The sequence below is a fragment of the Hyaena hyaena genome, unplaced genomic scaffold, assembly GCF_003009895.1.
Source record: "Hyaena hyaena isolate Hyena2069 unplaced genomic scaffold, ASM300989v1 scaffold_1166, whole genome shotgun sequence".
In the NCBI taxonomy this organism is placed as follows: Eukaryota; Metazoa; Chordata; class Mammalia; order Carnivora; family Hyaenidae; genus Hyaena; species Hyaena hyaena.
In genome coordinates this window covers 1501-241067 of record NW_024081797.1, presented here as the reverse complement: position 1 = coordinate 241067, position 239567 = coordinate 1501, and the positions used below count along the sequence as shown (strand labels likewise).

General features: G+C 35.1%; 2 protein-coding genes and 4 pseudogenes across 14 annotated transcripts; 4 read left to right on the top strand and 2 right to left on the bottom strand.

The window, feature by feature from the left end:
- Window positions 1-10071: 10071 nt before the first annotated feature.
- Window positions 10072-192595, bottom strand: NBEAL1 (neurobeachin like 1). 8 transcript variants are annotated; one of them, XM_039222592.1, is made up of 58 exons: window positions 192451-192595; window positions 184702-184778; window positions 183858-184053; window positions 182094-182370; window positions 160532-160623; window positions 154844-155005; window positions 153066-153147; window positions 152380-152507; window positions 145624-145706; window positions 140619-140704; window positions 137184-137490; window positions 135402-135508; window positions 128469-128555; window positions 126345-126428; window positions 123646-123744; window positions 122978-123558; window positions 122123-122255; window positions 121387-121506; window positions 119829-120132; window positions 113416-113501; window positions 108860-108949; window positions 105329-105497; window positions 104744-104877; window positions 103648-103807; window positions 103436-103538; window positions 102504-102660; window positions 100626-100784; window positions 98961-99120; window positions 95789-95877; window positions 92542-93117; window positions 91791-91966; window positions 90667-90820; window positions 90255-90383; window positions 85671-85976; window positions 85424-85573; window positions 82337-82494; window positions 79788-79912; window positions 74914-75040; window positions 69572-69720; window positions 68950-69083; window positions 66613-66714; window positions 64216-64311; window positions 63697-63821; window positions 60122-60262; window positions 57049-57179; window positions 54221-54330; window positions 50421-50538; window positions 47725-47822; window positions 45229-45345; window positions 40072-40161; window positions 27342-27451; window positions 25204-25376; window positions 24125-24219; window positions 19265-19381; window positions 18677-18838; window positions 17659-17807; window positions 15490-15625; window positions 10072-13031 (listed from the first exon to the last, which is right to left on the bottom strand). In XM_039222592.1, exons 4-58 carry the CDS (start codon window positions 182142-182144, stop codon window positions 12930-12932), a joined length of 8169 nt encoding a protein of 2722 aa, XP_039078523.1. In that variant the 5' UTR covers window positions 182145-182370; window positions 183858-184053; window positions 184702-184778; window positions 192451-192595; the 3' UTR covers window positions 10072-12929. The 8 variants fall into 8 exon arrangements, with proteins under 8 accessions (XP_039078523.1, XP_039078522.1, XP_039078520.1 ...); XM_039222591.1 differs by lacking the exons at window positions 183858-184053; window positions 184702-184778; window positions 192451-192595 and adding an exon at window positions 183437-183611; XM_039222589.1 differs by lacking the exons at window positions 183858-184053; window positions 184702-184778; window positions 192451-192595 and adding an exon at window positions 183158-183430.
- LOC120224360 lies at window positions 165826-166396 on the top strand (annotated as a pseudogene).
- LOC120224353 lies at window positions 190565-191284 on the top strand (annotated as a pseudogene).
- Window positions 192596-194254: 1659 nt separating the features above from the next.
- LOC120224363 (calcium-responsive transcription factor-like) lies at window positions 194255-237906 on the bottom strand. Of its 6 annotated transcripts, XM_039222607.1 has the most exons (13): window positions 237829-237906; window positions 237280-237423; window positions 235267-235500; window positions 232365-232527; window positions 231320-231383; window positions 225184-225314; window positions 224432-224804; window positions 221508-221685; window positions 219376-219404; window positions 208752-208886; window positions 205677-205792; window positions 204495-204579; window positions 202107-202343 (listed from the first exon to the last, which is right to left on the bottom strand). In XM_039222607.1, the coding sequence occupies exons 2-8, from the start codon at window positions 237342-237344 to the stop codon at window positions 221567-221569; spliced, it is 1149 nt and encodes a 382-aa protein (XP_039078538.1). In that variant the 5' UTR covers window positions 237345-237423; window positions 237829-237906; the 3' UTR covers window positions 202107-202343; window positions 204495-204579; window positions 205677-205792; window positions 208752-208886; window positions 219376-219404; window positions 221508-221566. The 6 variants fall into 6 exon arrangements, with proteins under 6 accessions (XP_039078540.1, XP_039078543.1, XP_039078538.1 ...); XM_039222609.1 differs by lacking the exons at window positions 202107-202343; window positions 205677-205792 and adding an exon at window positions 194255-194281; XM_039222606.1 differs by lacking the exon at window positions 205677-205792.
- LOC120224366 lies at window positions 234676-234772 on the top strand (annotated as a pseudogene).
- LOC120224364 lies at window positions 237764-238789 on the top strand (annotated as a pseudogene).
- The last annotated feature ends 778 nt before the right edge of the window (window positions 238790-239567 follow it).

Genomic DNA, 239567 nt, shown 5'->3' with positions numbered 1-239567 from the left:
TGAGATTTTAGTGTTACCTTGAGCACCTGATATTAGGTATGAATGTGCTTGTTTGGTTAACTGAAGCCTGGATTCAATACTGGCCAACAGTCATTCAAGTTGAGATGCCAGATATTTCCCCAGATATTTCCTGGCATACTGTTTTGCAGGGGTCAGAAAACTAAGAAATGTGGGGTCCCATCTGTTTTTGTAAATAAAGTTTAATGGGAAGACATATATGCTCATTTATTGATGTATTGTGTATGGCTGCTTTCATGCCACAATGGCAGAACTGAATAGCTGTGACAGAGACCGCATGGCTCTCAAAGTCTAAAATATTTACTATCTGGTCCTTTAACAGAAAGAGCTTGTGGGTCCTTTCTATAGGGGAAAGAAATCTACATATTTAGGGAGATGGAAATGTTGGTATGGATTTTGTTGACGTGTTAAAACACAACTTACAAAGGAAGTTAACAAACTGTTACATAAGTGATATTCTGTCTTTCTGCCCTAAAATATACCTTCATAATGCCAAATTTAAAGTATGTGTAAAGCTATGGTTTTTATGATTGAAAGTCAATAAACTAACAAAAATAGGTGAACTTAATTATTGCACTTGCCTGGGTATTCTATAATGGTCTAGTGTGTTTGGATAAAAGATAAAATATAGACACATAATTCAGAAATTATTCATTTCATTAAATTAATTTTTCTTCATTTCAACAATTATGTCTATTTTCATAATCAAGGTTTTCACATCTTTTGCATTCTTCTGGCAGTAATGCCAAATTAGCTGGTCTTGGTCATAGTATTTCTTGGATAGATTTTTTAAAAAAATAATCTTTTCAGGTTTATTGAGGCATGGTGCATATAAAGGATAATTTTAAAATTCTTTTAAATTGGACAAATTTTGCTTTGTTGAGACAGTAGGGAATAATTTGGCTCAGGTAGCAAAAGAGAAAAGAATGCGTAACTGCTATGTACTATTTTTCATGTTCATTAGTATGTTAGGCTGAATAATGGTACTCAAATATGTCCACATCTTAATCTCTGGAATTTGTGAATGTTATTTTACATGGTAAAATACACTTTGCAGAGGTGACTAAACGAAGATTCTTGAAATGGGAAAATCAACTTGGATTATCCATATGGGCCCAACATAATCACAATAGGCCTAATAGGAAGGACACAGGAAGTCAAAAACATAAAAGAAGGCAATGGGATAATGGAAGCAGAGATTAAGGTGATATACTTTGAAGATGGAGAAAGTGGCCATAAACCAAGGAACATAAGTGACCACTAGAAACTGAAAGACAGGGAAACTGATTTTCCCCACAGAGCTTCTAGAAATCTATCCTGCTGACATGTTGACTTTAGCTAAGCTCAGTGAAACTGATTTCTAACCTCTGACCTCCAGAATTATAAGAGTGAATTTATGTAATTTTAAACCGCTAAATTTGTGCCAGGTTGTTATAGCACCAACAAGAATGTAGTATAATGACCTTTAAATAAAATGGAACAACTTAGGGAATATCTATCAATCAATTAAATACTATCTTAAGTAATTAGATTCAGGGTATTAGCTATTCACTTCAAAGAAACTTACTTTGCCTCTCTTACTAAAAGATTACTCCTTGCCAAGGAATTAAGTTCTCTTATCTAAGCAACTGAACTCCCTGAATAAGATTTGTCTCTTTATTTTAGTCTATGTTGCCATAACATTATATGTATCATATATTCCCTTGTTTAATAGTTTGTAATTTATTATTAACCTTTTAGTACATTTTTATGAACAATTCCATACTTGTTACCTAACACTTTAACATATGTAGCAATAATCTGGATCCCTACAACCAGTATGTCAATTGGTCTACTTTCATTAAAATAAAATTAAAATTATGTATTACAATAGTATATTTCTTTTAAAATTTGTTTTGGTTTATTATCTTATGAATCACAGCTTACCTGACAAGCATCCTACTATATCTCATCACATCCTTCAGATGACTGTGTCTGCTCTGGTTAATGATGTGCTGGACTTAATAATTTATACTCAGAGGGTGGTCAATGATCCCTCATTTTCTTGTTCTGATTTTTTAAAGTTTTTTTACTTTTTTAGTAATATCTACTCCCAAATATGGGGCTCAAACTCACAACCCTGAGATCACGAGTTACATGCTTTGCCAACTGAGCCAGCCAGGTGCCCCCAATAGTGCATTTTTTACCTCTGATCCCTTAATGTTATTTCATTTGATTCTCAAACATCATTAACACTCTATTTTACGGATGAAGTAACTGAAACTAGATAGGTTTAAGTGTTGTCATAGAGCTAGTTTATAGGAGAAATGTTAACTTGAAGTCAGATCTTTTGTTCCAGGTGCAGGCCCTTCACTGCATCCCATTCTATTAAAGACATATGATAATATCTGAGATTCTTGACCAATATTGATGGGTAGATCAAAATTTCCCATTTCATAGTAGTGACCTTAGTACATTAGGATCTGTTAACAGTAAATAAGACAACTGTGAGAAATTAAAGAATGAGGGTTGTCTTGGGATGCCTGAGTGGCTGCGGGTTGAGCATCTAACTTTGGCTCAGGTCATGATCTCACAGGGTTCAGGTCATGATCTTGAGGCTTGTGAGTTCGAGCCCTTCATTGGGCTCACTATCACTGCAAAGCCCGCTTTGGATCTTCTGACCCCTCTCTTTGCCCCTCTCCCACTTGGGTGCGCATTCTTTCTCTCAAAAATAAAGACATTAAAAAAAATGTTGTCTTAGGAAGGAAACCACTAAAATACACTGCATTATAAATTAGTGATTTGCACTGTAATTATATGCGTTGCTTTCTTGTGAACTTGTGTCAATTAGCATTCCCGAGTTTGATTTTCTTTAGGATAGTGATAGGCCCAGGTCCTAAACCATGACAAGCTCATCAAGGAATCACCATCTGGAGAAAGGATGCACCTGGATAAATCTCCCTGTGTGACTATGACTCTAATTAATAAGAATATTAGTTAATATACTCACTATTCATTTAGCCAGTGTGGAAAAACAAAAGTATTTGCATATAACAACCACTCAAAATGATTTTGTTTTAATGAAAATTTAGATTACCTTCTCAAATAAAAGTTCCTTAAACTTTTATACCTCAAATAAAAGTTCCAGCTGATCCATATATTCCCTTTCAGATGTAAAATTTTATAGTTTTTAAGCTGTCAATGTTCATTTTCAACCTGTTTGACACTGTTCAAGTTCTCATTAAAGACATTCTTAGGTGTTTTCCCATCTGTGAGTGCCTCTGTGATGTTGCTTGAAGTATTTTGACAAAAGATGCTTAAGTAGGATTCTGCAACTATTGTTCTAGGTTAAATATTAAACCTACCTTCTCTTTAATCATCATGTCATATGCATAGGAAGGACTTGGCACACTATTTTCTTCTGAGAATCCATGATTTAAAAATTTTTTAAAATGTTTTATTTATTTCTGAGAGAGAGAGAGAGAGACAGCATGAGTAGGGGAAGGTCAGAGAGAGAGGGAGATATAGAATCTGAAGCAGGCTGCAGGCTCTGAGCTAGCCGTCAGCACAGAGCCCGACGTGGGGCTCGAACCCACAATCTGTGTGATCATGACCTAAGCTGAAGTCGGATGCTTAACCAACTGAGCCACTAGGCACCCCTGATTTTTTATTTTTATTATTTTTTTAATGTTTATTTTATTTTATTATATTTTAAATAGTTTACTGTTAAGTTGGTTTCCATATAACACCGCGGATAGTACAGTTTTAGAGAATCAGAAACTGGCAGCCCCAGCCACCCTGAGAAAGTAAGTTTCATTGGAGGAAAGAAGAAAAAACAGAAGAAAACTCACCGCTACCTCTTGCTCTCCCCTGCACTTGGTACAGGGCCGGGTGGTGCTGGACAGGGAGCCAGCAGGCGGCAGAAGCAGCTCCGCATTTACACAGACTTGGGCTTGACTCTGCTGCACCGGCAGCTGGGAGGTGCTCCATCTTTGTAAGACCCAGCANACAGAGCCCACTGCAGGGCTGGAACCCACAAACTGTGAGATCATGACTTGAGCTGAAATCAAGAGTCAAGATACTTAACTGAGTGAGCCACCCAGGCACCCCTGAGAATCCATGATTTGTTAAAGGATTTGGGACCTAAAGTTGAATACTGTTAAGAAGGCACTTACTTTTGGGGCGCCTGGGTGGCTTAGTTGGTTAAGCGTCCGACTTTCACTTAGGTCATGATCTCACGGTTGTGGGTTCGACCCCCGCGTCGGGCTCTGTGCTGACTGCCAGCTCAGAGCCTGGAGCCTGTTTCAGTCTGTGACTCCCTCTCTCTCTGACCCTCCCCTGCTCGCGCGCGCTCTCTCTCTCTCTCTCTCTCTCTCTCTCTCGGGGCTCGAACCCATGAGATCGTGACCTGAGCCGAAGTTGGACCTTTAAGCAACTGAGCCACCTAGGTGCCCCTGACACTTTAGAAAATGCACCCAACATAATGTGAGGTAAAGAGTTTTATTAAGAATTGAATAGACTGTCAAAATCATTCTAATATGTTTAGTAGTGAAAAAAAGTAAAAAATTTCATAATAAAAAGTTTCAAAAAATTGTTTAATTTCTATTTCTCATCAAATGAATGATACATGGTGAGAAAATATAAGCTCCAGTATAATTGCGTAAAATAAATACATTTGTTTGATGGTTGGTATGGCATTATGGACTTATTTCAGAGAAGCAAGGCAGTTTAATTAAGCTTTTAAATAACATGGCTTTGTCCTGTGATTGAGAAAACTCACCAGATGAAATTATCGCAGGGAGTTTCCAATAAAAGTGTAGTATCATGCAAAGATGGTATTAGGCTACAAAACGGTTAATGTTCATTTCTGTTGTGTTGTTACTCTTGATCTAGAAACAAAGTACTAAAAACTTTAAATACTAAAAAAGTACTAGAACAGAGCTTAGATTCTGTTTTATTATGGATTAATAAGTTTATTAACTCTAACAAACACAGGAGGATTAGGTCAACATTTAGGCTGTCAAAAGTTGATGAATAAAACATTTTAATTATATGAAAGGAAATAAAAGTTTTAAAAAACCGAGCTCAATGTATTATTTGATTAAACTACAAATGTAGATTTCTTATGGTCATTTCCTGAGGGAGGAAAATGTAACTGTGTTTCTAGGGTGATTTATAACCAAAGGCTTAGGATCCGTTTTATATGACAAAAATTGGTCAATTAACATAATCTTTATCTTGTACACAGAGGACTGCAGAAGAAATTCTCATGAAAAAAGCAGTGATCGATTCATTGCTTAACAAAAACGTATTCAATCCCTTTCCCACTCAAATAATTTAGCCGTGGCGAAGTTTCTAATCAGACCATGAAGTGACAATTACAGATCAACTGAAGAAAGGAATATCATTTTTTATTTGATTTAAACCCATTTCATATACAAAGCTAATGTATTATGTACAAAATAAATGTACATTCTTAAAAACTGTTAGAATACAAATTTCCAAAGGACTAAAAAAAGTGCAAAATTCTCAATTATCTTCAACCATGCTATACAGAAACAAATACTAGCTCATATATACACACTGAAAAATTTTAAAACAGGACTCACCCTAAGAAAACAAGACATACAACTTATATATTTAATCTTAAGAGGATGAGGAAGGAAAGAATGTATTGCACCAAATTAACAGTAACTTCATTTTAATGAGACTAATCAAAATTATTTACACATTTTTATTAAATCTAAAAGTTTCACAACTTTAAGACCACTTTTTTGGCATACAAATATTGAGTCACAGTTTGCAGTCAATAATTAGGTATAAATAAGGCTTGATATTCTTTCTCATGGTCAATTCCAGTAAAATAAATGAGAAGGACCATTTTATGATAACCACACAACTTTCTCAATTCCTTAAATATTTAAGTAGCAGCACGATTTGCAAGTTATTTTTTTCAACCACGTAATTCCAAATTTTCAGCTATCCTCCTCTATGTGCACATATATGTATTCAAGTCACTGTCACTATCTATGATAACACTGAAATGTTCCTATTTAATCTGGGTCCCAGAAAAACTGACATAAGAGACAAACATGTCTGATATTTTTCTCTTAATGGATTCATTTCTGTAGCAATGCATCTGATAGAAAAGGACTCTCTAGCTAGATCTCTGCTTACTTTTTGCTAATTGTTTTTCTCTAACTATATAAAGTGTACAACTGGAGGAAAGAAAGCCATACTTCTTAAGAGTTTCTGAAAACAACAGACCAGGCATACAGTTTTCTAACAGTTTTTCTTATGTAAAGCTAACTATAAAATTAATAGTATCCAAAGATATTTTTGGTGATAGTATTTCTGAATCACAGAAAGAAGTAAAATGCAGAATAGGAAAAAAAAGTCTAAAATGTAAAAGATCTTTGACAGTAAGATCTTTGCTGTAATATGCCACACTTTTGGAAGAACATAGAAACTATTATAAATAAATACTTAAAAAAGCAATCAAAACCCCAAAGGGATTAATAGTTATTCTCTTTAATCCCTATATAAGAAATTAAGAGGCTGAATTTTTTCAGTTAAGTGTGACAACTGGTATCTCCTTATCAGAACCATTTTCTAAAGTATTTATTGATTAATATAATTTTAGCATTCTGAAGAGCAAAATAATGTCAATCACAGATAAGTTCTTTCCCTTCAAAATGCAAGATGTGCATTTGTTGAATTTGTAGGTTAAGCCCACTAAATCTTAAAACACATTGCTTAGATGGGAAATATTTCCAAGGTAAGGAACATAAAATATTGTATTTTAACATTACCTAGTTAATACACTGGCTACCAGAGAACCCCTGGTTTTAGTACATATTCAGTTGAAACATATAACCAAAATAAAATTTCAAAAGGTCTAACCGGAATAAGACTGTTAAAGTTTTTATTTAAAACAATAAAATATAAATTTTTTCTATCTTACCTAAATCTTAACTTGCTTTTGTTCTCTAATTACAATGCTACATTTAATAAGGAGCTAATCATTTTGTACATTCAAAAATAGTTATAAATTTTAAATAATGTGACAGCCATTATGTAAGTGAAAACATACACACAAACACCCAAAACTCCACTAATAGTCAATTTAGAAAAATAGTCAATTTAGAAAAATGAATGGGTAATTCTTTCAGTGACAGAACTGTGCTGTTGTTAGTGTTATTTACAAAATAAGTTTCCAAGGAAACATTAAAACTATACCACAGAAAACAAATGTTAGATGAATAACTTTCTACTTGTTCTTTTCCTTTGAATTTTCAGTTCTTAAGATTATAGGCATTAACACAAAAGTGAACACAGTTTTATCTCTGTCCTTTTATTTTTTACTACAGCCATTAGCTTCATAGGTCCAAATCCTGTAATGTGTTTAGAAACCACTCACATGTAACAAATATCAGTGAGATAATCTAAGATATGTCTGATGAATTATACAATCTAACCAAAATGTATATGATAATACAGCCACTTTTACAGACTCTTATACTGAAGAAACTCTTATACTGAAGAAAAAAATCTTATACTGAAGAAAAAAAAATCATGTAAAAATCATGTAAAATCCTATATCTAGCATGTTTTTAATGTAGAAAATTGCACTGTTTCCAATATATACCTAAATACCTTAAATGTTAATGCTTTATTTTCTGAGACACTAGGACTTTTTATATGAAAAAATTGAAGATTACTTCCATAAAGTCATCGAAAATACTTAGGGAATATACCCAATTCTTTTTAATGAGAATAATTCTATTATTTCCTTTAAGGGTATAAGAGATCCAATTCTATTTTTATTTTTATTTTTTTTTTAATGTTTTATTTATTTCTAGGAGAGAGAGAGACAGCATGAGCAGGGGAGGGTCAGAGAGAGAGGGAGTCACAGACTCTGAAACAGGCGCCAGGCTCCGAGCTGGCAGTCAGCACAGAGCCCAACGCAGGGCTCGAACCCACGAGCCGCGAGATCATGACCTAAGCGAAAGTCGGACGCTTAACCGACTAAGCCACCCAGGCGCCCCACTAATGCTTAGTTTTCAAAACCTGAGTTATTGTAAGGATTAATATAATCTTTGAAATATATAATGTATTGTATAATGCCTAGTACATTATGGATAGTCAATAAATACCTGACCCTTTTTCTCTTAAAAAGTACATTGGAATTAGATGAAGGTCNAGAGACAGCATGAGCAGGGGAGGGTCAGAGAGAGAGGGAGTCACAGACTCTGAAACAGGCTCCAGGCTCTGAGCTGGCTGTCAGCACAGAGCCCGAAGCGGGGCTCGAACCCACGAACCGCGAGATCATGACCTGAGCGAAAGTCGGACGCTTAACCGACTAAGCCACCCAGGCGCCCCCCAATTCTATTTTTAAACCTAGCATTTTGTAAATCATGCTTTTTATTGATACTTAAAAATATTACCAAATTCAAATATGCAAAAATATTTGCTAACAGACACTTTTTTTTGGAGCCACTATTAGTTAGAATATTCAAATGTGAAAGGTTTTAAGAAAATTATAAGAACAATGCAACTGAAAAGGAAATTTGGTTGTTTCAGTAGCAAGCAAAATGAAGATAAGAAAGCCAATCCAAGTACATTTTAGATAAAATGTTTCCAAGGACAATGATTAAACCTATTTTCATATAAGCCTGGGAGATGGATATAATTTCTACAGCAGAAAATATTTTAAGACTTAATATATAAATTTTGAGATAATTTTTTTACAGCAAGAGACTCAGAAAGTCCAAAACAGTGCCTAAACTTCTGTATGTTTGTGTATATATGTGTGTGTGTGTGTGTGTGTGTGTGTGTGTATGTGGACAAATCTGATCTACAATCTCAGTGAAGAAGACACACTGGCTTAGAAAATGCTGAATTCAAATGAAAGAAGTAAAGTTGTGGCCAACGTTTTAATAATATTGAAATGATAACTAGTAACACTGTATTGGTGTTGCAACAATGTCATCAGAAGAAGCACCACCAGGACTCTGATATAGAAAAACTCTTCAGAACAATGTTCTCAATGGGATCAAATTTAAAGCAAAGCAAATACTGGGTATATATGACAAATGAATTAGGCAAAAAGAATACTGAGAGTGGGTTTTTGTTGTGAGTGATAAATATTTAAGATTGGCCACTTAACTGGGAAAGAACAGAGTCAGTGGATGAAAGGAACAGTAAATTAGGACAAGCTAGGTGTCTGGCTGATAGAGGAAAACAATGGATTAGATTTAGAAAAGAAAAAGTTATTTCATTTCTTGTATCAAAAATTATATCCTACAGGCAGGTTTAAGAACTTATTAATGGAAGACAAATTTACTGATGTATTTGAAGAGACCAACCATCACTCACTCATACATATCCTATGATAGTACATATTATCTAATATTTATGCTTAATATAATCCATGTACTCGCATCTTTTCATTGAAAAGGTGATAAAGATAATGCTACTTATTTTGTGAATGTAAGTATATAAAATGAGTTAACCTTTTAAATTTAAAAGATTTTCATGAGTGATTTCATTAGTCACAATATAAATATACTTCACGGCAAAGGCCATATGTCAATCATCATTAAATAAGAATCTGGTATTCAAGTTAAAATTTTCTCTGCCCACTCCTATTCAAGTAAAATTTTTAAAAAACCCTTAGGTTAAGATTTAACTTTCAAATATAAATTCTAATTATTTATGAGGGTACACTTATTCCTTCAGAAGTGTAAAAGTGACTTTCAATACCAGTTTTTTAAGGATAATTGTTACATGCCTAAGAGAAAAAAAGAAGACTCGCTGATGTTCTTGCTAATGACACATGAATACCTGGCATTTTCTCTCCTACAAAGGGGTGTGACCTAAAAGAGAAAGCACTGTGACCTAATGGAAGTTAATAGATAGAAACTTAATAATAGCCGACACAAGCTTCCCAGGCTTAAAAGGATTTTAAACCAACTGGACAAGCTTTATTTTTATACACTTTTCTAATTTCCATGCCCTGACCTATTTTTCCTTCTCTCCTCCAATTTTATCTAAGTAATGACAGAATACTGATTGGAGAGTTGAAAATTTGCTTTATTTTCTAAACGAACACAGGTATTATATACTTTAATATTTTAAATCTCACTTCCTAAAAGTAAAATCATTATTGTAATATAAATCTCTTCCCATCACCAGGATGCTGAGATTTTTATTTCCATCATTATTACCAGTGTCAAGAAACAAAAGCAAACAAAAGTTTCCTTAGACAACAAACTTCATAGCAGCCAAGTTGAGATACTATATTTATCAACTGAAATGTCTACCTGTTATTCCATTCTCATCACACTGTTGTTCATTTCTCCCATTATATAAGTAGAAACATTTTCTATGGATAACTTCTAAACACACCAGAATCTCCAAAGTATATCTTTCCAGTGATTTTATCTAGTCATTTGTAATTCAGTGGGCTACACTGTTTAAAAGAGGTTTATATTATTCAGCTAATGGTTCTACTGAATGTGTTTACTTTAATAGATAAAGTTAACCTCCATTCCTTTAGATTGTTGCTAGTATTCTCAAATTTTCCTCAAAATCTTACATTTTTGGTTTTTACTTTTAAAAAAGTAATCTAAGGAAGAATTCTACAGCTCTAAACATTTATTGTTAGTGTAGGTAGGATATTTATTTTACTGTGAATAAGGTGTCTTCTATTTGTGATATAAAATGAATACTGCTTGTTTGGTTCTTCAATCTAAAAGGCAGCAAAGTAAAACACCATAAATTTAGGAATTTTTCCCTGATAATTTCAGTTAAACTTCTTTTTAACTTAAGCATCCATCCAAAATAATTCCAAAACCATTATTAAGTAACCTTAAAAATAAAGAAAGCAACCCTATGCCAAAATCACTGGATAAGTAAGCAAAAGAAAAATTTCCAAAGTTTTGATTCAGAAAAGTTTTCTTAAAAATCAACATTTTAAATACCAAAAATCAATTATGTTGGTTTTGCTGACTTGAAATCTTCTAAAAAATGTAATATAAAAAATAGAAAGAAATAAATAGAAGCAATAAATCTCAATAAATCATAATTATCTCTATTGATTTGAGACATTGTCATCACAAATTCCTGAAGTCCTTAAAAAGGAAACTTTCACATTTCCATGTGCTCTATTTTACACCTGCTGCACCAGTCTGTTTCACTGTTACTTATCTAAAACATGACTGGTGGTTTTTTTGTGTTTTGTTTTTGTTTTTGCTTTCACTTGAATAAAAGAGAGGATTTTAAATAACTGTAAAGAAAATTCTTCTGTAAGTTTTTATTAGTCCTGACTTGAACAGATCATATCTATTCAAAAAGCTTCCATAAACAGAATCTTTTACTTCTGATGGATTTTTTTTACTCATTCATAGGATTATAAAGAAAAGGGTATTAGATAGAGGGGCAACAGAAGAAAAAAATTGCAGAGGAAAAGTTTCTCAAAGATTCCATGGAGAAGAGAATTCAATGTAAGGAAATCTACGACTTGTGGAATAAAAAGGAATATTATTTTATAAGATGCTATTATTTTAAGAAATCTTTTTCCCCCCTTCTGATTAGAGACCCCTTTATGAAAGCCACACACTCACTCACTCCTGAAAAAAGATGCAGTTAACACACAGAATTTCCACACAATTTCAAGGGTTCCATAAATTCCCCCAAACCCATGGTATCTCAGATTAAGGACACTTGGTAGTTGTAAAAGCTCTCTGATCTCAAAGATAATCTAAGAAAAGCACTTAGCTTTAAGAATCTCTTTGAATTCCAAAATAAATTTATCAGCCTTTTACATTAAAATATCAAACAGTAAAACATAATGTGACACTTAACTGTATATAATAAAATTAATTATAATCTTAAAAGTTATACATAACATGAAATAGAAATATGTCTTTAATAATTACTATACCTAAATGACTAGTTTAAGTGGTGCATTATCTTTTCAATTCATTTATCAATCACATGTAAGTTCTAAGTAAAAATGTTAATGTTTTCGGGTATCATTGCTAACACTTCTAACTACTGGGGAAACACATAGTATTTGCTTAGTAAAGAATAAGCCAAGAAATTTTGAACTTTGCAGATAATAAACTGTGCTACTTAAAGGATCCAACATCAAAATCATAATCAGCATTTTTTTCTTAATTATACTACTAATGAAATGCACCTGCAAAATATATCTCTTTCTCTTATTCCTACTAAACCTTTATTATTTAAGCATATAATAATACATTTCAGTAAGTTCTCATTAAAATATGCTAACAGTAGTGGAATGACCCAATGTACCGGTTTCAATAGTCTTATATTCAACTTATCATGAAAACCTGGAATTTACACTGAGTTTTGAAAATCTAAGTGTGCAACAAATGCCTTTAAAATATTACCTCCAATCAAGAGTTCCATAAATAAACTGATATGTTTTTAAATATGGTGGTCAGCAAATATGAAAATGATTAAAGAATATATTAAAAGCCATGTCTCTCAACTGTCCCATCATCTGTACTCTTTTATTAGAAATACCTTAAATTTTGCTGTTTAGAATAATAAGGAAATTTATCCAACCTGTTTATTTTTAAGAAGTTTTTTTTTTAATGGATCTAACGATCTTTAGGAATGAACCAGAAGTCTAATTCAAATGTATTTTCTCAAATCCACCTTAGTGTAGACCAAGATTTAGTCAATACAACTGGATTCAGTGTTAACCAGAAATTTTCAAAGTGGATAATAATATAACCTATGTCTTTATACACATTGCATATTCAATTTTGATAATTCCTAAAATGATTTTCAGTGATTAAAGCCCTGAAACATTTCAGACAGTTGAGAGATATGGTTAAAGTGACAAAGCAATAAATCAAGTTTCAGTTATCCATGAGAGAAGATGGAAATAGTAATCACTTGGAATCTTGAGTATTATATTCAGTTTCTCCAGCTGAAATCTGGCTGAGCCGCTTGCTAGATCCCCACAATTTTCGAGAAAGCTGACCTGAACGCATCTGTTTAAGGTAATCCAGAGAAATGAATGGATGTTATTAAGAAAGAAATAAAGAGAAAAAAAATAGAAGTTGGATTGATATACAAGACACTGATTTTGTAGGATGCAGAATGTAAGTTTTGTTAGCAGAATCATTAACATTTTAATGATTCTTGATTAATAATAAAGAAAGGCTTCTCTATATTGATTGTCTTTCAATTAAGAAAAGTCTAATGCCAATGTGTAAATTTTAAAATTAAATGTCCCAGTTTGTCCAAATTACCAGTCCTTTCTTTATAAATTAAAATAATATATTTTATACTTCTTTAGAATAATCTTCTGAATTTATACTTTAGCTAATAAGACACATAATTTTGAGGATTTTCTCCTCTTATATTTAAAGCACTATTAATGCTAATCACAAGGATAAGACAAAAGTAAAATAATGTTCTGATGAAAAAATAATTTTAGAATATTTTGATATAAGAATTTCAAAAAATAACATTTAGCAACAGAATGATAAAACCTAATTTAGAAAACAAGTATAACATAAGCTCTCCGAAGGTAAGAATCATATTTGTTCACCATTAAATTTGTACCACTTAGCACACTTATCAGCATATAACAATTATTAAATATTAATCCAATTGGTAAATAAATGCCCCTCTCAAAGTGCTTATAATCCTAGGTAAGGCAAAAAAAAGGATCGATGTGGGACACATTTCTCAATCTAATGATATGATTTGTTGGAATTACTTTCCCAAGTATAATCTAGTTTTTAATGACTATTTGTCTGCCAGACTTTTATAATGGTTACCCTTCTCTAGGGTACATTTATTAAAGGGATAATAAAAAAACAAACCTCATGCAAAGACACTTTGGCATATTTGTTTTGCATTCTGGTTTCCAGAAACACTAGTTCCATTAATCTATTACCACTTTACCATCTGATTAGTCAATATGAATTTCATACTGACAGTGTAAAATACAAAAATGATACATCACTTAAAGTGCACATTAATCAAGATTTTGATCTTTTTTTAAGATTTTGATCTTTTATGATAAATTTACATCTCTAAATAAAAATCTTTTTGTAACTAAAGCTCAATTTAATTTTTACACTATCATATGGAATTATATTTTAATTATGCAAGATTCTAAGTATTTGATTATATACTAAAGCAGATCCATACTTCAGCTGATACATCCAAAGATGTAAACCAGATAAAAAAAACATATTTTAATTCCAAATCTACACACAATTCAGATTCTATGTGTTGTAGACTACATAAAACTTTCAATGAGGACAAAAAACTTATTTAGTAAATAGTACAACACATTGATTTAAGCCTATAAAATGAAGCTGCTTAAGTGTTTTTTTTCCCCAATCAATTTTTAAAAGAAAGTGTGTGCATATAATGGTCACTTCATTTTTTAAAAAATTCAGTAAAATCAGAAACTGAAAAATTACCTAAGGAGGGGAGAGGCAAATTTAAAGGGCACTTGAGTAAACCACAGAAAGTGAAACATACTCAAAGAGAAAAAATGCTGAAAATGTTTTAAATATAAGTGAAATACCAAGATAACGGACTTGCTGACATTCTTTGGGGGACTGTTAAACCTGAAGGTAAATGGTGTAATCACTTTAATTTAGTAAGACCTCTCTTTAGTTATAATATACTGAAAAGAGTATAAGAACTGATAAAACCTTAAAATATTCATAAAACAAAAAGGTTCCTATGATCCATGGTAGATTTATTAAAGTCAGTGACACTGTGTTATTCACTACTGACTTCTCTTGAAACAACTCCTACAAAGGCCACATTTTAGATTTCTCAGAAAAGACTGATGGTATCAATAAAAATTGATAATGCTTAATTTGATTCTATGTACTGCAATTAACTTTCTAGAAGAATCACTGTATTACTTGGAGTATAGCCACCAAGTTTTCTTAGGAACAGTATCAGATTTACGATATCTGAATGTTCAGTAATTGATAAACCATTAGTAAATAAATTTATAGTAAATATAGGAAACTCACTGAGAACTAGGATATTAAACGGAGATATTTGTAGTATTATGCTTTTACAAAGGGATAATTGACATACAGTCATACTGGTATTTATTAAAATTAAAGTTTTATTGTCTGAGCCTGTATTTAATTTTTTATAAAGGCTCTTATATATTAAAAAATCCAAGTAGTATCTTGAATCTAGATTCGTAAAGACATATAATACAAGAACTTTCTTATTCATTTACAGGATAGAAACTGTCAAATGTGTGCCTTCAACTGAAGCATAATATAAATATCACTCTTGAATACTAGGTTTATTCCGTTTTCATTTACTGCCCTTTGAAAAATCAAATTTGGTTTTTAATTTGTTCATCCATAATGGAGACTTCTGATTCAGCTGGAACAAAGGAGAACCAAAGGAATCCCCAATAGTATGTGAAAAGAAGTTCTTGATGCTATGTTTTACCTCAGCTGGCTTGCCAACACCCACAATAATCAATTTGCCATCTTCTAATCCTACAAGAATATGGCTGTATTCTTTGGTTACACAAACACAGTGGATAGGCATCCGCATGGCTAATGGACTCATGCTGAGATTCAAACTAGAAAAGAAATAAAACACAAACACATAATTACATGGATACATAATGTATTAATTAATACCCAGAAGATAATTTAATGATCACCTGGTTCTCCATTTTTTTTTAATGTTTTATTTATTTCTGAGAGAGAGAGAGACAGCATGAGCAGGGGAGGGTCAGAGAGAGAGGGAGACATAGGATCTGAAACAGGCTCCAGACTCTGAGCTAGCTGTCAGCACAGAGCCCTATGCGGGGCTCGAACCCACGAACCGTGAGATCATGACCTGAGCCGAAGTCGGACGCTTAACCGACTAAGCCACCCAAGCGCCCCCTGGTTCTCCATTTTAATTTTACAGATGGTTAACTTAGATTCAGAAAGGCTGAATGGCCCACACAAGGGTCTACATTATAGCATTAATTAAAATACTTAATCTGTCTTTATTCTCACGATGTTTTTCTTCTAACCATATATACATGATCTCTCACTAAAAGATTTTCATCTTGTTGATTAAAAAGCTAAAAAACTGTGCATGTGTTGGTGATAAGGTCAATAAAATTGGTCTATCTGCCTTGTCTTAGAAGATGTAGTATATATAAATATATAAAATAACATAAAATATAATATTTAAAGCCACAATGATAAAAAAATATAACTCAACTATGGAAAATATCCATGGCTTTCAGGATTATAAAATGAAGAATCCTCTGAAGTACATAAGGTGTTTAGACTAACCTGCTACAAGATCTCATTACCTGATTTGAGATTTTCTTAATAAAACCCTGAATAAAACAAAATGTTGGAAAGATAGGACTCAAATAAGTACTCAGTGCTCTCCCACAGGAGAAAGAATGACAAAAATGAGAAGGGAAATACAAATACAGGAAAGGATGTTGGTACAGAAATGATTCTGACATGAACATGGTAGGATAGAGCACACTGGATCAGGAAATGATTTATAGGAAAGGTTTGAGGGGGGGAAGAAAAAGAAAGAAAAGGTAAGTTGCAGGGGCCAAGATAGTCTCAGTAGTATAAATAAGTCACAAAAAAAAATTTTTTTAATGGAAGAAAAGAATGTATTTAGGCACAACAAATATATATACGGGGAATAACAGTGCTTTGTATATCTAAACCAGTAAATATGAAGAAGACAAAGCTTAAAAACATATCCACAATTTAAACATCCTTTTCCTTCACTTTAATAACAAGACTCCCTGCCCATTTTACACATATATACACACAACCATGAACACATATGTTAGCCTTAAAAATACCTTAGTTTGTTTTACCACAATTAAGAAAGAATTTAAACCCTAACTTTAGTTTGTAAAAATTCAAACTATAATTGAACAAATTTTTAAATCCATAATCTAGGCTTGGCACTATGAAAATTTTTTTCTATGTTTTTTTAAATTATACTTGTAGTAAAATATACGTAACATAAAATATCCAGTATTTTAAAAATGCACATTTATATCTCATTTACTAATCCAGAAATTCTTTAGCTTCCTCAATTTTTTTCAGGGGTACCAAAAAACGGCATGTTCATAATAAATGATAAACCAAAAGATTAGAAATCTTTAATTGCTGATTTCCATTCTGGGCTGAAAGTATTTCTACTACCTCCCCCCCGCCCCCCCGTTTTTTTTTTAAATCGCTCATGGAGCCTTCTTTTTTTTATTTTTATCTCTGAGAGAGAGAGACAGCATGAGCAGGGGTGGGTCAGAGAGAGAGGGAGATACAGAATCTTAAACAGGTTCCAGGCTCTGAGCTGGCTGTCAGCACAGAGCCCGATGTGGGGCTCGAACCCACGAACCGTGAGATCATGATCTGAGCTGAAGTCGGATGCTCAACCGACTGAGCCACCCAGGCGCCCTTCCACACACCCCTCCCCCCGCCTTTTTTTAAAGATTTTATTTTTAAGTGATCTGTACAACCATTGTAGGACTTGAACCCACCCCAAGATCAAGAAGTCACATGCTCCATTAAATGAACCAGCCAGGTGCCCCTATTACCACCTTTCTTAAGTGAGATTTCAACAATTCTTATTATTTACCTGTGGAGATCTCTTATAGACAGGAAACCTTGTAAGCTGCCCGTGATAATGTGTTCTCCGGTGATACACAGATCTGATATTTGTTCTGTCAGGACTTGGGACCCTAAATACTTCCCATTTACAGAAAAAAGATGTAATGCATTCTTATCCTATAAAGATTAGATGAAGAAAATGATTTCAAAACTAAGTTTTAATACTGACAATTAAAACTGTGACTATAACAGAATCACTGCTGGATTTAAAATTTTGAAATAAACTTATAGTTATGTATAAAAAGAAAGTGTGTAGACAATATTATTAAAGTGATTTTAATTCAGAAATAATTACATACTTTAAGAAAATATTTAATAAGTAATTACCAAGTAAACAAATATTAAGCAATAATTTGCACTCCTCCAAAAGAATTAAAATCTCATCCAGTCTAAAAAACCCCATATTCGTAACATAAAACAAAAAGATTCTCTCAACTTTTTTTAAAGTTTTTTTTTTAACTTTAATTTTAAGTAATCTCTACACCCAATGTGGGGATCAAACTTACAACCCTGAGATCAAAGGTCTCATGCTCTACCAACTGAGCCAGCCAGGTGCCCCAAGATTCTCTTAGTTTTTATTAAAAAAATTTTTTAATGTTTTTTTAAAAATTTTTTTATTTCTGAGAGAGAGAGAGAGAGAGACACAGTGTGAGCAGGGGAGGGTCAGAGAGAGAGGGAGACACAGAATCCAGCCTGTGCAAAAAGAATTTGGTTATAATTTCTACTTAAGCTTATTAAGTCCCACATAATCAGAAATTATTTTTGAAATCATATATTATATATGTCAATATAAATCCCTAAAACAAAATATAAGCATGTGATAGGAGTTCATCTATTGGTAAGGAATGAACAAACTGAAAGATGAAAATATTCTGTTCAAAATACAGTTTTCTCTCCTTTCTCAAAATGTTTCATATAGTATAATATGGAAAGGAAAAGACAGGCTTATAGATCATCTAGCCCTACTGCATGAAACTGTTATATACCTTGAGACTGGTCTTTTCTTCAATGCTGGAATAGATGACAATATGTCCTTCCCAAGATATCGCCAAATTAGGAACAGTGAGGAGCATAGAACTCTCACAAGGTGGTCGTAAAGTCCTCATGTACTGACCTTTCTGAATGGTATGTATAATCACAGTGCCATCCTATACAGAAAATATTAGAATATCAAAAAGAGAAACAGAACAACAAAAAAGAAAGAGGGCCAGATAAATACAGGAAAGGAACTTAGAAAATGATTATTCTACCAAGCACTTTAGGAAAAATTCCAATCTTGAAATTTGAAATAGTCTTTACTTCATAAAATGCCCTTTTTCTTTAACCTGTAGACCAATAAAATCCCAAAATAGAATCTAGTCTCTTTAAGTTTCTTCTTTCTTAGATTAATGCTAATTCTGCAAAGTCCTACACAAACAATAAAGAATCTCTATGCTTTTACCAATTCCAGAAAAAAAATTTATCTTTCCAATTTTAGCATATGTGCTTCCAAAGCAAGCATGAAAAAAACTTAAATATAAATATTGCTTCTCAATTTGTGGAAAAATTTGCATTTCTTAAAGGTGAAATCTTACCCTTGATCCTGACACTGCCATGTCAAGTTCAGTGCTGATGCCGACACTCAATACCTCATCAGTGTGTCCATACAGAATCTGAAAGGGTTTCGATGCTAAGCCCACAGGAACACCTCCCTGGTGTGAAAACAGAAAAGGAAAGGTAATTTTCTAGTTGGCTATTATCTACAAAAAAAGGTTTATACTGTATTTAAATTGTCTAATCACAAACTAACAATGCAACAAGCATCTATTTACAGTAGTACTCATTCTTGTGTTTCTTCTTGGATTCCCAAATTATTCCTACAGAATTCCCAAATTCTCAGCCCCTTTTGAGGCTCTAAAACTTAACCTGAATAGTTTCAAAGTTGACTGCTTTGGATTAATTTTAACAGGTATATTATTCGCCCTTTTAACTTACAGATTTGTTCTTCTTTTACTTCAAATATATTTTTTGTATTCTACCTCTGAATACTTTGTCTTTTCTTTTCCTCCCTTCCTTCTTTCTTTTTTGGTTGACATAAATGTTATATTAAGTATACAACATAGTGGTTCAACAATTCTATATATTATTCAATGCTTACCATGGTTAAGTGTAGTTGACATTTGTCACAATACATAACTATAATATATTAGCTATGTTCCCTACAATGTATCTCTGTGACTTACTTATATTTTATACAATTTAATTACTCTAAATCTTTATTCCATTATTAATTTCATGTTCAGCTACATCAAATCTTGTTACCTGCTCTTTCTGCTTTGAATTTACTTATTTGTAATGGTATTGGTTTTAATCTTGTTTTGATTCTTCTGCAATCATCTTTTTCATCTTATTATGCTACCTTATAATTTTATCCTTGAGGTCCTATTTTACTGAATTTATATATTTTTTTTCTCATAATAGCATAATTTTATTAAGGGAATCTCTCTACACTTGAGTTGTTGTCTTCATCTGTTTTTAGCATGTTTTGTTTGTACATAACTTTTTTGTTGTTTATTTATTTTGAGAGAAAAGGAGAGAGGAGAGAGGGAGAGAGCATGCAGGGGAGAGGCGGAGAGAGGGAAGATCTCAAGCAGGCTCTGCACTGCCTGCACAGAGCCCATTTTGGACCTCAAACCCATGAACTGCGAAATCATGACCTGAGCCAAAACCAGCAGTCAGATGCTTAATCAAATTGAGCCATCCAGGTGCCCTTGTACATTACTTTCTATAATAGAATGTTTGGTTGCCATGGTATTTGTTTTATGATTGATTATCCTAGATAAGTCTGTACAGGTAGTTAACTTTGACCTGTGCTATATAATGTGGATGAATTCCCATCAATACTCTTACCTGGGACACATTTATCTTCCTCTAAGATCAGTCAGAGTGCTTAGTGCTCTCTAATTTTTAAAAAGTATGTAATTCTTGGGGCGCCTGGGTGGCTTAGTTGGTTAAGCTTCCGACTTTCGCTTAGGTCATGATCTCGCGGTTTGTGGGTTCGAGCCCCGTGTCGGGCTCTGTGCTGACTGCCAGCTCAGAGCCTGGAGCCTGTTTCAGTCTGTCACTCCCTCTCTCTCTGACCCTCCCCTGCTCACACTCTCTCTCTCTCCTAGAAATAAATAAAATATAAAAAAAAAGAAAAAAGTATGTAATTCTTGGGGTGCCTGGGTGGCTCAGTTGGTTAAGCATTTGACTTTGGCTCAGGTCATGATCTTACTCCTCATGAGTTTGGGCCCCGCCATCTAAGCTGTTAACACAGCGCCCAGCATGGAACCTAGAGCCTGCTTCAGAATCTGTCTCCATCTCTCTGCCCCTCACCGCTCATGCTATGTCTTTCTCTCTCAAAATATAAAACATAAAAAAAATTTTTTAAATTAGGTAATTCCTGTATTATTTAAAACATTTTGAATTACAAGGAAAGATAGACCTTTCTCAAATTTTGTTTTATAAAGGTTTCATATCCCAATATTAAACATGGTAAAGAGAGAACAAACATAGATTTTACATACAGGAAAAGTAGCAAATACAATTCTGCAGTAAAATACAGTACATCATAAATTACATGTTTTTTTTTAAATAATGTTTTATTTATTATTCTTGAGAGAGAGAGCTTGAGTAGGGGAGGGACAGAGAAAGAGGGAGACACAGAATCTCAAGCAGGCTCTAGGCTTTGAGCTGTCAGCATAGTCAGGCACATAACTGACTGAGGCACCCAGCTGTCCCTATATGGACTTATTATAGGAATTCAAAATGGTTCAAACCTAGGAGAATTTTCAACATAATACATTAAGAGAAATAAGAGGAAAACTACAAATAAAAGAAGACAACCTGAGAAAAAGAGCTAAAAAGGACATTATGGGAACTATTGGCAAAATGAAAACATGGACTGTGGATTAGATAATTATATCTACATATAGATATAATACCTATTGTATAGGTGCTCTGATTCTGATAACTTAACTGTGATTATAGAAGAATGACTTGTTCTCAGAAAATACACACTGAAGTGATTAGGGGTAAAGGAGCACAATATCTTTATTGGGGGAGTGAGTGGGAGGGAGGGAGGGCAGAAGCAGAAAGAGACAGAAGATCCAAAAAGCAGGATCCTTGCTGAGAGCAGAGAGCCTAATGGGAGGCTCGAACCCATGAACCATGAGATCATAACCCGTGAACCATGAGATCATAACCCGAGCCAAAGCTGCAAGTTTAACTGACTGAGCCATCTAGGAGCCCCAATATCTACAACTTTTAAATCATTAAAAAAAAAAAAAAGATGCTGCGAGAGAAAGACATTAGGAGAGCATAATAAGATAAATGCAAAAATGTACTATTTTGGGGGCGCCTGGGTGGCTCAGTTAGTTGAGTGGCTGACTTTGGCTCAGGTCATGACCTCACAGTTTGTGGGTTCAAGCCCCACGTCAGGCTCTGTGCTGACAGCTCAGAGCCTGAAGCCTGCTTCGGATTCTGTGTCTCCCTCTCTCTCTGCCCCTCCCCTGCTTGTATTCTGTCTCTCTGTCTCTCAAAAATAAATAAATGTTAAAAAAATTATTTAAAAAATGTACTATTTTTGTAACTTTTCTATAAACTGAAATTTTACTAAAGAGCTACGAAAAGAAAAAAAAAGCAGAAAAGTAACTACTTATATATAAAAAAACCCACAACCCAACAGCAATGTATGGTAAAATGCAACAGCAAACGATACACTAAATGGCACAATGGTGAAAGTGCTTTCACCAAAATCAGACATAAGACAGGGACGCTCACTATGATTTTTTTATTCCATTGCACTAGCTAATAATGTAATAAGATAAGAAAATGAAATAAATTTATTAGAATCATTATATTGGAAAAGATAGACATCCACTTTTACTTTCAAATTGTATGATTGTATATCTACTTCGTTTTCAGAAAATCTAAGAAATACTAATAATTATAAGAGCTAGATAAGAAGATTTGGTAAACCTAAGTTATTAGATAACTTAGATAACTGTATAGAAATCAATAGCTTTTTTATACTAGCCATAATCATTTAGAAATAAAAGTGATTTACGGGCACCTGGGTGGCTCAGTTGGTGCTTAAGTGTCTGACTCTTGAATTCGCCTCAGGTCATGATCTCGTGGTTCATGAGACTGAGCCCTGCACACGGGGCTCTGTGCTGATCGTGAGGAGCCTGTTGGGGATTCCCTGTCTCCCTGCCCTTCCTCTAGCTTGTGTGTGCTCTCTCTCAAAATTAAAAAGAAGTAAAAGTGATTTTTCAAAGTCCCATCAAAATAGTAACAATATGATAATTAGAAATAAACATAAACAGGGGCGCCTGGTTGGTTGATGTCAGTTAAGTGTCTAACTCTTGATCTCAGCCCAGGTCATGATCTGATGGTTTGTGAGTTCGAGCCTCACGTTGGGCTCTGCTCTGACAGAGCAAAGCCTGCTTGGAATTCTCTCTCCCTCTCTCTCTGCCCCTACCGCACTCGTGCTCGCTCTCAAAATAAATAAACTTTAAAAAATTTTTTTAAAGATATTAACAAGTACAGAAACCAATGGAAAAAATTATTAAAAGATTTTGTCAAAAACATTGTAAGACTAGCTGAGAACATTCTGTATAAAGAAACACAGTGACAGGAGATTTGTTTTACCAAATATTAATATGAAAACATTTGGTGTTGCTATAGAAGTAGGTATGTGTAAAATATGGGGACTCTAGAAGAAGACCCAATTCAGTGGGTAGTCATTTATACTTTTCACCCAAAGTAAACAAATAATACATTTTAATATTCTATATCTTTATAGAATATATATTATATACTCTATTCTATCACAAATATTATATATATGATATATATATTCTATCATATATATTTACTTTTTAAAATTTATGTTTGTTTATTTTTGACAGAGAGAGATAGAGCACAAGCAGGGAAGGGACAGAGAAAGAAGAGAGGGAGACACAGAATCCAAAGCACACTCCAGGCTCTGAACGGTCAGTACAGAACCCAATGTAGGGCTTGAACCCACAAACTGCAAGATCATGACCTGAGTTGAAGTCAGAAGCTTAACCGATTGAACCACCCAGGTGTCCCTATCATATATATCTACATATCATATATATAATACTCTTATTCTGTATTATAAGTTATAGAAAAATTAATTACCAAAGGATTGAAGATTAAAAGGCAAAAAAATAAAGAAAAATATTACAAGAAAACTTTTAGGTAATTATTTTAATAAATTTGGAGAAGAAAGCCTGTCAAGTAGAAAACCTAAAAGCCATAAAAAAGACACTTTACTTCCCTGAAACAACATTATAATGAGTACAATATGGTTGATAAAAATTATAGAAATCTATGATTTGTAGTAGTCCCACCAGAAAGGAACACTATTTAAATGTGTAACTAACCTGTTGTGTTATTTGCCATATCATACATGTAGTGTCTCTCGAACCAGAAATTAAATGTATTCCACAGTAGTCTGCAGCTAAACAAGTAACAATATCTGTAAGAAAAAAGGAGTTACAAAAAATGACATGGCATGGTTTTGCTGGAACAGAACTATAATAAGGGCAGTTTTAGTGTACGGTCAAACTATTATTAAATTGGTTGTTCTAACAGGAGAAATGAAGGAATAGCAATGGAAAAGCACTGAGGAAGAATGACACAGGAAACAAGCATTACTAAACTCATGTAGACGATCTTTCTTTAAGGTCACCCGGCTTTGAGAGTTAAGAGTACACACGGGGCAGGGAAATGTTTGTCAGAGTCTTGGTAGTGGGTCAGGAGGCTTGAAATGGATCCCCAGGTAGTTTTGATAGGCTTCTCTGCTCTCTTATTCTCTCATCTCCATTTACCTTGTACTCCTATTAAGAACTGTAATCCTGTGGAATATGTGCCTCTAACCAAAAGAGTACACATTATACTGCAAAATCACAATATAAAATACATTTCTACTAAATGGTAAAAACCCGAGTTAAGTCGCACTCAGGAGCCACTGGTACAATTAGCAGACTCCATTTCCTTTTTGTAATAGGTTTATCAGGAGGAAATCAACACAATGTTTTATTCTTATATTGAAGATGGAGAGACTAAGAAGCACCAGGTTAAACTACATTCAATAATTTACCTCTCTCATGCCTAACTATTAACTAAGTAATAAGGCAGGTGATGTCTTATTCAATGACAGATTTTTTTTTAAGTTTGTCTTCAAATTCTTATTTGTATCAACCAATTTTTTAAAAAAGACTTAAACCTAACATCTTTCAGACACTATGAAGCTGTATTTAATTTATATGGTACTTAGTACGCCTAATACATTAAATACTCTTAAAGAAAGCATATAATGTTCATAACATTGCTCTATCAAAAAAAGTTCACTCAGCTTCAAAGGTAAATATTAATGCTTTTTATAAGGAGGATGTACTACTTTTGTAGTTAGAAAAAAGAGGGAACTTTGCTTTTTTGGGGGAAAAAAGTTAATACTTACCCATGTGTCTGATATTGTGTGAAATAATTTTGCCTTTTGTAAGTGACATCACTTGAATGCTATTATCCCAGTGTCCAGCACTGAAAAGCAACTTCGCATCATGTGATACTACGAATAGCTTAGAAGTTATTTCCAGCCCTGGAGCAAAAGGTCCACTAATACAACGCTGAGTTCTGTAAACATAATTAAATATTAGACTTTTCCTTAGAAGAACACTTAGACGAATATCAACTATGTTTTAAATCTCTCTAAAAAAAAAATAAAAATAAATCTCAACTGTTCAATTGGAAATGACCATTAGTGAAATAATACTTACAGAAAAAATTAATCTTATATCTTATTCATATTTTTCATTATATACAAATATATATAACAATAATCTCAAGGGTTAAGCTAAAGAAGTTGAGATTGGTGAAGGTGTGAAAAAGATTTAAATCTTGCCTTTCAAAGCCAATTTACTAAGATTGTCAATTCTGTAAATAGTAGTATCAGACTATAAAGCACAAGAAGGATATGACAGGATGAGGAAAGTTGGAAATCAATTCAAATCGGAAATCTAGCTAATAAGCAGATAAATGTATATCTAACAATATTCATGAAGATAATTCTTCACTCAAACCAAAGCAAGCATATGGGTTTTATCTGCTTCCCACTGAAACACCTGTGACCTCAGCCAACCTAGATTTTGCAGAAAGACAACAAAGAAGTGACTGCACTTGAGCGTGTGTACAAAGAATGAGGGCCAATTCAGACAGTTCAGCCTAGAGCTTTATTATTCAATATTAATATGCTGAAGGTATGCTTTGTGCCAAACGTAAGAGAACTAAGACCTATGTGGGATAAGAAGAAAAGAAGACATTGCTCCTAATAGACAGCTAAAATAATTCTGAGTAAGAGAAATACCTAACTTAAGATGTAACTTTTGGATATTTAACAAATTAACTAAGGTAAATAATAAATTCTTTTTTTTTTAAATATAATTTATTGTCAAATTGGTTTCTATACAACCCAATGCTCATCCAACAAGTGCCCTCCTCAATGCTCATCATCCACTTTCCCCTCTCCCTCACCTCCCATCAATCCTCAGTTTGTTCTCAGTTTTTAAGAGTTTCTTGTGGTTTGGGGCACCTGGGGGGCTCAGTCAGTTAAATGTCCGACTTTGGCTCAGGTCATGATCTTGGGGTTTGTGGGTTAGAGCCCTGCATCGGGTTCTGTGCTGGCAGCTCAGAGCCTGGAGGCTGTTTCAGATTCTGTGTCTCCTTCTCTCTCTGCCCCTTCCCCACTCATGCTCTATCTCAAAAATAAATAAAAACTATTTAAAAAAATTTTTTTAAAAAGTCTCTTGTGGTTTGCCTCCCTCCCTCTCTGTAACTTTTTTACCCCTTCCCCTCCCCCATGGTCTTCTGTTAAGTTTCTCCTGATACACATATGAGTGAAAACATATGGTTATCTGTCTTTCTCTGCCTGACTTATTTCACTTAGCATAATACCCTCCAGTTCCATCCACATTGCTACAAATGGCCAGATTTCATTCTTTCTCATTGCCACGTAGTATTCCATTGTAGAGATAAACCACATCTTCTTGATCCATTCATCAGTTGCAGACACTTAGGCTCTTTCCATGATTTGGCTATTGTTCAGAGTGCTGCTAAGAACACTGGGGTACATGTGCCCCTATGCATCAGCACTCCTGTATCCCTTGGGTAAATTCTTAGCAGTGCTATTGCTGGGTCATAGGGCAGTTCTAATTTTAATTTTTTGAGGAACCGCCAACAGCTGCTCTGTTCTCCAGAGCAGCTACACCAGTTTGCATGCTCACTAACAATGTAAGAGGGAATAAATTCTTATTATATAAAACACACAAGGCTTATTTATAAACAACAATGTACAATAAAAATAAAATTAAGCCTAAAAACTATTCCTAATAATTTGTTTCCATATGATATTATATAAATTGTTTTATCCTTAAACCAGTGTCAAGTCAGGAAGAGGGAAATAACAAAAGAGAGAAGGAGAGAGGAAAGAAAATCTGGAGGTCTACTGCATTATTATCAAAATGACACCGATCAATCTAGTTGTGTTTCCTGGCAATAAGGTACCAGCTGCACCTGTTTTGCGTTAAATATTCATTTACTTACTTTGGATTTGTCACAGTTTGATCTTTGATGAATGTAAAGTAATTAGAAATGTTTCTGTCATAAGGCAGCCATCCATGGGTCCCAACAACATAATTCATGCTTACTGTTATCTGGAAATGAACAAATGCACACAAAAATGAAATAGAAGATTAAAGAAAGCAGCAGAGAATAACCAAATGCTCACATGATGTTATCACTTATCTGGGGAGTAATATGGGATTGCGTACTTAAGACTCAAAATTCATTAGTTCTTTTTAAGACTTATTTTTAAATAATCTCTACAATCCACGTGGGGCTCGAAATCACAATCCTGAGATCAAGAGTCACAGGCTCTGCCAACTGAGCCAGTCAGGTGTCCCTCATTAATTACATCTTAGTTTTTTTTTTTTTTTTTTTTTTACAAATAGTTTATTGTCAAATTAGTTTCTACATAACACTCAGTGCTCATCCCCAAAGTGCCCTCCTTCATGCCCATCCCCCCCTCCCCCCCACATCCATCAGTCCTCAGTTTTTGTCAGCATTCAAGAGTCTCTCATGGTTTGCCTCTCTCCCTTTCCCCCACCATTTCCGCCCTTCTTCTCCCCCTTGGTCCTCCGTCAAGTTCCTCCTAATCCTCCTATACGTGCAAACATATGGTATTTGTCCTTCTCTGCCTGACTTATTTCGCTCAGCATAACACCCTCAAGGTCCATCCATGTTGCTACACATGGCCAGATTTCATTGTTTCTCATTGCCATGTAGTATTCCATGGTATAGATAAACCACATCTTCTTGATCCATTCGTCTGTTGATGGACACTTAGGCTCTTTCCATGTTTTAGCTATTGTGGAGAGTGCTGCTAATTTACATCTTAGTTTTTAAAAAGAGTAGTCTTAATAATAATAACTAATAAAGTCTAAAAATGGAAAAAGCTCTTTCTTATTTTTATCTCTAGTTTTTAAAAATCTTTTGTTATTGCAAGAAAAGCTGTCCAATGTATCTTTCTTTAGTGAGATAATTTTCATCATTTCTCAAACTTTATTAGCATCTTAGCTGGCAGTCAGAAGAAATTAAGGGTCAAGTCTTACCATAAAAATATGACACATATAATTTAGAACATAAATTACAAGTACAACTTATGATAAATTCTTAAGAAGGTCTCTCATCTTAGTGACAGTTATAGTGAATATTCTTCTTTTTTTTTTTTTATTTTATTTCTAGGAGAGAGAGAGAGAGAGCGTGAGCAGGGGAGGGTCAGAGAGAGAGGGAGATACAGACTCTGAAACAGGCTCCAGGCTCTGAGCTGGCAGTCAGCACAGAGCCCGACGCGGGGCTCGAACCCACGAACCGCGAGTACATGACCTAAGCGAAAGTCGGACGCTTAACCGACTAAGCCACCCAGGCGCCCCTATAGTGAATATTCTTTTAAAAATGAAAAGCTTTCCCTCCCTTGATTATAAAATAGATTACAAAAAAAAGATTACTCAAATAAATGCAGGTATTAACGGTGAAATCACAAGGATTCGACCAGTGTGGAATTGTGCACTTTCATTTTTTTTAATCTTTCTAGATGTTTTTCCTAAGCAAATACACAATAACCATAATTAGAAAAATAAGTCTAATCTCTACTGTTCACTGTGCTATGCACTGTTTTTATAATTTGTATCTCACAAAATGAGAATAAGACATACCTAGGTTTGGTCCATATGCCTGTCCTAGATCCCAGATCCTTTACTTGCTAGCTCTATGACTTTGAGCAAATTACTTTTCTTTTTTTTTTTTTTTTTTAAGATTTATTTATTTTTGGGGTTCCTGAATGGCCTAGTTGGTTGAGTGTCCGACTTTGGCTCAGGTCATGATCTCACGGTTTGTGGGTTCAAACCCTATGTCGGACTCTGTGCTGACAGCTCAGAGCCTGGAGCCTGCTTTGGAGTCTGTGTCTCCCTCTCTCTCTCTGCCCCTCCCTTGCTCATTTTCTCTCTCTCTCTCAAAAATAAACACAAAAAAAAGATTTATTTATTTTTGAGAGAGTGAGCACAAATGGGAAAGGGCAGAGAGAGAGAGGACTAAAGATCCGAAGAGGGCTCTGTGCTGACAGGAATGAGTCCAATGCGGGGCTTAAACTCACCAACAATGAGATCATGACCTGAGCCAAAGTCTGATGCTCAAGTGACTAAGCTACCCAGGTGACTCTGAGCAATTAACTTTTGAATTTTAGTTTCTAATCTGTAGAAAGGAAATAATTATTAGTGCTCATCTAACAGGATTAAATTACAAACTTCATGTAAAGTACTCACTAACAAATCCTGTATCTATACCTTAACCAACCCTGTATTATTTCTCATTTTTATTATTTTTACTGCCCTATGATATATTGTAGTATCTAATAACATGTTATATACTATCTTTCTAGTATATAATTTTCTGGTATTTTCACATCAGAATTATAGTTAACTACTTGAACATTGCTATGAAACTAGAAGTCAGCCACAAAAAAAGAATCTGAAAAGACCACAAATATATGAAGGCTAAATAACGTGCTACAAGACAAGCTGACTGAGTCAACCAGGAAATAAAAGAAATAAAAAAAAAAAATACATGGAAACAACTGAAAACGAAAACACAACAGTCCAAAACCTCTGGGATGCAGCAAAAGTGATCCTAAGAGAGAAGTATGTAGTTAAAACAGGTCTTCCTCAAGAAGCAAGAAAAACTCAAACAATCATAACTTTATACCTAAAGGAGCTAGAAAAAGAACAGTAAATGAATCCTAAAGCCAGCAAAAGAGTTGGAAATAATACAGATTAGAGCAGAAATAAAAGATACAGAAACTAAAAAAAAAAACAATAGATCAATGAAACCTGGAGCTGGTTATTTGAAAAAATTAATTGATAAACATCTAGTCAAAAAGAAAAGAAAAAGGACTCAAGTAAAATCAGAAGAGAGAGAGGAGACATAATCAACAGCACAGCAATACAAACACTTATAAGAGAATATTAGGAAAAACTATATGCCAACAAACTGGATGATGTGGAAGAAATCAATAAATTCCTAGAAACATATAAATTACAAAACTGAAACAGGAAGAAATAGAAAATTTAAACAGACCAATAACCAGCAAAGAAACTGAATCAGTAATAAAAAGATTCCCAACAAACAAAAAATCCAGGACCAGATGACTTCATAGGTGAATTCTACCAAATATTTAAAGAAGTGTTAATACCTATTCTTTTCAAACTATTCCAAAAAATATTCCAAACAATAGAAAAAGAAGGACAACTTAATTTCATTCTATGAGGCCAGCATTATCCTGATCCCAAAAGCAAATAAAGATACCACTATAAAAGAAAAAATAGGCCAATATCCCTGATGAACACAGGTGCAAAAATTCTTTAAAAAATACTAGCAAACCAGATCCAAGAGTATATTAAAAAAAATCATTCACCACAATCAAGTTGGATTTATTCCTATGTTGCAAGGGTGGCTCAATATTTACAAATCAACCAACCTGATACAACACATTAATAAAAGAAAGGAAAAGAACCATACGATCAATTCAACAGATGCAAAAAAAGCATTGGCAAAGGACAACATCTATTTATTATAAAAACAAATGGAAAGATATTCCATGCTCATGGATTGGAAGAAAAAGTATTTTTAAAATGTTGATACTACTCAAAGTAACCTACAGATTTAATACAATCCCTATCAAAATGTCAACAGCATGTTTTCACAGAATTAGGTAGAACAATCCTAAAATTTCTACGGAAACATAAAAGAGAAAAGCAAAGCTGGAGGCATCACATTCCAGGCTTCAAGTTATATTACAAAACTGTAGTAATCAAAACAGTATGGTACTGGCAAAAAATAGACCTAAAGATCAACAGAACAGAACAGAAAACCCAGAAATGAACCCATAACTATATGGTGAACTCATCTTTGAAACCACAGGGAAGAATATCCAATGGGAAAAAGACTGTCTCTTTAGCAAATGGTATTGGCAAAACTGGACAGCTTACAGGCAAAAGAGTAAAATGGAACTACTTTCTTACAACACACACAAAAATAAATTTAAAATAGGTTAAAATAGGTTAAAGACAGCCAGCTCGGAGCCTGGAGCCTGTTTCAGATTCTGTATCTCCCTCTATCTCTGACCCTCCCCTGCTCACGCTGTCTGACTCGGGGGGGAAAAATGGGTAGAAGACATGAATAGACATTTTTCCAAAGAAGGTCTACAGATGGCCAACAGACACATGAAAAGATGCTCACCACTACTTATCATCAGGGAAATGCAAATCAAAACTACAACGAGTTATTATTTCACACTTGTCAGAATGGCTAAAATCAACAACACAAGAAATAAGAGGTGTTGGCGAAGATGTGGGAAAGGGAGACCCTCTTGCACTGTTGGCAATGCAAACTGGTACTGCCACTATGAAAAACAGTATGAAGGTTCCTCAAAAAGTTAAAAATAGGACTACCCTGCCATCCAGCAATCACACTACTAAGTATTTACTCAAAGAACACAAAAATTTCTTTTGTGCACCCTGTATTTATAGTAGCATTATCTACATACAATAACCAAGTTAGAGAAATAGCCCAAATGTTCATCAACTGATGAATGGATAATGATGGAATATTTATTATTCAGCCATAAAAAAGAATGCAGTCTTGCCATTTGCAAAGACATGGATGGAGCTAGAGAGATTTATGCTAGGTGAAATAAGTCAGAGAAAGGCAAATACCATATGATTTCACTCATACGTGGTTATTTAACAAACCAAAGAGCAAAGGGGGGAAAAAAGAAAGAGGGAAAGTGGCAAACCAAGAAACTACAAAGGCCAAACTGGTTGGTAGAAGGAAGGTGGGTCGGGGGAATGGATAAATTCGTGATGGGGATTAAGGAGTATACTTGTTGTGATGAGCACTGGGTGATGTATACAATTGCTGAATCACTATACTATACACCTAAAATTAATATTACACTCTTGTTGACTAACTGGAATATATTTTATTTTATTTTTTTAGAAATAGTTTATGGTCAAGTTGGTTTCCATATAAGCCCAAGTGCTCATGCCCACAAATGTACTCCTCCATGCCCATCTCCCCCTTCTCCCCCAACACCCATGAGTCTTCAGTTTGTTCTCAGCATTCAAGAGTCTCTCATGGTTTGCCTCTCTCCCTTTCCCCCACCATTTTCCCCTTTCTTCTCCCCCACGGTCCTCCGTTAAGTTCCTCCGAATCCTCCTATACATGCAAACATATATTTGTCCTTCTCTGCCTGACTTATTTAGCTCAGCATAACACCCTCAAGGTCCATCCATGTTGCTACACATGGGCAGATTTCATTCTTTCTCATTGCCATGTAGTATTCCATTGTATAGATAAACCACATCTTTTTTTTTTAAATATAGTTATTTATTTCTAGGAAAGAGAGAGAGAGAGACAAGGTGAGCAGGGGAAAATCAGAGAGAGAGGGAGATACAGACTCCAAAATAGGCTCCAGGCTCTGAGCTGGCAGTCAGCACAGATCCCGACGTGGGGCTCAAACCCACGAACCGCGAGATCATGACCTAAGCGAAAGTCGGACGCTTAACCGACTAACCCACCCAGGCGCCCCATAAACCAATCTTCTTGATCCATTCGTCCGTTGATGGACACTTAGGCTCTTTCCATGTTTTAGCTATTGCTGAGAGTGCTGCTATGAACATTGGGGTACATGTGCCCCTATGCATCAGCATTCCTATATCCCATGGGTAAATTCGAGCAGTGCCATTGCTGGGTCATAGGGGAGTTCTATTGTTAACTTTTTGAGGAACCTCCACACTGTTTCCAGAGGGGTTACACCAGTTTACATTCTCATCAACAGTGTAGGAGGGTGCCCGTTTCTCCACATCCTCGCCAGCATCTAGGGTTCTCTGATTTGCTCATTTTAGCCACTCTGACTGGTGTGAGGTGGTATCTCAGTGTGGTTTTGATTTGTATTTCCCTGATGACTAGGGATGCTGAGCATCATTTCATGGGTCTGTAGGCCATCTGGATGTCCTCTTTGGAGAAGTGTCTGTTCATATCTTCTGCCCATTTCTTTACTGGGTTGTTTTTTGGGTGTGGAGTTTGGTGAGTTCCTTATAGATTTTGGATACTAGCCCTTTATCTGATGTGTCATTTGCAACTATCTTTTCCCATTCCGTTGGTGGCCTATTAGTTTTGTGGATTGTTTCCTTTGCCGTGCAGAAGCTTTTAATCTTGATGAGGTCCCAATAGTTTATTTTTGCTCTTGATTCCCTTGCTTTTGGGGATGTGTCAAGTAAGAAGTTGTTGCTGTGGAGGTCAAGGAGGTTGTTTCCTGCTTTCTCCTCTAGGGTTTTGATGGTTTCCTGTCTCACGTTCAGGTCCTTTATCCATTTTGAGTTTATTTTTGTGTCTGGTGTGAGAAAATGAGCTAGTTTCATTCTTCTGCATGTTGCTGTCCAGTTCTCCCAACACCATCTATTAAAGAGGCTGTCTTTTTTCCATTGGATATTCTTTCCTGCTTTGTCAAAGATTAGTTGGCTGTATACCTTTGGGTCCACTTCTGAGTTCTCAATTCTGTTCCATTGGTCTATGTGTCTGTTTTTGTGCCAATACCATACTGTCTTGATGATGACAGCTTTGTAGTAGAGGCTAAAGTCTGGGATGGTGATACCTCCCGTTTTGGTTTTATTTTTCAGTATTACTTTGGCTATTCGGGGTCTTTTGTGGTTCCATACAAATTTTTGGATAGTTTGTTCTAGTTTTGAGAAGTATGCTGGTGCAATTTTGATTGGAATTGCATTGAATGTGTAGAGTGCTTTAGGTAGTAATGACATCTTAACTATATTTATTCTTCCTATCCATGAGCATGGAATGTTTTTCCATTTCTTTGTGTCTTCTTCAATTTCCTTCATAAGTTTTCTATAGTTTTCATCATACAGATCTCTTGTATCCTTGGTTAGGTTTATTCCGAGGTATTTTATGGTTTTTTGTGCAATTGTGAATGGGATCAGTTTCTTGATTTCTCTTTCTGTTGCTTCATTGTTGGTGTATAAAAATGCAACCGATTTCTGTACGTTGATTTTGTACCCTGCAACTTGGCTGAATTCTTGGATCAGTTCTAGTAGGCTTCTGGTGGAGTCTGTCGGGTTTTCTATGTAGAGTATCATGTCATCTGCGAAGAGTGAAAGTTTGACTTCCTCTTTGCCAATTCTGATGCCTTTGATTTCCTTTTGTTGTCTGATGGCTGATGCTAGGACTTCCAGCACTATGTTAAACAACAGTGGTGAGAGTGGACACCCCTGTCATGTTCCTGATCTCAGGGGGAAATCTCTCAGTTTTTCCCCATTGAGGATGTTAGCTGAAGGCTTCTCATAGATGGCTTTGAAGATGTTTAAGTAGGTTCCTTCTATCCCGACCTTCTCTAGAGTCTTATTAAGAAGGGATGCTGTATTTTGTCAATTGCTTTTTCCTCATCCTATCTTCAACAGGATCATATGGTTTTCATCTTTTCTTTTGTTGACGTGATGTATCACATTGATTGATTTGTGAATGTTGAACCAGCCCTGTAACCCAGGAATGAATCTCACTTGGTCTTGATGGATGATTCTTTTTATGTGCTGTTGGATTCGATTTGCAAGGATCTTGTTGCAGATTTTTGCATCTGTATTCATCAAGGATATTGGCCTGTAGTTCTCTTTTTTTGCTGGATCTCTGTCTGGCTTGGGAATGATGCTGGCTTCATAAAATGAGTCTGGGAGTTTTCCTTCGATTTCTATTTTTTGGAACAGCTTGAGAAGAATTGGTATTAATTCTGTTTTAAACGTCTGGTAGAATTCCCCAGGGAAGCCATCAGGTCCAGGGCTCTTATTTGTTGGGAGATTTTTGATAACTGATTCAATTTCCTCACTAGTTAGGGGTCTGTTCAGATTTTCTTTCTCTTCCTTTTGTGATTTTTGGTAGTGAGCGTGTGTTTAGGAATTTGTCCATTTCTTCTAAGTTGTCTAATTTGTTGGCATATAATTTTTCATAGTATTCCCTGATAATTGCTTGTATTTCTGAGGGGTTGGTTGTAATAAGTCCATTTTCATTCATAATTTTGTCTATTTGAGTGCTCTCTCTTTTCTTTTTGATAAGTCTTCCTAGAGGCTTGTCAATTTTGTTTATTTTTTCAAAAAACCAACTCTTGGTTTCATTGATTTGTTCAATTGTTTCCTTGGTCTATATGTTGTTTATTTCTGCTCTGATTTTTATTATTTCTCTTCTTCTATGTGGTTTAGGGCGTTCTTGTTGCTCTGCCTCTAGTTCCTTTAGATGAGCTGTTAGATTTTGGACTTGCACTTTTTCTAATTTCTTGAAACAGGCCTGGAGTGCAATGTACTATCCTGTTAGGACTGTCTTTGCCGCATCCCATAGATTTTGGATTGTTGTGTTTTCACTTTCATTTGTTTCCATATATTTTGTAATTTCATCTCTAATTGCCTGATTGGCCCATTCATTCTTTAGGAGGGTGTTCTTTAACCTCCATGTTTTTGGAGGTTTTACAGACTTCTTCCTGTGACTGATTTCAAGTTTCAAAGCAGTATGATCTGACAGTGTGGTGCATGGTATGATCTCAATTCTTTTATATTTATTGAGGGCTGCTTTATGTCCCGGTATGTGATCTATCTTGGAGAATGTGCCATGCGCACTTGAGAAGAAAGTGAATTCCGTGGCCTCAGGATGTAGAGTTCTAAATATATCTGTCAGATCCATCTGGTCCAAAGTATCTTTCAAGTCCATTATTTCTTTAGTGATTTTCTGTCTGGTTGACCTATCTATTGCTGTAAGCGGAGTATTAAAGTCTCCTGCTATTAGCACATTCTTATCTATAAGCTTGTTTCTGTTTGTGATTGTTTTAAATATTTAGGTGCTCCCATATTAGGTGCATAGACATTTATGATTGTTAGTTCTTCCTGATGGATGGACCCTGTAATTATTATGTAGTGCCCTTCTTCATCTCTTGTTATTGTATTTAATTTAAAGCCCAGTTTGTATAGGGCGCCTGGGTGGCTTAGTCGGTTAAGCATCCGACTTTCGCTTAGGTCATGATCTCGCGGTTCGTGGGTTCGAGCCCCGCGTCGGGCTCTGTGCTCAGAGCCTGGAGCCTGTGTCAGTCTGTGACTCCCTCTCTCTCTGACCCTCTCCTCCTCACGCTGTCTCTCTCTCTCTCTCTCCTAGAAATAAATAAAACATTAAAAAAAAAAAGTCCAATTTGTCTGACATAAGTATAGCTACTCTGGCTTTCTTTGATTTCCAGTAGCATGATATATATTTCTACATCCCCTTACTTTTAATCTGAAGGTATCTTCCAGTCATTTTAAAATGAGTTTCTTGTAGACAGCATATCGATGGATTTTGTGTTTTTATCCATTCTGCTACCCTAGGTATTTTGATTGGAGCATTCAGCCCATTTACATTCAGTGTTATTACTGAAATATGTGGGTTTAGAGTGTTTGTGTCCTTTGTAGGGTTCATGTTTGTGGTGGTGTCTCTGGTATCTTTGTTCCTTGCACATTTCCTTCAGAGCGTCCCCCTCAGGGCTGTCTTAGTGGTGACAAATTCTTTTAATTTCCGTTTATTTGGAAAGATTTTTCTCTCTCCTTGTATTCTGAATGACAGGCTTGCTGGATAGAGGATTCTTGGCTGCATATTTTTACTGTTCATCACACTGAAGATCTCCTGCCATTCCTTTCTGGCCTGCCAAGTTTCAGTAGATAGGTCTGTCACCACTCTGATAGGTTTCCCTTTGTATGTTGGGGCCCTTTTCTCCCTAGCTGCTTTCAAACTTCTCTCTTTGTCCTTATATTTTGCCATTTTTACTATGATATGCCATACAGAAGATCAATTCAAATTACGTCTGAGGGGAGTCCTCTGAGCATTTTGTATTTCAACGTTTACTTCCTTCCCCAGGTTGGGGAAGTTCTCTGCTATAATTTGTTCCAGGACTCCTTCAGCACCTTTCCCTCTCTCTTCCTCTTCTGGGATTCCTATGATACGGATATGTTGCGTTTGACCACATCGTTGAGCTCTCGAACTCTTCTCTCATGTTCCTGGATCAGTTTGTCTCTTTTTTTCTGTTTCCTCTTTTTCTATAATCGTGTCTTCTAAATCACTTATTCCCCTTTCTGCCTCTTCAATCCGTGCACTGAACACCTCCAGTTTATTACGTACTTCATTTATCGCATTTTTACATTCATCATGCCTATTTTTATGCTCCATGTTGTTTGTAGTCATAGTTTCTTTTGATGTCCCCTATGCTTTTTTCAAACCCAGCTATTAATTTTAGGATTTTTCTTCTAAAATCTTGTTCAGTTATGCTGCTTATATCTGTTTTGAGCAGTTCATTAGCTGTCAGTCCTTCTTGGAGTTTCTTTGGAGGAGAGCTCTTTCGTTTTGTCATTTTAGTTGGCTTTCTGTCTCTTGTTAGTTTTAAAGACTTTTTATGTTCTCTGCACCTGGGAGCACTCCTGTACCAAGAAGACTCTTTGTCCAGGGCCTATCCTTTCAGAGAGTGTTTTTTGAACGGTATCTCTTGGTCTCTCTTGTTGAGACCTTGGTTATTTTATTTTCCTACTCGTAGTGATATTTGGGACTCTCCACCATGTGTACTTTGGCTTGTTTCTTGAGGTAGCCCTGGAGAAGAAAACAGACAGACAAACACAGGGAGCAGAGGCACACAAACGCACAGACAAATCTGACAAACATGCAAACTGAGAGGGAAAACGAAAAAGTTAGAGAAAAGACGGAGGAGGGAAGGCGAATAATAGAAAATAAGAAATACATAAAAAGGTCAAAAAGAAGAAAAGGAAAATAGAAAATCGATGGACAAAGAATGGTTCAAAGCATATAACTGGATTTCCCAGCTACAATTAAATAGCCGGGTGTATGCAGTGCTGGTTGAAGAGCATAGAGAAAGAGAAGAAAGGGCGGGTATGAGGCAAAATTGGAAATAGAATGAAACGGCAGAAGGGAGAAGAAGCTTTTTTCAAAGAACTAAAGGGTGAAATATGGTTGGATAGGTGATAGAAGGACACTGGTTGTATCCAGAGAAACTATATAGTGTAATTACTACTGAGAGAAAGAGATGATAAGGTAAGTATGTATAGAATTTACATCTACAGAATGGACTAAATGTGACTGTTTAAGCAAGCCGGTGACCAGAGTTAATCAGGTCACTGTTCTGGGAAAAAAGAAAAAAAGAAAAAAGAATAAAAAAAAGGAGGAGGGCAGCTCTCTAGCAGGGATGGGAATGGTTTGATCCAATGAGTCAGGCGGGAGTTCTGCCTTGGGGGTTGTGGGGAGGAGAGTGGCAGCTCTCCAGTCCCTTCTTGAACCAAGCGCTGCACCTCGCTTTTTTGGGTGTGTAAACTCCCCATGCCAGGGGCGCAGCCAAAGTGGGTCACGCTCTTTAACCCAGGCCAGACCTAGTTTCCAAATCTGAGTCTGCTCGCTCCACTGAAATTGCCATAGACACAACCTCTCAGGTGATCCCCTCAGGGCAATTCCAAGCCTCTTGCCTAGCCCTGGGAATGGAGCCAGAATCACTGCTCCCTTCTCCTCCAAGTGGGGTTGGTAAGCAAGGTCGGGGGTTTGCCTGGGGGGCGCGCTGGAGAGCAGGGAACCGGGTCCCTCTGTGTCTTGTCACCCGAAACATGAACTTGCGGGCAAATATCCCAGATTTAAGCCCTTCACCTTCCCTCTGGAGGTCCAGCCAAGCCAGAAGCACGGATGCCCGGTGTGTGCGCGGCTCTTCCAGGGGTCCAGTCAGCCAGGAGCATAAACGAGCGGTGGTGCGTGGCTCCTCTAAGGGTCTAGCCAACCAGGAGCTCAAAGGAGTGGTTGGCACGCAGCCCCTCCAGGACTAGTTGTCGCGTGGGGACCGGGCGTGCAGGAATTTGGGGCGCACGGTCCTTCTGTGCCCCAAGCGGAGGTTTTTCTGTTTCCCAGCGACAGGGACCATATCTTGAGTAGTTTCGGACTCTCTCTTTTTCCTCTCTCACTTCCTGCAGAGGAGGATAGCCCCTGTCCCTCGAGTCTCCGATCCCGGCCCGATTTTATCTTTCCCAGTTCTCACTCACGTTAGAAGGCTTTCTCAGTGGATTCTGTTTCCTTTTTCTCCCAATTTCTTGGGTTCTGTAGGATTCCTATAGCTTCAGATCTTTTCCGTGTGAGATATGGGGGCGAGTGCAATGCACGCCATCTTGCCCCTCCCTCTAACTAACTGGAATTTAAATGAAAACTAAAAAAAAAATTGCTGACTCCATAAAAACTGACCAAAGGCAAAAAATAAATCAAGACACATTGACCAAAAAAAAAGTATTACGACTAACTACTTGAAATAAAAGTTGTGTATCTAGAAGATAACATTTTTATACTCAGTCAAAATAATTCCATAAAAATTATCTTTACTATTTTTTAAGAAGTCATTAAAATTTTTTTTATTTTCTCAATTTTTTAAATGTTTACTTATTTTTATTTCTGAAGGAAAGAGAGACAGAATGTGAGTGGGGGAAGGACAGAAAGGGAGACACAGAAGAATCTGAAGGGCTCAAACTCATAAGCCATGAGATCATGACCTGAGCTGAAGTAGGATGCTTAACCGACTGAGCCACCCAGGCGCCCCATATTTTCTCAAGTTTTTTGATAAGTTATAATGTATACAGACATAGCAGTGCGAAAAAGCCATAAATCTACTTACCAGTAACTCAGGACTGCCTTGAGACATAAAAGAACGAGACTGATTTTTGGGGACAATGGCCTTTATTAGTGGAATACCATCACTAATTCCCTGTAAATAAAAGACAGAGGCTTAGTGGCTGGTTCTGCTCATCTTTAATAGTTACAAGTTACTGAAAACTTCTATTTCTTCAAACAAGAATGAACCCTATAATATGGCACTTTATCACAATATATCATTTAATTAAAATGTAGGAATGGAGAATCACTATGCTGTACTCTTGAAACTAACAGAACACTGTGCGTCAAATGTACTTTAATTTTTAAAAAGGCTAAAAAATGTAGGAAAGGAATTATATACCATGTTTGGATGGCATACTTTAAACCTCTGAAACCATCATTTTCTTGTATTCTACTACTTCACTGTGAAACAGAGATGCGGATTTCAAGGAGCATCAACCATTTAAACAGCCAATAATTTAGAATCTTTCCTTTTCCCTTGCCATACTGACATTAATATAACGTAGAAAATATAGACCATATAAGAGTACATTGCTCACATAAGTCAAATGAGACAACTATTATATTTTATAGAATTTCCTTTTGGGTTTAACTTTCAAAACACAGATCTATTCCATTAATTGAGGCAATCCCTGAAAACTGTAACAATAGGACCAGAAAATAAAGAGTTTTTAGAAAACAACTGGCATTATCTTACTATAATGTGAAAGGGAACAATGATTTGAACTAAGTTTTGTGATGTGACAGTAGTTCATAAGTTACACCTAACATTTATTAGGTAAATTATAACCTAATATTATTGGGTATATACTACACACCAGGTGCTATTCTAAGAGCCTCATATGAATAATCAATGATAAACTATAAAAACGTTAATGCCCATCTTTTCTGTCTGTGAATCAAGAAAATAACCTACATTTGAACAAGCATAAATGAAAAATGAACAAATCAGGAGACTCTAGATTCTGATGAGGATGTGGAGAAATGGGCACCCTCCTACACCGTTGGTGGGAATGTAAGCTGGTGCAGCCCCTCTGGAAAACAGTGTGGAGGTTCCTCAAAAAACTAACAATAGAACTCCCTTATGACCCAGCAATAGCACTGCTAGGAATTTACCCAAGGGATACAGGAGTGCTGATGCATAGGGGCACACAGACCCCAATGTTCATAGCAGCACTCTCAACAATAGCCAAAACATGGAAAGAGCCTAAGTGTCTGTCAACTGACCATTGGATCAAGAAGATGTGGTTTATCTATACGATGGAATACTACGTGGCAATGAGAAAGAGTGAAATCTGTCCATGTGCAGCAACATGGATGGACCTAACGGTATTATGCTGAGCGAAAGAAGTCAGGCAGAGAAGGACAGATACCATATGTTTGCACATACAGGTGGATTAGGAGGAACTTAATGGACCATGGGAGAGAAGAAGGAGGGAAATAGTTGGGGAGAGGGAGGGAGGCAAATCATGAAAGACTCTTGAATGCTGAGAACAAACTGAGGACTGATGGGAGTGGGGGAGAGGGGAAGGGGGGTGATGGGCATGGAGGAGGGCACTTGTGGGGATGAGCACTGGGTGTTATATGGAAACCAACTTGACAATAAACTATTTAAGAAAAATAAATAAAATGAACAAGTGAAAATGAAAATGGTGTCTGAAGAAATCCATTAGGCCCTGGCTTTCACTGTTACCTCTGCTTTCTTCACCATTTTAACTAGGAAGAGATGACCTACTGAGAGACCTTCTTGTTTCATATAAGTAAGTGGGGAAATAACTTCTCCTATGGTGATGATAAGGGATTAACGAATTATTAGTACCCAAGGATATCTACTGTGTTCTTTATCCTGCTCCAGATACTGGTCCTGAAGATAGCTACCCTGTGACACAGTGGGTAGAGAGGGATAAATGTCACTGTAGTTGCAAATGAAATTTGGAATTAAAAACAAAGTTACAAATGATTAGACACGGTGAAATCATTTTATCACCATTGCATAATAAATATAGTATTACATGTCCATCAGATTATGGGTTCAATAGGGTTTTATGGATTGCCCTATGTGCAGTAAAGAGTTAACACAGCAGGATTGAGACAGCTCTCCTTTATTATTATTATTTTAATGTTTTATTTATTTCTGAGAGAGAGAGAAACCGTGAGCAGGGGAGGGTCAGAGAGAGGGGGAGATACAGAATCTGAAACAGGCTCCAGGCTCTGAGCTAGCTGTCAGCACAGAGCCTGATGCAGGGCTTGAACCCACGAACCATGAGATCATGACCTGAGCTGAAGTCGGACGCTTAACTGAATGAGCCACCCAGGCGCCCCTCCTTTATTATTTTTTTTATGTTTATTCTTGAGAGAGAGAGAGAGCGAGCGAGCACTAATGGGGAAGGGGCAGAGAAAGAGGGAGACACAGAATCTGAAGCAGGTTCCAGGCTCTGAGCTGTCATCACAGAGACTGATGTGGGGCTCAAACTTACGAACCTCGAGATCATGATCTGAGCCGAAGTTGGGACACTTAACCAACTGAGCCACCCAGGCACCCTGAGACAGCTCTCCTTAGGAAGGCCTGCTTGTAAGGTTGGCCCTTGGCTGGTATCTGGGAACTTAGTGGGCAGTTTCTTATACTGATATAAAACTTGTCCTCAATGATAAAAGTGGCTCACTATTCCTAGATTATCTGTGCAAACAATATGGTTTATACTGAAGATGTGCTTTTGTACTTGGGGTCTAAAATTTTAGCATGTGCTAGGCAAAGGTTGCTCCAATAAAAACCCTGGGAGTTGGGGTGCCTGGCTGGTTCAGTTGGTAGAGCATGTGACTCTTGATCTCGCACCTGTGAATTCGTCACACAATGGGTGTTAAGAGGTTACTTAAAAGTAAAATCTAAAACAAAACAGAACAAAACACAACACCCACCCTGGGTGTTGAGCCTCTAATGCATTTTCCAGGTGGACAAATTTGTGTTTTCACATTTCATTACTGGTAGAATTAAGCACATCTTTTGTGACTCCACTGGGAGACGATTAATTCTTGGATGCTTTCACCTGGTGTCCCCTGTATACCACCCTATATGCCTTTCCCCTTCATTGATGTTGTTTTGTACCCTTTCACTGTAATATATTTTAGTTGTGAGTACAATGATACATTAAATCCTGTGAGTCTTTCTAGAAAATCACCAAACTTGAGGGTGATCTTCAGGACCCAGAACACATCTGGGAATTATTCATCATTTCTTTTTTTTAGTAAGCTCCCAGTGTGAGACCTGAACTCACGACCCCAAAATCAAGAGTCCCATGCCCCCCCCAAATGAACCAGCCAGGTGCCCCAAATCACTCATCATTTCTAATCACTGTTTCTATGTATGCTAAATTCAAAGCAACTGACTTAGATACTTTGGGAAAACAACTGATTCTGGGGGGTTTGTATTATTAAACACTAAATAACTATCTCACTAAACATGAATCTAAGAAAAAAGTGACAAGGATTAACTATGAAGTGCTTTCATAGATATGTTAAAACATTTACATTAAAATACTGTAGAGCTTACTACATTGTTCATTTGAGTAAAATTCAGTATAAAGCTAACTATAAGAAACTTCTTAAAACTTTTTATATCAAATTATCAAAGAATTCTGTAAAGATTTCCCATGGTACTGAACCTAAGAAACACATTTTAATGATGCTCTAGTGCAGGGTTTGACAAACTAGGCCTGCGGTAATAAGTCCTGCCTACCACCTGTTTTATAGGCTGTGAGTAAGCTAAGAATGGTTTTTAATTTTTAAATGGTTATATTTTAAATGGTTATTGTGTACCTACATAATATTCTTGATTTTGACTTTGGACTACAAAGTCCAAAATTATTTCCTATCTGGTTAAATTAAGAAAAGTTTACCAATCTCAATTGTATTGCATAAATTATTGCTTGTTCCATGTATCTCCAAACTATTCTTTTTTCCCCAAAAACTATTTTTAATAACATTTTCTTTTTGAGAGAGAGAGAGAGAGAGAGAGAGAGACACACACACACACACACACGTGTGGGGGAGGAGCAGAGAATGAGGGACAGAGAGAATCCCAAGCAGGCTTCCTGCCCAACATGGAGCCAGATGTGAGATCTCATAACTGTGAGATCACAACTACAGCTGAAATCAAGAATTGGATGCTTAACTGACTGTGCCACCCAGGCATTCCTTCTTAATAACGTTTTATCATCATCTTTTCTTCTTGCCAAGAGCTAATATGATCTGTCCTAATCAAATTCATAGGTATAAATGCATTCATATTCTGAATCATGCTGGGTAATTCAATGTGTATATTTAAACATTTGAACTTAAAGTACTCTTTCAGGGACGCCTGGGTGGCTCAGTCAGTTTAGCGTCCAACTTCAGCTCAGGTCATGATCTCATGGTTCGTGGGTTCGAGCCCTGCATCAGGCTCTGTGTTGATAGCTAGCTCAGAGCCTGGAGCCTCTTTCAGATTCTGTGTCTCCTCCTCTCTCTGACCCTTCCCTGCTCACGCTGTCTCTCTCTCTCTCAGAAATAAATAAAACATTTAAAAAAAAGTACTCTTTCAATTACAGCATTAACTATCTTGTTTTATTTTGACATTAGTAATTAACAATTTGACTTATTGGGCCATATTTTATAAGCAGACATTGTAATCAGGAGTTATTTCACACACCTTCTACATATATTCTCAGCTGTCATAAAAAACAACTTAAATCAAATGATTCATTCTTCCTTGTAAAGAAAATGTGAAATAAAAGAAAGCTAGACTACCACTAAGCAGTAAACAAAACTTCCAATAAGATTGTTTTAAGAATCCAGGGTGCCTGGGTGGCTCAGTTGGTTAAGCATCTGACTCTTGATTTCAGCTCAGGTCATGATCTCATGGTTTGTGGAGTTAGAAGCCTGCATCAGGCTCTGCACTGATGGTGCAAAGCCTGCCTGGGAATCTCTCTCTCTCTCAAAATAAATACATTAAAAAAAATAATTAATAAATAAATAAGATTGTTTTAAAAATCCAAGAACATATTATTGCAACATTATTTATGATATTGGACTATTTATGACACCCCTCCCTATAGAGAATAAAAGGAGCATTGAGGTGTATAGAATTCATAGAGAAAACACTTTGATATTACCAAGCTTATATTACCTCTATAAAAAATGACTTGAGTTCGGAGAGGTGTTGAAATAGGTTCAGGGTTGAAGTGTCTGTTTTGGTCTGCTTCTGCAGTGCTTCTTCTGCTGACAATCTAGGAGGATGTGGTTCCTTCAAAATAATTTTAAGAAAAAATAATTCTAAATTATATTAAGACAAATACTGGGCTCTAGTTACAACAGATTACATACCATGCACTGTTGACAATTCTAGGCCATTGCTCAGACTACTCCCTCAGCAGAGTTGCTACTCTTTTCATTTCCAAAGAAACCCTACTTCTAAATTTCTAGAGAAAACTTACTGATGTCTGTCTTGAATTCCTAAGCCAGAATTAATTATTCTCTTTTATCATCTTCACCAGCATATTACTTTGTTTGGTATTTTATTTAGTACTTATTTCTAAATTGGATTACATAGTTGTTTATGGTCTATCTTTTCCAACTAGTCAATAGATATCTTTTTTTTTTTAATTTTAAGATTTTATTTCTTTAAACAATCTCTACACTCAACATGGGGTTGTACTCACAATCCCAAAATCAAAAGTTGCATGTTTGACTGACAGAGCCAGCCAGACCCCTAGGTAACAGGGGTCTTTAAAAAAGTTTTTTATAATTTTTAAAGTTTATTTACTCATTTTTGAGAGACAGAGAGAAAACCAGCAGAGAAGGGGCAAATATAGAGAGGGACAGAAGATCTGAAGGAAGCTCTGCACTGACAGCAGAATCTAACGTGGGGCTCAAACTCATGAACCGTGAGATCATGACCTGAGCCGAAGTCACACACTTAGTCAACTGAGCCACCCAGGTGCCCCAGGAATAGGTGTCTTAAAGTCAAAAAACAAGTCTTATTCATTTTTGAATTTTCGACACCTGTTATAGTACATTGACTATGACAGAGGCTTAATAAGTATTTGGTAAAATTAAATGAACTAGTCAGAAATCAAAATTTACATGTGTGAATCCTTATTTCCTGAAATAAGATAGTCAGTACTATCAGAATCCTATTGTCAATATTGCTACATTTATTTTCAAATAAATTATTCTCCTTAACTTTAATGTCAGAGATAGAACGGTGTTACGTTTATAAATAAGAAGTAAATGGCAAATCAAATTAACGTGCAAAAGGCATAGTTAAAATGCGGAAGAGAATTCCATCTAAAGGGGATTTTTCTACCTCTGTCACAAAATATATTGAATTACAGAAAATAATATGATAGCTATAAGGACTTCAATAGTACTCAATTAGCTCTCAATCCATGTATTATTTATTTTATTATTAAAAGTTTTTTTAATGTTTATTTATTTATTTTGATAGAGATAGTGCAAGGGTGGGAGGGACAGAAAGACTGTGGGGAGAGAGAATCCCAAGCAGGCCCTGCACCTTCAGCACAGAGCCCAATGCAGGGATTGAACTCCCAAAACACAAGGTCATGAATGACCTGAGCCAAAATCAAGAGACGGACACTTAAGTGACTGAGCCCTCCGGCATTCCTTATTCACGTTGTTTTAAATCAAAAGTTGGTTTTTCTGCCATTTTTTTATGGTAATAAAAACTAGCACTAATTTTATAAAAAAAAAGAAAGGTACAGCTGGTACAAAAATATTACAGAATCTATTTCAAAACTCAATAAAGTGTTCTACTGTCTTCTGTTAGTTTTGCATCCTATCAGCAGATAGGGATAAAGCACTGATTTTCAATATGGCTATTTTGTGAAAAACCAATGTTGCAGGCTTTAAATAAACTCTGCTAAGGAATAGTAGCAATTACAAAGCTTGGTGTGATAAGTGATTTAACAGAAGTACAGAATATCTATAAGCCAGAGTTTAGATCTACTCTTGCTGTAACAGCTATGGAGACAGCAATTCACATTTATTGCACACATACTATATGCAAGAAAGATATAAAATGATTAAGAGAAGGCTGCTGCCTGTAACATATTTATAATAAAGTGAGGCAAATGCATAAATATACAACTAAGGCAGAAAATGTCATAATTAGGATATATATATGTGTGTGTATATACATATAATATATATAATATATATATTATATATATATAATAGTCCATAGAATGTGGAAAGTGATCTAGTTCAATAAGGGGGATTATGGCTATTATTCAGAGGAGACGTGATATAGTAAAAAGGCTTTTGAGTTAGACAGTAATGCGTTCAAATCCTGCTCCAGTCACATTTTAGTCATGTAAACAAAATAAAGTGGTTGGCTTTCTGAGTAAATAGAACTCCTCTGTGACTTAAAAGTTATTGACTACATATGGGGATTTTGACTACAAGATTTTGTTATTTCAAAATAGGAACAATCATTTAAATCTATTAATTTTTTAATAATATAATGACAGTATAATTTTTGTCAAATTCTAAATAATTCTGAGAGATGAAGTTTTAAATCATTAAATTACTTAGAAACACTAGTAGTACTGCTCTTCAGCAATTAAATTCTAGACTTATTTAATCAGTAACTTTTATGATTTACCTTTAACAGCTGACAAGGTGTTTGCCCAAAATTATTAATCATCCCTTCTAAGGCTTTTCTTTCCTTTTCATCTGTTAAGGCATCTAGATCCACAGCTCCTAAAACAAGGAAAAGTCAACTCACTACAGAGTGAAAACAGTTCAGCAAGTCACACAACTGATAAATATACTGGGGACTAATTAGTATATTTTCAACAAAATATTATTCCATTCTTCAATTTATAAGAATATTGTGAGAGGTCATTTTTTTAAAAAACAGTGAAACTTCAAATATTAAACATGTATAAAAATAAGTTCTATCCATTATTCTCTAACCAAAAAAAAGTTGGGGGGGGAGTAGCACCTGGGTGGCTCAGTTGGTTGAGTGTCCAACTCTTGATTTCTGCTCAGGTCATGATCCCAGGGTCATGGGATCAAGGCCAATGCTGGGCTCCACACTCAGCATGGAGCCTGCATGAGATGATTCCCTCTCTCTCCCCCCCACCTTGTGTTCTCTCTTAAAAAACAAAATTCTAGGGGCACCTGGGTGGCTCAGTTAGTTAAGCATCCACCTTCGGCTCAGGTCATGATCTTACGGTTCATGGGTTCGAGCCCCACATCGGGCTCTGTGCTGACAGCTAGCTCAGAGCCTGGAGCCTGCTTCATGTTCTGTATCTCCCTCTCTCTCTGACCCACCCCTGCTCATGCCGTCTTTCTCTCTCTCAGAAACAAATAAAAACATTAAAAAAAATTCTGTCCCTTATTTAGAATAAAAATATTTCAAACAAAAGTTAACTGGCAGTCCATAAAAATTTCTCTTGGAAATTTTTTAAGATTTTTTAAAGATCCCCTTTAAATTTAAATTAAGAAATTTAAAAGATCCCTTTTATCTATTTCCCCCTTCCCACACCTATCTCCCCCTTTGGCAACCAGTTTGTTCTTTGTATTTAGAGTCTTTTTGTCTTTTTCCTTTGTTCATTTGTTTTCTCTCTTTTGTTTTTTTAGAAATTATTCACATCATTTTTTAATGCTAACAGTTTTTTTTTTAAGTTTTATTTACATTCCAGTTAGTTAACATACAATGTAATATTAGTTTCAAGTATACAATATAGTGATTCAACAATTCCATGCATTACATGGTGCTCAACACATGTGCACTTCTTAATCCCATCACCTATTTCACCCATTCCCACACACACCTCCCCTCTGGTAACCATTTTTATTCTCTGTAGTTAAGAGTCTGTTTCTTGGTTTGCCTCTCACTTTGCTTGTTTGTTTTGTTTCTTAAATTCCACATATGAGTGAAATCATGGTATCTGTCTTTCTCTGACTGGCTTATTTCACTTAGCATTACATTCTCTAAGTCCATCCATGTTGTTACAAATGGCAAGATTTCATTCTTTTTTATGGCTGAGTAATACTGCATATAGTCCATATATACAGTATATATACACATACATATAGTACATCTTCTTTATCCACTCATCTATCAATGGACGCCAGTTGCTTTCATATCTTGGCTATTGTATATAATGCTACCATAACCATTAGGGTGCAAAGATATTTTCAATTAGTATTTTCCTATTCTTTGGGTAAATATCCAGTAGTAGAATTATTGGATCATAGGGTACTTCTATCTTTAATTTTTTGAAGAACTTCTATATTGTTTTCCACAGTGGCTGCACTCATTTGCATTTGCACCAACAGTGAACAAGGGTTCCTTTTTCTCTACATCCTTACTAACATTTGTTATTTATGTTTTTTATTTTAGCCATTATGACAGTTATAAGGTTATATCTCACTATGGTTTTGATTTGTATTTCCCCGACGATGAGTGATACTGAGCATCTTTTCATGTGTCTGTTGGCCATCTGTATGTCTTTGGAAAAAGGTCTATTCAGGTTCTCTGCCCATTGTAAAAATGCATTATTTGTTTTTTTGGTGTTAAGTTGTATAAATTTTTTCTTTTTTAAGTTTATTTATTTTGAGAGAGAGAGAATGTGCACATGAATGAGCAAGCAAGCAGGGGAAGGGCAGAGAGAGAGAGAGAAAGAGAGAGAGAAAATCCTAAGTGGCTCATGCCCAGCGTAAAGACCTACGCAGGGCTTGATCTCATGACTGGGAAATCACAACTTGAGCCAGTATCAAGAGTTGGATGCTTAACCAACTGAGCCATCCAGGTGCCCAGAGTTGTATAAATTCTTTATATATTTTTGATATTAACCTCTTATCAGATAAATCATTTGCAAATATCTTTTCCCACTAAGCAGGTTGCCTTTTTGTTTTATTGATGCTTTCCTTTGCTTTGCAAAGTGAAGATCTGCACATATACTCTTAACTACTATTTAAAAAAAACACACACACATCAGGGGCACTGGGATGGCTCAGTCAGTTAAGTGTCCAACTTCAGCTCAGCAGTTTGTGAGTTCAAGCTCCATGTCAGGCTCTGTGCTGACAGCTCAAAACCTGGAGCCTGCTCCTGATTCTGTGTCTCCCCCTCTCTCTGCCCCTCTCCTGCTCATGCTGGGTCTGTCTCTCAAAAATAAATAAACATCAAAAAAAAAAAATTAAAACACACATATACATACACACCTCTCGATCTTTCAAAGAGAAAAGATCATTTGAACTTCCTCTCATGTCCAAAACAACATGTATAACCACCTATTAAATAATATCTTACAATAACATAATGCAAGATAAAAAGTATATAGGCTATACCTTCATAACTACAATAATAGAAAACATTAAGTGCTTCAACTGCAGCTGGACCCCTCTGTTTATAGCCAAAAATCAGATCTATCCATTCATGAAGATGAGCAGAAACATATTCAGACTCCTAGAAAAAGAATAAGTAATTAATAAAGACACCTTCCAACAACAATGTAAATATGGATCCTTTAAAAAAGTTAGAGAATATCAAACATTTCTATACATAAATCTTACAACTGTAAATAAAATTATATCAAAATCATGTTAAACATTTAATCAGTATATACTACATATTTTGCATATATTCTATCTAGTATAATGTAAACATTTATTAATATTTAATAATATAAAACATCTCTTAACTATGGCTAAAGAAGATAACTCAAATATTCTAATAGCTTAAATATCAGTAACAAAAAACTTAATGATGGCTTAATGGCTTTATCTTTCTTGTGAAATTTCCATTGACAGCCATCTAGAAACTCACTTCAAAGAAATAAACCAGTTGGGGTAGATTAAAGATGGCTGAAAATCACCCCCTCCAACCTACTCAACCTGATACCACCTCACAAAAAAGGTGGAACCAGGTGGCAGGCAGAGAGGCTTGAAGGACCTCCTGAAGCTTGTTAGTGATAGTTTGAAAGACAATATGACAATTATTATTGGAAACAGGAGGAAAGGGGGCTCAAGTTTAGTTCCATGAAAGAGAGAAAGAGAACCTAATCAACTCATGAATCTGGGGATAGAGATTTTTTTTTAAGTTTCTATTTTAATTCCAGTTGGGTAACATAAAGTATAATATTAGATTCTGGTATACAATATAGTGATTCAACACTTCCATACAATGGGTGGAGGGATGGGTTAAATAGGTGATGGGAATTAAAGAGTGCACTTGTTGTGCTGAGTACCTGGGTGTTGTATGGAAAGAGATTTTCAGGCAGAACGTTTTTAACTGATAATTTGGTTCTTTTAGCTGCCTGTGATAAAGTGTGGGAGGAATAAGATGAGTTCAAAAAAAGAACTATTCGGGTTTTAAGCATAGTTTTAAAAAATATATAAAGGAGAAGGTCTTGCTGGGTTCCAAATAAAATTATTTCATTTCAGGATACTAGAGAGCAAAGACTCTCAAAGTGAGAAATGGCCAAGGTCAATGATCAAATCAGAGCGTAGGCTATAAAATATGGCCTCAGGTGAAAGTGTGGTTCAAGAGTGTGGCTGTTAAGCAATCTGTTCACATCTCAAAGATTTTAGGTTGTGCCACACAGACCCACTCAACTAGAAAAAAGAATATCTTAAGAATCTTAAGGGTATTTTTCCACATTAGAGTCCAGCTCGGCCCAAAGGAAATAAGGGATTGTATTCTAAAATAATGTGAAATGGTTTTTGCCCAATAAAACTGATGCATAAGGAACCCATAAAATTTTAGAAGAAATTATATTAGTTCAGACTGAGGTAAGTAGAAACTGTTAAAAAAAAGATGAGAGACCTTGACTTTCAATTTACTATGGTTAGGTAAGAGGCTGACAAAGATACTTGTGCAACTTTTTTTTTTTTTTTTTTTTCCTGAGGTAAAAGAATGACTCAAAGTAAGAAGCTAAAAGCCAAAGGGTAAAACAAAACAGTCATGGAGAACCACTGGAATAGCCCTGGGCCCTAGTAAAGGAACTGGAAGCATGTTCCTGCTGGAATTTTGAATTGCTATAAACCAGTTACTGTTACGTACCTTTTATTCTTCTCTCTCCCACCCTTTTTGAAATTAAATTATTTGTCCCACATGGGGCTCAAACTCACAACCTCATGATCAAGAATCTCATGCTCTACCAACTGAGTCAGTCAGACGCTCTTTTTAATCTCCCTTTTGAATGGGAGTGTTATGATAGTTCTTCTGTCCTTATCACACCAGTGTTGTTATGTGGGAGCATATAACCTGTTTCTTTATTCCACAGTCTTCAGATGCAAGTGGAGACACATCTGAGTAGTTTTGTGCACAAATAGATTTGATTTCGATTACTAACAAGATTCTGGACTTCAGACCTTACGCTTTAATGCAGGGATCAGCAAACTACATACTGCATGTGGGCCAAGTTTTACTAGCTCAAAATTTGTAGAGTATTAGAACATAGCCATGTCTAATTTCTTTTGCACCATAGTGGCAGAATTTTGCCACAGACGTTAAAGCCAGCAAAAATATTTACTGTCTGTTCCTTTTTTATAGAAAAAGATTGTAGATCTCTGACATGAGACTTTGGGAGATTCTTATGAGGAAGTATGTACATTTTGCACATAGGAGGAATGCAAATAATTTGTAGTCAGAGGACAGACTGTGTGTGGTGGATTAAAGATGGCTGTAAATTCTTTTTCCCTCTTGCTATTGTGAAATGGAGTTTACTTTCCTTGGCTTTTTCTTTTTAAGAGAGTGAGAGGGTACAAGTGAGGGGGTAGGGAGAGAGAGAGAGAGAGAGAGAGAGAGAGAGAGAAAGAGAGAGAGAGGCACAAGACTCACAGGAAGTGGGGCTTGTGCTCACCCCATGTGGGACTTGACTCATAAACTGTGAGATCATGACCTGAGCTGAAGTCAGATGCTTAACAGGTTAGCCCTACTTTCCCTCCTCTTCAATCTGTACTGATACTATTACTGTTTAATTCTGACAGGGTGACAGAAGTGTTGTGAAAGTTCACAGCTTTAAGCTTTAAGAAATGGTGGACGCTTCCAATTTTGCACTCTTTCCTGTGGACATGTAGATGTCTGGCTGCCTAGCTGGAGACACTACAGGAAGAGGAGATATCTTGAGAATATATGGAGAGAAAAGTCCAGCATTCCAGTGTCTAAATGCAGAGTCCAGATAACCACATCCTCAACTGCTATATAACTACAAGGGCATGAGAACCTCAAGATGAGAATTGCCCAACTGAGACCAGCCAACTCATAGAACTGTGAGAGGTAACAAAATGGCTATATTTTAAGCTACTAAATTTTGGAGAGTTTGTTGCACAGCAATATATAACTGAAACACAGGCTTCTAATATATTAATATAAGTAGCATGTCTTCTTAAAATCCTGGACCCGTACTTCATGTCATAGATATTATAGAGGAATACATCTGAGAAGTTCCTGGCTAGCTAGTAAGTAAGAGATTATTTCTCAGAGTTGTTTAGTTTTTTTTTCCCCAATTCCTGATTCATACATAATGTTAGTGAATTTTATAAATTTGACATATTGTATACTAAGGACAAGGAACGTTTCCAAGTACTGGCCTTATTAGTTTCATAGTCTGAAACATTTCAGTTTAGATAGAGCACTAAGTGGACTATTGGAAGGGAAAAAAAACACATCATTTACAAAATGACACAATTATTAGTGCTTAACTCTCACTACTCCTTTAATTCTAAGCTGGAAATTCAGCTAAAAATGATGACTTTTTACAGTGACATTTAGGATTTAGCAGTTATATTAAAAACTTACTGAAACTCTTCAGAGAACACAAAAATATGTTCATCCTTGTTAGATTTGAAACAAAACACCAAACTACATCCACTTGGTCATTAGAATAGTTTAAAATATAACAGGTACCTTATAGAATTGAATCTTTTTTTTTTTTTTTGCTATACATTCATTGGACTGTACTATATTCTCAATGTATCAGAAAATTCATAATCTCAAAAGAAATTAATACATTATGCTTTCTACAATAGCATATATAATAGATAACAAGTTAATCTAGAAAAATAATTAACAGTCAGATATACTTTCTCTGACTGTTAGACTGTTATCTTAGCAATCTGTCTAATACTAAACACAAAGATCGTACCAGAGCTTTCCTGTGTTTATAGATGAAATCTTCGGCTGACTTAGCCCATTTGGGGAGAATGACATCATTTACTATATCTTTGGAAACTTGTAGACAACCCAAGTTAAAGTCTAAGACAAATGAAAAATAAGTATCAATTCATTTAGATTTAAACAAATCAAGTAAAGCAAATATGAGGGCAAAATCTTTAGTAGCAAAACTAAGGCTTTTTTCTTCTTTAATTAAGAGTAAAAGGTGAGAACCAAGCTCCCTTCTCTTGATCTAAGTTTACTTAACAGGTAAAAATAATTCTTATCATACTGAAATGTATTTTATCAGTTGATTAAAAAGGTAAATGAAAATAGAATTAAATTCATTATTACAAGGTAATAATTAGGTTTAAATTAGTTACTATAAGGTAAATCAGAAAAGTAATTAATTTGAGAAGTGGGGAAAACTATAGATATGACCAAAACCTTAAACTGAACAAAAATATAATATTCAGCATTCTTATTACATTAAAATTAATTTTTTTTAAATGTTTTATTTATTTCCAGGAGAGAGAGAGAGACAGCGTGAGCGGGGGAGGGTCAGAGAGAGAGGGAGTCACAGACTGAAACAGGCTCCAGGCTCTGAGCTGGCAGTCAGCACAGAGCCCGATGCGGGGCTCGAACCCACGAATCGCGAGATCATGACCTAAGTGAAAGTCGGACGCCCAACCGACTAAGCCACCCAGGCGCCCCACATTAAAATTAATTAATACAGGGCTTCTAATGATTAATTTACAAAATACAGCTCCTTAGAACTTTTCTGATGTAACTTATACTTTAAATTCACTCAATGGAAATGTTTTGTCATATGAAAAAAAAAATATATTTATATACCACTATTCTAAGTAGATATTGACATCATAAAGATTTGCTCATATAGTTAAATGCAGTACTGTCCCAAAGGTGAAGTTTTCTGGTTTATATAATGAGGAAAGAAAAGTATTAAGATAAAAGACATTCATAAAAAAAGCTGCCTTAAAATATCAGTGTGTTCCAAAGCTGGAGAGAGGTTTGAATGTCACAGAATGACAGGATGCACAGGGCCTGTGGCTTTGTGAACACTTTCTTAACCCAATTACTGTGTAGCAGACATTGTTGCCAATGTGCTAACCATTCCTACTTATTTGGTAACAGAATCTTGATTTTATTCAAGTATCCATCTTTGCCCTATATTTTATGCCTATAGCAGGTTGACTGGTGTAGGGGTTGGTATACAAGCCAGCTCTGGACAATAGGGAGAGGCTATGAGAAAGAATTTATCCCTTTAAGAAATGACACAAAACATTAACAATACACTTTTGTTGTATCTGCCTACGATGCCTAGAAATGTTTCTGTCATTTGTAGGCATAAGACAGACTAGCCAAGGAGAGTCAAAACACTCAGAAAAGCAGAATGAAAATACAGGAAGATCTTGGCTTTGATAATGATGTTAAAAGCTACCTGAACACCATCATACCTTGGGGGTTTTATAGCGGAAAATACTAAAATTCTCTTGCTTGTACAATTCTGAGTTGGCTTTCCTAATATTTGTTTTACTAATTAATATTATTTGTTGACATTCTAACTAATGTGCTTTGCTTTTACCCACCCAGCTCATTTCAAACAAAGCGATATACAGTTAGAAAAGGAGGCCAGTAGTATAGTCGTGCAAGATAGCAACTTTGGTCTAGTGCACATCAGAAATTGTCAAGCTGAGTTAAGAGTATATTAACTTCTGCATCAAATTTAATCTCCTCAGCCCTCCTAGTGCAAATACCCCACTTTGAAGGCTCCCTATGGTTAAGAGTCTAGAATCAGAGTCCATCAACAAACTCTGTTGATTTTCTGAAAGTGACTAATTTTAACTGCCTTACTCTGAGAAATCAGACACCAACAGTATGTCCCAGAGTGCATGATCAGAGGACACAAAGCCCTGGATATGCAATCCCTAAAATGGCAAATAATTCTACTCAAGAAGCAAAGGGTCAAATATTAACATTACACATTAGGTGACAAAAAAGAAGTTGAAATTGTTCCTCTGACACTGCAATTTCCCTTAAAAACACCAGTAGTAACAATCTTGTCATTACCTTACTGTGCTTAAAAATAAATCTCAAACTACTTCACAGAAGAAGTATTTAGGTATTTTCAAAGACTGTATTTGGCTCCATAATTCTCTACTTCAAAACATGATTTTTCAAATAGTGTGGTAATTTACACTCTGTCATTACTTTCAATTTGCCTCCTCTCTTCTGCTTTAAACCAGGAGTCTACAAACTTGTTCTATAAAGTATCAAAGAATAAATATTTTCTAATTTGTGAGCCCCATGGTTTCTGTTGCAACTACTTAAATCTGCTGTTACGCTACTAAAGCAGCGACAATCTGTATATAGATGAACTGGTTTGGCTGTGTTCTAACAAAACTTTAAACACACACGAGTGCCTGTGGACTTAACCCACGGACCTAGAGTTTGCTAACCCTGGTCTAAATCTTCATCTTATCTAACTCAAACAGTTTTAACCTAAGTGGCTAACTATATGACTGAAATAGCAAAGGCATTTTCCCTTTCTGGTAAACACTGTACTCTGATAAATTTTCTTACCAACCCAAATTTGATTTGTCATAGTGCACTATAGCACTTCCCTGGAAAGGTTAAGACTACACCTGGGCATCCGTTAAACCCTATCACTGAAGAGTACTCACACAGAATGAATATAATCTTAAATAATCTACAGAATTTCACAAAAATATCCAGAAAGGTATTTTTCAAGATCCTCCACTGGGATCTGTTGAGGCAAATTTTTAATCTATTTCTTACGATTTTGATTTTCCAAAAACTCTGGGAAATAGAAGAATTCAGGAATAAGTTCCTTCACATCATATGGATTGTCCATGAGAGCCTGCCAGGTGGCAGGGATGGAATGGAATTGTCGATCTGCGCAGTCAAACCTGCACATGGAGATTGGAAGACAACAGTGAATACTGAAGGAGAGCAACAACAACCATGAAATAAAACCTTAAACTGCCTTCAAATTTCCTAATGATCAGAGCTTCTCTTTTATTAATATTTTTCTTCAAGTCTAAAAACACAATTTGCTCTCCTTCTTATGATAATCTTTCAAGTTTTGTTGCCAAGAACTAAATACTATAATTTTAATTACAAGTATCATCTTACTCAAAGTAGTTGAAAACCAAATCACACTAGAGAAAATTTTCAAATAATTAAATTAAATGTAAACCTAGGAGACTTTTAAAAAAGGCCTAATTTTTGCTGAGGTAAATTCATTACAGGGAGTGAATAAATGTTATTCGGATAACTTAAAACAACAGAGTTTAAATATCTTTATTAATATACATGATGAACAAGATTCATAGTAATGCTGATTTAATCCTCTGTATATAAATACCTTTACAAACTCTTCTGCGAAAAACCAGAGGGTGAGTTAAGGAAAAGTTTTGTGGCTAAAGCTTTTATATTTATTTGCATATACCATTAACTTATTTTAACTTTATTTATTTTAATGTTTATTTATTTTTGCAAGAAAGTACATAAGTAGTAGAAGGGTAGAGAGAGGAGGAAACAGAGGATCCTAAACAGCTCCGAGCTGACAGTAGAGAGCCTGATGTGGGACTCGAACCCATGAACTGTGAGATCACGACCTGCGCCAATGTCGGACGCTCAGCCAACTGAGCCACCCAGGTGCCCCTAACTTTTATTTTTAAGTTCCATCATAGGCCTATAGTAGTTGGAAAAAGCTCAGGTAGTCAAGTTGCAATTTTATTTTACTTTCTCTATTCACAAAAAGCATAAACTCCTGTTTCATCTCCTTGGATACTGTTTTCCTGGCTTTACTTAGTAATGACTTACTGACACTGATGGCTAACTTGACTCTTTTTGTGACTACCAATCTTGTTTTGAGGTGTAGCTGAATTTAGCAGAACTCTAAATTTAATTATGGTTAATGATTGGGTCATCAATAAAATCTAATGATGGTGTATTCAAATTCAAGGAAATACATAGTTTCAATGGTAGAATTTTTTGTTTGGGCGGGGGAGTACAGCTTTACTGAGATAAAATTTACGTATAATTCACAATTCAACAGTTTTATTATATTGAGTTGGGCTATAATTACTACAATTTTAGAATATTTTCATCATTCCCAAAGAAACCCTGTATTTATTAACAATCACTCTCCATTTACCCTATACCCACTCCCTGGCAACTACTAATCTACTTTCTATCTCTATGAATTTGCCTATTTGGGATATCTCATATAAGTCATAGAATACATGACTTTTTATGTCTGGCTTATTTCATTTAGCATACTGTTTTCAAGGTTCATCCATGTCGTACACAGCATGTTATCAATCTTTCATTCTTTTTATCACTTGTGGCCAAATAATATTCCATTGTACAGATATACCACATTTTATTTATTGCTTTGTCAGCTGATACACATTTGGGTTGTTTCTAGTTTTTGGCTATTATAAATAATGCTGCTATGTACATTTGTATATAAGTTTCTGTGTGAACATGTCTTCAATTATTTTGGATGTATGGTTGGGAATGGAACTATGAGGTCATATGATAATGTAATATTTAACCCTTCGAAGAACTGTCACACTGTTTTCCATAGAGATTGCATCATTTTACATTTCCACCACAGGCGGTACATAAGGGTTCCAATTTCTCAAAATGCTCATCAACACTAGGTATTTTTTATTACAGCCATAACTGTAGGTGTGGAGAGGTATCTCAATTTGGTTTTGATTTGGATTTCCCTGATGACTAATGATATTGAGCATGTTTTCATATGTTTCTTGTACATTTGTATATCTTCCTTGGAGAAATGTCCATTCAGATCCTTTGTTCAGTTTTTAATTGGGTCATTTGTCTGTTTATTACTGCATTGTATACTTCTAGATACAAGTCCCTTATCAGATACACAATCTATAAATATTTTCTCCCCCTGAATGGGTTGTCCTTTTCCTTTCTTGATGGTGTCTTTTGAAGCACAGAATCTATTTTTGAAGCTTTGTAATAAAATAATTTATGTATAAAATCAGTAAAAGCTGAAAAGACCCAGCTATACTTTAACATGGGGAAAATTACCTGTTATCAAGGTTAATGTAACATTTGGAGATGGTTAATATGATACTGGGGACAGAGTCTCTTCTTGAAAGCCAAGGTTTATTGTACAAAGATAGGGGCAAATGCTAATTTTGAGAGATAAAAACTGTAAACAAAGAAAGTAGAATAGGCAATGCTTACATAGCTTGATTGGGTGGGTATGAAAGGCAAAGTAGTAATGCTAAAGAATAAGGCAATACGGAGACAAAATGTGAATAAACAGGGAGATACCTAGAGGATACTTTGGAAAACCAAGGATTCATAAAGAAGCCTGTCTTCTTTAGGATTATTATGAAACTGTGAAACATAGTAAGTTAGAATTCTGACAGGTAAAATAATACAATGGCATTACAAACCTGTGTGAGTTACTGCTAATAATGTAATCTTTGTGATTAACAAGTATTTTAAAGAGGACTACATTAGTATTGGTCAGGTTTGAATCTCTGGCAAATATCTTGGGTCTAGGTTGAAATCAGTTTAAACTCTACATCTCTGGCAGGTTCCTAAAACCAGTAAGAATTGCAAAGGTACACTAGATAACAGTAAAAGGAATTATCTTTAAAGATTATTTATGAACTTTCGACTAACACATTCTCAAACTAGTTTGGCTATTTTTATCTAGAGGCTATTAAATGAATCAAAATCTATACCAGAGAATAAAAACTATGAGGCCCTGCTATATAATACATGACATGAAGGCAAGTAATTTTCAACACTAACATGCAGTCTTAAGAAAACAGCTTATTTATCCAAAACATACCTTCCACTCTGAAGCTGGATATGAAGGGTGGTGAATGGTTCTGTACGAATAAGATAGTGCATAACCCCAGCAGAATTTGAATAGTGAGTACCATAATGAAATTTATCAATAGTTCCCATAGGATCCTCAAAATTTTCATATCTAAAAAAAGAAATTAATGTTTTGTAACCACAACAGTAAAATTACATTAGGAGGACATAAGGTTGTATTGCATTGTTAGAAACATAGTTTTTAAGAAGTCCTTGTTAATAATACTCGTTATTTCTGTGTTTATATCATAACACCATGTTAATAAATGAAAAAATTTTATCCATTAATACTTATTTCTGAACAACATAATATCACTAATAACTAGATTCTGGAACAGTCTCATACAATAATACAGATTCACTGTAGATAGATCAGAAAACACACGCACGCATGCATGCACGCACAAAGGGGGACCCGGGTGGCTCAATCGGTTGAGCATCTGACTTCGGTCAGATCACGATCTCATAGTTCATTGGGTTCAAGCCCTGAGCCGGGTTCTGTGCTCATAGCTCAGAGCCTGGAGCCTGCTTCAGATTCTGTGTCTCCCTCTCTCTCTGCCCCTCCCTCACATGTGCTCTGTCTCTCTCTCAAAAATAAACATTAAAAAAAGTTAAAAAAACAAAAAAAAGCCCAGATAACCAAAAAAGAAGAAACTTAAAATCAACCACAGAGATAACACTAACATTTAAAAATATATATTTATTTATTTATTTTGAGAGAGAGAGAATGCATGCACAAGCTGAGGAGGGGCAGAGAGATAGGGAGAAAGAGAACCCAAAGTAGTCTCCTTGCTGGCAGGGGTCAATCTCACAAACTATGAGATTGTGACTTGAGCAGAAAGCAAGAGCTACATGCTTAACCAACTGAGCCACCCAGGTCCCCCAACATTAACGTTTTGATGAATATTGGTCACCCTTAATGTATAAGTTAATCCACAAATATATTTCAATATAAAAGTGCTATACATAATATACTGTTCACAACCTAGACTTTCATTTAACAATTTTCTATGTCTTTCCAAATAACTGAATAACCTATTTTTTAACAAGCACATGGCATTTATAACATTTTTTAACAGGCACATGGTATTTATAACATAACATATATGAATGTATGACAATTAAACTATTTCTTTACTTTTAGATATTAAGGGTTGTTTCTATTTTTCTGCTATTGTAAGCAATGTGATAATGAGACCTCCTTCTGTGGCCAAGGTAATGGAAGAAAAATATAGAGGATCAGTCAAGAATTGTGCAAATGAATGCCTAACATTCAAAGGTCAAAGAAGAAGGTAGGAAATAAAGGAAGATGATAGCTAGGAAGAACACTGAACCCAGAAAATAAGCAAAGGATATATATAGTGATTCTGTAAGCACTACCACTGTATAATTATTTTTGAATAGTGATTTGAATAGTAACATCTGAATTCGTGGGTATAAAATCTGAATTAGAATGAAGTTTTTTAGGGGAAATACACACTAAACTTTTCAAACCAAAATAGTAATTAGTTCATCAAGTTGAGGCCAATTTCCTCTTACATAGAAATCAATGGTTTTCAGGTAAAAATCGCCTGCACCTATGCAAAAAATATACTATTGAACTGTGTTTGATTAATTTAATTAATTTATTTGTATATTTTTAAGGTAGCCTTCATGCCCAGGATGGAGCCCAAAGCAGGGCCTAAACTCACAACCCTGATATCAAGACCTGAGCTGAGATCAAAAGTCAAACACTTAACCGACTGAGCCATCGAAGTACCTCAATTGTTGAAATTTAAAGCAATTATTTCCTGTGGAACAGTGTTAAAAAAAAAACCCACCTTGTTCTTTTGTTATGGTCAGAAAAACTTTGACTAATGGCAGTGAAATAACATACACAGAAGAATTCTACTAGTAGATCAAATCAAATATTAAACACAGCAAAAACCCCTAAGGTGGGGCGCCTGGGTGACTCAGTTGGTTAAGCGTCCGACTTTGGCTCAGGTCATGATCTCACAGTCGTGGGTTCGAGCCCTGCGTTGGGCTCTGTGCTGACAGCTAGCTCAGAGCCTGGAGCCTGTTTTGGATTCTGTGTCTCCCTCTCTCTAACCCTCCTCTGCTCATGCCGCTTCTCTCTCAGAAATTAAAAAAAAAAAAACATAAAAGTCCTAAGGTAATTTGTAAATAAAAAGAAAAAAAAAGTACAATCTACACTCAAATATATCTACACTGTTTGTTTGCAAAATAGTCTTTGCCCTTATTATTAGAAGTTGTAACTGACAAGTCATCTACAATTTCACATGGAGAAAAGGGGAAATTAAAATTAGACTATTCTTTCACTGTCAGCACCTTGCTTTGAAAAAAAATTGTGAGACACTTACAGGGTCAATCATAAATATACAGAATTATAAAAATTCCTTTCCTTATTAAAATAGTAACTTTATACACATTTCACTATTCTTTATTCATATTATTTGTAAATAATAGGTTAGTATTTTGTATCTACTAAAATGTTACATTAAGTGGATCTCTCCCCGACCCCGGTGGATTTTTTTTAAAAAGTTTATTTATTTTGAGAGAGAGAAGAGAGAGAACACACAGGAGTGGCAGGGAGAGAGGGGGTGGAGAGAGAGAAAATCTAAGCTAAGCCATCAGGCTGGAACCCATAAACCACGAGATCATGACCAAACCGCGAGATCTTGGGCCAAAATCAAGAGTCAGTTGCTCAACCAAATGTGGCACCCAGGTACCCTGTAAGTGTGTATTTTTGCATGTTAGATTATAAAGTTTTTAAGTCTAAAATACCTGGGAAGAAAAATTATCTTCCAGCACACACTTATGACAAGGTAAAAGAGATTCTAAACAATATCAACTGAAATTTGGCAAAGAAGGGAAATAAACAGACTATATATAGTTAAGATACTTGAGGGACAACAGATATATTTTCAAGAAAACATCGTGAAGGATTATCAGACTCTGATTATCGAAAGTAGTTGTGCACAGGACACCTGGGTGGCTCAGTCGGTTAAGTTTCTGACTCTAGCTCAGGTCATGATCTTGCTGTTCATGAATTCAAGGCCCATGTCGGGCTCTGTGCTGACAGCTCAGACCCTGGAGCCTGCTTTCGGATTCTGTGTCTCCCTCTCTCTCTCTGCCCTACCCTGTTCATGCTCTGTCTCTCTCAAAAATAGAAAACATTAAAATTAAAAAACAAAAAACAAAGAAAAAACAAAACAAAAAAACCAAAAGTAGCTGTATTTAAAAGAAAGCCACACTTGGTTGGCCATAATAGAAATCAATACAAATTCAAAAATACCATAAAAAATAATGGGTATCTTTCTTTTTTTTTTTTTTTGACAGAGAGAGATAAAACACACAAGCTGGGGAGGGATGGAGGGCAAGGGAGACAGAGAATCTTAAGCAGACTCCAAGCCCAGCACAGGGCTCCACACAGGGCTCTATCTTATGATCATGACCTGAGCAGAAATCAAGAGTTGGATGCTTAACCAGCTGAGCCACCCAGGTGCATGAGATGGGTGTTTTTCAAAAGAGATAAAAGGCACTTACTTTTCTCGCATAGCTTTGGCATTTTTATCATTAACTACCCCAATTGGTTTGGAAAGATCTCGAAATACAGATGGATTATTAAGGTCCAACTCTTCCGAAGTATAATCTTGTAAAATCCAGGGAAACTAAAAGAATCACAATTTACAATTTATAACTTCCTTTCCAGAGAAGCTTCTATCCCTATATATAATATCAAATGCTTATCTAAAGATAAAAAGGGATAGTCTGTAGAAATATTTTTCCCTGTTGCAAATGTTTATTCATCTTTAGTTTCATAACCAGAAGCATTAATTCCTATAATTCCACTGGAAATTTTGAGTGAAGAGAAAAACAGCTTTAATTATTTAATTATTCTTTGTGTTTATATACTTTATAGCAAAGGAGAAAATATACACAAAAGCAAAAAAAGTTTTTAGGTCTTTTTTAAAGATGAAACATAACCATAATACACAGATATATTTTTATGTATTAGAAAACTGAAAGGCAATTCCATACTTATGAGATTTCTATAAAACTTACCACTGGATACTGTGCAAGGTCATTATAGGTTCGTCCTGCCATTGTATTTATTTGAATGAGGTAGTCAAAATTCGTTATCTCTCTGTTCACCCATTTCTAGACAACAGAAAAAAATACAAAATCTAAATTAATCTATATCTTTTCAGAGTTAGTAACTATTACTGATAGTATTAACAATCTTTTTTTAATGTTTATTTTATTATTATTATTTTAATGTTTATTTTTGAAAGACAGAGACAGAGTATAAGCAGGGAGGGGCAGAGAGAGTGGGAGAAACAATCTGAGGCAGGCTCCAGGCTCTAAGCCATCAGCACAGAGCCTGATGCAGGGCTTGAACCCACAAACCAGGAGATCATGACCTGAGTGGAAACTGGGACGCTTAACCAACTGAGCCACCCAGGGGCCCACTAACACAACCTTTTGTTCCCATTATCTACATCATCTTTCTGATAAAAGGAATGGGGATTTAAAAAAGGTTTAACAGGAAGATAAAATCAATATACTTTTCCTAAATTTATTTCCTTTTAAAAATCGGTCTTCAGAAAAGGAATAAAAAATTAAACATAAATCTTTCATTATAGTCAAAAAAACTTCACAAGAATTAAGTCTTCTTTTGAATTATTTAAGTATCTTTAAAAGGTCAATTTTATTTTTAAAATTTTTTTATGTTTTATTTTATATTTGAGAGAGAGAGAAACAGAGCACAAGCATGGGAGGGACAGAGAGACGGAGACAGAATCTGAAGCAGGCTCTAAGCTCTGGGCTGTCAGCACAGAGTCTGATGTGGGGCTTGAACTCACAAGCAGTGAGATCATGACCTAAGCAGAAATCAAATGCTCAACTGACTGAGCCACCCAGGCACCCCTAAAAGGTCAATTTTAGAAGGACTGTCTAACATTGAAAACTTTGTTACAGGGGTGCAGGAATGGCTCAGTCAGGTAAGTTTCCAAAACTTGGTTTCCACTCAGGTCATGATCTCCAAGTTTCATAGTTTGAGCCTTGTGTCATGCAGCATGGAGCCTACTTAGGATTCTCTATCCCCTCTCCCGCTCACGCTGTCTCTGTTTCTCTCAAAATAAATAAATAATTTTTTTTAAAAAAGAAATTTTGTTAGAAATTGAAATTTTCATTAAGTGCACATATTTTTAAAAAAGCATTTTAATGTACTAAAATGATCTACAACGTTTAAACAAATATCATGTTAACTATCCCTAGAGAACTGTCTTGCTAGAGCAATAGTAGATGGGGTTTTGCAACACTGGATACAAAATTTTCTAAAGAACATCATAATCAGTGTTCTTTTAATCACTTCACTGTACCTAACCTGTTAATTACACAGTATGGGTATTCTCAAGAATTTTGCTGACAGACTAACATTCACCTTTAAGTTTATTTACTATGTGCCTTAAGCAAAAGATACACTTGTGGAAAATGGTGAGAAATGAATATAGATTTTATAGAAATCTATAGATTTTATAGAAAGCCCAATTATAATTATTGAGTGCTAATCTGAGAAGTAAATACTTAGTGAATAAAGTTTATTCCAAAAAAAAAAACAGGAAATGTACTCCATTAAATAAAGCTTATTCCCTAAGTGACAGGAAGGAATTGCTGACAGCTTTTGAATAAGAACCACACTTAACATTAAGACTAATGCATACGTAAGAGAAAGGAGACAGCCAGGACGCAGAAACCTGAGTTAAGAGACCATTGGTAGTCCTTAACTCAGAGGAGAGTAAAAAACAATGGCCTATCTTTGGAGTTTGGTAGCAGAAATTCAAGAGACATGTTGGGATATAGGTGGGGATAAAATACACAACAGCATTAATTAGCCTTGGCTGACAGAATTGGTGATTTTTTTGCCTTTTTTTCCCATGGTGTCTTCAGTATTTTCCATCTTTTATTTACCTCATGCATGGATAACTTTTATTATTACAAAAAACCACCAAACCCACTTGCTATATTTTAAAAAAATAAAATTATTAAATTAGAAGAATTCATGAGATATGTCTGTGAACCAAATGATATGGGAGTTGGAGGACAGGGTACTATATGTGTTAGTGAAACAGAAAGATCCAAAGATAATTCAAAACATCAATTTGAATGGAAAAATGGTTGTAATAATCAAAATAAAATAATCAGAAGAGAACATTTTACTTTTAAGCAAAAGCCTGACATATGAACATATAAACAGTGAACGTTATGGCTCAATCAGTTAAGTAGATCAAGAGACTCCCGAACCATGAGGTCAAGCCCCACATCGGACTCAGCACTGACAGCGTAGAGCCTACTTAAGATTCTCTCCCTCCCTCTCTTTGCCCCTTCCCTGCTCAAGTGCACTCTCTCTCAAAATAAATAAAATAAACATTTTTTAAAAAGTGACTTAAAATTTCCTACCTGTGTCAATCCTGAGGCTTTGAATAACTCCTGTGGTGATCTGGTTCCGTAACTATTTGGAGAATGAAGTGACAACAGTCTGCTATAGACTTTGTTTCTAACCTAAAAAAACCCCAGAATTTTATAGTTTAAAAATTGATAAGACAAACTGTGATTACGGTTTTTATAATTGCTTTATTGAGATACAAGTCACATATCACAAAATTTACCCTTTTGAAGAAAGAATTCTATGGGTGTTTTTGTATACTCACAGAGCTGTGCAACCATAAAAAGGATCTAACTCTGGAACACTTTCATCGTTCTCAAAAGAAACTCCATACTCACTAGCCATCACCCCACTAGTGAGCTCCCACTCCCTCTTATCCCCTGACAATTGCTAATCTACTTTCTGCCTCTAGAGATTTGCCTATTCTGGACATTTCTCATAAATAGAGGATTATGGTTTTAACTTCTCTACTATACTAGGTTTGGTGAAGTCAGGCCATATAAATTTTGAAAACGTTATAGTGTATAGTGGAAGGATCACCAGACACTAAATCAGAAAACTAGCTCAAGTCCAGTTCATATTTAGTTCTGTCACTTACTGATCATACTGGCAAATCAATTAATTTACTGAGTCTCATTTGTACATTAAACATAATAGTCTTTATCTTTATAGTTTTCTGAATTCTTTAGGGCTAACGTAAAGTAATAAAATTCATCTTTGAACTTCAGTTTCCTCATCTATAAAAAAAGAAGTGGAATTTTCCATATCTAATCTGAAGGTTTTTATGAAGATTAGGTAGTATATATAAATGTGCTTTAAAAACTCAAGTTAGAGGCACCTGGGTTGCTTGGTCGGTTAAGTGTCCGACTCTTGATCTTGGCTCAGGTCATGATCTCACAGGTTCGTGGGATTGGAGGCCCATGTCAGGCTCTATGCTGACAGTGTGGTGCCTGCTTGGGATTCTCTCTCTTCCACTCTCTTTGTCCCTTCCCCACTCTCTCTCTCTCAAAATAAATAAATAAACCTAAAAAATAAAAAACCTCTAGAAGCGTCTGGGTAGCTCAGTTAAGCATCCGACTTCAGCTCATTATCTCATGGTCTGTGGGTTTGAGCCCAACATCAGGTTCTACGCACTGACAGTGTGGAGACTTCTTGGGATTCTCTCTCTCCCTTTCCCTCTGTCCCTCCCAAGTTCACGCTCATGTTCTTGGTATCTCAAAATAAATAAACATTAAAAAAAGACTCAAAAAAATAAGAAAACCTCTAAAGTTAATACAAATGGACAGTATTCAACAGGAGCATTCTTGGTTTGACATCTCTTCCTAAAACCACAAGCTTTGTACATTCCTATGGAGAAAATTTATTTTTAATAGTAAATAAATATTATTTTGTAAAAATATAAAATGTTCTTTAATCATCCAAATAAAATCATCTGTAAGTAAATCTGGATCCCGCAAATTAATAGAAACTAATCCAGATCATCTGACAAGCACATCACAAAACAGAATTGAACATTCAAGGAATTTATCACGAGAGATGCCTGTGAGAGAAAATGGAGAGAAAGGTAGACAAGATGAAGAGTTGTCAGACAGTGATGGAAGTGTGACCCCAAGGGAAGAGAAGAGGGAAGGAAGGTTGGGAGTATGAATCCCAAGTAATATGGTGAAGGTACACAGCTATTGGTGGAGCTAGTACCCGGACCTAGGTAATCTGGCTTCAATGGTAATCACTTAACCACTTATACTATTTAAGAATATACTCTCCTCCTGGGGTGCCTGGGTGGCTCAGTCAGTAAGCATCTGATTTCAGCTCAGGTCATGATCTTGCAGTTCATGGGTTTGAGACCCGTGTCAGGCTCTGTGTTGAGAGCTCAGAGCCTGGAGCCTGCTTTGGATTCTGTGTCACCCGGTCTCTCTGTCCCCCCACAGCTTGTGTTCTCTCTCTCCTTCTCAAAAATAAATAAACTTTGGGTGGGGGAAAGAATATACTCCTCTCCTGGAAGAAACACCTTCTCCATTATTTAACTGAACCCAACCCAATTTCATCAATTCGTCACATAGTATATATTGCATATTATTTCACAACTGGATACTGTGAGGCACCTATTAGCTGACACTCAATATTCTACAGATTTCTTTATCTACTCATAAACATTGAAAACAAGCACCCTAAAAATACTCAAAGACAAATCCCAACAAAAATTCACATACTACTTAGCCCCCAAGGCAGAGATTTCTGTCCTCCAATATGTTGACTTTACAAATGAGTCCAAGTTTTACTACAGCTCACCAGATGGAAAATTATTTCAAGCTAATACTTGGAGGTTGCCAGAAAGGCAACATCTTACATACCTCTTTTTTGAAATTGAGAAAGTAGTTGGATTGGTCAACATGAAAAATCTCAAGGGCTGACCTCCTTAAGTTGTAACGCCGCAGGTGAATCTCTCGAATTTGAGAATGAGGCCACTTGAAATCAAAGCCTATCCCTAAAAACAAAAGAAAATTTTTGACCAGAGTACCATATGAAGTTACTTGTATTACACAGAAAATATCTCCTAGCTCCTGACAAAAGTGGCACTTAGGGAAAAGGAATTAAATTTGTTTTATAAAAACCATTTGTTAAATTTAGTGGATGTTTCTTTTCAAAATATTTTTAAATTCTACAGCTTTAATTTTCAGATACAGGATTAAGTAGAAAGCTGATAGAAATAAATGTGCAAATAAAATTCAGATTGAATTTTATAACTCAAGTTTACAGCAATTCCTCTTATCAAACCTTTTAAAAAACATTAACAAAAAAATTATTCCCTCCAATATATGTTGAAATTTAATTCCATGTTGACTTTCCGTTTCTCCTTTTACATGATAGACCACAATTCCACAATTCTATTTTATTGTTTTCTTCTCATTAATGTATAACAAGCTGGATACTTAACTATTGAACAACAGAAATTATTCCCCCAGAACTCCTCACCATCTTCTTTTTCAATGCTGCAATCATAGAAGTAAATGTGTTGAGTTGTGATTTCAAATCTGCCAGGAATTATGTCAATTATTGTAATGAGCTCACAGTCTTCTGACAACACCAATTTTTCTTTTTGATCCTGTTCTTCTTTTTCATCACTATAAAAACCAAGATCAACCAAACAAAAACCATTCAACAACGTATTCTGTGTAAATGGGAGAGAGTATCAAGAAAGAGTATTTGAATTACCTATAAAAAATTCCACTGCATATTAAATTAATTATTGTCCAAAATATTCTTATTTCTCAATAATTCAGTTTCAAAAAAAAAAAGTTTTACACTTTAATTATATGTGACCCATTAAAACAAAATATAGTGAATCTTTAAAACTACCGGCAGAGGACAGTTCACAGATACAGCAATGCTAGTCATGTCATTTTAGTTATATTTGCAAAACATGAATTGACCAAGGGAATAAGATGAATCTGTGAATAAAGGAATGCATCATTAGTGATGTTTTATAAATAATTATCAGAAGCACTAACTATGAGTGATTCTTAAACTGTAAAATGAGACTTTTCAGGAGCAACTAAATCTAGAGCAACATTATCATGATGTTCTCTACAATGGAACTGGAGATAATACAAAGAGCTACTATTGCAATACCTTACTTAAAGTCATCTTGTATTAAGAGGACTGTTATATTCTCCAATAAACATAAATTGTAACAGTAATTATAACATTATAATTATATACTTTATAATTTAACAGAATTACAAATCATAACAAATTATAATTTATAAATTATAAATCTTTAGAAATTATTAAAATTATATTAACAAAAATATTATTTATGTCAACAAAGATTACTACTGAACCTGGTCAATTTGTAATATTAAAATAAGTTCTAAAGAAATGCTTGCCATGTGTAGTTTATAATCTAAAAAAAAGAGATGCTCAGAATAAATTATATATTTAGGTCTTAAGTACTTGTTTTTGGCTGAGGCTTTACAAACATAGAAGGTAAAAGTCAAGGCAGATATATAAATCATGAAATTTGAACTCATTCCCTAAGGCACACACAGACCTACTAGCAAAGAATGGTAGTCTTCTGGAACATGGGGTTTAAATACAAGCTAGTTAATTATTGCCTGACTACTAACCTATGCTGACTTTTTTTTTTTTTTTTTTTTTACAAATAGTTTATTGTCAAATTAGTTTCTACATATGCTGACTTTTAATAAAGGGCCAGGCTTTTTGTTTAAAAACAAAACAAAGTAGGGGCACCAAGGTGGTTTAGTCAGTTCAGCATCAAACTCCTGATTTCAGCTCAGGCCACGATCTCACAATTTCGGGGATTGAGCCCCACGTAAGGCTCTGTGCTGATTACGTGGAGCCTGGTTGGGATTCTTTCTCTCTCTGCCCCTCCCCTGCTTTTACACACACTCTCTCTCATAATAAATAAACTTAAAAACAAACAAACAAACAGTAAAACAAAAACTCAATGAGTACAGACATCTCTGGCAACACAGAGCAGGTAAGACCTATTCCACAAAAATTAGTCCAGGAAAGTCATTAAGTAAAAATACCACCATAATAACCACCATCAAAAAGGGAATCAGAAACCAGAGTGGTTAAAATTTATTATCTAAAATGCAAACAAAAAGTGAAGTTTGGGCCATCAAGACAAACACAGTAAAAATAAACTGTCTTTGGGGGACCTCAGATGTTTAACTTAGCAAAGACTTTGAAGTAGCTATTGTAAATACATTAAAAGAACTAGAGGAAACTAGTCTAAAGAACTAAAGTGCATTTATTATGGCAACAGAGGTTAGTCAAATAGAGACTGTCAATTAAGAGACAGAGATTACATACATATCTTTAAAAAGGGAACCACATGGAAAACTGTGGAATCAAAAAAAGCATAATAACTAAATGAAAATTTTACCAGAAGGACTCAATAGCATATTTTTAAAAATTTTTAGTGTTTATTTATTTTTTGAGAGACAGAGAGAGACAGATCACTGTCTGTCTCTCTCTGCAAGCAAGGGAGTGGGCAGAGAGGGAGGGCCACACAAATCCAAAGGAGGCTCCAGGCCTGAACCCATGAACCAGGAGATCATGACCTGAACTGAAGTCGGATGCTTAACCGACTGAGCCACCCAGGCACCTCTCAATAGCATATTTGAACTTGCAGAGAAAAGAAGCAGGATTCTTGAAAGCTCAAAAGAACCGTCCAACCTGAAGAACACAAAGGAAAAAAGCAGAATGAAAAACCTCAGAGGGTTACCATCATGGGAAACAACGTATGTGTAAAAGGACTTCCAGAGAAGACCGAGAAAAAGAGCCAAACATACATATTTGAAGAAATAATGCCTGAGACTTCCTAAATAAAATAATAATAATCTATACATCCAGGAAGATTCTATGAATATCCAAAGATATCTACACATGGACATAAAGCCAAGGTGCTGAAAGCCAGGGACAAAAACAATATAGGATGCTAAAATGTAGTGGGATGACATATTCAAAATGCTGAAAAGAAAAAAACAAAACAAAACAAAAAACACCTGTCTACTAATAATTGTATATCTAGCAAAATTATCCTTTATAAAAGAAAGCAATGGTCCTCAGGCAATAGATAATCAATCACATACAGAAGAATGAATATGGACTCCTACATCATACCACATACATAAATTAACTGAAAATGGATCAAAGACCTAAATGTAAGAGATAAACTATAAAACTCTTAGGGAATAAAAAGATAAATGGGACTTCAAATTTTTAAATTTTTGTGCATCAACAAAATGAAGGAAAACAGATTCGATGGGAGACCATTTTTGGAAATCATATACCTGATAAGGCATGTATATATAGAATAAAGAATCATTATAACTAACTAAAAGATAACACAATTTTAAAAAATGAGCAAATGATTTACATAAGTATTTCTCCAAAAAAGATATATAAATAGTAAACAAACCCATGAAAAGATGCTCAGCTGTACTGGTCATTAGGAAAATGCAAATTAAAATCACAAGGTACCATTTCAAATCTTATAGAATGGTATAATAAATAAACACATAGGATATCAAAACTTGGGGTAAATGTGGAGAAATCTGAGCTCCTATATGTTACTTAAAGGTGTTAAATGATGTAGTCAGTGTAAAAACAATTTTACAATTCCTCAAAAGGTTGTACATAGATTTACCATATAACTAACAAACCCAATCCTAGCTATATACCCAATGTAATTGAAAACATATGTTGACACAAAGATCTGTACATGAATATTCACGGCAGTATAATGTATAATAATCAAAAAGTAGAAACAACTTTATGTTCATCAACTGATGAATGGATAAACATAGGTGGTATATAATGGAATATTACTCAACCATAAAATGGAATGAAGTACAGTTACAAACTACTACTATGAATGAACCTTGGAAACATTATACTGAATGAAATAAGCTGGACATAAAAGGCCATATATTGTAAGAAATAAATGAAATGTCAAAAACAGGCAAATCCAAAAGAGAAAGCAGATTAGTGGTTTCTAGGTGATGTAGAAGGGAAAAATTGGGAGTGTCTACTAAAAAAGTACAAGATTTCCTTTGAGAGTGATGAAAATGTACATAATTGCATCTGTGAATATAATAAAGCCTATGGAATGTTACACTTTGAAACAATAAATTTTATATTTTATGAATCTCAATTTTCAAAAGATGTAACTAAATTTTTTTAAAGTACCCAAAAATGAAGGCAAAAATAAAGACTACCACAGATAATAAAGACTGAGAGAATCTGTGGTCACATTCCTTACGTGAAAATAAAAGCAGTCCTTCAGGCTAGAAAATGAGGACACCAGATGGTAATTTGAAAGTGCACAAAGAAACAACGTATATAAGTATATAGTAATTATGTAGGCAAATATAAAAGAAAGGACAATTATATAATTTTGTCTATTCTTCTCTTGACTGATTTAGACAAGTGAATACAATAGTAACTATAAAACTGTTCTGTTGGCCTTAAAACACAGGAAAGTCTGTATTTATGATAATTAATACAAAGGAGAGATAAAGAAATCAATATATTTTATGTTTGGGAAAATTTTCAACTACAAATTCAAAATTTTTAAATGTATATAAGGCTATTCAGGTTAAACTTTCTTCTTGAGGGAGGTCTGTCTCTTTCAAGGAATTTGTCCATTTCGTTTATGTTGTCAAATTTATTGGCATAACGTGTATTTAATATTTCTTTTTAGTCATTTTAATATTTATAGTGTTAGCTCCTTTTTCATTCCCAATATTGGTTATTCATGTTGCCTTTATTTCTTTCCTGACCAGTCTGGCAAGAGGTTTCTGTTTTGTTAGCTCTTTGAGTTTTAATAACTAGCTTTTGTTTTCTTTGGTCTTTCTCCTTTTCCAATTTTCTTTTCATGACTACTGCTTTCCTCTTTATAATTTCTTCCTTCTACTTACGAGTTTATATTTTATTTTGTACTTTCCATCTAAATGTAGCTTTAACTGTATCCCACAAACTTTCTAAGTTATGTTTTCATTATCATTCAGCTAAAAATATTTTCTAATTTCAAGGTCTAGATCAAAGTTATCTTAGTTCTAAGAAGCATTCCTCAATAATATCAGTTAATACTGATAGACTACTCACAAATGACATAGGAATAACTGATGGATCCTGGAAATACAGTTGACTCTTAAACAATACAGGGGTTAGTGTTACTGAATCCGGTGCAAAAATCCACAAATAAAATTGACTCCCTAAAAATTTAACCAAGAGCCTACTGTTGACCAGAAGCCTTACCAACCAATAATATATACAGCTGATGAATCTTTTGTATATACCTTATATACTGTATTCTTACAATAAAGTAAGCTAGAGAAAAGAAAAAGGTTTTAAGAATCATTAGGAAGATAAAATACATTTACAGTAATGTACTGTACTTATTGAAAAAAATCATATATAAGCAGACCCAGGCAGTTCAAACCTTTATTGTTCAAGGGTCACGTACTTAGTATTTCAAGCAAATACCTTCCATGATTTTATAATCCCATTTTTCAGAACAAAATAATTTTTTAAAATGTTTATTTATTTATATTGACAAAGAGAGGAGGATAGAGAGAGAGAGATAGAAGAGAGAAAGAGAGAGAGAGAGAAAGAATCTTAAGCACTGCACTGTCAGTGCAGAGCCCAATGTAGGGCTCAATCCCATGAACCTTGAGATCACAACCTGAACTAAAATCAAGAGCCAGATGCCCAACTGACTGAGCCACACATCCTCCCCCAGAACAAAATAATTTTTAATTCTTTCAAATACTTATACATACATATTTACTCTGGCTGTTATATCTTCTTCAGGAAGGTCTAATTTATCCTCCTCCATATTGCTAACTTTTACTTGTTTCACTACCTCCAAAAGCAATGAATCACTGGAAGGCTGTGAGTGTTGGACACCTGTTGAAAATAAGTACAAAATATCTATTAAACACAAAGCAATCCTACAATCCTATTATAGTCCTTCTATAATTTCTGGCTATTAATGACATAATAATATATAGTATAATATATATATTAAGTAAAGGAAGAGGGTAAGGAAATTGGGAGAAAGTAGTCAAAAGGTCTAAACTTTCAGCTATAAGACAAATAAGTACTGGGGACGTAATGTGCACGATGACTATAGTTAACAACACTGTATGGTATATTTGCTACAAGAGTAGATCCAAAAAGTTCTCATCATAAGGAAAAAAAATTTCATAACTACATCACATGATGTATGTTAACTAAATTCTATGGTACTTACTTTGCAATATACAGATATCTCAAGTCATTATGCTCTAGATCTTATACAGTATCGTATGTCAATTATATTTATAAAACTGGGAAAAAACCTCAGAAGGTAAAGTTTTCTAATATAGAAAAGCAATTTACTACAGGAAAGTTTTTAATACATGATTTAGAGTAATCTGGGTTGTTTGTGATTTTAAAAACTATTAATGTATAAAAAAAGGAATAAATGTTTTTAAAATATGTCATCTATATAAAAAGGTTTTTTAAATTATTATTTATGTTTATTTATTTTTGAGAATGAGAGAGACAGGGTGCAAGCCAAGGGGGAACAGAGACAGAGGGAGACAAAGAATCTGAAGCAGGCTCCAGACTCCGAGTTGTCAGCACAGAGGCTGACGTGGGGCTCAAACTCACAGACCACGAGATTATGACCTAGCTGAAGTCAGACATCCAACCAACTGAGCGACCCAGGCACCTCTGTCATCTATTTCTAATGATGGTATTATTTATGTTTCATAATGGGGAAACTTATCTCTTTAATTAATTTAATTCTAATGCATGCCAATAAGTCAAAGAAAGAATTATTCTCACTGTGTTAATAAAACTATTTTTTTTTATTTTAATGTTTTATTTCTGAGAGAGAGAGACAGCATGAGCAGTGAAAGGTCAGAGAGAGAGAGGGAGACACAGAATCTGAAATAGGCTCCAGGCTCTGAGCCAGCCGTCAGCACAGAGCCCGACATGGGGCTCAAACTCACAAACCGTGAGATCATGACCTGAGCCAAAGTCAGATGCTTAACCGACTGAGCTACCCACGCGCCCCTAATAAAACTATTTTTACCGTGTATTTGTACTAAAGAAATATTAGGTAACAATGTGACAATTTATCCTTAACAAATACATAATTCAAGAGCTGAAGAGTTCTTTTCTGGAGCACATGGAATTTAATAATTATGGATATATATATGTAATTAATGTAATAAATTTTATAAACTATACATTTTGTAAGAAGGCAGGGCTAATATAATGGGAAGAACAAAGACTGTGAAGTGGTAGACTTAAATTCAAATTCGGTTTTGCCATTTATTAACTACATGACTCCTCTGAATCTTTGTTTTCTTAACTGTGAAATGGAGATATATCACATTACATTAAGTATAAAATAAATGGCAGCTATTATAATTGTACATTTACTTCTCAATTAATTGAGTGGTATAAAAATAGTAATAAAAATAAATGCATAATTTATAGGTAGGACTGGGAAAAAGTTATGTATGTAACTATGAATAAAGACATTTCAGTTGTGGGAAACAAAAACAATTCATATCAAATAACAAAACATTATAAAGATGACAAATCCTCCCTTAATTTTTCAAACCGTATCATTGCTCACACATAAAAAATGAATCTACGTAATTACAGCTGCTTTTTTCTGTGTAAATTTGCTTTGATCACACCTTTGTCTATAACTAGGAAGTACTAGCTCATACTTTTCCTAGTTATTGAACATGTTTCTTCATGTGCTCCAATTTACTGCATGTGGCAAAATTTATTGTTAAGCATTTAAGTAAACAAAGCATATGAGAAAGCAAAAAAAAAAAAAAAACAACCCTGAAAATCAGGAGTCTAGATAATCTAATACAAAGAGAAAATAGACTTTGTGTAGCTGAATGACACTATTCCATTAAGAGTATAAGTTCAAGGGGCGCTGGCTGGCTTAGTGAGTTAAGCGTCCAACTTCAGCTGAGGTCATGATCACGTGGTTCATGGGTTTGAGCCTCGCATCGGGTTCTATGCTGGCAGCTCAGAACCTGGAGCCTGTTTCGGATTCTATGTCTCCCTCTCTCTCTGCCCCTCCCCTGCTTATGTTCTGTCTCTCTATTGCTCTCAAAAATAAATAAACTATAAAAAATTGTAAAGAAAAAAAGAGTTAAGTTCAAAATGTGATGAAAGACTGGAGAATAAACTGAGGATGGGAAACACTTCAGGTAAAGAGGCAGCTGGGAAACTACTGTAAGTCTGGGAAAAGATAGCACACCAAGTAAGTCATGGCAACAGGAAAGGGAATGAAAATAAGGAAAACTATTCAAAAGCTATGGAAGAAAGAATTAGGAGGACAAGGCACCTAAAGAGCTATTATGTAGGAAATTAAGAGGGATATGGATAGATTCATAGCTGATATTAAAGATTTTAATCTGAGTAACTAATAGATGAAGAAAATGAAACTACAACACAAAATGCAAAAGCAGCAGAGTCTAGGGTACGTAGACAAATGAGAAAACATAATGAATTAAATTTCGGAAATTTTACACGGAAGCCCCCATGGAAGAGATATCCCAATAGACAGACAGGCAGTTGGAAACCTTCAAAAGACAGGTTATAATAGAAATACATGTGGGAAAGCATCATTTCATATATATACAGTGGTGAAGTCATGAGATCACCACTTCATAGAGAGCATAAGCAAAAGGCAAGATGCCTAGGCATGGATCCGGGAACATAATCATTTAAAAGGTGAACAAGACTAGGGGTGCCTGGGTGGCTCAGTCAGTTAAGTGTCTGACTTCGGCTCAGGTCATGATCTCACTGTCTGTGGGTTCAAGTCCCGCACTGGGCTCTGTGCCTACAGCTCAGAGCCTGGAGTCTGCTTCCAGTTCCGTGTCTCCCTCTCTCTCTGCCCCTCCCCTGTTCATTTTAAAAAAATTATAAAAGGTGAACAAGACTAAAAATTAGGAAGACAACTAGGAGGTTAAGTATCAGTGCTAGAAAAAAATAGATAATTACAGAGGAGGATAACTACAACTACCAAATGGTTCAGAGACAGGAGAAACGGTGTAAGAACTAAAAATAAGTTGTAGCAAATACTCAGAAAAGAGTACTTTGTAAAAAAGATTTGAAGGAATCTCTATACCTAATGTGGGGCTCAAACTCACAATTCCAAGATCAAGAACTACATGTTCCACCAACAAAGCCAGGAAAGAGTATTTCTTTTTGGTTTTTCAGAATAGAGTATTTCTATTTTATATATAATATTTTTTATGTTTATTTATTTTTTAGAGAGAGACAGAATGTGAGTGGGGGAGAAGGAGAGATTCATTGGGTGCAGAGATTACTTAACCAAGTAATTAAAAGAAAAAAAGAAAAGAAAAGAAAAAAAGAAAGAGTACTAGTTTTCCTATACTCAACTAAAATCAAGGAGAAGGGACATAAAATTCTACCTGTGTATATGTGTAAATAAGTGAGGAAAGGAAGAACAGGGAATTTCCTGGGGTGGGATTTCTTGGCAAAAACAAAGAAAAAATAGAGGACACAATTCTAAGTATTACAAGATTCAAGTCATTCACCAATAGATATTTGCTAAGTAATAAGCACAGTCGAATTTCAATAAGTAGAGAAAATATAATAGTCTCAAGATAAGTTCAGGGAGGACAAGCTATATGTAAGTGACTATTCCCATATAAGATACTCTCAAAGTCGGAGTTTCTTTATTGGGTAGGACTATTACTTTGCATTAAGAAAAATCAGTTTCTGTGTCTGATGTATTTTAGGATATAAGACCATAAATGGCAGGCATCATAGATAGCACTTTTGATTAATTTATGGCATCAAATGTATTGGCCAATATATTAAGGTAGCTTTAAAAAGATTTAAAAACTGTTTCTTGAATTTCATCTAAAACTTAGCACTGAAAACAGGTGGCTACAATGAAACAATCACAATTTAGTAGACACATGATTGCCAACGAATGAACAATGAATTATACTGGATATTTCATTGACCTGCCTTTAAAAAGGGAGACACCAAGACAGAAAGGTAGAGTCAAAAAGGTGGGCAGAAAGGAAGGGTTTCCTAAAGAGTTGTGGAGACTCTTTAAAATCTGTTTTGAAATACTGCTAAGCTATGTGTTTTTGTACTTTTTTTCTAGAAAAAGATACTAGCTCATCTAAGATACTAAGGATCTAAGAACAGGATATAAAACAAAAATCTAAAGGGTTGCTAAGAATTCTAAATATATCTAATATGAGCCTCAGTCTTGGTAAGACTAAGGGAAAAGAACCACTGTTTCAGTATATTATAACGGATACAAAAGATAATGTACTGCACATAAACTACAGTATAATTTTATGATCGCAAATTATGCTTTTCTTTGAAAGTTACAATTAATTGAAATACGAATCATCTTAGATTTAGGTCAAAGAACAGCATTTAATATATACAACCATTTAAATATCAACTATATGCTGTACAACAAAGCTTTATAAATAAAACTTTAACATTCTGAAAAAGAAGTAATTATAAAATGTCATCCTTTCTTCACGAGTAAGCAATTCTGAAACAATTAATAAAAACAATAACCAACGCACCAATACCCTCATTATCTTCAAAAAATAATTAAACAGCCATTGGAACTCACCTAGATTATCTCTCAAAGCACTAGCATCTTCATGAGTTTTGAAGTTATAATTTGGCACCAATTTAAGTCTCATGCGGGAATAATTTTCTACGTTAGCTAGTTTCCAGTGAATTGGATTTTGTTTCCTATGAATATTCATTAAGTAAACAAGTAAAATTACTAAGGTTGAGGTTATCAAGATTGATTTATTGAAACACAGTAGGAAAGTATTAGGAATTTTACATTTGTTTAACACCATTTTATAAAAACATTCATATTCATTATCTCATTTGACCCAAACAGCCCTAAACGAAAACTAATGCAAATATACACAGCTTCAGTTTATACATGAAGAACCTAAGACAGGCTAAATTATTTGCCTGAAATGCCATGTTGTACATAGGGACAATAAGAATTGAACATAAATTGAACATAAATCTTCACACAGCTTGATAGATTTTACTCTTTAACTGTTCAATGGTAGTTCTTAACTAGGTATGTAATGAGTTTATTCTAAATGCAGTGTTCAAAATAAAATAATAATTTTAGTACAAATAAAGAGAATATAATTATAAATAGATCAAAGATCCAAATATAAGAGCTAAAACTCTTTGAAGAAAAGATAGGAGTAAATTTTCATGACCTTGGACTTGGGAATGGTTTCTTAGATATTATATCAAAAACACAAGTAACAAAAGAAAAAAATAGATAAATTGGGACTTGGAACTTAAAAACTTTTTGTGTACCAAAGGCTAGTACCAAGAAAGTGAAAAGACAATCTGAATATTTACAAATCATAGATCTGATAATGGTCTTTTACTAAGAAAAAGAACTCTTATAAGTCAACCACAAAACATCAAACAGTCCAATTTAAAAATGGGCAAAAGAACTTAAATACACATTTCTTTAAAACAGATATACAAATATCCAACAAATGAAAAGATACTCAATGTCACTGGTCATTAAGAAATACAAATCAACGGGGTGCCTGGGTGGCTCAGTCTGTTGAGCGTCTGACTTTGACTTAGGTCAGATCTCACAGTGAGTTCAAGCCCAGCGTCCTGCTCTGGGCTGACAACTAAGAGTCTGGAGCCTGCTTTGGATTCTGTCTCCCTCTCTTTCTGCCCTTCCCCCACTCACTCTCTGTCTATGTCTCTCTCAAAAATAAACATTAAAAATATTTTTTAAATTAAAAAAAGAAATACAAATAAAAGTCATAAGGTAGCCCTTCACATCCATAAGGACAGTCATAATTTTAAAAACTGGAAAATTTTTACAAATACTGGTGAGGTTGTGGACAAACTAGAGCCCACAAACATTGCTGATGGGAATGTTAAATGATGCAGTTGATGTGGAAGATAGTTTGGTGATTCCTGAGTAAGTAAGACATTGGATTATCACATGACCAAACAATTTTGCTTGTAGGTATGCACTTAAAAGAATTTAAAACAGATGTTTGGAAACATACACTTGTTCACAAATGTTCAAAGCAGTACTATTTACAAAAACCACAAGAAAACAACCCAAATATCTACCATCTGATGAATGGACAAAATGTGTTATAGCCACACAATGGAATATTATTTGGCCATTAAAAAAGAGGTGCGGATACATGCTACAATATAATGAAAACATTATGCTAAGTGAAAGAAGCCAGACACAAAAGGCCACATTTGTACGATTCCATCTATATAAAATATCAAGAATAGGCAAATCCATAAAGACAGAATGCAGACTGGCAGTTGCCAGGGACTGGGTAAAGGAACAATAGAGAGTGACTGCTTACTTGGTCCTGGGTTTCTTTCAGCAGTAATGAAAAGGTTCTAAAGCTGGACAGTGGTAATGACTGTACATTATGAATGTACTTAATGTCACTAAATCATTTATTTTTAAATGGTTAAGAAGGGGGCGCCTGGGTGGCTCCGTTGGTTAAGCGTCCAACTTCGGCTCAGGTCATGATCTCATGGTTCGTGGGTTCAAGCCCCATATTGGGCTCTGTGCTGACAGCTAGCTCAGAGCCTGGAGCCTGCTTCAGATTCTATATCTCCCTCTCTCTCTCTGACCTTCCCCTCCTCACGCTGTCTCTCTCTCTCTCTCTCAGAAATAAATAAAACATTAAGAATATTTTAAATAAATGGTTAAGATGGTAAGTTTATATTATGTGTATTCTGCCACAATAAAAAAAAAGCATAGATATATATAGAAATATGATTCAGCAAAATATAAGTGACTTAGGGTCAAGTAAATAAACTGTAAGATATTCAAACACATAACGTCACTAACTCCAACTCAAAGAGGAGTATCAAGAAGAAAGAAGTAAGCTGATTCAAGACTTAAATTCTGTATCACAGGGTAAAAGGAAGGGAAATAACTCCATGGTGAAAACATATATATATGAAGCTCTGAACATCTCAGACCTATAATTCACAAAAAGACAACCAAATTGATTAAAAAGCACTTCTTTATAAGTTGAATGTTTTAAAAACTGGATTGGAGAGGTCACTGGCTCAAAAAGTTCTAGACAAAAGCTCTAAAGAAGAAAAGATATTTAATAAATTATATCCTCTTACCTTTCAGCCCAAGGTCCCCTTTCAGATGTAAGATAGAGCTGAATTGCCTTCCAGCGTCTCAGAGTGACTAACTGCTGACTGCTAAGTTGTTTAAGCATATTATTATACCTCAAGTTCTCTTGGCGTGCTTTTCGATTAAATGGCTCTACAAAAAACTCCTGAAACAGCAATAAATAATAGCATTGAATCATATATTTACAGGTATATTTAAATTTTAATGCCATAATTTAAAAAATTTAATCCAATATAATCATACAGGAAAAGAAAGAAGCTGATAACTAACACTATTTCTTATTCCATTAGAATAATTTTTAATGAAGCATAGGACTCTGTATTCTGTAAAACTTAAAAAATCTAAACAACAACAAACACATGAAGAGCTTCAAACTCAGTACAGGATTTTAAAACTCAGATTTGTTAACCTTATATTGTCAAGTAAAATGATCTTCCCTTGGGATCTTTTGGTTTTTAAGGCACTGGAATGAAACTCATCCTTAAATGAAGTAGAAGGAAAGGTAACCACATCCACAACTACAACTGGGGATCTGAAAGGCAAGGCCAAAGACAAAAGAAATCTACAGGGGCAAATCTCACAATGAAAATTTTAATCATCTGAATTGCTGCTCTCTGGAAAACACAGCAAATGAATTCACAAACTTATTCCAATTTTCAGGATAAAATTCACTCTGATAATAGGTTCTATCAAGATATAACTCTGAGTCCTGAAATTAAGTTCTCTAGTTTTCAAAAAAAAAAAGTAGTAAGATTGGTTTATCTGACTCACACAGATATTCATCCATCAGGAACTATAATAACAATATTTGTTTCACAAAATCAATTATGAATTACATTAAAAGAACAGTTAAAGACATGATTTAGATGTGGATTTAAAAGACATCTTTTAGAGAGACAGTACAGCACAGTGCAGTTAAAAGAGTTTAGATTTAGGCCTGGGTATAAATCTTAGATACTTAATTCTCTGAGGCCCAGTAACTACCTCCCTAAAATGAGGTTGACAATATTTATCATCAAAAAAGATTAAGATTTAAAGTACTTAATATAGTGCCAGAAAAGTAGCAAGCTCTCAATAAACTGTAGCTCTTATTACTATAATTGTTATTATAATTATTACTAGACCTCTGTGAAATCAATGAGTTGGTATTATTAAATATTTTTACTTGTCATCTTTGTTTCATCAATGTTTTACCTGTACATATTTTGTTAGATTGGTATCTAAGTATCTTATTCTTTTTAGAGATAATATAAATTGTGCTTTTTCAAAATTTCAGTTCATACCTGTTCATTGTTAGTATATTGACATGATTAAATTCTGTGTATTGTGTGTCCTGCAATATTGCTAAACTCATTAATTGTAGTAGATTTTTGGTAAATTCATTAGGATCATCTACTTAATAATATTATCTGCAAATAGTTTTATTTCTACCTTTCCAATGTAAATGATTTTTATTTCTTTCCCTATTCTTAATGCATTTGCTAGGACATATAGTGTAAGAGTGACTAACTAGAAGAGTGGTTGAGAGTGGACATTCCCAGCCAGTTCTCTTCTTACAAAAAAGCACTCAGTTTTCCATCTTTAAATATTTAAATATAAAGCTAACAGGGTGCCTGGGTTGCTCACTGGTTAAGCATCAGACTCTTAATTTCAGCTCAGGTCATGATGTCATGGTTCCGGAGATGGAGCCCTACAACAGGCTCTGCAAGGACAGCATGGGATTTTCTCCCTCTCCCCCCCTCTCTGCCCCTCCTCCACTCATGCACATGTGTGCGTTCTCCAAAATAAGCAAACTTTAAAGAATAAATACAAAGCTAGCTGTAAGACTTTTGTTGAGATTCTATTTCAGTTTTCTGAGAGTTTTGGTCATAAAGCAGATGGATTTTGTCAAATGTTTTTTCTACATCTACTGATATGATTAAGTAGTTTCTTTTTAACAAATATGAATTTGGTCCATAACTCTTATATTGACTGATTATCGAATGTTGAAGTAGTCTTGCATTCCTAGGATAAACTCCACCTGGTGTGATGTATTATTTTTTCATATATTGCTAGATCTGGTTTGCATCGATGTTCCCAAGAGAGATTGGTCTGTAGTTTTCCTGTACCATTTTTGAGGTTTTTTAATTACAGTATAATTAACAGTGTTATATGAACTTCAGGTGTATTCATGTACTATTTTTGTATAGTTTCAATAAGGAGAGAACATTGTTGTCACATAATGAGTTGGGAAGTGACTCCATTTTTCTGTTTTCTGAAGAGACTGTAAGGAACTGGTACTATTTCGCCATTAAATGTTCTACAGAATTCACCAATGAAACCACTAGGGCCTGGAGTCTTCCTTTTTGGAATATTTTTAACTATAAATTCAATTTCTTTAATAAATAAGACTATCTAGGTTATCAACTTATTACTGAATTTTGGAAATTTGTATTTGTCAAGAAATTGAGCCATTTAAGTCATCTTATTTACGTGCATAGATTGGTTTGTGGTAGTACTTTATTATCATGTTGATGTCTATGAGGTCAGCGGTGATATTCCCCTGTCATTTCTGGTCATGGTACTTCTTTACTTTCTTTTTTTGCTTTATTAATCTGGCTAGAAGTTGATCAGTTTTTTGACACTTTTAAAGAACCAGATTTTGATTTTATTAATTTTCTCTATTGTTTTCTTGCTTTCAGTTTCATCGATTTTTGCTCTAATTTTTGTTTCTTCTTTAGAAACTAGTTTCCTTTTTTTATTTAAGATAGAAATAGAAATTGATTTGAGGCCTTCTTTTCTAAAGCAAGTATTTAGTACTATTAATTTTTTCTAAGCACTGATATATACCCAGCCTCCTTAGAGATATGAACTATCAGCTTAATAGACTTTCTACATACCCACTATGCATAGAACATTTTGAATATTAACTTTTTGTTACTGATCAGTCTTTTTCTTTCAGTTCTGAAATAATTTTCAAATACGAAACCGCATTTCTTTTCAAAGTTCAGACTTGTTATTACTCTCATTTGAATATCAAATGCTTGAAATCACTATAAAAAAACTAGACACTAAAAACATTTAAAAATTTTTACCTGAAATTTAAGCTTGCTTTCTCCTCCTTCCCGGTCTCGTTTATGCATATTCACCATTAAGGCTTCATAACAATCCTTCCAATAATGTGCCATCTTCTCTTGACCACCACGAAATGTAAGGGTTTCATACTGCTTCATGTAAGGCACAATCTTATAAAATACATATATATATATACAAATTTAATACATACTTCTAATAAAAATGACAACTTAATAGAAAAATTCACTCAAAAAAGATAAAACTTACATATTTTTCAATGTAAACTTGCCATTCATTTGAACTGCAATATTCTTGAAAATCCTCAAAAAATGAAGAACTACCATTGGTAAAAGGTAAAGAAGGCAGATGCAAGTTCATGAAGAGAAGTTCATAAATTTTGGAAACCAGGGTACGAACAAGGGGAATTAGAAATGAGTAGATTTCAGTCTGTTCCTTGATTGACTGACTTAGAACATGTTCCAGTTTCCCTAAAATGTAACATGCTTCATCTTGATTTTCAATCACTTTGGTCTGAAGAAGGGTGTTTAGCCTGGCTGATGCCATTGCACAAACCTGAGGAAAACAGTACAGGTGAGAAAGAACAGAATAAAGCAGACATTTAGCAAAAGATCTCAGACTCTTTAAGTTTTAATTTTTTAAAAAAATTAATTATAAAAGTAGAATATAAAGAAAAGGTGTAGTGGATAATTAATCACCCAAACATCCATTCCACTCTTTCAAATAGTGTGCAAGAACAGAGGAATTATATTAAACATTTTTTAATGTTTATTTGTCTTTTTTGATGTTTATTTATATTTGAGAGAGAGAGAGATTGGGTAGGGAAAGAGAGAGAAGGAGATACAGATTTTGAAGCGGGCTCCATGCTCTAAGCTGTCAGCACAGAGACTGACACGGGGCTCAAACCCATGGGCCACTAGATCATGACCTGAGCTGAAGTACGCTCAACCGACTGAGCCACCCATGCGGCCCTATCTATTTATTTTTGAGAGACAGAGGAGGAGACACAGAATCTGAAGCAGGCTTCAGGCTCCAAGCTGTCATATCAGCACAGAGCCCAATGCAGGGCTCAAATCCACTAACCTTGATATCTTGACCTGAACAGCAGTCAGATCCTTAACTCAACTGAGCCAACCGGGCAACCCTAATTTTTCAACTTTTAACTTAAGCTTCTCTACTCCCCTCAGACTTTCTAAATCCTTAACTTTAGTTTTTGAATCTGACTAAAGCAACTTAATTCTACAGAGACCAAAAATTTAAGAAAAAAGGCCACAAGGGCACCTGGGTGGCTCAGTCAGTTGAACATCTGACTTTGGCTTGGGTCATGATCTTTCGGTTCATGAGTTCGAGCCCCACATCTGGCTCACTGCTGTCAGCCCGGAGCCTGTTTCAGATCCTCTGTCCCTCTCTCTCTCTGCCCCACCCCTGCTTGCACTCCCTCTCAAAAATAAACAAACATTAAAAAAGAAAAAGAGAAAAGGCCATAAAATCTCATCATCTAGGAAATACCAGTGCTGATAATGCTGGGCTTTTTTGCTATGCATTTTTTAAAATACTGCTTATATAAAAAGTTAAACATCTAGTGCTTTCCTCTTAACTTAATATCATGGTATTAAATAATGTTTATTTAGAAGTATAAAGATACTTCAGTGAATATAAGATAATTTACTTGACCACTGCCTATCTTTTGGATACACACACACATCACACACAGATCTATATAATTCCCCCTACCCCCATTATAAAAAGTATTGCATGAGGGTCACTTAAGAAATTACAAAAAATACTGATGTCCTAGCTCCTCCATTCTAATATAATTACTATGGGTAATGCCTCGCAAGGTAATTTCATGTTCTCATCACTGACTTAGCTAAGACAACTGAGGGAGAAAGAAACCAGACAAAATGGAGACCATATGCTGCATCTAATAAATCAACAACCACCTAGTCCTACTTTAGAGACAAGCTAGGAAATATTGACATTTATGTGACATCTTCTAATACATATACACTGGCAATTAACTAATAAGTATGAGCCACACAAAACAAGTTTGTAGTCAGACTGGCAAAGAACCTCTATTATAACCCTTGTAAAGGAACAAGTTGCTTTCCCAGCCTTTAACATGTACAACTTCAGAGAAATATGCTTTTATTCCTGAGAGGATAAAATTAAACAACTAGCTAGTAAAAAATGTTTTAGGTCACTAACTATTGGTAAACAAGATATCTATAGGTTCTTTTTAAAAAAAAAATTATGTTTTATTTATTTTTGAGAGAAAGAGACAGTATGAGGAGGAGAGGGACAGAAAGAGAGGGAGACACAGAATCCAAAGACAGCCTCCAGGCTCTGAACTAGCGATGAGCACAGACCCCGACGCAGGGTTCCAACCCACAAACCGCGAGATCATGGCCTGAGCCAAAGCTGGACACTTAACCGACTGAGCTACCCAGGTGTCCCAATATCTATAGGTTCTGTACTCTTTATTTAACAAGAATTTACAGAGCCCTATTATAGGACAGGCATTGAATATTTAATGGTGAACAAATTAAACAAATTGGTGTTTATGGAAATTTCATTAAAGAGAGGCACTGAGGGTAACTATCAGTGGGGGAAAAAACAATCCCAAAACCAAGAGTTCACGCATCTACCTGCCATGCTGGCTGCAACTGTTTTAAGAGCCATCAGGCTAATATTAATGAAAAACCCCCAAAAGCTATCTTCATCATTTCTAGGTAGGAAAAAACCCAGAATACCACCGTGAACATCTATCAAGCTGTTTGGTATTTTAGAATATTATTTTAGGATATAGTTTTAGGCTAGAAATACTATACAAAGAACTGTTTTTTAAGTACATGTTTTTTCAAATTGCATTTGAATTCAAGCTTCCACAATCCATATATCAGAAAGCAAATCTTATTTAGATTTTCTACATTTTTCATGTTTCTACAATGAATGTGTTACTTTTATGATTAAGAAAAAAACCCACTAAGTTTCAAAGTTTAATTTTATTTTTATTTATAAATAAAAATAATTATTTTTTTAATTTACTCCCTGGGGGAGTGGGGGAGAGGAGTTGGGGGGGGAGAGGGAGAGAAAGGAGAAGGGGAGACAGAGAGAAAGGGGGGGAGAGTGAGAGAGAGAGAGAGAGAGAGAGAGAAAGAGAGAGAGAGAGAGAAAGAGAGAGAGAGAGAGAGAGGGTCAGTCAAGCAGGCTCCAAGCTCAGCACAGAGCTTGATGTAGGGCTTGATCCCATGACCCTGGGATCATGGCCTGAGCCGAAACCAAGAGTCAAACACTCAACTGACTAAGCCACTCAGGAGCCCCCTAAAAATCCTATTTTAAAAAAGTTAGTGATATGGGGAAAGGAGTTCAATATAATTTAAGAAAAAGGAAAATAAACTTATCAAAATGCATGATCTTTTCAATTACCTAAAAAAGATATGCATAGAAAAATATTGACAATTATTTCTTCTTGGGCTATGGGAGGATAGATTTATTTCCTTCTCTTTATGTTTTCGTGTATTTTCCATAATGATCATGTTTTACTTTTACAATTAGGAAAAAACATGTATTGAAAAATATGGCCTTTTAAAAATATAGCAACCTTATGGAATTTTAACCTCTCCATGTTATCAACATTATAGTAAGCTTATATATATATATTAGAAGCCATCCCCAAACCTACCCCCTTGCCCCAAATACCTGAAATTCCAAAATTAAAAGAAAATAAAAAGGACCAGGTAAATAGCTATGAGATACATGTCATGATTAATCCAACCCAAGTTCTCCAATATAAACAGAAAGTTAACAGACTAAAATTCACATTGAACTTTTCCAACGTATAACATTGTTTGAAAGATTTTTTTCTTAAGTTTATTTATTTTGAGAGAAGCGGGGGAATATGAGTGGGGGAGGGGCCGAGAGAAGGGGAGAGAGAATTGTGAGGGCAGAGCCTGAAATCATCACCTAAGCCGAAACCGAGAGTTGGATGCCTAATCAACTGAGCCACCCACGCACATTCTCCAACTTAAAAACATTAAAAAAAAAATTTTTTTTAACATTTATTTATTTTTGAGACAGAGAAGACAGAGTACGAGTTGGGGAAGGACAGAGAGAGACACACACACAGGATCTGAAGCAGGCTCCAGGCTCTGAGCTAGCTGTCAGCACAGAGCCTGATGTGGGGCTCAAACCCACGAACCGTGAGATCATGACCAGAGTTGAAGTCGGACGCTCAATCGACTGAGCCACCGAGGCGCCCCTAAAATTTTATTAAAAATAGAAATAATAAATATTCCTTGGGTCTATATTTTATTTATCTGTTGTTTGAAAACCTAGCACAATGCTCAAACTTGGAAGGTATTAACAGTGTTTGATAAATTAAAAAATTATATATAATATAAAACTGTGGATTAGTTAAGTAACAGAAAAAGATTTGAAAGAAACAAACAAAAAATAATTTTCCTAAAAACATAAGTCCTAAACTGCACATGTATAAGTAAGAAGTATAAATAGTCGAGGCAGGTTATGTACTTCATAGCAACACTACAGATGATAGATATAATACATCCTAATATAAGCTATATATAAGTTGTTAAATAGGAAAGCTTAAAATTATATTGAATCAGAAAGAGACCATCTGAAGCTTCTTTCTGATTAACAAAACTGAAACATGGATATTTTTGGAACTAATAAATTAAAATACTGAAATTATCATTTGATATTAAGTTATTAAATGTTAATATCATTTTAAATATTATCATTTAGTTATTACACAAATAATTCCTATGCTACATACAAAGTACAGTAAATAATGCAAAAGAATTGACAAACCTGCAAATTACCCATTCCAATGAATCCTAGAAGCAACTGGACTTGAATTTGAGAAGGTTTTGGCAATTCTGAACTTTCAGAATACCAAACTGACAGACCATCGAAGAGAAGCATCAAATCCTCAAAAAGCTATCACAAGGGAAAAATTGAGAAATAAAAACATTCTGTCTTAAAATCAACTGATGAGTTTTCCCCAACAGTAATACACTTCATAAATGTTTCAAAACTAGTTTAATATACAAATGGAAAAAGCCAAAAGAATTATCTTAGTAATAGCTAACGAAATTGGTTAACTGTTTATCCATGTTTGTTGCAAGCAATTAAATTTTAATGCTCTAAAATGAAGGGGGGTACAAAAGTTTTTTTCCTTGAATAAAGTGCAGAAAACAATTTCAAAGAGTTATTACTGTACCTTCTCAGTCCACATGTTTGAATTAACAAGCCCCTCTGACTGCAGAAAGTCCTGTATGATCAGGACGAGCTGGAAGGCATTTTCAGCAGTTACTGGATTTGTGTTTGATTCTCTGTTTTCCATGACTGCCCATTCTAACATCTTCTGTAGCAAACTAAGTGCAAAACAAATCCTCTTAAAACCATTTTCAGCTTAGAAAAATAGTAAAACATGGGAAAAAATCAATTATTTGTCAATATGACTGTATTCCTAAAGATATACTATCACAGGCAGGGATCCAACGACACTGTAGACAGTATCTAATAACAATGAAGCAACTTAAAAAAAATTTTTTTTTAATGTTTACTTCTGAAGGAGAGAAAAAGAGAGACAGGGAAGGGCAGAGAGAGAGAGGGAGACACAGAATCTGAAGCAGGCTCTAGGCTCTGAGATGTAACCAGAGCCCGACACAGGGCTCGAACCCACGAACTGTGAGATCATGACCTGAGCTGAAGTTGGACGCTTAACCAACTGAGCCACCCAGGTGCCCCAATGAAGCAACTTTTTAATCTCTGAACTATCTATCTTTAATAAGTATAATACAAAGGCAAAGTAAAAGTTATCTACTCTACTTGACTATAAAAAAGCTATTAAAATATTTCAAATTCTAGTTTCTATGAGATAATTAAAAGTTTCTTTAAAGCTATAAATTGGGAAGGTAAGGAACAACTTATTATGTCTTACAGAGGGTCTAGCCTTGCAGAGAACTCTTAAACGCTTTGGTAAGTAATTTCTATGAAAACACTACTTGCTTCCTTTAGCATGGAAATCCTCAAATTTGGACAAGACTATAGGACACAATGCACCAAGTGCTTACATATTTTCAAAACTAGTTTAAACAACAAGGAATATGTAATCCTTTAAGCCCAAACTAAAGATTTAAATCTCCTCACACTGGAATTACTTTTGAATTTCCCTCTAGATTCCACTAAAATGGCAACAGAGAGAAAAAGGAGCTGTGTACAAAGTTTCTCCTTTCCTCTCACTACACCCACTGAATCCTGAATAAATGTTCAATGAATAATATTATCTTAGACTCCTGACTACTCCAAAAGGAGAAGGTAAATCATCAAATGAATGCTTACATTAATTTTATTTCATCTGATGGTCGAAGTAGTTCACTGGATATTCCTGGTTTAGTTAGTGCTGAAAACACTTGTCCCCTTTCAATCCAAGTATTATCATCTGACTTTTCTAGTCCCTTACACATTATGTAGTTCAAAATATTTGTCAGTAATTGAAGAAGCTCCTCCTCACATCTCTGTAAAAAAAGATAAAGTAATATTAAATTATTGGGAGGAGGAGGTATTAAAGCACATAAAAAGAACCACTGCATATAGTGACTAATCATTTAACATATTTTTAATGTCTCCTGATGAACCAGGACTTTGCTAAGTAGGCCCTAGAGATACAAGGATGAATAAGACACTGGTTTTGCTCTCAAGACACAATTTGGTGACTTTTAGGCTCCCAAAATCTTAGATCTTGAGACTCAGAACATGAATATAATATGAAATTGTTAACAATTACACAATTCTGGGGCGCCTGGGTGGCTCAGTTAGTTAAGCCTCCAACTTCGGCACAGGTCATGATCTCACGTTTGTGGGTTCGAGCCCCACATCGGGCTCTGTGCTGACAGCTAGCTCAGAGCCTGGAGCCTGCTTCAGATTCTGTATCTCCCTGTCTCTCTGCCCCTCCCTCTCTCATGCTCTGTCTCTCTCTTTCTCAAAAATAAATAAAACATTAAAAAAAAAAAACAATTACACAATTCTAAGGATTAGAAATATATCACAGATACATGAAAATAAAAACAGCTTTTGGACAAATAAGGATTACCTCTTGGCTTTCAAGTAAAGACAAGTCATCACTAAACCCCATATCATTTGCGATGCTGCTCTCTTTGTCAGATGGCACAGAAAATGACTTAGTAGATTCTACTGGGGATGGTGTACTAGGCAGGCTATCTGGCATGTGACTTCCACTGTCGCTCAGTTCACAGGAGTCTATTCCACTGAAATCTAAACTCAAATGTGAAGGATTATTATTCCAGAATTCTTCTTGATTCTCTGATTTGAAAGATAGTTCTCCCACAGAACTATCTTCTTGAAATAATGGTGTGTTTGAGTCTAGAGAGTGTCTATCCTCTAAACTCCACTGATCGGAAGACACATTAGCTGAGGCAAAAGAGTTGATTTTTTCTTCATCGGTCTTTTCATCGAAGTTCCTCTTAAGATCTTCACCTATCACATTTTTATCATTGTCTTTCACTGAAACAGCTCTACTGTGCTTTTGAAGAGTATTTCCATTTTCAAAATTTGTTTTTAAAAAGAGCCTAACCAAAGTGTCTTGCCAACCCACTTGTTGAGATATTTGATGTGCTGCATCTGGCTGGGACTGCAAAATGTGTAGAATCTGTGAAGAGATTAAGAATACAAAACTTGTCAAAAAGTACATAGGACTTCACATCAAAACCAATTTCTTCTCAGTTATTTTAATGACAAAGTAATTTAATGAGAAACTGTGGGAAGATACACTTTCAAAAGATTATGTTCTTAACTGTATTACATACTCTCCGGAGGGTACATATTGTGTTTTTAACAAATCTGCATATTACTCATTGTACAGAGTACTTAAATACTTGCTGAAAGATAAAAAAGAAAAAAAGTAAAATGATCCTCCACATGTCAACACACTCATGTTATTAATTAAATTTGGTCAGAGAGAAAATATAAATAGAATGAAGGTACATATAAAATGTAATAAAGTTATATCTTCTCAACTAAATACTTTCCATGAGCCTACTGCATTTGTTTAGCAAATACTGAATATAAATAGGGCCTGTTCTGGCCCTAAGGTTAGTGGAGTAAATAGGACACACAAATAATTTAATAAAACCTAGATGTCCCAAGAATGTTTCCCCATCTCATTTTTTTTTCCAGGCAAAAAATGGTTGCTTTGCAAAAACACTTTTTTTCACTAATTCTATATTGTACAAACAAAATAGAAACTATATTTTATTTATTTATTTATTTGAAAGAGAAAGAGCGCAAGCAGGCAGGAAAGGTAGAGGGAAAGAGAGCGGGGGATGGGTGGGGAAAGGATCTTAAGCAGGCTCCATGCTTAGCACAAGCCCAACGTGGGGCTCAATCCCACAATACTGGGATCCTGACCTGAGTCAAAATCAAGAATGAGAGGCTCAACCGATTGATTGAGCCACCCAGGCACCAAAAAAACTATATTTTAATTTGAAAACACTAACTCCAGAAAAATGGATACTGCTATTTAACTGAAAAAGAAACAAATTAAAGAATAGACACAGACATGTCAATGTGTACTATCCAACTAATTTCCCAGTTTTTTGGATTAAAACAAATTCTCAAACACTGTCACGTATTCACTTAAGACCCTTAAGACGTTTTTATCACAAACACAAAAAAATTCTATGTAGATGAAAAGAATTTTTGCTCCCAGTATTTAGAAAATCTCTTTTATCTCTGACAAGTTTCACAGGAGATCAATAATGTTGATAGGGACTTTAATATCAACGGCTCTAATGCATGCTGATGCTGATATAGAAAGCAACTAGTCACAATGAGTCATAATAATGTGACGTTTTCTTTTCCATGCTGTGATAGGTGAGCTACCATTATTCTAGTGATAGAAAATACCATTTTTTTTTCCACAGTAAAGAAATTTTCATAATTTTAAAATTTCCATAAGGGGTGTCTGAATGGCTCAGCTGGTTAAGTGTCGAACTCTTGATTTCTGGTCAGGTCATGATCTCACAGTTCATGGGTTTGACCCCCATAAGGCTCTGTACTAACTGCATAGAGCCTACTTGGGATTCTTTCTTTCTCCCTCTCTCTCTGCCCCTCCCCCACTGATACTATCTCTCTCAAAAATAAACTTAAAATATCCATAAAATTACTTCTTTTATGTCCATTATATACATGTAATGGATAAAAACTAGGCTGCACTGAAAGTTGTTTTCAAGCTGAAAGGAAAGGATCAATCTATGTGGCCCACTTCAAGGTCAATATGCCAAAATCCATCAAAATGCAAAATGCGAATACCTTCTAACACAGCAATTCCATTTCATGGATTAGGTCCTGCAGATATATTACCAAAAACAGGTAAAAGTATATGTAAAGAAGTATATGTAAAAAAATATATGTAAAAAACAGAAGTTTATTAACATAGAAATACAGGAAGCCATCTAAATTTACTTTATACAATATTTTATACAATTGTCATAGAATGAAAAACTATATGTTGCCAGTAAAGGAAAGATATATATCCAGACTTCTAATGGAAAAATACTGTAACATAATTAAGGAGTAAGATTAAAAAGAAAAGCAAGGAAATAAATAGGAGGTCAGAGGTTAACAGCAGAGAAGAAAGAAGGTTATAATCAGGAAGAAGCACACAGGATAACTGTTTCTTAACTTGGTTAAAGGCTAAAGGAAGGGGCACAATGAAAGCAAGTCACTGTTACTTTTCCACAAAGTTCAAAAGATTCAGAAACTCTAAGATATGGTAAATTAATTAGAAATGGTCATTATCTTTGAAGGTTCTTGACAAACTATTCTCCTGCAATAAATTTTTTACTGGGGCAAGGGCATATTTCCAGGAGACTATGGGAGGGCTAACAAGAACACATTTTTGTGATTACATGAAGTTAATTAATCTCAAAAAGGAAACTATTTATAAAATCATGCCATTTACAAAATAACAGAAATTACAGCTTACACCTGGTATAAAATACTCGATATAAAATCTATTCATAGTAAGACAATACTGTTATTTTTAAAATATATTTGAATTTCTTTAGTATATGTGCTGCCAAAGCGAGCACATATTTTAATTTTTTTAATGTTTATTTTTGAGAGTCAGTGCAAGCAGGGGAGAGGTAAAGAGGGAGACAGAATCCAAAGCAGGCTCCAGGTTCCAAGCCGTCAGCACAGAGCCTGACATGGAGCTCAAACTCACAAACCAGGAGGTCATGACCTGAGATGAAGTCAGATGCTTAACCGACTGAGCCACCCAGGCGCCCCATTAAAGTAGATTTTAAAAGTTCACTAACCTTTCTGCAGATAACCACCCTGACATTTATATGTGTCCTGTGAGATATATATACCATGGACAACAGGTCTTTGAAATTAATAGCAGGATCTATAGTGGGGAAGAAACAAAAAGTTAAAATTGAATTCCAGAGGTAACCAAAGAACTGAGAGATGGATAATGAAATAATTATTTCATTTTTATTTTATTTTTCTTGCTGTCAATAATAGATAGCCTTAGTTTTTTTCTAGCTTTGTTGAGATACAATTGACATAAAACTGCATAAATTTAAGGTATACAACATGATGATCTGATATATGTATATACTGTAAAATAATTACCACAATAAGGTTAAATAACTTCCATCACTTCACACAGTTACCACTTTCCTTTTGTGGTGATAACTTTTAAGATCTTCTCTTAGCAACTTTCAAGTCCATAATATAGTATCGTTAACTATAGTCACCATGCTGCAAATCAGATCCCAGAACTTATTCATCTTATAATTGAAGTTTGTACCCTTTAACCACCTCATTCATTAGCCTCACCCCCACCCTGCCTCAGTAACTAGCAATCTATTCTGTTTCTAGGAGTCTGGTATTTTTAAATTTCTCATGTATGTGAGACCATGAAGTATTTGTCCTTCTCTGACTTGTTTCACTTAGCATTAATAATTGTCCTGCAGGTTATTCTGTTACAAATGGCAGGATTTCCTTCTTCGTTGTGGCTGAATAATATTCTTTTATATATATATACACATACACACATAACACATTCTTTTTCCACTCATCCATCAGCAAACAAGTCTGTTTCTATGTGTTAGCCATTATAAATGATGCTACAATGAACATACAGATAATTCTTCGAGATAGTGATTTTACCTTCTTTGGATATATACCCAGAATATGGATTGCTAGATCATATGATAGTCTTATTTTTAATTTTTGGAGGAACATCTGTACCGGTTTTTATAGTGGCTACACTAATTTGCATTCCCAGCATCACTGGACAAGGGCTTCCCTTTCTCCATAACTTCACCAACACTTGTTATCTTGTCTTTTTGATAACAGCCATCTTAACATGTAAGACATGCTATCTCCTTCTGGTTGTGATTTACATTTCCCTTATGATTAGAGATGTGGAGCATCATTTCATCTACCTGCTGGCTACCTGTATGTCTGTCTTCTATGAATAAACTATCTATTCAGGGGGCAGCTGGGTGGCTCAGCTGGTTAAGAGTCTGACTCCTGATACTGGTTCAGGTCTTGATCTCATGGTTCACGGGACCAAGTCCCACATTGGGCTTTGTGCTGTTGGCATGGATCCTGCCTGAGATTCTCTCTCTCCTTCTCTCTCTCTGCCCCTCCCTGCTTGTGCTGTCTCTCTCTCAAAATAAATAAATAAAACTTAAAAAAGTCTCATCAGGGCTTTTGCTCATTTTTTTAACATTTGAGAGACCATGCACATGTGCATATGCGCACAAGTGGGAGAAAGACAGAGAGGGAGAGAGAGAGAATCCCAAGAAGGCTCTGAGCTATCAGTGCAGAGCCCAGAGCAGGACTGGATCCCATGAACCATGAGAGCATGACCTGAGGAGAAACTGAGTCAGACCTTCAACCGAGTGAGCCACTCAGGTACCCTCTTTGGCTCATTTTTAACTGGAATTTTTTTTTTGCTACTGTGTTGTATGATTTCCTTACATTATTTTAGATATTAACCCCCCTCTCAGATATTTGATTCACAAGTATTTTCTCCCACCCTGTAGGTTGCCTTTTCATTTTATTGGTGGTTTTTCTCACTGTGCAGAAGCTTTTTAGTTAGATGTAGCCTCACTTTTTTATTTTGCTTTTGTTGCTAGTGCTTTTGGTGTCATAACCAAAAAGTCATTGCCAAGACAAATGTCAAGGAGCTTTTCCTTATGTTTTCTTCTAGGAGTTTTATGGTTCAGGGCTTGCATTTAAATCTTTAATCCATTTCAAGTTAATTTTTGTGAGTGGTGTAAGACAGGGGTCCATTTTCATTCTTTTGCATATGAATATCCAGTTTCCCAAAACTGTTCATTGACTATTTTTCCCCCACTGAGTATTCTTGAATCTTTTGTCAAATGTTAGTTAACCAGATATACATTGTTGTATTTCTGGACTCTCAATTCTGTTCCATTAGTATATGTGTGTTTTGATTGCTCTAACAGTTTGAAATCAAGAACCATGATGCCTCCGGCTATCTTCTTTTCCAACATTCATAAATGATGAAATAACTCTCATTTAAAATAAGAATTATACATATGTTTAAATTTTACAAAGAAAATAGATTTAGAATGTTCGACATTCTTCTGAGTAAGCCTTAAATAGCTTCTTTTCTTTTGATTGCCTGAACATACTGTCCATATATTTTGTTCTTATACTATTATTTATCTTTTTATGTGCATATCTTATAGCTGATATACTTGTCTTATCAATGAGAAAGTAAACCATTCAAGACAAAGAACCTTATAGCTTTTGAACCCCTAGCATCTGACACGAATACTATAGTTTGTAGTAAGTACTAAAAAAGTTTTATTTTAAAAAGTGAGAAACAAAAAAGAATATCTGAAAGAATATCTGAAATTAAGAATTTAAGCTCCCTAAAGAAAAAGACAGAATGTTTTGTATGTATTTTCTCTAGCATCCTTTTCTTATTATAGAGAACTCAATTATTTACTAATCAATCAACAAACATTTTCTGAAGGCGTATGGCACTATATGCGATGTCCTGTGGAGACAATAACAAAAAGCTTAATAAAAAATAGTACCCAAGGAAAGCCCTGCTGAATCAAATAATGGGTAATTTAAGAAGTAACCTAAAAAAGGATGGGGGAAAAAAAAAACCTTCAGGAAGAAATTGAAAATATCAAATATAATTATGCTATTATGAAGAACATTTCTTTCTTTCTTTTTTTAATGTTTTATTTATTTCTAGGAGAGAGAGAGAGACAGCGTAAGCAGGGGAGGGTCAGAGAGAGAGGGAGTCACAGACTCTGAAACAGGCTCCAGGCTCTGAGCTGGCAGTCAGCACAGAGCCCGACGCGGGGCTCAAACCCACGAACCGCGAGATCATGACCTAAGCGAAAGTCGGATGCTTAACCGACTAAGCCACCCAGGCGCCCCATGAAGAACATTTCTTAAATATATCAGTATTATCAGCATTAGTCATACCTGTATTTATAATTTGATTGGTGAGGTTTTTAATGAGATTAGCATTAACAGGTGCTTCATTAAGAAGAAGTCCCAATCCTGAATAGCCAACTTCTCTGAGCCGAATACGTTGTTTACTTCGTTCATAAACATTTGTGCATTTCAACATTTGTTCCATCACCTGGTTACAACAGTAATATATTCTTCTCAACACAGAGAACTAAGAACAGTCTGTCACTATTTTAAAAATAATTTAAAATTTCCTTTTTAATGGCTAAGGCTTAGAAGGAAACAAACCCTATAGCCTCCAAGAACAAAGATATGTTATGAAAGAAGAAAAAGATACTTCTAGATCAATCTCATAATTTATGTAACATTTATATAACAGTTTTATCAAACTAATTTTCAAGAACAAGGAAACATTTTGTAAAGCAACACAACCATATGCTAAAATGGGAGAATGAATTAGTAATATCATTCTTCTTGAAGTAAGATCAACATTTAAAAGCAAGACACTGAAACCCTAAGGACAGAGTAATTTTGGCAGAATAATATCATGAACAATCCATATAAGGTCATTTTTGGATAAATAACATTTGATCTCCATAAAGAAAAGTTTATTTGGGCAGATGCTTTAAAGAGCAATTATGGGGGCCACCATAATTGATAGTCATGACAGACTATGCCAGATCATTTTTATTGCACTCTTGTTTTTCAAAGTTTTGGGATTCCAAACACAGGCAATCCAAACTTGACCCCCTAAGTAGACTTTATTAACATAACACTGATGATATAAGAGGAAACAACTGCCATAGGCAATTAGACATAATGAGTAGAATAAATCATGAAAAGTAGAAATATGACTAACTCCTCTATTTTTTAACAAAAAAGGTTAAGTGCGTAGCTTCAACCAAAGCTCAAAGTGACTACTTTGGATAGCTTAACAAAATATATTTAATATCCTCTGACAAGTTACTAAACTCTCTGGCCTCAGTTTCTTTATCTGTAAATTGGGAATAATAATATGGTTTGTGCAAGGATTAAGTTAGCTAATATATGAAGAATATATTACTGCCTAACAACAGTGGTGCTACATAAAGTCAGTTATTACTATTAAGTGCTAAAATGTCTGACCTGCCACGTAGACCCATGGTAAGCCTAGAGAGATGTGACAAAATGAATGAAAGGGAGTGGGAGGTGTAGGCTTCCAGTTATGAAACCAATAGGTCACAGGAATAAAAGGTACAGCACAGGGAATATACAATACAATGGCATTGTAATACGTTATATACTGACAGATGGTAGTTACACTTGTGGTGAGCAAAGCATAACATATAAACATGTAGAATCACTACGTTGTATGCTCGAAACTATTATAATATTGTATGTCAGTTATGCTGAAAAAAAATTTTTTTAAAGAAGGCAAAAAAAGGGACATGAGAAGTTTTATACAGAGAATGATATAACCAAGAAGATTTTCCACTGAAATAATTGACCAGATTACAAGACAGGTTTTAAATATTCAAATAACAAACATGTGAAAAATATGCACCAAAACAAATTGAACAACTGAAAATTAGATAAAAGTAGATATGAAAAAAGAATTTACATTCATAAAATGGCTATTTATAATTCATATATTTACAAATGTCCCCAAATATAAGGATGTTTAAGACATATTTGTACCTTAAAAATGATTTCTCTTAGTCTGTCAGAGTACTTCTGATTTAAGAGCAAGGCATAAAGTATGTCAGCATTTCCTGGTTCATACAGCAGTAAGAAAAGCTGACCTCTAGTTGGGCTGGTACGCAGGAGACTCGCAAGCATATCCAAAATTCCAAAGAGCTTTTAAAATTAAACAAAACAAAACAAACAACCACACTCATATATGGAAGCACAAACAGAGTGGTAAACCACAGTTATTTATCTAAATCATATATACTCTAAAGTTCTAGCTTAACTGAACTATCTGAAGCCTCACGAAATAGCCCTGCCTCTTACCTCCATTATGCATTTAGCTTGTTTCCTTTTGTATATCCTCTGAATATACATATTCACCTGCAGAACCATGCCTATAGGGCTTTAATCACATGAAAAGCCATGTCTTTCATAAAGCCTTTCCTGGTCTCCTTAACATATAATATTCTCTTATACAAACCTCATAGGACTTTGTATCTCTCTTACAGATATTATCATACTATTTTTTTTGTTTCAAGGTTATTTATAAAGCTCTCTTACCTATCCTTTTCTCCATTAGGCTAAAAGAATAATAACTCATTATTATATACCTGTAATATCTTAGCATGATTCTGTGTAAGTAAGCTTTCAATAAATAACTCTTTGAACTGACCAAGAATATACCACTGGCAATGAATCAGAGCAGGTGACAATACACCTATTATGAAATAAGGTAGCTACTCATTATTCTAAATAAAAAGAAGCTTCTAAAGTAGTCTAATCTTACAGAGAAATAGTATAAGTTAACTCATCTATATAATATTAATTATGAAGTCATGTAAGCACTGAGTACACAAAGAATACTTCATCAAAGAGCACAAAATATTTGAGCTAATATAAATTAAGGTTGCTCAAGTTTGGTGTTGAGAATGGTATACAGAAAGAACACAGAAATAGCAGTAAATATACCTGGGGCTCTATTCCTAGGTTTATCAGCTGTATGACCTTTTTTAGTCACCTAATCTCTCTGAATACATACTTCCAAATGTGCAAATGGGAAGATTACTTCCTGGTCTGTTTTATCAGTGGTTAGCGAATTTTACCACGCACCATAATCACCTGGAAGACTTGGTTCAGCAGTTTTGTATTTCTAACAATTTCTCACGTAAATATGGTTAGGAATCATACACTGAGAACCACTGTCTTACAGAGTAGTTCTGAGGTATAAATGAGTAATGTATATAAAAGTATCTAAAAATAGTAATATATTTATAATTTACTCTTTTTGCATAATTTTTATAAACCTATGTTAAATTCATGTTAGAAATCTGTCCAGTATCTTTGATAACAGGTAAATGTATATTATGTGGCCTATAAAAATAAGCTTCAGAACTGCCAAAACAACTATTTCCAGATACTACTTTCTAGCTAATTAAAATATTTTATTACATTACCAACTACTTCATTAAACTTTCAGTTAGGAGATAAAATTTACTTCTTCAATTGCATAATAATGTACTACACCTAATAAACACTTTATTCTTTTTTTTTTTTTTTTTTTTTTTTAAATGTTTTATTTATTTCTAGGAGAGAGAGAGAGACAGCGTGAGCAGGGGAGGGTCAGAGAGAGAGGGAGTCACAGACTGAAACAGGCTCCAGGCTCTGAGCTGGCAGTCAGCACAGAGCCCGACGCGGGGCTCGAACCCACGAACCGCGAGATCATGACCCGAGCGAAAGTCGGACGCTTAACCAACTACGCCACCCGGGCGCCCCTAAACACTTTATTCTTAACGTATGTTTAATATATACGTAATTTTAAAAGATGATGTTGCAACTTAAGTGCGGGGGAAAAAAAAGAGGAAAAAAAGAGTATCTGAAGCATGATACCTGTTCTTCTTCATTGATAGCAGCTATGTAACCCATAATACTTTGTATCTCTTCATGAGTTCCACCTTTGCATAGAAAATATTTAATTAGTCCATACAAAGAAGTCCTTATTGTTCGAATGTCATCTACAGACAGCTCACTGTATTTACAATCACTCCTGAAAGAGAAAATAAAAGTGCAAGAACTGAAATTTAAAATTTTTATATTTTAGTGCTTTTTTATACAAAAAAGATGTTTCCATGTTTCATGGTTATCTCTGTTTTTCTTTTTAAGGAAAACATTTTAAAGTCAGGAGTTGCAATGACAAAGATATAAATAGTTAAAACAGATTCTTCTTATTTATTTACTTATTAATTTATATTTTAGACACGGAGCGCACATGAGCAGGGGAGAGGAAGGGAGGGAGGGAGGGAGGGAGAGAGAGAGAGAGAAAGAGAGGGAGGGAGAGAGAGAATCTCAAGCAGGCTCCAGGCTCAGTGGAGCCTCATGCAGGGCTTGATCCTATGACCCTGGCATCATGACCTGAGCCAAAATCACGTCAAGATGCTCAAACGACTGAGCTACTCAGGCACCCCTATATAGTTTATATTTAAACAACACTAAGTGGAAGACACAGTTGTAAGTGCTTTACACATTCTTAATTCATTTAGTTTAACCCTCAAAACAACCACATGGTGTCATAGGTTTATTATCTCCTTGTAATAGACAAGAAAACTTAAGAACAGAAAGTTGAGTAAGTTACCTACAGCCAATTAATGAAACCCAAGATTCAAACCCAATATATGTGATCCACCGTTCATCATTTTAACCTCCACATTTTCCTGTCTCTCTGAAGTTAAAGGGGATCAGAATTTCTGGAAAATAAATAATCTAGACATTCCAACCTAGCAGCAAGCAGAAAACATCAAACAGAAGGAACAAGGCCAGCATACCCATAATAAATCCTCAGTGTATCTAGGAGAAACTGCACACCATACTTCTTTCGGAAAACTCTCCGGCTATCTTTGATGATGGTAGAAAGATATTGTATATGACCTAAAATACAAAGTTCACTCTTAAATGATATGCCTAAAATAAAATCCCACAAGTAGTTATAAATTTCTAAAACAACTATAAAATCTGACCAAACAGCCTGTTCTCTCACCAATTCGGAAGGGAAAATCTCCACGGTTCCAAATACGGAAGTCAAAGAGCAAATACTGATACATCTGTTGCAGGAGCTGCATGTTTTTCTCTAATGATATCTGTTCAATTAGTAACTGAATTGCCATCAATACATTAACATCCATCAAGACGCTTGGCACCTGAAATCCAAACAGATGAGGGTTCTGTAAATTTCAGTTTAGAGGCGCCTGGGTGGCTTAGTCGGTTAAGCGTCGGACTTTCGCTTAGGTCATGATCTCACGGTTCGTGGGTTCGAGCCCCGTGTCGGGCTCTGTGCTCAGAGCCTGGAGCCTATTTCAGAGTCTGTATCTCCCTCTCTCTCTGACCCTCCCCTGCTCACGCTGTCTCTCTCTCTCTCTCCTAGAAATAAATAAAAATATTTAAAAAAAATTTCAGTTTAAATAACTATCATTTTTTTAATTAGTGTTTTTATCTGTTTTTATTTATTTTTGAAACAGAAAGAGACCGAGCATGAGCAGGGAAAGGGCAGAGAGAGAAAGGGAGACACAGAATCGGAAGCAGGCTCCAGGCTCTGGGCTGTCAGCACAGAGCCTGATGTGGGGCTCGAACTCACGGAACTGTGAGATCATGACCTGAGCTGAAGTGGACGCTTAGCCAATTAAGCCACTCAGGCACCCCTAAATAATTATCATTAAGCTACATTTAAATTCCAAATGATTAATGCAGGATATCTACTGAATATAAAAATCTTTGTTACAAAAATATAAACAGCTTAAACTTCAATTTTTTCAACAACTACTAGAACATATTTTCCTAATGTCCTATTTCTAAAATCATCTTAAATTTATCAGATATCCCAAATACCAATGTTAACAAAGTCCTATATATCAAAGATTATATACTGTTACGTAAGATGACTAACTCATGTAAAAAGGTGATTAAGAGTAGATTTAAAATGCCTGCTTGCGAAATAAAATTACATCCACTAATATAAATGAAGCCATAATAATGTAATTTAAAAAAACATTTTCTTAGTAAGAAGAAAAACTCTATAAAGACACACTGCTAATTATAATCATTAGCCACATCTGCAAATGTGTTAACTTTGTGCTCACCTTCTGAAGTAAGGCACCAAGGGTGGCAACTCCATGGGAGTGAATAAGATTGTCCTGGTTGATAGGATGTCTTTGAATAAAGTGTTTCACAATCAAGATAAATGTTGCAATTAGATTTCTCTCTAATCTTGACTCTGAGGAATTGTAAACATGTCATTAATTATCATAATTACTCTGTATCATCTTGATAACACATTTTCTATCTCACATTGCATATAGTAACAAACAAGATTATGGCTGAGCAATTTGTCTCCAAAGGTCGCGTTAGAATACAAGTATCAGAGAAAGCAGCAACTGCACATTGTACACTTGCATGCAGCAAATACTTTCTCTACCATAAATTTAGCAATGCCATCACATTTTCATTAACAGTACAAACTGAGGACAGTCAAGAGTAAAACCAACATCTTAATTTGACTGAAATATTAATCACCTCTTTAAATTACACTAGTAAAATTAGGAATAGGCTGCTTCAGCTACAAATAGTTAAATTTCTTCCTAATGGTGGCAAGACATTTTAATCTATTTTTCAATTAATTTCTCAAATTTCTCAATGACTATTGTGTGTTAATTTCATCTTAATACCTGAAGCCTTCGTGGAGGTCAATACTACCCAGTCTCCTTCTATAGGTGTTATCAATTCAGAAACTGTACTTTCATTCATTCTTTCAGAAATCTGTCCTTCACCAAAGTGGCTGATTTGTTCCAACAGAGGGAAGAGTACATTTAATCCACCTATGCAGTTTATGATGTCCTGAAAAAGAAAATTACAATCTTTTAATCTTATAAAAAAAAAAGGGGGAATTTTGTCCTTTAATAGCCTCACAGCATGTATGACATTAAAAATGTGCTAAACTTTCAGGCAATGTAAGGACAGCCTTCAGTTAAAGGAACCCTAATTCAGGGAGATGCTTTACAGAGTAGCCACAGGGTGTGAAGGCGCAGGGTGGTGGGGGGCACCTGGGCGGCTCCAAGGTTAAGCATCCTACTCTTGATCTCAGCTCAGGTCTTGATCTCAGGGTTGTGAGTTCAAGCCCTATGTTGGGCTCCATGCTAGTCATGAAGCCCACTTATAAAAAAAAAAGTAGCCAGGGGGGAGGGGAGGTCACCATAATCAATACTCAAGAAAGACTATGCCAGAGCATTTTTACCACACCTTTGTTTTCCCAAGTTTAGGGATTCCAAACACAAGCAATCTAAACTTGACCCCATAAGTAGACTTTATAATGTAACACTAATGATATAAGAGGAAAAAACTGTCATAAGGCAATTAAGTATACTAAAATAAATTAAGAAAAAAATGCATTTGGTGGTAGAAATATGACTGATTCCTCTACTTTTAGTTAACAAAAAAGTTGAAGTGGGTGACTTTTTTTTTTTTCAGTGAAGCCATGTGAAAGTTTATTAGAAAGATTGCTTTCTGGTGATGAAAAGTGAGGACCGCCCCCCCACACCTTAATTATATTCCTATAATCCTGTGGTTTATATATCCTAGATTTAACCCACTTTTTGTTTCTGTATCTCACACTTCCCTACCTATTCAACTCAATCAGCACGGGTTGAACGATTACCATATGCCTGCCCTTGTGCCGGGTGCTCTGGGGAACACTGCCATATTGTTTATTGACTCCAGAAAACAAGAAAATTCATCATCAGCTAAAGTATTGATAAACAGTGTGTGAGAGGAGAAGTTCAGATGACATACTGGTTATGAGCACAAACGGGTCCGAATTTATTCAGTGATTCCAGCCTGGGAACACACACCGCTAGAAGATGGACTTTCTTGGCCATACTGAACAGACGCCAAGGCATTTATCAACCAGAAGGATTGCCTAACAGTAGCTTTTAATTTTTTTTAATAGTTTATTTATTTTTGAGACAGAGAGAGACAGAGCATGAGTGGGGGAAGGGCGGAGAAGGAGACACAGAATCTAAAACAGGCTCCAGGCTCCTAGCTGTCAGCACAAAGCCTGAAGCAGGGCTCGAGCTCATGAACCGGGAGATCATGACCTGAGCCGAAGTTGAAAGCTTAACTGACTGAGCCACCCAGGCGCCCTGAAGTAGGTGACTTTAAAATGACTATTTTGAATAGCTTAACAAAGACAGTCCATATTCTTTGACAAGTTAGTAATCTCTCTGGCCTGAGTTTCTTCATCTGTAAAATGAGGATGATAACAATTCCCACTTTGTAAAGTTGCTACCAGGATTAAGTAAGCTAATAAATGAAAATGAACTGGTACTACCCACTCAAGGTTAGCCATTATTAACTACTAAAATGTTCTGATCTGCCATGCAGACATAGTTTCATTCTTTACACAACCCTCTTCATACTTTTTGTCTGTTTTTCATGCTAATTTTTTTTATACTTAAAAAAATATTTTAACCTTGAAAGAGAGAGAGAGAGAGACAGAATGCGCGTATACACACACGCAAGCAGGGGAAGGGCAGAGAGAAAGGTGGACAGAGGATCTGAAGCAAGCCCTGTGCTGACAGCAGTGAGCTCGATGCAAGGCTTGAACTCACGAACCACGAGATCATGACTTGGGTTGGAGGCTCAACCAACTGAGCTACCCAGTCACCCCTTTCATTCTGAATTTTAAAAGCTACGTATAGTAAGCAAATTAGCTTTTTGGATGGCAAGTATTATTTTTCCTGTTGTCATGTCACTTTTTCTGTGCTTGATTTTGCTGCAGTATAAAAATACAATGATCGTTTTCTTATTAATTCTGATCCCATATGATTTCCCCATAGCTGTAACTCCAAGGCACCAAAAATTACTTTGATTTCAAGTATAATGTATGGCACTGATTCTCAGCTTTCTCTATATAAGTAATATATAAGAACTAGCCTTGTAAAACCAATTTTACAAGTGACAATAAAAGTTAACTTATGAAAGGGTAAACATCATAGACCTTGCTATTTTAACAGATATGATTAAGTGGTCTTATCTCAAAGTCAAAGAGAAAAATGCTTTATACCACATGAATATGAGACTAACATTAACTGATGGATTCATTTTTACACAGGCAGAATTATCCCAAAGATGTCTGTTCCATTGAAACAGTAAGCATATTTGACTGGTGTTAACTGAGGACAAGATAAAAGGGATTTTTTTGCTGATTTATCAGCAAGTCTCCTTATGATATCTTTTATATTTCTTTTCATTTTACTTAAACTATAGTTTATATTTAAGATCTTTTAGAAACAGGGTATCTATGACTTGACTTTCACAGTAATCTAAATAACCTTTATTAATTTAATCACTCAGTCAAAATGTTACTGCATATCCCTGTACCAGACACTGGTGAAAAAAGCAGTGGTATCTCTTTTCAAAGTTCTTGAGGACCACCAGAGATACAAGCTCTAAATTATCAAGCATATTACTATTCACTACAATAAGTGAAATGATAAACTATTACAAGTATATTCAAGACAACAGTTAATTCAGTTTTGGAAAATAAGCAGAGGCCTCTAGATAGAACCAAAAATACTATGTCCAACTGTCATGTATATGAGGTACATCCAGAAGGCAGACAAGATATGACAGCTCCAGAGGGCAATGTGCAGAAGAGGAAAATTCACTTATCTTTAGTCTCAGGGAGGAAAGATCTAAGTGTGTTAAAAGCTAATAGACAGGAGACTGTGGACAGAAGTATGTGATACTCATACTCATACTCATACTCATGTGATATCCATGAGTTCAAGCCCCGCATCAGGCTATGTGCTTCAGACTCTATGTCTCCCTCTCTCTCTGCCCCTCCCCAACTCATGCTCTCTCTGTCTCAGAAATGAATAAATGCTGGGGCGCCTGGGTGGCTTAGTCGGTTAAGCGTCTGACTTTCGCTTAGGTCATGATCTCACAGTTCGTGGGTTCGAGCCCCGCGTCGGGCTCTGTGCTGACTGCCAGCTCAGAGCCTGGAGCCTATTTCAGAGTCTGTATCTCCTTCTCTCTCTGACCCTCCCCTGCTCACGCTGTCTCTCTCTCTCTCTCTCCTAGAAATAAATAAAAATATTAAAAAAAAAAAAGTGAATAAATGCTAAAAAAATTTTTTTAAAAATAAAACTCTTTAAAAGTATTTGTAAACTTATATAATACGTTGCTTATCATTAACTTACCTTAATGTCCCAGTTCACTGCTTTGTTTCCTGTTAATCTTCCATGCAAACAATTAGTAGATAAATCAAGACAGATTGAATTTTTGCAGGCCTAAGAATAAAGTAAGATATAGCAAACAGCTAAACACGATGAGGATAAAAATGTAATCTTAACTATATATGAAACATTTCACCGTAATTTAAAAAGTATATAGTGTAGTCAATGATAAAATGTTTACAACATGAAGTTTAGTACTACTATTCTCATTGCCTCTTAAAAGAATCAGGGACTAGATTCTAAAGCACTTACTCATCAAAAGCAGGTCACTTCTGCTTGTCACCTGATAGAAGAGCTATAGCAACAACTTACTAACCAATCACGAGTTTACAATTTTTTCTCTTTTAAATACAAATTGATGGTGGCCAGAGGGGATGGGAGGGGAGGGGAAAGGAATAAGGTGGGAAGTGATGGGCAAAATCAGTGAAAGGGAGTGGGGGATCCAGACTTCCAGTTATGAAATGAGTAAGTCACGGGAATGAAAGGTACAGCACAGGAAATACAGTCAGTGCTATTGTAATAGTGCTGTATGGTGACAGATGGTAACTACACTTGTGGTGATCATAGCATAATATACAGACTTCTCAAATCACCATGTTGTACACCTGAAACTAATGTTACACTGTATGTCAACTATACTTCAACAAAAAAGTTTGGCGGGGTGGATGCCTGGGTGGCTCAGGCAGGTAAAAGTGTCTGACTTGGGCTAAGGTCATTATCTCGAGCTTCAAGAGTTTGAGCCCTGTGTCAGGCTCTATGCTGGAGCCCATTTCCAATTCTGTGTCTCCCTCTCTTTGGCCCTTCCATACTTGAACTCTCTCTTCCTCTCTCAAAAGTAAACATTAAAAAAAGGTTTAACACATAATTTTTTAATCCTATAAAGTTAAAAAAAATTAAACTTTTAAACCAATTTATGCAAACAGATTTTTGGCTCTTTATATATTTTTAATTGATTTATTTATTTTGAGAGTGAGCGAGCAGGGTAGGGGCAGAGAGAGAGGCAAGTGGGACTCGATCCCAAGAATCGTGAGATCATGACCTGAGCTGAAATCAAGAGTTGGATGCTTAACCGACTGAGCCACTTAGGTGCCCCATATTTAGGCTCTTTAACAAATTCAGTGTTTTATTCCCATGAGAAATTCCCTAGGCATAATTTCATTGGTACACATAAAATATGTGATTAAAACATGAGATATAGAAATCACAAAACAGGGGCACATCAGTGGCTCAGCTGGTTAAGCATCTGACTTCAGCTCAGGTCATGATCTCACAGTTTGTGGGCTCAAGCCCTGCACTGGGCTCCGTGCTGATGGTGCAGAGCCTGCTTGGGATTTTCTCTCCCTTCCTTCCTCTCTCTCTGTCCGTTCCCCATCTCTATCAAAAAAATTAATAAATAAACTTTAAAAAGTCACAAAACAGAAAAACATACCATGATATAAAATTCCAATCACAGACATAAGATACTTTTCCTTCATGTTATTGACTATTCTGTATATATTCATATTACAAGTCTAGTCTCCAATTCTAGAAACTGTTAAATGTATTTGTTAACCTCCTTGAAGGATTATAAAGCATATAACTTCACATTCAATCTGTGACTTTGCAGATAATGAAGCATGCCTGAAATCAATCACCACTCAAACAAAAAAAAAACTACTACAAATTTTAGCATAAATGATGCATCAGTTGCTTTCCTCTTAAGGCAACTGAGAAAAAAATGTTTTAATAAAACAAATGGAAATTGACTATATTAGTCTCAAAGACAGAAATGTCTTCTCCCATTACTACTTTTAGTTTGGGTACTGTGTATCTAGGATCTGTCCTCATACAATACATCTTCTAATAGCATGACTGCCTCTCATCTCCTATCCCTCCAATCCAACTTTAACAGTGCAGCTTGAGACCTTTTTCTAAAATGAAAATCTTATCATATTTTGTTCTTCTGCTTAAAATCCTATCCATTGCCTATCACTGGAGGTTTGCTATCATCTGGCCTCTCCTTGCCCTCTAATTTCATTTCCTGACGTCTCCTCTTCCTGCTTGCTTAGTACCCTAAACCCAAATTATATGTAGATCCCACTTTTATAGTCTATGCCTTTGTAGGTGCCGCTTACTATGCCTGGCACATCCCTTCTCAACCCTGCCTTTTAAAACATAAATCAAACCATCTTATCTATTATCTTCTAGCCTCCTGAAAGAACTAAACACTCACACCTTTATATTCTCACTGTATTTTGTACATAATTCCAACACGGAAATGTTGTATAGTGGTTAAGGATATGCATTGAACAAGCTGAGTTCTAACTCCAGCACTACCACTCACTAGATTTATGAGGGTAGACAAGTTGCTTATTTTTACTGAGCCTCAGGAAACTAGAGCTTGTAAAAGACACAGGTAATACCATATACCTCTTAGAGTTTTTATGAAGATTAAGTGAAATAATACATATAAGACTTTTAGTGTAGTGCTTAATATTAGGTAAATGCCCAATAAATGGTAGCTAAAAAGAAAAATACTCATAAAATTACATTGTACTCATTCTTTTTACATATTTACTTCAGTTTAGTTTATAAGTTTCTTAAAGCCAGGCCCTTACTTCTTTTCATCTCTGTATCTAAAAGTTCAGCACAATTCTTGGCATGGAGAAGACACTCAAAAAATTATAAACAATGGATGATTCAACAACTCCTACAAATGACTACAAAAATGAAAAACTGTTGACTCTTAAAAATTCCTCATAAATAGCTTTTCTCAAACCAGCATTTGTTAAATAAGTAAGAGTAAAAAACAGAATGTGTTCTATGCTCAAATAACTGGTGAAAGAGTAGGATAAAACAAAAGTAAACTAGTTTTTTTTTTTAAGATTTTTCAAGTATATAATCAATCTCCAAAATGGATACACAGAATACAGCATTTCCCCAAATTCTGTTAACCACAGAACCCTTTTATCATGATATATCACCATTTTCAAAAAATATTCCTCCAAAAAACTGTTTTATTGATATATTTGTCATACTGAGTCTCTTGAGGAAAAACAGCAATATCTATTTTCTTATTAGAGGATTTTTACTATTGGAATTAGTAAAAATTAGCAAATTTTAGTAAAAATTAGCAAAATTCAGTAAAATTCAACCTAATGTTATCAAGTTGAAATCTGAAAAGAGAATATGACAAACCTAATGCCAAAAAGACTCAAGTTAGCCACCACATATCTAGAACATGCCATATATATTAGTGAGATTAAATACAATGTTTCCTATCTATTTATAATAAAGTGACAGATAGATAGTGACAGATTGTAAGTGATAGACAGTTAAAGTGAAAATAAGTAGTATATGATATAGCCACTGCCAAGAAAATAAAGTCTAGTTCAGTAAACAAACATATCTTTGGAAAAAATTTAGTGTTATAAAAGGCAAACACTAAAAAAGGGGCCTAAAAGACTTTATAACCAATGCAAGGCATGAACCTTGATCCAGACTTAAGTTTTTTAAAAGGCTAAACAAAATATTTGAGAAAGTTGTGAAAATTTGAATGTGCTATACAGTACATAAATTATTGATAATTTTCCTAGGTAGGTTAATGATTATATAAACACATAGCTGCATTGATAATAACTATGTCAATGTTATCACTGCAGTCTTTCACGAAAGACTGGCAACAGATGTCAAGAGGTGTGGCAAAATGTTAATAATTGGTGAATTCAGGTGGAGAGTAGAGAATACATGATTTCACCTTACCATTCTTTCAACTGCTCTCTAACCTTGAAATTATTCAAAATAAAAATTCAGGGGAAATACAAATGATAGGTAAATTTTATTAGGTCAGATATCACAAGTAAGTATTAGAATAATAAGTTATGACTATGTACTAGCTGGCTAAACTAGAAAAAAAATTTCATAGTGTATAATCTCACAAACAAAAGCATTTTCTGGGTCAATGTAACATTTAGTATAATGAAGGCAACTGATACTGTTTGTGCCACTTTCCCTTTTCTTCCCCTCAGTTCTTTCCCTCAGATTCTATGGACCTCAATTATTTTCACTAGGTAGGTCTTTGAAGGAAAAAGGACTATGTATGCTATGCATATATGTAGTTTTTTTTTTTTCTCCTTCTGAAGTAAACATTTCATTTTTCTGGTTTGTTTTCTTGTTAGTATTACATTTAAAAAAGTAAACAAAAAATGTTAACCATAATTCTGTTTAATTTCTCCTTCCAAAAAACTGGGATAAGTTTAAACAGTTTCATTTACTGAAGTCAATTCATTAGTATAAATTCCCACTACCATGATTCCCACTCATACTACTAGGAAGACATAATCATAACATTTGAATCCTAGTTGAGAGTTGCACCTTAATTTTTACTGCTTCTCCTCTTCCCTTGAATATCAGTAATTTTTAATGGTAATTCAAGATCATCCTTCTCAATTATCCATTGAAACGACAGAAGGAACAAGAAAGGAATTTTTTTTTTGTAACAGCAAAGTTATAGTAGATACAGTCCATGCATTCACTCTCACCTTTGCAGTATAGTGAAGAAGGATGTTACCAGACAGGTCAGCCATGTCAGACTCTTGAAATTTCCAAGGGCTTAAACAGTTTGGACCTGAAAATTATTTACACACACATACATAAACACCACTGAAATTTCTGGCCTCCTTGCTTCTGTGTAATCAAAATAAAACTTAAAATTAAGCTGTTCCTCCCTCTACAAGTTCCTCCCTGTACAAGTTCAAAAAGATGGAGATCATACCATACATATTTTCAGACAACAACACTATGAAACTTGAAATCAACCACAAGGAATAATTTGGAAAGGCAATGAAAATTTGGAAATTAAAGAATACTAAAGAATGAATGGGTTATCTAAGAAATTAAAGAAGAAATTGAAAAGTACATGGAAGCCAATGAAAATGATAACACCATAGCCCAAAACCTCTGGGATGTAGGAAAGGTGGTCAGAAGAGGGAAGTATATAGCAATATAGACCTTCCTTAAGAAGGAAGAAAGGTCTCAGATACAAAACCTAACCTTACACCTCAAAGAGCTAGTAAAAAAACAAAGCAAAACAAAAAAACAGCAAAAAAAGAAAAAACCACCCCAAACCAGCAGAGGATGGGAAATAATTAAGATTAGAGCAGAAACAATAGAAGAGATCAGTGAAACCAGGAGCTGGTTCTTTGAAAGAATTAACAAAACTGATTAACCCCTAGCCAGTCTGATCAAAAAGAAAAAGGAAAAGTCCCAAATTAATAAAATAAAAAATGAAAGAGGAGAGATCACAACCAATACTGCAGAAATACAAACAATAATAAGAGAATATTATGAGTAATGATATGCCAACAAATTGGGCAATCTAAAAGAAATGGCAAATTCCTAGAAACATATAAACTACCAAAACTGAAACAGGAAGAAATAGAGAATTTGAAAAGAGTGATAACCAGTAAAGAAATTGAATAGGTAATCAAAAACCTCCCAAAAAACAAAGGTCCAGAGCCAGATGGCTTTCCAAGGGTATTTTACCAAACATTTAAAGAAGAGTTAACTCCTGTTCTTTTGAAGCTATATCAGAAAGTAGAAATGGAAGGAAAACTTCCAAACTCATTCTATGAGGCCAGCATTACCTTGATCTCAAAACCAGACAAAGACCTCACTAAAAAGGAGAATTATAGACCAATTTCCCTGATAAACATGGATGCAAAAATTCTCAACAAAATAGTAGCCAACTGGATCCGACAATACATTAAAGGAATTATTGACCATGACCAAGTAGGATTTATACCTGAGAGGCTGGTTCAATATCCACAAATCAATCAATGTGATACAGGATATTAATAAAAGAAAGGATAACAACTACATGATCTTCTCAACAGACACAGAGAAAGCATCTGACAATATACAGCATCCCTTCTTGATAAAAACCCTCAAGAAAGTAGGGATAGAAGGATTATAACTCAAGATCCTAAAAACCTTACATGAAAGACCCACTGCTAATATCATCTTCAATGGGGAAAAACTGAAAGCTTTTCACCTAAGGTCAGGAACATGACAAGGATGTCCACTCTCACCACAGTTATTCAACATAGTATTGGAAATTCTAGCATCAGCAATCAGACAACACAAAGGAATAAAAAGCATACAAACTGGCAAGGAAGAAGTCAAACTTTCACTCTTTGCAGATAACATGATACTCTATAAGGAAAACCCAAAAGATTCCACCAAGAAACTGCTAGACCTGATTAATAAATTTAGCAAAGTCACAGGATATAAAATCAATGCATAGAAATCACCTGCATTTCTATACACCAATAAGGAAGGAGCAGAAAGGAAAATCAAGGAATCAATCCCACTTACAATTTCACCAAAACCCATATAAACCTAATCAAAAAGGTAAAAAAAATCTATACACTGAAAATTATACAGGGGCTCCTGGGTGGCTTAGTCGGTTAAGCGTCCAACTTTCGCTTAGGTCATGATCTCGCGGTTTGTAGGTTCGAGCCCCGCGTTGGGCTCTGTGCTGACTGCCAGATCAGAGCCTGGAGCCTGTTTCAGTCTGTGACTCCCTCTCTCTCTGACCCTCCCCTGCTCACGCTGTCGCGCTCTCTCTCTCTCTCCTAGAAATAAATAAAAAAAAACACATTAAAAAAAAAAGAAAATTATACAAAGCTTATGACAGAAACGGAAGAAGACACAAAAAAAACTGGAAAAATAATCCATGTTTATGGATTAGAAGTACAAATATTGTTAAAATGTCTATACTACCCAAAGCAATCTACATATTCAAAGCAATACTCATCAGAATAATTCCAGCATTCTTTACAGAGCTAGAACAAATAATCCTAAAATGTGTATGGAGCCAGAAAATACCCCAAATAGCCAAAGCTGGAGGCATCACAATTCCAGACATCAAGATGTATTACAAAGCTGTTATCAAGACAGTAAGGTACTGACACAAAACAGACACACAGGTCAATGGAACAGAACAGAGAACCTAGAAATGGACCCACAAACATATAGCCAACTAATCTTTGACAAAACAGGGAAGAATATCCAATGGAATAAAGACAGTCTCTTCAACAAATAGTATTGGGAAAACTGGACAGTGATATACAGAAGAATGAACCTAACTACTTTGTTATACCATACACAAAAATAAACTCAAAATGGATGAAAGGCCTAATTTTAAGACAGGAAGCCATCAAGCAGGCAAAAACCTCTTTGACCTTGCCTGCAGCAACTTCTTACTCAACACAGCTCCGGAGGCAAGGGAAACAAAAGCAAAAATGAACTACTGTGAAGAGGAAAAGCTTCTGCACAGCGAAGGAAGCAATCAGCAAAACTAAAAAGCAACCTACAGAATGGGAGAAGATATCTTTTTTTTTTTTTTTTTTTTTTTTACAAATAGTTTATTGTGAAATTAGTTTCCACATAACACTCAGTGCTCATCCCCACAAGTGTCCTCCTCCATGCCCATCACCCCCCTCCCCCCCACATCCATCAGTCCTCAGTTTTTGTCAGCATTCAAGAGTCTCTCATGGTTTGCCTGGGAGAAGATATCTTAATGGCATATCAGATAAAGGGTTTGTATCCAAAATCTTTAAAGAACTTATCAAACTCAACACCTAAAAAAAATAATCCAGTGAAGAAATGGGCAGAAGACAGGAATAGGCACTTTTCTAAAGACATCCAGATGGCTAACATACCCATGAAAAAATGCTCAACCTCACTCATCAGAAGGGAAATATAAATCAAAACCACAATGAGGTATCACCTCACACCAGTCAGAATGGCTAAAATTAACAACTCAGGCAACAAGAGATGTTGGTGAGGATGTAGAGAAAAAGGAATCTTTTTGCACTGTGGATGGGAATGCAAACTGGTGCAGCCACTCTGGAAAACAGTACGGAGGCTCCTCAAAAAAAATTAAAAATAGAACTACCCTATGACCCAACAATTGCATGACTAGGTATTTATCCAAAGGATACAAGTGTGTTGTTTCAAAAGGGAACATGCACCCCGATGTTTATAGCAGAACTATCAACAGCAGCCAAAGTATGGAAAGAGCCCAAGTGTCCATCAATAGGTGAACAGATAAAGAAGACGTGGTATATATACACAATGGAATATTATTCAGCAACCAAAAAGAATGAAATCTTGTCATAAGCAACAACATGGTTGGAACTAGAGCAGAATTAATCAGTCAGAGAAAGACAAATATCATATGACCTCACTCATATGAGGAATATAAGGTACAAAACAAGACAAACATGAGGGAAGGGAAGCAAAAATAATATAAAAACAAGGAGGTGGACAAAACATAAGAGACACTTCAATACAGAGAACAAACTCAAGGTTGTTTGAGGGGTTGTGGGTAGCGGGATGGACTAACTGGGCAAGGACATTAAGGAGACACTTGTTGGGATGAGCACTGGGTGTTTGTTACACGTAGGGGATGAATCACTGGATTTTACTCCTGAAATCATTATTGCATATATGCTAACCTGGAAGTAAATTTTAAAACATAATAATAATAATTAAACAATTATTTAACAATATGAATTCTTTGGTTTGTTTTCTTTTGTTTTTTGGGAAATCATTCTCTGACTATTCTAACATAATATGAATTCTTAAAATTAGTATATATACAACACTGCCATCAATTTTAACAGTTGAATAACAAGAATAATGACACATATAATATAGTACATGATATTTGGTTGTTTTTTCTATTTTTCCTTTTATTAAAGAAAGCTTGTTAAATAAATAAATAATTAAGATTAAGATTAAGCAGTTTCAAGCTACTCAATATAGTTAAAACATACTACCAAAATGAACTTTATTTGGTATCACCTTCAATTTGTCTAAAACTAGAAAAGTTTGGGGTTGTTTAATCTCTACTACAGAAAGGAAATTGTATATGGCATTAAAAACCTAATATCAAACATAACAAAATTTATTTATTAATTTATTTGTTAAGTAATTTAAATTTAGAAGACAAAATAGCAAAACAACCAACAACGCGAAAAGATATTATAGAAATTGAATAGTAAATGAATATGATTTACTAAAAAAATCAAAGCAATGCAAATTAAAACATGCTTCCATCTTACATCAAAAAGGAGGGAACAGTACTGACTATTCCATCTTCTTTTTTTTTTTTAAGTTTATTATTTATTTTGAGTGAGACAGACCATGGAAGGGGCAAGAGAAAGAGGGAGAGAGAGAATCCCAAGTAAGCACTGCACAGAGAACAGTATGGGGCTCAAACTCATGAACTGTCAGATCATGACGTGAGCGAAAGTCCAATGCCTAACTGACTGTGCCACCCAAGTGCCCCCTGACCAGTCCATCTTAATAGGCCTGTGGTAAAATTGGTATACTTAAGTTTTTCTGGTAAGCACTGTGAATTGGTATACTCCTTTTGGAAAATGATTAGGCAACATGTATTGAGAGACAAAAAAAAATTCACACACTTTGACTATTTATCCTGGGAATTTATCATAAGTAAACTCAATCAAATAAGGTAAAATACTAAAACTATAATAATTCATCCTATTTAATATTTTAAGTTTGTATCAAATTCAAAACTATAAACAACCTAGGTAAATCATGTAATACAGATTCAACAGAATGTGATGCAGCCATTTAAAACAATCATTATAAGACTATGGAACAAATAATTCCTATTCATAAGAATTATAAGTGGGGAACATTGTAAAAATAAAATCCAAACTATATAAGGTGTACTGACTATAATAAGTGACTTACTATTAACTTGGAATTTATTATCATTTTCTAATATTTTGGTGAATTTTAAAGTAATGATAAAGTTCTAATATAAACTTTCAAAGTCTGAGCAGTCCACTCATCTCATAACTCCTTTTGTAATCTAAAAAAGACAGTTTTACATGTAATAGCTCTTTTCCAGTTAATATACATGAATACTTAGAAGTTTACCTCCTGAACATCTTATTAGAATACAGATATAATTTTGAAAATAGGTATGATCCAATAACAATCAGTGTGTATCTTTAAAATTACAGTCAAAAGAAAAAGCCAAAACAAACATAGTTTGTAATCTTAATCACAGTCCTCTAATTCTTCTGTCCTTGTGATTTCTTCAGGCATATTAATATATAAATGATAAAATGACAAGTTTTTGTACAAGGATCACATGATTTTAGAGTCAGCCATATAATTTCTTGTAAACATAGAGCCTTTAAAGAGGTAACTAAGGTTAAACGATGCTATAAGAGTCCCTTCTAAGAAGAGGAATGGACAACAGAGGTATCTTTGTCTTTGTACACATACAAAGGGAAGATGTCATGTGAGGACATGAGAAGGCAGCCATCTACAAGCCTGGAAGAGTCCTCAACAGAAACCAAGACTAATGGAAACTTGATCTTGGAATTCTAACTTCCAGAATTGTGAGGAAACAGTGTTTAAGCACCCAAGTCTGTGGTATCTGGTTATTGCACTCCTAACATACTAATACAGGCATTATTATGGAGGATATTTGCAATATTTTCCAAAGGTTTGCTTTATTTATGCCTACCAAAAAAAGTATGGTATCCTATAAATAACTATATTATATGCCAAAAAGTTATTGAGAGTTGATCTTAAATATTAACATACATGTAAAACACTGTAATTATGTGAGATGGAAGTGCTAACTAACCTTGTGGTAATCATTTTGTAATATACACATGTATCAAATCATTACACTGTACATCTTAAACTTACATATGTTACATGTCAATAATATCCCAATCAAACTGAGTGGGGGGGCATGGAATGTAGTGAGATTTTTCTTCCCTTTCAGCTTCAATTACAATTACAAATACCCTCTTCAGATAAAATATATTCTTCAAAAATATATGCAGGCAACAAAAAAAACTATTTAAGTTTAAATAGTATGATTGTACATGCTCACCTGCTAAATATAATGCCTTCACCTGAGGAGGCTGTAGTGCTTCATAAAAGATGATAACAGACCCTAGCTGACCCTCCAGAGATGTGGGACATCCCCATTCACTATCTTGAGTGCCAGCTGATATCAATTTGGTAATCAATTTTGATTTTTCAAGTGTTCCTCCCCAGGAAGCTGAAGACAGAATTCCACCAAATGATGTCCGATGAGGGATAATGGGGGAAGAAAAAGGTGGATCTGGGATTTGTGATGGTGGAGGAGTGGTGGTTCTTTGCCCAGCTGAACCAATGCAGCAGGAAATAAAAGGCTAAAAATTAAGAAACAAACAAAATAAATTACACCATTTTAATTATACCTCTATCTTGAGACAAAATAAAACCGCACAAAAAATTAAGAAAACAAATAGATGGAAAATAAATTGGAAGTTTTAATTTTATTGGATCATAATGTGTGCGTGTACCTGTATAGGAAACAAGCCAATTATAGATGTTTACTCTTGGCCTATGGGATTTGGGTGTGTTACTTTTATAACTCACATTCTATCCTTCTATAAATTTTGAAATTTTTAAGAAGTATTTTTAAGACTTTAACAACTTTACTATATTCTGAAATAGAGGAAACTACTTTTCTCCCTTAAAATTTATAAACAGAACTACACATTAATATAATAATACTAATTATAAGTTATCTTGAAATGAGCATCAGGATGAACATCAATAAGAAATGACTAGAATCCTAGAAGCACCTGGGAAATAACAGATTTTATTACCTTCAATAAAGGCTCTTTCAAAATTATCTAAAAATTCTCAAAGAACTTTTACAATAATATTCTTTAAGAATCATTTCAAAAAATTTCATCTTATATTTGACTACAATGTAAAAGCTTAAAGTTTCTTCATTACTGTTTCAAATTCAGTAAACATGGAAGAGAGACCATCATAGTAGTCTCTAAGTATTTTGTACACTTGGAGGGCTTTATTTACTGTATTTTTCTAAAGATTTTATTTTTAATTTTTTAAGCTTTATTTATTTATTTTGAGAGAGGGAGAGGGAGAGAGGGGTAGGGAGGGAGAGAGAGAACACATGAGCAGGGGAGGGGCAGAGAGAAGGAAAGTTAGAATCCCAAGCAGGCTCCACACTTGCCAGGCTCAACCACACAAACCATGAGACCATGATCTGAGCCAAAATCAAGAGTCTCGAGAATGGGACACTTAATTGACTGTGCCACCCAGATGCCCCACGGAGGGCTTTATTATATGATCCTTTGCTCTGATCTATTCAATTTCTTTGGCTTTCCTATTATAAGCCTTCCCCCACCACCAAGTTTTTTATTACATTTGCTTTTTGAGATGTTTTTCTTTATTACGTGTTGTCTAACTTCATCTAATAATGATAGGCTAACAGTATTAAATATTAACTTTCTATACCTTAGAATATAGAAAACATTTAGAAATCTAGGGGCACATATTTAAAATAAACAGAACCTTCTATATATTTCACTGAAAATTTTCAAGAGTTCTCAATCAATGGGTCCCATAACAAGTATGTAAGATGTGCTTACTTCATTCATGGCAGGAAATCTGAGAGGGGCGGAGACCTTCTGCTGTCCGTTGTCATAGATAAAGACAAAGCTCTGACCAAAGGGTCTTTTTCCAGGCATGTGAACAATGGTTATGTTGTGCTAGTAAAGTAAAGCATACATTTAAAGACTAAAATTACATTAAATCTTTGGAATGACAAATGCTTTCAGAGTATTACTCTATTAACTAGTTTGTGTGAACAGTAGAACATTGAGATTAAGCATAATTAAATGCTTGTTAAAATTCTGTTCTTAAAGCGAATGACAATTTTTTCTGTTCTAGAAAATGTAGATACAACTGTAACATAGTATCTTTTCTGTATTTTCCAAGTCTGAGTATTCTTTAGAATCAATTTTCCTAATAAGAAGCATTTTATAAAGTATAAAACTTTAAGAAAAGCTACAGAGAGACGTATTGCTTTTAATAATTTATGTTCTCATTTTAAATTGAGTTCCAAAACCAAATCTGATTCTAGAAAACTTGAAAGAAATGGTAGTATTTACTCTTAATTTTTTAGGAGAAAGCTTATGACTGCTGAATTTTAATGAGGATGATAATGGTGTTAACTTCCTTATAGATAAATTTCAACATAAGCAGAATTCTGAAGTGAAAATTAATCAACTCTCAAAAAGGAGATAATTCCTGATGTACAATCACCAAACATGTGATTTTAAAGGAAAGGACCAAAAAGTTAAATGTGATATCCTAAAACCTTACCCAGAGGGAATCACAGAAACTGTGGTCAGGAAGCATAACTGCAGCATATTCTCTTTTTGTGCACACTGCAACAACTAGCATACCTGAATGGGTAATAAAAGCTTCAAAACCCATGCCACTTCCTGTAAAAAAGCTAACAAAAACATATTTCATCAGGACTTTTGAAGTCAGTTGTTCGGTTTTATCATCACTGAAACACAAAACCATAACATATTCATGAATATCTTTATCAATAATGCTTGGCTTACATTCTATTGCCACATATCAGTCCAACCTTACTTCAAAGGTAATTCTTAAATCTTTTTTGGGCTTAAAGGTTTAATAAATTATAAAAGGTAAACAGAAAAGTAGAATTCCATTATCAAATAAGACTAAAATGATAAATTTTCAAATCTCCAAAATTCTTTCAAATAGGATTCAGAAAGCATGAATAAAGGTCTTAAAAATCACAAGTCATAATAAAAATTATTAGTTACTGAAGTAACTAAGTTTGGATGTACGTAAATACGTTTTGCGATCCTTTATATAAATATAGTGTACCTTCAATGGAACAGAGATCACCATTCATTTTCAAATTTATTACTCTTTTTTTCCCCGCTTTTACAATACTTTTAAGAAAGAACTTTGTTTCCAAACTAAATGAATAACTACCAAAATATTTGAGATATGTAACCAATATCATGAAAGCAATAAACACTTATAATTAAACTGTGTACACCCTAAGGATAAAGAGGCTTCAAATAAACTGTTGTACGTTTAAAAACTAGATGCTTGAAAAGCTTTTTCCTGCTTGAGAATTACAGCATATATTATTATGACAGTATTCATTTAATATTCCATAACTTGTACCAGTACCTGTACAATTGTTTTCTTTTTCCTCCTTTGTTAGCATTGCCAAGAGTCAACTGATCCTGATCTAAGCAAAACCAAGCATTGAAAGAAAAGGCAGACCCTGGCCATTTCTGTATGGAAGGCACAGAGATTCCTGCCATACTATGTGACAAGTTAAAATACTGCAGTGCGCTCTCTAGACTTTGTTTTCGGGCCATTGTCAGAATTGCTCGAGTCACAGGAGTAGTATAAGGGTGAATAGACTCAGATTCATCCACTCTCAGCAATCTTAGCAGCTGACGTATTTCTTCTGAGCTCACTGACTGACTCCCCAAGGAACCATGAAGTGCAATCAAGTTCTCAGCACAAGTTCGATGGAGGGAAGAATGGGAACCAAGGGTTTCAATGATGTGAATTCCCATGTTTGCATTGACACAAGTAGTTCGACTCTGCCTATTAATACAACAAATTCTTTTCAGCCAATCAGAAATGAAGATTTGCAGATCATGGGATTCTAGCTCTGGAAGCCACTGGATAAGAAGCAAGAGAGGCTGGACATTACTAATGCCCAAAATCCCAACTGAAGTGTGGTCACCCTCTACAGCCTATAAAGCAATATAAAAGACAAAAGGTTAGTAACCATCTTGCATATGGAGTAAATGGAACTTGTTTAACACATCTAAAAAACTCACCATATTCATAAGCTCTTTAAGTAGTTCCAGTGGTGGCTGACCCAGGGATTTTAAAACCTCAAACAAATGGGTATAACCAATTCTTTCTTTAAATACTTCCTAAGGGAAGGGAAATAAACACATTAGAGCATATTTTCAAAGACTGAATTTGTTGGATTATTTAAAATGTTGAATAATACCCATTTCAGTTAATACTGAAAAGACTGAGTTCAATATTTGTTTCTTAAATCACATCTTCATCTTTTTTTAATTAAATTTTTTTTAAATGTTCACTTATTTTTGAGAGAGAAAGAGAGAGAGAGACAGAGTACAAGCAGAGGAGGGGAAGAGAGAATGAGGGAAACACAGAATCTGAAGCAGATTGTGAGCTATGAGCACAGAGCCCAACGTAGGGTTTGAACCCATGAGCTGTAAGACCATGACGTGAGCTAAAGTTGGACACTGAACTGAGTGAGCCACCCAGGTGCTCTCTAAAATAGATTCCATATACCTTCTGAAATATGATGTGACAATAACCTACCAAATGTAAAATAAATGAAATCAGCAGTAATTGTATAATTGTATACTATAAAAATTTATATTATATAAATTTCAGATTAGGTTAAAACCACTTCCTTCTTCACTTGATTTGTATTTAGTACAGTATTACGTGAAATCAAAAACAAAAAATGGAGAAAAAAATGAAAAGACCTTGGGGGTAACAGAAGCCAGGCAGCAGTCTCAAAAGACTAGAGTCCTGCCAATTTTGAGTAGTGACAGAAAAAACTGGGTTATTTTTGTTTCTGCTTTTTGTATCTAAATGGGTTGAATTTATCTCAAACATCAAGTTTATTTTAGTAAGGTCTAAGTCCTATGTATTTTTGAACTAGTGGGCACACAAAGCCATAAAGTAAAATAAAAAATCAACCAAAAATTCTGGTAATACTAAATTGGTCCAGTAAATCAGGCAAAAATGTATATACTTTTATTATAAAATCAAAAGATTTAAACAAAATGAGTAAGACTGGTTGTCTCTAGGAAGAGGAACTAGTTGACTGTGAGCCCAGGGTAGGAGAAAATCTTTTTTCAAAAAGTATTTTTTAATACTAATTCAAAGGGGATACATGGACCCCTATATTTAGAGTGACCTTATCTACAGTGGCCAAATTATGAAAATAGCTAAGTGTCCATCAACTGATGAATAGATAAAGAAGATGTGGTATATGCATAAAGTGGAATACTAAACAGTCATAAAAAAGAATAAAATCTTGCCATTTGCAATGACATGGATGAAACTAGAGAGTATTGTGCTAAGCAAAAATAAGTCAGTCAGAGAAAGACAAACATCATACGATTTCACTCATGTGTGGCATTTAAGAAACAAAACAGGTAGAGAACAAACTAATGATTACCAGAGGGGAGATATAGGTTAAATAGGTTATGGTGATTAAGGAGTGCACAAGTGATGAGCACTGAGTATTGTAGGGAATTGTTGAATCTCTGTATTGTATATCTGAAACTAATATTATACTGTATGTTAACTAACTGAAATTTAAAACTTAAAAAAATAATACCTATCATTTTTAAAGGGTATTTTTAACATAACCTTTTGAATTTTAAACCATGCAAAACACTACATAATAAATAAATTATATCTTAATAAGATTTGAACATCATTTCGGACTTGAATTTCATAATACAGTTCAGCTAATTCATTAAACTCATAAACCAATTACTTAGAAATTTAAAATGACTTTTGTCCTTACAGAAACTATTATATAAATAGAATCAGATCCCCAAGCCAGCCTGTAAAATTGTAAAAGCCTGTCTAGTAGGCATCTAACCATGAATTACATACAGTAACATTTACAGAGAAAACATTACTGTCCTGGCAAAAACCACCAGAAAGTTAGTAATACTACTGAAGGCATGGCTTAGGAAAGAAGGAATAATTCATTCATATCTGCTAATAGCAAGGTAAAGCATGAAATACATTACATGGGGTAAACAGAAGGTAAAATATCATCATCACCACCATCATCATCAACATTGGTATTTACTAAGCACTTATCATGTGCCTGGCACTATATGTTTACCTCTTTACACAGATGATCTCACTAATCCTTAAAACTATTCAATGATGAAATTACTAGCACAAAATCAGCATAAGTGGACAGCAGAACAGAGTCAGTAGTAGTGAATGAGACAGAAATAAAATCCTGAGGTTCAGTAACGAAGAAGCAGAATTTCCATGGCCCTAATGAAAAACAAGTCCCAAAGTGACAGGGCTATTCATATGTGAAAAGTTTTCTCAGTCTAGGCAGTCATAAACTAAGGAAATAGTAAAAGAGTGAATATTTTATTACTGAAGAAAAACTATGATATAAAATATAATTTTTTAAACTCACTAACCATGGAATCACTTAAAATGATCATTTCAACAGTAGTGCTATCCCTGTTAACTGACACTGTAAATCTCTATTAGCTTACAGTGCTATCATATAATCATATGTGTATCTTATAATGCAAAGCAGTGCCCATAGGTGTTTGTCTCAAAACTTAACAGCAAAATGATTCCTTTACTGAGATAGTTTGTGAACCATTTCATTTCATATGTGAAACCATATGTATTATGTATATACTTTCATACATTACTTTGGGAATTTCATAGTGAAAACTGGTATATATAACATTTTAGAGCTTGTAGATTTAGGTTTCACCTTAGCAGCCGGAGATTTGTTCATTACTGCTGTCAAAGCCTTAATGGTTGATACAGCCAAACAATCCAATTGTCCCTGAAACACCTACCAAAGAGAAAAAAAAAAATAAAAAGGGAAGAAATTAACAATGTGTTGAATATTTGTATTCAGTTAGGAAACCTCTGTTCTGAAAACCTGAAAAAATAATTACTTAACATGCAATACATTCCTCTTACAATAAAATAGATTTCTAAAACACTATACCTGCAGGAAAAGTTACCTATTTGACAGAAAATAAACCCTGTGTCAAGAAGGATAAAGCTACATTCATTCATTACTTTGAAATGTTTTGGAGGAAAAAAACAAAAACCAAAAAGAACACAAGTTTAACACATGCTTTTAAAAATAATGGACAATCTCCAGAGGAAGGGAGAGAGGTCTATCATTGAAAATTCTATTATATTTTAATTTCCCTTAAAAAATACACTGAACTTCCTAGGTTTAAATTTCATTAGCATGTATAACAAGATGCTTAAAATGGTGTTATCTATTTGGTTTCCAAGCCTTGTGTTATAAGTGAAATGGTATGATTATTCACCAATCAATCACACTTGCAAGCAAATGATGTATACTTATTTTTACGTAAGATGCAGAATTTGAGGTAGAACAGAAAATGAAATATGTATCTTATAAGCATTATGATGTTTTTGAGTAGGCAAATTTTAATGTCAAAAACTGTAAGAAAAAATAAAAAGCAGCTTCATTTTGTCTATTTTGTCTAAGCTTTATCATAAAGAGAGGTGTTGAATTTCAGAACAGTGCATTTAGAGAAAAAAGGTGAAAACAAAATACAACATTAACATTAAAAAACTGAACATGACTGTTATATCATTAGGCTTAATTAAGCAGGAAAGCCTAACATGAGAACTAGAAAGCTGTAAAAACTAACAGTCCCAAAACTCTGCTTTTGGTAATATATTACTATGACTTAAAGCCAGTCACTTCGTGAGGGACTTTCCTCTCCCCCTCACACTAAAAATGACTTAAAGGACTTATTAGATCTATGTCATTTTAAACTAAGCTCTACCAATTTCAGGCAAGTTATTTAAGCCAGTATCTTGATTTTTGTTGATGTTGCTTATTAAACATTATTATATATACCTATTATATGTGTAATAAATATAATACGCATTAATCATTTATAGAGAATCTCATATAAATAAGATCTTTCCTACACTTTGTCCAAGAAGACTGGCATCACATTATCTACAATTAAGAATACTAACCTCTGAGAATACCACTGTAACTGTTTTATTAATCTATATACGCGTTAAGAGGGACTAACATTTATAGAGAAATCTAAAATAGTACTCTGTAAATCAATATTTTACATCCAGAATAGAAAATAATAATCATATCTCTACCATAGCTCTATTTATAAACCTGGATATTACAATAATATTAATAAAAGATATAATGTAAGCTCTCTCATAAACATTTGGGAAAGATACATAACAAAGCAATTTTTATAGTTGTTTTTTTCCAAAATGAATTACCTAATGCAGAAATGCAACAAAAATTGCTTATTTCTGCCTTATACCCACATAGAGGTGACTTTCTAGAAAAGACAACAGTTAAGCTTTATGTTAAATTAAGAGAGTTCTGTGTCTTCTTCCCTTCCTCCAGAAATCAGGTTGTCCATTGAATTATAATCATTATTTGTCAACAAGAAGCGAAGAATCAAGATAAAACTGACCATACATATTCACAAACAAAGCCCTAAGGTCCCAATACACCACAATGCTTAGAAAAAGAAGCTCCCAAAATATGAAGTCACCACCACGTGGACAGCATTGATATTGGGATCCCATTCCTGTACTTTGTATCTCCTCAAACTGACAAGAAAACACACATACACAGATTTAATACTATTGATCATTTAAATCAACCACCAAGATTTCAACAGATTTATCTTTTAGATGAAAAAAAATTTATTTTTTTAACAATTTTCAAAAATGTTTAATGAAGCTTAGAATTATATAGTGTTTGTGTATTTTAAGACATAAGAAGAAAAGTACAGGAATAGTTGCTCCCATTGACTGATTTTGGACTTCAGCTGAAACAAGATGCAGGCTTTGTAGATACCTGGTCCTCATTCATTTCTGTCAGTAATTTGTTGGCAAGGTCTTTCTCGTTCTTGTCTGCCACCTTATTGTTAGCATTTAAAAATAGCTGTTAAAAACAGAGATAAGAATAATGGAGAAAGAACATTAAATTGTTACCTATAAGCAGAAATGAAATTTAATGGATTTCCATGTCTCTTGAAAATAAATCCAAGAATCCATTCGTGAGTATACTGCTTTTAAACTGACAATCAACTATTCACTTGTTGAATTACAATCTAACATTAATTCATATACTATATATAAAACTGGTAGTTATTTCTCTCTTGGTACCAGAAATTACTAAAATGAGAAATAATGGCAACAAGTAAATTAGTTAATATTCCTAAATTCTTAAAGAATCAGCAGAAAATGTCTCACAGAAAAGGAAATTTGCTACTGAGACAGATGAAAGATAGTGTAGTAAATAATGTACAGTGAGGATTCTATAGTCAAGTATATTTATAAAAGCTAAACTACCTTCAAAAAGGGTTCTTTCTGAAAGTATTTTTCAGACTCTCAAATACGCTACTGTACTTTGAAAAAGGTGTATGTATTTTTCAAATTATTAATAGTTGAGCATAATTTATATTAGCTTCTATAAAAAGGGGATTAGGATTATCTTTGATAAACATTGGAATTGCTAACAGAATCAAGTATTTTTGTTTAAGTATGTAAGACTAGCATCCCAAAAGATCTGTCATATTTTGGATTAAAAAGATAGATAATTCAAATGAAAGTGAAAAAGGAAAGAAAGTTAGATTTATAAAGGAATTTTTTTTAATGTTTTTTATTTATTTCTGAGAGAGAGAGAGAGAAAGAGAGAGTATGAGCAGGGGAAGGTCAGAGAGAGAAGGAGACACAGAACTGAAACAGGCTCCAGGCTCTGAGCTAGCTGTCAGCACAGAGCCCGACACGGGGCTCGAACCCGCGAACCATGAGATCATGACCTGAGCCGAAGTCGAACACTTAATCGACTGAGCTACCCAGGCGCCCCTATAAAGGAATTTATCAAGAGCATCCTAGGATGCAAGTTCTTCTTAGGAAGTTCTATCATTTGAAAAAATAGAAAAGTCCAGTAATATACTGAAATAATGCTATATAAAATAAAACAAGATAAAGATAAGGCATGATATGATATGCAGAGTATATATAAAGCTTAACCTAAAAACAGATTAGTGTACACAACACAGGCTTTGGAATCAGAAGCCTGGATTTGAATCTTATTAGCTGTCTATTTTTAAGGAAAACTACTTAACTTCTCTGAGCTTATTTTCTCAAAAGGGAAAAGAGTATCTCATGAAATCGTTGTGCAGATTAAATGAGATAATCCATGCTGGGTTATTAACATAATGTCTGGTACATATCTAGGGTTTAGTAAATGAAAGCTGTTATTATTAACAGCAAATTTTTTTTAAATAGTGGCATTCCATATTATCTGGTGCTGGGACACAGGAATGCTAAAAACTGATGAAAGCAAAAATGAGTAAAGTCTTCCCAGAAAGCAATCCATATCAAGAATCTTAAAATTACTCTTTAAGTCAGTAATTGTATTTCTAGACATTTACCCTAAAAAAGTCAGAAACCCACACCAAGATTTTAGAATCGAGATGCCCACTTCAACTTTATTTACAAATCAAAAAGTAAGAAACTGCTCAAGTATCCTTAAATAGCAAAATAGTTGAATATATTATGGTTCATCCATAGACTGAAAGGGGCCATTCTGGCCTCAGGACCACTTAACAGTCATAAAAATTATTGAACACCTCAAAGAAATTCTCGTTATATGGGTTACATCTATGAATATTTACCATATAAGAAATTAAAATCAAGGCATTTAAAAAATATTTGCTTATTCATTCAAAAAAACAAACCTATTAAAGGCTGATATAAATAACACACATTTATAGGGAGAAAAAGCACTGTATGTTCCAAATATACCTCACTGAGATTGGCACTGCTTTTACATTTTTACAATTTCTTTAAATGTCTGAAATGATAGAAGATGGATGAATTCTAATATTTACTTTCGCATTCAGACTGTTATGATAATATTGCTTTGTTCAAGTTTATGAAAAAAAAATCTAGTCTTAAACTGAAATGTTAAGATCAGACTTTACAGATTCCCTAAAATGATTCTGGGGACTCTATACTTTGAGAACCTTGGGTTGAAATATTTCTAGTCATTAAAAACACTGTTTTGGGGCACCTGGGTGGCTCAGTCAGCTCAGATCATGATCTCCCGGTTCATGTGTTGGAACCCTGCATCAAGCTCTGTGCTGACCGCTCGGAGACTGAAGCCTGCTTAGATTCTGTATCTCCCTCTCTGTCTGCCCCTCCCCTGTTCCTGCTCTTTCTCTCTCTCGAAATATTTTTAAAAATACAGTTTTGAAAAATATATGATGGTATATGGGAAGACTCAGGATATAGTACATTTAAAAGCAGGATACAAAAATATTCACTGGTTTTCCAAATTTGTAAAGGAATATATATTCACATTAAAAACATATATGCAAATATTGTTACGTGTATTTTGCCACAATTTTAAAATTTAAATATTTATATATACATATATGTTTTATAAAAAGATTGAGAAAATAAGTATTTTTTTATATTTTTTCCTCCAAAATCTATAATTATTTCTCAAGAATCAAAATAATAGTCTATTTCAGAAAAATGAAAAGAATTTGTTCAAATAAGGCAGTGTGTATGAATCCAGGCAGGGGCAACTCCCAAAATCAAGCTTTCAATTATACCATTTTATATCCACCTCCAACACTCTTTTCCATAAATCATCCTTCAGTTGCTCCTTTCATAAATTCTTATCCTACAAAGACTGCCTTGATGCTAAATTTTTGCTGTAGTTGATTTTCAGGGGCAGAAGTGGAGAAGAAAAGGAAGAAAGTAAAGAGAACAAATTAAGGGGTGCAAACAACACCACAATAACAATAGCTTTCCAGAATCTTATTACTTAGTCCTCAAATAGACCTTTACATATTTACAATATACTGCAATGTCTATATTTTTAAAAAACTGATTAAAACTTCAAGTAGAGTGGTAAAGTATATGGGATGGTTTTAAACCTCTTTATTACTAGAAATTTGCTGTTGTTTTCTTCTCAATTCAAATATTGAATTGGACAGCTTTTAAAAATAATTTTTACATTAATTCAAAGCACATCTCCCTTCCAAATTGTAATATAGTGAAACAAAACAACTCTTAAATGTTTAAAGTTTATCAAAGCTATCAGAAAAGTTAAATGTATGATTCTGCTGAATTATATTCTAAGTACTTTACAATATGATGAAATTCATTTTGACAAGTCCAAAGTTTTTACACAAATACTTAAGGAAATAAATACATAAACTGGCTGGTATATCTCATACAAAAAGAAAGCACAGAAACTATAGCAATCAGCCTAAAATTCTCTACGTAATTCATAAAATGTTTGTGACACTTTAAGCTTTAGCTGACAATGTTTCCTCTAGGTCTGAATATTCAAACAACAATTGTCTTGATTCTATATTACTATGTAAAACAGAATACATTATTCTTTCCTTACTAGCAAAATACTTTAAAAAGTCAATCAGACATCGATAGCATCCTGTAATACATTTAAGAACTTGTGTTTTCACAAGATATCAAATATTTTTATATTTTTAAGAATCGCATTAATCTATCTTTATCAAATGTGTTTAATCAATAAAACCTGTACTCCTCCTATATTTAATACACAGAAAACATTTTTCTACTGACCTTAAGTACCAGAACAACAAAACTACATACAACCAGTGAACTTAGGGTCAGAATGCCTGGGATAAGAAATCTACCTCCATTGTATATTAGTACTAACTTTGTGCTAATCATTTAATCTCTTATGACAGATTTCTTCATTTGTGTAATAAAAGAATTGGGCAGTTTATTTCAAAGATTCCCCCATGCTTTAAGGACTTAATCACTGTAATGTTTGGTTAGGAGTTTATAGTGATTCTGACTAGAACATCCTGCCTAGAAGAAGACCACCTCCAGCAGAGAGGGCTTGGATCCCAAAGCCTGGCTTTCCTCTCTGAAATGTGTTTCTTCTCTAGCATTTCCTAGCTCAAAACAAAATGAGATAGATGGTATCAAATAATTAAATTTTAAAACACTGTGACTATCAGCAAGTTTCCAGATCTAAATTACAAGGAATTCTGGCCTATACCACAGTAGAAAGAGATTATATTAGCTCAACATCATGATAGCTATGCCAAAAAGCTGTGTATTTTTTTTTTATTATATCTGACTTTCATATACTGAAGGAAAACACTAATCAATTTTAGTAGGAACTACATTTATCCTATAGTGTGGGACTGACAGGTTCTCTACACATGTGACATTTTGTCTTTATCACTGAAGTTGCCTATAACTGATAAAGCCACACCGCTTTTTTTTTTTTACAAAAAGTTTTATAAACAGTTATTTTATACTGTTTTCATCTTCCTGGGAATATGTCCCCAAGAATAATTATTTTTAATTTTTTTAATGTTTATTTATTTTTGAGAGAGACAGAGAGACAGAGAAAGCAGGAGAGGAAAAGAGAAAGGTAGACACAGAATCTGAAGCAGGCTCCAGGCTCTGAGCTGTCAGCATGAAGCCCGATGCGGGGCTCGATTTCATGAACCATGAAATCATGACCTGAGCTGAAGTTGGATGTTTAACCGACTGAGCCACCTAGGCACCCCTCCCAGAAATAATTTTTAAAAAGTTAGGGGAGGCATCTTTACTCTCTAGTGATAAATTAGTACTTTCACTGATTTCATAAATATTCATCACTATTTACTTCTTTATCAATATATTCATTATTTTATGCGATTTCTTTACTATTTCATTATAAACTAAGCAATATACTTACATAAATGCTTTCAGGAATATCTCTCCTAACAGTGTGGAAAAATTCAAGGAGCTGATATTAAAATATTTATACTGGAATGTTCTCACAAAATCAGAATGAAACCCTAGCATTTTTTTTAGCAAAGAGTCCATGAAAGGAATAACTCAAACAGAAAAGTAAAAATTCTCTGAAGTAGTTTCATTTTCTTTATTTTAAATATAATTATATTTTGCAAGTGTTTTTTAAGTTTATTTATTTTTGAGAGGGAGAGCAAGTGAGTAAGCATGAGCATAGGACGGGCTGAGAGAGAGAAAGAGAAAGGGAGGGAGAGAGAGAGAGAAAGACTCCCACTCTGCATAATGCAGGGATCAATCCCACAACCCTGAGATCATGACCTGAGCCAAAATCAAGAGTCAGACGCTTAACTGAGTCACCCAGGTACCCTGCAGTTTCATTTTCAAAGGCTTTCAAGAAGCTCTAAAAAAAATTTCTGATACAATCTTGAAATTTATGAAAATATAGGAGACATTAGTTATTACATATACACAACTATGCTACAAGTATAAATTAGCAAAAAAATAAAAATAATATGCAAATTAGCAGAATATATCAAGAACATTAACACTATTTCTATTGTTCTGCTTTTTTAGATTTCCCAATTATTTACAAGTTATTTTACGCAATGTTCTCAAATTTCATTTTATTTTTTTAATGTTTATTTATCTTGAGAGAGAGAGAGCACACACAGGGAAGGAGCAGAGAGAGAGCACAAAAGTGAATCTCAAGTAGGCTCCACGTGTCAGCATAGAGCCTGATGCAGGGCTCGATCTCACAAATTGAGATCGTGACCTGAGCTGAAATCAAGAGTCAGATGCTTCCCCGACTGAGCCACCCAAGCACCCTAGATCCCTAATTTTAAAAAAGCACCAAAGTTTATGCCCTTTGACCTAGTAATTCTACTAGGAATAGAATTCTGTTCTATGAAACTTGAAAGTGTTATGTAATGGCAAAAAAAATAGAAGTAAATTGAGTACCAGCCAAAAGAAAATAGTTATGTAAATTATGGTACATTCACTTAATATTATGTAGATATAAAAATCGTAACACAGGAAAATGCAAACAAAACCATCTTACATTAAACAAAAGCACAAAATTATATGCATCACATGCTCACACCAAATTTTAATAATGCAAACAAATGACTTTAAAACTCAACAATAAAAACCAAACTGAATTAAAAAACACACAAAGAACCTGAAAAAACATTTCTCCACAGAATATTTACAACTAGGCAACAAGCACATCCAGAGATGCTCAGTATCACTAGCCATTAAAGAAAAGCAAATCGAAATCCCAGTGAGATACCAATTCACACCAATTACAACAGCTACTATCAAGAAAAAAGAAAATAACTGTGAAGGAGAATGTGAAGAAATCAAGAACCCTCGTGACTGTTGGCAGGAATGTAAAAGGGCACAGCCACTATGGAAAACAGTACGGTGGTTCCTCAAAAAACTTTTAAAAATTTAATTATTATAATCCAGCAATATCACTTCTGGAATATAGCCAAAAGAACTGAAAACAGAGTCTCAAAGAGATATGTGTATATTCATGTTCCATAGTAGCATGGTGGTATGTATACACAATGGAATATTATTAACTCTAAAAGAAGAAAATTCTGCAATATGCTACAACATGGATGAATCATGAGGACATTACACTAAGTGAAATAAACCAGTCACAAAAAGAGAAATACTGTATGACACCGAAAGGAAGGCTAGGGGGAGGAAGAATGTGAGATTATTTAATGGATATAGAGTCCATTCTATAAGATGTAGACTTACAAAGAATGGATGGTGGTGATAGTTGCACAACACTGTGAATCCATTTTATAATACTGAATTATACCCTTTAAAATGATTAAAATGGTAAATTTTATGTTTTATCATGATAAAAAAAATTAGTAATAATACGTCCAAATTTGAATCAAAGCATAAACAAAATGATCACTTTTTAAAACCAAACACAGTAAGAACAAAAAAATACCTTGCAATTCTGTAGCAGTCGTATGAGATGTTCAAAGCAATTACTGTTAAGAAAAATGGCCTGAAGAACAGGCCTATCAGTGCAGTCTAACATGGCTGTGATGGTATCTGGGAAAATAAAAACAAAATTGTCCATTTGTAATGTGGAAAATTTGGAATCACAGAAACATTTACTTTGGCCATATTTTAAAAAAAAATTTTTAATGGTTATTTGTTTTTGAGAGAAAGCAAGAGAGACAGAGCATGAGCGGCGAAGGGGCAGAGCAGGAGACACAGAATCTGAACAGGCTCCAGGTTCTGAGCTATCAGCACAGAGCCTGACGTGGGGCTAGAACTCACTATCCATGAGATCATGACTTGAGCCGAAGTTAGACATTCAATGAACTGAGCCAGCCACACGTGCCCTGTGCACTGGCCATATTTTTAATTTAGGCCTTTCAGCTAACAAAGGAATGTAAAATTAGTTAGGGAAAAATAGGGATAGAGAGTACAAAACAAAACTATACTATTACTTGTTAAGAAAAGTAAACATTTTTATAATTTATTATTATAAGTATTTGTTTTTATATATAAGAGTAATATGTATTTCCCAGAGACTTAAATAGTTGTTCTTCCATTATAATGCTCAAGTATAGCTTGCTATTATGTTTTGCAATACAGTCTCATTATACAGTAAAAAATTAGCATGTGGCTATTAAGAAACTGAGACTCAGGGAATTAATCCATTTGTAATGATGGTTTGCTCTTGTCATACTGAACAGATATCCTCATTCATAAATCTAGGGATAAGCAACATAAATAATGTGATAGTTTTTAACAAATAATAAGTCCATTCATACAGACTCAAACTTCCTTATAAACTTACAATTTATAATAATAAAATGTAACACATCATATAAAATAACAAAACTAGATAAAATGAATCTTATTTTCCTACAGAAACATTATTGTAAGGGATCAAGTTTCACCAAGATTATAGTGTCCAGTATTTTTAGATTAGACAGCATACACGCCCTCACACAAGCATGTTAAATCTCTAGAGCTACACAATAAACCATTAATGTTGGATATATCTGGGTGGTAGGATATAAAAATCTTTTCTTTTTACTGATCCAGATTTCCTAGTACACCTATAATGAAATTACTTTACTTCTATAAGAAGAAACTCTCAATTAATAATACTTGTATCTATCAATCTAACAGGAATACAATAAGAAATCACATATATTGGTGAAGGAACTTACAGAGAAAGGGATATATAAGCAAATAATGACACAAACCAACAAACACAAAGAGACGGCAAGAAAAACAAGACACACATCCATAGAGGCTCTGAAGAAATAACACAACACAACACAAAACAAAACAAAACAGAGGCCCTCTAGAGAAGGAACAGATGTTAAACTGACCTCTATAGAGATTTACAGAAGCATATATAAAATTGATCGTGTGTGACTCTGCCATAGGTCAGATAATGCAAATGGCACCTCCTGAAAATGTACTTTTCCTAAAATTCGAAAATAATAGCCCACTTTCTTAAGACTGATGCTTTTAGTGGATTACACTTTCAAAAAATAATAGAGGCTCAATTTTGTCACTTTAAAGCAAAGATGCTATAAACAAATCAATTTCATATTAATTATTTTGAAGTCAAAATCTAAAGTCACACAACAGCTGAATTAAACAATCAATACTTCCTATACAATGGCCTTGAATTTCAAACGAGTCTAAAAAAACACGATTCAGAAAAAACGGAGTGTAATCAACTTTATGTAATACTTACTCAGCATTTTTATCTGTAGAGCTATGAATCGGCTTTCCCATTGTCTGGACCTCCTTTGATTAGGTAAAGCTGAATGATCTGAATTTAGCAATTTAAAATAGTTCTCCAAAAGAGTGCTGGTTTCCACTTGACGCTGGTCAGAGCTGCTAGTGAGAAGGATATGTACTACTTCTGTAAGGCACTTTAGAGTAAGTTCTACCTTCCTACCCACTTCTTCAGGATTTCCATCCTCCCAGGAATCACAATCTGCCAAAACTCTCATAAGAACTTCCATGGTAGCTGGAGAAATTGCTTGCAAAGCATTCCTCTGAAACATGAGAGATAATAAAAGTAAAACCCAAACCTAACTGAAGTTCTGTATGTTTGCAAAAACAAAGAGAGTTTAATAAATATGTGGACTTTTTAAAACAAATCAACATATAAAAAAATTAAACATATACTTTGATAAGCAGTGCTAGTGTTTTATGCAGATTAAGTCTTCATTTCCTCACTAGATTACTAGATTTCTGATTTTATTCAGATAACAATCTGCTCACAGAGAAAACTTGTTTACCGTCCTCCCTTATGGCTAGTGGCAGCCATGTGACATAATTCTGGTCAAAAATATATGCCAGTAGGCTACAAAGAAAATATAACTTTACAAATAAAAAGAGAAGGACCCTTTGCTCTTGGCCTTTTCACCTTTTTCCTGCCTGGAATGCAGACATGATGCTTGGAGTCACCTTTAAATCATAAAGAAACAAACCCAAGAATTAAAGTAGCAGGCTAAAGAGAAAATAGAAATGCAGAAGGAAATAGTCCTTGATGATACCATGGAGTTGCTGTATCAGCTCAGAACTGCTTACATCTGGATTTGTTATGCAAAAATAAAAACAAACAAAAAAACCTCAATTTGGGTAAGTTTCTCTAGGGTTTTCTGTTGGTTATAGCAAATCCACCCCAAATGATACAGATATATAAGACAACTGGCTTGACTCTAATTCTACAAACATTTCTGAAATTCTGAGTCATTGGTAGCTATTCAGGGTGATCCATTAAACTTAGAAATAAACCATATATTTTGCTCCAAACTGTTAAATTGATATATAATAAATCAAACACAGTTATGCAAAAATCATCCAGAAGTAATACTTAAGCCATTAGAACTTGTTATTATCAATAAAATAAGTAATATCTATAATAAAAAGTGCTACTATGGGAAGAAACTGACTATAGAACATCCAACCACCATTATCCTCCACTCCCTTATCAAAAGTACCCTTGATACTTTGCTGGACATGTGGCTACCAGGAATAAAAATTACATTTCCTAACTTCCCCTGCTGCCAAGGAGGCTGAAGAAGCAAGTTTTATCCATTTTTTTATCTGGACATATTTTCCTTTGTTGTAGTTATCTCATGGAGTTTGTTTGGCAAATAAGATTTAAAAAAAAAGGTATCAGCTTTTCAGTATCTCCTTTAAAGATAGTTGCAACATGCCATTTGTCTCCCTCTTCACCGTCTCCTCCATTTTTGTGCTGAAAAGGCAGACACGATGCAGATGACCAAAACTCTAAAAGCTAATCTTGTAACAAAAGAAATAAATAACACACTGACACTGAAAAGGTACTTGAGTCCCTGAAGATCCTAGAGCCACCAGATTAGTTCTTACAAGCAAGCGCCTTACATATATTACGCACCATTTGGTCCTTATGACTACCTTATAGTGTTACTACTTCTATATTATAAATAAAGAAACTAAACATGTAAATAGTTTTTATCCAAGGTCACAGAATTAATTAGAGATGGACATGGGATTCAAACCTAAGTCAGTCTGGCTCCAATGCCCATTTTCTTAATGCAAAATAGAACAAATACATCAATGAGAAGTCCAAGCATGATACTTTGAGAAGGGAAACCATTATGGGACTTCAGTTTTTCTGCTATTTATGACAAGGCCATTCTTATACCTTTAGATATTTGATTTGTCTAAATATCGTGGTACTAACCATATATTCAATACATAACCTTCTGACCTCAAAATAGCTGTAACTATAGCTATAACCTGATTAAAAGGACTTTGAATATTTTCAGTACATAAAATAATAAATTTGTCTTCTAGTATCTACTTGATTTCAATGTTAATTTTAATTACTGGAGGTCTCTCAGGGCTTGATTACCCCTGGGCACTAAAAAGAACAAGTCTCTGTGTGTTCAAAATGGTAATGGGATCCAACCAGCTTCTCCAATACTCAGAAACAATGTCATTTTCAATTTTATTCATGTATACTTATTAATTCTTATTTCTAGTAGTGGAGAAATTATGGAAATGAGGAGACACTAATACAAAAGAAGGATATCAGCTAACAAAGGTGACAAAAGCAAACAAACTGAAAAATGAGATTCTAGCCACCATCACTCTCACAAAAAACAGATTCTTCTACTAGTGTAAAGAAGGAAAGGCAAGGTAGCCCACTAGGAAACCCAAGTAGCATTATTAGCAACAGCTGTAACTTTGTCACCAATAGAAATCACATAAATTTTCATATATTACAGTTGCCGTAATGTCTCGAAACATCAGGTTTGTGTCTTTTGAAATTACATTTGTTACTATACTTGATGCTGTACCTCTCTATTTAGTGTGTTATAAGCACATATTACTATGTTACAAATTTAGCTTAATATTTTAGTAACTGACTTCAGCATAACTAGTTTCCTTTGTGATCCTGTGTGTTTTATTTTATGCATTTGAAGCATTCTGACAAGGGACTTTATAGAGGGCATATGTGTTACAAAATGTGTTAGAAACTTCTGATCCAAACTGTGTGCTTCAAGAAAATATGTAGGATGTTCTTTCTGTACTATAATCTTATTTTCAGGATTACTAGTTTTCAACTACTAGTTACACTCAAAGTTTACAGTTTTTAAGATCCTTACCTTCAAAAATAAAGAAATAAGTAATACTAGAATTTCCTTCTTGTGAATAATAAATAAACTAGTTGGGTTTGTTGAAAAAATGCATATAAACCTTGTATATATGCATTCAGTAATTAAGTAGACAGAAGAGTAACTAATTCATATATATTTAATTTTGAGTTTGATTTCATCATGTAGACAAATAGGGCTGACTCTATGTCTAAAGAAAGAACTAGCAGCTGAAAGTCAAAACAGCTAAGAACTTATAATAAAAAATTGTTAAATATGGTTATTTATGTAGTAATTTTATTGTTAATTTATTATAAGTTATTATATACTGTTATATTTTAAGTAATATTATTACTTAGCTTTTTGAAGAAGTTTTAACAAAAGATTAGTTTAAAACAAGACATAAACTCAGAAAAATATTTGTGTGATTCATGAAATTATAAAAAGAGAAAGAATACATTAAAATAACCCATGGAAAACTTTTTGCACTGTTAACTATTGTTTTAAATATTAACTTTTAACACTTTCCTCACCTGCCCACCGGCTATAATGGCTCCAAAGAGATGCAATAAGCAACACTTAAGACTTTCCTTGAGATGTTCGCTTTCCTGAAAACACTCTGTGAATATAATACACAAATAAACAAATAAGATTTCTCTTTCACAGTATGATTTATCTCTAAGGAATGTCTGACTCTGAAATATTAAAAACTATAAAAAGGCTAAAATTTGTTAAAAGGCAAGGTTGATATGCATTTTTTTCATAGAAAAGGAAAAGAAAGACCACCTATCAGCTAGTATTTTAGAAAATTTATTTATGTAATCTCATTTAATTCTCATAATACTCCATATGAGGATATTTTGCCCCCATTTATAAATAAGCAAATGGAATGTCTTGCCTAAAGTTATAGACAAAGTTAGAAACTAAATGAAATCTGACATAAAATTATATTTCTTTTTTACTACTAATGCATCTTATTAGTATAATTGACTATAATTATTCAATAATAAAATTGCAAGAGTTGGACAAAAAAATTTTCTGGGTTTACTCCAGGGCAGACATTCTAAAGTTCTGGTAGCAATAGTAATCTTCCTTTTAATATTATAAAGAATTTTATTGTTTTTAAAAGGTTATACATGGATGTAACAAAGAATAATTAAAATAGCATAAAACAAAAAACAAGGAAATGTAAATCTCCCTCAAACCTATTCCTCAATTTATAATGCTCCCAGCACCTTAAAAAAAAAAAAAAAGCTATAGATATCCTACTGCATCATGTTCTTTTGTTTTAACATAAGAATACCCATAATACTAGGTATTACTACATTTTAACATACACATCTTCCTTTTTCATTTTTATGGCCACTACAATGATGTACCTTAATTTACTTAACCAGTTCTCTACTGATAAACTTTTATGATTTTTCTCTTTGATACTCAAATAACCCAGTAATGAATATCTTTTTGCATGTATCATTACATACACAGATAAGGCTGTAACGACAGAATTATTTCCAATTTTATACATAACAAACATTACCAATAAGAAACAGCTTTGAGGTAAACATATTGATAGAAATTTACATTTAAAAAGTTAAATGATTCCATCTATGTTGGAATAACTGTCACTATATGTGGCTTCCTACTATGAGTAACTAGAAAATTAGACAAAATAGGTAGAAATTTATACATTCAAGAAATTTTCTTTCTCTCAAGAGAAGCAAAGTGAGCCCAAGGATTATGTTAGCTTCCTGCTGCAGAAATGTCTGACAACTACCTAGAAACCCTAAAAGAATATAGCCATTTGCTGAGTTAGGAAACAGATAAAATGTTTGGGGAGGCCTAGGCAACTGGAATTTGTGAAGCAGTACTGGAGTGGAAGAAGCCATTCAGAGAAAGTACTCCAGAAATATTCAAAGGGCTCACTTTGAGTCAAAATATCAATCCTTACATGATACTGTGAAATCCCACAAGACACGCAAAAACCTACCAAGAAGTTTTAAGTTAAGTAACTGTCAGATTTTACACTGAGCTGCAAGATGACAGACTTCTAATCAGCCACAGAAGACACACAGAAACACATATAAAGAATATAAAAAGATATACCATGTAAACACTAATCATAAGAATGCTGGAGTGGCTTTATTAGCATCTGACAAAGCAGGCAAGAAATATTATGAAGGAAAGGCAAGGAATATTACCATGGGTAAAAAGGGACATGTCTTTATCAAAGACAGGCAATGAAAATAAAACTCACTTTTTAATGAATCTACATTAGTTTATTTTAAAGACCTTTACATGTGTAAGGACTTGTGACACCTTCTTTGGCATAAATTAGCAAAATATATGCACAAATCTACATTCTATAAACTATAAACTATAAAATAAGTAACAAAAAATAGTGAGATATACTGGATTCATAAATTAGAAGTCTCAGTATTTTTAAGATGTCAATTCTCCTAAAATGCTTCCATAGATTGAATATAATCCCAACCAAATAACAGCAAGGCTTTTTGTAAAAATATTTAAAATGGCCTCTAAAGTGTATATAAAAGTTTAAGAGAATCAGAATAACCAAGAAAATTTTGAAAAAGAACAAAGCTGAGGACTTATTTCAAGACTTAGCAAAAAGTTACAATAATCAATACACTGTGATAATATAATAAGGGCAGGTATGTGGAACAAAAAAAAGAGAATCCAGAAATCAGCTCCTGGTGGTCAAACAGACTGGACACTGCAATCATCTTCACCAAGTACTCAAAGGACTATTTGTCTTGTTTTAATTCTTAGGAAAAAAAGAAAAGAGAACTAAAGCAAATACATCAAGATGTTAAGATTTGACAAATATGAGTGGCAAACACAAGGTTCCTTTTACATATCTTGGAATATTTTCCATATTCTTGAACTATGGCACAATCATTTTTTAAGAAAGAAAACTAGAGTCCATATAGGTCACACATATAGTAGCCAATTCTCTTAAGTTTCTTTTTTTTAACTCATGGTACAAAAGTATTCAATAAGTGCCCATCAGTTCAGAAGAAACATATAACCATCCTTTAAAATCAGAACATCCAAATGAAAAGTCAGTTCAGAATTTTAATTTTTTTTAATATTTAAAAAGTAATAAATAATAAATACATTTAAACTTACATATAGCTAGAGAGAGAAAGTGAACACATTGGGAATTCAAATACTATGTTTTTTTCTTCTTTCTACAGAAGTGACATCATGTTTTCTGGTCAGTAATGTCCTACCACTATACTAAATAAAGGCAAACAAATGACCAGTAAATCTGTTCCTTATATCCTACTCATGCTGAACTGGTTATACCCATGGAAACCATCTTAGTAGATTTGACAGGAAGAAGGAACTCTTTACCTCAACAGAAAACCTAATGAGCTGATTTATACAGAAAGGATTTTGGCAAACCTTAACTAGCTATAAGAAAAGATACCTTTTAGCCTACTTTCAGCATAAGTAACATTCATTGGTGCCCACTAAAATAGAAACACCAAGACAGAAAGCATTTTTGCTTTCATAGTACTAACAACTAAAGTACACAGCATATTTTAATCTGAAACTTCAGTGGGTAATCATGGAAATTACAAGATTATATCCACTAGGTTAGTCTGGGTACTCATCTTTAAAAATATTTTTTCAAAAATGTTTAAGAGAGAATTCGAGAACAGTGGGACTACATCAGGACTAGAAGATTGTGAAGCTGGGACCACAAATGTTAAGACTAGAAATTAATTTTCACATGTAGCTTTTGGGTAAGGACATCTCTCTCAGTTGATTCCTATAGTCAAGACTAATTGTGATAGTAGGAGCTTCAGAAATTTCAAGATGGGCAGCTGGCTTGAGTAACGCCCTGGATAAATACTCCCAGTCAAACCTCATTAAGGCTACAGGATTGAAACTTTGATAAATATCAAAAGCTGAGTGTACAAAATGCCTAGTGGGACATGCAAAGCCTGTTGGGCCAAAAGAGAGTTGGTGATGGTCAGTTTTTCAAATGCTGACACATGAAAGTGTATACTGATGAAGGGGTCTACCAGGCAGAATGCTAGCCTTGGGATTGCTCCAGAGGAGCCTAACTCAAAAGCCTCCTGAGAGAGGTGTCTACTCCAGAAAAAGTAACAGTGTCACCGAATAGAAGAGAGTGTTTCTAGAGAAAAAGGTCCCAGGAGGGTCAGGTAATTTTCTTTGTGTCCCACCAAGACTTAATATTAATGAACAGTTGCAGAACAGAGTCAGTCTTTCCAAGATGTTTTCGTCTGTCATACTAGTCTTAGCCTCCTCTAATCTAGTGAGCTGGCACATCCAGAAAGATCTCATTGCCCAAAGGTGAGCCCCTAGGTCTCAAATCACTCTGGGAAGCTGGCAAAGAAGAAGATTTGCACAACAAAGTCACCACTAACCACTGCTTAAACCCAGAACCCAGCCTTCTCCTTCTGCTCTATAGCCCTGAAACACTTCTTTAAAAGCCAGAAAATCCATAAACATGAAGAGCATGTCAAACACGTCACCAGCCACTTCACCTTTATGGTACCGTAAAGTTGCTGTGCAAGTCCCCATATTAAACCCAGGAATCTGACTTTTCTACCAAAGAACTATATTCATTACAAACAGGTGTGTAGGTTAGGGCGCCTGGGTGGTTCAGTCAGTCGAGCATCAACTTCACTGTAGGTCATGATCTCATGGCTCGTGAGCTCAAGCCCACGATCAAGCTCTGTGCTGACAGCTCAGAGCCTGGAGTCTGCTTTGGATTCTGTGTCTCTGTCTCTCTCTCTGCCCCTCCCCTGCTCATTCTCTCTCTCTCCCCCCACCAAAAATAAACAAACATTAAAAATTTTTTTAATTAAAAAAAAACATAAGTGTATAGGTGAATTTATTCTCTCCCATGTCATCAAATTCTTGGGAGTGCTTGTCCATAAAATTTTTCTTTAATAACTGCAACTCATCATCCATGATAATAAAATCCAACCACAGCATCAAATTTTGTATCAGAGGTGGAAGAGAAGGATAATGCAAAGCTCTCTTTGCCCCTACCCGATCTACCTGTGGGGTGAGCAAACCTGTTAGTCCCCTTCCCCAAACACAGCCTGGGCTTAGCCTAGCACTCAGGCTCTGAAAAGCCCCAATCGCAAAGGAAGGCCTCATCCGCAAGGCCAACACCATCTCATAGCCCAGCCAGGTAGTGCCCAGGCAGGAGGCCCTGGTTTTAGGCTCCTGAGCAGTGGCCATGCACTGGCTGGGTCCCCATGCTATTTCTGTAAAAATTCTGAACTTCTATACTACAGTCATTAAAATATTAAGCTCTTCTCAAAATAAAAACACTTTCAGAACAGTAAATTAAGTAAGAGTAAGAACAATGATCAGAGCAAAATATGAATCAAGTACTCCAGTGATAGATCCTTACAATCTTTATCTTACAGATACACAAAGCTGAATCAAACAGAATCAGAATAAGAATTTAAGAATAAAGAATAATCAGAGTAACATCACAATCTAAGAGAAATTAGGACTGATACTTACGATAAAAGAAAGGGACAAACTCCACTGTGAGAGAAGCTGGCTTGTATTTCTGTCTGCTCTTTTCCACAGTACTAAGGATTCGTCTATCATTAAAAAGAAGTTAATATCAAATTACAACATGAGCAGGTAGAGACGGCATAATTACAGAAACAACTATAAATTTAGTATATTACTTTTTATTTAGGTACTGAAAAATACATCTCTAGGATTGGTATAATCTTGAAAAGAAGTCTAGCCAATAATTTAAATGCTGACCTGTGAAAGGATTTCTTCTTTTGAATTAAGCAAACAAATTTTAAATGCTTAATGATGAAACATAGCAGGTTAAGTTTCTAAACAACTGGAAATAGATAAAGGAATTAGGCATTTAAAATTTCTAATTTGCAGGGTTGCCTGGGTGGCTCAGCCAGTTAAGCGTCTGACTTCAGCTCAGGTCATGATCTCATGGTTCATGGGCTCGAGCCCTGTGTCAGGCTCTGTGCTGACAGCTGGAGCCTGGGGCCTGCTTCAGATTCCGTGTCTCCCTCTCTCTCTACCCCTCCTCCACTAATGCTCAGTCTTTGTTTCTCAAAAATTAAAAAATAAATTTTAATAAAGTAAAATTTCCAATCTGTAGGGGCGCCTGGGTGGTTCAGTCAGTTGAGCATCTGACACTTGGTTTGGGTTCAGGTCATGATCTCACGGTTCATGAGTTCAAGCACCATGTCCAGCTCTGCTCTGACAGTGTGGAGCCTGCTTAGGATCCCCTCTCTTTCTCTCTCTCTGCCTCTCCTCTTCTCTCTCAAAATAAATAAACTTAAATAAAATAAAATACAATAAAATCTCCAATGTGTAAAAGAACATGTTCAGCAGTATTGCTAATCTGACATCTCAGACTGTAGAGCTTATTACCATAGTAGAAACTAAATTCATCAGAAATCAGGCCACTCTTTGCCATTTTCCGAAATCTCATCTGGACACAAAGAATCCATGCCACTGCCTTCTTCCATTTTAAATATGTAGATCTAGTATGAACTAGGGTCATTTTTGTTTTTAATGACAATTCTAGTATTTTTGATAGCTGAAATATTTCTACAGACTTCATAAGGCCAACACAAATAGCATGTGCCTTTACCAAAAACATTTCAAAACAAAATGAATCTCTTAGATGGACAATGCAGTGTGGGTTTTGGGGTGTAAAGGCTATTGTTATAATGACATATCCAACTGGCGGACTGCAGAAAATAAAAAAAATAAATAAAATAACTCAGAATTTTTTATGCCCTGAAAAAACTCTTAACATTGTTAGAGAAAAGCAACAAAAATGAAAAATGTCTGAAAAACAGCCACAAAGAAATTCCATACATCTAAATATGATCTACAGATAAAGCAATGGATTAAGATGACTTCTTCATAACAACCATAACTGAGATATTAGAATTATTTTCCTTATATTCAAAGCAAAGTCAACTGACCACAGAATAAGCCAGTAAGACAGGCACAGGTGGACTGAGTAATGGCAGAATACAGTTCTAAGATCCAGATTTACTAGAATTCATATCAGATACCATCTGCTACTGCACTGCTTTCCAAATCTGTGCCTATTTTCATTGTGGAGAAGGCAAAGAATTATCACATTTTGTATTTAATTTTTTTTAATGTTTATTTTTGAGAGAGAGACAGAGTATAAATAGGGGAGGGACAGAGAGAGAAGGAGACACAGAATCCAAAGCAGGCTCCAGGCCCTGAACTGTTAACACAGGGCCTCTGTTAGCACAGGGCTTGACCTCACAAACTGTGAGATCATGACCTGAACCAATGTCGGATGCTTAACCAGATGAGCCACTCAAGCGCCCTTGTATTTATTTTAAACTCAAACGTTATTGGATTTCTATTTAAATACTACTATTATTGATATTTTTATACCTTTAAGATAATACAAATATTACTAGAGTTAAAAATTTAGCAACACCTTCAAAAAAATTCAGTAATGAGGTAGAAAAATTAATTTTAAAAGGATGATTTAGCTTACAGTTAGGTTTTTCCATGAGATTATTTACATTGCTTACATTTTGCACATTTATTATGTTATATGAAATATGAAGTTATATGAATATAAGTTATATGAAATGACAGACTGGATATATCCTATCCAAATACCTATCCAACTACTGTGCTACCAACAATAAAAATTCTCCCTTTAGTAACAACATAAAAATATACTCCCACAATTTGTGATTCACGACTCATTCTATAGGCCCTGTATTAGATGTAACGTATGAACATAAATAGTTCCCATTATGGTTACAGTAAAATTTAATATACTAACACAAATAAAAGGGGTAAAAACCATTACACATAACGCAAACATTAAAGCATAAGTAGTCTGCACTACATGTTTTCAATAGGATAAGACAGGAACTAAAGATGAACTTAGTCTTGTACCATTTTTAGAACACAGAATACTTGTTTCATTATTATCTGATATTTGGGTCAAGCATCTGGCACGCAGCAGATGTTAATACATACCAATCTTCTGAGGACTGTATAAATGAGTCTGCATCTTAGTTTTCTAAGTTCATGTCCCTTGATCAATTATTTTGTGCTTCTTTCTTGTTCTACCATCATGCCTAGGACATAACTATCTTTCTTAATTTTTAAACTGTTAATCTGAAAATAAATTCAAGCTCTCGCAAAAGCTGCAAGAATAGTACAAAGAACTTCGAATATCTCTTACTCAGGTTCATTGTTAAAATTTTATCCCAAATGGTTTATCATTAGCTCACTCTCTCCCCATGTATACAGTGCACACATATTTATATATACATATACTCACACATACAACATTTTTCAGAACATTTAAAAGGAAATTATATATATTCTGGCACTTCTAAATACTTAAGTGAATACTTGCTAAGAAAAGGGACAGTGTCTTATACAACAGCACAGTTTAAGTATAAATTTCAATACATGTAATATAATATATTTATCCACCCTTCATAATCCAGTTTTGTCAACTGACCCAAAAATATCCTTAATATCATTTTCTTCCCCTCTTTGTACAGCTTTGTATCCAGATATTACATTTAGCTATCATCGGTCTTTTCCCTCCTTTAATCTGAAACATTTCCACAGCCTTTATGATATTTTTAAAGAATACTGTCCTACACTCCTTCCTTTTATTCATTAAAATGTTCTTCATTTTGGGTTTGCTTGATATTTCCATTCAATTAGATTCAGATTATGCATTCTTGGTTGGAATACTATAAAATCAATAATGTGTCCTTAGAACACCACAGTTGGAGGCACAGATGTCCATATGCTTCTGATGTTAATTTTGATAATCCCGTCAATGTACTATCCAGTACCATACAAAATAGTTACTAATTTTTCCTTTGCAATGAAGAAGTAATCTTTGGGGAATAATTTTAAAATCATGCAAAATACATACTGCTTACCAAAACTTCCCGTAGATTTAGCACCCTGATCCATATCTTTCCTTATAATTTGTTTATACTGATGATTTTTTTTCCAATACCCCTTGTACATTTACTAATTGGCACTTGGCCTTCTACTAAAAGCAAGTGTCCTTCTCCCTTATCTATCTCTCTATCTCTCTATCCATCCATTCACCCACCCATCTGCCTATCTACTGATCATCTATTACTGGTATGAACTCATTAATTCCTTTTTTCCTAAATGGTTTATATATATTTTTTTAATTTGATGGGGAGGGAGATGGGAAGGGAGAGAGATAGAGGGAGAAAGAGAACCATAAGCAGGCTCCACACTCAGCAGGGAAAGCAACACAGGGCTCGATCTCCCAACCATTAGATCATGAACTAAGCTAAATCAAGAGTCAGTCATTTAACTAACTGAGCCACCCAGGTGCCCCAATTCTTTTTGTTTTAAGTAGTAAATTCTACACCCAATATGGAGCTCAAACTCACAACCCCAAGATCAACAGTCACATGCTCTACCAACTGAGCCAGTTTATAATTCTTTACAGCAATTAATTATTTTCATGTATATACTGTCCCAGATTTGACCAGTAGAAGCCCCATGGCGTAATTAAGTCTAATTAACTTGTTTTTATCTTTGGGCAGGTAATGAGTCCTACTAAACTTACACTAGGCACAAAGTAGAAACTCAATAAATATACTTCTAAATAAATGCTTGAATGAATAAGTCCTTTTTGGGGAAGAATTCTTTCCCTACATTTACTTTAGTTCCACTTGACGAAATCTTTCTAAATAAGTTAAGATGCTACAAACATAATCAAAACTAACCAATAGATTAATAAAATCTATTCAATCAAATCAAACTGCATATGGAGATATGAAAAAAATCCATATATTTCATCAAACAAGAAATATTTTAAATGGCTCTGTATTTGGAATAATGCTAAATCTATTTTAGCTGTTTTGGTAAGCAACAAATACAAATAAATAAGAAAATATATACATTCCAAGTTTCCACTTAACTTCAGAATCAGATTAATATATAAGGTATAAATTACTGCTATAGCTCCCTTGTATAGACTTCCCATGAGCTATAGATTTTTCCTAATTCCATGACTTATTTGCAGTATGTTTCATTTCCCTATCAAAGTCAAAGTTAGCCAAGTCTGAACCTCTGCTTTACCAAATTTACCTCTGATGCAGTTCCTACCATTAGCAGCAAAATTGTTACGCCTATTAGAGATAATATGTGGACAGCTTCCAGCATAATTCCTGACATGATATTACACACACACTCATGCCACTCATTGCCACCACTCATCCCAGATTCTTTGTTCCTCTTCCAGTTGTCATCTAATATATGCAGAATTCTCTTTCTATGTTACAGTGTTTAAATTTCTTGTTTTTGGCTCTCAAAAGTTGTTTTTGTTTTCATTCACCAATTTTATTTGTTTTAATTTGTTGTCAAATATACTTTTTGTATTGTCTCTCCTCCCAACTTGATTTAAAAAAGTTTTTTTTAATGTTTATTCTTTTTTGAGAGAGACAGCGTGAGCAGGGGAGCGGCAGAGAGAGAGGGAGACACAGGAACAGAAGCAGACTCCAGGCTCTGAGCTGTCACCACAGAGCCCAACAAAGGGCTCAAACTCACACGCTGTGAGATCATGACCTGAACCGAAGTCAGACCCTTAACCAACTGAGCCACCCAGGGCCCCCTCCTTCTCGCAACTTTAAATTCATTTCGTTCTTATTAAGATTCCTTTAAAAACGTCTCCTGTCATTTTCTGACTGATCTCATGTTTCTCTTTCTGTATATGTCTTGCTGTTTGCAAAGAAAAACTGACACTGTTTCAAAATTTAAAACGTTATCTTAGATTTGCCATTACTAACATATCTTAAGGTGGAAGATGGGGAAGTACCAAGAGTGAGAGCAAGAGATATCATTTTCTTAAGAAATCCCTGCCATAAATGTCAAAATAGAATACTGGCTTCCATTAAGGGAGGCATTGAGGAGCAGCAGCCACCCTATAGACGTGGGCCTCAACTAAGGCCACAAAGAAGAATGCTGAGTTAAGCCGAGGCACAGCTGCTCCCACGGAGCTGCTCAAGGTCTCCAAGGACAAGAGTACCCTCATATTCATCAAGAAAAGGTTGGGGACAAACACATAGGCTAAGAGGAAGAGAGAAAAGCTGAGCAACCTGGCAGCCATAGGAAAGTGGCTGCCAAGAAGGAATGAACTCATCTTCTCTGTAGGTAATAAAGCCTTGGGGGGAAGGGGAGTGTTGGGGGCAAAATCACTGACTAGTTGAGAACCAAATTGATGAATGAGTATAAAGACTATAAATGAAGTACTCTTCTTTTTGAGCCCTGAACTGGTAATTCTACTATTGTCACTAAGCTGCAAACCCATCATCCTATATTCTATCTGCTTTGTAAGGTTGTGACAGGCACTCTGCACACTATACTTCCGTTTTTCCAGTACTCCACTGTTGGGTTCACCAGCAGTGAATATTAAATGGAGCCTGGAAGGCTAGGAGAGTGAAAAAGAAACTGATTCCTAATTTTTTACCAGCCAACAGTTCTTAACTGTAGCAACCAGTTGGCTCCTGTCTTGAAGCTGTTTTTGGCAATTCCATCACTAGCTTCTTCATGGCTGCCCAGTGATACCTGCACAGATAAGCAATGCTCTTTCACCAGAGGTCAGAGACCCAATACTGCAGGTCGTCCTCTTATCCAAACTTCTAGTTCTGATAACTCCAATCTCTTCCTTTTATCCTACAGCCCCAGGGAAGTAGCGGCTTCCTTAAGTCACTTTCTCTGTATTATATCATTATCCCTCCTTGCTTTTTGAGTTCTCTAATACCTATTTAACAATTTCCTCCTACTATATCCTTTTAAAATGCCTAGTATGATTTGTTTTCCTGACTAGACCCTAGCTGACATAAGCTCCACAACTAAAAGCAGACAAAATACTGTTAACAATCAATTCCATATTATGAAATATGCTTAAAAAAAAGAGAACTTTCCTGAAAAATATGTACACACTACTTGATGCTACAGTACTTTGAAATTTTCCTATCTGATTATTAGCATTCAACTACATTACAAAATAAAAGTTCAGAGTAAGTTTACTATCTGGAAGTGGCAGTTTTCACTAATACATTACTTTCAACATAGTTCTCTATCTGAGATAGAGATAGGGGTCTTATACACATCTTACCAATTTCTTTCATAAAGAATAAGACTTGCATTGAAAAATTACATATATTTATGACAGTAAAGTTTTCAGTGAACATTATGATTTATATGACATACCCTGAAATTCTATGCCTCCAATTCCGATATGGATCATATAAACTTTCACAAAATGCCAATGCATGGATTACAAATTCTTCAATAGATGTCTGATCTGCCAATTCCTTCTCTTTTTTTTTGCTTTTTAACTGCAAGTAGAGTTAAACATAAAATTGTATTTAGTTAAAAATGTTAAACTGTATTACATTCTGATCTAGATCATTAAAAGACAATACCTTTCATTCATCATCTAATAAATCATTTTTATTCAAATAACCTAAGTTCCAACTGAGTTTAAAGAGTCAGTTAATCATATGGAATAGATATTCCCTTCAATATTAAATTCTTCAAATATTAAAAATGGCCTAGGAAGAGTTTCAAATGGATACCCAATCATCTTTGCAAAAAAGCGTATGTGTTCAATTAGAGGAATATTTGATGATAAATATATGTAAGCTGACAAATTATATCATTGTAAAAAGCCATTTATAAAACAGTAATTTTACTTAAATATATTAAGGATTGCTTCTCTTTTAAATATGTTTTAAGATGTCTAAAATACATAGTTCCTAATGGTCATTTTAATTTTCTTCTCAATTATTACCTCCTCTAAAAACATTTAACTTTACTAATTACAATATTTAAAAAAAGGAAAACCTAGTTACTCGCAGTAAAGCAAAAGGAGAAATAAATTAATTCACACCTACTTGCTGAATGTAGAGTGTTGTCATAGTGATGACGTGATTAATGTATGAGCAAGTCCCAATTTCTTCCACATTAGACAGATTTCTGTGAGAATAAAAAGAATATGTATTACATATGAATAGTGAGAAAAATGTATGCTTGCGTATTCAGGTTGAATTGTGAAAATACATGTTGGCAAATGAAATATAAATGACATTTATTAAAACTTAAAATCAATATAATAACTGCTTTCCCACTAAGAATGTAATAAAAAACACATCATGCACTATTTAACTACCACTATACACAGAAAACGTCAAAGAAGTACATGCTGATAAACATTTATGTATTATAGAAAAATTGAAAAGTATCACAAAGTAGAAACAAATGAGAAACAGTTATTTATCTACAGAATTTCTGATTTCTGTAAAAACTGTACTAAGTAGTTAACAGGACAAAACATAGGAAATCAACACACCAACTTATGTCTTATAACCTAAGTAAACCCTTTTTTCTCAACCCTTTTAATTCTTGTATTATTTTTCTAAAGCTTAAGGATAATAAAGAGCACAAAACCAGGAAACAGTCTACAGTTCTGGAAGAGCCTAAATTAGAGAAGAAATCATTTTAGCAATAATTGCTCAAATTTTCCATGATTCCTGCAATCAAATGCAATCAACAATTAAGTAAAAGGTAACTAAATGCATAGTAACTTACGTCCCTGTTTGACTACTAATTCTAAAATATTTGTTAAAAAATAGTATATACTGGGGCGCCTGGGTCAGTTAAGCTTCATGAATTGATCATTAACCTGCTTAGTCGGTTAAGCGTCCGACTTTCGCTTAGGTCATGATCTCGCAGTTCGTGGGTTCGAGCCCCACGTCGGGCTCTGTGCTGACTGCCAGCTCAGAGCCTGGAGCCTGTTTCAGAGTCTGTGACTCCCTCTCTCTCTGACCCTCCCCTGCTCATGCTGTCTCTCTCCCTCTCCTAGAAATAAATAAAACATTAAAAAAATAATAATAATATATACTGTAAGAAATGTATTCCAAAAAGGAGAGATTTTTAAAGAGGCATACAATGCCCCTAACCCAACCATTCCTAAATTTATATATGCAGGTTAATGAGCAATTCATGAAAAATCAGAATGGCTAAACTCTTTGGAGTCAGAATTTTCATAAGTAAAGCTCAAGCTTTATTTTCCTATTAAGCTTCCCAGTTGATACTTATGCACACCAAAATTTAAGTACCAGAGACCTAATCATCTATAAACCCAGAAAATATAAGCTATTAGATAATTATACTTTCATTGGTAAAATTATAAAACTAAAGATTAGAAAATACATTTCACAAATGATAATCCACAGCAGTAAAAATGTTTACAGATAAGGACCACACAGAAAATACAGATGCAACAAGTTCTTGGTTAAAAAATCCTGTCACTGTCCTTAAAGCAATTTTTGTTTTTTGAATCTTGGCTGAATCTCTGCACAACTAATTATGGTAACTAAAAGGCTTTCCAATAGTGGCTCAGTCAGTGGAGCATGTGACTCTTGATATCAGGTTGCGAGTTCAAGCCCCACAATGAGCATGGAAACTACTTTAACTAACCAACCAACTAAATAAATAAATAAACAAATAAGTAAATGGCTTTCTAGTATAATAATAAATCATAAGCCTTTCAGACTGTGCACTCAACCTTTAAAGCTCCATATAAGCAACAAACGCCATTAGTTATAATAAATAATACATTATTATTTTGATAATAATTATTTAAAACAGATAGTTTGCTTATACCAGATACCTGCAAAGAATAATGAAGAACTTGACGAGCAAAACTGACAACGCTTGTTGCTGTTCCTCTAACCCATCTGCCATTTTCTGAACACACTGTAGTAGCTGGATCCTTAGAACCTGAAGAATATTATCAGGAAGTAGAGATATTCCGGGAGGCACATCATCAACCCTACAATTAAGAGGGAAAGTAAGAAAGGTGATTAAATACAGGGAGAAAATCTCTGGCATTCTGAAAGAATTGCATTTTCACCTCAAATTCTTGAGAGGTTCTTTTATTTCAGATGTTCTGTGCCTTCTCTGCAAGGCACCACCAGAAGATTAGTATAACACTTTAGATTAGTAGAGGACAGTAAGTAGTCTTACTTCAGGAAGAGGCTTACAGAAAAGAGAGTAAGAAAGTCTCTTTACTATCTTCAATTGTGCTATTACCAAATAAAATTTTTAGAATATAAAGTAGTTCAACATCTACTTAGAAATAAAATCTATGTGTATACATGTATGTGTGTATACCATTTCTAAAAGAAACAATAACTAGCAAATAAAAACGAAGTACCTGTAAATGGTTTAATATCTTTCAACTGCTTTACTAAATAAACAATATTCACCTACCTATAGGTTCCCAAGCTATGTGGTCAGAAGAGGGAGAGAACATAACCAGCACAAGGAAAGGAGAAAGATAAACAGATAAATAGAGAAATCCAAGCGGGAGTATTAGAACATTTTTAAGTAATATTTCAATTTTTTCTAAGTTTTTTGTTCAAATAACATTTCAATATTTTGTGACATCTGGTTTTTGGGTAAGATGACCATCAGTTTCTTAATGGACAAAAACCAACACCAGATATGACTGGCTATTCTCTCACACTTTCCCTGGAATCAAAGTGAGAAGACCTGTGTACTTAAGTTCCACCTCTGTACCATGAAACATTTATTTAATCTCTGAAGTGCCCCAATCTCTAAAATTGTAATATCATCTGCCCTATTTCACAGGGTTCTGAAACCAAGAAGGCAATGTGCATTTTTAGCTATAATATATATAAAGAACTATAAGACTATATTTTAAACATACGATAACTAAAGCCTAAGAATCTTTTCATAAGCCGCTGAATACTACTTTTCCTATCTCTTTTAAGAAAAATACCCAATCACAGGGTAACTCAGTCAGTTAAATGTCCACCTCTTGATTTCAGCACAGGTCATGATCTCCCAAACCATGAGATCTCACAATTTGTGAGATCAAGCCCTGCATTGGGCTCTGCACTGACAGTGCAAAGCGGGCTTGGGACTCTCTCTCTCTCTGTCTCTCTCTCTGGCCCTCCCCCACTCATGCATGTGCACACTCGCTCTCTCTCTCCCTCTCTCCCCCAAAATAAAGAAAGAAAAATACCCAATCGCAAAAGAGCACCATGAAAAGTTCCAATAATTAAATGACAATTATGCTTTATAATAGTCTCTTCTTCAGATAACACTTAATATGAAGATTTACTACTATTTTTACACTGAGTATAAAGCTATTTTATTCACTGCAGCCAGAGAAACTTGAGCCACATTACCAAAAGTCACATAAATATATATGATAAGTATGTTAGCCTCTTTCTGAACCACCCTACAGCATAAAGTGCTTTATAAAATAAACACTTGACATTAATTACACAGAAATCACAAACACATTTCCAAGGTTGTCAAATTCTATAACCACGTCACAAAAACACATTTCATTTCAATCTAGGCATCCCTTCACTTGTATTTTGAATGCTTTCATTCTCTCTTATTTATAGGTAATACCAGAAAAACTCTCATTTTTATACATACTTCTTTCCTGCTAAAGACCTAAAAAGAGGTGATTTCAAAATAATAGAGATTTAAATTTAAAAATGTAACTGATTTTCAAGACTAAGCTAAACTATTCCTACTCACTTTTCAAAAAACTTAAGTTAACAACAAAGAAACATTAGACTTCCTAATATTCAATCCTAGTTACTTAAAGGATTAGTTCCCTTTTTCCTGAGTTGTCCCATTTTCTATTTGCATTTTAAAAAATTTTACTAGACAGAAAAAAGTTAGTTTTTCTAAAAGAGAAATCTACTGTTGTATTTACTAACACTCATTATAAAATTTGGGCTTGGTTAGAACATGACTTACTGGTAAAGTTGACATTTTTGGCCATGCTGCTAATGTGATGAGGATTTAAGAAGGTGGAAACATTTTCCCACCACTAGGACTTTACTGTCCTCAATACTAAGCTCCTTTTGCTGAAACTTCCCAATCTCCAGAAATCTGTTCCACTCCTCTGTTTGGCTACTGAATGTCTGTATTAAACAGCTGCCCATTATTGTCTCCATCTAACACAGGAAAAAGTCCAGCTTAGATTTCAAGGCTTTAAATTCTGGTAAAAGCACTTTTTGTCTTGCATTATGACTTCTGTAACTTAGAAGTTCTAGAAAGTCAGTTTAATTTAAATGAGGATTATCTATAAGTTTGTTATCTTTAAGGTTAACAGACTTGTTTTATACATCCTGCACAAAGTATTCACTTGAAAAACTGAAAGACTTCTATTAGTAAAATCTTAATTCATGGTGTAGTTTCCTGGCAGATATGAAATAAAATTTTAAATTACCTAAATCATGAATAAAGCAATGCTCTGGTATTTTTCATCTGATTTTAAATACAGTGATAATATACATCTATACAATGTTTTTAGAAATGACCTTCCAAGAAAGAAGACTTGTATAACAAGTGCATCTTACAAACTTGAGAAGAGTTCATTCCAATATTCCAAGCACTCAAACGCCCAAAACCTGACTCACAATTAATTAAATCCTTAGGCTCACAATTTATTTTCCTTTTCATGTTTATTTATTTTGAGAGAGAGAAGGAGCATGTACATGCAAGCAGCAGAGTGGCAGAGAGGGAGAGAGAGAATCTCAAGCAAGCTCTGAGCTGACAGTCCAGAGACTGATGTAGGGCTCAATCTCATGAACCGTGAGATCATGACCTGAGCCAAAATCAAGTTAAACACTTCACCTACTGAGCAACCCAGGTGCTGTTAGGCTCATGATTTAATGTGAGCTGCAAATTATTAAAATAAAAGCACTTCTAAGCACAAAGTACAAAAATACTTTTTGAGGAGTGGATCAATAATATGTAATATTATTTTGAGTTCAAGATTTAATATTTTTCAACTTTTAAAACCTGTTGTAAATAAATAAATACAGAACTCTGAAACTATACTTATAAATAATGAAGCACTAGTGCTTTCTGAGCATTAAACACATCTTTTCTTAAGTTCAATGCCTTGGTCCAAAGCTCTAATGATTTCTTCTCTAAATTATTAAAATTGCCTCTTAACTGGGATTCTTGCCTTCAGTCTCAACCCTTTCCAATTCAACCTTCTAATGCTACCAAAAGGACTTTTAAAAATTTTTAATGTTTATGGGACGCCTGGGTGGCTTAGTCGGTTAAGCGTCCAACTTTCGCTTAGGTCATGATCTCGCGGTTCGTGGGTTCGAGCCCCGCATTGGGCTCTGTGCTGACTGCCAGCTCAGAGCCTGGAGCCTGTTTCAGTCTGTGACTCCCTCTCTCTCTGACCCTCCCCTGCTCACGCTGTCTCTCTCTCCTAGAAATAAATAAAAATATAAAAAAAAAAAATTTAATGTTTTTTTTAATTTATTTCTGAGAGAGAGAAAGACAGCGTGAGCAAGGGAGGGTCAGAGAGAGAAGGAGATGCAGAATATGAAGCAAGCTCTAGGCTCCGAGCTAGCTGTCATCACAGAGCCCGACGCAGGGCTCGAACCCACAAACCATGTGATGATGACCTGAGCCAAAGTCAGATGCTTAACAGACTGAGCCACCCAGGTGCCCCCCAAAAGGACTTTTAAAAAGCAAACTTGATCATGACATTCTCATGCAGAAAATTCTTTAGTAGAGCCTCATATCTTCCATAACAAAAAATCAAAGTCTATTAGCAATGCATGCATGGCATTTCATGATCTGGCTCCTGTTTTTCCAGACTCTACTTAGCCAGGCCTATCCACTTACTGCCTAGGTCCAGCCACAAACTACAAACACTTTCCTCCTTGAAGATTTTTAATTCTTTAGATACTCATCATCATCAACCACCATCCATTTCTCCCCTTCCATTTCAATATATCTATAAATGGAGTTCCTTTTGTGACTAAAAGTATCTGGTGCCTCCTCATTTCTCCAGCTTTTTACCCTAGCCAACCTGACCTCCATTACCTAATAACTACAAGGTCTTCAAGATGGTTTGAGATATAGTAAAAACTTAACCTGGGATGTGGGCTTATACTTTCACTAGTACTTTCCCATAAAATTTGAATTTTTCTCCCATTTTATGATTTTTTTTAATACTTTTATTTCTAGGAGAGAGAGAGAGAGAGAGACAGCGTGAGCAGGGGAGGGTCAGAGAGAGAGGGAGATACAGACTCTGAAATAGGCTCCAGGCTCTGAGCTGGCAGTCAGCACAGAGCCCGACACGGGGCTCAAACCCACGAACCGCAAGATCATGACCTAAGAGAAAGCTGGACGCTTAACTGACTAAGCCACCCAGGCGCCCCCCATTTTATGATTTTTAAATCTAGCTTTGAAAAGTCTGAATACTTCATCTCTTCCAAGATATTTTCTAAGGCCCTACTCTATAATAAAACCATACTTATAAGTATGGTGCGTCAACAGTCAGAAAAAGACAAATATTATGACTTCACTGATACAAAGAATTTAGGAAACTAAACAGATGAACACAGGGCAAAGGGAGCAAAAATAAGATAAAAACAGAGAGGGAGACAGACCATAAGAGACTCTTAAATACAGAGAACAAATTGAGGGTTGCTGGTATGGTGTTAGGGTGCAGGGGTGGGCTAAATGGGCAACAGGCATTAACAAGGACAATTACTGGGATAAGCACTCAGTGTTAATAGACAAGGGATCAATCATTAAACTATTCCTGACAGGGTGCCTGGGTGATTCAGTCAGTTAAGCATCCAACTTCAACTCAGGTCATGATCTCACGGTTCATGAGTCCGAGCCCCGCGTCTGGCTCTGTGCTAACAGCTCAGAGCCTGGAGCCTGCTCTGGATTCTGTCTCCCTCTCTCTCTGCCCCTTCCTACTAGCTTGTGCTCTATCCTTCTCTCTCTCAGAAATAAACATTAAAGAAAAAGCTTAAAAACAAAAAATTATTCCTGAAATCATTATACTGTATGTTAACTAACTTGAATTTAAATTAAAAAAAATAAATAAATAAATAAAAAATAAGTCTCATGAGTTCTCTGAGACTTTCTAGTTAATCACTGAACCTGAAGGAGTTGTGAAAACTTTCAAATTTATAGCCAGTTGGTCAGAGTTACAGGTGGCTCCAAAGACTTGCAACCGATGGCTGAAGTCAGGATAGTCTTGTTGAGGGCTTTTCCCTTAATTTGCAGGATCTGCCACTATAACTCTAGGTAGTTAGTGTTAGAAATGAAGTGAACTGCAGGACACCCAATGGCTAGTAGCTTATCAAAGTAGTATTCTCTACTTCTAGAAGCCAAGTCTCAGCAGGAAAGCCTGCTGTGATCAATTAACAAAGTCTGCCATGAGAGTAGGGTTATACAGGAGTATCTTCTAATAGGTCATCATTGACGTCTTTGTGCCCAAATTAACAAACTCTTCTAAGGATAAGAAATTGTTTCTACATACCTGGTAGGCAGCTTTTCAAAGTCAACATCTAAGAATTGTTCATAGCTAGAAACAAAATTGTCCAACCACAGCTTCAGGTAATCCGGATCTTTCTGAAATAAGAAAACTAATATTAAATATATGTATGTTTCAGGGGGGAAAACATGCTTTCATTCCTATTAAGCAGATATGAAGTGACAAATCTGAAGAAGCAATGATATGAAATCTCTTGAGTGATATTCAGGAAAACCTAAGTATGGTTTTAAAATGTCTTTTAAGTATAGTGAACCCTCAAATGACTTCCCATGTAACTCACACAAAGAGCTTTCCAACTTAACAACTTCCTATAAGATTCTAAACAATTTGCCCTCCCCTATCTCTGGGATCTTATCCACTATCACCCTCTACTTCATGTCCCTCACTATTACTGGAACATGCCAGACATACTCCCACCTTAAGGCCTTTTAATAGCTGTTTTCTCTACCCAGAAGGCTCCTCCCCCAGGTAGATGAATGGCTAACTCCCTCATCTTCTTCAGATCATTCCTTAAATGGCATTCTCAAGAAAGCCTTTTACCCTTTCTTAAAACTGCAAATCTTCTTACTAACCTTGACCTGATCCTATGGTTTCCCCATCCTGTGGTGGTTTCTCATGTTCTACCATGCCATACCATTTACTTAGTTATTAATGTATTATCTGTCATTTTCCCTAAAATGTAGGCCTTTCTAAGGACTTACCATGAGGGACTTCTTTTTGTTTACTAATGCATACCAAGTGCTTAAACAATGTCTGGCATTGACCAGGTGATCAATAAATATTTGTTCATGAATTAATTAGAAATACAAATAGCATAAATAAAATAAAATCAGAGACAGACCATTAACCTAAACATAAAAACTAAAACTAAACTCTTCTAGAAGAAAATATAGGGGAGTACCTTTGGAACCTTGGGGTGGACTAAAATTTCTTGGCTAGCCCACACAAAAAAATCACAAACCAAAAATAAATTTATTAAATAAATAAATAACTCTTAATCAAAATTAAAAACATCTACTCACTGAAATACACCATCAAGACAATGAAAAGAAAAGCCATACATGAGCTGAAAATATTCTTTTTTTCAAATTTTTTTTTAAATGTTTTATTTATTTCTAGGAGAGAGAGAGAGAGAGAGAGACAGCGTGAGCAGGGGAGGGTCAGAGAGAGAGGGAGTCACAGACTGAAACAGGCTCCAGGCTCTGAGCTGACAGTCAGCACAGAGCCCGACACGGGGCTCCAACCCATGAACCGCGAGATCATGACCTAAGCGAAAGTCGGACGCTCAACCGACTAAGCCACCCAGGCGCCCCTGAAAATATTCTTAATACATACATTTAACAAAGGACTTAAACCAAGACTATATAAAGAACTCATAAAAATCAATACTAAAAAGATGACAACTCAACAACAGACACTTTACAAAAGAGGATACATAAATGACCAAATAGTATATGAAAGCATGATCAACAACATTAGTTATCCAGAGAAAAGCAAATAAAAATCAAAAGGAATGCCCATTAAACACCCACTAGAATGGCTAAAACTAAAAAGCCTGACTATACCAAGTGTTGGAGAAGCTGTGGAGCAACTAGAACTCACACTTCTGGTAGGAATATAAAATGGTATAATCATTTAGAGAATAGTTAGGAAGTTTCTTTTAAAATTAAACATAGATATACCACATGGCCCCTAGAAGGAAAACATGTAGCTACAAAAACATACGAAAATGTTCACAGATTTATTTTTAGTAGGCAAAAGCTAGAAATCCAAAATTCCATCAACCAGCTAACTGACAAAGAAATCATGCTATACTCATACAGTGAAATGCTCTTCAGGAATAACACTTAAAAATCCATTGATACAACAACCAACAGAAATTTCAAAAACAAAAAGGGGACCTGAGTGGCTCAGTCGGTTAAGCCTCTGACTCTTGATTTCAGTTCAGGTCATGATCTCACAATTCCTGAGTTCAAGCCCCACATTGGGCTTTGTGTTGACAGTGCAAAGCCTGCTTGGGATTCTACCTCCCTCCATCCCTCCTCCACTCATGGATTCGCTCTTTCAAAGTAAATAAACATTTAAAAGATTTTTTTTTTCCTTTTTATTTTATTTTATTTTTTTTGTTTATTTTTTTTTTTTACAAATAGTTTATTGTCAAATTAGTTTCTACATAACACTCAGTGCTCATCCCCAAAGTGCCCTCCTCCATGCCCATCCCCCCCTCCCCCCCACACCCATCAGTCCTCNGCCCTCCTCCATGCCCATCCCCCCCTCCCCCCCACACCCATCAGTCCTCAGTTTTTGTCAGCATTCAAGAGTCTCTCATGGTTTGCCTCTCTCCCTAAAAGATTTTTTAAAAAGACATTTCAAAAACATTGAGCAAGAAATACCAGGCATTAAAGTTTATACACTGTATGATTTCATTTACACAAAGTTCTAGAGCAGGCTATGGTGACAGAAATTAGATCACTGGCTGGCTGTCCTTCAGAAGACCGACTACAAAGGGACACAAAGGAAACTTTCCTAAGTGATAGAAATTTTCTTATATAGTGGTTACACAAATATTTGCTTGTATCAAAACACGAAATTTGACACTTAAAATGTGTGCATTTTATAGTCTGTAAGTTTTATCTCAAAGTTTACTTAAAGAAAAAAGGATTCTTCAGAAATGTCTAGTTAAATATAAATTACAATGATGCTCAAAATTATTTCCTTCCTCGTAACACTTCTTTACTGCAATAAATTTCAAAGATATTCAGAAGTCTAACTCAGTCATTAAATATTATTGGTTAGGCACTGCTCTTGGATAAAGGAAACTCAAGTAATTTATTTCCCTAAAATAAAAGCATTACACTACAAATCAGAATTGCTAAAAGAATGTTCCCAGAATATGCAGAGACTGCTGACCTTTTGTGTATTTGTTTTTTCTATTTATATACTGTTCCAAAATCAGCTCATAAATTGCCACTATCTACAGGATCAGTGAGAAACAAAATGGAAATATCTCAGAAAAAGTACTACCTTATATGAGAAATTTTCTCAAGGGTTCCATTACTTTTTATTTTCATTTCCAACTAGTACATTATTCGTTTATTCATTTACTCATTTATCCATTCAAGATAGGATTCCAGAAATACAAGTTGATGAAGTATTCCTTAACATTGTTGCTTTTAATTAAGCACATGATTATCTCTCTGTGAAAGTTCAATACAAAACAGTCTCATAACACCATAAAGAATTTATGCATTTTTCCTCATCGTTTATTTAGAAACTCTACAGTATCTGGTTCAAAGTCTAAAGGTCAGGGTTACCAAGTGGTTGTCAGGTAGAGTTCTCCTAGGAATCTTAACAACTATAGGGAAAGATATGGTACATAAATCTGAATATGTTTCTAAATCTGAATATGTTTAGTTTAGTAAAAGCAAAGCAGTTACAGTTTTTTGAGCACATGACATGTGCTCACTACTACAGCAGGTATTTTTTTCAAAATATGTGTTCATTCCATTTACTCCTTAAACCTATCCAAAGGTTTCATTTCCCCATTCTGTAGAAAAGGGATGTAGTGGCATATATAACTTTTCCACAGTCATAAAACTAGTAACTGATACTGGCTGGCATTAAAATGCAAGATGTATGACTCCAATTGTGCTCCTTTCCCTACACTACACTGTCTTTGAATTATGAGCACAACTTTAATGAGCAAATAAGAGGAAAAGAGTCAGGGTCAGGAAACTCAAGGCCATAAACAATTTAAAACATAAAACAGTCACATTCCACACAGTCTGATAAAATTCTTATAAAGGGAGAATCTACTCTTTACTGCCAAAAAACCATAAAAAGATCTCCACACACCCAGAAACCATATTAATTAAATTTCAAGCTTAGTCACTTTCATGGTTAAGAGTTTGGCATACTGAAACACCACAGTATGGTCTCTCTCTCCGTTTGTACACTATTTATGAATACAACCCACAAATGTATTATATACTGCAGTAATACTGGGGTCAAATTATGTAGACTCCTAATACCTGCTCAGCTACTTTCTTAAACAAGTTATCCTATGTTTGCATGTCAATTTTATCCTCTATAAAAATAAGTATAATGATAGTATCTTTCTTACACAGCTGTTGTAAAAATTAAATAATCTAATATATTTCAAGGGCTTAGAACAATGCCTAGCACAAAGTATATGCTCAAGTATTAATATTATTTTTGTAACTAGATGTGCCAAAAATTAGGAAGCTTGCATAAAACAGGAATATTCTATGCAACATATTTAAATATCTCATGATGCCCCTTGCCTAATGATTTTAAGTGTATTCTTTTCCTTTCAAATCTTTTTCATCTCTCTGATCCATTCTTCATCTATAATATTTCCTACCTCAAAGAGTACTAAAGGCACTAAATGAGATAATACATATAAAGCATTCAACAATGCCTGTCATTTAGCAGTTTCTCAAAACATGCTTTTTACCATTATTAAGATATAGACTCTGCTATCAAGTTGGTCATAATTCAAATAAGAATAGTTATGAAATAATTACAAAATCACCTTTGATTTTGCACTCAAACATTTGTCCAACCATCAGTCACTGTTTAAGATAGTCTTTCACTTCAACTGTTATGTAGTTCTCCACTAGTCTTTATAACTTCAATTTCTCCTCCCTATACACAGCTATAATGGGACTTGTTAAACTTAAATCTAATCATTTCTCCTCTCCTGTTCAAATACTTTTGATGGCTCCCCATTACCACAGCATGAGGTTTAAACACTGAGAGAGATGCTGTCCAATAGAGTGGCCACTAGCCAAATATGATTTAAATTACATCTTAAGATCCACTCCCCTATGGGGATGCTTTATAGTAATGGAATTAAGAGACCCATAAAGGGGCATCTGGGTGGCTCAGTTGGTTAAGTGTCCAACTTTGGCTCAGATCATGAGCTCAGGTCATAAGCTCAGGTTATGAGTTCAAGTCCCACATCGGGCTCTCTGTTGTCAGTGCAGAGTCCGCTTCAGACCCTCTGTCCCCCTCTCCCTCTGCCCCACTTGCATTCTGTCTCTCAAAAATAAAATAAACATATAAAAATTAAAAAAAAAAAGAGAGAGAGAGATCCATACAATTTCACCTAGTTCTTAAGGGGTAAGGTTACAGGTAAGAAAAGGGAAAACCTTAACTTCCTTCACACAATGATATATTTGGGTTGTAATATTCTTTCAACTTTTAAACTATAAACTTTTGCTTTTCCCATAAGTGGCCTGAGGTAATCTCTATAAATGGTTCGCTATTCACTTGATCCGGAAAACCCCACAATAATGCAAATAAAGAGGTTCAAGTCTTTGTGTTCACTTTAAGAATACATGTGAAATTGCCCCAAGTATCTGAAAGATGTCACTTTGCAGGAGCAGTGTGTGCCATTCAGACGCTACAATGGTGGGGTTGGTAGGTGTGCCCAGGCCAAATGGTGGGGCTGGACACAGGGTTGGTGGCCCAAAAACAGTACTGAATTTTTACTGCACATGTTTAAAAATGCAGAGAGTAATGCTGAATTTAAGGGTTTAGATACAGATTTTCTGGTCATTGAGCACATCCAAGTGAACAAAGTGTCCAAGATGCACCATAGAACTTACAGGGCTCATGGTCGGATTAACCCATATATGAGCTCTCCCTGCCACACTGAGATGATCCTTACTGAAAAAGAGCAGATTGCTACTAAACCAGAAGAGAAAGATACCACAGAAGAAACTGAAAGAACAAAAACTCATGGCAAATCAAAGTAAAAACAGAATGCTGGTTGTCTTTATTATTAAACATATTTCAAGTATCCTCACAAAATGGATCAAATAGTTTTCTTCTGATTAAAATTAGAAACATTATTCTGTTAGCCCTGTGCCACTAATTTTGGTTAATAAACATGCTGTTTTGAAAAAATAAATTAAATAAATAAATAAATAATAAAACTATAAACTTCTAAATACATATACATATTTCAACCAATACTGGGCAGCTTCCAACTTACATGAGTTGCATTGTAAAAGTTCACTTAAGTCAGTTACATTTATAATGTAGATTCTAACATCCTATGAAAAGAAGATAAATCCTGCCCCCAACAGAAACATTATTTTAAAATAATTTTTTTAATGTTTATTCATTTTTGAGAAGAGACAGACTGAGCATGAGTGCGGGAGGGGCAGAGACAGAATCTGAAGCAGGCTCCAGGCTCCAGGCTGTCACTACAGAGGCCAACACAGGGCTAAAATTCACTAACCATAAGATCATGACCTGAGCCATTGTTCCATAGAAAAGAGGCATAAACAAATAAATGCAAAATAGCATAAGGAAGTAAAGCAGTTATATAAAAAGCACTGAAATAATAAAAAGGGAGTTATGGACTCAGCCAAAATTGTAAGTAACTGAAGCACTCAAAAGTTTTTCACAGATCCTCCCCTGCTCATGCTGTCTCTATCTCTCTCTCAAAAATAAATAGAACATTAAAAAAAAATTTTTTTTTAAGTTTTTCACAGGTCATTATAAGCAGATATACTCAAGGAAGTCCAGACAGATAGAAAATAGCAAGGTATTATCAAAGACATACAATATCTGGTCCTGTTAAATAAATAAATAAAACTGGAGAAGTCAGCATTTCCTGAGCAAGTACTTAGAGACACTGTTCACTTGGACGGCAAATAAAATGTGAAGTTAGAAAAAAAAGGAGGAAAAGAAAGATGGCTATGCTTAATCAAGTTTGAGAAGCACTACTTAAGCAAAATTAAACAAGATTTTTAATAATATATTATCTTTAAGGTGAAATATGCCTTGTGAATGGCATTGAAAGTGGTGGTTATAATGTGAAATTTTTAAGAACATATAATCATGAACCTTACATTCCTGACATCAGTTTTATCAAAGAAACAACTTTTTTATTTGGTTGATCTTTTCTATTACATGTATTAATTCATTAATTTCTAAAATAATTTTGTTAAACAAAATTTTAAACATACTTATAATGACTCAGCTTTAATTATCAAATCATGCATGAATATTCTTTCACCTGTATCCTCATTATCAACTAGATTATTTATTTATTTTTTTTAATGTTTTATTTTTATTTATTTCTAGGAGAGAGAGAGATACAGCGTGAGCAGGGGAGGGTCAGAGAGAGAGGGAGTCACAGACTGAAACAGGATCCAGGCTCTGAGCTGGCAGTCAGCACAGAGCCCAACGCGGGGCTCGAACCCACGAACCGCGAGATCATGACCTAAGCGAAAGTCGGACGCTTAACCGACTAAGCCACCCAGGCGCCCCATCAACTAGATTATTTTGAAGCAAACACAGTATCATTTCATCCACAAACATTTCAAAACATATTCCTAAAAGGTACCTTTTAAAACTATGACATTATCACATGTCAAAAAATTTACAGTTCCTTTATATCAGTGTTCAAGTTTTCCTGATTTGTTGATAAATGCCCTTCTTTTTTTAACAGTCCGATAAGATCAGGACCCAAATAAAGTCCACAAATTGCATTTGGTTGATGTATTTATCAGGTCTATTTAAACCTATAGGTTTCCATTACATCTACTTTTATTGGCCTAATTTACTTGTTGAAGACACTGGGTCATTTGTGAAATAGTATTTCTCACATTAGGACTCTGCTGACTACGTATTCTTCTGTCATTTGACATGTTCCTCAGCCTCTATATTTCCAATTAAATAGTAGATCTAGAAACTATCAAATTTAGGTTCATGGTTTTTTGGCAAAAAATACTACATAGGTGTTGCTCTGTATGTCCTTCAGAAGGTACATATCTAGTTGTCTCTTTTGTGATGTTAAAGCTAGTGATCATCATTTTCTAGACCTAGTATTTTATGAGTAAATTTTGTAATAACCTTATAATTTCCTTGTATTACCATGACTACTAGAAATATTTGCAAAAGAAACTATTAATCTCATTTCCACATTCCTAAGATTATATCCATTTACAGATTAGGTTTATGCCATTAATCCCAAAATGTTATATAATAGATGATTTATCAAAATGAAACATACTTCTGGGCACCTGGGTGGCTCAGTTGGATAGGCGTCTGACTCTTGATTTCGGAACAGGTCGTGATCTTACAGTTCAAGAGTTCAGGCTCCACAACAGGCTTCATCAGGCTCTGTACGGACAGTGCAGAGCCTGCTTGGGATACTCTCTCCCCCTTCCATGCTCACATGTGTGCTCTCTCTCTCAAAATAAACTTAAAAAAAAATACACCCGTTAATACATGTCTGCCTTCTTAAATGCATGTATTTCCTGCAATAATTAAAAAAAAAAAATAAATTTGAGAATTTTCATATTAAAAATAACCTTACAATTTGCCTCACTCTACTTTGTTTGGATTTATTCTTGTCTTCTGGAAATGCACAGCATATTGATAATATATTTCTGCATTACAAATTAAATACATTTAGGAACTTAAACAAATATTTTATCAGAGTTATAGGTCCAGAATTCAAAAGCAGCTCAGGTGGACGGTTCTTGCTCAGAGTTTCTCATGAGCCTTCATTATAATGAAGATATCAAATAGGGTTGGAGGAAAGCTTGACTGGGCTGGAAGAACTACTTTCTTTAAAAACTTTTTTTTTTTTAATGTTTATTGACTTTTGAGAGAGAGACAGAGCATGAGGTGAGGAGGAACAGAGAAAGAGGGAGACACAGAATCCAAAGTAGGCTCCAGCCTCTGAGGTGTCAGCACAGAGCCCAACATGGGACTCAAACTCACCAACCACCAGATCATGATCTGAGCTGAAGTCAGACACTTAACCGACTGAGCCACCCAAGCGCCCCGGGAGGAGCCACTTTCAACCTTTCTCATGTGGTGGCTGGCAAGGCTTCATTCAGTTCTTCACAAAATGGGTCTCTCCATAGGGCTCACAACATAGCAGTTGGTATTCCCAAGTGAATGATACAAGAAAACAAAGAGTGAGATAGAAATAGCAGCGTCTTTTCTAATTTCAGAAACGACATATCACCACCACTTTTGCCAAATTCTATTGGTCACAAAAGAATCCTGGTACAATATAGTAGAGGACTATAAGGTTGGCAACCTCAAATGTGTAATTCATTAATTTTTAGCCTTTAAAAAAATTTATTTAAAGCCATAAATTTTCCTAAGTAATGGGTAGCTGCTTCATATCAGTTCTAAAATGCATACTTTTATTATCCAAGTCCCCCAAAATTCCAATTGTTATTACTTATTCTTTCATCAAAGGTTTATTTAAAAAGGTATTTCATGGCCTCCAAACATTCCTTCTTAATATTTTTTGTTGATTTCTTCCTTCATTCACATTGTTAAACATACTCTAATTTTTATCATTTGAAATTTGTTAAAATTTGCTCTAGAGTCAGCTATATCATTTTTGTTAAGTGTTTCATGTACTTGAAAGGAATGTATGTTGTGTATGATGTTCTTCATAAATCCCTTATATCAAATTTGTCAATCCTATTGTTTAAATCTTTTGTATCTTTACAGTATATTCATTCTATTAGTTACTAAAGTTAAAAAAAAAAAAAAACTAACTAAAAGTTAGAAAAAATAACCCTGTGATTTTCACATGCTCATTTCTCTGGAGTTCTGTCAATGGTTGCTTTACTTTGAAACTATTTATAGAATACACACAAATTGAAAATTGTCATTATTTTCCTGGTGAATTAAGCAGTTTTGTTGAACATGGTTTTATTTCACTTTCCTCTTTGAAAAAAATTCATTGATTGGAACTAACAGATTGGTAAGTTTTTTCTTTAATGATGTCAACCTTTCCCCCTCTATCACTATTACTGAAAAATCAGCTATTAATCTGTCATCCCTTCGAAGAGAATTTTTCTCTGGCAGCTTTTAAGATTTTTCTCTTTCTGGTTTTCTGCAAAACTATTATGGTTTCACTATGCTGTATCTTGGAATGGAATTAGTTTTACTTATGCTGGTTAAAATTCAGCAGACAGGGCCGCCTGGATGGCTCAGTCGGTTAAGCGTCCAACTTCGGCTCAGGTCATGATCTCACGTTTCAAGGGTTTGAGCCTCACGTTGGACTCTGTGCTGACTGTCAGCTCAGAGCCTGGAGCCTGTTTCAGATTCTGTATCTCCCTCTCTCTCTGACCCTCCCCTGTTCATGCTGTCTCTCTCAGAAATAAATAAAACATTAAAAAAATTTTTAAATAAAATAAAATTCAGCACATTCATTAATCCTGGAATGTTCTCACCCATAATTTCTTCAAATACATTTGTTTAAGTCTTCATCTCCTCTCCTTCACAGTTGATTTAAACCTTTTCACACTAGCCTTCATATCTCTTAACCCTCCCTCCATATTTTCCCTTTCTTTCTCTTACTAGGCTAATATATGTATTTTTTAATGTTTATTTTTGAGAGACAGAGTGCGAGTCAGGGAGGGGCAGACAGTGAGGAAGAACAAAATCTGAAGCAGGTTCCAGGCTCTGAGCTGTCAACACAGAGCCCAACGTGGGGCTCAAACTCACGAACCTCAAGGTCATGACCTGAGCCAGTCAGACACTTAACCAACTGAGCCACCTAGGTGCCCCTTAGGTTATATCCAAAAAGTATTTATGATCCCCGTTCCAATTCTCCAATTCTCTTCAGCTGTCTAAACTCATATTAACCTCACTTATTGGTTTTAATTATTATTGGGTTCCCCCCCAATTTCTAGACAGTCTATTTCTTTTTTAAAAATTCTTTTTAAAAGTTCACACTTTATATCATATTTATCTGATTCTAAAATTTTTTTACATTTTGGTATCTTTGAAATCTAAATGCATCTTACAATAGCTCTGAGAGAGGCTGCTGTTAAGACAGATTTGCCAATGCCTGTGCAAAACTAGTAACAGGTGTTTCATATTGATAACCTTTCACTAGATTTATGTACATAGTACTACATGTTGAGTTTTATTGCTATTCAAAATGTTCAAAAAATTATACTATGTTTAGGCAATAAAATGAAGTTACTGTGTATACAAAAAGGCATGAAAACAGCGGCAGGGTATAATTTGATATTAATGATACAACTATTCGTTATTGTAGAAATAATCACAATTTTATGTTTTATGGCAAAGAAACAGCTAAGTGCTTTACAAAGTTGACAATGGGAGATACACTAAAATACAGGAAATGGAAATACATGCAAAAGAACTAGCTACCATATGCCAATTAATGCAAATGAAGACAAGAGTATCTGCCAAATCCCTTGGAAAAGATGAAAGAAATTTCAAGGCAATGAGAGCCTGGTACGGTTGATTGATAGATACATCCTTATTAAAGTATTAAGCTGAAATCTGAAAAAATATTTGGTATCTGCACTGAAAGTTTCTTCTTCCAGAGGGACTGAATTTGCTTTTACCAATCACCAGACTAGTCTGCATGACTTGAGGCTTTTTGAACTAGAACAAAAGATAAATTTGATTGCAAATCCATAAAAGCATCAACTTGTGGGAACATCACCTCAAGGACTTTTCACCTTTTGGCTCTGCTTAACACAAAGGCATTTTTCCCTGGAGTTCCCCTGAAGATAGAAGGTAGAAGAGTGAGGTGGGTTTGTTTTCAGTTGATCTTTACCCCAAGGGTAAAAGATGCAGAAAAGATGAAGAAATCAGTGTTGCTAATTATTGTCTGAATTCTGAAATCATCAAAGGAGTTATGGCAGATTTCAATCATTTTACATAGTACATTTTACATCTTAATAAATTTTGAATGACTAGAATAAAATTGTCAGAAAAAAATTCTGTTTTCACAAATTAAATCAAAAGTTTTTGTGAAAGCCTCTGAGTATAAACAGAAAAGCAATTTAGGTAGGCCAAACACTTAAATCCATACACTACAAGAAACTAAACTTTGATCTATAAGCATTATATTTTACATATTTTAAAATGAAGGGCAACAGAATTAAATGCAGCAACACGATTCCTAATGATTAATAATGAGTCTAATGAAGGAGAATATTTTAAATGACAACTACTGGGGTGCCTGGGTGGCTCAGTCGGTTAAGCGTCCGATTTCAGCTCAAGTCATGATCTCACGGCTCGTGGGTTCGAGCCCCAGGTTGGGGTCGGTGCTGACGCTAGCTCAGGGCCTGGAGCCTACTTCGGATTCTGTGTTTCCCTCTCTCTCTCTGACCCTCCCCTGCTCAAGATGTCTCTCTCTCTCTCAGAAATAAGTAAAACATTAAAAGAGAATTTTTTTTAAATAAATGACAACTACTAACTACCAATGATTAAAGTAAGTTACGATTTTTTCATACCAAGTCTTACTATTTTTCTGGAACTTAGAAATAGTCTAATTATCCACATCTTAACATGTACACACACAAATATTCTAAGTAGTTTCATAATATATTAACAAATCTGCATTAGAAATGTCAAAGTATACCTAAAAATGAATAAAATAAAACATCCATCATTTACCTACCATAAATGTGATCTATGAGTAAAAGGGGTTGTACATACACATCTCAGTCCCAAAGTCTGAAGTTAACCTAATAGCAAACCCCAGTCTTTTCCACATTACAGTGAGAGGGGAGACAAGTATGTCTTTTACTTCAAATACTACAGAACATCATGTTGGAATTATTAGACAATATAGTTAGATGAGAGAAAACAAGTGAGGACAGAAGAAATAGAAAGTGGACTCCTTGGGGCGCCTGGGTGGCTTAGTCGGTTGAGCGTCCGACTTTCGCTTAGGTCATGATCTCACAGTTCGTGGGTTCGAGCCCCGCGTCGGGCTCTGTGCTGACTGCCAGCTCAGAGCCTGGAGCCTGTTTCAGTCTGTGACTCNGTGCTGACTGCCAGCTCAGAGCCTGGAGCCTGTTTCAGTCTGTGACTCCCTCTCTCTCTGACCTTCCCCTGCTCACGCTGTCTCTCTCCTAAAAAAAAAAAAAAAAAAAAAAAAAAAAAAAAAGAAAGTGGACTCCTCATTTTCATTTTAAATTTTTTTCTTAATGTGTTTTATTTATTTCTGAGAGAGAGAGAGACATCGTGAGCAGGGGAGGGTCAGAGAGAGAGGGAGACAGGCTCTAAGCTGGCTGTCAGCACAGAGCCCAATGCGGGGCTCAAACCCACAAACTGTGAGATCATGACCTGAGCCGAAGTCAGACGCTTAACCGACTAAGCCACCCAGGGACCCCTAGACTCCCCATTTTCTATAGGCGACTTTCTATATGCAAGAAGCCAGATGAGGGAGCTGTTCAATCACAAGAAACTAGTCTCCAATGCCCTCTTTGGATGTACCAAAAGAATAATTACAGAAAAAGTATAGTGCAAAGATCAGTAGAGAACAGTAGCCTTTGCAGCTACTACCAAGGAACAGAACCAGAATCAAATCATGGAACATTCCTTCTCTGAATATAGAAGACCAGGCAACATTTGCCCAGTTTTCAGAATTGCTATGGATCAAAGCCTCCTATATGCCTCCCATTCTTTGTTTTTCAAGAGTTTTTATTGAGGCATTCCCATCAGTTTCACCAGTATACGTTGGGTTTGTGGGGGCTAGATATCAATAGTGTCTTCTGAGGTCACAGGTCTCAGTATCAATAAAAACCAGAATTGAGCCTTGATTTATATTAACAGATCTTGGGTTTAAACTGATACCATGATTGGATGAGACTTTTGGAATTCTTAAACTGGGCATGAAGTAGATTTTTTATATAGGAGAGATACGAATAATTGTAACCAAAAAATCAGACTTTGATAGACGAGATTCTTAGTTCCAAATTTCACTCCATTGTAGTAAATTTGTCGTGTAATTTTTCAATAGGAAAAGGAAGATGTAGAAAAGGCAAAATAGTAGCAGTATGTCAGATATTGATCAAGGCTTGTTTCTGAAACAGGTCCAAGAGCTCTGGGAGTTATGAGAAATAGTTCTGGGTCCAGAAGTTTCATATAAAAATTTGTTAAGTTTATATTCTCATTTCTATTAATTTTCAAGTTAATTTAAACATATTAAAGTTGACTACCTTATAACTAGTAGTCCATTTCAGTGGTCACATTCACATTGCTACTAAATGATCATCAGTGACTGCTCAATTTGTAGAGCTGTATTTTTCAAATTACAGATGACATCTTGGCAATGTGAAAATTTTCAGATGTTCAGGTCACCTGGGTGGCTCAGTAGGTTAAGTGTTCCACTTCGGCTCAGGTCATGATGTCACGGTTCGTGGGTTCGAGCTCTGTGTCAGGCTCTGTGCTGACAGCCAGCTCAGAGCCTGCAGACTGTTTCAGATTCTGTGTCTCCCTCTCTCTGACCCTCTCCTGCTATCACACATACTCTCTCTCTCTCAGAAATAAAACATTAGAAAAAAAAAATTTCAGATGTTCTAGAATCATGCCATGCAAAGTGTGGTACAGAAACCAATAAAAGCCTTGGCTAGAGAAGTACAAAAATCAAAAGTAAATACTTTCAAACTTTAATAGCAGCAGTTTGGTAGTATTAAGGCTGTTGGTATTAATTTAAAAATTAATGAAGTGAGGATTTCTATTTTTAACATCTTTCCTCCCAACTTGTTTAAGAACTACTTTGCTAAAGCCACCAATAATCTCTTAAATATCAAATCCAATATATGCTCCAAAATGCTTTTCTTTACTGCCATATTGAACGACAGTACTGACTACTCTCTTCTTTATAAAAGCCCTCTACTTGAGGCAATCATTCAATTTGGAAGGACAATTTGGAAGGACTCCCGATGGTCCTTCCACTCAAACTCCTTACAAAAACTCTTCTTCCTCTATCCTCTTAAATGATAACATTCTCTAAGACTCCCTGACTATGACCTCTTCTTATGTTCATATAACTCTTCAATAATTCCCAATAAAACCTGAATGTACCAACAAAAAACCCTGATAATTATTTAGAGTCTTATATTTCACTCATGCTCCTATCTACACATTTCAGTGCTATCAGTTCTACTTTCTACCAGGGAAATTTAAATTTTGATATTCAAAAGGAGTAAGAAATATTCATGCCTCTTCAAACTTTTTAGAGCAGTACATAAGCTCAAGTCAAATCACAAAGGTAATATTCCTTTCCTAAAGGCTACTTCCATGTCTGTTAATATAAAATATTCAGTTTTTGCTTTTACGTCTCCTAAACATGTAATTGGTAACCACTGCCCCTGAGCTGCTAACAATTTTCTTTTGTTTTGCTTTAGGTCAAACATTACTTTCCTTACATACAAAGTCACTATTAAGCCACTGAAAATTAAAAGCCATTTTATACTTTGCACATACTGGAGACTTATTAAATGTGGATTAAATTAGAAGAGTTGATATATATTGAGGCATCTTACTAAAAGCTTCATTTAGGACTTTAAATTGTAACTTTCTCATTAGAAGAGTATATGTTCATTTTTTCCAAGTCTATGTATAAAAAGAGGTACTTGATTTTTTATCTGAATAAAATACTTCTAAATTCCATTTTCTTTATGAAGCAATACTTTTATTCTGAAAAGGAAGTTTACTCTGAGCTCATTGCAAAACTATCTATTTCAGTCATATTCCAGATTTAGCAGGACAAAGGGCAACAGCAGGAAAAAGAGCATCACCAAGGTCCAAAACAAACTTGGTTTAGAGTAAAAAAACTCTCATATCATTATTAGGAATAATTAGTTGCTATGTTTGAAAGAAAAATAAAAACAAAAACAAAACAATAACAACAACAAAAATTGAGAAACTGAGGAGTATGCTTTTATCTCTAGATAAAAAGGTGAGAATACTGTTCTCTATTATTATCTTAAATAAAGGCAAACCAGAAGTAACGATACATATTCTTGAATTCATATATGTATCTTAAAACTACTCATGAAGATTATATTTTGTTTCTTATCCTTACAGTACATTAAAAAAAATTCATTTTTTTCTCAACAATTTCTCAACAAGACAGATGAAAAAATGGTTATTTTTTTTCCATTTAACAGATGAGAAAACTAAAACAAGAAATTATGTAACCTGTTTTTTGATCCCTCCTTAAGATCAGAAGCAGAACTGGGATGAAATCTTGGCTCTAATTCTGTAGCTTCACAAAATTTTTCAGTGTAAAAGGAGTATCAAAAAAACCCCAAAAAAGTCAAATGACAAAAATGAACCTTGAATTTCAACCCACACTGCCACATTTCTAATGTCATGATGCTTTTGAGTTACCCTGTATCTTTTTAGTGAGTTAATGTATTTGACACTTTTCACTGTTATACAGAACAAAACTAACTTAATCTTATCAAAGAATTTGAGAGGTTGAGTTTCTCTTCTAGAGTCTGATGATCAACTATAGCACTCCCAAGAGACTAAATGTTGACCAGAAATATATCTTAATGCCTTTCCAAGGGGAGTTGAAATATGGACTTTATGAGACATATATGTTGTTATTCGCAATATATGAATTCCAAAAAGTTGTAGGATGATGTAGAGATGAAAATCGTGCTCAGCACGGTCTCTCTTTACCATAAGCACATTATGTGAAAAAATAATGTCAAAGGATATAGGGAATAATATGGTGTCTACTACAGGTAGTATGAACTAAAATCTGTAGATATTAAAAAGTAAATAAAATTGCCTTCAATACTTAAAAAAAATACGCTCAGACAACAAGAAAAATATCCTCAGACGTATTTAGTAGTTAACAAGTGGTTAACTACTACAGTAAAATCCAGATACATGATTGAACATGTTCAAATTAATGTTTAACTTATAAGAGCAATATGAAATGGACTGTTAATAAAATCCTGGACTCTGGTTGACCATCTGGAGGCAAGAAAAGTTCAGCCTACATAATCTGGCAAAAGAATCTGTAGAAAGCAGGAATGCTGGGTGTTCAAAAATCATCCTGCCTATATTATATAATAACTACATGAGGTTAACAAATAACCTAGTAGGAACATGCATGTTTCTAACAATGCAATTAAATCCTGTTCCTAGAAGGAGAAAGTGAAAAGTTAGACCTGAAAAGTCTGGTTAAAAAAACAAACTGCCAAGTTTTGTACCCAAATTCTTTTCAAATATCAAGTATAATATGTGAGAAGCCATCTGCCAAAAACTGAAACCAATAATTTACTTTAATTGTACTTCAAAGACTTTAATCACTAACATTATGGTTTACAACTAAACCCAGACTAAAACGTAGAAAACATATTTATACATTTTTTCTTTTGCCTAAGTAGTATTATCCAAGCATTATTTCTTTTTTCTTTTTTAAATATTTTTATTTACTTCTAGGGGAGAGAAAGACAGCGTGAGCAGGGGAGGGTCAGAGAGAGAGGGAGATACAGACTCTGAAATAGACTCCAGGCTCTGAGCTGGCAGTCAGCACAGAGCCCGACGCGGGGCTCGAACCCAGGAACCGCGAGATCATGACCTAAGCGAAAGTCGGACGCTTAAGCGACTAAGCCACCCAGGCGCCCCTCCAAACATTATTTCTGATGGAGCCCTATTTAAACACCTATTAATTCTCAATGGCAACTTTTAAAACATCACATTATATAGAAACTCTAGGATAGTACCTTAATATCGATCTATGGTTAAAACACTGCAGAATACATATGCTAGTCAGCCCTGTGACAAATATGGAGGATGTCCTAACCTTACTGCTAGGAAGCTGACCTTCATAGATCTTCGAAGTCATCTTCTTTAATCAGATATGTATACAATGTTTGGTATGGATAACACACCAACTAGGGCAGCAAAATGGTAGACAGACAACATTTAAATTTTAATCAGTAAAGATGATTTTGATACTCAAGAAAAATAGCTTATAACCTTCGGAGGAGGCTAGTAAATCAAGCCATTATTCTGAAAACAAAGAGAAAGAATCGAGAATTCAGTCTGCCTGCTTTCCCTTTAAGGAACTGTCATCAATCAATTGATAAGGGAATATTTCTCTATATATGTTCTGCTAATAAAGACAGAATTGAAATACCACAGTTTTGTAAACTTCTAATGAAATAATTACTACATGCAGGTAAAACTCATTGATAGTGGAGACACATGAATTATTCTAGCCTCCCCCTGCCAAACAGAATGTGAATCAGCCAAGTCTCTAGATATGCCAGTGTGCAGATACCAGGAGAACGAAACAAGTAATTAAAATGAAGGAATTAAACCAGCAAAACTGAGACTGAGGAAAACTCTAATGTCAAAACCTGGTTTCTTCAACAAATAGAAGAATAAAAAGTATGCTGAGGGGAAACCTATGGATTAAAAGATTTAATAGATATTTCCAACAAAACATGGTGTGTATCCTTTGTTTAAATATTGAGTCAAACAGCAGGACAATAAACACACTTATGATCCTACCAGAAAAGTTAGAATACTGACCAGATATTTGATGATTTGAAGAATTACTGATTTAAAGAATTATTGATTTTGCTTATGTTGTTAAGAAGAGTTGTTTTACAGATACACTTTAAAAATTTTTTTTCAATGTTTTTATTATTTTTATTTTTGAGAGAGAGAGACAAGAGTATGAGCAGAGTAGCGGCAGAGAGAGAGAGGAAGACACAGAATCCAAAGCAGGCTCCAGGCTCCAGAGTCAAAACCCTACCAAGGAGCCTGATGCCGGGGTTCAACTCCCAAACCGCGACATCATGCCAAAGTAAGACGTTTAACTGATTGAGCTACCCAGGTGTCCCAAGATATACTTTTAAATATTTATGGATAAGATCATGTTTTCTGGGATATGCTTTAAAATAATTCAGGGGTAGGGGCGCCTGGGTGGCTCAGTCAGTTAAGCGTCTGACTTCAACTCAGGCATGATCTCATGCTTTGTGCGTTTGAGACCCGCATCAGGCTCTGTGCTGACAGTTCAGAGCCTATAGCCTGCTTTGGATTCTGCATCTCCCCGACTCACACTGTCTCTCTCTCTCAAAAATACATGTTAAAAAAATTTTTTTTAATAATTCAAGGGTAATGGAAGGTTACAGATGAAACATAACTGAACATGAAATGGTAATTATTGAAGCAGGGTGACAGATAAAAAAGAGTTCACTATACTATCTTCTCTATTTATGCCTGCTTGAAATTTTCCATTAAAAAAAAAACTTAAAAAGGAAGATGAACTAATAAGGTCTATGTGACAATCCGTAAGAAGGACGACAAAATAAATGCAAGTCCCTCAGAGGTGAAAACAAACAAATGAAAATCTTAATGGTAAATTAAGCAAGCATTCTTGCTGTACACACACTCTTACATGAAAAATGAGAAAATGTGAGACCCAAAGAGGTAAGTCTTGCTCAAGGTCACAAAACAAAACAGGAGCAGAGTCAAAACTAGACCTCACAATTCCAAGCCCAGAAAAAGGTCTAAGTTGAAGGTAAGATAAAAGTTCTGAAAAGTCCTGAAGTAGTCTGAAAGCCCATCAAAGGTGTAAAAAAAGATGTTAAAAGTTAGGTGAAAAAAACAATCCAGTGGTTTAAAGGGCAATATGCTTAAGTGAGCAATAAGGCTAGAAAGATTACGGAGTACAACTGGGTATTTGGCAATAATCCTCACCAGGGAGCAGAAGAGTTGTATCTATGAGGTATGTCTGGAAACTGCTTGAATTTTCCAAGGTGTTTGTAAAAAAGAATGTTGTCTCGCTTACAAGCTTAAACATGAACTGGTGAAACATAAAAATCATTATTCTAGTAACAATTTTTGAAAAAAGTTGAAAAAGTTTAAATCTTAGTAAGTACACAACTGATTTAAACATAAAAATGGGATTTATGATGGGCGCCTGTGTGGCTCAGTTAACAAAGTGTCTGACTTCGGCTCAGGTCATGATCTCGCTGTCAGTGAGTTAGATCCCTGAGTTGGGCTCTGTGCTGACAGCTCAGAGCCTGGAGCCTGCTTCAGATTCTGTCTCCCCCTCTCTCTGTTCCTCCTCCGCTCATGCTCTCTCTCTGTCTCTCAAAAATGAATAAACATTAAAAAAAATAAATGGGATTTATCTTTCTGTCCAAAAATAGGCTTCAAAATTCGACCATGAAGGGACCTCGTTATTTACTTAGACATTTTTCATAAAAGAGTAAGGATTCATATTTATATTAAAAGTTATAAAGAATAAAACTCTGTGTATGCCAACAAATTATAGTATCTTTTCTTTTTTTTTTTTTTAGGTTTTATTTTTAAGTAATGTCTGCACCCAATGTTGAGCTGGACTCACAACACCAAGATCACAAGTGGCATGCTCTACCGACTGAGCAAAAGCCCAGGCATCCCTATACCATTTCTTCCATAAACACAATGACAAATAAAACATTAACTCCACCTAGAAACAACAAAACTCATTAGTAAAACAAAGTAATCGCATTTAACTTATCATTCTGAAAATGTAAAATCTAGTATGTCTGATGTATTTTTTAAAAAGTCTTTTTTAAACCACCATTCATACTAAACTGCATTTTAATACTTAGCTGACATGTGTTAGTGACTATTTCCAAAAGTGGTGAATTCGATTCCTTTTTTATTAGAAAAGTGGTCTATTTTTAAAAAGACATCTCTGGCATTAAATTACACAAGACTAAAAAACTATTTTAAAAATTCATATCAAACATTTCAAAGTATATCCTTCACTAATTATAAGACATACCAAACCAGGAAGTCAAGGAAATTCCAGGGTGACCTCTAAAATTTAGTATTAGAGATAACTGAGATCATTTGTTAAAGAATAACTTGTTCTTTAAAAAGCTGAAAGTACAAAAAAGGAGCCTGAAGGAACAAGGCAGAAACAGAAGCTGAGACTTGAGAACTTCACCACAGACCTAAAGTAACTTAAGTAGTAAATTAGAGATGTTTCTCTGACCCTTGCCAGTATCTTCAAAGCAGTAATGCAGCTCCTCTCTTGAAAAACATGTTTTTAAGTAGTATTCTTCTCCTCCAATAACATAATATGAAAGTTAACATGCAAAAATTCACATAAAGACCAAGACAGAAAACATTATTTTTGAATGAAAAAATAAAAAATACTAAGGAATCATACTGGATAGAAACATGGACTTGACTCTGCTTCTCAATAGCCCCTTTAACTTCTGCATCAATTTTCTTACCAGTAAAAGGGGATAATTACAAAGCCATCTCCCAGGATTGTGAGGATTACTCATGAGGTACTATCATCACAGTACGCTTGTAGTAACTGCCTCAAATCAGTAACATTTTCATACCAGCTAAAAGGTTAATTATAGGAAAAATGCTGAACACTCTTCTCATAAAAATATCTCTACCCTACCACTGCTTGTGGGAGAAAAAGAAAAACACAAAAATAAATATATTTCATTTTTTTCTACGGTCATATTACTTATAGAACTTAATGATCGCTGAAGAAAAATAAAAACCACACCCTACAGTTTTAAAAAGTGTGTCAATATCGTGTATGTGTTCAAATCTGCAAAAAGTAGAAAATAGAAATATCCATGTTGTTAAGTTCTGGGTCATTACTATAAATACAAATATATTATCCATTATATAAAGTGATAAGGCCAGTCACAAAATTTTACAACAAAGTATTTTAAACCTTAGAAATAAAAAGGAAAGCAGTTACCTTTGTACAATAAAGCATCCAAAGTTCAAAGAGCCTCTCTCTGGATGCCATTCTGGCTTTCACTCTGGCACTTTAATTTTTCCTCCAAAAAAAAAATTATGTTCAAGACTACAGCATGTTCATTTTATTTTCCAAGTTTTTCAGCCGTTACAGTAAAGCTCAAAGTAGAAGGGAAAACAAAAATAAGTGAAATCAAATGGACTGTCTTCTGGTCAATAAAATTCAGTTCAGGCAGTTACTCCAACCTATCTTCATCATGGTAGTTGGGCGATTAAATCTGTGAAAGACAAAAATACGCAAAAAGTGTGCTAGAAATAAGGGTCATATTAAAAACTGTAGATTTATCAGAACTATAGATTTATCTACTTCCCGCAATCAGCTAAGCTTTTATACTGATTGATTTCATAGAAAATAGTGCTTCAGGAAAACATCACTGCCAACACAATATTTCACATCAATATAAAGTTATAATTCTCTAGGGCAGACCCTGAGAGTACTCATAACCAAAAACGCGTCCAGTGATAATAACCCGCAAGACGCCGTTGCCACTATATTTTCTAGAAACATAAAGAAAACGACACTTACTAGTGCTATATTTCAAAGACAAAGAATCCCTTAGAATATTCTAGTCTGCTTCTTAAAACTTGTAGGGAATGTTTGTCGCGGAGTTGCAGGGCAGGGCGTGGGGAGGAGGGTGAGGAATTCCTGGTTTGTTTATTTTAACAATCCTCGCTGGGTGAAAGCCGACCTGCCCACCTGCCCCTCTACCTCTCCATCCAGGAAGAAGAAAGGAGCACGCACGCACTGGCACGGGTAAACAACCCGGGAAAGCCTCCCAGTGTTTTTAGGGATCTTTAAATTTCCTCCTCGCAACCCAGACAACCGAAACAGAGGCAAACCTAAGGTGTGCAAGCTGCCAAGAGAAGCTTTGGAAATGGGGCGGCGCGAGCTCCGCATCTTCCGACACGCTACCCACACCCTGCAGACTGCACTGGGACACACCCGGGTTAACCTCGCCCCCTCACAGCCGCCCCAGACTCTACAGCGCGCTCCCCACCACGCACCGGGGGCCCTCCCACGTCTGCCACGCGGCCACTTCTTCTCTACAACCCGCTCCCCGTCACCGCGCTCACGTTGGGGGTTGCGCCAACGCCGGCAGTCCGACGTCTAATTTACTTCCCTCGCCCCCTTCCCCAGCCGAAGCCCCGTGTCACCTCGCAGTAGGGAAGGCGGGCGGGAGAGGGAGGCGGGGCGGAGGCAGCGCGAGGCGGGGAGCGAGGGCCTGGAGGAACCAAGGGCGGAGCTATCCTCTCGGCTAATAATTCCGGCCTCTAAGGATTTACCCGGCCCCGGGGCAGTCGCTGTTCATTGGTCGCACAGGCCGGGAGGGGGCGGAGTGACTTGAAGCCACGCCCAAGCATTCCTGCGCATTCGCAGTCGACCGGGGCTCCCGAAGATTCGGGGGCTGGCGCCAGCCAGGACGTTCCAGTCAGTCTTCCCCAAGCTGGACGTGTAGGATGACCGACGTGCTGACGTTAATGCCCCACCAGTACTGTGGCCGGTCAGAGGTACCAGTTGGCTGATGGCGTCATTTCCGGGACTCATTTGGGGGCGGAGAATACTGGAGTGATCACTATGGATTTTTGTTTTGATTTCCTGTATGAAGGGGATTCGTCCTGGTAGCGTATAGTAACAAGAAAACAGACAACTGCTCCCACACTCTCAAAGAGAGCAACAAAGTCTTTCTACTAACCGCACTTGTACCTTCTACTTCCGCAGTCGCGAAATGTCCAGTCCAAAGGGCTTATTTTGAAAGTACTGAAGGCTTCAAAAGAGTTTTTGCTCTTTCAGAAAAACAAAAAAGACAAACGGCTGCGTTTACTAGATAGAGACAACTTTCAGATTTTTGTCAGATGAGGATGGGAAGGAAGACACAGAAGATACATCACTTTTGGTACACCTAGACATTAAAAAACTTTATATTATGAAAATGTCAACTATATACAAAACTAAACTAGCATAGTGAATCTCCACATACCAAGATTATCAACTAATTAATGCCCCATCTTGTTTTCATCTCTACCGAAACTTGGCAAACTGTAAGCAGTAAATTTTTTAGGTTTTGCAGACTCTTGCTTGGTATGTATTTTAAAAGTCATGTAAGAGTAGGGGCACCTGGGTGGCTTAGTTGGTTAAGCTTCCAACTCTTAGTTTGACTCAGGTCGTGATCTCACAGTTTCAGAGTTTGAGCCACCCCATTGCGCTCTGCACTAGCAGCGTGGAGGCTGCTTGAGATTCTCTGTCTCCCCTCCTCTCTCTACCCCTCTCCCACTTGCTCTCTCTTTCAAAATAAATGCACTTTAAAAAAAATTTAATAATAGTGTAATAATAATAGTAATATTTGAAAATTAGATGAAATTCAAGTTTTAGTGTTGTAAAGTTTGTTGGAACACAGCCATGCCCATTCCTTTACTATGTTTTAATAGCTTTTTAAAAAAAAATAATAAGGTCTAGACCCAGTGCTGGACTCCAACTCATAACCCTGAGATTAAGAGTCACATTCTCTACCACTTGAGCCAGCTATGTACCCCTCCTTTACTATTAATACCTGCTTTCACTGCAAGAGGGCAGAGTTGAGAGGAATTTCCAGTAGTTATTTGCCAATTATGCCTTTTCAGCATCTCTCTTTGGTTCTGCAGAACATATGTGAAAACATATGAAAACCAAGGAAAAGGAGAGGAATTATTTTTGCTTTGGGATCCCCCATTTTAGTAATAAGCAACTCCATTCTTGCAGGTGCTCAGTCCAGGTACCTAAGAAGTATCTTTGCCATCTTTCGCATATACTTCACATTCAATCTAACCTTTCAGTTGTAGCTTCAAAATATATCTAGAATCTAACCATTTCTCTACCCCACCACCACTACTCCTCTGATGTCAGGTATCACTAAATAGTTTCCAGATTATTATAATCTCATACCAGTTTGCTCTCTTGTCTCTGCCTATGCACTCTCACCACTCATGGGATTATTCTCAACAAAGTAAGCAGAGTGATCTTTTAACATAGAAATAAGGTATTACTCCTCTGCTAAAAACTCTCTAGTGGTCTCCCATCCCACTTGAAACAGCCAGAAAGTACCTGTGTTTTCTCCCACACTTACCTCTTTAACTTCTCCAACAATTCTGGCCTTTCCTTATTTCAGTCCAGAAAAATGGCTGTTCCTAAAATTTGCAAAGCATATTCCATTCTCAGGGATTTTACATAAGCTGTCCCTCTACCTGGAATGCTCCCCAAGTGTACACACACAATCTTCAAGTCTCTGCTGAAGAATCACTTTATCTATTGCTATAGTCTGAATGTCTGGGTCCTCTCAAAGTTCATATGATGACATCCTAACCTCCAATGTGATGGTATTAGGAGGTGGTGCCTTTGAAAGTACTTAGACCACAAGGGAGGAGCATTCATAAGTGGGATTCATACTCTTATAAAATAGATCTTACAGAGCTCCCTAGTCCTTTCAACTATGTGAGAATACAACAAGTCTGGAAGATGGCATTCACACAAAAAGAAAAGGAAAAGGAAAAGGAAGGAAAGAGAGAGAGAAGAAAGAAAAAGAAAAGAGAGGAAGAAAGAGAAAAAGAAAGGAAGAGAAGAAGGAAGAAAGAAATTGTAATCTACCCGGTCTGTGGTATTTTGTTACAGCAGCCCAAACATACTAAGACCTCAGTAAAGCATTCCCTCATCTTTTTTCCCTTTCTTTCTCTGTTTTTCACTATAGCACTTAACAGCTGACATATAATTTGCCCATTTTGAGTTCCCCCTAGTAAAATGGAAGCACTATGAACACAGAGACTTTATTCCCTGCTGTATACTTTCAGGCTCTTGAATAGTGTCTTATATACAAGAGACACCCAATAAATATTTGCAGACTATAATATGAAAGGAATAAATGATCTGTTTCACTATATGTCTATGTAGTATTCTGTGTCCCTTCTTGAGTCTGCGAAATTCTGCATTTAGATGGCATCTAGGTATCGGCTAGATGCCAACAGTCTTCCTGTGCTGAGACTTATCCTGGAGTGGGGATAAGCCTTGGTTTTATGAGTAGGTGTTTCACCAATACTTAGGTGTCTCCACCAGTGAAGCTATTGCCCTTTTTCTTCAGGCAGACCTTAAGGCAAACACATTTGTCACCTGGAGAACATATTTTCTTAGTAAGACTGTTACTCAGTCACCTTCTGAATCAACATGTCCTTGTTATGTTAAAATGATATTTCTGGCCTAATTTTTATGACAAAATGTGTTAACCTTAAAAATAAAGCCAGTAAAAACGTCTTTAACCAGGAATAACAGAGAATTGCAATTCAGAACATGCAAAATATGGCAAAACCATAGGCAAGTCCAACAAACAACAGAGAGGAACATTATTTTATGGAGAAGGAGGAGGATGTTGGGAGGGATTGTTCTCAATGAAAGTTGATTGGACAAAAGCACGAGATCTTCATGATGACAGCATCTCACTGGCTGAATTGCAGGGGTAGTTGATTTCTTATAGAAGACACAGTGTACCTCTTTCCTCATTGGGGACTGTAATTGGTGATTCTTTCCCATTTAAGATTCTTCTGTTGGAGTTCATAATTGACATTTCTTCCTATAATTTGATGTTGAGTGGTATGGCTCCCATTTCTAACCTCCTTTTATATCCTTCCTATTCTACTTTAGTAAGATTTCACTTTATTTTCACTAAGGCATACTCATGAACTGAAATGCCCCTGCCTAATCTCCCAGATGGTCCTGTGCTCAAGTAGTTTCTCATCTGATAACAGGGTTAAGAGTCTCAGTTCACTTCACCTATATAACCTTAGAATGTTACTAAATTAATTAATAGTGAAAATTACATCTGCCAAGACAATTGGACTACTTATGTAAATCAGGGCATTATCACCTCAAAGAAATAATTACATAGATCAGGACACCTGGGTAGCTCAGTCAGTTAAGTGTCCAATTCTTGATTTCGGCTCAGGTCATGATCTCACAGTTAGTGAGTTCAAGCCCCACATCGGCTCTGCACTGACAGAGCTGCTTGGGATTCTCTCTCTGCCCCTCCCTCCCTCTTTCTCCCAAAAATAAATAAATAAACTTTAAAAAATTAAAAAATAACATAGGTAAATTATAATCTTTTGAGTTGCTTTTTCATCATGGTTTAGAGCAAATAAAATTAATTAGATTAACTTGATAGGTAGTGATATCTTGCATAATAACCTACATGCAATCATTCCTATTATGGACAACCTGCCAACTGAAGCAGATACTCAACTACAGTAGAGAGAACACAGTTTCCTTGGACAGAGTTGGAGATATTTCACCTCTTTGGTTAAGTTTATTCCTAGGTATTCTGTTGGTTTTGGTGCACTTGAAATTGTTTTCTTAATTTCTCTTTCTGCTCCTTCATTATGGGTGGATAGAAATACAACAGATTTCTGTACAGTGATTTGTATCCTGTGACTTTACTGAATTCATTTATCAATTCTAGTAGTTCTTTGTGGAGCCTTTTGGGTTTTCTATATCATATCATGTCATCTGCAAATAGTGAAAGTTTTACTGCTTTCTTGCCAATTTGGATGTTTTTATTTCTTTCTGTTGTCTAATGGCTATGGCTAGGAATTACAGTACTATTTGAGCAAAAGTCGTAAGAGTGGACATCTTTGTCTTGTTCCAGACCTTAGGGAAAAAACTTTTCCACAGATTTCTATTCTTTTAAATTTGTTAAGTTGTGTTTTATGGCCCAGAATGGGGTCTATCTTGGTGAATTTTCCATGTAAACTTAAGAAGAATATGTATTCTGCTGTTGTTTTGTGAAGGAGTTGATGGATGTAAACTATATCCAATATGATCAACATGATGATGTTGAGTTCAATTTGTCTTTAGGTAGGCTGATGGATTTGTCCATTTTTTATATAGTTGGAGCAGATTTATCTATTTCTCCTTCCAGTTCTATCAGGTTTTCTTCACATATTTTAATGCTTTCTTTATTATTTCTTTATTATTTTTTATGTTTACTTTTGAGAGAGAGGGAGTGGGAGAGGGGCAGAGAAAGAGAGGGAGGCAAAGGTTCTGAAGCAGGCTCTGGGCTGACAGCAGAAAGCCTGATGTGGACTCAAAGCCACAACCATGACATCATGACCTGAGCTGAAAGTCAGATGCTTAATCGACTAGACTGAACCACTGAGGCACTCCCCCACACACCTTTTTTTTTTTTTAAATGTTTATTTATTTTTGAGAGAGCATGTGTAGAAGGGGCAGAGAGAGAGACAGAGAATCTGAAGCAGGCTGTTGATTGTCAACACAAAGCCCAACTTGGGGTCAAACCCATAATGTGAGATCATGACCCAAGCCAAAGTTGGAGGTTTCCAACTGAGTCACCCAGGTGTTCCCCTTAATGTTTTCTTGTTAAGAACATACACATTAAGGGGCACCTCGGTGGCTTAGTCGGTTGAGCGTCCGACTTCAGCTCAGGTCATGATCTCACGGTTCGTGGGTTCAAGCCCTGCACTGGGCTCTGTGCTGATGGCTAGCTCAGAGTCTGGAGCCTGTTTTGGATTCTGTATCTCCCTCTCTCTCTGACCCTCCCCTGCTCATGCTGTCTCTCTCTCTCTCAGAAATAAACATAGAATTTTTTTTAAAAAGAACATACACATTAAGAATTATTATATCCTCTTGGATAATTGGCCCCTTTATCATTATGTAATGCCCCTCTTTATCCCTAATAAATTTCCTTGCTCTGAAGTCTTATAGTTTAGATTTTCCTATTACAGTATGGGTCCCCATTGAGGGTTCTGCTTAGGATTTCTGCTCTGGTAAGTTGTAATTCTCAGTATTTGCCTGTCTCTTAAATTTTGGAAGTAGTTTTCTGCCCTGTGACCTCACATCTCTGATGGAGCTAAGCTGTTTTCAGTTTGTTCAGCTTTTTAGTCGGTATTAGGATGGAGTGATGACTTTTAAGGTCTTTACATGCTGATCCAGAAACTGGAAGTCCTGTCCATTCCTCTTTAGTAGGTACTGTAAAACTGCCTAAGTTTCAGTGTAAGATATGCTAATACAAAAACTCTATAATTACACTGATTAAAACATAGGTGTTTCCAAAATTCCTTAGCCACCCATTTATAATTATCTTATTAAGGTACATTACTTATGTATTCTCCTTTAGAATCACAAAACTAGAGGTGTCTGGCTGGCTCAGTCAGCAGAGCATGTGACTTTTGATCTCAGGGTCATGAGTCTGAGCCCCATATGTGGCATAGGGTTTACTTGAAAAAATTAGGATCACAAAACTCGAGAGCTCAAAGTTACATTAGATATCGTGTAATTCAATATGTCCATTTTAAATATTAAAAAACCAAGGCCTGAATTTAAATGTAACCAAAACTCTTGACCAGCACTTTTCAATAGAAATTTCTGCAATGATGGAAATGTTCCACATCTGGGTTGTTCAGTGCAGTAGCCATTAGCCATTCATTGCTGTTGAACAATTGCAATGTGACTTGTGCAACAGGGAAATTAATTTTCAGTTTTATTTAATTTTAACTTAAATATACATATTTGTCTAATGACTACTGTACTGGATAGATCCACATCTAATTTACATTGTAGGAACCACAGATGATAGAGGAATAAGTTAAGTGACTTGTCCTGTAGTGCACTGCTTGTTGTTGACAGAACTGAAACTAGAACCCAGAACTCCTTAATCCTAGGCTTTTTTGACTATACTGTGCTGTCTTTTCAGAGTCCAAAGGACAATGCTTTTAAAGCAGGGTTTCTCAAACTCAGCACTATTGACATTTTGGACTGGATTAATTTTTTGTCCTGTTCACTGGAGACTACTTAGCAGTATCCCTGGCCCCTGCCCAGTAAATACCACTAGTATCTTCCAGCTGTGACAAACAAAACTGTCTCCAGAAAAGGCTATATATCCTGGGAGCAAAACTGGGGGCAAAATCATCCCTTGTTGAGAACTTCAGGTTCCTAGGATTTCCTAGTCACATAAGATGTCCTTCAGGACCCTTCTCAGAGGCAGGGTAAATCGAACTTGACAGTGAAATGAGAACTTCAAGAATATGATATAGGAAATATGATATAGGAGCAAGAATGAGAATGGGATAGGGATTGTGACCACACAAAAGGGAGAGACCAGGACCACGATCAGATCAGAGTCGATCAAGAGAAAAGAGCAAGATCATGAAAGGGAACTGGAGCAGGGGAAGAGAGAAAGAATAGGAACGAGAAAGAGAATGAGAGTGAGAGAGTGAGAAAGGGAATGGGAATGAGAGAGAGAGAAAGACAACCAGTACTGAGAAGAGGACAAAGACGATGCTTATGAACAAAGAAAACTTGAAAGAAAATTCTGAAAGAATCTACTTACCAAGACCTCCTTGAGAATTGGGAAATCTGAGAACAGAAGAAAATCCAGGAGTATGAGAAAGAGGCTGAAAGAGAAGAAGAAAGAAGAGAAATGGCCAAAGAAGCTAAATGACAAAGAATTCTTAGATTATGATGATGATAGATATGATCCCAAATATTACAGAGGAAGCACTCTTCAGAAAAGGTTGCCTGGTAGGGAAAAGGAAATGGAAGCAGATAAACAGGACAGAAAAAGAGAGAAGGAAGAGCTAGAAGAAATCAGGCAGCACCTTCTGACTGAAGGGCAGCTGGATCCAGATGCAGAGCTCCAAAGGATGGAACAAGAGGCTAAAAGGTGCACACAACCACAAATAAAGCAAGAACCAGAATCAGAGGAAAAACAAGAAAAACAAGAAAATGAAGAAAAATGAGAGGAACCCATGGAAGACGAAGAAGAGCCCGGGCAAAAGCTCTGTCTCAAATCCACCCTGAGGCCCATTAGTTTTGCCCCATCTGTTTCCTCTGCCAGTGGCAATGCAACCCCCAACATTGCTGGGGATGAGTCTCCTTGTGGTACTATTATTCCTCATGAAAATTCACTAGATCTACAAAAACTTGAGGAACATGGGCCCAAAACAGAACTAAGTCTTAAACTGGGTGCTTCCAATAGTCCTGGTCAATCTAATTCTATGAAGAGAAAGAAATTCCCCATAGATAGTGTCTTTAACAAATTTGAGGATGAAGACAGTGATGATGTACCCTGAAAAAGGAAACTGAGCTCAGGTAGTTCGTAAAGGTTAATACATATTAAAGGTAGTCACCTCAACAGTGATGAAATCACAATATGTTACACAGTTTTTTGAAGACATTTCTGAAAAAATGTTACATATTTCACTTTTCCTATTTTATTATAATGTATTTAATTATGGAGAAAGATTTTTGTTTACTGAGCATTCCATTCTTGTATTTCCTGCCAAAAGGATCATTAGCTTTTGTTTATCACATGATTCATCATGGTGAAACACATTAGGAGATCAAGAAGATTCACAGTTTCCAGCTGTGAATAAGCAGATGGAAAATAGTGCCCTAAAGAAATAAGTATGAATGAAACAAAAGCTTGTTTCAGTACAAATTAAGAGGAAGAATAAAAAATTAAAGACAAAAATTTCAATTTACTTTTTAGGTTTCCAGATGAGAAATCAAGCAACCTCTGAAAAGGAAATACCCTCAGTTAAATAATTTTAGAAATAGAAGTGGCATACACAAGACTATTTTCCTGGGGTACCTGGGTGGCTCAGCTGGTTAAGCCTCTGACTTTAGCTCAGGTCATAATCTCAAGGTTCATAAGTTTGAGCCCCATGTCGGGCAGAGCCTGCTCCAGATCTTCTGTCTCCCTCACTCTCAGCCCCTCCCCCACTCATGCTTTTTATCTCTCAAAAAAAAAAAATTAACATCAAATGCCTACTTTCCCAATTATATCTTACTGTTTGCAGTTATCCACTCAGTCTCATTAAAGGCTTTCTGATGTTTTTGTGGATATTTTATTACAAAAAAGAGAACCACTTAGGGGAGTGTAGGATGGGGAGTTATTTAATGGTTATAGAGTTAAAGTTAGAGATGAAGAAAAAGTTCTGGGGATGGATAATAGGGATGGTTGCATAACAGTGTGAATGTACTGAATGGCAAAGAACTGTACACTTCAAAATAGTTAAAATGGTCAACTTTACCTTACGTATAGTTTATCATTAAAGACTGAGCAGAGAGAGAGGTGCAGTTATTCCACTTGACTAGGATATTGATAAAAAAGCAAAAAATGTTAAAAGCCAAAATAGACCTTTTGTGTAATAATTTAGGCATTATAAATTTTAGTTCTCATTAGAATGTTGTAATAGCTGTTAAAAACAATAGAGGTTATGGAAGAGATTATAAATTCCAGATACTTGAGTGACCAGTAACTCACCAGCTGAGTCAGCATATGATTAATTAAAGACAGCAGCTTCCTTTCCCTTTTAGATTTCTGATCCACCCTTTACAGATTTTGATTTAAAGTGATATCTTAATAATTTCCAACATTGCCAACTTCTTGGACTGTGCTCCTGGGAGTGTCTCTCCACTCTTTTTTTTTTTAATTTTTTTAATTTTTTTTTTTTTTTTTTTAGGAAAGAGAGAGAGACAGCGTGAGCAGGGGAGGGTCAGAGAGAGAGGGAGTCACAGACTGAAACAGGCTCCAGGCTCTGAGCTGGCAGTCAGCACAGAGCCCGACGCGGGGCTCGAACCCACGAACCGCGAGATCATGACCTAAGCGAAAGTCGGACGCTTAACCGACTAAGCCACCCAGGCGCCCCTCTCCACTCCTATTCTTAACTACCTGTGTAAATTAAGGTGGTGGTGGTGGGGGGAGGAGTTTAATGTAACATAGATATAAAATGCAGTGGATTAAATAAGAATTTTAAATCTCTCTCATAACAGTCTTAAGGTAGGTAGGGCAACTCCATCCCACAATGAGATTCAAGGGCCCCAGTTCTCCCCTTCTCATCATCCTTCTAACCTGCAGGATATTGTCCTTATCAACCAGCTTACAGGAGGGAAGAAAAAGTGGAAATGAAGGGCCATTTCCTTTTGGTAACATAGAAGTTGCACTTGAGCAACTTGCACATGAACAAGACTTTAGTCAAAACCTATATCCAGCTGGAAAGGATACTGGAAAATACTATTTCTCACTAGGAATCTATATACCTAGGTAATGCTATGGAAAATGGATTTGGGGAGAACAATGTGCAGTCTGAACACTACCCTATTCCCAACATCATCAGGTGACTGAGCACAGTTTGTTTGGTTCTTACAATATCAATATCTCCAGAGACTAAAAACTGTTAGGCTGCATCAATCACAACATTTTTCTAAAAAGTTCCCATGGTCTTTTTATTCCACAATTCTTACATAACAAATCACCTTATAACGTTGTGGTGCCCCTTGAAGGCATTATGCTCAGTGAAATAATAAAGAGAAAGACAAACACTGTATGATCTCTCTTTTTTTTTAGATAAATAAAAAAAAAGTTCATAGACACAGAGAACAGATTGGTGGTTGCAAAGGCAGGAGTTGGGGGGTGGGAGTAATAGATGAACTGTTGCTGTTGTTTTGTTTAAACAAATTAAATAAAAAGTATTTGGAAAGATCATCAGGTATCTTTAAATGTGAGTGAAATTTCTCTTCCTTTCAGCCAACTTTGCGTCATTATTTGTAAACATGCATGATCCAGAGATAACCATGACAAGTCAGTTGTGTCTATTTTTCCCATTTTTCTAAATTTATTCTATGATGCAAGTATATGTTTTTAACAAAATAAAATTATGTTATGCATTAAAAATATCTAGTAAAACTCAGTGGCATAAAACAATTTTATTGTGCTCACAGATTCTATGGACCAGGGATTTGGGTAGAGCAAAGAAGAGATGATTAGTCTCTACTTCATCATGTCTAGGGCTCCAGCTGAAAGTCTCAAAGGCTGGGTATGACTCAGTGGCTCAAGGCTGAAATAATCTGGAGACATCTTCATTTACGTGTCTGTGGTTGATGCTGCCTGTTGGCTTGGAACTTCACTGGACTATCAACATAGAACAGATGCCCCAACAAAGCACCTGGGTGGCTCAGTTGGATGAGCGTGTGACTCTTGATTTCAGCTCAAGTTACGATCCCAGGGTTGTCGGATAGAGCCCTGCATCACACTGAGAATGGAGCCTGCTTGAGATTCTCTGTCTCTTCCTCTGCCCCTCCCCTGCTTGCACTCTCTAAAAACAAAAACAAAACAAAAAACCCACAACACCTGTTAAATGTGGTCTGTCTGAGTTAGTTTAGGCTTCCACAGTGATTTCTGAAACAAGAAACAAAGCACTAGCCATAAGGGACAAAATTGGTAACTTTAACTACATTAAGATTTAAAAAGCCTGTTCCTCAAAAGTGCCACAGAGAGAGCAAACACACCTTGGAATGGGAAAATATATTTGTAAAACATATTTTTAATAAAAGACTCTTATTTGGAATATATATAGAATCCCAACAAAAGAAAGTAATAGAAGCTATCTAGAAGTTTTTAATTTTTTAAATATTTTTATTTATTTTTGAGAAAGAGAAAGAGAGACAGAGCATAAGTAGGGGAGGAGCAGAAAGAGAGGGAGACACAGAATGTGAAGCAGGCTCCAGGCTCCAACTTGTCAGCACAGAGCTCAATTCCAGGCTTGAACTCATGAACCATGAGATCATGACCTGAGCAGAAGTCAGACACTCAACCCACCGAGCCACCCAGGTGCCCCTATAAGTTTTTAAATGAGCAAAATATTTACATTGGCCATTCACAAGAAGGGAAATACAAATGGTGAATATTGAAAAGCTACTCAAACTCAGTTGCAATGAAGTAAATGCAAATTAAAACCACAGTAAAAAACCACTATTTTAGGAAGGTATTTAGGAAGCTGACAGTAAAAAGTATTGTTAAAGATATGAAACCACTGTAATTATCATACACTGTCAGTGTGGGCATACACTGGTACAATCGATTTGGAAACCAGTTTGGCACTATCTAGTAAAGCTATATGTATATCCAATGACCCAACTACTCCATTGGAGTAGCTGGAAAAACTGTGCAGGTGTGTACCAGAAGATATGTATGAAATGTATCATTTAAACATCCATCTATATAGAGAACAAACTGGGTTAAACAAAAAATGGAGATCAAGGACTGCACTTGTTTTTTTGTTTTTATTTTTTAATTTTCTAATGTTTATTTAAGAGAGAGAGAAAGTGTGGGAGGGATAGAGAGGAAGGGAAACACAGAATCCAAAGCAGGCTAGCGGCTCTGAGCTGTCGGCACAGATCCCAACACGGGGCTCGAACTCATGAACCATGAGATCATGACCTGAGCCAAAGTAGGAACTGCACTTGTGATGAGCACAGGGTGATGTATGGAAGGGCTGAATCACTATATTGTACACCTGAAACTAATACACACTGAATGTTAACTAAGTGGAATTAAAATAAAAACTAAAAAACCTATCAGTGTATGCATTTTACCAACATAATAGACTAAAGGAGAAAAACCATATAATTATCTCAAAGATGCAGAATGTGACAAAAGTCAACATCCACTCATAATATAAATTCTTGACAAACTAGAAAATATCTGGAATCCAGACAGCTCCAAATGTGTATGAATTACAGGATGAAGTGCTTACTTTCCAATTTAAATATCCTCTGAGCTATTTAGTATATGAAATCTAAGACAGTAGTGGCTCAGGGCCAATGTTACTTAAAGATTGTCCCTCAGGGTACCTGGCTGGTTCACTAGGTAGAACATGCAGCTCTTGATTTTGGGGTTGTAAATTCAAGCCCTATGTTGAGCGAAGAACTTACATTAAAAAGAGAAAACTTAAAGACTGTCCCTCTATTTATTAGATCTTTATAACAACTTTTTAATTAAATATTTTGTTTTAAGAGATTTCAAAGATCAAGGTGGGTTGAAAATAAAATTAAAGTGTTAATACTACTTTGGAAAAAAATATTTGTTCCCCCATTAATATATTAACATATATCCTACAGTCCCTTCCTTATCTTTTAATTTACAGACCCTCTAAGTTGGCAGGAAGCATATTCTTCCTCATGGTGAATTTTGATAGTTCATGAACTGCTTAATTTAGAGTTAAATCTGATTATAACACAGATTTTGGAGTAAAAAAATTCTTGAGGTTAGATCTTTGGTTCTTGGCTTCTTAACTATGTATAATCTCGGGCAAGGTATTCAATCTCTCTGAGTTTTTCTTCCATAAAATTGGGCTAATAATACCCAGGGCGGTATGAGGATTAACTGATAAATATAAAGCACTCAATAAATTATCATATTTTAGAACTAAGTAAAGTAAACATATGTTAAATGTTGCTGGGTGAATTCCAGAGACCCCAGGCCCTGGGGCCTCAACCCAGCCCATCCCAAAGATGTTGCCAAAGGTTCTTGTTTTCATCACAAGAAAGAATTCAAGGACAGACACAGCACACCAAAGGAGTGACACAAGTGGGAAAGTTCATTAAACTAAAAGTACACTCTTGAGATGTAAAAGGAGATGAGCTTAAGAGAGAGAGAGAGAACAAAATCACAAATCAAAGAGAAGTAACAACCAACACCACAGAAATACAAATGATTGTAAGAGAATATTATGAAAAATTAAACCAATGGGACAACCTACAAGAAATGGATAAATTCCTAGAAACATATAACCTCCCAAAACTGAACCAGGAAGAAATAAAAAATTTGAACACACTGATTACCAGCAATGAAATTGACTCTGTAATAAAAAAAAACTTCCGAGAAAATTATACCAACATTTGAAGAAGAGTTAATACCTATTCTTCTCAAACTATTCCAAAAAATGGAAGAGGAAAGAAAACTTCCAAACTCATTCTATGACGACAGTATCACCCTGATAGCAAAACCAGATAAAGGCACCAAAAAAAAAGAGACCAATGGTCCAATATTTCTGATGAACATAGATACAAAAATCCTCAACAAATTACTAACAAATCAAATCCAACAAAACATTTAAAACAATCATTCACCATGATTAAGTGAGATTTATTCCTGGGATGCAACAGTGGTTCAATATTCCCAAATAAATCAATGAGATATATCACATCAATAAGAGAAAGGATAAAAACCATATAATCATGTCCAGAGATACAGGAAAAGCATTTCACAAAGTACAATATCAATTCATTATAAAATACCTTCAACAAAGTAGGTTTAAAAGAAATATACCTCGGGGCGCCTGGGTAGCTCACTAAGTTAAGCGTCCGACTTCGGCTCAGGACGTGATCTCACAGTTCGTGGGTTCGAGCCCTGTGTCGGGCTCTGTGCTGACAGCTCAGAGCCTGGAATCTGCTTTAGATTCTGTGTATCCCTCTCTCTCTGACCTTCCCCTGTTCGTGCTGTCTCTTTCTCTCTCTCTCAAAAGTAAATAAAACATTAAAAAAAAAAAAGAAATATACCTCAACATAATAAAGGCCTTATATAAAAAACCCACAGCTAACATCATACTCAATGGGGAAATGCTTTTCTTTCAGCTTTTCTCCTAAGGTCAAGAAGAAGATAAGGATGTATATTCTCACCACTTTTACTCAACACAGTACTGGAAGTCCTAGCCATTGCCATCAGACAAGAGAAAGAAATAAAGGGCATTCAAATCAGTAAGGAAGAAGTAAAACTTTCACTATTTGCAGAGGACATACTATATATAGAAAACCCAAAAGTCTTCACCAAAAACCACAAAACTGATAAATGATTCAGTAAAGTTACAGGATACAAAATCAATGTACAGAAATCTGTTGCATTCCTATACACCAATAATGAAGTAGCAGAAAGAGAAATTAAGAAAACAATCCCACTGGGGCACCTGGGTGGTTCAGTTGGTTAAGCATCTGACTTCAGCTCAGGTATTGATCTCACGGTTCCTGAGTTGGAGCCCCACACTGGGCTGTCTACTGTTAGCACAGAGCCTGCTTTAGATTCTCTGTCTCCCTCTCTCTGCCCATCTCCTACTTGTGTGCTCTCTCTCGGAAGGAAGGAAGGAAGGAAGGAAGGAAGGAAGGAAGGAAGGAAGGAAGGAAGGAAGGAAGGAGGGAAGGAGGGAAGGAAGGGAGCCAGAGGGAAGGAAGGCAGGCAGACAGGAAGGAAGGAAGGAAGGCAGACAGGAAGGAAGGAAGGAAGGGAATGAGGAAGAGAGAGAAAGGGAGAGAGGGAGAAAGAGGAAAAGAAAGAAAAAATCCCATTTACAATTGCACTAAAACCAATAAAATACTAGGAATAAACTTAATCAAAGAGGTGAAGGATCTGTACTCTGAAAACTATAAAACTTTAATTAAGGAAAGAACTGAAGACGACACAAAGAAATGGAAAGATATTTCATGCTCATGAGGTGGAAGAACAAATATTATTAAAATGTCAATACTACTGAAAGCAATTTACATATTTAATGCAATCCCTATCAAAATATCAATGTTTTTCACAGAACTAGAAAAAACAATCCTATAACTTGTATGGAAACACAAAACACCCTGAATAGCCAAACCAACCTTGAAAGAGAAAAGCAAAGCTGGAGGAATCATAATTTGGACTATAAGTCATAATACGAAGTAATCAAAACAGTATGGTACTGGCACAAAAGCAGACATATAGATCAATAGAAAGTCTAGAGGGGCACCTGGGTGGGTCAGTCGGTTAAGCGTCTGACTTTGGCTCAGGTCATGATCTCATGGTTCATGGGTTCAAGCCCCACGTCGGGCTGTGTGCTGACAACTAGCTCAGAACCTGGAGCCTGTTTCAGATTCTGTATCTCCCGCTCTCTCTGACCCTTCCCTGCTTACGCTGTCTCTCTCTCAGAAATAAATAAAAACATTTAAAAAAATTTTTAAATAGAAAGTCCAGAAATAATCCCCCACCCCAACTACACGGTCAATTGGTCTTTGACAAAGTAGGAAAGAATATCCAATGGGAAAGGGACAGTCTCTTCAACAATGGTGTTGGGGAAACTGGACAGCTACATACAAAAGAAAGAAACAGGACCACTTTCTTACACTATAGACAAAACTAAGCTCAAAATGGCTTGAAGACCTAAAACCATAAAAATCCTAGAAGAGACCCAGGCAGTAATTTCTCTGACACTAACCATAGCAACTTTTTCCTGAGGCAAGGAAAACAAAAGTAAAAATAAACTATTGGGACTATATCAAAATAAAAAGCTTCTTTCTACACAGCAAAGGAAACAATCAACAAAACTATGAGATAACCTACAGAATGGGAGAAGATATTTATGAATGATATATCTGATAAAGGGTTAGTGTCCAAAATATATAAAGAACTTATACAACTCAACACCTTAAAAAACCCAATTAAAAAAACAGGTAGAAGACATGAACAGACATTTCTCCAAAGAAGACATCCGGATAGCCAAGAGACATGAAGAGATGCTCAACATCACTCATCATTAGGAAAACACAAATCAAAACTATAATGCAATATTACCTCACACCTTTCAGAAGGACTAAAATCAACAGCACAAGAAGCAACATGTGTTGGAGAGGCTGTGGAGAAAAGAAACCCTTGTGCACTGTTGGTGGGGATGAAAACTGGTGTAGCCACTGTGGAAGACAGTATGGAGGTTCCTCCAAAAGTTAAAAATACAACTATTCTACAATCCAATAATCACACTTCTGAGTATTTACTCAAAGAATACAAAGACAGTAATTCAAAGGAATACATTCACCTCTATGTTTATAGCAACATTATTTACAATAGCCAAATTATGGAAACAGCTCAAGTGTCCACTAGATTGATGAATGGATAAAGAAGATGTGGTATATATACACAATGGAATATTATTCAACCATAAAAAGAATGAAATCTTGCCATTTGCAACAACACGGGTAGAGCTAGAGAGGATAATGCTAAGGGAAATAAGTCAGTCAGAGAAAGACGAATACCATACGATTTCACTCATATGTGGGATTTAAGAACCAAATGAGCAAATGGAAAGAGAGAGAAAGAGAGAGAGAGAGAGAGAGAGGCAAACCAAGAAACAGACTCTTAATTATAGAGAATCAGCTGATGGTCACCAGAGGGGAAATGGGTGGGAGGATGGGTGAAATAGGTGGATTAAAGAGTACACTTATCAGGATGAGCATTGAGTAATGTATGGAATTGTTGAATCACTGTATTATCACCTGAAACTATTATAACCCTGTATGTTAACTATACTCAAACTAAAATAAAAAAGAAAGTGCAAAAGAAAGAGCAAGCATAGGAACTGTGATTTGGGTTTGGGTTTCTATCTCTTATTAGCAGTTATTATCTAGGGGGTGAGATATAGATTACTTGGGCTGAGGGTCTTTGGAAGCAGGGTTTTTGAGCCTTTTCTTCCTTATTTGGTCAGGGGTTTTCTGTCAGGGCACCTGTCATCTTGGATGTCTGGTCTGATCCAGCCTCCTGTGCAGTGTTGCTAGTACAGGCCTCTGACTTTCCAGATAGCTGTACTTCCTCTTTGCGGGACTCTAGGCCTCCTGCTAAATACTAACTGCCTACTCTATCAAAATGAACAATGACTTTATGTTCCACCATTACTGATAGTATGCATGCTGCATAACTTGGAGAAGGATAGGGCAGGCAAGTTAAAAAGAAAGTGCAGGGGTGCCTGAGTGGCTCAGTCGGTTTAAGTGTCCAACTTCAGCTCGGGTCATGATCTCACTGTTTGTGAGTTCGAGCCCCATGCTGGACTCTGTGCTGACAACTCAGAGCCTGGAGGCTGCTTTGGATACTATGTCTCCCTTTCTCTCTGCCCCTCCCCTGCTCATGTACTCACTCTAAGATAGACGAACATTTAAAAAAAAATTTTTTTTTAAAAAGAAAGCACATATTGCTAGGTTGCAAATCATTATAATCTTCCTTTTTTTAAATGTTTATTTCTGAGAGAGAAGCATGTGCACAAGTCGGGGAGGGGCAGAGGGAGAAGGAAGAGAGGTTCTGAAGCAGGCTCCACGCTGAGAGCTAAGACCCTGATGCAGGGTCTGAGAGCTAAGACCCTGATGCAGGGTCTGAACCAAAGTCAGATGCTTAACCAACTAAGCCACCCAGGCACCCCTAAACATTTTCTTAAAAGTACAAGGGCAACAGAAATTGATTTTTTTAAAAAAAACTAAATTGCAATATAAAAATGGGCTAGTGAAGAGTGTATTTCATGTAAAAAATGTATATATGGAAACATCTCACTAATAAGAAATGTTAATTTGAACAAAATGGTATTTCAAATTAGAAAAATCTTTAAATTATCATATTTAATTCTCATGAGGACACGATCAGCCTCACAATCAAAAATTACTTTGAGACAGGGTGCCTGAGTGGCTCAGTTAGCTGAATGTCCTACTCTTGATTTCAGCTCAGGTTATGATCTCAGGGTCATGGGATGGAGCCCCATGAGCCTGGATCTAGGCTGAGCATGGAACCTGCTTGTGATTCTCTCTCTTTCTCTCTCTCTCTCTCTCTTTCTCTCCTCCATCCCCTACCTCCACTCGCACTCTCTCTCAAATAAAGAAAAAAATTTACTTTGAGATAGGTTAAAACAATGTAACATTTATGGAAAGCAATTCTATAATATTATCAAGAGTAAAAATGCTTATGATGTTTAGTTACTTTATGTTGAGGAATCCAAATGAAACACATAGTAGTCAGAGATGCAAAAAATGACTTTTATACAAAAAATATTGAAAATATATAAATGGTAAACAATCTGGGGATTAATAAAATAGATATGAAAACATATTATGCAATATTATGTATCAATTAAAAACAATTTTGAAGAAACCTTCAAACCAGTCCCTGCTGACAAGTACTCATATCACAAGAAATATTATCAACATATTTGTAGGGCCCATGTGGATAGTTCCCATCAGTTCTGCGCTCTATACAGCCAAGCTATTTCACAGAACCATTGAATTCTTTTTTTTTCCTCTTTCAATTTATTTACATTCAAGTTAGTTAACATATGGTTTCAGAGTAGAAGCCCCTGATTCATCACTTACATATAACCATTGAATTCTATCATTCAATTTCAGTCTCTCAGGGTGCAGATGAAGAAATTGAGGGCCAGAGAAATGAAGTGATTCACTTAAGATAATTCAGCTAAGTAAGTGGCAGACTTAGTCCTCTGCTTTTTCTATTACTTCACAACTATTTTATTTATCTCATAAATGACTTATTTTACCAGCATCCATTTCTCAATTTTGCATTGTAGATATTTCCTGTGAAAATACTTTTACCTAAAGAGTATAGACAAAAAAATGGAAGAATTAACTGGACATATAATTGCAGTGCAGGTTTCAGAGAAATTAGAAATAATCAGTATACAGTTAAAGGTTGTAACTAAGTGAAATTCTTGATCATTAAAGCCCTTTCTTCCTCCTTTATATTTTTTAAAGTGGAAATTTTTTAAAGCTCTAGCTTCTGTGCTTGCTACTACAGTTAAAATCTACGGAACTGTAAACTCTCATGTAATTAAAAATTAAAATGATCTCAGTGTTTCCATGGAAATAAAAAGGCTTCATGAATAAATAATCACTATTATGCAACTGATCTAGAAATCTATTACTCTGAAAGCCACAAACTGTTTTATATCTACCACAAGCTAGATATTGTTTTGTTTTGTTCTTTCCCATATCCTTTGGTTAAATTCTTCTTGAAAATTCAAATATATTCATATTTTTGATTCATATAATTCTAATATCAAAACATTACACTATATTTTCAAATGTTAATCAAATCTAAAAAGAGAGGAAGCATCTTCTTAAGAACAGTCAATATATTTATATAATTCTAATCATCTTTTTAAAGCCAGAATTTATTACTGCCACCTAAAACCATATTTTAGGTAAAAGCAAAGTAAGTTTAAAAAGTTTAATGTTGGGGTGCCTAGGTGGCTCAATCGGTTAAGCATCCAACTTCTGCTCAGGTCATGATCTCATGGTTTGTGGGTTTGAGCCCCACGTCGGGCTCTATGCTGACAGCTAGCTCAGAGCCTGGAGCCTGCTTCGGATTCTGTGACTCGCTCTCTCTGACCCTCCCCTGCTCACGCTCTCTCTGTCTCTCTCTGTCTCTCTCTCAAAAATAAATAAATAAATAAATAAATAAAGCATTTAAAAAAATTATAAAAAAATAAAAAGTTTAATGTTTATTAAATCTAAAATTGAATGCATAAAAAAGAAAAAATTGATCTTTTTAGATAGTTGCTTTTAAAAAGACTAGAAAGCAGAGAGATAGACTTTCCTGGAATTTTTTTTTTTTAAGATTTTTATTTTTCTGGAATATTTTTATAATCAAGGCTAGAAATCTGATCTTTCTCACTCGTAGGGGAGCATTATGTCTAAACTTGATATATTAAGGAGTTACCACCTTATATTGTAATGTCTTTTGAACCCAACTGTTTTAATACACTGAATATGTGTCTGTTAAATAAGGGACTGAAGACTTTGCTTTAATTTGCAACTAATCTAATCTGAGATACGTCCTGCCCTGACATTTCCTCACAGGTTCCAAAGTGGACTGAACGGACCAGTTTTAAGCATTCTTGGTGTTCCTTTTAACTGCTTAGACATATTTCCTGCTGTAGCTAATCTAAATGTTGGAGGGCCTCAGGGCTAGGTCCTGGGCATTCTTCCCTTCTTTATCTGCATTTTTTTCCTCAGGTGATCTCTCTGTTGTCTTGTTTTTCATTACCATCCGCATGTTGATAAATCACAAAAATGTTTATGTCCAATCTTGACCTCTAGACTTGTATCTCTAAGTGCCAACTTAACATATCCATTTGGAAGTCGAAAGTAACCAAGTTCAAAAAAGAAATCTTGCTTTTGGTCTTCCAAGTCTATCCCTCCCCATCAGTCTTCCTCCACTAAGTAAAATTCACTACCATTCACATAGTCACTCACGGCTAAAGCCCTGGCTGGAGTCATTCTTATTCCTTCCCTTCCTTCACACACATCCCCACATGCCCTCCCCAACAGCCAACCAATCGCAAGTCCTGATGATTCTATCTCCAAAATATATCCTGAATTTTTCCACTTCTCTTTGCCTCTTGTATCACTATCACTCTAGATCCAAATCACCTAAGCTTTCACGTGTGCCATTCTAATAACTTCCTGATTGCTCTACCCATTTCCATTTATGTCCCTGTATAACACATTCTTCTATAACATATAAACCCAGGTATATCACTTCTCCAGTAGAAATCTTCTAATAGGTTCTGTCTTACTCAGAATGAAATGACACTATGATTACCATGCACTCCATGGTTTTCTTCACTTTTTTTGACCTCAGCTCATACCACTTTCTCTATTGCTAATGCCACACTAGTCTGTTTTCTGCCCTTTAATACCTCTTTCTCACATCAAGGCCTTTGCATTGACTGTTCCTCCTACCTGTGAAGCTCCTCCTTCTGCTTTCTGAATGATGGCTCCTTTTCATCTGTTGAATGCTATCTTCCTAAAAATATCACCAAATAACCTGTTGATAAAGCAAAACTAAGTTTTTTGCTTATGGTAGTGAGGAGAATACTACTTTGACAGATCTTAGCAGTGTGTCTGAGGAGGAAGGGCAAAGGTGAGATATTTATGAGGTTTTGGGGATCTAATTTGAGTTTTTCAATGCAAGGGCCTCATTAGTTTTCAATAAACTCTGCAAGGCTGATGAGGAAACCTCAAGTCAAGTTACCCATCAAAGAGTCCTCCTCACAGAAGTGGGACAGATATATCTTAGTACCTTTGTCATGCTCAGTCATTGGCTGAGAGCAGCCTGTGAGAGCCAGCAGCTGGGCCCACTTGTCAATTACTTATTCTGCAATAGGAACTTTGAGGGCTCATTTTCACAGCTGCCATGGCCTACCTCTTGTGCTGAATAGATTTATCTCTTCCCACAGATCAGATGGCCAGTCTCCCATAGTTCTTCTGGGCCCATCTTCCTGAAGTGAAGCTCAGAAGGAGCCTCTGACACTGCAGTTGATCTTTGGAGCTAAAACTAGTATTCCTATTCTTCCACTTTCAGGAGTTATTCTAATTTTCCTCACTCTTAGGTATTACTTCACCAGGATTTAGGGCCTAACTGGCATTCTGACTCAAATTTTAATTTCTGAGAGGACTGAGTGCCCATACTGTTCTTGTGCTGTCACTGCTGAATGCATTCATTCACAGTTACAATGGGGCATGGGAGGACCAAAAGGTGTCCAAATGGATCATCTGGGCTCCACCTGCACTCCCCCTGCTCTAAGTCCTTCGCTGATCTGAGTAGATCATCCCTGCCAGTATGCTGATGCCTCTTTTGCCTGGATACATGGACTTCAAAGTGCACTGACAGCACCCTCATCTTATAGTTGAATAAAAACTTTGTGTTTCCCCTGGCAAGAGCAGGCTCACTTTGGGGATCAGGACCTCCAAACCTGGAAAGCCCAGAATTAAAAGGATGGGGAACAAAATCTCCAACTATGTCATCAGGAATTAAGGTAAATGGGGCTACTCCTGCTTCTGTCCCATGGTTACTGGGCCCATGTATTCTCCCTGTTGTGAACAGAGCACCAGACAGAGGTCTCTAATTTATGCATTTATTACCTCTTCAAGGACGGTATCTATCCTTTCAGAATGTTGCCTCTGAGTTAATGCTGAAGCTCTGCTTTTAAGGGCCATTTCAGCATCCTATCAATGTATCCTCCTGGGTGCAACAATTTCTTTAAGAAACAAATATCTCTCTGTAATTATACTGAATGTAGTGCTAACTTTATTTAAACTAGGTATCAACTTTTATTTCTCCTTAGATAAAACTGAAAGACAGAAAATGAGGAATTGTTTAGTTATTTTTCTAATGAGCATCTTTGTCATATTGTTTTTATAAATTTTAAGGAAACTATATACATAACAAAATCCAAAAGTATTTTCACATCCTATAAATCTCTATTTTATTTATTTATGTATTTATTTTTAATTTTTTAAAAAGTAAGCTCTAGGGCCAATGTGGGGTTGAACTCACAATCCTGAGATTAAGAGTCACATACTCTACCAACTGAACCAGCCAAGTACCCCAATCTATATTTTTAAATATATAAGATTAACATTAAAGTATGTCAGTCATTGTTTTCTTTAGACTTTGTCCAAGTATTCAAAGCCTATGTATCAACTAACTTAGTTTAACCTTTGTCTAAGGTTTTTAAGTTAACCAAGGAACTAAAAATTGAAATTTTAGTTAAGTATAAAGTTCTTAAGAATTTTGATATTAAAGTATTTTTAAAATTTTTTTTTTAAAAAAACTTAAGTAATTTCTATACCCAACATGGGGTTTGAACTCATTGCCCCGAGATGAAGAGTCACATGCTCTTCTGACTCAGGCAGCCAGGCATCCCAAGAATTTTGATATTATAGAAATAATTTAAGATTATTCCTTTTGAGAGATACCCATCATTACAATTTTATCTAGTTAATCATGACTCTAAATTTTTGTAACCTTAATTTATAGAAATAATGACACTAATAATTTGTCCCATAAAACCAATGTGAGAAATATATAAAGTTTAAATTATGAGATATTCAATCTTCTTGTATAAACTAGCATATTGTGTTGGCATTAATTTCATATATTAAAGTCAGGAACATAATTGTTTTTCAATCCTTTAAACCACTATGATTAACTCATTCTATCAGGAATATCTTATGAATATTTTCTGTATAATACATAAACTTTGTATTCATAAATTAAATTGTAAAAAGTCTGTAAATCCTGGTTCAGAACCTTTCATCTTGGAACCAAGAAGGTTTTTTTCTTCTTTTCTTGTAGTTTTAACCAGAAATATCTCTTAAAAGCAATTTTAAAGATAAAGAAACACAAAACAATTTAATGATTTTTCTATTATAGAAATTTCTTCATTAGATATTACTAGATTGAGTTTATAATGACAGAATAATTGTTTTCATCAATTAATCTTTAATGTTTCCCTAGGAAGGGAAAAGGAGAAAAGGAATAGGAATTAAAAATGAGAGGGACCCAGCTTTAGTCAAATACAAAATTATCATTGTAAAAGACAAATTACTTCTCCTTAATTAAAGAGAGGGGAAAGTTTAGATGCAAGAAAACCAATTCTGACATACGTGCTCACAAGAGAGGGTGAAAAAGAGGGAGGGAGAATTGGTCATTACAGCTGGTTTAAATATAAATTTAGGTCCCCTGATGTTTGATTTTTATGATTAAAATGCCAGTAATTGTTAATATTTGAAGTAGAAAAATTAAAGGGTATTTCTTACATTAAACAAAGTGATCTTTCTCTTTTAGACCAACAGGACTATCTCCTTATGGGGTATTTTGAAGGGAAGGAGAAAAAGTCAGAAGGAGAGACAGTACAGAGGGAAATAGAGGAACACAGAATGAGGAAGTAAAATGGAATAAAGGACATCATATTCAAATTGTTGATTTGAAAGGATCTAGAAAAGACAGTTCTAAATTTTTCTTGCCTTTGCCAAAGAATCTTATAAGGAAGTAATTTTATAATCTCTTGACTATATTGGAAGTTTCCCCTTGCTTTAAAATGTAGACAACTGTATGTTTGGTATATTGCTTTCTTTTTGCTTCAAAGTGCCTCCCCATAAGAACCATTTTGTTTGTATCAGAAGTTCCTCCCAAAATCAATTCTAATTCCAAGTAATCCTTTTATCAATTACAAAGCAAACAAGACACATAGTGCCTGGGTAGCTCAGTCAGTTGAGTGTTGGACTCTTGATTTCACCTCAGGTCATGATCCCAAAGTTATGGGATCAAGCCTGGCATCAGGCTCCTGAGGGGGTTCCTGCTTGGGATTCTCTCTCTCTCTCCCTTTGCCCCTCTCCCCTGCTTACACACTCTCACTAAAAAAATAAATAAAAGAAAGTAAACAAGACACATTTTGATTCTAGTATAAATACATATAAGATGCAGGAGTCCAGCCCAGAATGGCTACAGAACCAGACTAAAGATAAACATATAAGTCTGACAATGTAATCAAATGTGAACCCTGAATCTTAGGGACTCCCTCCTAAAGAGAACCAGATCCTCATTGACAAGATAAAACAAGAGTGGGCAAAGTTCTCATAAAACTTTCAGTTCAATGACTTGAGACAGTTTTTCCAAAGAATGCCAGTTTGAAGAGAAAACTTCTGAACCTACAAGTTTACATCCCTATGAACTTTCTCTTAAAAGATGCACAATGAAGAAATGACAAGGACAAATGTAGTATTGACAATAATAATGCAGATTCCTACTAAATAAAAGTTTTCAAACCTGATCAATCAATGGATTTTTAAAAGGAGTTTATTCCTAGATGCTACTTTCAAACTAAACAAAACAAACGCTAGCATTTGGAGTATTTGATGAAAAAAATTAGAAATCTTGGGGCACCTGGGTGGCTTAGTTGGTTAAGCGTGCAACTTCGTCTCAGGTCATGATCTCACGGTTCGTGGGTTCAAGCCCTGCGTCAGGCTCTGTGCTGACAGCTAGCTCAGAGCCTGGAGCCTATTTCAGATTCTATATCTCCCTCTCACTCTCTGAACCCTCCACTGCTCACACTGCCTCTGTCTGTCTGTCTCTCTCTCTCTCAGAAATAAATAAAATAAAAAAATTATATAGAAAAAATTAGAAATCAGAGCTCAGATCCAACATGAACTTACCTTACCAGTCATTGGAGAAACCCTGTGTAGGAGGCTCAAAGGGCCTCAGAAAAGCATGCTGTTTCCAACGTGACCAGATTTTGATAAGTCCATGACCGTCAAATGCTGGCTCCTTTAAAATACCTCCAAAATAACCTGTTGATAAAGCAAAACTGAGTTTTTTGCTTACTGTGGTAAGGGAGAATACTATCTGGATAGTCTTAGTATTTCACAGGGGATATCATAGGAGCAATACTTATGAGTTATGGGATCTAGTTTAAGTTTCAAAGCAGATCTGATTGGAATTACACAAAGTTTATACATGATACCTTTTTGATTGGAGACTGGGAAGTGAGAGTTTGAAAGTGATTCTTTCACAATCTTTTGCCTTCTTAGACTAATCTGTTTTTTCTTCCATGCTCTGAATTGTTCACTAGCCTGAAACTTCCTTGATTTACAATGCTTTTTCCTTTGTTTGAAATGATAATACTTACCATACCATTTTACAACTTGTTGATTAAAAAACTGTCTGCCACCACACTGTAAGTCCCCATAGAGCTAGGATTAGGTTTTATTAATCTTTTATATAACCAACAGGTAATGCAGTGTCTGATTCTCAATAAGCACTCAGCCACTGTTGATCACGGCTGGACAAAAACATATAAACATGCTGACTAATTTTCTGATTTTCAATTTATGGACATGAACTTTAAATGTACCCTTAATCAAGTAGACCCATTAATAATACTATATTTCACTTGCCTAATTACTCTCACATTAGCTTTTCTCCCCAACACTCTCCCCCAACACACTCATGGAGTCTGCCTTGTATCCCCTTACAGATGAGGTATCCATGGTCCTAGTTAAAGCCAAACCCTTTACCTGGGCACTAGATCCCATCTCCTTTCAATTACTCAAAGACATTTCTTCAGCAATTTTCTCCCCTCAACAACTTTCCCTTGTCTCTTTAGGTTGTTTTCCATTTATTTTCTATAAGGACACTCTAAAATCTTAAATACGGATGGTCATTCATTCAAAAATATTTTCAAAGCATCTATCACTGTCATACATCAATGAGCAAAAAAAGACAAAGATCCCTGATCCTGCATTTTATAATCTAGTTGGGAGAGACAGATAAACTATAGTTTATTCTTTAAAAAAAATTTTTTTTACATTTATTCATTTTTTGAGAGATAGAAAGAGACAGAAGGTGAGTGGGGGAGGGGCAGAGAGAGAAGGAGACACAGAATCCGAAGCAGGCTCCAGGCTCTGAGCTGACAGCACAGAGCCCCATGCAGGGCTCGAACTCACAGGCGGTGAGACCATGACCTGAGCTGAAGTTGGATGCGTAACCAACTGAGCCACCCAGGTGCCCCTATAAAGTTTATTCTTAACACAATGGCCAAAATGATCCTTTTAAAGAGTAAGTCATATTATGTTGTCATTCTTCTGCTCAAAACATGGCTATAGCTTCCCATTTCCACGCAGAGTAAAAGGCAAAATCGTTATGATGGATTGTTAGATCCTACGTGATCTGACTTCCTATTATCTCTCCGACCTCATTTCCCAGTACTCTCTCACTTGCTCACTCCACTCCAGCCACATTAGCCTTGTTTCTGACCTCCAGGCACAGCAAGCACTTCCCAATCCTGCAGTTCCCACTTACTGTATTACTCTGCATGCTATCTGCATGACTCTCTTATTCCCTTTAAGAATTTGTTTGCATGCACCTTCTCAATGAGACCCACTCCGGTTGCCCTATTTAAAATTGCAACTCGTTGGGGCGCCTGGGTGGCTTAGTCGGTTAAGCGTCCGACTTTCGCTTAGGTCATGATCTCGCGGTTCGTGGGTTCGAGCCCCGCGTCGGGCTCTGTGCTGGCTGCCAGCTCAGAGCCTGGAGCCTGTTTCAGTCTGTGACTCCCTCTCTCTCTGACCCTCCCCTGCTCACGCTGTCTCTCTCTCTCTCTCTCCTAGAAATAAATAAAACATTAAAAAAAAATAAATAAATAAAATTGCAACTCGTTGGGGCGCCTGGCTGGGTCAGTCAGTTGGGTGGCCAACTTCGGCTCAGGTCATGATCTGTGCTGACAGCTACCTCAGAGTCTGGAGCCTGTTTCAGATTGTGTCTCTCTATCTGACCCTCCCTGGCTCACGCTGTCTCTCTCTGAAATAAATTTTTAAAAAAGTTAAAAAAAACTTTAAATTGCAACTCATATCACACTAACCCCATATTTCCCTCTTTCCCTGCTCCATTTTTATGCTTGATCACCTGTAAACTTAACATATAAGTATATAATATACATATATAAATATATATCTTACACATAAATATATTTTCATATAAATATATAATGCTTATGTTTATATATAGTTACTATGTTTATTATTTATTATCTATCTCTCTCTACTGGACTGTAAGCTCCAAAAGAGCAAGAAATATGTCTGTTTTGTTGAACAAATGAATGTCCATATTTTAGATTTTAGAGTGTCTTTGCAGAATATAAATATAAAACGCCCAAAGTTTCTATAAAGCATTTATAGATGCAACAGTAATGGCCAGAAATTTGTTATTCAATTTCATTATAGTAATCAAAAAATTACTCTATCACTTCCATTTGGTCACCATATCTACCTTAAGAAATCTGTAATATTTAAAGTTTTACCCAGATTTTAGGAAAGCTTTTTGATTCAATGGGCTCCTTTAATGGATCATTTCAATAAGACTTTAAATGTATACTAAGCAAAATGTAAAATTCTTAGTCTAGTCTTCTAGAATTTCTACCATTTAACCTCTCTTACTATTCCAATCTTTACTCCAGCTTCATTCCTTCACTGAATCCTAAAGTGCTCACCAAAATGAACTTTAAAATGTATCCCCAATAAGCTGTATAATTCCATCTACTTGCTCCTTGAATTCTATACTTCTGCATTTTAATCTCATGTCCATATCCTGTCATGAAAGATCCAACTCAAAGATCCTATAATGAAAAGATGACTTGTTTTCTGGACTGTGTGGCCAAAGGAATGTGGAATGATACTGTACAGACCTTGCTACCAATATTAACTCTATCACTTAATAGTTTTTTAACAACCTCAAGCAAGTTATTGAATTTCTGAATTACAGTTCTCTCATTTGTGGGAGTCACCTTTAGTAACTAACAATAGTCAATGAATTCTGTCTTACTAAACAATATTCAATGAATTCTGTCTTACTAAAATATATTTTTCCTTGGGGTGGTGCCCAGATTTTAAAAGAATTACATTTCCTAGCATCCCCTGTAACTAGGGTGGTCATGTAACAGTATAACAGCTCTGATCAATAAGATAAAAATGGAAGTTGCATATGGGTCTCCTAAGAAAGACTTTTGGTTCACTCACTCAGCACAGGCCCTCTGCTCATTCCATTCTTCCTGTCTGAACTCTGATAAATTCTGGAGGTAGAACAACCACCATAGACAAAAAGCAACAAGTATGTAGACGAAAGCCACGTTAGAGATGCTTATATGAAAATATTAAAGGATGCTGGATTCCTAGTAGCCACATGGAACCACCATACATCCCAGATTTGGTTTCATAAAAAAATAAGACCTCTTTATTTGGTTAAGCCACCATAATCATGTCTCTGGTGCACACAGACAAAGATGCTACCTAATAGATACATCACCTTGAGAATAAGGATAATGTTTACCTTTCAGGGTTTAAAATTTAATTGTTAATATTAATTTTAAAAATGAATATATATTGAGTGGCCTGTTACAGATTCTAAGATCTCAACATGAGTTAACTCATTAAATCCTCATAATAGTTCAATTAGGTAGCTACTACTACTATTTGTTCAGAGGAAAGAAAAATACAAAGAACTGAAAGTTCAAGGAATTTGTCCAGAGTTACACAGCTAATAACGAGGAAGTGGGATTCAAATCTGTCTGACTTCGCAGCACAGGCTCCTGACCACCAGTCCAAGCTACAACAATAAGAAATTATTTGTGCCAGGTGAAATGCCAAGTGCTTTAACCAAACAATATAAAGCACCAAGTACAATGTCTGGTTCTTACTGAAATGTCAGTTCTCTTCCTTGCAAGTAATGTCATCATCTTCTTAATTCTTTTATTTTATGTTTTTATGTTAGAGAGAGAGAGAGCATGAGCAGGGCACGGGGCAGAGGGAGAGAGAGATCTTAAGTAGGCCCTACCTGAGCTGAAATCATGAGTTAGATGCTCAACTGAGTAACCAAGGTGCCCCATCTTTTTCTTCATTCTTATATAATTTTATCCATATTCCTATAATCAAATTTACCATTTTCTTTTTAGGTTTACTTAGTAGGACTGAGCTCATGTGTGAGCGCGTGTGAGAGTGGGGGAAGGGCAGAGAGCGAAGGAGAGAGAATCCCAAGCAGGCTCTACGCTTTCGCCATGGAACCCAATGTGGGGCTTGATCTTACAAACCGTGAGATCATGACTTGAGACAAAAATCAAAAGCCAGACTCTCAATCAACAGGGCCACCAGGCGCCCCTCAAATTTACCATTTTCTATATTGTATAAAGCTATATATCTCATGTAATAGACACTAAGTTCCAGTTAGTCAAACTTTTAAAGCATTCATTTTGGTATCCTACATGGCCTAACTCTGTCAGGTACACAGAAGGCTGAATCATTATGATGGGAAAGCCATGGTAGTGGAGACTGGAAACTACCATCAAAGGTGGTCGCTATACATAAGGCAGTTCTGGAGATTACTTTGGACCAATCCTATACCCTAAGTCCCACAATGATATACCTACTTGTCTCACTCAGATTTGTTGTATCTTACTTCATCTCATAATCTATCCTTGTGCTTCCTTCAACAACCTCATACTGATTCTCCCAACTCTAATGCTCCTGCAGAAACCCAAATGTGACACGGTATCAACATTGTCTGGAGAACTTCCATATCTAGTCAAGATGGAGTAAAAGTGACCAGACTTATCCTCCTGCCTGAAACAACTATAAAATTGGATAAAATATATGAAACGATTCTCAAAATGTTACACATGATGAGAGACAACAGTGATCCCTGAGAGATGTAAAACAGATGAGATGAGGTCTATATTATCCCAGATAGCTGTCTGAAGAGACTCCAGGCTGTGGCACATAGCATGGAAAACCAGACAGAGTCTCTCAGAGTAAAGGAGATGAAACTTGGAATCAAGGAAGGCCAAAGCAGCTAGAATTTGTAAGATAAAGTACTGGTAAAGAGAGCGCTATACAGAAAACTCCAGAGATCTGCAGAAGTTCACTCCCTAGCACTGATCATACTTAATGATCAGTGCATGAGTAGAAGGAAATGACTTGAGACTAGGGAAAAGAACGACCTGAAAGAATTTGGGAACAACCCTCTGAGGTTCAGAGGGTCTAGAAGAGCACCTATTCCCAGAGTAGAAAACTTCAGACAGTGTAGAAAACCTCATTAGTTCAAAAACAATGTAGAATACTCAGAAGGGATTTGCCTCAATAACAAGACAATACTAACACTACATTAAATGCTACTCAGTTCTACCTAATGAAGCTTCAAAGCAAGCATGAAAGGAAGAAACTGTTTCCAAAAAACTTAATTGTGTCCCAAAACAAAACTCAAGAATATTTATAAGAATACAAAAATATCCAGCACCCAGAAGTTATGTCTGGCATCCAATCTAAAGTTAGCAGAAATACAAAAAAGCAGGAAAATATATTAATATATACAAGATAACTGATTATTTAAAGTATAAATAGCAAAAAATGTATTGTCAGGGTTGTAAACTATGTAGAAATAAAATGTGTGACCACAATAACACAAAGAAGGGGAAAAGATGTGAGTATATTATTATAAGATTCTACATTGTCTGTTAAATGATGGAATACTGCTTGAAGGTAGACTGGGATAGTTAAAGATATACAGAATAAACACTAAAGCAATCATTGGCTAATAAGTCAATAAAGGAGATAAAATTGAATAATAAAAATGGGCAATTTCACCAAGGACAGAAGAAGGGAACAAACTACAGATGGAACAAATAGAAAGATGGAAGGGAAGACTTAAACACAACCATTTCAATAACAACATTAAATGCAAATAAAACCCACCATTTGTGAAATATGTAAAAGATGTAAAACAGGATAATGCATCCTGATAAACAAGTATGATTTATTCCAGGAATGAATGCAAGAATAGAAGGCTTCTGCCCTTTAAAATTAAATTAAAGCTTCATAACATACTGAGACTAAAAAAAAGAAAAACCATATGATCATATCAAAATGCATAGGAAAACCACCTGACAAAATCTAGTATTCCTTCCTAACAAAAATTCTCAGTAAGCTAAGAACAGAAAGAGTCTCTTTCAATTTGATAAAGGACATATGCAAAATTTATGATTAACATCATAACAGTGAAAGACTAAATGCTTTTCCCCTCAGAAAAGGGGAACAGAAACAAGGGAAGGATGTTCATTCTAATCCATTCTAATCAAAATCGTACTTTAGGTTCTAGTCAGTATAACAGTTGAGAAAAAGAAATACAAGGCGTCCAGATTGGAAAAGAAGATGTAAAACAGGATAATTGTCTATGTAGAAACTCTAAAAGAAACTACCAAAAAGCTATGAAAACTAATAAATGAGTTTAACAAGGCTGCAAGATTGAAAATCCATATAAAAAATCAACTGTATTTCTACATTAATGCAAAAATAAGAAGTTGAAATTTAAAAAACAATGTCATTTATAACTTCTTAGTGATAAATCTGACAAAAGATATATGAGATCTATGCATTGAAAACTCTAAAAAGAGAAAAAAATAAAGTATCAATATTAAGATTTCAATTATCCCCAAATTGATCTATAATATTCTACATGATCCCAGTCAAAATCCCATCAGGCATTTTTAAAAAAAGAAGCTGACAAGGTATTTCTAAAATTCACATGGAAAAACAAAGAACTAAGAATAATCAAAACAAAGAACTAAGAATTGCCAAAACAAAGTTGAAAGGAAGAATAAGGTTCAAAGCCACTGTAACCTGACTTCAAGACTTATAAAGCTATGGCAACCAAGACAGTGCTATTGGCATCAAGAGGCACCAGAGTTTCTCAATCTCAGTACTACAGACATTTTGGGCCAGACAATTCTTTGTTATGGGGCTATCCTGTGCATAGTACAAGGTTGAAGAGAAGCTCTGGCTTCTGTCAGAAATCAACAATATCTCCCTAGCTGACAATTTAAACCATCTCCAGGCTTTGCCCCATGGTTTTTAGAGGCAAAACTGCCCAGGTTGAGACCACGGAGATAGATAATAAATCAATGAAAAAGAACAGAGTCCTGAAAATTCACCCAAATGTATGTGATTAGTGTATTTTTCATCAATGGTATAAATTTAATTCAATGGAAAAATACAGTCTTTATGGTACTAAAACAATTGGATAGTCATATGCCAAAAATAGTCTTGTACTACGTATGTATATAAAAAGTAACTCAAAATAGATCATGCACCTAAATGTAAATTCAAAATTATAAAATTTCTTAAATGAAAACTCTGGAGAAAATCCAACCTTGGGTTAGGCAAAAGTCTTTTAGATACAACACAGAATTATGATCCATAAAGGGGGTGAAAAAAGGCACACTGGACTTAATCACAATAAGAATGTCTGTTCTTCTGCTCTTTGAAAGATTCTGTTAGGAAGGTGAAAAGATAAGCTACAGATCAGGTGAAAATTCTTGTAAATAACATTTCTAAAATGGACTTTTATCTAGAATATACTTTTTAAGCCTCTATAAGAATAAAACAATTCCATTTAAAAATGAGGTAAAGACTTAAACAGACACTTCACTAAAGAAGATATACAGATGGCAAATAACTCACGAAAAGATGTTTAACAGCACTGGTGATCGTAGAAATGGAAGTTAAAGCTACAATGAGATACTACTAGACAACTACACAGCATCATAATATGCCTACAATATCAAAAGCCTGTCCATACCAAGCATTGACTAGAACTCTCTTACACTCTTGACAGGAATGTAAAGGGGTACAATCACTTTGGAAAAATCATTTAAGAGTTTCCTAAAAAGTTAAATATATACCTAGCATATGACCCAGCTATTCCTCTGCTAGATATTACTTAAGAGAAATGAAACCATATATTCATACAAAGACTTTTATATAAATGTTCGTAGCAGCTTTATTTGTAATAGTCAAGAACTGTAAACAACCTAGCTGTACATCGACAGGTAAGTGGAAAAACAAATTATGGTATATTCATACATCCTGTGACACAGGATGAATCTGAAAATAACTATGCTGAGTGACAAAAGTCAGATAAAAAAAGGTTCATGTTATATAATTTGTATAAAATTATAGACAAAACAAATTGATCTCTGGTGACAGAAAGCAAATCAGTAGTTGTTTGGGGATGGTGACATGTGAGTGGAAAGCAGGGAGAAGGAGGGATGGATTACTAAGAGGCATTAGGAATCTTCTGGAGGTGATGTATACATTTATCAAAACTTACTAAATCATATACTTTAAATATGTACAGCTTACTGTATATCAATTATACCTCAATAAAAATATTTTTTTTAAATCTCTGCTGGTATCTGATTCCTACTCTGTACTATGGTTTTAGAATTCTTTATTTTCTTAATTGAGATATGACTGACACATAACATTAAGTTTAAGGTATACAATATGTCAATTAGGTAACTTTTATTTTGCAATATAATTACCTCCATAGTGTTAATTAACATCACTATCATGCCACATAATTATTCTTTTTGTGGTAAGAACAATTTAGATATAGTGTCTGAGCAACTTTGAATTTTACAATGCAGTATCATTGACTACAATTACCATGCCGTACATTAGAATTCCAGGATGTATTTACTAATCCCAAGTTTGTACCCATATAATATTTTCAAAGGTTCTCAATATTAACAATACAATTTAATTATTTTTCTCATGATTCAGAATTAGAATCCCTTAGGGGCACCTGGGTGGATCAGTTGGTTAAATGTCCAACTTTGGCTGAGGTCGTAATTTTCCAGTTTGTGAGTTTGAGCCCCAAATCAGGCACTGTACTGGCAGCTTCAGATTCTGTGTCTCCCTCTCTCTCTGCCCTTCCCTGCTCGCGCGCTGTCTCTGTCTCTCAAAAATGAATAAACATTAAAAAAGGGTTTTTTAAAATTTAGAATCCCTTAGCAAATTTTTCTTTCTGATTTATTCCTGAAGTTTTAAGAATTCAATCAGCAATGAATATTTGTATTTCACGACAGTATTCATAGCTAACATGTATGTGGTAAAATTACACTAAGGCTTTGCCATTACAGCTAAGTTAATTAAGCAGAATTATGTACTTAGATATTAAAGCCATACACCAATCAAGTAGTATAAAGCCTAAATCAGCTGATAGGAAATAGTTAATACAGTGCCCCTTCTGGAGAGTCAGATTTTCTATGGTCCCATAAAATAGGGAGGAATAAAGCAAAAGCACCAAAGAGGAAAAACATTAATGATCCCTCCTTTTAAAATCACATACTTCTGTCATTATGCCAAAAATATAAAGCTGTACTTGAAGATGTCCCAGTGCCAAGATGTAGAAAAAAGAATTACTCATACCTTATTACAGGCATTGTTTTAAAATGTTGATGGTTGGCTGAGATGAGAGTACTAAATGTGTATATATCCCTAAATGTAATGATAATAGGAGTTACTGGTAGTTATGCTGAAAAACTTACAGGTTCCAAATTGAACATGAATCTCTAGCCAAAGTTCTCAGGTAATTAAGATGTTTATTTACCATCTTAAAGATGAACAAAACTACAACTATCCCCAGAAAAAGTATAAAAAGAAAACTAACAAGTTTAAGAAAAAAATAACACAGGATTCTTTTAATGAAAAAAATTACATTATAACAAAGACACTATACATTGTTACAATATATATACACACAGTTTAAAACTGGTACAAATTAAATGACAACTTTCTCATACTCACATGATTAAGTATGTATTTTGACAGGATATGAAAGATGAAACACAAGCTGGTGGGCCTCAAAACTGGAAACTCTAATACAGGACCAGATCCCATTTTCTATCATTTTTGTGACTTTTAGAAAACATTTACCTTGGATAAGACAAGGTACTTCATATAAAAGCTTTTTCTTTTAAGCATGTTAACTGCTTATGGAGAAAATTATTATTGAGGGAAAAGCCCACCATGGTGGTGTTTATCTCTGATTCACTGTAGCATATATAAAATTCACTGGGAGGCTTTGGAACATGAAAAATACAATGATGAAAAAAGCTCAACTATAATTATGAATTTATAACTGCCCAACTTACTACTACAGATATTACACCTTATAATACATGACAGAAAAGAGCATATATCAAACTTTGCTGTAGAGCTGTTAGGAGAATGCCAAATATAGATAGTGAAAATTTTATGCACTTGTATTTAATACCCTATGCATTTAAAAAATAATCAAATATTTAAAATATGTAAACACACTTTTATAAAAGCGATGCTAAGCACCTTTAAAATACAATACTGATATATTGTGACTAAACATGCATTTAGAGGACAAATGAATTTTTAAAAATTTAGAAACCATTTTTAAAGAGCTACTCATTAAAATACTTACATGAAAATATTGATAGTTCCAGTTTCTACCTAAAAACCAAAAGAGTATACAATTAGGGATTTAAACCTTCCTTCATGCTCTTTTTTAATTTTGTTTTTTGTTTGTAGGGAGGATGCACTGTAACTTTCATCCTCCTAATAAAAAAGAAAACAGTACCAGAAAGAGACATTCACATAGAATGAAGTGAGAGAAATATTTTTAAACTATATTTTGTTCTTGTTCAAATGCCAAAATCTGAATCCTCTAACGTCTCTCATCCTCACAGGTAACTGACAAGAGTTTGTATCTTAAGAAGCATTTCTCCTTAGCAACTCAACATCAAAAAAGAAAAGAATGTCTCCAAAGGAATATAGTTCAATTGGTAAAATATTTAATAATAAGCTACTGCCATTAATGAAAAGTGAAGATTATTCAAAAACTTGAAAAAAGTTTCCATAAAAATTAGAAATAACAAATGAAAAGAATATTACCTACAAATGCAATAAAACTATAAATTTCAGACTTCTACCCTTTGAGTACACACAGACTACAAGAAAGCTGGGTTTAACTAAGAGCTGTGTTTAACTTAGAGTGACGTAATCAGATTTGGCAGCCTACCTCTGAAATGCTGATATCAAATATTTTCAATTCTTAGGAAAAAGAAAAGCTATTCTAGTTAAAAATCATATATGCAACTAAACATCAACTTTGTATTAAATAGGGGTATAAATAATAAATTTTATATTAAATAGGGTATAAATCTAAAGAGTAAGGATTTTTAGAGTTCCATTCACTTCTAATTTAACAATGCTTTACTTAGGCACATGCTGTGTACTTGCAACAATTAAAGTGAATTAAGAATAGGAGACTGGATTTTAGAAAAGCCAAAAATGATTCAGTCATGTAAAATATTAAGGTTAAATTTCATATTATATTCTGTATACTTTGAATATAAACATTAATATCCATCTGAAATCCTATTACTTTTAAATAGTCTTAAATAAACCCACAACCGGTCCCTGGGGTGAAAAAAGCCTTTAAATTGATCTCTTGACAGCTTATAATTGACATTTCTAGTTTACCAACCTTTCAGAAAACAGAAGCTTATAATGAATATAGTGATTAGTACTTATTCAGTATTTCAAGTAAATATACTTACTCACCAAGCAAATATAACACATCAGTTGTTTTAAAGTTTTAAATATGAGCTAAATTTTAAACTACAAATACTTACCTTGGAAATATTATAAATTCTAATACCACTAATTCAGTAAGAGCTCTGGCATAGAAAAATAAATACAACTCAAATTATTTTCTAACCAGAGCTGAATCTTCAATAGAAAATAGGAAAAAAAAAAATCTGTGGATATCAAAAAGTTCCTCAAATTATCTGTACACACCAGGGAAGTTTATTATTCTTTCTGAATTCTCTCAATTTCTGCATTTTTCTATCCACAAGTAGTGCTTTACCTACAATACTATATAAATCCATGCAATATACATTTATTTCTGTTGCTTATCTGGTCAATTCAAATTAAAACTCTAAGTACTTACCAAGAAATTTAAAATTTCTACTAGATAACTATTAGTATGCTATTGGTTTGTAGTTATAAGTATAAAAATTATAATGGAAAAAGCCAAAATGCAACTACAGTTTCCACAGATGTGAATGCTGGGCTTTACGTTATGTAAAATCTACTATTGTTTTATCTTTCCTAATGAGACAGACTACAAATATTCTCTCCCCTGTGCTAATTTAAAGAAATTCTTCACAACTTTAAAGAGGAAATAATTTCTTTTATAACTTTAAAAAAAGTCAGCACACACACACACACTCACACACACACAAATTCACACACTATTTTTGTTGTTCTTTTTTCTTTTTTTTCAGAACCCAAATCAGATATTTCCAAGGGATTAGTTAGATAACTATTTGCGTTCAGACTATTTTGTCATGGATAAGTTCAGATGATCTTCTGAAATACTGGCCTTATCAGATAATCAAAAAGCATAAAAATTATACAAAATAAGAGGAATAAGATAGGTTCCAAAAATATGGACTTGGCAACAAACATATCGGTTTTAAATCAAAGTTGCTCATTGAACCGGTCTTCAGTTCACTTATCACAATGCTGCGCTTTGACAATATTCACCTTCTTTTTTATGACATTGTAAGTCACCCAAGTTGTAAATCCTGTAAAGCTTCAATAATTTATGTAGTAGATAATTTCTTACAGTCCAAAATTTTTTTTGCTTCCATAGACAATGCTGGTTCTTTGGGTTCTTGCTTAACTTGGTTCACAGAAATGGTACCTTCTGGATTTTCTTCAACTTTAAAACCAAACATAAAAGAAAAACCCTAAAGGTTAATGTAACTTATAACACTGGAATCGTTATATGAATTTAGAGGCAAAGCAAAAAACAGTAGTTTTCTGAAAAGCAGTCAGTGTATTTGAGAACTCAGTACTTCTGATATCTTAATAGTTATTCATAGTAATTCTTGCAGTATACGTACACCTTAAATTAATGTAACACTGTGTGCCAACTAAACTTCCATAGAAAAAACTAAAAGGAAAAGAACAGAAAATTAAATGTTGAGAAGTTAAAAAAAATTCTTTTAGTATTCTTCTGGTAATGAAAAAAAGAAGAGACTAAGAAAATTATAGTTATTTTCCTCTAAAGATACTTTGACAAAAAGCAGTCCATAATTTGATAAAATTATGAGGAATATCTCATATTTAAACTTAATTGTCTTTGGGGTACATGGGTAACTTAGTAGTTAAGTGTTGAACTTTTGCTTAGGTTACAATCTCTTGGTTAGTGAGTTTGAGCCCCACAACAAGCTTTGCACCAGCAGTGTGGAGTCTGCTTGGGATCCTCTCTCTCTCTCTCTCTCTCTCTCTCTGCTCCCCTCCTATTCACACTTTCTCTATCTCTCAGAATAAATAAATAAATTTAAAAAAAATAAAAAAAATTTAAAAACTTAATTGCCTTTAATGAATATATGTGTGAATAAAAGTCAGGAAGCCTCTCATTACTTGAAAATGATGTTTTGCAAACCGCAAAATTTACCAATTTGTTACCACCCCCATATGGTTTCCATATGTGGTCATATATCAAGAATAATGTTCTCTCGCTAAAGAAACTCAACTACATTAAGTACTTTAGAAAAAATATGCCACATCTTAATGGATAGCTCTGACTTACGTGCATAAACCGTGTTTGCTTATTTGAAACATTGCATAATGCACTTACCATTCTGATTTTAAAGTACTTATGACCAAATTAATAGAAAGGTAGCATATCAGAAATACTATCTTGAACAGGCAGGTGGGATATCGAAGATGAAATCTTTTTCTTTTTTTAGGGATATCAGTTTTTCAATTGCTATAGGGAACTGAGATTAAGGGGACCAATATTTGCCCTGGAAAGTGTGTTGAACACACCTGATGCTTATCACATATGGGTATGTTGAGAGAGTTTAGCCCACACCATAGAGAAAACCAATAGAAGATGGATTTGAGTGACCCTGAGAATTCATATTAAGGTGAGAAAGTCCCTCAGATCATGATCTAACTAGATAAATCATGCAGGTTCAGATCCAAAGAGGGTCTCCTTTAAAGCAATCTGAATCAGAGCTCTCAGAAATATGTTGGTACAACACAGAGGGAGGACGCATGTTAGAGTGGAAACAAACTTTGGAGGCAGATATATCTGGATTTAAATCCCTGTTCTATCACTTTAGGCAATTACTTAACCTCCCTGAGGAGGGCTTGGTCTCCCTATCTGTAGCATGGGGACATCATCAACTATTTCATGGGGTTGTGAGGATTAGTTCACATATATTCTTTATCCTTCTCTTCTATTGTTACAGCCCTCTGGATAAATTTTCTTAAAAGTAATGTTTCCAATAAATTTAAAAGATATGTATTCTTTTTCAGAAGGAACTATCTTACACTTTTCCTTACCCAGAAGAATGATGACTAAGAATGGAGGGTAAATACTTTGTATGTTCTAAGATAATTTCTATGAAAACTTATCTTCTTCAAAGCAAACCGTAAATATTTTCCCATAAAAGTGCCCAATCCAGAACAATCTGTGTGAATGGAAGTGAAACAGGTCAAGTAGGAGTTAGAATTTATTACTAGGTTGACTGGGTTTGTTACAAAGTGAAATAACAAGGTCTTGGATTCAGTCAAGTCCCCAAGTCTTAACTAATTCCCTTTCAATTTCTAAAGAACTCAATATTTAAGTCTAGAACTCAAAGTTTTTAACATTTTATAGCTGCCCACTTCATCCCATTTTTCCTTTTAACAAATTTTCCATAATAATATTTACGTTAAATGTTTTCCTTTCAAAGTTTCTCATATTTTCATGCATTCTAAAATGACCCTTTGATTTCATATCACCACAGATTTTCCACGTAAACTGAGGTAGAGAACGAATAATTTTGCTAGAGAAGAAAAAAACTTTAAAGTTTAAAAGTTATGCTCTTGACATTTTTCCCTTTTTCTGGTAGTTTTACTTTATTGATTTATATATTTTAAACCCCTGAGTAGAAATGATAGTTTTTTTCTGTAGTGTAATAGTAATGACACAATAATTGATATTACTCAGCAATCAAAAAGAATGAAATCTTGCCATTTGCAACAATGTGGATAGAACTCTAGTGCATTTTGCTAAGCAAAATAAGTCAGAGAAAGACAAAAATCATATGATGTCACTCATATGTGGAATTTAGAAAAACATAACAGATGAACACAGGGGAAGGGAAGGAAAAATAAGATAAAAACAGAGAGGGAGGAAAACCGTAAGAGAATCTTAAACACAGAGAACAAACTGAGGGTTGCTGGAAGGGAGGTAGGTGGGAGGATGGGCTAAATGCATGATGGGCATTAAGGATGGTACTTACTGGGGTGAGCACTGGGTGTTATATGGAAGTGATGAATCACTGGATTCTACTTCTGAAACCAAAACTATACTATATGTTAACTAACTGGAATTGAAATTTAAAAAAATAGTGCTGGTAGTCCATGAAGGCTAAAAAAAATAAAATCACAAGTTGCTTTTAACTTACTAATAGCTGGGTGGTTATCTATAATTTGTATTGGGATGGTCTGCACATTTCCCAACAGAATCCGATGAACACTTCCTTCCATATTCTCTGTATCCTCAACATCTCCAACTTGCACCAGTTGGTCCACTGCAGCCAGATTTTGATCTGATCCTGGAAGGTTACCCATGGTAGAGGTAATAATGCTATTGTTTGGGGTCAGGCATGTATCTGCTTGAAGGCTATGACTTTGACCAAGCAGTAGAGAATTATTATTCATTACAGTACTTTCTAATGAATCCAGAAGTCTTGAAGGACTGGAGGAAGGGTGGTTATTTACTGATATCAGAGTTGGTGATCCATCAGGAGAAGTGAATCTTGGTTGCAACTGCAAACCCTTTTAAACCGAAAAGAGTTACATCAAAATGTTTAAATTTACAAGTATGATTTTTTTTCATAGGATACATTATTCTTTAGACACATAATTCAAATAAAATATAATGGTGTAGTTAGTAACAAATATTGAGAACAGAAACAGGAATCAAAAGAATAGTAGTACAACTAAATTTTACTGCATGCATAGTCAACTCCAATATTTTCAAATTGTATTGTTTAAATTATCTTATATCAAAATACAGAAAAGTCAAGAAATTAATAATAAAAACATCTTTAATCATTATCATAATTCTATAACATGTCTACTAAATATCTAGAAAAGGAGAGGTTGAGGAAGAAAGGGAAAGGCTTCAAATTTGTCTATTTCACTAGCTACCTACCTGCAGTTGAGTAAATAATTTTGGCTGAAATGAGGAAAGTGAAGAGAGCAAGTGGGCTGGCTCTGGAGACAAAGAACCCCTTGTCTGATTTGTTTCCACTTTGGTGCTAATTGATTCTCCTGGTGAATTTCCTAAGTTATATATAAAAAAATAAGCCATCAAAACAAAATAACATGTATGGCTTCTAGCATACTACATTTTATTACAACACTCTCACAATTGGAATAGGAAATGAAGTCAAAGGTTTGAAAAAGACTTTAAGAAGTTATTTTTTCCACTAAAAAAAGAAGTTATATTGTTCACTATTTCCAGAAACTGTTAGAATCAGAATCACTAAGGAACTTTTTAAAAATATAAATTCCTAGGTTCAACCTCCATAGTTTTTAATTCAGTATATCTAGGATGTAATATAGGAAACAGTATTTTTTTTCCTTGAAAGGTTCTCTATCTGTAACTATAATCTAGCCCATTTTCCATGCTATGATGCTGAACTATACCTTAAACTTCTCTAGATGTGTGAAACCTACTGAACCTCTCAGTTACAAAGACCAAACTTAATTCATCTTTGGTAGCCCTAGTGCCTGGATAATGCCTGACATAAAGTGGGTCCTCAATAACAGTATTAAATTTCAATAATTCATTTTGGAATAAATGAGTAAGAGTACAAATCTCTCTGTTTTCTTAATACCTCAATTGCTAAAGTAATTGTCCTTAGGAAATATAGTTCCTCTCATGTAATTTTTATGTATTTGTTTTGTATATACTTTGTTTTTTTTTAATTTAATTTAATTTTATTTTTTTCTTACAAATAGCTTATTGTTAGGTTGGTTACCATATAACACCCAGTGCTCATCCCCACAAGTACCCTCCTCCATGCCCATCTCCCCCCTCCCCCCCACATCCATCAGTCCTCAGTTTGTTTCTCAGCATTCAAGAGTCTCTCATGGTTTGCCTCTCTCCCTTTCCCCCACCATTTCCCCCCTTCTTCTCCCCCATGGTCCTCAGTTAAGTTCCCCATACTTAGTTAAGTTAACCTCAGTTAAGTTCCTCCTATATGTGCAAACATATGATATTTGTCCTTCTCTGCCTGTAATTTTTATGTATTAACCCAAATAAATTTATCTCCTTAAGTTAATCAAAAACCATTTATCAGCAACTGTTTATTGTTTCCATGCAATAAATAAGTAATTTTTTTAAGTGGCCCTAATGTCAAACAAGGATGGATTCAATCAAGCACTAGCTTTTCTCTGTAACATGCTACTTAATTCAGTTTCTAAACTTCAGTTTCTTCATCTGTAAAATAAGGATAGCAAAAGACTCTTCCTCAAAGGAATGTTAATAGGATTAAACAATACTCTCATGTTTCTTAGCTTCTTCATTTCCTTTTTTTTTTTTTATTGAAGTATAGTTGATGCATATTGTTAACATTAGTTTCAGGTGCAAAATATAGTGACTGAATAAGTTTAGCTATTGGGCTATGCTCACCCCAAATGTAGCTACCATCTGTCACCATACAATGCCATTACAGTACCAATGACTATATTCCCTTTTATCCTCGTGACTTGTTTATTCCAGAACTGGAAGCCTCTATTCTCCACTCCCCTTCACCCATTATGCCCATCCCTGTACCACCCTCTCCCTGGCAACCATCAGTTTGTTCTCTGTGTATCTATGTCTGTTTCTGCTTTTCATTTGTTTGGTTTTTTTGGTTTCAGATTCCACATACAAATGAAATCACATGGTATTTGTCTTTCTCTGTCTGATTTATTTCATTTTTTGGCTTCTTCGTTTCTAATTGTCCTTCCATTACACTCTACTTTACTACTGTCATACCCACTACTATTGTCATAACCTCGACTATTCTATATCTAAAAATCTCTAATTCAAATATCCCATTCTTTGATCACAGACTCTTATTTTTCCAAGGATTTTGTTCAAGTACTTCACTACAATTGTTGTTCAGCCTCATGTGATCCTCCAGTCCATTAATTTCTCAGTTTTCTTCAGATCAACCTCTTCCTTAATAAAACTGTCTCCCTATTCAGCTTAGTACTAGAGTCTTAGGTTTATAATTTCAGTCACTCCCTTACAAACACCCTAAACTCCCTTGCCTCTCTGCACTTTTGTTATAACCTCTGATAAAATCCTAACATTGAGTGAAAATGGCTTCCAGTGCCTATATGCATGAAGCTGAATGCCACTGGAAAAGAAACTTGCTACTACTACTAATACCAATTCATGATCATTAACTTCAACAGGACCTTCACCTGTACTGACAACATTACAATGTTCCTCTCACTCTATATTATGGATGATTTCAAATGTCCAATCTTGGCCACACTTCCTGAGATCTTTTTCATTCTTAGCACTTTTACTTAAGGAGAAAAGAGAAACTATCAGATAGAAATTTCCTCAACTTCCCATCACCAAAGCTATCAAGTACCTCCATCTTCATCTATCTCTTCAGACATCTCCTATCTGAAAATACCTTTCTTCAACTTCATATTTCCTTCATAGCACATTGCCTCTACTTCTTCATTCATTACCCATTCATTTTTCAACCATCCCAAGATGGCTTCTTCCTAATCCACTCCACTGAAATGGCTCTGATACCCAAGGTTTTCAAACCTGATCTCATGAATTTTTTTCTCTTTCCCTACCACCACCAAATCCTATTCTTATGCCAGTGTTCCCTACCTCAGTAAATGCTACTATCAATCAGTTGCTCTTGGAAGAAACTCAGGAGTCATCCCAGATCATTCCCATTCTTTTACCTCTCATACCTTTTGAATTCTACTTTTTAAAAAACTCTTAAAAAATCTGTCTATTTATAGTATAAATGCCACCAACTGTAGACCAAACTACTATCACTTTTCATTTGGACATCTTGAAAGGGCTTCCTAAACCCATTTTCATACCTAGATTTATCTCCAAGCATTGTCTATGCTTAAAACCATACCGGCTTTCTTAAGTTCCTTGAACACGACCAAGCTCCTTGTTGCTTAGCTTTCAAACACACTATTCCTATCCATTATTCAATTCTTAGTTTATTTATTATTTTTTAAAGATTTTTAATGTTTATTTTTGAGAGAAACAGAGAGAGGCAGTGTGGGAGCAGAGGAGGGACAGAGAGAGGGAGACACAGAATCCAAAGTAGGCTCCAGGCTCTGAGCTGTCAGCACAGAGCCTGATGAGGGGCTCAAATTCATGACACTGAGCCACCCAGGTGCCCCTTTAGTTCTTAGTTTAAAAGCCACTTCCCTGGGGTGCCTGGGTGGCTCAGCCCGTTGAGCATCCAACTTCGACTCAGGTCATGATCTCGCGGTTCGTGGGGTCAGGCCCCATGTTGGGCTCTGTGCTGACAGCTTGCTCAGAGCCTGGAGCCTGCTTCAGATTCGGTGTCACCTTCTCTCTCTGCCCCTCCCCTGTTCATGCTCTACCTCTCTCTGTCTCTCAATTATAAATACATGTAAAAAACATTTTTTTAAATAAAAATAAAAAATAAAAGCCACTTCCCTACTCTCTAGATTAAGCTATATATCTCTATCATGATTCCCACAAAATTTTGTACAACTCTCTCATGGCACTATTCATAACTGTAATTAGAATATATTTGTTTATAGTGTCTTTTTCTCTTGCTAAACTTGAAATTCAGTGGAGCAAGAAATTTGTTCTTTTTTATGTCCAGCAATTACCACAGTGAGGAAAATATGTGCAAAACAAATGAATAATGTTAAGGAATTTGAAAATTATTCTCTATACACAGACTCTCATAAAGATTATCAGTCAAAGAATAAAGAAAAAATTGTACTGTATATGGTTATTCATTAATTTATTCTAAAACATTTATTTAGATGTTAGCTTTGTAGCAGGCATTATGCCAGGAACTAGGTATGTCAACTTGAATAAAATACAAACTTTGTTCCTGAGGAGCTCAAATCATAATGAAAGCTACTGACCTATAAATTAAAGGACACCATGCTAAATGCAGAGGTAAGTACAAAAGAGTGAATGTCTAACTTTATATAGGGGGTGAAGTTAAGAGAGTACTTAAAACCAAAGAGATTGATTTGGTTAGTGAGAGAGGTTTGCCATATAGAAGCAGAAAAAACACATTTTCAGAAGAGAAAAGAAAAAGGTGAAATAAATTTGGACTAGTAAGAGAATATAAGAGTAACACGTATGAGAAAAAACAAACCATACAAAATGGACAATAGTTTTCTGATCAAAGTATCTTAGGGTTATTACTACTGGAATTAGTCTAACTTTATAGTAAACCGTACTAGTCAACAGCCTCAAAATTTTAATCATAAAGAATAAAAGCTGATTATGTGAGGATATTTTTTTTTACTTTTTTATAATTCTACACCCAATGTGGGGCTCAAACTCACAATCCACAATCAAGAGTCACATGCTCTTCCAACTAAGCCAACCAGGCAGCCTTTATTTTTTATTTTTAATTTGTTTGAGTATAGTTGACACACAATGTTACAATAGTTCCAGGTGTATTAACACAGTGATTCAACTTCTCTATATGTTATGTTATGCTCACAAGTGTAGCTATCATTCGTCAACATACAATGCTATTACAACATTATTGATTATATTCCTTAAGCTGTGCTTTTTATTCTCATGACTTATTTATTCCATAACTAGAAGCCTGTTATCTCCCATTCCTCCTCACCCATTTTGCCCATTACCTTACCATGCCTCCCCTCTGGCAACTATCAGTTTGTTCTCTGTATTTTTAAGTCTGATTCTGCTTTTTGTTTATTTATTTGTTTTGGTTTTAGATCCCACATATGATGAAATCATATATTTGTCTTACTCAGTTTGATTTATTTTATTTAGCATAATACCCTCTAGGTCCATCCATGTTGTCACAGAAGACAACATCTCATCCTTTTTTATGGCTGAATGACATATATAAGGAAGCTTTGACAAAATCTAACATAGTTGCTCTTATCTGTTTGGCCTAGTTTCCTCATCCAAAAAATTTGATTAGATATTATAAATGTCTTCCAGTTTGGGGGTGCCTAGGTGACTTAGTTAAGTGTCTGACTCTTGATTTTGGCTCAGGTTATGATCTCAGAGTTTGTGGGTTCAAGCCCCATGTCGGGCTCTGTGCTGATACCACAGAGCCTGCTTCGAATGCTTTATTTCCCTCTCTGTCTGCCCCTCTCCCTCTCATGCTTTCCCTCTCTCTCAAAATAAACATTTTTTAAGAATTGAAAAAATATTCCTTAGGAAACTAACAATAGAACTCCCCTATGACCCAGCAATAGCACTGCTAGGAATTTACCCAAGGGATACAGAAATGCTGAGGCATAGGAGCACATGTACCCCAATGTTCATAGCAGCACTCTCCACAATAGCTAAAACATGGAAAGAGCCTAAGTGTCCATCAACAGATGAATGGATCAAGAAGATGTGGTTTATCTATACCATGGAATACTACATGGCAATGAGAAACAATGAAATCTGGCCATGTGTAGCAACATGGATGGACCTTGAGGGTGTTATGCTGAGCGAAATAAGTCAGGCAGAGAAGGACAAATATCATATGTTTGCACATATAGGAGGATTAGGAGGAACTTGACGGAGGAACGAGGGGGAGAAGAAGGGCGGAAATGGTGGGGGAAAGGGAGAGAGGCAAACCATGAGAGACTCTTGAATGCTGACAAAAACTGAGGACTGATGGATGTGTGGATGTGGGGGGGAGGGGGGGATGGGCATAGAGGAGGACACTTATGGGGATGAGCACTGGGTGTTATGTGGAAACTAATTTGACAATACACTATTTGTAAAAAAAAAAAAAAAAAAAAAAAAAAAAGAATTGAAAAAATAGGGGCGCCTGGGTGGCTCAGTTGGTTAGGCGTCCGACTTTTGCTTAGGTCATGATCTCACGTTCATGGGTTCGAGCCCCGCGTCAGGCTCTGTGCTGACTGCCAGCTCAGAGCCTGGAGCCTCTTTCAGATTCTGTGTCTCCCTCTCTCTGACCCTCCCCTGCTCACGCTGTCTCTCTCTCTCTCTCCTAGAAATAAATAAAAATATTAAAAAAAAAAGAATTGAAAAAATAAAAGTTCTCCCATTTTAACACTGATTTTATATTTTAAAGATATTCAGGATAACTCACCTTCTGCAAATGTAACTGTCACAGTCTCTCTGAGAATATGCCCATTATCTGTAGTCCATTGAAGCTGAAATGGAAACATTTACTTCAGTAAAAACAATAAATTATATTGCAAAATATTTTAAAACATCAATACGTCATATTTTATTCAATGATAGTATAATTGTGTTTTATTCAGTGATTACTCTCTTCACTTGTTTACATTCTTGAAGCATGAGTATACTTCATTATTGAAATACATAAGCTTCCTAAGTTCAGATAGCAAGAATTTGGATAGCAAGCACAGATGGCAAAGATCATTACTAAACAAATCCATTTTATTTCCTAAACTGCAGATGGTGTATAATTAAGTTTTCGATGGAAAAGAATAGTAGCACTAGCTAAAATTTAAAATCTATTCAGTTAAGAAGACATAATTTGGATAGTAAAAATATGGAGAGCAAAAGGTATTGTTACTAGGATTTTAATGCCATGATTGCTATCTATAATATAATTAGTTTTTGAGTAATTATATTATTCCTTTCAGAGTAAGCAAAATTTTCACAGAAATGACCAATATTCAGGGAAAATTAAAGCATCACATTATGATGTAAAATTAATATCCATAGATGGCATACAGAACCAATATCATCCCTTTGTGGATACAAAAAAATGCTGTGTATTCAAGTCTGAACTATTGTATTGAAATTTGTCAACCTATATAAAAAGAGATGGATAAATAAACAGTATACACTCAATAAATATCTGTTAGATGAATAAAATACACTTTTTACAGAGATAAAATATGTTGATTTTTAAATGAAGATTACTATTGTTGTTATAGTCAGAGCTGGATATTCACTGATATTTATTCTTGTAACAGTAATGTAAAAATTTAAGTCAAATAATCATCTGAGGGTTCATAGTGTTTACATTTTAAGAAAAAGATACTGTTTTTCTTTCATCACAATCATTTATATGGCTTATTAACCACCCCTGTACAGCCAACTAGTAATAGAAGTTGAGAAAGATTCTATAATAAAACAAAGAATTATAGTTATAATCATACCGTTGCTGGAATAATCTCTGAGTTATAGACATTATCTCCATTTCTCAACGATTTCTGTACCTCATGGATGTGATTTTTAATATCATTTACAGTTGGAAAAAAGGATAAATTATGTCTTTCAGGTACCTCATCAGGTTTAAACAGTTCTCTTTCCACAAATTTTCTGTGGAGAGCATAAAACAGAATAAAAACATAAATCATCTAGCAATATACTTCAGATAAAATGAGAAAAAGGTTCTTTTTTAGCATAAACTTCTATAAAGCAGAAGCTTTATTGTTTTATAATTTCTATTTTTCCAGTTTTAATTTTTTCTATACAATAAGCCAAAGAAATCAAGCAGATTAAAAAAAGTAATATTTTCACTAAATACCTGTATATCTTAGAGTGAGATATTTTTGACATTTTTATGAAATTTTAAATGAATCACTATTTTCAGTTTAGGCATAATATGGTTTGAATGCTAACTATGCCAAGCAATGTACTAAACACTTGACATCAAGGATCTCCTTTACTGCTTACTATAATCCTGTGAAGTAAGTGCAATTATAATTCTCACTTTAAAGACGAGGGACCTGAGGGCTGCTGACATTAAATAATTTGCCACAGCTATAAATCTAGCTAGTAAGGAAGAGAGCTTAGGCCTACATCATGTTACACTATTGCCAAAAGGCATCACTTACTATATGAAATGTGATCTGCTCCAATTTTATAAGTAGGTAAAAGACAGTATAGAAATAGAAGACAGCACTGACACATAAATGTATACAAATACATAAAAGAAATGCTAAAGTCCAGTATTTATATGCTTCATGCATTACATTCTGCAGACCATACTGCAGAATGTATTATACCTCTGTTCTTAAGATTCAAGTTTCGTAAATAATGTATGGCTTTACCAAATTTGGGGTCTGTTCTAACAATGCCCCAATGAAAATGAATATAAAATGTCTAAGAAAGCTGCTAAATAGGAAAATCATGTATTAGTTAAGAAATAATCCTAGGATATGGAGAAACGGGCACCTTCTTACACTGTTGGTGGGAATGTAAACTGGTGCAGCCCCTCTGGAAAACAGTGTGGAGGTTCCTCAAAAAATTAACAATAGAACTCTCCTATGACCCAGCAATAGCACTGCTAGGAATTTACCCAAGGGAGACAGGAGTGCTGATGCATAGGGGCACATGGACCCCAATGTTCATAGCAGCACTCTCAAGAATAGCCAAAACATGGAAACTGAGCCTAAGTGTCCATCAACTCATGAATGGATCAAGAAGGTGTGGTTTATTTATACCATGGAATACTACATGGCAATGAGAAAGAATGAAATCTGGCCATGTATAGCAATGTGGATGGAACTTGAGGGTGTTATGCTGAGTGAAATAAGTCAGGCAGAGAAGGACATATACCATATGTTTGCACGTATAGGTGGATTAGGAGGAACTTAACGAGGACTGTGGGGGAGAAGACGGGGAAAAATAGTTGGGGAGAGGGAGGGACTTGAATGCTGAGAACAAACTGAAGACAATGGGGTGGGGGAGAGAGGAAGGGGGTTGATGGGCATGGAGGAGGGCACTTGTGGGGATGAGCACTGGATGTTATATGGGAACCAATCTGACAATAAACTATTAAAAAAAATAATAATCCTATGAAATACTCATTGTATTGTTCAGATCAGACTACACTATAGCTAGTTATAACTACACTATAACTAGGAGGAAGAAGGCCAGTAAAATACCAGAAATCATGGTAAAGAGCACAGGTTATAGAATTAGATCTAGATTTCAGTTCTGCCTCTAACTCTTAAGCCAGTTATTTAACCACTTATAATGTCCATTTTCTCATGTGCAGGATTGAGATAAATATACCAACTTTATAGAGCTGCAGGAATAAATGAGATTGTGCATATAAAGTGCATACAATATCTGGTACATACCTAGTAACTGCCACATAATAATAAAAATTGTTGTATCCTGAGTATTAATAACATTGGACCAGCGTGCTACATATAAGTTTCATCAAAGAACTATCCACATACTTAAATGAGTATTGTTTTATGACTGTTGTTAATAAGATGCTTTCTAGTTAAAAAAAAAACTATCCATGTTCTTTTATTGTAATACAATCTAACTGCATTTCAAATTGCCTAAATAAATATCTTTTTTTTTTTTTTTTTTTACAAATAGTTTATTGTCAATGCCTCAATAAGTATCTTGGCCTACGTTTTAAAATCTTTGGTTCTACAAAGATTTTTTCTTTTAAAGGTATTTATTATATAATTCAATTTATATATTATTCAGAAATAGTCCAATTTGAAGACTATACTTTCAGGGATCATTTCTATAGTTCGTTACTAGAGAAGCTTCTCTGAACATGTAGAGTAGTAGAAATAGTCTAATTTGTTAAATCTGACTATGGAATATTTTATTTTATTTAATTTTGAATATGGAATATTTTAAATGAGTAGTCTGAATAATTACTCATGGCTTGCCAAATATCTGCTACAAAATGATCAGTCCATAAATAAGATTATTTTAATACATGAATAAATTATATTCCTTATCTACTCTGATAGCATATATCCTGGAAAATGTCTATGATAAGAGTATTATTATTTTTTTTACTTTTTTTATGTTTATTTATTTTGAGAGAGAAAGAGAGCATGCATGCATGCATGTGGGAGAGGGGCAGAGAGAGAGAGGGAGAGAGATTATCCTAACCAGGCTCCATACTCAGTGCAGAGCCTGACGCAGAGCTTGATTCCACAACTGTGAGATCATGACCTGAGCTGCAATCAAGAGTTGGACACTTAATCGACTGAGCCACCCAGGCACCCCAATAAATGTACTGTTTTAACCAACAAACAAAAATGAAAAATGTAAAAGAACAATTTGTTTTTACCATACCTTAGCTGTTTCCTTACTGCATACACTTGTTCTATTCCTTGTGACACTAATTCTTGAATCTTATGTGCTACTTGAGGATGGAGACGTGAGGGTAATGCACAATTTTCATCCCTAATTGCAGTTTCCTCTTCTTCAAGAGAAGACACAGGGAAAGGGGAAGGTGACAAAGGAAGGCAGGAAGTCTCTAACTCGTGATACTGATGAGCTTGTTTTGTAGGTAACTGTACATACCACCTGAGAAGTGGAAATATTTAAAATTATGCTATTAAACAAAGGCACAAATCATACTTATGTTAAAACTCATCAAGAAAAGGAATAATCTTTTGATTATATAATCTCATATTAAATAAATATAATTAGCAATTTTAAAATAATAAAATTTAAAATGTCTTCTGCTTGACTCTTCTAAGTTGATGCTATACTCAATTAAATCAAAATATTTATAAACCTTTATAGACTTTTACTATGGCCCTCAAGTTAAGGAGGGGCACAGTAGTTTAATATATATGAAAATGGTATTTTAATATATATGAAAATGTTAAGTAAATTTTACCTCAAAATAATGAGACTTTTAAAGTCATCATCTTTTATTTATTTGTGTATTTAGTGTGTATTTATTTTGAGAAAGAGAGAACAAGCAAGGGAGGGGCAGAGAGAGAGGGGGAAAGCAGATCCAAAGTGCTGTCAGCACAGAGCCCAATGTGGGACTCAAACTCAAAAACTGCAAGACCATGACCTGAGCCAAAGTCAGACACTAACTGAGCCAACCAGGCACCCCTAAACTTTAAATTGTGTATTTTCCCATTCTCCTATGATTTTGTCCCTAAATTATAACTTCTGTGTTCCACCTATAATCCTTCCAAAGAGTGGTTATAATACAGGGCCTACTAAGACTGCACTGAGTGGGAGATTCTTCTCTGACAGGAGCTTAGCAAACTGCCTCTACAGCACTCCATCTCCAATTGCCCCAAAGAGCAAGAGAATCAACTAGAAGATGAATACAGGTCTTTCATATATCAGTTCAGTGCCCAAAAAACAGATGCTAGGAAACTGAAATGATCTGGTAGGATACTGTTTTAATTGATACTTTTGTATAAAGTGCTTGCAATGATTGATACCTCATGAAATGGAGCCTACTTAAAAATTATATGCAATGTTCTCTAACCTGGATGATCTAATTATTGACTACTTATTTTCTATACACCTGAAAGTTTTTCTAAAGTTCACACAAAAACTATATTCTGTGCACTTAATCTCCTTGCATTATTATAAATTCTTCACCTAGACTGAATATGAAGGAAAGAAAGCTAATATTTCTTCTTACATAAAAACTGAATCACAAAAAACATAAAATGGAATTTTATGTAGGGCTTAGAATTAATTTCTGGTTGTTATAGGTAATTAAGATGGGTAAAAAATATACATATACAGGTGACTGCAAGTTCAGTTCCAATGAAGTGTCAGAAACAAAGTATGAAATAACAATGATATGTGTTATTAAACCTGTATTTGTCATTTTGGGGGAAAACTTCCATATGGTACATGGAATTCTTTGGTCAGCATTATTCAAACATTTGGCTGATAAACTCAATGGCTTATACAGCAACAAACTTTTATTTTTTTTTTAATGTTTTTGATTTACTTCAGAGAGAGAGAGAGAGAGAGAGAGAGAGAGCGTGAACAGGGGAGGATCAGAGAGAGAGGGAGACACAGAATCCAAAACAGACTCCAGGCTCTGAGCTAGCTGTCAGCACAGAGGCCGACATGGGGCTCGAATCCACGAGCAGTGAGATCATGACCTGAGCCGAAGTCAGCCGCTTAACCGACTGAGCCACCCAGGCGCCCCAACAAACTGTTTTAATACCAAGGAAATCACTAGTGCAACATCTTCCTTATAAAAACCTTTTCTTAATGAAATAATTAGAAAACATAATTATAGATCCTCTTGTAGAAAAATTCTTGTAAATGGAGCTAATTAATTTGTAAAATAAAAGAATGATATAAATATCATACCTAAGAACACCACCAGCATCTACCAAGTTCTTCTTTAGCATGTTAAAGGCTTTTTCCTGCTCCATTCGGATTATTTTCTTGTCAATTTTGGGGTCTGTAGGAACTCTGTATTCAGGAAACTTCTGTACCTTTTTAATGTAAATCCTTTTTATAAGAAAAAGAATTTGTTTCATTATATTATAATCTTAAAATAATCTTATCAAGCAAAAGTTTAAGCATTAAAGTTTTTTGAGAAATTAAATTAGAAAGCATTCAGAGAATTATGTTGAAAAGTAAGCCATATTTCCGTATGTAATACTTAGTAAATTAGCAATACTCATGATGTCAGTAAAGTATCTGAATATTTATGGATATTAACTTTTGTTTCTGGATTTGCCTCTTCTCAATTCTCCTGGAAGCCATAAAAAACTCATGCCGGGGAGTTCCAGCAGGGTGCTGGAAGAAGAGGGAGAGGCTGGGTGGTAGCAGCAGCAGTAGCTGGAGGATGAAGAAGGGGCATGTGCTGCACTGTCATTTCTCTGCATGGTATCCACTGTTCTGAAGCCTTACCATCAAGTGTGTCATTCTTCCACTTCCTCAGAATGTGAAGGATTATTGGCTCCATCATGGAATTCTGGTGGTTTCAGGAAGGGAAAATTCGCCAACAGGTTCTCAGCCAGTGATGATGAGGCAGAAGAAATGTAGAAAAGCATAGAACATGGCTATGCTTATGGCACCAGAATTTCCCAAGTTTACTATTAAAGTTCAAGAAGCTATCGATTCCCTGTGGTGGGGGCGCGGTAGAGTGAGGTGGGGTGGGGGTAGAGGCAGTGTATTTCCTCAGCTTAACTGGAGTGCCCCAAGGGATGCAAACTTGATAGCAATGAACAGTTCTCTGAAATGTGAAACCTCAATGACAACTTTCCATTGTTCAGGAGTTCTGATTTCATCACTCACGACTTCACTCAACCATTTATGCATTGTACTAATGATTCTCCAGATCCTCGTTCAAGAGGAACTTGTTCTCCAACAGTGGTGTGAATTATTTTCTGGGGCAAAAGTTCTTATGTTTTGTTAAGGAAAACAAGCCTACTGGTATTTCTCAAAGGGACTATACACAATACTATGATCATGTTTCTAAACAAAAGGAAAAGATTTGCAGATGAATACAAGAATTTTCAAGAAATACAATATAAATTCTTAAAGGAAGACTTTATGTTGGATATATGTGGAGATAGTAGTGGGAAAGTGTGGCTGACTGATTTGAATTCATTTGAAGTAACTGATTCACAGCTGTTTACTTGGAAAGAGCTGATAACTGGGAGAAACTTAAAAGGTGATTTTAGTGAAGGAGATGCCCTGAAACAAGATTCTCCAGCTTTCAGCTGCACACAGTGAAGTAATAGTTCAACCCAGTCCCTATCTGAGTAACCAACTTCCGAAGAATTTTGTAGACCTGAACACTGCAGAGAATGCTCACAAACTCATAGATTTTCTTAAACTGAAAAGAAATCAGCAAAAGGATGACTGATTAGAGCGCCAGAGTTCAAGTCTGAGGTTAAAGAAGAAACCACCTGGGACACCTGGGTGGCTCAGTCAGTTGGGCGTCTGACTTTGGCTCAGGTCATGATCTCACAGTTGAGGGTTTGAGCCCCATGTCAGGGTCTATGCTGAGAGCTCAGGGCCTGGAGCCTGCTTCAGATTCTGTGTATCTCTCTTTCTCTGCCCCTCCCCAGCACACGCTCTGTCTCTCTCAAAAATAAACAAATATAAACTTAAAAAAAAAAAAGAGGAAACCACGTTGGCATCAATAGGCTGCTTTTAGCTCACAACCTCCTCTTATCCCTTCTGTCAGGGTGAGAGGCAGGGTAAAATTAACAGCTACTTATATCCATGTATATTAAGCTAGAAACAAACACGAAGGGACTTTGCTACTTGTAAAAATAAATAATAAATAGATCTTAAACATAAAAATAAAACAAAAACTCATGCCTGGATTATTTTAATAGCCTCCTTCTGGGCCTCTGAGCCTTGTTCCTTAAACCCACTTGATATATCAATGCTATAATAATTGTTCACGTTTGTAGTTCTCTGTTGAAGAATTTATCTGCTCTTTAATCAAGTACAAATATCTTGGCAGCATTCAAGGCCTTCCATATGACTCTAGCCTTATTTACTAATCTTACTTTCAAGTACTTCAAATGTAAAATTACTTTTTCCATGAAGTTTATCATTTCAATGTTCCTTCTCCTCTGATACCAAAAATATAATTACACCATATCTTTATTTATAGAATTCTCCTACTCTAT

What these genes read in the sequence shown, in the direction of transcription:
- LOC120224363 (XM_039222609.1), bottom strand. Translation starts at nt 237,344, where the DNA reads ATGGAGCAGGAAAAAGCCTTTAACATGCTAAAGAAGAACTTGGTAGAT. An exon ending in CAGAGATTATTCCAGCAACG is followed by an intron (nt 231,384 to 232,364) that starts GTATGATTATAA and finishes TTTCCATTTCAG; the next exon opens with CTTCAATGGACTACAGATAA. An exon ending in AATTATTTACTCAACTGCAG is followed by an intron (nt 224,805 to 225,183) that starts GTAGGTAGCTAG and finishes TCGGTTTAAAAG; the next exon opens with GGTTTGCAGTTGCAACCAAG.
- NBEAL1 (XM_039222592.1), bottom strand. Translation starts at nt 182,144, where the DNA reads ATGGCATCCAGAGAGAGGCTCTTTGAACTTTGGATGCTTTATTGTACA. An exon ending in CTATTATTGTAGTTATGAAG is followed by an intron (nt 47,823 to 50,420) that starts GTATAGCCTATA and finishes TCCTTGTTTTAG; the next exon opens with GAGCTGTGGATCTAGATGCC. An exon ending in CAAACTGTGACAAATCCAAA is followed by an intron (nt 25,377 to 27,341) that starts GTAAGTAAATGA and finishes TTATGTTTACAG; the next exon opens with AACTCAGCGTTGTATTAGTG.